Raw genomic sequence first — 236,367 nt, 5'->3', positions numbered from 1 at the left:
ACATCTAATTGATAATAACCCTCATAATTTTACCACTTTGCCCGCAGCTGTCAGTTTAACATCTCTATAATATGAAGCATTAAAAGTTATATTATAATTTTGTCAAGTAAGGACTTTAAAAAGAAAAAAAACATTATTTGTTTTCAATCTGTGCAATCAATCATGCTGCAAGCATTTTGAAATCATTCAATCAAAAACGCAGAGGAGCACTTTCCACAGCAAAGCACTTTGGATGTTTCCGTCTCCGGCCACAAGTGTTACCTCTGTTCCCCCGAATATTTCATTAAAGTGATTGATATTGCACATGAATAATGTAAACCCTTATTGAGCTTGTAGTGAAATCCGTTTAATTCGAGTCCCTCCCGTGTCTGATGGCCTGATGCTGTCGGTAAAAATGAGCGAGGGTAAAATGTAGTTACAATAACATCTAGCTTTAGTTGTCAGCGAGAGACACAAGGCTTCAGATGTCTCTATACGTTCACAACTGTGTGTTTGCCAACCCTCAGTGCTCAATTACACATCCCATCAGAAATGCTGTCAAATGCAATTCTACGTTCCCCATCTCTGGAGTATATGCTGATGCTGTGGCGTCTTTAAATTTGTGGCGGTGCTGCATGGTGGTGGTGGTGGAGGGGGCTATCTCACAGGGTGTTATTGCTGGAGGAAAAAGAACCCATTTCTCAGTGCTGTCACTCCGGGAAAGAAAAAAAAAACATGTTTCCCTCAAATTCACAGCTTGCTGAATTAGGCTGCCACCAAAAACACCTCTAGAACTAATCAACGCCAACCAGAGCGAGGCAGATGTGCAGCTGTTTTGCTGCTCCTGTAAAGTTTTAGGGTGCAGGATGAGAACAAGAAAATAAAATGATACAAAAAAAATGGTCTCACTTCGGCAGCCCATGAGCCTGAGTCGTCCTTGTGGAGTCTGTACGTGTAGACGAATCCTTTGGACCTGCACACACACACATACAAAGACCTTTGACCCCTGGTTCATCTTTCAGTTTAATGTATTTGCCCCTACTGTGATTATTATCATCGTTATTGCTCCTGTGAGACTCACACTTAGGAAAAGGCCATCATGTTTTTTTTCAGTTAACAATTCAGTTTATGCCTTTTATTTTGTTAAATGTGTGGAGGTAGTGTATATAATAGTAGAAAATAGGATCATGTGTTGATGTGATAACTGAGAAAGAAGCAGATATTTCACAATCTGTGGTTGTACTTACAGCACACACAGGCAGTAGACGTCCGCCACAGAGTCACTGTTGCGGACGAGGTAGCACCCATCTCGCCCGTCCTGGGCCAGCCGCCGTTCACCCTCCTCCTTGCCGATGGGTCCGTGGTAGACGGGCAGGTTCTCCATCACAGCTCCTCTCAAGGTCTGCTTTTTGGTCTGCTCCCAAGTGCCAGCTCTCCTCTCTCCTCTCTCTCTCTCTCTCTCTCTCTCTCGCTCCCGCTCCCTTTCTCGTCTTCAACTTTTCACTGCAGGCAAGCCTTTTGGTCTTCACTGTGTATCCACTAGTCTGGGAACACAGGTAAAGCAGCTGTCCAGCCTCTCATTTGATATTTGGTTCTTGCTGTTTCAAATGTCCGTTTGGGAGCCCGAGCCTTGGCAAGCCAGCTTTCTGGTTTTCCACTTTCTCACCCCGTCTGTCTCTAACCTCTCTAACCTCTACGTCTTGTTGCTCAGCCTTCCTCTTTCAGTACACACACACATGTGCACAAACACACACACGTAAAATGTGGGTTTGTGTATCTCTCAGGAAATGATTGTATTTTTCGACAGGAAATAACTTCAAAGATTCTAACTGAATATTTCCACAACAATAGAAAGCACAAGAGAGGGATAAAAAAAAAAAGCAATATCGCTCTTTTCACACAGGAAAACGTATATTGTGCTTAAGCAGTGACTTGTGCTGTTTCCAGCCAATTTATCTAGAGGCCTCGCTTTGTTTTCTTATCAACTGACGTTTGCTTACTCTGTCTGTTTCCACCACAGTTTCCATGAATAGTGATGTACGCTTTACTGCGCAAGATTCAGCAGTGGAACAAGTATTCAGGTTATTTACATACAGTAAGTAAAAGCACTAATATATTCATGTAAAATACATTACAAGTAAAAGCCCTTCAAAATTCTACTTAAGAATTATCAGCAGAAGATACTTAAAGTATGAATTCATTCTGCAGTAAAATGTCTCCTGTGACTGATTTATGATTCTGTATATTGAGTGATACATAGTTTTTTAAAAAGATATATTTAAAAAAATATTCTTATCTTTTCTCAAACAGTTATTTAAATGAAACCTAAATTACCTAAATTCATATTACGTTTTTATTTACAATCTTAATCTGAAAAGTAACTAGTCACTGTACTACAGCTGTCACATAGATGTAGTGGAATAAACAGTACAATATTTCCCTCTGAGATGTAGCGGAGTATAAGTAGAAAGCACTTCAAAATTAAACAGCACTTAAGTAAATGTATTTAGTTACTTTCCACAACTGACAAAATGTGCTAAAAATATTTATATAGTATTTCTTTACTTAAAGGGGACCAATTATGCTTTTGTGCTTCCCTTTTCCTTTAGTGTGTTATATAGTTGTTGTGCATGTCGGAGCTCAAACAGAGCTTTTCAGACAGAGGGTGAAAAGAGGTCCTGCAGCATAGCCGGTATGAGAAAAATAAAGTGTTTTTTTAACATTAAAGCATGTGAACATGTTCTAGTAGAAACCCAGAATACAAGTATGAACCTGAAAATTAGCATAATAGGTCCCCTTTAAGGTTGTAATAAGGCACAAAAGAGGAAAAAGAGAGACTAATTTACACTGAGGCCTGCTCAGATTGTTAAATGTCGACATGTTAAATTAAAATAATATGTCAGCGGGAGATGTTTTATGATGGGCACCCCTGCTGTTTAAAAGAGTTCTTATACTTCTCAGCTTCCATTTTCTCATCACACGACCACACTTTCTAACACATGGTTCTCAGTCACATGTCACTGATCTGTCTTTTTTAAGACGCGTGTCAAGGACACTCACACCTGCTCTGTCGAACGGTGAAGCATCAGCTAACGAAGCTGTTGTGCACGAACATAATGTGGAGCCGCAACAAACTCATCCCGCAATCTGTCCTGTCAGAAGGAAAGTTCTGTTGTGTCAAATTAAAGATGGTGATTAAAACATTGAATGTTTGCAGCCGTTCTCATTTTTAACCGAGATGATATAGCTGCGGCGTCTGGCATCAGGAGCTCATCAGCCGCGTTGAGATGTATATTATTCTCGATGCTGTTCATTCTCTCCATGGTCACGACTACATGGCGTCCTTCGAGTCCACCAGATACTTCAGCAAATGACCCTTCAGAAAGACAAACTGTCTGATACCATTCAGTGCATTATTGGAGCTGGCAGCTCTCTTTAAATGCAACATTTGTTGAAGATTTGTGTTTTTATACATTCAGAACTGTATCCTACATGAGTCATCAGTCTGTGTCAGAGCCATCTTTCCCTCGGCTCAGAAAGATCATGAGCGGTGGGACTTTGGGGCTCTGTCTGGGTAAGCAGCCAGTGGCATCTTATTCACTGCTTCGACAGCACTTTAGCGCCATCCAGTGGCAAACTTTGCCAATGATTAATGAGGAGTGATCTCTGCAAGTCGGCTCAAGTAAGGACCGGGTGCCTTTTTCCTTCCTTTTGGGTGCTATATTAATCTGTAAAATAGTCAGGCTATCTTGGTTTTAAGTGTAAAACAGAAAAAAGGCAAAAACACTTCATCATTCAGGCATGAATAAAAACATCTCTAGCATTATCCACATAACCTTCTTGTGTATAATAATCCCACGGTCTTCACCAGTGCAAAACAAAATTAAACCATACTCCCTGGGCTCTCAGCTCACAGAGGCAGGCCAGGGTCAATGCAGAATGCAGTGGATCTATACTGGACACAAATAGCAGACAGAGATACATCATTGATTGGCTGGCGGCTCCGTCGACCAACTCTACAGGCTGGACTGGAATGTATCATAAGGACATTAGTATGAGATTATGATCTCTGTCCTTGATATGTAGGGAATCCATGTGAGGCATTCAGGGAGAGGAGAAAGAGGAGGGAAAGAGACTGAATGTCCATCTGCTAGGCCGACAGTAATCCCAGCACTCTCATTACCAGGTGGGGGAAGCTCTGGAGTCACAGCTGTTGGAGGGTGAGACTGGGAAAAGGAAAGTCACAATCGTAAATGTAATCAGTTACACAAAATTGGCGTATGTGTGACTGAAATCAACCCAATAATCTCCTATTTTAGTAAAAGAACAGTGGAATATATTTTGAAAAAAATCAAGTCAAATCCATCAAAGAATGTGACATTTTTATTCAGTCAAAGAAATGCGGTAATTTTTCATTTTCCTAAACTGTCTTTACAAAATAATGCCATAAAAAAAAATATGGTACAAGGCACATGATTACACGTATAATATCTTGGTCCCAAAAGGAACAGTAAAAGTAGCATTGTTATGACTGGTTAATAGTTATCTTTATACATCTGTATCTCATTAATGCTTTGGCCTATAGCCTGCCCTCCAAAGTCAAAATGCAGTAATCTGTCAAAATGGAGTTAGCATATAAAATGTTTTACAATATAAAATATTATCATGCCATAGTATAATTTCAGAGAAAACATCAGAGTTTGCAAAAACCACAAAACCCGGCTTGAATTGAATCTAACTGTTAGCCACAGCTAGCCTTAGGTAAAGCTAAATGTACTCTTTCATATCTGTTTTCATGTGAAATCATCATTTATCATCATGAAATAGGGCAGAAGCTAAATCCAACCATGATGAAGAAATAAAGAGGAACAGCAGCTAAACAAGTCCTGCTAAAATAGAGTAGCTGTAACTGCTGTAACCGACCCCACAGGTGTTTTTCCTGCAACCTCAAACTTACAATAACTGATTATTTTTAGCCACATGAGGGAATTGTGAACCCAGAACTGACACATCACCTTTAAGTTGATAGCTAGTTACTAGCTGTTAGCAAACAGTAGCAAAATGACACCCCCAGCAGTTATAGAGAAACATTATCATTCATTTGGAGTCGTGTTTTTTGGCCACCTGATGAATGTGACTCTGATATTCACTCTCTTTCACTTCTGTTTTCGTTCCCCGCCAACTCCCGAGGGAACTCTCTGGCTCTTTAGCTGCTAAATGCTCCACTATGTTCACCAGCTAGTCGCTAACTAGTCTGTCTGCTGTTTGCTGCTGAGCAGGTTGTGTAGGCTACAGTGGATTTTTAAAGCTTCTTAGTTGAAAACAGCTGCCTGCTGCAGCATTAAGGCATGACATTTATCATTTATCTGTTCGTTACAGTTTGGCTAAGCAGCCTCAAAACTTTAAACCCCTTTATTCTCATCTTTCGTAATACTTTTTCTTTGTAGGGCAGCGTTGAGTTCTCCTGGAATTTGACTCAGTCAGTTGTAGTAACAGCTCCGTCTCACACATCCGTGCTTATTAGAGTTCAGCAGTCATATCGGCATCAGTCTTTGGGGTGTGTGTGAAGCCAGTGGAGGGAGAAGGAAAAGCCTCCCCCTCTGTGGGCCAGTTAGGCAGAGGGCTCCACGATCGCCAGGTCTTTCAGGTCACTGAGTTTCCGTGAAAAGGAGCTTAGCCTGGTGCTGAAGGAGCCCCTCTTCTGGCTGTGATCTTCCCCGCGGGCCTCCAGACGAGCACACAGGCCCTTGCAGAGCCCCGTGAGACGGCCTCGGAAATGGTTTCCGATGAAGCAGTAGAGCACGGGGTTGATGGCGGAGCTGGAGAAGCCCAAGCCGAGGGTCAGAGCGATGAAGGTGTTGATGGTCCAGTGCAGCCCGCAGCTGTCCAACCAGCCCTCGTCCCTCAGCACGGTCAAGAAGGTCACGCAGTGGAAGGGGAACCAGCAGAGGAAGAAGGCCAGGACCACGGAGGCTACCGTCCACAACACCCGCTCCAGCCCCCTGCCCTCCAGGGGTCGCCCCCCACCGGAGCCGGGGCACACGCAGGGGGTCGAAGGTCTCTCTGGTTTACAGCTCTCCTTGGGCTCCGGTGATTTAAAAGAGGGCATGTTTGGTGCATGCGACGGATTCCGCATTCTTACCAGGCCTGTGTCAGCCAACAAATGTCTACCAATAGCCCAGTAACAACAAGAGATGACAAACAGCGGCAGCAGGAAGCCCAGAGTCATCTTCATCAAGACCACGGTCAGACGCCAGGTACGATTAGGATAGTGAATCCCACAGACCTCCACGCCGTACTCCTCCGAGTAGTGCGTGTCCCTCAGATGCAAGGCGGGGGCCGAGCAAGCGCAAGCCAGCACCCACACCAGGGTGCACGCCAGCCGGGCACGCTTGGGGTACCGTGAGCTCTGGGAGCGGAGCGGACGCACGATGGCCAGGTAACGGTCCATGCTCATGCATGTGATGAAGAAGATAGACGCGTAGAGGTTGAGGTTGAGGAGAACTCCGCAGACTTTGCAGGCGACCCGGCCAAAGGGCCAGTTGTAGCCCTTGTAGTAGTAGACGGCCCACAGCGGGAGAGACAGCAGGAACAGCAGGTCGGACACACACAGGTTCAGCATGAAGGTGTTAGCGACAGTTCTCCTGGAGGCGCTGGCGTGGGCCAACACCCACACCGCCAGAGCGTTGCCTACGATTCCCAGCACGCAGATGACGCTGTAGATGGCAGGGATGGCTACGGTCATGGGTACGTGAGGCCAGTCTGTGCAGGGGGGAGCAGAGGGGGCTAGGGAGGTGTTCAGATAAATCTCTGTCGTTGAATAGGAGGAGGAGGTGGAGTTGAAAAGGGAGTAATCATTTGGGATTGCCATTATGGAACTGAACGTACCCGTGCGTCATGCAACTTCACTTCCCCCCTTTCAGTTATCCAAGGTCAGCTGGAACTAAAACAAAACAGAGGGCATTGAAATTCAGCATGCCTTTTAAGGACACAGTAATACACAGCAATCTTTAGTTGGCTGCAGTGCTTATTAGCTGTCCTACTTGATAACTAATCACAGTGAAAATACATTACACCATTGTTGAATTTGGGCAATAATGAAACACACATGAAGGGGTTGTAATAATCGGGCTGTTAATGGGTTCCTTAGATACATCTATTTTGTATTAATGACTTTTTGGAACATTCATGAAAAAGTGTCAAACTTAATTTTAGATTTAATAGGTTTACAGGAAGCTTAAAAGTCACTGAAACTGATTCTGTTGCGGTCCGGTGCACCAGGCGGAGGCATTATTAATAACAGAAATAATAACAAATAGAATTTAAAGCAGACAATTTGTAAGATAAGGGAAATGACATCTTCAAATATTTTTTTTCCCAATAAAAAACAACTGGTTATTATGTTAAGACAGTTGAATTAGTGAAAGAAAATTGAAGATGTATTATTAAATTCAAATTGAGATATTATCAAACCAGACTCAATAGATGATTTCTATCCATTTAAAGAATTCATGTTACCTGTGAGTGATTGAGCGTCCAGTCCGAGCAGTCAAGCGGTTTTCACTGCCTCTTTTGGCTAAAGTCCATGTCTTGACGATTGCTCCTCGACCCCTCTAAGAGAAATCTGCACGGCTGAGTACCCCGGAGCATATCATGCCTCTGTTTGTCTGTGTGAGTCTGTATGTGTGTGTCAGACTGAAGGCTCTGAGAAACCAGACGAGGTTTGGGATCTTATAGCCCCCGAGAGCCTCATGATGATTGCACAAGAGGGAAGTTGCCTACACGTCACACCTTCATCATTACCACTGGAGGCTGGACTGTACCTGGACACAAGCCAGCCTGCAGAGAAAGAGAGAATAAAAGAAACATGCTCTCTCTTTCTCTCTCTGTCTGTTTTTCATTCTGTCCCTCCTTTTTTCCCTCCCTCCCTCCCTCCCAGAGTCTCTATACCAGAAAAGGCCAAAACTAAGAAAATCAAGTCAAGATGTGTGTTTGAGTAATAGCTGCGTCTCCAGTGACTGCAGACACACCACCATGTGTCATACCTGACCATAACTAATAAGACACCAGTGTGTAAGAGGTGTCAAATGTAAAGCCGTAACTGTCCCCGCCGGGGCCTCTGACCCGAGGAACGGGGTCTGTGTGTTAATTAGCTCTAGCAGAGCCGCGCACTTTGTGTCATATTCGTCCTGCCAGCGGTCAGATAAGCCATGGGAAATATTTACTCTGTCTCAGCGGAAGTCAAGCCAGCCACTGGGGCAGAGGGAGAAGAGGGGAGGCACAGTGTGGAAGATGAATGAGGAGGAGGACTAGCAGATACTGCAGGGAGTGAACAAGGAGATGAGAAGGAAAGAGGGGGTGGGGGGAGAAAGAGGAGGGAAAGAAGGAGAGAAAGCGGAGATTCCCTCCAGTGGTTTTTCATTAAAGCCTCTGGTGAAAGTTAATGAGGGATGCTCGCAAAGCTCTGAGACTGATTACATCACAGCGCCTTTGATCAACGGTGGGAGCGTGCATCTCTGCCTGTGTGTGCACGTGCGTTCACACGTGCACGTGTGCATCTATGCTTCAATACTTGTGCAACTGGATGTACTCGATCTCAGCCTTGCACACACGCATCGACGCAATGTGCTCGCCTCTGTTTACATGCGTGTTGAGACGCGTGTGTGTGTGTGCACTCTGCTCCATTGAGTATCTATCAGGATGTGACATGTTCTAATAGCCGTGGGAAAGCTGACAGTGAGGGTGACGGATGAAGTCGAGGCAGAAAGCTGCAGATTTCGAAGGCCGCAAATGAAGAGCTCCGTTGTTGCTTTCTTGCAGGAATTCACTATGTGGCACAGAATTTTTCAAAAGTGATGCTCAGGCTTTCCAAAACGGAAACTTCATACAGCAGTGTTCTCCCACTGGTATGCTGGGTATGCACAGTTGTTCTTCTCACACATACGCACACAGAGAAGTTAAAGGCCCTTAGTCATGATATGCAACCCTAAATACAGAAATGTACAGTATGGTGTCATGCTGGCCAACAGAAAGAAGATAGATTACAGGAAAAAAAAAACAGAACTATGTCCATGCACACAGTTCCTCTGTATTGTGGTGGAAAGTAACTAAGTACATTTACTCAAGTACTGTAGCCTACTATAATTTTTAGACACTTTTTCAGACCATTTTCTGCTACATTATAGTTCCACTCCACTAAATTTCAGAGGGTAATATTGCACTTTTTACTCCACTTATCGGACAGTTAGTTATCTTCAACATACTAAACATATGATCAGTTTATAAAACATGATGCACCCCCATAGATGAAACTACCCAACAGTAGCCACCTCCACCAGCTACAGCACTAAAATCCTGCTTACATGCAAGAAAGTCACTGTCCGCCAAATACTGATGAATCGGTTACAAGAAACGTTAACTTTCACAAAGACATACCTTTGCTATTGTCACGGTCATACAGTTATGTGTATTTGCACATTATGACAGTTAAATCCAGATCAGGAGTTTTCAAAGTCTGAGACTGTGGACCTCATCTCAGACAAAGCTTGGAAAAAGGTGCCCCTTCACTCCCCCCTAGTTTAGTTGCTTAGTTTTGCTCAATTCCTGGATGCCTACGGGATCATGATTATGTTATTTGATCCCATAGATTCAACTATTGAGCCAAGATAGCCTTGCTGTTTGACATAACTTCAGACTACACCAAATACACTTATACACAATTATTACAAGGCTTTGTTGGATACTCTATTCTGATTAGTTAATCACGGCGTTCTACGGTCTGTTATTTCTTTATAGCAGACCGTTGCTATGGGCGCAGTGCTGATGTCGGACTCTGTCGGACCATTTTTGTGTCCACTTATTGATTTCTTAAGAAAGTAGCCGTGTAATAAATGTAAAGCTAGCCGGTCGTTGTTCTGAGGGAAACCCCTTCAGGGTGATGCCGCACCCCAACGCAGAGCGGAGGGGTGAAAAAAAAAAAAAAAGTTATCGTATATTATGTCGGAAAAAGCCAGAGTACAGTCTCATCGCATCATCTCATCTTCAACCCTTTATCTGTGGTCGGGTCGCGGTGGCAACAGTTCCAGCAGGGGACCCCAAACTTCCCTTTCCTGGGCCACATTAACCAGCTCTGACTGTGGGATCCCGAGGCGTTCCCAGGCCAGTGTGGAGAAAAAATCTCTCCACCTAGTCCTGGGTCTTCCCCGTGGTCTCCTCCCAGCTGGTCGTGCCTGGAACACCTCCCTATGGAGACGCCCAGGGGGCATCCTTACCAGATGTCGAAAAAATTAAAAAGTCATAGTACAGTATGTAGAAAAAATTTAAAAAAGTCATAGTATAAGTATGTTGAAAAAATTAAAAAGTCACAGTATAGTAAGTCGAAAAAATTAAAAAGTCATAGTATAGTAAGTCGAAAAAATAAAAAAGTCACAGTATAGTAAGTCGAAAAAATAAAAAAGTTATAGTATAGTATGTCGAAAAAAAAAAAAAAAGTCATTGTATACTGTAGTATGTCGGAAAAACTCATAGTTTAATATGTCGAAGAAAGTCATAAAAAAGTCATGATACAGTACGTTGAAAAAAGTCCAAAAAGAATCATTATATATTATTTAGAAAAAAATCATAAAAAGTCATAGGAAAGTATGTCAAAAAAGTCATTGAAAGGTCATATAATAGTACGTCAAAAACAGTCATAAAAAGTCATAGTATTGTATGTAGAAAAAAAATCATAAAAAAGTTATAGTATAGTTTGTCAATAAATCATTTAATAGTATGTCCAAACCAGTCATAAGAAGTCATAGTACAGTATGTTGAAAAATGTCATAGTAAAGTTTGTCAACAAAAGTCATAAAAAGATCATACTACTGTATGTCGAAAAAAAAGTAATGAAACAGTCATGGTATAGTATGTCTTAAAAGGTCATAAAAGTCATAGTATAGTGTGTCCAAAAAGTATAGTACATCGAAAAAACATTAAAAAGTAATAGTATAGTATGAAGAAAAATATATCATATGTATAGCATAGTATGTATTATATTATGTCAAAAAAGTCATAATATAGTTTAGGAAAAAAAATAGAATAGTATTTCAAAAAGTCATAAAATGCTATCTAGATCCTTGCTTGTGTTGTAAGAATTCTCAGATGTATTGGCATTGGACAAAAGTGTCTGCTAAATGAAATTGCAGAATATCAAAACATTTCTTGTACTGAACTTCAAAAAAAGTCAATAGTATAGTGTTTCTAAAAAAAAGTCATTGTATGTTATGTAAAAAAAAAAAAAGTAATAAAATGATAAACTATACTATACTTTTTGATATACTATACTATGACATATTTTTTTATCACTCTTTTATGGAATACTATAGTATAACTTTTAAAGACATTTTTATGATTCTTTAGGGCACACTATACCATATTATTATGACATAAATGACATCATGACATTTTTATGGCGTACTCTACTATGATATTTTAATGACATTTCATGGCACATTATACTATGACTTTTTATGACAATATATTATCACATTTTTTATTTTATTTTGATGCCTTTTTTATAGCATACTATACTATGGCATTGTTATGGTATGACCTTTTTTAGCATACTTTATTATAAAAATATGAAATATAAAATGTTGGCATACTATACCTGGACATTTGTATGGCTATGACTGTTTATGATTTTTTTCATGACATATTCTATTCCTTTTTTGGGGGTATACTATAATTTGACAATTTTATGGCTATGACTTTTTGTAACTTTTTTTTGGTGTACTATACTATTACTTGTTTTTTATGACACAACTGTATATTATCACATTTATAAGTCATTTTTGTAGCATACTCTACCAGGACTATTTTAATGATTTCTTCATTGCATACTATACTATGACATTTTTATTTCATTTTTTATGACATTTTTTGGCATAATATATTTTTAATTTTTTTGATATACTATACTTTGATATTTTTACTACATTTTTGTGACATGCTAAACTATGACTTTTTTAATAACTTTTTTTATGGCATACTCTTTTATATTGTTTGGCTTTATTTATTTTTTAAATTTTTTGGCATACCATATGATATTATTATGACCCCCCTTGAGATTCTCCAGCTGCTCCTCCACCGTTTTGTGGAGGACAGAGATAGAAAAAAACACATTGCACACAATCATTCAAATATAAACATCATGTAATTTGACTATTACAGTTTCCAGCTGTGTGCAGACTGTAGTGTTTTCAGGTCCACCCCTCCTCACCTCGATGTCCTCGTCTGAATCCAGTCTGCTGCTCCTCCCCCAACACCTTGTGTCTTTTCTCTGAGAACCAACAAAGAAGACAAATGAGCTCCTTAAATGGGCTGTAATGTCAGCTTTAGTTATTCTGAAGTTCTGGACATCAGAGATAATGAAATTCTCGGGAAGTGTAACTTACACTGAAGGAGTTTTGAATGTCCATGTATATTACAGACCATATCCTATAATTTCATGAATTTACAAAAAGTTCATAACAAAGCTAAACAATGCCACTGAAATTAAAATATTTTGTATGCTTTCAATATTAATAATATTAAACACAACGCTACTGGTAATGTGAAAAAATATCCTACCTCATAGCTTCTCTCAGTTGGTCTGTATAATGTTCCTCTTGTTTCCAGATGTCATCCATTGAGGCCACATATCTAAAAGTGTGTTACAAACCAACACATCTGTCATGAAATAAATGATGTTGTCCCACCAGTTGTAGAACATTTTATTGGCAATGAGTGGATGTGACTTTGTTTTGATAGTTTTTGTTTGTTTATTTTTTAGACTTTTGCATTGACACACAATCAGAGCTCTCCCATATGCGTAATTTGCGCATAGATGGCTTAGCCTGGGTACCTTCACTTATTATTTATGTCTACCAACTAGGGGTGGGCGATATATCGAATTTACTCGATGTATTGCTGCTTGATCTACATGGGATGTAAATGATTATATTGCGAACATCGAGTACAAATACGAATTATCACGTCATTTTATTTAAACCGCCGGCACAAGACTCCCTTTTGCGATTCGGTTCTTCCGTGGCTCTCTCCGTCTCACAGACACACTCACACTGAGCGAATATGTGTGGCGTGGATGTGCATATGGGGCGTGTGTTTTTGTATCTGGAGGTTTGGTGAAGAAGTGGAGAGGAAGCAGGGAAAGAGACTGGCGACAGCAAAAGAAATGAAGCGCCAAAGTAAGCAAGCAAAGTTTATACATATTATATATTGTTGCTCTCCTGCCACCATCTTTTTCTTTTCTCCTGTACGCTTGTGGTTGAGGTTGGTTTCCCATGACAATAACAGTAGGAAAACTATCACAAAATCAATATAAAACACCATGTTCCTTCCCACAATAATCTGTTTTTCGCCTTGCATCATTCAGGTGAATTTGATCGCTGGATTCACCCCAAAGACGCAATGCACCAACTGTACAGAGGTCAGCTAGCTGCAACGGAAGCAGCGACCATTACATGTCTCTGTGGTAATAGCAAAGATATGTCTTTGTGAAACTTTAACGTTTCTTATACATGATATAGGAAATACCATTTTTTTCCGATAATGTTTTTGTATGTATAATATCCTTGTTTATATTTGAAATCTAACTAGTGATATATTTTGAGTGACGGAAATTATGCTTTTGCCCACCAGTGCTAGGTTACTCCTATTTTACGTGTGTTATAACTACTCATTTACTAATGTTACTAACTACTTACATAAAAGGAGTTGACTAACTCTCCTTGGTAAAGTGAAGACATTACAGACATTCAAATGGCTCCATCTATCAACGTTACACATTCAGTCAACGTTACTTTCACTTGTTTTTTATCTCTGCGGCTCCTGTTTGACACAATTGGACAGGCAATCGCACTTTATCCTATCTTCAGACAATCAATTCAGTTGGCTTGTAGTGCGTATGCTGATACATGTTTCACTTTTTAAGGCATGCATGGCATGTAAAACATGTTCACGTTAAGTCTGCCACCAAATTCAAAATCTGCTCTCTTGTTTGGGTGTTAGATACACGAATAGAGGCTGAGTGATGAACAGTTTGAGCATGTGTGGGAGTGTGTGTGTCTGTATGTGGGTGTTTGTCTTATGATCCAAAAGGCAGTGTCCGTACAGGCAGCAGATAAGGAGAGCAATGGAGCAGAGAGCATCAAACCTCATCTTACATCACAACCCTTACTGGACATCAATCTCCCAGCCAATTATTTTTTCAGTTTTTATTTTTTTTCTGGATTAAAAGCATGACATTTATTTTCATTTTCCTTTTTTGCTACTGCAGTTTGTCAAAAGTTTATTCCTCTTTCTTCTGCTCTCATTAAAGCTGCAGTGGGTAGAAATGGAGCAAATATGATTAAAAAGTTATTTTATACAAAATATATATATATCACTATATCCTGACAGTAGTAGATGAGACAGGTAATCTGAAAAGAAATCATGTGCCTCTGTGTCCTCCGGTGTTCCTAATGGCATTTGCAAGATTTCACAGACCGGAGGAAAACAACCAATCAGAGCCGATCTGGAGCCTTGCCGTCTCTGAGCAGCTGTCAATCACTCGCAAACTCCAATCAAACGGTCAAACTAGGCAGCGCTGATCAAATATGAATCAACATCTTGTAGTGTACTGTTTAGCTGTAAAATGAGAAAGTTTGTGACCCGGTAGCCATGTTGAGATCAGTTGAGGAAATACCAAGCACCGCCCACCAGCCAGAGCTCAGCCAATAGGAACGCTCAATAGGAACGCTCTCTCTCTGAAATGACCTGTGATTGGCCAAAGTCTCCAGTCACGATAGATCTTTTAAAGCCTAAAAACAGAGCCATTAGGAGCTGCAGAAGTCTTGAATTACAATATGCTGAAAGGTTATTACGGTTCTTTTGCCCGAAGATGCCAAACATATTCAGCCTACTGCAGCTTTAACAATATATGTTGCCTATAAATATCTATCTAAGGATGTTGCTGCAACCAAAAGTTATACAGCTATCAGTAATCTGCAAAACAACAAATGGTTCATTGATAACACATTCCACTGAACATAATAAACTGCTAATATCTGATTTTATCGACATGCATGAGAAAAAGAGGAAACTGTGTGCACAAGATCATGCTCAAATATACCGTGTACTCACAGCCTGACTGACCCATACAAATACAGGAGAGGAAAACATGCACAAGTAAACATATACTGTTTTCACAAACACCCTTAACTTGCTTACATAATTAATGTGTTTATATTTTTTGCTGATAAATGTGCTATGTGTTTATTTGACAGAGAGGGTCTCCCTCGCTGGCCGGATCCTGGGAAGATAACCACCACAGACCATGACCGTCGCAAAATCCTCTGTGGAAAATCCGGTTCATGGCGGTGAAAGGTGAGAGGTCAGGGTTGTGAGCTCTGCTTCCTCTCTGCTGGACAAGAAAAATCTGAGAGAGCTCTGGACCAACATGACAGGGTTCAGTCTAACATTTGTTCTCAGAACATAATCATAGCTTGTGTGGGATGCTGTAAGGAAGGGGGCCCCATATGTGTAGGGGACCCTTGAGAGAGGTGAGATGAGGCTATACTTAGCATCACATCTTGCCTCCAACACTGGCCCCTATGCTTATAGCAACAAGATGTCCATGAGAGAAGAAGGGATTGCACAAATTTCCAGCATTCCCACTCTCTCTCCGCTCTGTTCTATTTTGATCTGAGACAAAACGTTCCATGTGGTTTTATTAATGCAGACGGTTGATAATGAATACAGGACTCAAGGTTTTTTTTTTAACAGAACATTGGCAGTTCTCGTCTTAAAACAACAGTTACACCAGCCCACAAGTCCCTTAACCTCTCGACTCAAAGCAGCAGAACAAACTGTAGCTCCGATGCCACAGGAAACCTGGTTCCCATATGTGTTTTGTTCCCATGTATAATAGGAAGAAGGATGAGAAAGTATTGACGTCTCATTGATCGGACATCTCCCTCTCTCAGTTTTTTCTCTTATACACATATGTGAGCTTGTACACACACACACACACACAGAGTCCCAGGGGTCATGACTCTGGTCAACCTCCAGCAGAGTTTATGAGGTCCAGGGAGCTCCGTTTCCTCTGAGGAGCCGTAAAGAAGCTATAAAGATGTTAACAGATAGCCTTCTCCCTCGGTACAAACTGCCTGCTCACACAAATAAGCTAAAACATGTGGCACTAAAAAATGCGTTAAAGCAGACACCACATTCCCGGTGCCGATACACACGTTTGTTGCTCAAACCTTTCTAGATCCTCAACATGATCATTTCCATGATTCATAGATGTCCATTTTTACTACATGGATGCTATTTGTTCTCAGCATTTTAATGATTTCATCATCCCTGCTTTTGTCCGGGAAACAATGACTGTGTCACTTGGGATTGGATTTAGCTGCAGTTTCACAATGTGTACTTCTTGTTCTGTACTTTACTGACCAAGGACGCAGTTCTAATTACATTTTCTACAGTATGAGTCAATGCATGATGTGGTACAACTTGGTTCAACTGAATGAGTAAATAGTAGCATAAGACTGAGAGGCTATGCAGAGGCACAGTGGTGTGTTGAGCTAAATGCTAACATATGCAAACCTGCTCACAATGCTCACAGTGCCAACATGCTGTCGTTTACAGTGTTCACAATCTTAGTTCAGTGTGTTAGCATGCTAACGTTTGTTAATTAGCACTAAACACAAAGTAGCGCCACCTGATTCGACTGTTATCAGGCCATTAATTAGGGGTTATCTGTCGCTATAAGCACCATAGATGTGGGTCATTAGGGGCCTACTACGCCTACTATATCGGATAAGTGAAACTTTAAAGCAACGTTCTAACATGTAAATCTGAACGAAATGTCACGTTTTGAACACAAACAGGGCTTCTTTAGGTTTAGTCAACAAAACTACAACTTCTTTAGGTTTAGGCAAGAAAAAAAAACTTGGTTAAGTTTAGGGAAAAACATTGCGTCCACCCCTTATGGATTTTCAGTGTCTATACTACAGCGCCTGACTTACGCTTCTGCTCATGTCATAAGTACCTCGGTCGCTAGAGGTCGCTGTTGTGTTCTTTTGGTGATCTACCATGTGAATAGATGATAAAACATACTAGTGGGTGTAGTAGGCCCCCTATTAACCCACATCTATCTTACAGTGACTGATAACGCCTATTTAATAGCCTGACAACAGTAGCTGATCAGCTTCAGCAGTACAAGCTGATAGAAATGTCATTAGTTTTGCAAGTATTTGATTATAAACCATATTATAAAAAATAAAAAATAAATTAAAATGAATTAATTAAAATTAACATACACATATTATATCATGAAATCAAATATTTCTGTGTGCACAGTTAAGTTCTGGTTACCATTAGCAACAGAAACAAGTGGGTTTAATGGTTTCCCTGAAGCCAAAAGGCTTTGTTTATGTGATCTAGGTGTGATGGAAGATTAAGTCAATTTCCTGTTGAGCTGCTAATTGTGTGATTTAATAGCTACACTTTTTAGTAAAAGGTTGTTTTTTCTGAAGGGGGTTGGATCATTATAAAAACCTGTGTGTTTTAGAAAGGCACCTTTTCTGTGTCCGATTTTAATTGTGGAGCTTTGGGACCAAAGACAAATTTCTGTTTGCAATGTAATGTCACATATAAGAAGTCATCTGATTATCTGACAACTGTTTCAACACTGAATCTGTATGTTTGGTATCTTATATCCGAATGTGCTGAGCACTTATTATGTATGACAATAAATAACACAACTAACTAATTCTGACAAGTACGTATTTAGTAGTTGACAAAGCACAACATGAAATCATGAAAAATATAGATTTATTTTTGGTTCTAAACAACTGAAGACATTTTGGATGTAATCAAATGGAACAGCACTAGACCATCCTGCAACCATTACCAACACATGTGCAGTATTTTCAGCATACCAACGCAGTGGGCTAAATTACAATAAATAAAATCACCGTGCACTCATGATTGTGAAAGCTGTTGCAAAAAAGCCTCTAATTGTTAAATGACACATACACAGAGAAAAATACTCAATCTGCCATCTGTGGATTAAAAGACTTGCAAACAGTAGTGGGTGTAGTTTTTTTTCCCCATGATTCTGTCTTTCTACGCAAGCCGACACAGTTCCGTGTACGGGAATTGCTGCTTTGCTGCTACAAAGCAAATGTACTTGGACCTTTTCTGTGGAAGTATCAATAGTGTAGGCGGAAGAAATGAGAATGGAAATTTTTGATGAAAGACTTCCTAACTCTGCTTGCTTGCAAAATGGCCTATTTACACTGCATAATGATACAGAGTGTCCGTTGATGTGAATGAAATACGAGATGGCAGTGTGAATGAGGTTTCTCCTGCGGCCGGTTGTGGTCTCTCAGCTCCGTGTGCTGTACAGGTCTTCATCCTCCGGGTTGGACTGGCCAAAGTCCATCAGAGCGGGGTCTGCCTTGAAACTGGAGCCCTCTGGAGGGCAGCAAGAGAAATGCAACAAGATCTCAGCCACAAGCACTGAAATATTACATGTTAAGCTTTAAGGGATTAAGCTGACTGACAATAAATGCATCAGTAGACTCAACAAACAAACATAAAGAGTACCAGGGCCAAAGCCACAGTGTCCTGTCAATCTTTGTGCGGTCATACAATACTAGTGAGCTCGTGTTCAGTACAATTAGCGTTGATTCTTGCAAGCACAAAGACACACTAGGTCTGTCGCGGTGCAGGAATTTCCCCTGCGATATGCGGTATTATTGCAACTTCTTTTTTTTTTTGCAAATTATTTCATTTATCCTAATTTATTTTAGTGCTATATAAATAAGCTTTGTTGTTAGGCTATTATTAAGTATATTGTTGCCTTTTCAATGACAAAGATGACAGTTTTAAAAGAAATTAAATACTTGTTTATTGTTGAATGCAGAACAAACAAGGGAAAATGAGGCGCAGCGTTGTTTTCAACTGAGGAGCTTTGGTCTGGTTGCTATGATACGAAATATCTGCAGAAGTAAAAATGTCGGCACAAGTTAGAGTGCTTGCTCTGGATGAAGGGAATGCTGAGGTATGTAGGGAGAGAGGACCGACCCGCCGGTCTATGTGTATTCATTTCTCCTCCATTGTTGTTTTTGTCCAGCACTTGTAGCCTACATGGAGGATGTGACAGCTGGTCTTTGTGGAGTTTTATCCAAAGTTGAACATTTTTCAGCTCTTGGCGACCCGAAAAAAAAAACACCAATCGTGCAGCGCTCAATGCAGAATAGACGTTCAGCGTCTTGTCACGCTTCTGGCGTTTGTAGTGTAAATATGTGGCACTCCTATTGCAAAGAATTCAAAAAGAAAAAACGTGAACATAGCGGTTGCGGCAGTTGCTTGCCATCCCCTGTGGTTTGCTTGTAAATATTGTGGTATTGCAATATTGCGGTTATTGCGCCAGCCCTAAGACACACTTCATCTTCCACTAGAATTACCAGAATTCTCAGAGATCTGGATGTGCTGGGTCTTGTGCGTGAGTTGTCCTGGGAGACGGATGCTATTTGGAGTAAACAGACAGATTTTGCAATAATTTTTCCAATGTAGAGTAGAGTGTAACGCAACATGAGATCACTACGTAGTAAACTTGTCTTTCTGGTCCGGTTAATATCAGACTGTGTACACGGGTCCAGAGCATGACTAAAGGTTGGTGGCACTACATCAGATCCCTCTCACGGTTTATTAGGTGGATTGTAGTCTTTGCTATCTAACAGAAGACTCCCACAGGTTATGGTTCAGTAAATAGCTTGCAGAACTCATTCACTCCTCAATCTGTTAAACTTGATTTGTTTTTTCATGAATTTCAGAGCTGGCTTGTGACGCAACACAAATTTGAGTGGAAACTGACCATAGCGTGATCAAATGACAGCCGTCTGTCTGGAAAATTAACACCACACGTGCTAACAAGTGCGAGACCCAACACATTTAGGTGTCTCAGAGAGCAGTGTGTGTATGTGTGCTCGAGTAAGTCGTTGCTCATAGGGATATCATGAGAACCGATACTTTGGTACCAACTCGGTACCAAAATTCTAAAGATGTGACGGTACTCGCTTTCTACTGTACCGAAAGATGCCTGTAATGGTCATTTGGTATCGGAGCGGAGGTACTGGAGATGCGATTCTTTCGGATCTAATAGGGGCAGTATACGCTTACAAGTGTTCTCATCTGCTGTGAAATGAAAGAAGAAGAAGAACGCCGTAACAGCACGGAAAAAAAACAACAACAGGAGACGTGAAAGATGGCAGCAGCTGCTGCAGCGCTACCTCCGCCTCAACTCGTTGAGGAAACAAATAGCAAGAGTCGGGTATGGAAGTACTTTGCGTCGAGGCGGATTTACAAGGAGTAATAATAGATTCGCAAAAAACAGTATGCGGTGCCGTCACGGTGCCGTCGTGCTTTTCTTTCCAAAGGAGGAAATACTTCCAATTTAGCAAAGCACCTCAAAGACGGACATCCAGACACTATTGTTTGTTTTAAATACTTGAAGGCGAAATGTCACTGTTCTCTTTTGCAATGTTAATAGACGTTTCTTTTTATTTATTACTTAAAGGTTACATGCCTCTGTGTTTTGTAATGTTGAAATGTTTTAATAAAGGAGTGCGTGTTGAATTACATGGGATTTATTGTTCTTGTTTTTTTTTTTACCGTGGTATCGATTGGTATCGAGAATCGTGTAAATTCACTGGTATTGGTATCGACCACTAGATTTCTGGTACCGTGTCATCCGTAGTTGTCCTACTCTTGAACCGGAGGTGTTCACTGTACCTTTGCTGTTTTCTGCTGCATGCTGTTGAGGAGGAGGTGTTGGTGGTGTGAGTGTCTCCTCCACAGCAGCATCTTGTGGTGGGTCAGCTAACTCAGGTTGAGCAGCAGGTTCGGGCTCAGCTGATTCAACAACTGGTACTGTGGAGAAGTCAAAACACAACACAGGGTCAGCAGCACGGACATGTACTGATGTGTTTCCACCTTTATGAAAGCTCTTGTGACTTCATACTAATATTATTAATATTAAAAACATCGAAAACATTCTCAGCAAACTCTTAGCAGTTTACAACAAATCAGTGTACTGTACTGGTCGGTCCTAATGAGAAGTAACGCAAGAGATGTACAAATAGCTTTCACAGACTTTTTTCAAAACATTTATAATAATTTATAAATAATAATTTCTAGTTTTAGGAGCTGTCATGGAACGGTCTTCCATTTATATAAGCTTTCCAGCTCCTTCATTTCCAGTGGATCCACTTCTGTGGGTGGTTTCCAAGGAAGCAGATATATTTTGGCGTAATTTTCATATTGCATTACTAGTGCACTTTCTGCTCTTTGACACTGTTGATCATACCTGCTGGCTCGTCTGAGGCCTGTGGAGCAGGCGGATCTTCAGAGGAAGGAACGGACTCGACATCAGTAGCCTCGACTGGAGCAGCATCAACTGGGGCGGACTCGACTTCAGCAGCCTCCACTGGGGCAGCATCAACTGGGGCGGACTCGACTTCAGCAGCCTCCACTGGGGCAACCTCCACTGGGGCAACCTCCACTGGGGCAGCCTCCACTGGGGCAGCCTCCACTGGGGCAGCCTCCACTGGGGCAGCCTCCACTGGAGCAGCCTCCACTGGAGCAGCCTCCACTGGGGCAACCTCCACTGGGGCAACCTCCACTGGGGCAACCTCCACTGGGGCAGCCTCCACTGGGGCAGCCTCCACTGGGGCAACCTCCACTGGGGCAACCTCCACTGGGGCAACCTCCACTGGAGCAGCCTCCACTGGAGCAACCTCCACTGGGGCAGCCTCCACTGGGGCAGCCTCCACCAGGGACTCCACTGGAGCAGCCTCTGCCGTCTCCGGTTCTAAGCTTGGTGTGGGCTCGGCATTGCTGGCATCAGCGGCGACATCGTCTGTTGCTTGTTTTGTGTCTGAGGGCTCTTCACTTTCAACAGGTGCAGGTATTTCCTCAGAGGTTGTGGTGGCCTCCGCCTCTGCTGGCACTGAATGTGCCACTGGATCTGAACAGGAGAGGAAATACAGCACACCATCAGGAGAAGCCCTTTGTGGAATTGTGAAACAAAAGGGATGTCGACAAAGAAACAAGCAGACAGAGATCAATATCTATGCTACCTGTGTTGGTCTCTGTGAGGGTCTGGTCGGGGGAAATCTCTGCGAGTGTTACTGATGACGCCTCCTCTGTTATGACAGCGTCAACAGGCTCATCGGTGGCAGGAACAGACTCGGCTGATTCCACCTCGGTCTCTGGGATTGTAGAGCTTTGGGCTGAGCTGTCTGTGGTGGCACTGGGCTCTGAGGCCTCCTCAACTACTGCAGACTCTGGATTTGGCACTGTAGCTGTCTAACATGGATAAAGAACACAGATTTAAATCTGTTTAACCAAGACTTACACACATTATTGGATATAAAAGTATTAATATGAATTTCACCATTTGATGAATCACACTTAAACTGTAATTGTCAGTAACAGAATAACCACATTAATTCTATAAACAGAATAAGGCACTAGCTTTACAGTTTTCTTGAACATTTCATTTCTAATAGATTAGATTTATTACACAGACTGGAGAGGGGAAAAAAAACCTTATCGCTTACATTAGCATTTTACATTTCAGGCATTTATTTAGCTGACACTACGGAGTGACTTGCAGCGAGTCTAAGTTTCATTTCTAGATCACAAAAATCTCCAAACCACTACGTATGAAGCGAAAAGTAACAAGAACAATAACACAATCATAAAAGGGCAAAGGAAATGGAATACAACCTATTGACAGATATGAGGGATTTTTTGAGAAAGTAAAAAGTGTAGAACGGAAACCATTCAGTGGAAAGGGAGTTACCATTATTACCATGTGGGTCTGTTTTGGTTTTAGTCACACACACAGCAAAAACAGCTTTACAGTACTTCCTATTTAAAATGAGCTGGTTACATCAAAATATAATAATCAGAATAAATCTGTTCAGTAGCTCAATATGACTGCTGACCTGTGGTTGTGAAGCAACGATCTCTTTGGCGACAGGCTCCTTAGAGGCGACCAGTGAAGACACTGTAGCTTTGCTCCACTGCCCTACAGCATACACCTTCTTACCTGACACCTTGAAAGCACACAAGACAATAATAGTGTTAAACTCTGAAGGTAATGAGGTTTGTTACTGGCATTAACACATGGGGTCAGCATTCGAAAAAAAAAAGTAGTGTTACCTTAAGCACAGCCACTGTTTGAGCCGGGTAGCACACCGAAGCTCCTGCACTCATCAGGCCCAGTGGAACGGCTAACCTCTTGAAATGAGAGCCTGAAATAAAGTTTACGATGAAGAATAGCAATCAATCTGACTTTGGAACAGATTAAATCCTGGAGCCAAACTTAATCTGGGCCTGCTGTATTGAGAAATGTCATTTAGCTGACTCCCCCGAGAGAGTAAGACTAAAACAAAGAGTGCTGAGAAAACTGAAACTTCACTTGTTTCTTATGTGTTGCACTGCTTTGTCCCTCTGTGGTTTAGCAGTGAGGCTTTTAGGACACGAGTGGCAAACTGTGGTCTGTGAATGCTCATAATCGAGGACAGCGGTCTCTTATGGCTGAGTCAAACTTGGGTTAAATGTGCTTCAAGTGAAACTGTATCATACCTGCACCTGCTGTATGAAAGTTATGGTATGTTTTACGAAATGATTGAGATTAAGTCCTAGACTTGTATGCTAAATAAACAAGGTATGAATTATTTATACAGTTTTATATTCACACATCCACAGTCAGAGTGGCTCGGTGGATGAAATTGATGATTTTGTTATGTACACCTGTTACATTACCACACAGCTGCATGGCAAATGTCATTCTCAGCCATAGAGAACCTGAGCTAGCTTGCTAGTACTATCATATTGCAAGGGACTCATGGAAGATCCTTTTTTATTAATGCAAAATAGCCTGTTTCAAATACAACACTGATACATCGAGATACTACATGTTGACAGTCTACATTTCCTGTGGAGAAAATTCTCTGCAGAAATATTACATGGTTGCGTAGGACAGGAACCGTTTATGTTGATTCACTTCAAAATGTCGAATTGTGGTTTGTTTATTATACTGCAATATTGTTGTATGTACTAATAAATAGACAGATTCAAGTTCTGATTGTTTGCAGTGGGGTTGTGTGAGGTACTTATCCATAGTCAGTGTATTACCTACAGTAGATGGCAGTCGGCATGCACCCAGCATGGAGAAACAGACAGGAGTACGGGAGCAAAGCAATGTACTGCTGTGGACGGATCCAAAACGTATTTTAGCCACCTAAAAAAATCAATATCAGTATCATATGTACGCTATATTTATAATATTTTCACCGCTTTAACTTGCTGTCAGACAGCCCTTTCGGATGAGTAACTGAAGCCGTTATCTATGCTCTCTTCAAAGCCACCAGACTCCATTTACCATGCAGAACACAGGGGTAGCTGGTCCACCACTGCCTCGATTGGTTAGTTTGTTAGTGCTATTGTGTCACTTTGGTGTCTTAAAGGATTAGTTCTGATTCACCAAAGTCACAAACAAACTAATTGATCGAGGCAGCGGGAGACCAGCAACTTCCGTGTTCTGCGAGGTAAAATTACTGTTTTTGTCAAAGGAGTCTGGTGGCTTTGAAGAGAGCATATATGGATATAACGGCTTCAGTTCCCCGTTAGAAAGGGCTGTCTGACGGCATGGTAAAGCGGTGAAAATAAATATAGTATACACTGAAACTTATATTGATCTTTTTAGGTGGGTCTTTTTTTAGGTGGTTAAAGTACGTTCCGCTGCTGCCCCGTCCACAGCAGTACATTGCTTTGGTTCCGTGCGGTAACTCCTGTCTGTTTCTCCAAACTGGGGGAGTGCCGACCGTCATCTACTGTACGTAATACACTGACTATGGATAAGGACCTCATACAACCCCACTTCAAAATATCCGAACTATCCCTTTAATAGATGACAAAGCAATTGTCTCCAGCAGGCCTAAAGTGTGATATAGTGACTGAAGATCAGGTTACCTTTCCGGGTCAAGAACATGCCGAGCAGGCCAGCCATGGTGATGGTGCCAAATCTGGGTAGAAAACCCGGGGGAGGGTCCCTCAAGTAATAGAATACATCTGGGGAAACACAAGACAGTATACAAGATGACAAACATTCCTTCAGTTTTCTCAATCGTGAACTCAAGTCTGACCCTCTGCTCATATTGTCATAATACACTACACAAGCAGGAGTAACAGAGAGAGTGGTAATATACAGTAATATTATGTGCAGCGGTATCGCTACTGGATAATAGTAGTTTGCTTTCCTTACATATTTACTGATGTTGGGGACATAACAGTACAAATGCCACAGAAAAACATGCACAATCACAGCACAGTGAACTGTGTACGATTATATAATGTAACCTTACATACTGTAACATCAATACATAGAGAAGACATTTAAGGCTATAAATAGACAGCTTAGGTACACTATGTGCGATCTGTTTTTAACACACGAGTATAGGGCATCAAGAGTTAAGTTTTGAGTTTCAGGGAGGGAGAATATTATTATTTTATTACACCTTAAGGTACCTACTGTTGACTTACCCTCTCCTGCATAGTATAGATTAACACTTCTTGTTTTCACAGAGACACAGGCCCCCTGCAGGGAACAAAGGGCATAGATGAAATGAACCACTACAACAACAGGCCATCAAGAACACAACTACATCTGAGTCAGTGTGAAGTGTTTTTTTTCCCTCATCTTCCACAGTATCAAACTGCCAAATCTCCTCGCAGCAAACCTTGCAGCTGCTGAGTGAACTGCATGAACACTACTTCCTGTCTGTCTCCTGAACTTTGCTGTTTGCAGCTGTAGCTACCTGCACAGAGCACACGCAGCACGTGGGATTGTGCTCTGTAACCGCAAACTAGAGGAACAAAAATCAGGGTGGGAAAAGTAACACTGCAGGTGCAAGATAAAAACCCTCTTTGACGTGTTTTAGCTGAGCTGTTGTTCCATTTATATAACACTTGTTTCCATTCGTCAAGGGGTTGTTCTTTTGGGGGTTTTAAGTGTTGTGAAAGACGGTATGCGTTCTGTAACAGGTGGTGTCTATGAACTGCTGTATATTCTCATGTAAATACACACAGCAAAATCTAAATACCTGAACAGCCTGGACATATGGTGCTACGGTCTCTCTCGCTGTCGTTAACCCACTCTGAATGACACCCGGCCTCTCTGGAACAAACAGGGCATGAGCAAACTGTGGCAGCGGGGTGTAGATGTTCAGCTGGGGACAGAGACAGAGGCAGTCAGCATGTAATTGTGACGTGCAACAGTTCAGTTCTCTCACATCAGACCTGCTGAGACAACCATACCTTTTCTCTAGTAACCAGTCCATCAGTGGGCAGTTCGCTCACAGTATACACACGGATGGAGGCTATGCCCAACACCGTCGGGACGGCCACCATCACCACCTAGGATACAATAGAAGTGGTTATGCTAACTTTAGTATCTGTCAGCTCATAGCCACAACACACAAACAACAGACAGACAATAATCACTGATTTGCCAGACTCCACAGTGATATGTAGGTGCTAGACAGATGACTCATGTGGACCAGAGGTAGGAATAGTAGATCATTAACATATGTAAAAATAGCAAAACCACAATGTTAAAACTCTCCATTAAAAGTAAAGGTCATGCAGTCATAATTTAACTTAAGTAAAAGTGCATAAATATGACAATATGACGCATCAGAAGACACTCTCACTCATTATCCTGGAATACACTGCAAGCTGATTGAAACTGGGAAATCTGAATGAAAGACCTAGAAGCAGAGTCAATCGGGGGCTGTCTGTGTTTCTGAATATTTTCACTTTAACGTTGATTTCAAACATTTGATTTTAATGTGATTTGTATGATATTATGCTATGTATTTATTTTGCATTTGTTTTATGTTGTGGCGTCTGAAACTTAAATGTATGTTTAAAGGCTGCTGTCTTGGTCAGGTCTCTCTTGCAAAAGAGATTATTAATCTCAATGAGTACTACCTGGTTAAATAAAAAAAAAAAAAAATTATGCAGAATTGCTGCATCCCCAGTGTTACTGTTAGGCTCTGTGATTACATATATTTATGCACTACTATTATTGAAGCATTGTAAGCTGCACTTTAATGTTGCAACAGGTTCAGCTGGAGCTCATTTTAATGACTTTGTGTACAGTTTCTCACCTGTAACGTTACATTTAGTCATTAAAATGAGCTCCAGCTGAACCTGTTGCAACATTAAAGTGCAGCTTATGTGTCAATGCTTCAATAATAGTAGTGCATAAATATATGTAATCACATAGCCTAACAATAACACTGGGGATGCAGCATTCTGCATAATGAATGAGTGTCTTTTGATGCATTATATTATCATATTATATGCACTTTTACTGAATGCAATTATAACAGGCGTCATATTTCCACATTGCACTTAAATACAGCACATTAAGTTAATGTTTTTAGCTTCTTTTCACCACTGAGACAGACATATTCTGCAGAAGTAGTCTAACATACAGTATATCTAACATTACAGTCTATAAGTTAACTCACAAGACATGCAAAGTTATACAATCAGGGTGTTGTGGATAACTCACAACCTCCTCCAACTAAGCTCATGTTTAATGTTAAAACAGCCTAACAGACGAAGACGTGTCTGACAGATACACAGCTGATACAGATGTTTAGCAGATGTGTGAGTAGGTTACTGCTAACAGTGGTTAGTTAGTTGCACGCTGTGTAGTTAGCATTGAGTCATTGAGTGAGGCTAGCACAGCAGACACAGTCAGATACAGATCAGGTTCTCTCATGCAGCTCAGCGTTAAAGCTTTAAAGACATAGTCAGCTCAGGTTTGCATTAACGTTAACGTTGAGTTGACGTTAACTCTACACCCGCTCATTCATTAAAACATATACTTATAAGAAGAGGAAATGTCAAGCATTCATTCACCTTGGCCGCCATGCTAGCGCTCCTCCTCCTTCTTCTCTCGGCTCTCCTTCAGCTTGGTGTGTTAGAGTCTAAACCTGAACCACGGTGAGCTACCGACACCTACTGGAGAGCAGAGACACCTGCAGCAGCCTGCTGTTGTAGTGATCTCATTCAGCTGCAGGTCACACAATGTTCTCAAACTCACAATGTTGGTAATGACTGTTGCAAGCATGTAATTACAATGCTTAATATCACATTTATTTATTAACATTTTAATTTAAAATGATTAAACTGTTACTGCAGTTTCAAATGTAAAGCAATTGTGCATGTTATGCAGTGGTTTATTAGGGGCAAGGCAAGGTTGACAACTGCCCAGGGCCCCCAGACCACAAGGGGCTCCAAAAGCTCCCGGTTCACAGTAAGTCTGATGATTTTGGTAATTAAATTAATTGTAAATTGTGTGAATCTGGTATTATTACCTAATTTTGTGGCCATGTCTTTTAGAAGGACTCTGTGTCAAAATCTAGTTTTACGAGAGTTAAAGGGACTGTTTTTAAGAATCAGAAATGATGTTAACAGCGACACCTGTGGCCGTTAAGTCAACGAAAGTCAGCATCCGGCTCGCGCTTGTGCTCGCTCTAAATAGACATGAACGAGCATCGCTCAAAACAGTGAGGCGACACACGTCAGCTAAAACCACAATATCACTCTATATTTCAGCTGCTTGGCAGTAATGTTAGCTGACCAGACGAAGGTCTTTCCATGAATCACTGCTGATCCTAGTGTTGGCTTTTCCTGCTTCAGCCTCCCGACCGCGGCCGGAGGGAACAGGGAAGACGCCGGCACCCGGTCAGAGACGATAACGTAACTCGTTGCGGAGCCCCATCACTTCACAAGACACGGGAAACCTCTGTTGGTCTGGAGGAGCTGCAGCATTTATTTCTGCACAATCGTCCACTGTACATTCACTAGATATTCTCAGAGCTACGAAGTCTTCTGCAGTGTGGAGTGTGTGCGCATGCACGTGAGGTGGAGCGAGCTGGGAGTGAAGGCAAGCAGGCAGGCAGAGGAGCAGAGTAGCAGAGACTCCGGCCCTGGAGACCAAAGCTACGATCTCCCCCGCGTCCTCCGACCGCGGCCAACACTGGATATAACTCTGCCGTTTTGGTGCTTCCGTGTAGTTTGTGTTGGAGTCTGAGTCTGAGTCTGAACAGCGTAGCCACATGCGAGCACGCATGGGACACCGACAAGGATTGATTTATACGTGTAAGAAGTTACAAACAGTCCCTTTAACTGAGGTGAATCTGACATTATTACCTCATTTTGTGGCCATGTCTTCTAGAAGGACTCTGTGTCAAAATCTAGTTTTATGAGAGTTCATATTTTAGTTTATGTTGTGCTCACATGTTGCATGTTCCTAAATTAAGTTTATTCAAATTACCACAAACTAACATACATTAAGTATTGTTCCAGCATAGTGGAGTGCACTTGTTGCAATGGATTTATTCAGAACTTCGAGGCAATAGGGCACATACACATTGCACAGAGGCCAGTGGCTAGGGGGTCAGAAATAAGGACCCAACAGTCAAGTGGTGCGCTAACAGGGTAATATAGAATAAAAAGGATGCCATGGGTGGATGCATGGTAGTGAATGCATACTTGTTACTCTCAGTAGTTATTTTTAAGGTGGATGCTTATGAAACGTGAGCAGGTAAGGGTTTAGTTTACTGAAAGGCATTTATATTAGCTGTTGCAGGAATAGAACATAATGTATGGCCTCCTGGTTTACGGGATGACCCCTGCCCTGAATTTGAAATCTGGTCATCTTCATCCTGGTGACATAAGCACAGAAGACACTGTAAGACTGTTTCAATAAATCCAAGAAAAGGTACACATAAACTGATCATAGCTCATAGTGCAGAGGATTCAGTTTATTGAAGTCAAAGTTTAACAACTTAAGTTTACAATCTGTATTTTTTGTAATATATATTCATATATATGAAACCAAAAAAGGCTACTTTAGGAAGAATAAATGTCATTTTCTTTCTTTTTTAATATCATCTTTAGTCAGTTTAATGTACAGAATAACAGTAAGCTAATATTTTCCTTGAAAAAGAGCAATATGTTCCTTTTTTTAATGTCGCAGTGCAACTTACATCTTACACACCTGTGCAATGTACCATGAGGTGTACACCCCTGAAAGAACACACAGTGGAATCTCCCTTTTCGGCCTGTTTCTGCAGGTCTACACACACACACACACACACACACAAAGATCTGGGAGGGATAACACAGTCTGTGCCTGCAAATCATAACTCACATTTCTTAATCTGCAGCGTGTGTTGCCTGGTGGAAAAAGGAGACCACCACAGACGAGAAACGGAGAGAGGTCTGCAGACTAAAACTGTATTGCCACTCGTCGGCAGCTGTGTGTGTGTGTGTGTGTAGGATCGCCAGTATAGTCAGTCCATCGTTGCCAAAGAGAGGGTTGGGAGGCACAGGGAAAGTGCTTGCATCATTTAGTTTCTTTGTGGTACTCTCAAATTAACCGTTCAAAAAACATGAGCTGTATCTCTGGGGGTGTGTTTGATATTTCACAACGTGTTGTGTGACATGATGAAAAAACCTGAACCTACACGCAAAGAACTACAGTAAAATATGAAGAATAAGTACAGATAGTGCTGGATGCAGCAGGTGCTACGCATGTCTCTCTGAGTCTTTGACACTGGGGGGCACCGTTGAGTCCTTGGCCTGATATTGCAGATGAAATGATTCATCCGGGTCTCACAGACATTACAGATCGTTTAGTGTGGAGGTCTTTGACCGCCCAGTATCAACCATATGCTTGGAGGGAATGTCAAAAATAGCTTTTAGAAGTAACTGTACTGTCGTCTCTCAGGTAAGATTCCTGAAGCCTTTGGATACGTGTCAGTCTATGTAAACCCAAAACATCAAATTGAAACCTCCTGCTGGGATGCTAAAGGAGGATCTGCATTAGATCGAGTAACCGAGGAGCAAAACAATTGCCAGCCTCAGTTATTGTACAGTGTGTGTCTTCAAACACTATCTAATGAAAAGAAGAATTCAAATCTATGAACATACAAATAAAAGGTCATTCTTCAACAGTACTTTTTGCATGTATCATGCGCTACAAGTCTAATTATCTTGCAATCATGAGAGGAAGATAAAAAAAGGGGGGAAAAAAAGAATACAAATGATCCACAATATTTTACCCTGTCCAATCAAATCAGTCCTGGGACTTTTCTCATGCAACACATCACCAGGAGAAGGGTCAGCCGTGATGTAAAAACTGTCAATCAACTGTCAATGGTGGTTGTCGTCGTTTGCCTCCTATCAACTGCTAAACACCCTGCATCTACAGAGTGAAGAGGGGGACACTGCAAAACCTTGGCATAGAATACATCATACTTTACATTATATCTATGACACAAAACGTAAATAGATTTATATATTCTTCTATGTTTAAATATATTTGTAGACTGTACACAAATCTTTAGAAAATGAGACGGCAAATGCTTTTACCTGATATTTTGAACAGCAATGGTAAAGAGGCCGATGAGACATAGACCCTGTGATGCAGCCAATGAGATATAGAGATATAGAAAGTGCATTCTTTGTAGTGAGTGGATCCTTTGAAAAGAACTCTCTAGCTCTTGCATTCGCTGTTTAAGAAAAAAGAAAAAGAAAAATCGTTTTGCACCCACGCAAATACATACTCTCTGTCTTCCCTCCGCTACCTCTAGAAGCATATCACAGTGGTAGTGGAACGCAAACATTTACATCAGTATACACAGCAGTATACACATATACACAAGTCTTTGACGACTAGAGAGAGAGAGGAAATTAAAAAAAAATTAAGAAAAGAGAAGGAGGAGATGGACAGAAACAGAGAGGAAAGAAAGGAAGAGAGGGAGAGAGAATGCAAACTGAATCGTAGAATTGCACTCAATCAGAGGAGCCTCCTTCTGCAGATAACATTTTTTTTTTAACAGTTCACAGTTTGAAATAGTGTGCAACTAGCCAGTTCCTCAATGCTCCTGGTGCTAGTTTTCACCAGATAAACCAGCATTGATGGCTACCTTTCACAGTCTTATACCAAAACCCTTGCTTTTCCCACACTGTCCCGTCAGATCAGCCTGGAATAACATGTGAGGTCCCTGTAAATCAGCGAGATATGAAGTGAGAGAAAAAAAAATAGAGAGAAAGGGGGAGAACTGGTGGCTCTGGGTGCAAAGTTCATCAGTACAAAAGTACAGTGCTGTGGTGAAAAGGATTCTCCTCTGTATTGCTGCTACATAGCTCCCCCTGCCCCCTTAAAATCAACAGGAAACAAATAAAAAATAGCAAAACCAAGAGAATACAAAGGAACGAACGTGTTAAAAAGTCTCCTTTTTTTCCCATTTTGCTCGACAAGCGTGTGGAGTTTATGCTGAGTTCCATAGACAAAGGAAGATTAATGCTTTCTGTTCAGGCATGCAATAGGCACCCTGTGGGGTCCTCAGGATTATCAAAAGTTCATACACGCAGGTCTCAGACTGTTCCCTCTATGATATTTACACATCTTACAATGTGTGTGTGTGTGTGTGTGTGTGTGTTTGTGTGAGTGCGTGCTCAGAGTCGTGATCAGGAGAGAAGAGAGGACTCAGCTAATGTAAAGCTCTGTGTGTTTGTGTGAGTGAGTGTGTGTGTGTGTGTGTGTGTGTGTGTGTGTGTGTGTGTGTGTGTGTGTGTGTGTGTGTGTGTGTGTGTGTGTGTGTGTGTGTGTGTGTATCAGTTCAGTCTTTCTCACACGTGTGTCTCAATGAAAGAGTGTGTGTGGGTCATGAGAGGCGCAGCCAGCGGGGAGAGGTCGTCCTGGCCGTTGGTGCCGGGGCTGAGCTGGCAGATGTCTGTGTAGAGCTCACTGTGCCACTGCTTCCACTCTCTGAAGGTCTGGGAGCACAGGCCAGGGTCCTCCAGGAGGGCACAGATTACCGCCAGCTCCGACTCTTTGGCCTGGAGGGGGAGCAAAGAGATGGGGGAGTTACCACATTGAATCCGCACAAATTCTTCTGTAAAATCCCCTAATCCTCCTTTGTGCTAACCTTCAAGGTGCTGCGGAGGGCTCGGACCCGGTGCAGCCGGTCGTTGAGCAGAGGGTCCCTGGCTCTCTGCGTGAAACAACGTCGGAACTCCTGCCTGCTACAGGGTCTCGGGTCTCCCATGGCCGTCACGCTGGCCTGCTCCAGGGCCCGGTACAGCTGCTCTAGTCCGTCCAATGGCTCCGGCTCACGGCCCTCTGACACCCGCCGCTCCCTTCCCTCCGACACCCTCCTCTCTCTGCTCTCTACTCTCAACTCCCGCAGGTCTGAGACACCCAGGAGAGGGCCGGTAAGAGTCAGATTCACTGCTAGAATGACACAATGAGCTTCAATTGGATATACAGTGCTGTGTTTAATATAGAGCTGAAACAATAAGTCGATTAATCTATTAGTTGATTGACAGGAAATCAATCGGAAACCATCTCTTTTTTCTTTAATCATGCTTTTTATTGTTTGCTTAAGAAAAATGACTACAACAACCTAAACCATAATAATAAAGTATTCAAAAACAAGGGAGGAGAACATTTTAATAATAATAATAATATTGATAATAATAATTAAGAAATATAAAAACATAGCATAAAGAGCAGAAATTCACAGCTTACAGCCTCTACTGTGTGGATATTTGCTGTTTTCGTAGCCTTCTACGATGGTAAATTGACTATTTTGGACAGTTGGTAGAACAAAACGAGCAGTATGAAGATGTCACCTTGACATTTTATGTTCTTGCATGAGGCTCAATGGTTTCCAAACTTTTTGGTTTGTTCACCTTCAAATACTGTTGTAAAAGGGGTTACTGAAGGTTGATTTGACCTAAAATAATTTTTGGAGGCCTAAAGAGGTTAAGCTACAGTTTCCTTTAATCTTTTATTATTTCTTATAAATGACAATCATCTTGTTGAGAACCAGGGCCCTAAATGCAGTGGTGGAATGTAACTAAGTACATTTACTCAAGTACTGTACTTAAGTATAATTTTGAGGTACTTGTACTTTACTTAAGTATTTCCATTTAAGCCACTTTATGACTCAATTCAGAGGGAATTCGTATACTTCTGATTCCATTATATTTATTTGACAGCTATAGTTACTATTTACATTACAGATTAACCTTTGTACATTGTTGACATTAGCTTTTCTTTCTCATTATAAATATAATAATTACTCAATTAATATTGTTTTTCCCTTTACATTTTTGCTTTTCCTCTGACCTTATTAAAACCCAATATGTAAAGAAGTAGTGGAGTCGTAACCCTTCCCTTTGCAAACTGGGCTTGAACATTTGGTGAAGGTATCAAACTACAGAAATGATCATAAAGCAGCGTTATTACATCAAATTAAGAAATGTTACATGTTTTTAATGTTATATGGGCTGTGTTTAAACAAATATATATTCTTCTTTTTTTGCCAAAGACGTCATTCATAGACAAAAGTCTCCCTGTTCTTATGACGAAACTGTTATAAAACTCTAATAACAGAGATCCGTAATACGTAAAGCTTATGAACATCCATTGTATTGAACCCTGAGACTCAAACCAGTGGCAGACTTCTGAAACATATTCATCAGTTCAAAATCATGTTTTTGAGCAATTTTCAGTCAATTTTCAACTCATGAAGTATTATGCTGATAAAACAATGTTCAGTATGTTTTATGACCTTTAAAGATTTGCATTTCACAGTGTGCAACTTACATTTTAATGCATCAGTGGTAATAATACAATAATAAAGTATTTCATAGGAAACATTATATTATTTTTCTAATAATACTTTTACTTCAGTAACATTTTCAATGCAGGACTTTACTTGTGATGGAGTATATTTACAGTGTGGTATTGTTACTTTTACTTAAGTAAAGGATCTGAATACTGCCTCCGCCACTGCCAAAATGATACCATTTTAGCCATAATACCTTTATAACATATTTATGCCGTCTGTCCTCTCCACCCCTCCATATCTGGTGTAACATTACCTACCCATGTCCACTTTTTACCCCATACCCTATTTACATGTGAATATTACAACAAAGTTAATATGCAATACTGCAAGTTCTGAGATAATACAGTCTTTAATTTAAAAAAATCATAATGTTTAGGGAGATATTTTTTACTCATTAGCTACTTAAAGGGACTGTTTGTAACTTTTTAAGCGTATTAATGTACCGGGTCGGAACACATGCGCGCTCGCCCTGAGAATATCTAGTGGACGTTTGTGCAGAAATAACTGCTGCAGCTCCTCCAGACCAACAGAGGTTTTCCGTGTCTTGTGAAGTGACGGGCTCCGCAGCAAGAAACGTTATCAGCGGCACCCAGTCGGAGACGGTAACGTTTCTCTTCCTGCTCAGCCCCGGCACCTACCCGCTTTTCCTGCTCAGCCTCCGGAGGGAGACACCGGAGGCTGAGGCAGGAAAAGCCAGCATTGATTCATGGAGAGACCTTCGTCTGGTCAGCTAACATTACTGCCAAGCAGATGAAATATAGAGTGATATTGTGGTTTTAGCTGACGTGTGTCGCCTCACTGTTTTGAGCGATGCTCGTTCATGTCTATTTAGAGCGAGCAAGCGCGAGCCCGACGCTGACTTTTGTTGACTTCACGGCCACAGGTGTCGCTGTTAACAAGCAATTCTGAAAGTTATAAATAGTCCCTTTCAAAGTCTATTCCTCTGAGGACCAAACAGACTTTTTCATGTGTTTTCAAATGTTTGTGCATACTAATCCTACTCTCTCCTGGTATAAAACAGACTATGTGTAATGTCCTTACCCTCCTCACCCTCGAGTATATCTGCAGCCTGCCCCTCCGCCTCCTCGTCCTCGCTCCTCTCCTCCATATGAGCCGAGGTGTGTAACAGCTTTCCTGGCATGGGGTCCCTGTTCCTGGGCAGACTCTGGCTGCGCTGCTTGTGAGAGCGTCGGTGTGTGTGGCTGTGTGTGTGTGGCCCTCGCTCCAGAGGGAAGGGCCCGTCCCGCTCCCTGTCCCTCTCAGCGGCATGGTGTCTCCGTACGGGCAACGTGGCCTGCCTGCGTCTCTCCGGGGACATGCCCTGTCTGCCCAGCCCTCCGTACATCCCCATCTCCCCGGCCATGCTCCCCATCATGCCCCCGTATTCGTTCTCCCCCGGCGCTGTCTGGAGGAAGTGCAGCCCCGCGCTGGTCAGAGGCGTCTCAATGAGGTCTTGCCAGGAGCGCCTCTCGCGATGGGACGAGCGGCAGCCGGATGAGTGGGTGCTGGTGCTTCCTGTGCCCGTGCCCATGCCCATGCCGTCTCCGCGCTGGTCCTCGGCCGAGGAGTGGGAGTGCGTGGACTCGCTGGAGAAGTGTCGGCCGTGCTTGGGCTCCGGGAAGGGGCTTGAGGAGTTGACCTGGAGAGGGAGAGGGGAGGTGGAAGAGACCATCTGTGGAGGGATGGGGGAGGTGGAGGCACTCATTGATGGAGGGAGTGGGGATGGAGTGGAGCGCATAAGGCTCATGGAGCTGACGGAGCGGGGCAACTGGTCGTAACTGTGAAGGAAGTTCCCCTGGAGGCCAGAGGGGTTCGTGAGGTGGACAGGTTGGTCGGTATATGGAGAGGAGTGAGGGATAGAAGTCGACGGAGAGGTGAAATGTGAGCACAGATACAAGGAAAATGTGACCCGCAAAACAAGGAGAGGGACGAGGTGTGCACAGAGAGAAGAAAGAAGGACAGGAAATATAAAAGGGCAGAAAGAGAACAAAAGATGAGAGCAAAAAAAGCAATGAGATGGCAGAATGACTGGCATGTATGGCTCAGCTGGGAAAACATGGACCTTTTATGTGCATGTCTGAACATCTTCTGAGTAAAACTCTATATCAATGTTACATTATCTTTCAGACATGTGATGAGCGATGAACAATTGTCGCCACCTAGAGGTCAGATAGTGTAGAAGTTCTGGCAGCAGAAGACAGACACAAGTGATGGTCTTGGCTGCTTACCGAACCAGATACTCTCACACTCTGATGTTTTATTAATGCTGAGAGCTCTGGTCTATGCATCTTGGAAAACTGTGGGGCTTTTTATGAATAAAATATTCTATCAGATTGAAACACTGCAAAGAATATGTTGAGTATATGTGTGCGCGTGTACTTACTGATGGCGTGCGGTGATAAGTATCACAGAGGGATGAGGGTCCCTCCTGTTTGAGCGTCATCGAGCCATCCACCTCGTCTTGATCGCTCTCACTCCAGTAGTCTGATGTTGAGATAAAAAACAGAGAGACATAAATGTTAGCAATACATGGAGGAAAAGGGTAAAGTCGGTTATATCTAACCAGGTGAATCCGTCTCACCTTCATCAGGGCGTGGCACCTTGTCATCTGGTGTGTAGCCAATAGCAGCCAGCCCCAGCCGGTTCATCCACCTATAGGAAACAAGGAAAGGAAAAAAGAAGGAAGGCATCAGAGGATAGATGAGAAGAGGAGCAGAGTGGAGGAGAGAAAAGGATGGGTTATACTGGGTAAACGGTAGGTGATGAATAAAAAAACTTTCACTTTAAATAATTTAAAGTGGTGTCTCTTAACGGTTGATATCTGTCTAACTGACTCATCCCCCCGATGACGAGAGAGAAAAGCATCGAGATAATTATGCAGGATAGATGCAGAAAGAGAGAAGTGACAATCCTCTGTCCTCTTCGTCTCAGATGGCATTCTTTCTCTACATCCAAGTTTCCTGTCCTCTTCTCACTAGGGCTGGGCAATATGATGATATATGTCGTCAAAACGACAAAATATATGTTGTTTATATTGGTTCCACCACTTGACATGAAAAAGATAGATGAGATATGACTGTCTTAGCTTTAAAACTGAGTTATAAAATCAAGTTACAATTGCTTTTCAGGCCTTTTTATTCATAATATTGCAAATATTTGAATAATTCATTAATCCAAATGACTCAAAATACACCTTAAAGTCTAACAGGGAGTTTTGTGTTTGTATGAGGTCAAAATACTCTGAATGCGTTGAACGGATCAACTTGAATTAGAGCTGCAATGATTAGTCGATTAATCAATTTGTCGATCGACAGAAAAGTATTCTGCAACTATTATGATAATTGATTCAAGTCAACTCTCGAGCAAAGATGCTCAACATTTGAGGATTCCAGCTTCACAAATATGAGAGTTAGCTGCTTTCTTTGTCTTACATTATAGTAAATGGAATATCTTTGAAAACAATATAAAAATATCTATAGTATATATTTCTATATTGTTTCTATCGCGATATAGGCTAGGCCTATATTTATTTATTTTTCCTGTATAATTTCATTTAAATCTGTCATGTTCATTTTTCACTTAAGTTCTTAAAATGAGAAAATACTCAGAACAGTAGTAGAGGCCCAGTCTGTGCATGAGGAACAGGAAACGCATCATACTAGGAAGTGGATCCTACAGGAAGCAACTTCCAGAGATTAAGACTTAAAAAAATGATCTTATTGTTAACAAATCCCATAAAAAAGACTAAAACTATGAATTGATCCTGTTAACAAGTGTTGCCTCTGTAGACAAAGCCTGATATAGCTTATTCTTCTGTGCCATAGAATTCCGCTGTTGTCCAAAAAACTATTAAAAACATGTCAGTGAGTCACACTGTTGCACTGGGTGGCATGTTCCTTCATGAAGATGACCATGGGCACTAGAGGTGTGGATATTTCTTGATTCTAAGATGCATCGGGATGCATCGGGATGCATCGGTGAATGATTCTGCATCGGTGCAGTGTCTCTGTTTCAACAATATTGAGCTGAAAATACATGAATGTAGTCTGAAATTCAACCGTGGGGTTCTGTCGGGAGATGCAGTGACTTAATGTTAAACCAAGTAAGAGCAGAAGAGCTATGAGTAAGGAAAAGTCAGTAACGACTAACTTAAGTCGGCTAGCCGCTAGGCTAATTCATGCAGTGTAAAATGCCATAGGCATTCAGGAGGTGTCCTGTCTTAGAGCTGCTATGTGAAAACCTTACTTTTGTAGATTACAGCACACTTGTAATACGCTGCAGAAGGATTTATGTTTTGTTTTTGTAATGAATATGTACTGAAGTGGGTCACACAGATACTGGTATTGAAAAGATGCAGCTTTTTATATTATAGACTGTTGTAGTCCGAATTTCTAAATATAAACGGAGCTCAGATTTATCTGACTGCTTGTATTAATTGATGAAAAAATAGCCATGTGCAGTAATATAGAAAATTGAGGATGTGATACATTGAGATACAGAAGTGCATCGCGAATCGTGCATTCGAATCGTTAACAGGTGAATTGTAATTGAATCGAGAGGACAGTGAAGATGCACAAGCCTAATGGGCATTGTAGTTTATTTTGAGGTGATCCCACATACACAGTTCTGCTGCCAGAGATACTTACTAGCTTACAAGATGTGTATTAATCCGCGGCTGAAAATAGTCCCAAACAAATGCACTATTTCCTCCTGTTTTAGAAATGATTGCTAAAAACTACAGTGCCCAGCTGTTGTAGGAAAGCACTTGCAGCAGTGAACGTCACTGATTGGTCAAGTATGCTCACGTTTTCCACAGCATTTTCCAACTGCAACTGCAAACACTGTATTAGTCTAATACTCGTATGTGATCGCCTCCAGAGGCTAAGAATATCCAGATGTTAAGAGGGCAGATTTTCAAGTCATTTAAATGCCATTTTTCTGACGCCTATACCAACATCCACCTCTTCACACATATATTAAAATGTGTGCAACGGCACTTTCACACATGAACCTCCAAGCGCAGTATGGAAGTCAAATATAGCTGGTTAATTACTCTCCCTCAATTATCTCCCTATGTCATTGAGAAGAGGTGTGGATAATTAGAGCTCATCAGATAGCACTCCTGCAAATATCGCTAGGATCTCACTCTCACATGAGCACACACGTGACACACACACACACATTTACACACACACATACACAGTTCTACATTTAACAACAGAGGGCCAGGTTCATGCCTTATTCATGCACAGTGTTGTGTGGGCTGTTGCCTTGTGTAAACTTGGTTTACTTGGCTAAAATATTCATGAAAGGACACGTGACGTCCCCAGCATCCGACTACTGTCCATATTAAGACACCAACACACCCACTCGGAGACTCACAGAGACACCCACTCACTCTCTCACCTGTTCATTTCCTCAAGACAATCTGTGGCGAAGAAGAAGCTCTTGATTTTGGGATGACAGGCTTTGAAGGCACTGCAGAGAAGAAAACTGATTAGTGTTTTTTATGTATGCGCCGTAGGTGTGTGTGCCTTCATGTTGTGTGTGTGTGTGTGGGTGCGAGCAAATGTGCTTGATTAGTAATTTCGGCGACATGTGAGGGACACTCACAATTTCCGTCTGCACTCTATGGCTCGGTCTATTCTGAACTCGGGGAGGCTGATGAAGCCCTCAGCCTTCTCATCCTGCAGGCAGAGACAGATGGAGAGTGGTGGTACATCATCAACACAGAGAACAAAATGTCATACATACTGATATACCAATTTTATTTTGGATAGTAGCACTCTACTCAAGCATATGAAAACAGCATATGTTGTTTATATTGGTTCCTTTCACCACTTGACATGAAAAAGATAGATGAGATATGACTGACTTAGCTGCAAAACTGAGTTATAGAAACAAAACAAGTCTTACAGTGAGTTTTGTGTTTGTATGAGATCAAAATGCACTGAACGCATTGAACAGATCATCTTGAATTCAAGCTACAACAATTAGTCTTTTAATCAATTAGTCGATCGACAGAAAATGAATCTGTAACTTTTTTGATAATCGATTTATGGTTTTAAGTCGAGCAAAGATGCTCCACATTTCATGGTTCCAGCTTCATAAATGTGAGAATTAGCTGCTTTCCTATCTTTTGGATTGTTGGTTTGACAAAGCAAAACATTTGATGATATCACCTTGGGCTCTTAGAAGTTGAAATGGACATGTTTTACTCTTTTCTGATGCTTTATAGACCAATTAATCAATTTATCAGGAAAATAATGAACGGGCAGATTAATCAACAATGAAAATAATCGGTACTTGCAGTCATAGTACAAAAGCTGAAAGCACAAATGCAGGAATGGCGATATTAAATAAAAAGTGATGAAAAGCAACACTGAATGGATTTCACATATATAACTCAAACTGTTTTAAATCTTCCCCAAACATTAACATTTTTGTTCGAATGATCTCATTATAAGATTCCTTGAAAACAGTAAACAGCAAAAAAGTTTCTGGACATGGAAAATGAACTGCAAAATAGGGCTGCCCCTTCTTAGTCAAAATCGGTTGTTTTGGTCTTAGTCGACCAAGATTTCTTTAGTCCATAAGCCACTTTTATGTTTTTTTTTCATGCTGAATAATTTATTTTCAAGAAACTTATGAGCACATCTCTTGTAAACACGATTTAAATTGGTGCTTTTGTGTGATTCTTTGTGAAGAAATTCAGTTTTACAGATCTGTCAATTAAATCAACTAATTAATAAGTTGACAAAATCGTATGAGTCTCGTCGACTAAGAATTCCTTTGGTCAAGGAAAACCCTAATGCAAAAATGAAACATTAATTATTTTTAATTTCTTTTAATAATGTCTTATGTGTTGTTTTTGTTTTTTTCATAAAACTCCTCAGCTGGAATCTAACTGGGGACATTGAAATTACATAATTGTTATGTTATGATTTTTAGAATATAGATTTAGATTTTAATATCCGTCAAATTAATCTCTATTTAATATTTTGTTTAGTATTAAGCTTTTTTGAAAGATAAGGGGCAAAAAAGAATGGTCAAAATTGAAGCAGCAGCGGCTGTAATATTCAGATTTTTATTCCCTAGTATGGGTCAAGCTCCACAAACACTGGATCCTACAAGCCTTCATCTTTTATTAGAGATGTTAAATGCCCTGATCTTTCAAAGTCGATGTGCCCAGTTTGTAACATAGATTTACTGTCAAATATTTAAAGTCTCAAACCTATGATAACTCTGATGACATCATCCGGGTTATTTTCTCACCTTAGAAAGCAGTATAGAGCTGTTTTTTGGTGATACTCAATATAAGTAGACTGATTATTATGTGTAAAATTGGTGATGTCCCTTTAATTCCCCTATTTTTTATTTAAGCTGTGTCTTTTGACCAGTTAGTTTTATCAATAAAGTTGTTTAAAAAACTGAATTCAGATGCGGGGAGAAAAAGTGTCACAGATATTCAGGACATAACGACAGTTGAATGTGATTCCTTACGTTTTGGTTGGTGTACCAGTAGAGACAGGACTCTTTGAGGATAAACCAGTACTTCCTCCATTTCTGGGTGAAGTAGCCTTTAGCGTCCTTCTTCTTCCACAGCCAGCCCTCACAGTCACCGTGGCCCAGGTCCTTACAGGAAATTCTCCTTCGACTGGCACTAGTGAGGGAACCTGCAGAAAGAGGAAACCACGATGTTAATACTGATTTTCATAGCATTTGGCATTGAATTAGGAAAAACACTGGTAATAAAAGGAGAAGTGTAGCCATTTATTTCGGGGTTCCAGTGAGTCTGGCACTAACAGGCGTAATGGCTGGACTCTTTTCAAGTCTGCAGTAGCTTACAGTAGGACTGTCTTTATGTAAAATCAGAGTGAGCTTTTGAATAATTTCTTTTACACATCTGCACTGCTAAAGAATAAAATAAGAAACAAAAAATAAAAGTACTACATCACTGTGAGTGATACATCCAAAAAAAGGTAAACAATCAATCAGGTGTGGCAGGTGAACAGGAAACAAGAAAACATCTGTAAATGTAAATTTAAAATTTTGCAAGTGCAGTGTTATTGCACCTGTGTGTATATTACTTTTAATCAAGTACTGTTCATCTGGACTTTTCACATACATTAGCAATGTGTTGTAACAGCACCTAAAGTCTGTCAGGCTTAGTTTGGAGTTCAGACATTTAGATTGAGCCACATTTTATGGGTCAAATGTTTGCTCTTTCTGGAGCTATTCATGCTAACATACATACATATACAGTGGTAGAACAGTAAAGATAATACATAACAAAGAGAAAATGCACCAGAGTGTCTACCTTTACTTCTCTTTTTGGTTTTCGTTCTTAGAGAGGTGTAATGGAAAGACTAGAGGAGGAGAGAGAGAGAAAACATGTTAGCTCAAACAAAAATATATCTGGGTTGGTGTTGATGCACGTAGAGAGGTTGCAGCGAGTTCACTCTTCATGTTTAGCTTATTTTTATTTTATCCGGCACACAGCAGAGAGGATTACAGGCACAGGGGATCACAATACTAAAACTGCTACAGCCAGGAAGTGACCTACAACCTGTGATGGAGAAATGAAAGCTGTATGCACAGAGACTAAAACCCACAGTGATGTCAGGATGTCGTGGACTGCATCACCTCAGCTACTAGCTACGTTTAGTCATTTGAAAACAGTGAAATGCATCAAAAAGGTTCAAGATTTTCAGCACTTAGTTTAGAGATTTCTACAGCTACTGTGGCTATAAGTGAAAATGATGCACTAATGTTCAATGCTAAAATAAAAACAAAAGAGTCAGTAACTCAGTATTGTCTGTTATACAACAATAACTACCTAAAGTTACCTAGAGTGACTTCATTCTCTGCTCCAGTAGACATTACTCCTCTATATCTTTACATAGACAATAGTTGTTTGCTGCTATATTAACGCTCTGGATATCGAATTTAGCACCTTTAAAATCTGATTTTGTGTTCAGCAAACACCTGAATTGCACACTATCTAATGCATCTCAAAGAAGCTAATGTGAGTAGGCTAAGTGGCTATAGGTATCAACCATAGACTGTATATAAAGATGGACGACGCGTCTCCACTTCCTCCCACTGCGCAGAAGTGAAGCCAAAATATCCCGGATACGGGAGCTGCGATCTTGAGATTTTGACGTCATTTGGAGCCAGAGTCTGCATTGTAGTGATCGGGCGTTGGAGCCGCAGTACTGAGGTCACCTGCCCGAACCAATCGCGAGCCGAGCACGGCCGCATCAAAAAATGAATTAAAACCAAACTTATCAGAAAAATGAACATTTAAGCATACATTGGCGTGATAAGAACTACCTTAAATGACAGAAACCATCTTTGGGAAAAATGTATTTGACGTGTACTTTGACTTTTTAGTTTGGCCCATGTCCCATCCACTAACATGGAGGGGGCGAGGTTTATGACCTATACTGCAGCCAGCCACCAGGGGGCGACCGAGATGTTTTGGCTTCACTTTTGGGGAGCTGTCATGTCGTCCATCTTTATATACAGTCTATGGTATCAACATTAACATAGCTGAACACACCTTCTGACTATTTACCTTGGTAACAAAGTATACAAATAACAAATAAATATGTTTATATTCTGACTCATTGCATGCTACAACTCATAGTGCTTCGGAAGAGAGGCGAGGGCTAATGACTAAGACAGCTTCCTGTGTCACAGTAACCTAAATATGGAAACCAATTTACCTCATCCGACCGTTATCTTTTATTTAATTATTACAGTCCCGAAAGGATTTCATCTGAGGTATCTCTCCTATTCTTGTCTGGCTGTATGTTTAGCTATTATTTGGACACACTCGAGCTCCATGTAACAGCGGATGTGGGCGGATGGGACTGAAGCCTCATGCAGTTCTGAGTCCAAATCAAAATGTACTGGAAAGACAGCATTATTTAAAAATCATGTAAATAAACCATCAGAATTATAGATTTATAAAAGAACTACAGTCAGCCCCATAGCAATACCTGCTGTCCTACCTTCCTCATGGAGGCAGCTCCTGAGCTTCCTGAGCCGGAGTACCTGCAGGAGGACAGACAGGATTGAATGTAACCACAAATGACTCCTACAACTCCTTCCATCAATCACGAGCATGTGGTCGAACCACAAACAACCACAAACACAGACTCACCTGTCTGTTGTGTCTGCTCGCAGTGTGTCCACAGCTCGCTGAGAGACAGAAGAAAAACAAAAAGACTTCACTAAAGAGCTTCTAAAAACCCTCCATACCTAAACAGCAGCACACGCATACACACTTCTTCTGTGGGCCTTTGTTGGTAATTATCATATCATCTTCTGTGGTTTTGCCTGTGCTGTGTACAGTATATGTTATGTGGTTTCTTTTGTATTTCTATTACCCATATAGTACGTATTGAAAACCTTTTATGAAATTCAAAAGACTACTTTAACAAAAAAAAAATCATAATAATAATAACAGTGAATTTAAATTAAATTTTTATAGCACACTTTAAAATGCAGCAAAATCTCAAGGTGCTTAACATTAAAAGGAAAGAAAATCAATATTAAAACTGAAAAATTGACACAAAAAACAGGCTTTATACGAGTTATAGACAATATATTTCGAGGCCCAAGTTTAAAAGGAAAACATATGAACCAGAACCCTAGGGGAAGGCTGAGAGGAAAAGGTGAGTCTTGAGATTAGATTTAAAAAACAGCGAGTGAGTCTACTTTGACATATTTTGGTCATTTGGAAAATTTCACTCCTTTGTAATTGTTGGTCCAGTGAGTAAAGTGCTGGTTATCCGCTTTAAAGTAATATACTGTACAAATTAATCTATTAACTGAAGCTGTTACGCAGATTTAAAATGTTTTTAAATGCTCAAAGTTGCTTTATGTGACAAATTACATGGATAAAAAAACTAGAAAACACAATTCAATGCAATACTAGCAGGTAAAATCAGTGCAGTTTATTAGTATGACTGTACAACATGAGGATCACAGAAAAATAACGCTAGCGTTTTCAACTGAGGGGCTATTAGCAGTGCCGTACTAACTGCGTATTGTATTTAGTGTTTTTTGTATTCGATCAGTTCCATCACCAATAGATCATTTGTCGGCTGATTACACGCTTGATTCCTGGTATTGTTCAAATGTGTGGAGCTAACATTAACCACTATATATAATCCTATAATCCTCCCAAGGAAATGTATTTAACTGAATTTGGGGTATTATTAAAATACTTATTTTTTGTAATCCCTGCCCCAAGTGTGGACACACTTTTAATCGAATGGACCTACCGGGCACAAGCTCGGGGACCCAGACCCCCAGGAGAGGGTCAGGGGGCCCCTAAGCCATAGGCATTAGGCATGGTTTTGGCACAGGGGCCTATCAATTCATAATCCATTATTTTACCATTATGCAACACAATTGATTGAATGTACTTGTGCTGCAGAGGATGATTTCAGGGTAATATTATTGTGTGTGATGTAGGGATGTTATGAGAACTGATACTTAGGTACCAAATCAATGCCAACATTCTGAAAACGTGGTACTCGTTTTTCTACAGCACTGTGCTCAGGGCTTGAGACTAACGGCATCCCAATCGACCCGGGGACGATAGAAAATGTTTTTGGGACCATAGACTATATATAAGACGTGGACATAGCCACTGTGACGTCACCCATTGGTTTGTGGACTGCCGTTTTGAAGCTTCAAGTTTGGCATTTTGACGTCACCATCTTGGCTTTTGGCTGTTGCCATCTTGTTTTTTTAGCAACCAGAAGTGACATGAGAGGAGTACAACCAAAGACATTTTTAGGCAACCAAAAAGGTTACGGTTAACTTTCATGACCTGAAAACACACTGTGAAAGGGTTAAATTGTAAGACAAAAACACGGACAACTCCCAGACCGGACAACACCATGGTGGCGACCTGTCAATCACAAGGTAGCCACGCCCTAAAGCATCCCCTGCTTTATGGTCTATTTGACTCTAAATGGGACCATTATTTACTAAATGAACATCATGCTGTATTGAAGAAGACTTGAAACTAGCGATTTTGACCATAAACTCATGTTTACAATGTTTACTGAGAAGTAGGGTCATTCTCTCATAGACGTTCCCTGATAAAGCTACATTGCGAACAACAAATACGTGTTGAAATCAGCAGGACAAGAGCTAGTAACGTTACCTGTTAGCTCCGTGCAGGACTGTGCTGCTAATCGGCTGCTAACAGCTCACGTTACCAGCTCTCATCCTGTAATAGAGAGGGAATTATGACCTGCTTAACTTCCTAACAAAACCAAGTATGCAAACGATAACAAAGGAGTGGATGTTGTACATGGGATTTATTGTGTTGCTTTTGTTTTTTATTGTGGTATCGAATTGGGTATTGAGAACGATGGAATTTCAGTTGTATTGGTATCGACTACTAAATTTCTGGTATCGTGACGTCCCTAGTGCAACGTGTCGGAAAATACGTGACTGTTAGACAAAAACATTTCTCTACAAATTGTCCATCGTTAAATTCAAATAACATGTTTTCTGCTAAAATGTTAGTGTATCATGTTAATAGAAAAGACTCATACAGAGAGAGGAAACACGCAGGTCATTAAGGTTAGCGTATGCTTGTTAGTGAAGGATAGTATACTTCATGTGCCACAGAATAGATATGAGTCACCGCCATGAGAAGCTGAGAGGGTTAGAGAGGCCTGGTGTTAGCTAAGCTGTTAGCGCGCGCTGTGTATATGTGTGTGTGTGTGTGTGTGTGTGTTTGCGTGCGTCGTGTTTTAAGCACAGTCTGTCAGTTGTGCTTGTAATTGGTCTGGCTGATGCTGAGTCATGCACCTACTCACAGGGATACGTGTTTGCGTGCGTGTGCGCGTGCAAGCGTGTGTGTGTGTTTGTCCAGAATAAACTCCTATTTAGACTCAGGCGTGTCTGAGGAGATGGGGATATTAGGATGAGTTAGGATGAGTCGTGAGATGGCTACCCTGCATACAAATGCACTACTGTGTGCTAGTCTGTGTTTGTTTGTGTATGCCTGTGTGTCTGTGTGAGCGCGTGCATGCTTGTATGTGTGTGTGCGTGTAGTGGCGTGTGCATTAGAGAAAAGTTACAAAGGGGCGTGTCCGAGAGTGTCACTGTCATTCTCATAATCCGTGAAGCTGGCAGCCATGCAATGACACTGATCATCCTCACTCTCCTTTGTCTCCTCTACCTGACACACACTATAACGACGATGTGTGTGAATCTGTGAACACCGTGACCTATCCCGCATCCACAAGCAGTCTCCCTCTGAGAGGACACACAGTGTACATCGATGGAAGTTGTGAGAGTGAATCAGGATAAAAGCCTTGAAGGTGATTATAGTGGCCTACAAGGTCTTTTTTCACAGCAGACATTTTAACATGTCACAGTAGGGAAAGCACAGGTGTTAATAATAAAAATGAATGATGGCTGATTTCCATTTAGTTGCTTCAGTTTTAGGGGCCTGGTATTGTGCATGCTGGCTCGCAGTCAGACTGAGTTATTAGGACACTTAAATAGACCAGAGCCATCATTAATGTTATTAGTAACACTTGTAATTTTCCTACTACCAGTCAGAAGTCTGCCGTAAAAAGGACTATTAAAAAGCAAGGAATGACATATGAACTATGAAATATGAAAACGACCTAAACTCTGCTTCCAACATTGAGAATAAGAAAGATAAAAATTCACCAGGAATTCCTTCTGCTTCTACTCCACTACATTTCAGAGGGAAATAATGCGCTATTTACTCCACTTCATGTATTTTACAACTATACTTACTAGTTACAGATCAAGATTTTACATACAAAAAAATATGTGATAAGTTTATAAAGTACACTAAATTGTTAAAGATTAAACCTGTGTTTCCTAACCTTTTTAGCTTGTGACCCCTTACGAAAAAGAAAAGCAGTGTCTAGTTGGAGCTCCTTGTCACGTTTGAGATGTCTATGAGTTGAAAGCAGTAGAGAGACATTTCACGTCTCAAACGGTTTCATTTAAATAACTGTTTGTGCTAAATCTTGTGTTATGTGTCACATATATATACTGTATATAGGTCTTTCATTTTTAAAAAAGGGCTCAGTAATTACCTAAAACATCTGGGATCTGTAGTTTATAGCAAACGTTACTCAAACAGGTGTAAATGGTGCAATTCAAACCAAGTGGCAAAACTCCGGTGCTGAAAAATGAAGCCTATGCGGAAGTGCCAAAAACTGCAGTTCCCCAAGTGGCCACTTGTGGCTGGCTCCAAAAGCGAGTCAATCTCCATAGACCCCCATGTTAAAATGCCCAACTTTACAGCAGAAATAAACATGTTTACAGCCTGGTAAAAAAACATTTTGGTCTCTTTAGATAATTTCCCCATTCATGACGACTGTACGGGGGATCAATTTCTATACAACTCACCCGTTTAAGGCTGACAACCGACCTCTTTGCCCATTTTTGGATTAGCAGGCATCCGAAGCCACTCACACTGAGCTTCACAATGGCTCTTCAGAAACGTATGGGTGACTTCACGAAGACTACGTCCATGTTTTATACAGTCTATGATTTAAACCTGGGTTCTACTTTCTGTTGTGGATTAATACACATTTGGTGCACTACTGACTATTTACAGCAGCAGGATGGCATTTGTAGGATTAACTCAAACTAAACTATAGTGCATCCATGTTGATGGTAATAAACATAAACATGTCACCCAGTGCAACAGTGTGGCTCATTCATGCTGTTTCTTATAGTACAGGTTTCAGCTACATCAATAATACTTGTTGGTACTATCAATACATTGTTGGTTTTGGTCTTTTCGTGTGATTTGTTGACATTAAGAAAAAACAGAATATAGCCAGTCGTATCCTTTAACATGTCATGTAACGGGATTTCTCTATCCATATTTATACAAACTAGACATACAGCACACCACCACAACTGACACGTCCAACAGACAAAAAAAATGGCAGTTAAAAGACTGTGTACATACAGGCAAAGGCTCGGGCGGCTGGTCTAGGCGCAGGGTGGAGGACAGCATGGAAGGGCTGATGGGAAAGCTAGGGCTGCTGGGATTGCGGCTCTTGCGCCGGGAGCGTCTGGTGGAATCCCGCCGGCTCTCTCTGCCCGGAACCTCGGGCTCCTCCTCGATCACCAGGATCTTGTCGTCGCTAAGGTAACGCAGCAGGGAGTTGTCTGAATCTGTGGGGATGATGGGTGGGGGGGATAGAGGCATGGAACAGTTAGAGGATGGACGGGCTCAACTGATGACAGAGGGAGGAAAACCACAGAAGCTGGGGGAGAGATAGCGTCGTAGAGTCGAGGGGGAGCCCCAGAGTAGAAACAGACGAGGGTGAATAGACCCTTGCAGATAAAAACCCAACAGAAAGGGATAAAAGTGCCTCAGAGCTGTAGCGTATGATATGGATCCACAGCCGGGGACATACAGCTAATCTGTTTGCAATGATTATGCTGATTTGGAGGGCACTACTGCTAAATCCTGTCAGTCACAGAAAGTTTTATTCCGCTTTAGCTCCAGATAGAAAAAGCTTCTCACCTAATTTGTTTATTATCCATATACTTAAATGTGAAAAAACTAAAAAGTGACTAAGAGAAAGAGAAGGAGAAAGGCAGGCCCCAGACAGTACTATTGTGCTTTAATGTTATTCATGGACTTTCTGATGGTAGAGTGGAGGATCCTCAGTCGAATACAGATTGAGTCTCGCCGCAAAACGGTGAAGCTGGTTAGAATTGGTCACATAGAATAGAAATACCCTCATTTCCAGAGCGGCTGTATAAATGCAATTTCCTTGCATTTATGTTTACTCGTCGCTCTGTCAGATACATACCTGGCAGATATGTATCCTCAAACAACCACACCACCATGGAGAACCAGAGGATGAGCTGAAATGTGTTGAGCTGAGAGTATGGAGCAAAGCACGGGCACCGGTCCGACCCGTTTGGGTTGAGTGTGTGAGGGGCTGTGTTTTTGCGTGTGTTTGTGTGTGTGTGTACCTCGGCTCCCTCTCTTGCCCATGCTGGGTTCCTTGGCCTCGGCCATCCAGTTATATTCGGGAGGCATGGAAACAGGCCTGAGGTCACCTGGAACGACCAATCAGCAGTCAGAGAGTCGTCTGCGGGGGGGAGGGAGTGGGGGGGTGCCGCGGGAAGGCGGTGACTGAGAACAGCGTGGGAGACAGCTGGAGGGGTGGACGGGTGAGACAAAGTGTGTGCAGGTGAGGGGGAGGGAACGGGAGGCTCTCGAGGGACTGCTGTGACATGCCAGGCAAAGGTCACACGGTCTTACTTTCACTTTACAGTGTCAAGTTAGTTCTCTATTCAAGTCAATTCCACCACAACAGGGGTTTACTGGTGGCTGATAACCACAGATGAGCTATTATCTTATGACGTCTACATAGGAGGTGTTTCAACCAGGCAGCAACCTCCAGTTCTGAAAAGTGAAGTCAATGCGGAAGTGCCTTAAACTTGCATTCTTTCTAATAGCCAGCAGGGGGCGACTCCTCTGGTTGCAAAAAGAAATCTGATTGTATAGAAGTCTATGAGAAAATGACACTTGATTTATTACCTCAGTAAACATTGTAAACATGAGTTTATGGTCTCTATCGTTAGTTTCAAGCCTTCTTCAATACAGCATGATGTTCATTTCGTAAATTATGGTCCCATTTAGAGTCAAATAGACCATAAAGCACGGTATGCTTTTGGACGTGGCTACCTTCGCCCTTTACATTTACCCTGTATTTAACAGGTGGCAGGTACAAATATCATTCCCTCCCCATCATTAATAGAAAAACTGATTGGTTAACTTTCAAGTCCAGTTGCATTGGGCGCTACTCCATTGATTACCTTCTTACAGTACAAGTGGCCTATAAAATAGTTCTCCAATGCTTCTGTCTGTTACATGACCCTCGCCTTGCACATCATAGGCTCCTTGAGAGTCTCCCAAGAAAGTACAGGATGTCTAGGAAGCTGTCTTGGACAAGGGTGGACACAGGTGGTGGGGCAGACAGGGAGCTGGACACAGTGTTTTTGGACAGACCCGTTGGCATGTGATCAGTGTTTTTGGGACGTGCGTACGCGAGGTAAAGACAAAGAAGCAGAGCCATGAAGTGAGTGATGTACACATACATGTAAGGAGGACTGCTGAAAAAAAGGTGGAAGGAAACTGGTGGGAGAGAGCATGCTGTTTTTACAAGACAAACACATGGCCGGAGCCATTACTGCCCCATTCACGCTGTCGAATGGAGCTCTCCGTCTTACCGTGGGTCGGGGTCTTGTCCCGCCGGCGAACCCCCGTATTGCGGCCCCTGTCGTAGTCGGGCCCTGGGGGTCCGTCTCCCTCCAGCAAGGAGAAGTACTGACCGCTGTCCTGGTCCAGGTAGTAGCTGACTGCCTCTGAGCCTTTGGAGCCGGACTGGGAGCTCACGCTGTAGCGGCTGATGTCGTCGCATGACATCAGACCCAGCTCCTCCCTGGAGAGAGCAGAGGTGTCATCATCATCATTATTACATCATCGGTGTCATCAGCAGGATCATGGTAATCGCTACCATCAAACATCTGTGTGTGTGCAAGCGGCTGACCTGGTGCTGTAGAGTCCAGAGACGGGGGAGAGGATGTAGACGTCCTGCATGCTGGGTGCGTCCATTTTGGACATACCCAAAGTTCCGCCGGGTGTAGGTGAGGTGCTGGTGGGGCTGGTGGGGATCGGCTGAAGCGAGGAAGAGGAGAGGAAGAAGGAGAGAATGATTCGCACCTTTTCATTGAGTTCTAATTGGAGGACGGTGAGGGGATCTGGGAGCACAACCTGCAGAAAGTGAGCATTAGATCTTTTTCCTGCCTCACAGGAAGACAAACAAAGTGCACCGTGTTACGAGAGAAGGGAACCTTTTATTTGTGTTATCTTCCTCGCACTCCTTTTAACAATGAATCACAAACAGAGTTATTTCCACACAGCTGCCATGTTGTGTATGTTGTCTTTTTTTATATCTGTCTGACTGTGCAGCCTCTCCCACGTTCAATCGCTTCACTATTCTGTCATTTTGTCTCAAGCCTCTTCACTCAAACAGGGCTCTCCACGTCTGTTCCCATGACAACCCCTCCTCTCCTCTCCTCTCCTCTCCTCGCTCTTCCTCTCTCCTTACCCCTCTCCCATGCTTTAAGAGAAGGAGAGGAAAGCTAGCGTGGCCTCCTACCCTCAGCTTGACTCAAGGACACGTAGTTTCATTTGTCATCAGGTGCTCCGTGAGGACAGGGCGCCTCGCTTCTGATGTCACGGAAACTCAGTCCAAATTTCAATTATATTTGTTCTCAGCCGGAACAGCTGGGGTGACAAATACGCAGCTCGTGCAGACAATTACTCCCCGAGGAGGAGGATTCCAGATTTAGAAAAACGGGCTGTTTTACTGTATGTCTAAGGACAACGCTCCATTTTAGAGAGGAAGGAGACGCGGAGTGTGGACAGAATGGATAAACAGACAGAGAGCCCGAGCGACGGCGAGGCGGGCAGCGTTCTCATTAAGGAGGCCCAGTGTTTCATCATTTCATCAGCAGTGCATTAGGCAAAATTCATTTCATATTCCAAACTTTCCATCCTCTTCCTCCTCCTCCTCCCCCACCCTCCCTACCTCCATCCCCAGGCCCTGTCCCTATCTTCATCTCTTTCTCTCTCACAGTCTCCCTCTTATGAAGGCAGCTTACAGTAAGACGGCTTCACAATAAATAATGAAGACGGGGTGGAAAGAGAGAGAGGAGAGAGCAAAGGAAATAGGACAAAGAGAGATAGACAGAGAGAAAGAGTGCAGGAGAGAGAGCGAGGCGGGGGAGCTGTGCAGTGTGGTGACTGGAGCTGAGAGTGAAAACAGTAATTTAGTGATTACAGCCCACTGCTGCCTGCATGGAAAACGGTGGGTGGGGGTAGAAGTAGAGAGAGATTGGACCTCCACAGCAGGCGAAATTCCAGTCTGTTAAAACAGCACTTAAACCATCTGACCCCTGCTGCGTCCACTCCAAACTACCTAAAATTCTGCTGCTCAAATACTCTCCAGAGCAATGTTCCCCATCCCACCACCTTCACATGCACACATGCAAACTCACCAACACACACACGCACACACACAAACACACACGCACACACACAAATATGCTTAACATAATATTTTGACTACGTAAGGGACTTTAAGGTTCAAGAACAGTATGAATAAAAACTAAATTAAACTGAATTTAATGAAGCCTGACAACGATATCAGTGTGTTAAATAAATCATATATTAATATGATTATTTATTTATATACAATATCTGCCCTTTCGTTTGTTCCAAACATAAACAAACATTTTGGATACAGACACCTTAGATGTGGTTAATAAATATTGTCCCGCTATGTCGGACATTTTAAAGTTAAAAAAAATAACTTGCAATTTCTGCAATAAACTGCAATTTCTTCTTACTTATCAAGCAACATGTAGTCTGATATCGATAAGCTTAAGACAAGCTGATTTATTACACAGCTTTGTTGAGTACTCAATCCTGATTGGTCAATTAAGACATTCTACGGTCTGTTATTTCTTTATAGCAGACCGTTGCTATGGATAACAGACCGTTGCTATGGACACAGTTCTGATCCTGAACTCTGGAGGACCATTTTTGTGTCAAATTAACGATTTGTTAAGTAAGTAGCCGTGTAATAAGTGAGATAATGTACAGCGAGCGGGTCATTGCTGTAAAATAAACCCCGACAAGGTGATGCAGGGCAGGTCTTTAATCGCTTCGCGGCGGGGTCCTGCATCGCCCTGTCGGGGTTTATTTCACAACAATGACCCGCTCGCTGTACATTATCCCTTTCATAATGAATATACCATTATAAGATTGTAATATTGGCCCAGTCAATTTAGGGTCTCATCTGAATCCCATATAATTAATCTGTCCAGATGTTCAGAATATTTTACTGGTCAGGCTGTAATGATCCAGACGTAATAATAACAATGTAAAAAGTAAGCCTGCATGGGAAAAGAAATGTCATGTACTGACGTATTAAAGGAATAGCCTGACATGAGAAATGCAGTTATTTACTTTCTCCAATCAACGCGTTACATCTAGTTTGTTTAATCTGTCAGAAAACTGAAGTGTAAAAACGTGTCGTGGTTTTATGGGGGTTTTGTGTTTATGTGGTCACTGTGAAGTTGCCAGGCAACCAGACTCCAGGCCAACTGGTTCCCACGTTTCCAGTCCTTAGGCAAGAAGCTTCATATTTACTGAGAGACATGAGAGTAGTATCTATTTTCTCACTGCTAGAAAGTAAATACGCATATTTCTCAAACCGTCATCCACCTTGGAAACAGCCGTTTACAAAACAATGTCACCTTAAGGTTTATTTAGTAGCTGTTCTCCAGATTTTGGTCATATCACCTGATCTTCATCAGCAGATGGCGTTTGGTCGGTTTTCATGGAACTGTAGATGTTCGAATTTCTATTTGTTTCTGACGCTTTAAAGCTAGGGTTCGTAATGTTCAGAAACTAGCAAGAGTACGTTAGATTTGAAAAATGATCCAACCGAATAACCCAACCCAGTGTTGCCAACTCTTGTCCAATGAAAGTAGCTAGCAGCACTCGCTCCAAAAGTCCTTAAATCTAGTGAGAAAGTCGGCAACATTCACCTCCCTCCAAAGCCACTCCAATCATTTCATTTTGGGCTGAATGAAATGATTGGACGGGCTTATTACAGTCCTGTGACAGTTGCAGATACTAGGGGTGTAACAATACGTGTAACTGTATTGAACTGTTCGGTACAAGACGTTTGGTTCGGTCCACGTTATCCTTTCGGTACGCGCTGTGACCCAAACAGCTGTTTATGTCTACTACTCGCACATGCAGAACAGAAATTCTGGAGCGTGAGTTTTACCAGGAACGATTTAGCAGTGCACCAGTTGTTCTCTATCAACTGTATCAGTGCTGTAGCATGCTAGGTGGTTCAGCCCGGTTAGCCAGGTTAATCAAGTTCAGTGGACAACGTTTTGTGTCAAACTGTATGCCGACACTGTTAAACTGAAGTTTAATTCAGGCATCACCTGAACGTGTCGATTAGCGGAGCAAAACAAAAACAGACTGGACGGTGAGTCCTTCTCCCCACAGCGTTCAGGCAGCCTCCCACTGCAGACTCACATCGTGCCGAAGCAACTAATGATAGTGTTTATTGCTGCGTATGCGACCACACTCGATTGCAAACCATACCGAATTAAGGCATATGGTGTGTTTTGAGTGTTTTGAGCCCCGCTACAATGTGCCTTCACGTGTGTATTTCAGGCAGTCCATTGTTCCTGCCATGTATAAATGAGCACAAGCAGGAAACAAGAACAAGAATCAGAAATACTTCATTGATCCCTGGGGGGAAACTGGGTTACATTTACATTACATTACATTTACATTACAGACATTTATGTAATTTATTTCTGTCATTTATTTATATTTTATTGACAATATGTCAGTATTTGAGTGCCAATGAGCAACTATAGAATTTTATAATTTTCAAAATACATGAAAAGAAAGTTATTTTCTGTATTTTTCTTTGTTTTCCCTATTGTACCGAAAATGAAAACCAAACCGTGACCCCAAAACCGTGTATTTTGTGTACCCTTACACCACTAGCAGATACAAAAATTTTTTTCTTTTTTGTCAGAGCATTTGATTTATTGATTGCTGTTGGGATGTAATGAGAATTTCAACAAATATAACAAATGTTTTTGAAGAACACTACCAACCCTAGCTTTAAGGATTTCTCATCCATGTGGGCTTAAAAGTCGAGCCTCAAACTCCATCTGCTGATGAAGATCATGGGATCTGATCTGCTGGAGAACTGCTACTAAATGGACCTTCAGGTGACATTGTTTATTTTAACAGTTATTATCACAGTTACGGTTATGGAGTAATTTATCATAATAAAGATTTGAGATCAAACATGTATATCTTTAAAAGGATGGCAGAGATTTTAAGCTGCATTAGCCGTCACAAAAGTAGGCCAAAAGAATGTACTATAGCCCCTTGCCCATTCAGCTGGCCCATCAATAATACATGACAATACATGGTGCCTAAAATAGCAGGCATTTTCAAGGAGTAATTATTTATGTATCTAAACATATAACAGATTTATGAAAGCTGGGTCGTGGACAATGTGTGGAACACGTGCGACCGGTGAAGTGACCTGTGATGTGTGCGCTGATGTGGCCTTCAGTCATGCATGAAATGCACATTTTGCAGCAGCGCAGCACACACACACAGTAATCCTCAACTTCTTTGTTAAAATCATTGCCAGCATCATTACAGCAGATCATTAAATTGCTTTTACTCCATCCTACCGTAGTCGCAAACACACACAGAAAGAGAGAGAGATATGTGCCATTATTTAGCAGAATAAAGGAGGCTGCCATGGAGGGATTTGGGGCTGGAATCACATGATAATTTGCAGAGATAAATTGTTTCCTTTGTGGATTCAGTTATAATCCGGCTGAACGTTTGCCACATTTGGGCTAAACTTCACAGCCGTACAATTCATCCTCTAAAACCGGGCTTAGAGGTATAAATGCGCATGTGTTTGTATGTGTGTTTGTTTTGGAGAGTGTGTAGGTAGAGTAGTATGTATCCAAAACTGAGCTTACAGAGTGCAGTGACCCAGTTCCTCCGCCTCTGCATGCGTGCACAGAAACACACCTTGCTCTGACACATACAGATGGACAAGCGGTGCATACGGCCGTGCTTAGAAATGTGTGCACACCCACCAGTACACACACACACACAGGCTGTTTAGCAGGATATTTTGGATTCAGTGCATTATCTCCAGTATTTGCTGAGTAGCGGCTCTTGTTTCAGAGCCAGTGGAGCTGCCTGTAGTTGCTTATGAATAATTAAGAGCTCCGGTCTTTCTGAGAGAGAACAAATCTAAAACACTCCTTTCTTCTCTTCTCCCACAGATATCTCTGCGCTCTGATCTGGGGCGCTCGCGGCTCATTTGTGTCTTCGCGGCCCATCAGGGTTGAATTCCCCCCCAATCCTCTGCTGTTGCACGCAGCAAACAATAAGCTTCTGGTAACAACTCAGAGCGATGATCTAACAAGGCAGCAACCTTGTTAAAGACAAGAGACGGTGATGAAGTTGCAGTAGGCTTTATGGTTATTACGAGATTTTAATTGTTTCTAGGCCAGTACTGAAACCACAAAACACTAACAGAACATGTATGTCTCTCATGTGAACATACATGCTTATAGTGCTGCTTTTATATGCTCGCAGACATGTAGAAACAAGATGCTCAGGCAGCCCTCGCCTCACGCTTCTGCCCGTCTCGGCACAACTCGCTCTCTCTGTGAACCGAAATTTGAGTGACTTTTCTGGGCTCTGACTGAGTGACGGATTGACAAAGTCTTTGCCGCTCTGACCTGTAAGCCTTCAAATGAGCATTACACCTTTTATATCTACTGTACATTAAAAATGTACACTCTTTTTTGAAAAAGAGATGTCCTTTGGGGCGAAGGTTGAATGAATCAGGGCCGAAGTCTCAGTAAATATGAATATGAATGTGTAGTAGGACCTTTTGGTGACCTTGCGCCAGCCCCTGAGCAGTCAGGCCATATTATACCATTTAAATCATTCACACAACTACTAAGTGCAAATATAAGATTTAATTAGCTATTTCCTCCCCCCCTTCACTATCTCAATTTATCTGTCTAAAAAAAAAAAAATGCTTTTGGTATGCATAATTCTTCAGATGGAGGTTCAGCTACCGACACATTTGTGAATGGCTTTGAACTGTGCAAGCGGTACGGCAGGCTGTAAGAAAATAAGAGATTTGTTGAAACGCTCAACAGGAGGATTGATGCAAGGTCACACAGCGAGTGAGTTTCCTTTGAAAATATTTGTTTAAAAATGCCGGTAGGAGAATGCAGAGTGTGGGCAGTAAAAACAAGAGCGGAGAGTGAGTCAAAGATAAAGCCAGAGGTACAACGCAGCTTACTGTACATAGTGCTGCTAAATCAGCCTGCCTCAAATCCTTCACTGGAAGTACAAGAAGTGTACAGATAGACATGTACGAGACTGATCACATTTCAGTTTCTTGCTTCTTTGTTAAAAAATTTAATAGTGTTTGGGGAGGTCAGGATGTGGCTTGTTTATAATATATACTGCAGTTAAGGCATCCATGTGTTGCTTGTGTTTTACCTGCAGGCCCAGTGGTTTCCAGCGTACGTTCCTGAGCAGAGCCGGCGTGGAGCTCAGGGTATTCTGGGGCCTTTTCTTCAGCGTGAGGATGACTCCGCATGGGTCCTCCCTCAGAGCGTTGACCAGGTTCTTCAGCTGCCAGCCCACCTGAGGAGAACACACACACACACACGTTATGTACACGATGCACCGAGAGCAACCAAATCTGCTGAGGAAAACCACTACGCACAGATATTAAGCTTTAAAATCTGTTGCTGCATACCACCCCACATGGGTCCTGATACTAGCTGTCTAAACCACCACTTCCATCACAGTAGAGAGACGATAGGAAATGAGGGAGAGAGAGATCCAACAAAGGTCCCCAGCTTGAACCGGGGACGCTGCAGTCTATGGTCAAGCTGCTGCCGTGCTCGGATTATGATTGGCTCGGGTGGGCGTCCGGGCGGGACCTCGACACCGCGGCTTCGGCTCTGACTCTGGCTCCAAATAACGTCAAAATTCAGGTATCCAGGATATTTTGGCTTCACTTTTGTACAGTGGGAGGAAGTGGAGACGCGTCGTCCATCTATATAGTCTGTGGTCTTGACCCCTAAACCTCAGAGGAGACCCCACATGCTACTATTTACAACGACCGAGTACAATGACCATATAAACCGTTTATACTTTATATCATGTGTTTTCAGGCCTGTGACTTTTGGTACAAAATCAGACCAAAGGTCTAGGTAAAATGAATTATTGCTTAATGATGATAGCTCCACCATGTGACCACTTATAAACCACTTTACATTTTCACATAGCTCCTGAACAGTGGGGAATAGTCAAATTATATTTTTCCTGAAAAAGGTGCCTAAGGTCATTATAGGCCACCGTCACCAAATGTGGTGCATAAAATATTAGAGTGAGCCCATAACATGTTTTTATGCTATTTTATTCTCTACAATTGGCCGCAAAATTCTTCTAAACGTGGCTTATCTGACATACAGTTAGTTGCCAGTTTATTAGGCACCCCTAGCTCAAATGAATGCAGAGTAATACAACAGCTCTGTAATAGATTTTACCTTCATGAAGTTTATGATGTTCAGTTTTTTGCTGAAACTGTTTCAGAGAGGTGTTGATTCAACATTATGCTTCATTTTAGAAGCTTCAGTTTGTGGTGCTGTTGAACCGTTACTGCGTTATTCTGACAGGTGTTTCTATTATTAGTCTAGCCTCATTGATATGAATGGGGTCAACAAAATATTAGACAAACCTCTCAGTATAACACAATACAATTCAAGCTAAATTTGATTACACAGCAACACAGTACATTTAAACAGCTATAACTTAGTTACTGTATCATGAGTCTGACTCACTTGAAATTGTCCACAAATTGACTCTTTTAAAGCTCTAATACTCCCAGAGGTGATTTAGGTAGTGTCCAAGAAGTATGGCTGCCATCAGAAAATTTGCATAATTGTCCATCACTATGTGTATTTTCTTTTTAGCACTTATTCATTTTTTTCAATTCAACAAAACAGTGTTAAAGTCTCAGTGAAGCGGAAGTTAGAGCGTCTTTAGCTTCTGTACTGTGAGTGTTCCCCAGTGAAATGGAATATTTGAGCGATGTACGCTGTTACGAGAGGGATTTAAATCTGAAAAGCGGGCGGGCTTAGATTATAGTGCGATACAGAGCTACAGAGACACACCTCCCTCGTCTCTAAAATATGCAGATTAGTTGATGGATGGATGTCATGATACTATCGGTTGAAATTGGGTGGTACTATCTTACGTAAGCACACGTCATATTTTGTTTTACAGGAAGAAAAGATGATTGGATTTTGATATAAAAATACAAATAAATTGTTGCATGTATTGTTAATAGGTGCACAATATGACCAGGGAGATGATCTAAAAGGGCTAAAAATGTAACACTACAAACAACGACAGAGAAAATAAAATACACGGGATCCAAGGATCAAGGCAAAAATAAATATTATGTGTATTTCGATGTAGATTTGGATCCACATGGAGATTTTAAAAATGTAAATATTACTAACCTAACAGGTAAGGTAAGGTATACGTTTTCAGCTATTTCAGCACCATGCCTCAGACAGGCTGCTTTTATACCCTCTGTAATTAACATGTTTTACTAAATCTTCACCAAACACAGCCGATACCAATACAGCCAGACACTACCATATGCACCACACTGTCCCAGTACTGCTGATCTGAAAACATATCAAAATAAAGGATGTGTAGTCGGTATGGTTTAGTTCTAAGGAAGGGAGAAGAGATGGTAAAAGAGTAAGAAAGGAGTGCTGACTGCAGAGTTTCCTGGTGGTTCCGGCCAGCCGGTCTCCAGAGCTCACAGCACTCTTCAGGCCATTGATTGGCTACACTGGTCTCAGCTACTGGAAGTGTCCGCAGAGGCCACAGCGCTCACACACACACTTTCACCCAACCACCCACAGACAGAACTGCTCTGACCTTATTCCTGACATAATGATGGCCAGCCTGTGTCAGCCTTTAGCGGCATCTTGTCCTGTTCTCTTTGGCCCAGTTCAGATCTCTGGGTTCAGCCAGCGTTCACCAGCAACAAGAGATATGATGGCAGTAATTTACTACTGGATGTTTTGTCCTGTTCTGCCCAACAAAACAAACCGGGGGTACACGAGGACACACTAGGACTCACTGTTATTCATTTCCTAGAGACAGAAATAGAGCTATCAAACTGATCATACTGGAAGAAATGTGTCTGTGTATCAAAAACCTTCAGGAACCAAAATCTGGCTTTGAATCTCTGGTCAGTAATCTTGTTTACTATTCTTTGATTAGCACCTGATTTAATTGAAAATTAATTATTTTATTAAAGGAATAGTTCAGCATTTTGGGCCATCACTTATTTGCTTTCTTATTGAGTTTGATGAAGATCGACTCTCATATCTGTCAATTTAATATGAAGCTACAGCCAGGTGATGGTTAGCTTAGCTTAGCATAAAGACTGGAAGCAGGGGGAAACCGCTAGCCTAGGTCTGTCCATTGGTACAATAAATCAGCCTACCAGCACCTCTAAAGCTCAGTTATTACTATGTTATATCTTGTTTAGCTAGCTGTGTCCCCCTCCTTCCAGTCTCTATGCCACTGGTTCCCAACCTGAGGGTCCCGACCCTCACTAGGGGTCACCAAAGCTTCACGGGGGGGGGGGTCTCGAGGCCTTCTTGATTTTAAAGTTTTTATTATACGATTGGCCTGTATCTCTGCATTTCATTAATTTCTGTGAAAAAATCTAAACTAAATTGTTATTTTTGAAGTTTGGGAGTATTATTTAAGATACAAACAAGATAAGGGCACGGTGAAGACCTGAACACAAGCTATAATCACAGAGCCTTCCCTCTCTGCTAAACAGCCTCGTCCTGCATTGGAAAAGTATGCGTTTAAAACAACTAAAGAGCTAATAGAAAATGGCCAAGCGTCAGAGAGAAGAAAACACTGAATTTGCCAAAAAAGAAGCCTATTAAACATGTTTGATTGTAAAAATATGTTTGAAAAAATAATACATAATACAGAGAGAGTATTGTTTTAAAAGTTCCTAAAAAACTCTTCATCTCTGATGCAATATTCACAGGAAATAATCTGCTAAAAATTCAACTTCTTCTGTGTTTATTGCGTTCACTTTTTTGGGTTAATTGTACAGTTTATCAGTTGTGTTATGCATTGAATATAATATGAAATATCAATAAAATATCACTTAGTCAGGGGTCCTCAGTTTACTCAGTGACAGAAAAGGGGTCCCTTAAGGAAAAAGGTTGGGAACCACGGCTCTGTGCTCATATTGAACGAACAGATGAGAAAGTGGTATCAATCTACTCGTCTAGCGCTCGGCAAGAAAAGATAATATGCGTGTTTCCCAAAAATGTCGACCTATTTCTTTAACAAAAGAAGTCAAAGTTCTCAAATTGTTTCGCTTGCAAAATACAGGTATTGTATCCGAACTGGTATCGTACAATTTCAATTTCAGAATTCATTGACATTTTCATGCTAAAGGGAAATCCTGAATTCACTGAACTGAACTGGACCTTGATCATGCAACCCTTAGAGCTTCACCACAATGGTGGACAGACACAACAGTGCGTGTTAACAGCCTATCCTAACCAGGCCAGTTTAGAACTGTTCTGTTATGCAAATAGGCAGAGAACAGAGGGAAACAGGGAGAGACCTACCGAAATAATAATAGAGCATAAACTGCTGCCGGAGAGGTTTTTCAAATCCCCGGGGTCTTCATTATTTTCCCAGATGCTATTACCTCCACATAATTATGTTGCCTCTTCAAACAATCAGTTTGTTATTTGAGCAAATTCCACATTTTACCTCAAAAGAGAAGCTGAGCTAAAAGCTGCGAGTCCTGTTTTGAAGTGGCTCTCAAACAGAAGCTCATGCATAGACATGAAGGCAGCGCTGTTGCTAAATACGTGGGATAGGCCTACATAATGATTCTATAATGTAATGGAATTTGTTCACTCAATATTCACACTAATCTGATTTTTTTTAAATACGGAGCCTCGCTAGATAAACTTATCATGCGTGAGGTTGACGGAGAGTTTGCTTGGTAGTGTGTATCCATCTTTCCTCCTCAGCAGCTCGATTTAGGATTGCTATCTTGACGAGAGACTTCCCTCTTCTATTCCCCCCCTTTCCTTTTCATCCTTCTCCCTAAGTCCCTCTTTACTTCCACCTCCCTTTTTCACCCCACTCTCCCAGCTCTGCCTCCTCCCAGCATCCCCTGACTAGTTCACCCCCACTTTCCTACCATCACACACACACACCTCTGTCTCCCCCTGCTTATCTCCTCCCCCAGGGTGAGGGATCAGAGTGGCGAGGGTCTAGCTGAGGGAGTAATGAGGGGTTGGAGCTGAGAGCCTGGCAGGGTGCGATCTGCACTGTCACCCCGAGGAGAGAGAGGGAGAGAGATAACACGCGGCTCCCTCGCGCGTCAATCAAAATACGCCGCTCCCCAGCGCCCTGCATCGCACGCGTGCTTTCGCATGAGCAGCACCTATCGAGACATACGAGGAAATACTTACGGGAAAAAGCACACAAGAAGACGCCTCCGCACAGACACAAACCTACTTTTTTCTTTTTCCCTCCCTAAGAAATCTCAAATAAACGCTGGAACAAATGTGCCAGAGCTGACAGCGCAGGCAATAGACAGCGCGCTCAATCACATGCTCTCACAAGGCGGCACCGTTCCATTTAAAATGGCTGCCCATTTTCGTGCTTCCCTCTGATGTGATGAGTTGAAGGCAGGAACGCAACTTATTCAAGTCTGAAAGTGGAACATGAGTTCACATTTCAAACCAGACGCCTCCTTCAGGGATTTCTCACGACAATGGGAACAAATTCCGGTAAGAGAGAGCTGACAATCACACTGGACTGAACAAAGGTAACAATCGTCCTATAATCTGCTCCCACAGCAAGTCTAATTAGCCTACATAGCTGCACAGGCACAGGACAGGAAGCACCATGGTGGAGTTGGCGGTGGTATAGCAGACATCAGGTACCTTGACATCTCCTCAGCATAGCACAGAATGGAGAACAAAAGACAGCTGAAACACATGGGAGCTACATTTCCTGTGTGACTACAGTGTGTTTGGAAGCGTTTTAACTCACCACTGTCTGGTGGTTGACTTGGATCACCTCGTCCCCTGCATGGATCTTCTTACACAGGTCCGCTGGAGACTGCAGAGGCAGAAATGGGAACAAATTCAGGATATATTCATTGTCATTGTGGAATTTGAGACAATGAATTGTAGCTGGTGGGGTGTCAAGTTCCTGCTGAGTGAAACCAAAACTCACATTCTCTGTGGTTCCGGTGATAACGTGGAGTCCATCATAGGTCGATTTGATATACATCCCCTGAAACACGAGCACGGGGAGGGAGGAGTCAGTATAATACAGTGCACACAGGGAAATACATTATACATGATATGAATGTTTTACATCTGTGAATCTGTGTCTGCGTCTCACAAAACTGAGGACTTCTGACTTGACTTGACTAGAATTGACGGGTGTGAGGCCTGACTTGCAGATGGGTGACAAATTAAAGGGATAACTAACATAAAAGTGTCTTAGTAAGGTGTTGGTCGACCAAGAGCCGCCACACACGTTGTGGCTTGTCTTGACTCGGTTTGACTCGGTGAGTCAGCCCAGCATGGCGGGGATTTACTTCTCCATTACAACAGGGCTACCCGCTTGACGGTGTGTGTAACCACGGCTGTGACTAGTGGTCAAGGGAGCGGATGTAAAATGGTGGATAAACACATTTAATTTTCTATATTCTTCACAATAAAAGTCCCCCGTTATTTTTGCTGCTTGTACTCTTCCTCCCTGCACTGTTAGTAGACTTGTTTTTATTGAAGAATAGCCCGTAACAAAGCTGCTCACAAAGCATCGCTAAATCTGTGATAAACACATTTAATTTGATATAAATTCTTCACAATAAAAGTCCCCTGTTATTTGTTATTCAAAAGCTTTTATTATGAAGCGGCAAAATCAGGAAATGTTGGGTTTTCATCAGCATCAACTTAACACGACTTCAGCTGAAAGTGAAACGGTAAAATAAAGCAGATATCTGAAAGTACAAACGGACTCAGGAGAGAAACTAAACTTTGAACCACAGAGATTCAGATTCGCTAAAACTGGCAATGGAAACACAAATCAGCGTGGCATAGTTAGACTCGGCGTGGCCAAAAGCGCCAATGGAAAAGCCCCACTTGTCATAGATTCTCCAAGTCTTTGAATTCTACTGTAACTCTCCAAAAGATATTTTCAAATGTTTTTGTATTGATGATGGTGGGGTAGAACGCTGTCTAACATGTCAGTGCAAAATCTCTGATTGGGTTGACTTTCAAGGCTTTAGTGTATGATTCACATCAGTTCTACACTCTTCAAACCATTCAGTGACCCCCCTCGCCTGCTTTGGTTGTTTTTTTTCTCCCACTTTTTTTCACTTCATCGGTACATGAAACGTTACCCCTTTAAGACTCAACTCAAGACATAAAAGCAAAAACATTCAAGCCTCACATTCTGACCTGGTGAAATCCCTGAACAATAAATAATGAATAAGAGTGTAAAAGGAAGGCATTACATATTTACACACTTTGAATATTTCATTATTATTCCTATGCATCGTAGAGACGTGGATTCAGTCATGTAAAAACTAGGTCTGTCAAAGTTAACGCGATAATAACACGTTTACGCAAATTTGTTTTAACGGCACTGGTTTCTTTAACGCATTGACGCAACTTGCAATTTTTAAGGTTTTAGCGGGCTCAGTTTTAAAGCTAGAGTGAAGATACTGGCTTCTAGAAAAATCGAAGGAATCCATGGTCATTTTTAAAAGGGGTCCCTTGACCTCTGAGCTCAAGACATGTGAATGAAAATGGGTTCTATGGGTACCCACGAGTCTCCCCTTTACAGACATGCCCACTTTATGATAATCACATGCAGTTTGGGGCAAGTCATAGTTAAGTCAGCACACTGACACATTGACAGCTGTTGTTGCCTGTTGGGCTGCAGTTTGCCATGTTATGATTTGAGCATATTTCTTATGCTAAATGCAGTACCTGTGAGGGTTTCTGGACAATATTTGTCATTGTTTTGTGTCGGTAATTGATTTCCAACAATAAATATATACATACATTTGCATAAAGTAAGCATATTTCCCCACTCCCATTTTGATAAGAGTATTAAATACTTGACAAATCTCCCTTTAAGGTACATTTTGAACAGTTAAAAAATGTGCGATTAATTTGCAATTGTGATTAACTATGGACAATCATGCGATTGAATATTTTAATTGATTGACAGCCAGAGTAAAAACACTATTAACAGCTTTGAAAGGAGGATGTTCAAATGCTGTGTGAAAAACAATAATTAAAGTGACGCTAAAACGCTCTCTGGAGCTGAGGGGAACTGCAGAGTCAGGTGATGATTCTCTGCGGGTTTGTCACCACTAGGCAGCGACCCCTTTCACATTACACATAGTCAATCGGTCCATTGTTCACATGAAAATATTGATTAGTGCATCTCTGGTGGATACATGTGCGTGCATGCTCAGGTGTGTCCTTACCAGCCCTTCACTGGGCATGATGCTGGTAAGGTGGACCACTTCCAGATGGGCGGACTGAGAGACCAGAGAGTCTGACGACAGAGAGATGATGTGGTCACATATCCCCGCTAAGGTCTTACACTAGAGAAGGCATCGGAGGTAAAGAAAGCAGCGGGAGAGAAAAGACAGGAATAGAGAGAGAGGGTGACAAAAAGAGAAAGACAGAAAGTTATTGAGATTGGTTTTGGTCCGCGAGGGATGCCGTGACCTAGCTGGAGGAGGTGAAACAGAAATCATTTCATCAGATTGTTCCACATCGCCACTTCCATCACTCCGGCACACAAACTGTTTCCTGTCACAGTCTGTCCACAGGCGTGCCCGCAAGACACTGTCACTGACGGAACAACACATCACCGATACCAGCCAACCCCGAGGTGCCCACATGACATTTTTCTAACATCTAAATTACAGAGCACAGATTTCATTTGTTGTTATCTGTCATATTTTTGGGGGGTTAAGGATAAAGGCTATTTTTGCCTTCACGTCAACTAAACAAAATCCGACACATTGTAGAGTGGTTCGATTATCTGCGCTGTATTTTTTTTTACACTGCACTTACAACATTCCTAATACAGATTACCTAATGCATCTGAGCAAATACGGCAAATATAAAGCATGGCTTCACCTCGCCTTTTGTTCTAAATAAACCTTGACTGTTTTTCAGGCTATTTGTCTGCTTGGTCACGCACACAAGTTAATTTATCAGCAGCAGCATCTCTGCCTTCTAATCTTGGCTGACTGACTACGGTGGGCTTATAGAGACCGTTACCCTGGTTATCCTGCCTTATCGCGTTGCTGTTTAGTGCGCGCGCACACATGCACGCACACACGCACACGCACACACGTACACTGGAACGTAACAGACATACATGTAAGAGAATATATGTTGTCTACAAGCAGCATGACAGTGATGAACCCTGCATAAAATAATCTTCTGATCTCAATCCTAATGAGCAATTACCGGATTATAGTTATGAAATGAACAGAGGAGATCTTCGACACTACACACACACACGCACACGCACACCATAGCTCAGAGCCTATGATTCATTCAGTGTGAAAGAAAAGGTGGAGGATCTTCAGTGAGCTGGCTATGTGATGCTTATGCTCCCTCACTGTCTCTCGCTCTCACACACACACATAAATACACACATTTCCATGCTTTTCTGGGTCAGTTATTTGAACATTACTGCCTGTTTAGTGTTCTGTTTATACAGACTGTAATATTATGTTCTAGTCAATGTGCACTCATTACGTAATGGGACACCCAGGACTGTTCATGTCATCCACAGACACCAAATGAGCTTTAATTTGAAAAAAAGGAGGTAAATAGTAGGGGTGGAAAAAATCGATTCATCCATGTATTGTGATTTTTTTTTTTAAACGATTTTGGAATTGATTTTTTTAATGCCAGAATTAATATACAGTATTTCCTTCATTTGAGTCTGTGCGGAGGTAGAAGGAAGTTACCGCTTTTATTGTTGTAGTCTGAGTAATTTGACATCACATCCATTCCGTATCCATCAAAAGCAAAATGAACTGCAGCCGGTCGCAGCAAGCCGAGACGAAAAAGTAGAAAACAGCAGAGGTTCGGCGTGGATACGACCTGCCCCATCACATGTTAAATCCAACGTGGTAAACACTTCACATACAGTAAAGTATGTAAACACTTTGGGTTTCACACATTGCAGGAAAAGCAGAGCTAGACATCATGGCTAGAGCTGCATGCTAAGTCTGTCATGGACAGGAAACGTTATTGTATTGCGGTAACGTACGGTCAAGCCAGCCGTCACTCTCAATTCCGTGGTGATCAGCTGACGCTACAACTGTAGAGCACCCATATACTGACATTTATGTTAAATGCATTCAAACGGCCCCGGTGGAGCTGATCATGGATGTATAAAGAGAACGGAGCTGATGGGAGAGCTAGCGACGGACTTGGCGAAGTTAGCGGAAGTATACACGTGTGACTACATCCGGTTTTCAAAATAAGGTGTTAACAAAGGGAACTGCATATACAAAATACATATACGGAAATAAGATTGATTGGATTATATTGACCAGAAGTATAAAACATTACATGTCCCTTATAAATTAAAAGTAAATACCACTAATTTGTGAAGTCAAATTCTTTGATTTTAGTGTTGCTTGAAAAAATGTAATAAATAATTCCTGACAATGACTGATATATTTGACTTCAGGAGATCTTTGATACATACATGCTGAAAATCAAACATTTTTGCTGTATTAATTTAGATATTTCCCAAAGTAAAAGTCCCTAGAAGTGTATGATTCAACTTTTTCCCGTGGCCTAGTGTTAAAAAAAATTAACAAAAATCGCAATAAATCGTAATATCGAATCGATAGAAATTGCAATACCTAAAAAATTGCAATACATATCAAATCGGCACTCAAGTATTGGTATAGTATCGAATCGGGAGATAGGTGTATCGTCCCAGCCATACTAAATAGATAAATAAGTGAGAAATAAGTAGAGGAAAAGCAGAAGCAGAGTATATCTAACGTCGCCTATAGAGCCAGAAATAGCGTGTGAAGTCCCCAGCTGGAAGCCAATGACAACATTGTGGCTTTGCTTGTATCCCTCTTTGATCACTGGACTAATAGTCTTGACCCTGGATTAACACGGGCCGAGAGACAAGGGGCCAGTTACCAGCGTGGAGGGACTCTCGGCTCCTCCGGCGCTGACACACCCAGCCTTGATCTGACACGCCTCCGGAGAATCAGAGCGCAGATTATGGGGAAGTTAACTTATGTGGCTGGCTGGCGTGAGATTTAAGAGCAGTCAAACAGAAAGCCAGACATAGTGCGCTGCCAAATGGATTAAGCCCTGGCTGCACACTGCCCCCCCACCTCCCCACACCGCCTCTCCTCACCCACCACCTCATTCTCATTCTCTCTCTCTCTCGCGCTTCCTTCCTCGTCGACTCGCACCTTCTCTCTCACGCGTGCACACACAAGCGAGCGTGGTGCATCTACTCCACATACATGAGGGGCAAATATAAACCCGAGCCGAGACACAGGGAACGATGGAGAGAGGGAGGAGAGGAGAGGAGAGGAGAGGAACAGAGAGGTGGGGAGGGAGAGTCCGGGAGGAAACAAGGGAAGGGGAAAAAAAACACACAACTAGGACAGTCTTATGTAATTCCTCTCATCCTTATGCATGCATGCACATAAAAACACACACACTCATACACACTTCACGCTCCATCAGACTCACACATGCTCATATCTTATCTCTCTCTCTCTCACACATACCACACACACAAACACACACACACACACACACACTATCCCCGTCCATCTGATTGCTGCAGGCCGTAGTCTGGAGGAGAGCAGAGTAGCAGCAAGTTTTGCATTATTGAGCAGAAGCTGACAAACGTATAACTACCACTACAGTAGCTACAGCAGAGCTGACCAGAGCATTGAACCCCATGCTGGATGCACACTGGAGACTCCCTCGTACGGTACTGTATGTCTGTCTGGATCAACCTCCATACATCTATTAAAGGGATAGTTTGGGTGTTTTTTGAAGTGGGGTTATATGAGGTACTTATCCATAGTCAGTGTATTACCTACAGTAGGTGACGATCAGTGCGCCCCCAGTTTGGAGAAGCAGATGGGAGTTACCGCGCGGAAGCAAAGCAATGTACTGCTGTGGACGGGGCCGGCAGCAAAACGTATTTCGGCCTCCTAAAAGAAAGGCTCACCTAAAAAAAAGTGTGCGCTATATTTAGAATATTTTCACCATTTTACACTGCTGTCAGTAAGCCCTTTCCGACGGAGAACTGAAGCCGTTGTATCCATCTATGCTCTCGCTAAAGCAACCAGACTTCATTGAAAAAAACTGTAATTTTCCCTAGCAGAACACGGGGGTTGCTGGTCTACCGCTGCCTCGATCGGTAAGTTTGTTTGTGCTATTGTGTGACTTTGGTGAATCCGAACTAACCAAAGTCACACAATTACACAAACAAACTAACTGATCATAGCATAGAGAGAGCATAGATAAAGCCTACAGTTCCCTGCCCGAAACATAGACTGTATAGCTGTCTCATTGCAAGGTAAACCGGCAAAAATATTCTAAATATAGCGTACACTTAAATTGATATTGCTTATTTTAAATGGGGCTTTCCTATTAGGTGGCTAAATTACGTTTTGCTGCCGGCCCCGTCCCCAGCAGTACATTGCTTTACTTCTGTGAGGTAGCTCCTGTCTGTTTCTCCAAACTGGGAGCGCACCAACCGTCATTCACTGTAGGTAACACACTGACTATGGATAAGTATCTCATACAACCCCATTTCAAAACACCCAAACTATCCCTTTATGTCAAACCAATACCACCATGTGAAAAGACCTGACTTTAAAACTTTTATTTCTGTAATTCTGTAAAAATACACAACTATTAAGAGCAAGTTATACTTAGGTTTCAAAAGTAAAATACTCATTATGGAGTTGCTCCTTTTAGAGTATCTGCAGTTACTTATATTACTGGATGTTACTAATGCAGTGACATGTAAGCAGCATTTTGATGTTGATGAGGTGTGGCTGATATCAGCTACTTTAAATAATTGTCATAATTATAATATTATCATTTCATAAGATGATCATGCGTATATAATGAAAATTGAAATTTGAATCAGTGGAGTAACGTACATTATTCCATGTCAAATAATTTAGTAAATGTACTAGATAATGTTTCATCGTTGGTCTGTAACAGTTTTCAAATAGATAGTTATTAGTTAGTTATTATTCAGATAGCAGTAAGATAGCAATTAGGAAGTAGTTAGGTAGATAGTTAGCTAGTTATTTTTCATTTTTGTGTCATGTCCAAAACATGGTCCATCCCACATTGGCTTAAGAGACAGTGTTGTATTGTAAATATCCAAAATACAGCAACGCTTTCCATATGCAAACCAAAAGAAAGAAATGGGATAGATTAATTTAATGGAATATGCTGTATGTCTATATACAAAATTCAAAAAATTAATTTGTATCCTTTTTACTCGTTTGCTCGGCTTTCTCCAGGTAACTGGCTGATTTAGGATGCCTTCACAAGCCAAGATTTAGTTCGTTTTAGGTCAAATTCTGGTACGTTTCATTTGGGCAGTTGTGAACGCAGCAATCGTATTCTGCTGCAGACCAAAACAACCGGTCCGAGACCTCTTGCGGGAGGTGGTCTCTGACCCTTTCTAAGCGAACTCTAGTGCGGTTCGATTGCAGTAAGAACATAATCTGACCCAATGGCCCGAAGTGAACCAAACTGCAGGGGATTACAGGTTGCCTTCGTGGGCAGTTGAGATGGACACAGATAAACAACAGTTTAACATGAGTGGGAGAGGACTGACTTGGAGTTCTGCAGAAGTCCGACGTTTGCAAGAGAACACAGAATATGCTAAATAACGTCCACGAAAGTAGTGACGTTTATAAAGTCATTGGAGATAAACTGGAGAGGAAGGGATTGATGCTCACAGTATATCATCGCTGAGTAAAAGGGAAATTACTTCGGCTCTGCTCCTTCGTACACGCCCCTCAGCAAATATACGTTTTTATTTGGTCTGATTAATTTGTGCACTGTGAAACCGAACCAGACTAAAGAGAAAACCAAACCACAAGTATCAATTTCACTCTGATTCGGACTAGCCAAACGGACTATGGCTTCTGAAAGCGCCCTTAAATGTTTCTTACGTGACTAGCCAACTGGGTCTTTGTCCTTAATCAGTTATATAAACAAAAGAAAAATATATACAGTATATTTATGATTTTTTTTTATCTTTGTAAACAATATATTTCACGGTTCCCAATAAAAAAAGACTCAATCTTATATAATTTTATATCATTAAGAAGACACATTGGACAAGTCAACATTCCTTCTTCCAAAAGGAAATACTGTGCTGTTTCAAAATAGAGAGGTAAAATACCAGATCTCAACTGTGCATCATCATCTTCATCCTATGTGTGCCTGTCCATCGTGTATGATTTAGTGATCTCCACTTTATTAATTTCTGAAACAGTAGTAAACAAGAATCAGCAAGGAAGCAGCATCTAAAGACAAACACCCCCTCTCCCTTCATGTTGTCTCCCTATTTCACACATAAACCTCCCACACATAACAGACTTAGTCATGTGTAGCCTTTAGTCTGGCACCCAGGGTTTGTGTGTGTGCGCGCGCACGCATGTGCAGAGCCATTTAAATATTTGAATTTGCCTGATGTCTGTCCTGTGTCATTAACAGGCCTGCAACAACAGAGGTAGACGACAACCAAAAAGCTAAGGGGGGAGTCACTCTTACAGGGGGGAACATCGCACCACAGGAACAACAAACATCTCAAATACACACTTATGATTGGTTCTCTTTATAGAAATATGTAATACAATCACATATATATCGTATACTGAGAGAACATCTGATGTGGGATTTACTTTTGGCATTAAAGGCTCAGATATTTTTCTGTGAACTCCCCCTGCCAACATTATATTTGGTTTCCTCCACCTGACCTTGAATGGCAGCAGGAAGTGTCCCGATCCAACTGTCAGCCCGAATCAGACACTAGCTGCTCACTCGGTTTCACAGTCCTCCGTCATACATGCATGCACGTACACACTCACACACACAAACACAAGTATGCACACACACACACACACACATACAGAGAAGCTAAATTGAAGCTTTCAAAAGGCCTCAGGCGCGCTTGCACTTCAGCATGCACAGTTTTGTGCCACAAATTCCCACAAAAACACACAGTGCTCTGACATGCACATGCACACACACTCCCACGCAGAACACACAGGCAAACACACAGACATTTTTCAGCTTTTCAGTGTGTTTATGAACTGTTTGTGAATCATTACGACTGTGTTATCGGTACAAATTGCAAAAGAACGTATTTAAAAGACTTCATCAGAGGAACGGTTCCACATCTTAGTATTCTTTCTTACTGAGCTTAGCAAAAAGACTGTAAACAGGGGAAAACAGCCGGCATGGTTCTGTCCAAAGGTAATAAAATCCTCCTACCAGCACCTCAACAAATTAGTTATTTACATATAATCAACATGTTATGTCTCCTTTGTTTCATTTGTACAAAACCTGAAGTGTAAAACATTGTGGTTTTATGGGAGGTTTGGTGCCGGACTGTTTCTTGGCCCCCGAGCAGTAACTTCCTGGAGTTGCTGCTGGTTGCCTGGTAACTGCTCCTGTTTTTACACTTTGGTTTTGTACAGAGTTGTGTGGCAAAAATAATTTGATGTACGGTGTTAATTTCATGAGCTTTAGAGGTGCTGCTAGGTAGATTTTGTAATCTTGGGACAGAGCCAGGCTAGCTGTTTCCAGTCCTTATCTAAGCTAAGCTAACTGTAGCTTCCTATTTAATGTACAGACAGGAGAATGGTATTTCATTTCTCATCTTACCCTTGGCAAAAGAGCAAATAAGTGTATTTTCCAAAATGCTGAACTACTCCTTTAATGCAACAAGGACTTTTGCAAGGTTGATTGTGAAATCTAGGTAAGATACTTTGTACACTAAGTACCTTAGAGCACTTTCACAAGCCATAGTCCGTTTGGTTAAACCAAATCAGAGTGAAATTGATACTTTTGGTTCGTTTTCTTTTATTTATCATATTCTGTGTGTTCTCTTCAGCCCAGATGTCAAGCAAACATCGGACTTCTGCAGAAGTCCAGGTAAGTCCTTAGCCATGTCGTTAACCTGTGTCCATCTCAACAAATGCCCGCACAGGCAGCCTGCGTTTTAGTTCACTTGGAAACGCTCTGGGATCACCTCTCACAAGCGATCTTGGACCGGTTGTTTTGGGCCGCACCAGAGTATGATTACTGTGTTCATAACTGCCCAAACGAACCGCAACAGAGCTTGATTAAAACAGACTAAATGTTGGCTTGTGAAAGCATCCTCAGTATATACAGAATAATGCTTTTCAAGCTTATGTGTGAAGCAACCAGAGGGGGAAGGATGCTGAAATAAAATCAGACTATACTGTATACATTAGGATAGCAGTCTTATCTATCCATTTAATAGCTGTCATTATTGAGAATGCCACTATGCTTCTTCCCAGGCCAACAGCTTTAAATCATTATTGATATTTTCACAAGAATCTGACATTTTAAAAGCAGAAACTTACCACATGGAGAATCTTATTCTCTGTCTCATACACAGTGCAATCCTGTAAGACAAGAAGAAGACAGAAAGAAGAAAACATGAGATGCAGAAAGCATCTGTGCGCACATCCGCACGGAAGCTCAAATATCTCCCTCCTCCAAATATAACAAGCACGGAAGAGGGAAATAAGAGAAATGAGACGGCCAACAGGAGGAAAGATAGATGACTTGTTTTTCAATGGAGAACATCTGCAGTCAGCTCTTTTATTTCTATCCTTCCACATTATGCATATTACTTTATAATCTAGGCAGACTAAAACATTGGATTGACCAGTTCTGGATCTTCTCCGCTGCCTGGAGCTCCACGAGCCTCCGCACCGCAGGATTTAGAAACTACATTATTTGAACGTGACAGATTGTTATTTAACGATAGCTGATGGTTAATCTATTTCTGGGAAAGCGGCCCACCGAATCCACCAGATGTGCATGCTAGCAGTTAATTCGTCTGTTTGATGCATTAGTGCGGGCGGCGCTGCCACCTTTGTCTGTCTCGCTGCAGCCTGGCAACCACATGTTCATTTGGCCCATTGTGGACCCGCGGTGGCCCCGTTCTCCTCCCTCTCCTCTGGCCCTTGGAAGAGGGGATGGGTGTTATCTGCTCGGCTCCAGGATTCACTCCGGGCACACGTACAAACTCTCTCACACACTCTCTAAGCGGGCTCTTACAGGGAGGACGTGGATGGGGTCCAGGAGAGCAGACATACTTTCTGTCCAAACAATGAGATTTCTAAAGTATCAGAGTGTGTGTGTGTTAATGCACCCCCATTTTTAGTTTTTTAAAAGTGCATTTATGTGTGGAAGTGTGGTGAATCTACACGAGGGAGCCAGAGGGGGAGCAGAAGGAGGACAGGAAGTGAAGGGAGGAGAGACCCCTGGTTCATTCTCCATCAGGGCCAACCAGTTAAGCAGAGGATGTGGTCTCACAGTGAGTCAATGAGCACTTTGCCTGAGGCTGTTACTGAGAGCTACTCGTCCCGTCAGCCATGCTGCAAACAGCCTGTGGCACTGGGGCATATGTTCCACTCATAGTCAAATCTATAGAAATGAGCTAAAGACCACAACCAGCTGTATAAGTATTGATGCTCCCAGTCCAAACCCACTTTAGCTTTGCAGTCTCAATTCAAATTCATGACCTTTATTGTATCATTGTAATGAATATGGACATGATGCATGCATCCTTGTGCATTACGGGCCAGAGAAAAAAATCGATACAGCATAGTATCGCGATATTTGGCAATATTGTATCAATACACGGTCGTCAATTACCGATCTTTTATTATTAGGGCTGTCAAAGTTAACGCAAATTTGTTTTAACGCCACTAATTTCTTCAACGCATTAACGCAATCGATCTTTCGTAGGTTGTAGCGGGCTCAGTTTTAAAACTAGAGTGAGGATGCACCATGTGAAACTAAAAAACCTAATGAATTCATTGGTACCATGTCATACTAGCTTGTCGCGAAGGAGGCTAAATAACGCTCCAAAGTTATGCTAAATTTGGGCGAAGAAAAACTGGCATGGCCATTTTCAAAGGGGTACCTTGACCTCTGACCTCGAGATATGTGAATGAAGACTCTGAGATGAAAGAGTGAAACTGTATCTTATTAGATAAAACAGATGTTGACAAACTGCATAATATGCGGTTAAAAAAGGTAATAAATCGCCAATCGCGATATATCCAAATTTATTACACAGCTTTGTTGAATACTCAATTCTGACTGGTCAATCACGGCGTTCTACTGTCTGTAATTTCTTTATAGTACACCCTTGCTATGTATAACAGACCGTTGTTATGTATAACAGACCGTTGCTATGTATAACAGACCGTTGCTATGGGCGCAGCTCTGATGTCGGACTCTGGAGGACCATTTTAGTGTCAAATGATGGATTTCTTAAGTAAGTTGCTGTGTACTAAGCGGGATAATGTACGGCTAGCGGGTCATTGTTGTGACATAAACAGGGTCAGGGTTTATTTTACAACAATGACCGGCTCGCTGTACATTATCCCTTACATATCTTATCGCAATACTCAGCATGTTGCAAAATGTTTACAATCGCAATAAGATCATATCGTAACTTAAGTATTAATTGATATGGTATTGATAATATCGTATTGTGGGGCCTCTGGTGATTCCCACCCCTATTGTGTGTGTGTGTGTGTGTGTGTGTGTGTGTGTGTGTGTGTGTGTGTGTGGGTGGGTTTGTGTGGGTGGAAGCACCTGTTGTACGATGGTGGTTAATTCTAGGCAGAGCTGTACAATGTTGTTCTTCAGTAATGAATACTCTGTCACACTGGCGAATGGAGACCTGAAGGAGACAAAAAATAAAAAACAGAGTTCATAATTTGACAGATGCATCTGAGAACTTCAGTAGAACATTGAATTGGTGTACTGGTCATGATCTTATTCTAAATTGTGTTACTGTTTTTATCAAATCCTCCTGTTTGGAGTACAATGCTTATTGTCTCCAAGGTCTGAAAATCACACTTCTATGAATGTGAGCAAAGCATATTCGGCCATTCTATTACAAAAATGACAATTTACTGTTTTGAGGAAGTGATTTTAGCTATATTGGTGTTTTTATTTTGTTCCGTTCATTTATTTGCTAACAGTGTGATTTAAAAAAGCCGGGGTAGAGCAGTGAGAGAGAGCAATAAAAGCTATTCTCTGCTCCTCTCCGAGCACATGAGCAAGTGATAAAGACAAACAACAATATTTGGTTTTATATGACGGCCAGGAGGCTGTGCAACCATGGGATCTACTAAAGCTCAGCATCGCTTTATTTGTACGTGTTCTCAGTTTCATATGGTTCTTTCAGCTGATCTAACTTCAGGATAACAACATAAAAAAACATCCTTCTATGAATTATGTTACTTTATGAAGCGTAAAAATAACAGGAACATCTGATAATATACAACACAAACAACCTCTGTGAGGTTTATTATGTTCCATTTTTGTTTAAACTTTGTTTCAGAGGGGGATTGTAAGGTGTTCCTGTTATTTTGTCCACTGCCTGGTGTGCCCTGTGTAGTAGCTAAAACACATTATATATTTAGATTTTTCTACTCAACCTTACTTGATGAAATTGGGGATATTGTGCTAAAAGTGATCAAATTGCCAAATTGGTGTGGTTGCTACCTGTCGAGCCAGGCCAGCAGGTTCTTGGCTGCACCGATCAGATCCACCACCGAGGTGAGGAAGTCGTTGGGTAGTCTCCGGGAAGCTCGTCCGTCGTAGTGTCCGCCCCTCCGCCGGCCCAGGATGAAGTTCTGGAGGTTCTTCGCTGAAGCGTTCAGCTTGTGAGACAGAGTCCGGAGGTTCTCCGTCTCCAGGCCGTAGTTCTGCAGAACAAACAGAAGGACTCATTTTAGAATGAGAATCACATACAAGTATATGCTGTTCTGCTAATGTGCTGCTTTTGTTATGCAGACTGTGTGGACATTGTGCTAGAAATCCTTGGTTTGAGGTTACTTGTGGCAGTGATTTTTTTTTATTAAAAGTTAAATAGTTTACCATTTTGGAATCTTTCCAAGAGTTAGATGAGAAGAAACAAAACACCTCTTTTGTTAATACGTTCACTTATTAACACTTTGTATACACAAAAAGAAATGTAAAAATGACAATTAGTGGTAGGTAGCTCCATACTTAACTCAAAAACATGAGATAAGGGATACACCGATACCGGATAAGATATGGGGCCGATACTGACTCAAATAGCTGTATAGGGTATCGGTGACAATGGAGCTGATCTATTCAATTCAATTCTATGTTTATATACTATATATATTATAGACTGAAATTGTAATTCCTGTTTAGGTTTTGACCTATTTGTTGCTGCATTAAAACGATTGTTAAGGTTTTTACAGGTTCCTGTTAATGTTGAAGATTTTTTTACCAAGTTGCTGGTGTACAATTTATTCTAATAATAAATGAAAATTCAGTAAATGTATATCTATGTATTTATTTGTCACATTTGGTTTTACAAAGTTAGTAAAGCAATGTTTAAGTCAGCCCTGATGCTGCCTTACACATAAAAGAATGATCCCAGTCATTTCGACACAGTGGTATCGGATCGGTACTCGGCATCGGTTGATACCCAAAGCGAAGGTATCGCTATAGGTATCGGGACTGAAAAAGTCGGATCAGTGCATCCCTACATAAGATAGATATCGATCTTCTCATCTCACCTCTCATCTTTACCAAAATGAACTACAGGTTTATAAAAATCCTTTCTGTATCCACAAAGAAACATCAAAGAGTAATGTGAAACTGCAATAGATTTTGGAATAGATACAACATAACTCACACATGTGTACTTTTATCTGTCTAAATAAAGATTACCCTTCCACATGTTAACAGAAAAAGTACCTACTGTGATTAATCGTTAAGTGGTTATTCTGAGTGGAATTAACTGAAATTAGAATAACCATCTCTGAATATCCATTAGCGTTTTCATATAACAGCCACTCTCCACGCTAATACAAGAACACCAAGCTGGTCGAGTAGCCCATTACTGCACTGTGACCCTTTTAAACACACACACACACACACACACACACACACACACACACACACACAGAGAGACCCACTGAGCCACATTGCGCTCAGCGTCCCAAGGCACCTCAAGTCATGTCCTGCCTGACAGAGCCTGATTCCTGCTGACACAAAGGCTACACACACACACACACACACACACACACACACACACACACACACACACACACACACACACACACACACACACACACCCTTGTATAGTCAGATGCACAGGCTTAGCTAGACGTATCTATTCCTTCTCTGCCTCTAGATCTATTCTACACAGTCACGACCACAGTGACTACAAAGCAGAGAGGGTTTCACAGTGGCAGCAGAGAGAGAGAGAGAGAGAGAGAGAGAGAGAGAGAGAGAGAGAGAGAGAGGGACTAAAGAGGCAGAAGACAAGAGGTAGAGATAGAGAGAGAGAGCACCCAGCTATGCATCTCACTGAAACTGGGTCAGGCATACACTGCGTTCTATATAATCTTCCGTATTCTGTGGGAATGTAGAGGTATACATGAACTTGGAGGGCACATGTTTGCACATCTGTAATTAGCTTGTCGTATGATTCGATCTGAAGCGGTGTGTCGGTCTCTCTCTCCGGGGGACAGAGTGCTGAGATGAAGCGAGGGAATAATGCCCCGTGTCGACTGTCTCATCGTATGTGTGGAGAAAGAGAGAGAATTAATTTGAGCGGTGCGTGCATGTGTGTGTCAAATCAATACAGTAAGAGGGCGATGCCATTAAACAACCCCCCCCACCCCCTCCCTCCAACTTCATGTCGATGCGGTTGCCATAGCAGCCATGTGTGGAGTGGCCTCTCCTCTCTATGCTGATTATTTCTACCATTGTTCACAAGAATCACGCTCTAGTGCTGTTTATGAAATGTTTGGGCCTAACGGGGAGACTTCTCAGTATTTCATTATTTTATTTTCCAAAGTAAAGCATTAATCATTCATCTCGCTCTGCTGTACATTCACTCGCACCAACGTGTAGAGTATCTAACCTCTATTAATCAACAGAATATTGATTGTGTTGCTCTCAGCTTGGGAGATCTGGGTTCGCTGCTCAACTCAAGCAGATGAGTTTTGTATTGAATTTTTGATTTTTACTGCAGGTTTTTCTTCTTTTTTTTTACCCAAAGCAAGTTCAGCTGATATTTTCTATAACTGGATTCAAAATGAAACCAGTGCCATTCCCCCCTTGGTTTTAAGAAACATCTATTTACAGCAGAGCTGCCCAAAGTGGGGCACACGGGCCAAAGTTGGTTCAAAATAAAGTTAGATTTGGCCAGATGTTAGAAAAAAATTGTATTTAATTTTTTTATTAAAAGGCCAGTGGGATCGCTGCGATCCTGAACGACTTTACTACGACTTTCGGAGGCTGTATCAGGCTTGGTTTTAGAGTGAAGCTGGCATCATATGAAACTAGAAAACCTAAGGAATCCATTGGTTCCAACCATGTCATACTAGCTTGTTGAGAAGGAGGCTAAAGCCCTCAACATTGGGATAAACTTTGGTGAGGAAAAACTGGCATGGCCTTTTTCACAGGGGTCCCTTGACCTCTGTACTCAAGATATGTGAATGAAAATGGGTTCTATGGGTACCCACGAGTCTCCCCTTTACAGACACACTCACTTTATGATAATCAAATGCAGTTTGGGGCAAAAAAACATGCAGTTTTTTTTAATGCAATATATATATATGTGTTATTTTCGCCTATTCTAAAAATGGTGTCTTTGAATACTTCTGCACATTGGGGTCCATAAACAGTCTTGGAAATGCACAAATTCTGACTGGATATGAGCCCAATTGTATTCAGCGGGTGGTTTTTAAGGGGTTAACTATGTAAAAGCTAAAATAATATTCAATTTGGGGGAACTTGGGATCCTAAACACCTATTCAATTAAATTAAATTCAATTCAATTTATTTTTGTATAGCGTCAAATTACAACAGAAGTTATCTCAAGACGCTTTATATATAGAGCAGGTCTATGACCGTACACCATAGTTTAGAGACCCAACAGGATCCACCAAGCGCACTGTGGCCAGGAAAAACTCCCCGATTACTGGGAAGAAACCTGGAGCAGAACCGGGCGCAGGGCGGGCGGCCATCTGCCGAGACCGGATGGGGGGGATAGATAGATAGATAGATAGAGATAGATAGATAGAGATAGAGAGAGAGAGAGAGAGAGAGAGAGAGAGAGAGAAGCAGCCACAATAGTAGCCTATAGCAGCTGTAATAGCTAATACAAGTAGGACTGATAACACAAAACCAATAGTGGTGTATGGTAAGAGTGATAATACAACTATCAGAATTGATGTCATTGGGTCGTCCCCAGACGGGCTTTCAAGTGGAGCTTCCAACTGTCTCAGTCCTGCATACATCTGGCTAGCTCGCCAGCACTGTCCAGCATCTCTCCTCAGTACGTCCATGTGTGTTGGTGTGGGACGTCCCTGTGATCGATGCCCGTGCGTTGGTTCCCGCAGCATCAGCATGCTTGCTGGGAGTTCTTGATGTCTTTGGCAGTGACCGAGAAGTGTTATTCTCCAGGCTGCCACATTGTCACTAAGTGTTGGTAATCCCTCGTTAGTATTCTATTGTACTTGATGCAAAATGGTACCATTTTGCATCAAGTACAATAGGTGTTTACTTTTGGCCCGTGGCCCACCATTGAGTTCCAGTTTTGGCCCTCTAAGGGAAAGAATTTGGGCACCCCTGATTTACAGTCTTCAGTCATTACAGTCCGACTCTCTGGAATTCTCTACCCCATGAACTAACGTCTGCAGTGTCTTCTTTTAAAAGCAGACTAAAAACAAATCTGTTTTTTCAAGCTTTAGTTGGGTTTAAAGTCTGTGGTTAACGGGTAAAACTTTTATTTTAGAAGCACATTGAGTCTATGCCTGTCATATGAAATGTGCTATATAAATAGACTTGACTTGACTACAGTTCAAATAAAGGGGCTGAAATTATAAAACAAAAAAGGGCTGTCTTCAGCAGCTTAAAAACTGAATACAAATTATGAAGCTGACATGGTTTGATTTGTTTGTAATAACCTTTTTTATGGTACTGTTTGAAACAAAGTGTTTTAATTCAGGTAGTGTTACCCCTGAGCGATCAACAACTAGAAGAAAAACAATTACAAGACCATCAACCAAAGTGCTGCAACAAAAAAACATAAAAAAGGGCGAGAACAGTGAGACTAAAATCACTCAGAGACAAACATACATGCACATCAAACAAAGGGCAAAGGATACAAGTAGAGGTGAGTGGAGGGGTCGGACGATAAAGGGGGGATGCTACCTCACAGACTACAGCGGCTAATCCAAAGATAACATTCAACATTCATTTAATCTTTCCTTCAGCTGAGGAATCCTGTTCCTCCTAATTAGCTCAAATGAAGACGAAAAGGACAAGAATTATAAATTATGGCAGACCGTTTATTAACTTTCACGCAGGATGTTAAAATCCATTTTGGAGTCACACGGGGTAACACTGAAAAGGAAAGGAACCACCATAGAAAGCTGAGTCATCTGTGTGAAAGAGTTACAGGAGGAGATGACGGCATGAATCACTTGTCTCAGAACAAAAGCAGAACTGGGACAAAGCTCCAAACATAATAAAGCTACCTAATTAATATTTTGGATTATGCCAAGATATTTTTAAGTTTCAGAGTTGTTAGGTTTTGAAGACTGATATATTTGAAGTTGTTTGTAAGATGTTTTGGTATAGAGGCAGAACATCCTGTCTGTTTGCATTAGTTTTCTTCCATGCAGGTGCTCCGGTTTCCTCTCCAAATCCAAACATATGAAGGACAGAATGATTAAAAGCTCTAAATTCCTGACAGATATGAATGTGTGTCTGTGTGTCAGCCCTAACAGACTGCTGAGCTGTCACTCAGTAGAGAATCATGCCTGTCCTCTGGCTCTAAAATAAAACTTTGGGGGACACCACAAGGACAGCTTGAATGTAAAAAGCTAATCTCAACCTCATCAGCTGACCCAGGGGGTGCAAAATAACATCACAATTTGTGTGACAGCTTTCCTAGAGAGAGAGATTACCAGAGGCCTGAACTACGAAGCAGGATTTGGCGTTAGCGAGGTAACTTCAGGTGTAACTCTGGGTTTTCCGTACTACGAAGGTGGTTCACTTCTTACCGGGGTAGATCACCATGATAACTGATGCTGAACAGCTAACCTGCTCCGGAGCAGGTTATGTTCCAGATAAGAGATCAACTTGTATTGAAGCACCTCCTACTGACCAATCAGAGCTCAGTGCGTTGATTGTATGATAATATCACACACATATGAAGAAGTTTAAGTCATAATCCAGGCTAAAAACAACACAGTTTAAACTGAAAAATGCAGAAAGGACAGCTGGATTTATGCTCTGGGTGTTTACCACTTTGTATTATGATTTTATATTTATTTTCTTTATTTGCTCTTGAGTCCGTAGTACAGGCCTCAGGACTCTATTAGGCACCAGTAGACACAACCTACAAGATACAAAGTGATCCGTGAAAAGAATTATTCATTTGTCTTAACTACTCATACTTTCAATCCAATTGTAAGGTTCATTGTAAAGTTTAAACCTTCACATATTACTCTTCTGCATCAATTAAACACCAAATTCCAAGATAAGGCTGCAAACTAATATGCACACCCTCTCTCACAGTCTGCAACTCAACAAAATATTGTCCTTTGAAATAATTACAACGATGCAGACCTGAGTCGATCAGCTTGGTGGTCTTAAACTTAGTGACCGTTTCCCTTGCAAAGCAAGCAGGAAAAAAAATGGAGCATGCAGCAGTTTATTACTCACGACCTCCCTGAGCAGACGGTTGGACAAGCTGGGTGATGAACTGGTGAATGAAATGATGAGGGAATACCAGCATCTGGCGGCAACAACCAGACGCTATATGCTCCCAAAAAAAAGCTCAAATGTCTCCTGGTACTATCCTTTAGCGAGCATTAACAAGTTTCAATTCCTTGTAACACCGTTTTGATGGATTTGATTGGGCGACAGCTCATCAACATCCAATAAAAATACAGAAATGTCAAGACAGACAGTGTGTGACAACCAGACTACTTAAACTGCAGTTAACTTTATTTACAAGCGAAAAAGATTTCTCTATTAGCGGTTTACTATTTTAACCTGTTAAATTTACTATGAACTGTATTTAAACACTGTAAATGAACTAGAAACTCTAACAACCATTTATTGTTGTTTCCATTCACTTATTTATTCTTGCATATATATGTAATTTGTAGACTGGGCAACAGCAATATTCAATAATTCTGTGCAAAATTGTGACCTGGCTTCTATAGCTGACTTTTGTTATTTTTGTTGTTTTGAGTTAATAAATAGATGTTTTAATTTGCTCAGTTTTTACACGTTTTAATGTAACATCAATACAATGACACCTATGAGCCTTTCAATTCAGGGTTTTGGGATGAGCAGTGATTTCATTCTGAAATTATGCCCATTTCCCAGCACATCTTGCTGAAAATTCACTGCACCCACAGAAACCTGCTTAGCATACATGCTGGGGGCAAAAACTCGATTGCATAGGCATAAAAGAAGGGACTTTTCCACATTTACAGCGAGACTGAAAGCTCAGTCAGCGCTTGAAACTTGCATTGATCCGGGGCCACAGAAGCTCCCCTTTTTTTACTGTAGAAAGACCAGAAAGTCATAACGGTTGAGCCAGGGGAACGGGGTTCTGCTTTCCTTATGATGGATTATATTGCTGACGACAGTGAATCGTCCTTTATTATCCAAATATTCACAGCAGGTACTAGAGAGCAGCGTCCCTTTGTTACCTGGAGAGTACAGTTAATGAGCGGTATAAGGAGGTCAGTTGAGAGTTGCTTCCCTGCGGCTATCTTAAGGGATAATTTTGATTTATTATAACTTGGGTCTTATTTTTGCAGTTTTGGCCTTCATTTCTATTGATTATGAAAATATTTTACTCAACAAAGTAATTGCTGAGATCTTGGAAAACACTGCAACTTTGCAACAGAAACAGAACAAGACAAGAAATGAGCAGTGGCATGATCAGAGAAGTTGTAAACCAGCCAACAGTTTAGCCAGATTATCTAAACTACAAGTGAGCATTGCCAACATGCCTGTAATAATCCCTCTTTGTACATGAAAATACTCATTCAAAAGTCTGGAATCGCCCGCAACAAAAGCTTGATTTGGTGATACTCTATATTTTTGAATGGACTTTCATGCTTTTAGGTTGTAGAAAGACCTCTTTACAAATAGATGCTATTTTGTATGAAGGGTTTGCAGAAAAAGTCCTGTTTTGTACATGGAGAATAAAACGCTGCACAATGGTTCAACCAGATTGAACTGATAGGGCAAAAGGAGACAGAGATACCTCTGAGCAACAGTTGAATAAGAATAGAAGAAATCACCAGTCATTGGTAAAAGAAGCTTAGCATCAAAATGTGTGCAGATTTAAATAGGAACAGGTTTCAGTGTCAAGTGCACAATAATGTCTATAACAAGCTGGAATTAACAGGCGTGTTTCTTTAGCAAAGCTATTCTTAAAACTTCAAAACAGAAATAGATGGTTAGTCTATGGTTAGCACTATTGGAATATCAGCTGAACACTATATAGACTGACAAATCACAGTTAAAACCAAAACACTTGGAGCCCGATTGCACCGTTGTGTGCACCGATACCGATACCGGATCAGATAATGGGCCGACACAGACTCAAATAGCTGGATCGGGTATCGGTGAAAATGGGACAGATCCATTCAATTCAATTCCATGTTTATATACTATTTAGATTATGTGCTGGAATTTTAATTTTTAGAGCGAGTTTAAGTTTTGACCAATTTGTTGCTGCATTAAAAAGGTTTACACTTGAATTGTAATTCCTATTCCTTTTGAATTTTTTTTTTTACTAATTTGCTGATTACTCATTATTTTAATAATAAATAACAAATCAGTAAATTTATATCTATGTATTTATTTGTTACATTTTGTTTTACAAAGTTAGGAAATCGATGTTTAAGTCAAGTCTGATGTTGCTGTACACATAAAGATCCCAGTCACTTCCACACAGTGAGGCATACAGCTTATTGATTAAACACTGGTATCGGATTGGTACTATGTATTGGATACCAAAAGCCCAGGTATCGGTGTATCCCTACACCGTTGTGGTTCAATAATGATCGTGGGTCACTTACACTTTTCTGGACTAGAAAACAAATTCAAAATCTAAAGGTATTTGGGGGAAAAATCACTCCAACAGTATCCTCCCCTGTCATGCAACACTGAATGGACATTGACTAGCCGAAATGGAAGTTTGAATCATTTCAATATTCATCTTTTGGGGCCAAAACTATTTCAAATGTAAATAATGCATTTGGTATCTTAATTATACAGCTTTGTTTATCTCTGTTAAAATAGCCATTATTGAAGTTAAGGAGAAAAACGTCAAACAGGTGATCCCAAACTTTTGAACGGTAGTGTTTGTCAAAGTTTCTTCTCCAGATGTTGATGTGTTCCCACATCTCAGCAATTAACTTGATTAGCACAGTGTTATTATTATAGATATATATACATATATCTATATATAGATATATGTATATATATATATATACATAAGGATAGCTAGAGCTGCAATGATTAATCGATTATTCGATTAGTTGTCAGCTATTAAATTAATCGCCAACAATTTTGATAATCGATTAATCAGCTTGAGTAATTTTTTAAGGAAAAAAAAGTCTAAATTCTCTGATTCCAGCTTCTTAAATGTGAATGTTTCCTGTTTTCTTTACTCCTCTATGATGGCAAACTGAATATCTTTGAGTTGTGGAAAAAACAAGACATTTGAGGATGTCATCTTGGGCTTCGAGAAACACTAATCGACATTTTTCACAATTTTCATACATTTTATAGACCAAATAACTAATCGATTAATTGAGAAAATAATCAACAGATTAATTAAAAATTTAAATAATCGGTAGTTGCAGCCCTAGCTAGAACCTAAGTTGTAATAAGGTGGAATTATCCTTTAATACGACTTTAGTGATACATCTTGTCTACCTGGCATCCCTACAGTATATGTGTGTGGTGTGTGTCCAGTTCCTGGACATATGGTGATTGCTGCTCTGGGACACTCATTCCCATGCTGGAACGTTTGAATGAGAAGAGCTACACACACACACACACACACACACACACACACACACACACACACACACACACACACACACACACACACACACACACACACACACACACACACACACACACACACAGAAACATGTGTGCGCACCCACAGACACTCACACACGCTCACACACATTCAAACAGCCCCAACTAATCCAGCCATGTGTGCCTGGGAGATAAGGTGCATCCTGCATACTCTTTCTACATACTCTCTCTCTCTCTCTCTCTCTCTCTCTCTCCTCCTCTTCCTCTCTCTTTCCCTCTCACTCTCCCTTCGTCTCTGTCTCTTTCTCTCTCTGGGAGAGTAGCACCTAATTCCCCCTAATTCCCTAATCCTGAGCAGGGCCACTGCACATACAGTCAGCAGTGACCGAGGCAGTACACACACAAAGCAGGGCCCAAATGATGGAGGCTTTCTCTAGCCATTTCTTAAACCAATATCAATAACTGGTGGGGGCAAATAAACAACAACCAATATAGAAATCTTTCTACCTGTGAGAATTTCTTCAGCAGTTACATGAACTTACTCTAAATTGGTCATAAAGTAATTCTGGCAATCAGAACAACAATTATATATATATTAAAAAGTTTTTGAAAAAAAGAAATATACGTATATATAAATACTTTTTATAACCTATTTGATCAAATTAATTCTTAAAGGACACTAAAGGTAGATATAGAGTGGATACTATGGCTGGGTATGCTTTCAAATTCTTGGACACTAGTGTCAATACGATACCTGAATTTGGCCACTAAAACCCAAATAATATTTTCTTTGATATCTTAGATATTTTTCCACGAAAATCTTGTTTCAAAAGAAGAAAATATTCTCAAATGTTAAATATTGTCAAAACACAAGCAGCTGTACAAAAACTTTCCCTAAATCAAACTGTAAAATAGACATCATTTAAATCAGCTGGCAAGCTAACCGCTAACACTCGAACCAGCCAGGAACATGCTATCTAGCAACATGCAACATGCATTCATTGTGTTTTCTCTTTATACTTTGCTGTTTACTTCCCTCTGGTATTTTGTGTTTGGGATTGTACATAATGTCAGTCAATAAAAGAGTTATTGAAGAGGGAAATAAAGCTCTTTAAGATTCACACAGTTTATTACAAGTATGTTGGAGAATTCTTGGTAATAAGGATAAAATATTTTGATATTGTATAAATATATACAATTTATGTGTGACAGGAGAGTTTTTTATGGAGCCCCAAAACCAATGTGATTTTATCAGTTTAAGCAAAAAATGCAACTGATTAACTCAATAAATAATACTTTAGTTAACCCCCTGAGACCCGCGGGATTGTGGGATACCGACCGACTTTACTGTCTTTCAGAGGCTGTAGCAGGTTCAGCTTTAGAGGTAGAGTGAAGGTACACACATCATATGAAACTATAAAACTATAAAAACCGAAGGAATCCATTGGTATCAACCATGTCATGATTTGTCATGAAGGAGGCTAAATAATGCTCTAAAATTAGAAAATTTGCCGAGGAAATACTGGCATAGCCATTTTCAGAGGCGTCCCTTGACCTCTGACCTCAAGATATGTGAATGAAAATGGGTTCTTTGGATACCCACGAGTCTCCCCTTTACAGACATGCCCACTTTATGATATGCCTTTCATATTCATCCAGTTTTGGAGGTAACCTACTGTATATGGAGAAATGTGTTTCTAGGAGGTTTTTTGAAGGAATGACAGATTAATTCATATGTATCCAGTTTTGAGTGTTTCATGCAGAGAGACGTGTTTCTGTGAGGTTTTGGGAGGAAATGACAGTTTAAATAACTAAAATGGCGTGTAAAAAGAATCTGCGGATAAAAAAAAGGGAAATCATGTTATGTATATTATTTTTTGTCTTCACCTCCGCTCAGCTGATAAAATAAATTAAAACTGAATTGTTCTTACTCTTCTAGATATTATTGCCCTAGTGTCAAACATCAGCGGAGTAAGTTAATCATACGGACTGTGTGGCTAGCAAGTTTAACTGAAAACACTGTTAGCTAAACACAGTGAGCATCAGCCTTTATTGCTACCTGGCTGAAGCTAACCTTCATCATTAAAACACCAGCCAGTGCAAGAGACCTATTATGCTTTTGTGCTTTTTCCCTGTCCTTAATTGTGTTATATAGTTTTTTGTGCATGGGTCTGCAAAGTTACAAAGCCCAAAGTTCACACCAAAGGGAGCTACTCTGATCCACAGAAACACTGCTCCTGAAACACCTTGCTTGAACTCCCGCCTTTTCTTCTAGCGGTTAGTTTGGCACGGCCTCAAACAAAGCTAGTAGAGCTGAGCTCGAGCAGAGTCGCAACAGAGTGGGCCAACTGACCAATCAGAGCAGACTGGGCTTTTGGGGATGAAACAGAGCGTTTCAGACAGAGGGTGAAAAGAGGTGTTGCAGCACAGCCGGTATGAGAAAAGTAAAGCGTTTTTTGAACATTAAATTATGTAAACATGTTCTGTATGTGGAAACCCCAAATACAAGTATGCACCTGAAGATGAGCATAATAGGTCCTCTTTAATCATCCATATTCAGTGCTACATGCTGTTGCAGCATCCCTTCTTGTAACAGTGACTAAAGCATTTTAGCTGACAAAGTTAGCTACTTATTATTTATTCATGTATTCAGTTCTATTTCTGACTTGTGTGATAACCTTTTACTACATTTTGACAGTTCTGGGGCTCCATAGTTGGCTCATGGTAGTCTCATATCAATCCAGTATATCTGACCAATGGTAAGACACACTAAAACACACAAAAACACCAGCATATGTGCGTATACATCACACCCTTCAAATCGATTGAGAGTACGAGTGTCAGTGACAGTGACAGAGGTTGACTGACCAGGGCACAGAGCAGGTCGACAGCTTCCAGGATGAGCTCCTGATGTCCTATTCTGGTGACACCCAGCTCCTCCAGCTCCTGATGGGTGATGTGCAGCAGCTGCTCTCCTCCCATCTGCTCCCGCTCGAAACTCTTCACGTACTGCTGGAGACAGTCGTCCAGACCTGAGGAGAGCACAGACAGACACAGATTAGCCAGTGCGGATGTTTGGGTGCTATCACTGTGTATAAGGGGTCAGTTTAGTAATATATAAATATTACTAATGTGCCTAATTAGAGAGCTTAATGCCCCTCCAGAGACAAAAAAAATATAAAAATGAGTATAGGAAATAGGGATGTCACAAGAACCGGTATTTGAGTATGATAGAAAAAGATTCCCTGATAATGCTACATTGTGAACAACAAATCTGTGATGAAATCAGCAGGAGGAGAGCTTTTTAACAGCAGGTGTAAGCAGCCGGTGGGAAGCACACTCCCAGTAGGCTAAATGACAGAGGTTGCACTGAGTTACATTATGATTCAAGCTCTACTCAGTAAAAATGAGCATTGGGTGAAGGTAAATTATAACGTTAACATGAAGTGTTCAAATGTAATCTTGTAAAATTTAGTTTTTGGTGAGAAACTTGAGGCGGATCATCAGGGATTACTAGTAAATTCGCAAAAAAATAAATTATGCAAACAAATATAAAGGACAGATTTAAACTTCCTGGATCAATAACGCATAACTGAAACGTTGTTAAAACACAAACGAGGGCTCTTTCTAACCGTAGTAAGGTAGACAACGAGCTACAACCTCATTTTAATCAAAACGAGCCGTCCTCCGAGTTGGACACATAACATTGGTATCTATGCGCAGCAGGCTGTGAGACGAGTGGTCAGGGACCGTCGACAAAGTGCAACGCCGAAAAGAGTTGCTACAAAAATATTCAATAACTTCACTATTATACAGTGTAGTAATACAAAAAATTACTTCACACATCAATGGTCTCCTCATAGTTGTACTAAAACATTTAGTTTGGAAAAATATGCTTTTGCATAATTTTTGTGAATTTTGAATGGGAAAAATATTCAATAACTTCACTTTTATAAAGTGTTGTGCCACCAAAATGTCTTCACTCACTAATGGTCACATTCTGGTTGTACTACAACACTTATTTTGGAAAATGTGAGTTTGTATAATTTTGGTTTATTTTTATTGGGAAAAATATTCAATGACTTCACTGTTATAAAGTGTAGTGCCACCAAAATTATGTAAAAGCATATTTTTCCAAAATAAGTTTAGTAGTACAACTATGAGGAGACCGTTGATGTGTGAAGTCATTTTGGTGGTACTGCACGGTATAATACTGAAGTTATTGAATATTTTTATGGCATCTCTTTTCGGCGTTGCACTTTGTAGACGGTCCCTGACCACTCGTCTCACAGCCGGCTGCGCATACAGACCAATGTAATGTGTCCAGCTCGAGAAGGACAGCTCGTTTTGATTAAAATGAGGTTGTATCTCGTTGTCTACCTTACTATGGTTAGAAAGAGCCGTCGTTTGTGTTTTAACAACGTTTCGGTTATGAGTTATTGATCCAGGAAGTTTGAATCTGTCAATGTCTTTCCAACTTTACCGAAGTCAATGACTTGACTGTCAGGAATGATTGGAGGAAGTGCACTGAGAGGTAACTCGATTCAATATTTTAACCAACTGACAGCCCTAATTCAAATGTAATCCTGTAAAATTTTGTTTTTGGCGAGAAACTTGAGGCGGATCATCAGGGATTACTAGTAAATTTGCAAAAAAACAGTATGCAAACGGATATAAAGGCAAGTATATTAAAGTACATGGGGTTTATTGTTTTCTTTTCGTTTATTACTATGGAATCGAACTGGGTATTGAGAGTCGTGGAATTTCTCTGGTATTGGTATTGACTATAGGCCTACTAAAGTTCTGGTATCATTACATCCTTAGTAGGAAATATTGATTGCAGACTGATAAAAATACAGATTTGAGTTCCTCTCTGTCATGTTGTACTCTGAATCCTGGTCCACTTATACTGTAGCTGCAATACAGAATTCAGGCATGAGTGCAGACACCCACACACCAAAAACTCAATGCTAAAGTCTGCCAAATAGAAACACAGGCTAAACACCAGCCTAAAGCCGGAAATTTCATCAATGCTTTATCGACAACTTACTAACTGTCACCTAGAAAACACATATCTGTTGGGTTGGCTTCCCAATATCTGATGATTGCACACCGTGCTGCAATACGATTTCCTGTGATGCTTTTTACATGCAAAAGAATAAAAAGCAATGCATTTTTTCAGAGTTTGCAGAAAAAGCTGAATTTCATGCACATTCTGAGTGATTAAGGGTGTGTCCAAAATATACCCAGAGAGACGTGAGCAACATATTGACGTATGACTTTCCGCTGTTAAGCTGTGGCTGCCCGCCATGCAGAGAGCCAATCAGCTGCACATACTGTAGACGTGGTGGGTCCGGGATACTATTGATCAGTGTGAGCCTCAGGCTTTGAACCAAACAAAGTCAGCAGAAAGCACACCTCCCCACAGACCTAATGAACAAGCCTGCTCCAAAATAAGCACACACAGAGCAAAAAAAAGCATGAGAGGAAGCTAATCCATGCACACACACACACATGGAACCACACAAACAGTGCACTGTGCGAACACACTCACTTCGAACACAATCACACGTACAAATACAATTACAACTGCTGCTGTTATTCAGGGTCTTGACGCCTCTGCGGAGGCATGTTGTTAAAGCCGAGTGGAGCTGTGAGGAAAACACTGATGCCCAAGGGAAGCGATGCTGACAGAGAGCAGACAGTGTGGTAGCACCTCAACACAGTCACCACACACACACACACACACACACACACACACACACACACACACACACACACACACACACACACACACACACACACACACACACACACACACACACACACACACACACACACACACACATATTCGCCACAAAGGATGAGCAAGAGGAGGCATCTTGCTCTTGGTATGCCATGGGACATAACAGACGAAATATAAGCCCACTGTTGCTCTGAGTGACACGGACAAACAATCTTGTTACATACGGCACAGAAGAGCAATTGAAAATCTAACACGTCAGTAAGAGGATCTGCTCTGCAGCGCCACAAGTGGAAATTGTTTAATGGAATACATTCCCCATGGACAACCCCTCATAGCACACGTTAGTATGTGTTTCACATACAACATTATCTCAGGCGAGATGTTATGACATGAAGTATGTGAAAACTACACATGTAAAATCAAGTAGGTGCATGTGATAACTTGTTGGTGCGCATGTAATTTGTTACTGTTATTGAAACTACTTAGGAACAAATTGTTAAAACATTTAAAATGCTGTAAGAATAAAACTGTACAAATTTGAGGTACTTCACTTGAATATTTCAATTTCGTGTCAGTTTCTGCTTTCTACTAATCCACTGCAATTCAGAGGTTAGTGTTGTACTTCTTACTCCACTACATTGACAGTTATAATTACTAGTTTCTTTACATGTTTTACATACAGTACAAACAGGTCATTTTCCTGCGTTGAATACTTTTATATATTTTGCTAATAACTTAAGTAACATTTCCACTGCAGGACTTTTACTGGTAATAGAGTATACTTTCCTTGTGGCATTGCAACTTTTACCTAAAGGTGCTAAATGTGAGATTGGGAGCATTTCTATTGCCTCTGTACGGCGCTCAACATGGCGACGGCTAAGCCATTACCTCGCAGCTGACAGTGCTAACAGCGCTAAACGTGAAAACAACAGCAAAAGGGCTGACAGAGCTAACAGTGTTAACCTGGGGGGGGGGAACCAGAGGATGGGTGCTACGCTTCCGCAACAACGCCGTTGGTCGGGACGGCGTTATCGGCTGTAACCAACGTATGAGAGCAGTGCAGAGCGGCGGCCTTGAGCTGGCCAGTGGGGCACGCTCACATGCACGAAGATGGACTAAAATGCACATGCGGCCGGCCTGGCGATGTCAACAAAGCAAGGAGCAGCTCTGATTACAACACAGAGGGAGAGTGACTTCATTCTCTGCTCAGGTAGACATTACTCCTCTCTATCTTTACATGGCAAATAGTTGTTTGATGCTATATTAATGCTCTGAATATCATATAGAGAATATTTAGGTAAAGGATCTCGATCTTTTTTTGTTATTAGTTATTTGTATTGATTTTAGGTGGAGCTAGTTTCACAGGTATTGTTCCTAAAATAGGGGCAGGACCCCGTTCAAAGGGATGAGATGATGATAATGATTCATGGAAATTAGAAAAAACAAAGTTCAGGTACACAAATCTGAAATATTTTTTTTGTTTTAATTTGTCTCCGTAAAAGTAAAGTCTAAATCTAAAGTTTAGACGGGAAATCATTTGCTCCATCTCCCCCCGTTTCAGTGCTGCTGCCGCACTACTGTACACACACACGCACCTCTACACACAACAAACAGCGATATCCGTCTGTTAATAAATACTAATAATTAATGTTGAATATGAATAATGAATAATGTTGTGGGATTATTTCTTATTTCATGAGCTATGGGGCTTTATACATTATTATTACATACTAAACTAAAATGAAGCATTTACGAATACTGATTGGGAGGTTGATTACCATGGTAACGGTCGAAGCTTCGGAGCATTGGGGTCAGCCCTAGCTAAATCCAATAACTGTGTTGTATTTTATAAGGTTATCATGTTTTTTGTATGTAAAATATGAATCTGAAAGATAACTAACTATAGCTGTAAAATGAATGTATTGGAGCATAATATTTATCTTTGAAATGTAGAATAGAAGTATTGAGTAGCATTAAATGGAAATACTCAAGGTAAGTACCTCAAAATTGTAATTAAGTAGAATAATTGAGTAAATGCACCTAATTACTCTCCATCACTGACTTGCACATGTGAATCAATACTCTGTCACGTGGACAGTTAACATGTGATCACATGTTAATTTTTCTATGTTTTTTTCTGGAAATGGCTGTAAGAAGCTATTTAAATTGTTGTCTACTCTCATACCCAGTTCCTCATATTTATTCAGACAACCAAAAAAATATGTGATAATTCATTTCAATACAGCCCTGCATGTTTTTTTTTTGTTTTTACAAGAATGCTCTCGGTGACCAATGCTTCACTAAGAGTAAGTGCACTGCTACGTTCCAGCATTATATTTAAATTAGCTGTTTTCCTTTCCTTTCAGTGTAAAATGTTTATTACAGTGGGAAAATAGTCTAGCGTGGTCTAATAAATCATCACCAGTGTTGGCACAAGTGGACTGAGCGTTCAGATTTATTTAGCTAGCCAGCAGCTACTGATGCAGAGACAGCCATGCTGGGAACATGGACACAGAGCAGAGAGAAAAGCCCCGCAGCTAATGACTATCTGAATATGTGACTCCTGACCCTCGCTATCAGAGAGACACGAGAGGAAAGATGGCTATTTCTCAAAATGGTAATCTTTATGTCCGGAGGGAGGTGAGCCTCCGAAACCAAACCAATACATCCTTCTCATTTCCGCTGCCACTCGCATATTCGTCCTTCCCCATTTACACCGCTGCCTCTCCTTCTGGAAGCGCTTTTTAATGGTAGTCATGTCGTACCATGTGGCATATGTCATCATAATGCAAATGCAATATCTCACTGTATTTGCAAAGTGATGCCAGTATAATATCTTCACTGCACATTTAATATTCTCTGCAGGTGGAATGAACTTTTTCACACTTATTATTCTAGTCGTGACTTCATTCCTCTTCCTGGCGTCTAATCATTAATAGTTGCACCTCTCTTTTTTCCCCCTCTCTCCACCTACAGTTAGTATGAATTATATAAAGAGGTGATGAATAAAGAATCAAAGAGGTGCAGGCTGAGTACCTCGGTTTCCTCTGGGAAAGCCCCCTACTATAGCTACGTCCTACTTCTGCAACACACACACAGATGAATGGGATGCTGAGTTGACAGCAGTGCATCCAGTGTCTCTTTAAAGATACGATGTGATTTGTTGTTTCAAATAAATGTGAATTCTCGCTCGCATACTTACACAACAAGCACAGAACTGCACACATACATTCACACATATGCATACGCATTGTGACACACAGCTGCTAGCCAATCACATGAGTCAGGACGCCTCCCCTAGAGGACAAACAGCTGATCTGGGTTCATCTGCTGAGTTCATATGCCAGCTGGAAATAGCACATGGTGCTCGCAAACACACACATACACACAAACTAACCAACAAATAGGGGTCGGGTTCGTCAGCACTACACCGCACAAGACAGTTAATGATATTAAAATGATGTAGATGCGATTAGTCAAGATCTGAAGCGGTTGTGACTGCACCGAGCAACAACAAATACCCTTTTCCTGCCTCCCAAGTGCCTTCTAATGGAGGACGGAAACGGCAAAAATAAAAAATGAATGAATAAATAAATAAATATATGCTTAAAATGCCACTAATTTGGCATTAATGCAATCAATCTTTTGGAGGTTGTAGCAGGCTCAGTTTTAAAGCTAGAGTGAAGCTTTCAAGTTATCATAGGAAGAAATGAATTGGTACCAAACATGTCATACTAGCTTGTCGGGAAGGAGGTTAAATAACGCTCCAAACTTGTGCTAAATTTTGGCAAGGAAAAACTGTCATGGCCATTTTCAAAGGGGTCCCTTGACCTCTGACCTCAAGATATGTGAATGAAAATGGGTTCTATGGGTACCCACGAGTCTCCCCTTTACAGACATGCCCACTTTAAGATAATCACATGCAGTTTGGGGCAAGTCATAGTCAAGTCAGCACACTGACACACCGACAGCTGTTGTTGCCTGTTGGGCTGCAGTTGCCATGTTATGATTTGAGCATATTTGTATGGTAAATGCAGTACCTGTGAGGGTTTCTGGATAATATTTGTCATTGTTTTGTGTTGTTAATTTATTTCCAATAATAGACATATACATACATTTGCATAAAGCAGCATTTTTGCCCACTCCCATGTAGATAAGAGTATTAAATACTTGACAAATCTCCCTTTAAGGTACATTTTAAACAGATAAAAGTGTGCGATTAATTTGCGATTAATCGCAATTAACATGAACAATCATGCGATTAATCGCGATTAGATATTTTAATCGATTGACAGCCCTAAAATACATACATTTAGAAATAAATACAAAATAAATTTAAAAAAAGCAAAAATAAATAAATAATAAATGCAAAAATTAAAAATTAAAAGTGGATGTCACATTTTATCAATTAATTAATGACTTCTTTTATTTTTAATATTATTTTTACTACTTTTAATGGCATATTTATTTATCAAGTCATTTATTTATTCATCTGTTATTCTGGCAGGTTCTGTCCTCCATACCTTCTCACATACAGCTGTTTACTGCAGGAAATATAAAAAACTGACCTCACGCTTAAGTATGCCATGTAGTGTAATAAAAGTCAAACCTAGCCTGCGTGCAGCTGAGATAAACAAAAAGAAACTTTGCATGAGTAATGTCAGAGTTGTCTCTCTGTGTGATCAAGTCATGAGCTGCTGCTAGTTTCCCCTGGGAGCGATACTGACTTGTGAATAAGATATTTAGCTCAACCAGAGATAGTTGAAATCATGCCGCTTCCACAGTGTGTGGAGTCACTACAGCGGGCGCTGCTCACGTGGCGATGGCAGGCCTCACTAATGTGTTTCCTGTAAATATTGTCTTTCCTGCTGCGATTCAGGAACTTAATATTGAGCAGTATTTGCTGAGCCAGGGCATTGCCTGCTTATCTCCCATATCGCTCACTTTGAATAGCTCTTCATAAAACAAATTTGTCAATTGTCAACAGTCTGTTTTTTTTTCCCACAGTCTAATAGAGATAATAAGATTACTGCTGTGTCACTTGGGTTTGTGAATTGGAGTCATCTCAGTGCTTTTGTACGCTCCTCTTTTAAGTTGAATGAGAGCCTTATTCAGAATCTTTACTGGACAAAAGCACCACAGAATAGTGCTAACAAAAGCTCCAACTATCTCTATCTCTTCTCTCTTTTTTAATTAGCAAAAAGCAAAACATGCAGCTTGTCATGTAGCTAGGTAGAAAATATGTAATCTGTCCAGCAAAGCTTAAATTTTAGGTCTAGGAATGACAAACCGTTACCTTTGATTTAAAGGATAACTTGCATTTTTCAACCTGGACCCTATCTCCCATGTGTTTGTGTCTAAGTGACTAATGGGGACAACAATTTTTGAAATTGGTTTAGTATTGAGGCAGAACGCTGCAGCCGCTAAACCAGCTGTAATGTAATCATATGGGGCAACCTGGCACCGTCAATTTATGTCCACTAAAAGTGCTTGTTTTTGCAACTGACAGGCTCAGATTGTTATCATAAGTGTCTGACAACATTATGGAAAAAACCCTACAGAGAAATAAAACCTTTTTCTTACCTTTCGCTTCCGTTTGTCATTGTGTCATTTGACTTGTTGCAGGAAGACAACGGTGGAAACGTGAGTGGAGAGAGGAGTGCCACGGGACACCGGTATTCAGAGGTTTTATGTGTTGGAGTACAGACAGCGTAGCTTAGTGTTATCTAAAGTAATTTCAGTGTCATGGCTGAATATTTAGATGATTTCCACAATGTGGATGTGATGCCACATTTCACAGCGAGGCTTCTCCGAGCGAGACACACAACAACAAACAGACTGGATCAAGCGAAGGGTAAGAAAAATGTCCCATTTCTCTGTAGGGTCCTTTCTATAATGTTGTCAGACACTTATAATAACAATCTGAGCCTGTCAGTGGCAGAAACAAGCACTAAGCCAAATGATTACATTACAGCTTGTTCAGCGGCTGCAGTGTGCTCCCTCAATACTGGACCAATTTCAAAAGGTGTTGTCCTCATTAGTCACAGACACAAAAATATGTGAAAATAGGGTCCAGGTTGAAAAATACCAAAGTAATCCTTTAAGTTACAAATTGCTGAAAACTGGCCCATTTCGATTTGGGAAGGAATTCAAAATAAGCCATAAGGCTGCATTATTTTTCATCCTCAATGATTTTAACAACTGTGTTTTTAATTATCAAATAAAATCAAACGGATTCAGATTCTGTAACTTGATTCGGTGCTTTAGATTTAAAATGCTGTTGAACCACATCCTTACCACAAAGGCACTAGATTTTTATTGTGTCTCTTGTTTTGTGCCCGCAGCCTGATGTGGTATACAAATATTTCTTGTTAGCAAAACTGAACTATCTCTGCAAGAAACAGAGGAATCCCATGATCCCGACCATCAGTGAATCCCCGAGGCTCCGGCGAGCATCTCGTGTTGACAGCTTCATCCACATTTCATGCAATTCCCTCCAATCTTTCCCTCGTCTTTCCTCAGCAAAATAAACCCCTCCCCTTCGGAAAATACCGGGGTTGCCGGGCAACCAAAGCGAGAGAGGCCTCCGAGCAGAAGTGAGGGATCAGCAGTTGCTGCCTATATACTGTATATGCTCCACACACTGACTGAAAGCTTGTTGAAGGCCACAATAAAAAAAGACTGCATTTACACTCTCGCCCGAGCAGTTACTTTGCATTAACATCAACTGATATCAGACTGTCAAACATGTGTTTTCCTCTGAGACCACGTTTGGGTCAGGCTAAAGCCAGGGCTAAGCAAAGACTCCTGTCCCGTTGCCGTGCCCCCGCCTCCAGCTTTGAGCCTCCAGCTGGAGTAAGTGCTTCGGTGAGTGGGAAGAAAAGACACAACACTCGCCGAAAATATTCCTACTGTGAAATATTCATCACATCATGACAGAATATTCTTAAGAACATGGCATTTTAGCTCCCCGGTATGTGAGCTTTCAAGTGCACCACGGCCTCCTTGCTGAAATCCAGCTAGCAGGGAGGTGTCAAGAAGGAGCACGACGACGGGAAACAGGGTCAACCAGGAAGCTGCGAGGAGTTCAGAGGCAGAGCTCGACTCTGAGGACCTAACCGACCTCAGGGAATCTGAAGCGACTACAGTAGAAGTCTAATAATATATTAACATGGACGTTAGCTTTACCTCACAAGCCCTAACTATCAATATTCCACCCCATTTAAATGTATCTTCAGCTGTAGTTTGAGAAGAGCAGTAAAGAATAGACTGTGCAGCAAAGAAGCACACTTTTCCAAACAATCCCGTACTGGAGGAAATGTCACAATTAATATGTTCACATGTTGACATTAAAGGTGCAGTAGGTAACTTTGAGCAAATATGATAAAAAAGTTATTTATATAAAACTGTCACTATATCCAGACAGTAGTGCATGAGACAGATGATATATGAAAAAAATATGTTCCTCTGTGTCCTCCGGTGCTCCTAATGGCATTTGCAAGATTTCACAGCGCCGAAGGAAAACAACCAATCAGAGCCGAGCAGTCTCTAAAGCAGCTGTCAATCACTACTTGCAAAACTCGCAAACTCCGATCAAATGCTCAAACTAGGCAGTGTTGATCAAATATGAATCAAGATTCATTACTGTAATGCCTATTTGTCACATAAAATGTTTTCAGAAACATCTTGTAGTGTACTGTTTTGCTGTAAAATGAGAAAGTTTGCTCCGGCCGGTGGGCGGGGCTTGGTTTTGTCTCGAAGGTTTCAACATGGCAGCTGGGTCACAAACTTTGTCATTTTACAGCTAAACAGTACACTACAATATGTTTCTGAAACATTTGAGGCAAGATGTAGGCAGTTTGCGAGTTTCGCGAGCAGTGATTGACAGCTGCGATTGGTTGTTTTTGTCCGGGTTCGGTGGAAACTTGCAAATGCCATATAGGAGCACTAGGAGGAGGCAAAGCAACATGATTTCTTTCACAGATTATATGTCTCATACACTACTGTTAGGATATAGTGACAGTTTTATTAAAAATATAGCTTTAAGAGAGCAGCCTTCTTCTTGAAATGCTTCCACTCTTAAAGACCAAATATACTCTGGCAGATACACTGCATGTTATAGCGCTAACAGCTAATAATGAGTTCAGTATTCACCACAACGACCTAGCAATAATAATAAAACCAACCACAGAAGAATCATTGAGGAGCCAGTCCAGTGAGGGTATAAACTAGTGTTTCACTTGTAATGCACTGACCAATCACACTGCTCACGGCCAAAGGAACAAGTATTTCACGCTTAAAGCTGCATTATCTAATTTTTTGACCACTTCGGAGCAGCACAACAAGCTTTAAACAACATAGTTGACAGCTTTACAAAGATAGTATGGCACACATGTTAGCAAAGACCAGACACAGAGCAACAGTATTTATTTGGAGTCTTGTATTAACTCTTCTTTTAGCTCTGTTTTTCTCTCCACCATTATTATTATTATAGAAAAGATATTTCACACATCTTTAGCAGCTGAATGCTTCACTTTCTTCACCAGCTAGTTGATAACTTTGTCTGTCAGTTGTGTGGTACTGGGCAGGTAGCCTACGGTGGGTTCAAAGAGCTTTTTTAATGTGGAAACAGCTGCCTGATGTGCTTGGGAATGTCGCTGATGAGAGCTGGGAGAGTGAACCAGCTGAAAATGTTCGGTAGAACTAAAGGGAACTGCAGAGTCGGGTGCTAATTGACTGTGGGTTCAACACTATGAGCGACCCCTTTTACATTACACACAGTCATTTGATTGCTTGTTGATAAAAAAATATTTAGTAGAGCAGCTTTAAAGCTGCAGTCGGTAACTTTGAGCAAATATAATAAAAAGTTATTTTTATAAAACGGTCGCTATATCCTGACAGTAGTGCATGAGACAGATAATCTGTGAACAAAATCATGTTCCTCTGTGTCCTCGTAGTGCTCCTGATGACATTTGTAAGTTTCCACCACACCCGAACAAAAACAACCAATCGGAGCCGAGCAGTTTCTAACGCAGCTGTCAGTCACAGCTCATGAAACTTCTGAACTCCAATCAAACTGTCAAATTAGTCAGCGCTGATCAAATATGAATCAATATTCTGTTACTGTAATACCTATTTCTCTCCTCAAATGTTTTCAGAAACAGATTGTAGTGTACAGTTTAGCTGTAAAATTAGTTTGTGACCCGGCTGCCATGTTGAAAACAGTCGAGCCGACACCAAGCATCGCCTACCGGCCGGAGCTAGTACCATTAAGAATCGGGCCATTAGGAGCACAAGGGGGGACCACAGAGGAACATGATTTTTTCACAAATTATCTGTCTCGTGCACTACTGTCAGGATATAGTGACATAAAAATAACTTTTTATCATATTTGTTCAAAGTCAGCTCGCTCCACCTCACGTGCATGTGCGCACACTACGCACTGCAGAAGAGTAAGTAGCTCTAAGAATATCTAGTGAATGTACAGTGGACGTTTGTGCAGAAATAACTGCTGCAGCTCCACCAGACCAACAGAGGTGTCAAGTGTCTTGTGAAGTGACGGGGCTCTGCAACGAGTAACGTTATCGTCTCCGACCGGGTGCCGGTGTCTTCGCTGTTCCCTCCGATTGCGGTCAGGAAGCTGAAGCAGGAAAAGCCAACACTAGGATCAGCATTGATTCATGGAGAGACCTCCGTCTTGTCAGCTATAACATTACTGCCAAGCAGGTGAAATATAGAGTGATATTGTGGTTTTAGCTGACGTGTGTCGCCTCACTGTGTTGAGCGATGCTCGTTCATGTCTCTGTAGAGCGAGCACAAGCGCGAACCCGACGCTGACTTTCGTTGACTTAACGGCCACAGGTGTCGCTGTTAACAAGCATTTCTGATTCTTACAAACAGTCCCTTGAAAGACCAAAACAACCCGACAGCCATGAAGCTGATTCAATGAAGTGTTTTTTTATGATTCTGAAACATTGTGTAAGACCCAGCTGTTGGTCTGAGCTTAAACAGACAAACTAGCTTAGCAGTAATGTTGACAGCTAAGCTGAAATAAACTGTTAACTTCCTGGCAACTATAAAAGGATAAAAGCTTAAAATCTGGTTTAATCTTTTAAGTCAGGGTTTCTCATTTGCTGCCTTGTAAACCCAGCAATTAAGTTGTCATGTAAACATTTCCACACAATTTTTTGCCATATCTAGATATCTCAAGTGACCCCTATCTGTACACAATCTCATGTGGGGCCCTGACCCCTAAGGTTGCTTGAAGTTGATATATGTGGTCGTAAAACTGCAGCCGCCCGGAACAACAGGTGCAAAATCAACCCAGTAAAACACATACGAACACACACACACACACAGGCCCCTCTGTCCGAGCGCCCGGATAGAGCGGGTGCTTTGATATGATGCCCACTGCATCCTCCCATTCTCCGCACCGCTCTGCCATCGCTTCTGTGCTCTCTCTCCCCCTCTCTCTCTCCGTCATGCCCACCCTTCCCTCGTTTCCTCCCCCATCTTAGGCTCCTCAGCCTTTCTTTCATTTTGCTTCGCGCCTCCCCATTTCTGAATGCGTGTCCCTGCTCTCTCTCTCTCTCTCTCTCTCTCTCTCTCTCTGCTTCGGGGCCATAAAATAGAAGGGGAAGCTTGTGTGTGTGTGTGTGTGTGTGTGTGTGTGTGTGTGTGTGTGTGCGCGAGTGCGGCACATGTACATGCGCCTCGCTACGTGTCTAAACGTTCGAGGCACACGGGATGTAGATTGGGCATCTGTGTGCGTTGCTGCTGGTTCCCCATCTTATGACATGTGCTGTGACTCCGACACGATCGGATCTGGTTGCCATGGCTACCGATGCCCCACTTAAAGCTGCCGCTCCAGAGTTTGTGTGTCTGTGCATGCGTGTGCATTACATACAAACATAGCATATCATTTCAGTGAGCATGTGCATTCCTTTGAGTGCCATGTGCGTCCATATGCGGTGCGTGCATCTCTGCACTAGTGTATGAAAATAGAGGACTGGAGGTGTTTCCTCTATGGGTGTGTGTGTGTGTGCTCATAATAAGGCACGCTCTTTAATCTTTAATGCAGCTGAAACTACAACAAGGAGCACACAGTCAGAGGCAGGGGAAGCGTGTTTTCCAACACAGACTTCTTTAACATGTCAGCAGGAGACCAGATCAGGGGAAACAGTATGGAATGGTAGTAAACATGGCTCTTGCCTCCCCAGGACACTCAAACAACCAAATAACATCCAGGGGATTCTTTCAACAGAAGAACAAAGCATCTCCTGCTGTCCGTGTCGTGCCACGGCTACACATTAATGCGTTTAATTCCATCTAAATGTGTGCATCTCATGATCTCACAGTCACACATCACCTTTATTTTTAGATTTTCTTTGTTCCAACACGTCTGCACGCAAAGAGGAAAAGTGAACCGCCTTATTCATTTTCCCGTGGCTGTATGCATCAGCAGGCTGCTGCCGATACCGTGTGCCTGAAAGCACAGGGTGATCTTATGAGGTACACACACACAGCATCGCCGAGGAGCAGTCCATTTTTTTCTTCGTTTGCCTCGACACGTTAAAGCACAGATCCTTACGCGTCATACTTTACACATCAATTGCGTCTGCACACACCCCATCAGAGGCAGATACATACCCCCCTCACACGCACACACATAGAGGAAACTCCTCCAGTGTGGGTGTTCAAATCAAAACAAACGCTGATGAGTCATCTTTCTGTGAGGCTCACCAGTGTTCTGCTGCTGGAGCAGTGCTTCTACAGCAGTGGGGGATACAGTATACACGCTGCTGCTCGGCCTGGTAGCTAGCTGTGTCAGGTTTTTCTCCGTAGGATCTCAGATTCTTTCATATGACAGGAGTGGACTGATGAGGAAAAGGAGCTGCTGTCCACGAGACCTAGATGAAGGTCGTCATTTTTTCAATTATCTCGGGAATGATGGATTCCTAAAAAAGTGCCCAATGTGTCACACAACCTGATACTGTCTCTGATGATCCAACCGAAATGCAAATGTAGCTATTTCAAAGGTGGAAGAAAAAGGTATGAAGAAAAACATCACTGATCAAAACCACTAGTGGAAAGTCTCTAAGTACATTTACTCAAGCCATGTACTTAAGTAGAGTTTTGAGGTATTTGTACTTAACTTGAGTATTTCCATTTTCTTATACTTTATACTTCTACTTCTCTACATCTCAGTGGTAATATACTTTTTACTCCACTACATTTATTAGATAGCTTTAGTTAGTTACTTGCTGATTTTGATTATTAATACAAAATATAATCAACAAATAAATGATTATGTATATGTCATAGATTAAACTACCCAGCGTATATAGAGTAAATCATTTCTACACTGTGGTATTACTACTTTTACTAAAGTAAAAGATCTGAGTACTTCATCCACCAACGCATTTACTCAAGTCTTAAGTACTTAAGTAGCATTTTGAGGAACTTGTACTTTATTTAAGTATTATTTATGTATTGATATTACTTATTTCTTCCACTCTACCACATTTCAGAGGGAAATATTGAACTTTTTACTCCAGAACATTTGTCTGACAGCTATAGTTACTTTGCAGACTACTATTTTAAATACAAAACAAGTAATCACATACTTCTTATATGTTAAACTTCACAGCCAGCAGCAAGATATTTGCAGCAACACAAACCTTTCATTACGTATATGATTTTTATTTTATCTATTAAAAAGTGAATCCACAGCAGGTCGACTCAGATCTTATACGTTTGTTTTTAATTTGATCAAATTCAGAAAATGTCTTTTACCGGATGTTTTTTTTGTAATATATCTGTTAGATTCATTGTCAGGATACACATTTCTTAAAAAGAGCACATATCTGGGCATGTTTTTTTTGTTTGTTTGTCAGTGTTAGGAATATTAATTCAGATATTTTACCAAAATGAAAGTATCAATACCACACTGTAAAAATACTCAATTACAAATAAAAGTCCTGCATTTTCCAAAATAGACTTTATTATTAGTAAAATGTACTTATATACTATACTATACTACTATATACTATGTACTATGTATACTATGTACTATATATATATATACGTATATATATATACATATATATATATACGTATATAAATTGCTTTATATATATTGCAATATTACTGATGAAAGTATCAACTTTCAGCTAAAGCTACTGACCCATTAATGCATCAGTAATATTAAACCAAGATATATAAATACACTGAGGCAGGTAAGTACATTGTGTTGATAATAAAGTCCATTTTGGAAAATGCAAATCTCTCTTTTACTTGTAATTGAGTATTTTTACAGCGTGGTTTTGATACTTTTACTTCGGTAAAATATCTGAATTACTACTCCTAACACCGACCAAAAATAAAAACATGCCTAGATATGTACTCTTTTAAAGAAAAGCATATTATTCCGTCAATTAAACTGACAAATACATTACAAAAACGTGGTAAAAAAAAAATTCTGAATGTTGATCAAATTAAAACAAGAATCGTATAAGATCTGAGTTGGCCTGTGGATACACTTTTTATAGATCATTTACAGAATTACATTTTTAGTGTTGTTGCATATATCTTACAAACAAACAAAATTTGTCATTTTTGATCGGCAATATTTTAAATGTTAGGAAAGATTTCCATTAAATAACATGTGTTTCAGTAAAGCATTTCTTGCCTCAAGTTAGTCAAATTGTGTATATAATTTCTGTATGTAATATTGACTTATTTGGCTGCACAATTCCCCCAAAACACACAGTACACACAATTCAGCTACACACGTTGCTATGTGGCTCCAATTAGCCATTGTGCACAGGCAAAACGGCACAGTATTTCTAGAGAAACTAAGAGCTATGATGTCCGACTGATGCCCCCACCTTCCACAGAGAAATAACATAAATAGCTCTTTGTCTAAAAGATGTAGGTGAGGACAAATGTTTGCTATCAGCACCAATGTGTCTTACATCTGTGTACATTTATTCTTCTCTCTTCTGGTAAGCAAGAGAAACCAGCACTTCTTAAGGAAGACCTCAGTGTCACTGCATCCTTAAAATGACACAAGACTCCTCAGATCAGCCTGAGAGAGATGAAGAGCTTCCAGAAACAGAGGCCAACGTGAAGCTCCTGTAAGCGCACAGATTAATACTAGCCTTTCGCCCCTTACTTTATTCAGAAGAAAATAAGATCTGAGCATAAGCCTGCCACTGAGGGTCTATATGTTTGAAGCCCCACAGAAAAAAAGGAGGGGGCTTCACAGGAACAGGGACAACACTGAGAGACGTTGGCGAGCGAATCTCTGAGCTCGGGCTCTTCACGTGGAAGAGGCAAGGAGACTCATCTTCAAAGAACACATACGAGGAAACCACGAGTGGAGCCGCAACAAGATGAAACAATTCTCCCTCAAGACTTGTGGTGCAACTGTGTAAATTTTTCTTTGTTTTTACTTTACTGACGACAAACCTAAAAGGTTGTTTCAGAGCATCAGATTATCTGAAACCTGTAAATAACAGCATTCTTTCATTGTTCCTCCCCCCCAGATTCCGCTCGCGGGTTTAAATCATCTCCATGTGCTGTCATTCCACTTTCATTCCAAGCTTTAAATCATATAGAAACTTTCACTTCCTATTTTGGTGATTTCCTAGTGATCACAGTTTGAGATTGAGGAACATGACACTTGAAATAACTGATATAAAATGGTGTCTGTTCCTCAAAAAACAGCACGTCTTACAATGTTTATATCCAATTGTTGTGATTTTCTTCGAGAGCTACAACAATTAATCGATTAGTCGTCAACTATTAAATTATCCGCCAATTATTTTGATAATTAATTAATCGGTTTGAGTATTTCTTTAAAGAAAAAAAGTAAAAGTTCTCTGATTCCAACTTCTTAAATGTGAATATTTTCTGGTTTCTTTACTCCTCAATGACAGTAAACTGAATATCTTTGAGTTGTGGACAAAACAAAACATGTGGACGTTGTCTTGGGCTTTGGGAAACACTGATCGTCATTTTTCACAATTTTCCGACATTTTATAGACCAAACAATTAATCGATTAATCGAGCAAATAACCGAAAGATTAGTCGACAATGAAAATAATCGTTAGTTGCAGCCCTACAGTCTTCATATACAGCTTGTCTTATGCTCAGAGCTAGCATCCCTGCAGCCTGTAAGAGGAGGGGAATCATTGGTTTGCTGTGGGTGGAATGCAAATCACTGCCAAATGCAGGATTTTATATCAGCACATGTTTTTTTTGGGACTGACTGACTTATAACTTACTGGCCCTAAACTGGCAGCATGTTTAAAATCATGGCTAAGTGTAATTAACTCCGCATTTGGCAATAAGTAATCACTACTATCTCATTTTAGATATCCTGAACATAAATATATGTCCATAAGTCCACCCAATTCGACTGTTAGCAGGCCATTAAATAGGAGTTATCGGTTGCTATAAGCACCATAGATGTGGTTCAATAGGGGCCTACTATGTTGTAAAAGTGAAAGTGAAACTTAAAAGCAACAAGTTCTAACATGTTGTAAAACTGAATGAAACGTCACCTTTTGAACACAAAAAGGCTTCTTTAGGTTTAGGCAATAAAACTACAACTTATTTAGGTTTAGGCAATAAAACTACAACTTCTTTAGGTTTAGGCAAAAAAAAAAAAAGGTAGGTTTAGGCAACAAAACTACAACTTCTTTAGTTTTAAGCAAAAAAAAACCACTTTGTTTCGTTTAGGGAAAAACATTTTGTCTTGGGTTAAAATAACTACGAGCAAAAAGACAACTACACATTATTGGTTTCACACAGGATGCAAACTCCGGTCTCCTCGGTGAAAACCCTGTGTTTTGTATTTAAAATTCAGGGAAGATTTCCATTAAATAACTTTAATTTCAGTAAAGCATTTCTTGTCCTCAAGTTAGGTGAGTAAAACTGTGAAAACATTTACATTTCTGTATATAATATTGATGTTATTTTGAGGAATCTTGAGGCTTTTGTGGCTAGTACACACAATTTAGGGGCTCTGGACAAAACCCTGTGTTTTGTGTCCCATCCATCGTCTCCGACCTCCACCCCTTATGGAGTTTCACACTGTCTATACTACAGCGCCTCACTGCTCCTGTCATAATTACTACGGTCGCTATAGGTCACTGACGTGTTATTTTAAACCTTCTTTCGGTGATCTATCATGTGAATAGATGATAAAACCGACCAGTGGGTGTAGTAGGCCCCTATTGAGCCACATCTGTGGGGCTTATAGAAACTGATAACGCCTATTCAATAGCCTGACAACAGTCTAATCGTCTGATAAGTCAGTTACACAGCAAAAAAACTGAACCAAAACCAACATTTTTAGTGTTTTCCATGTTGCAAAACCCTTGCAACCGCACTTGGCCTGCTACTGATCTAATCTCCAATCAAATTTCAGCTTTCCAAGTGAACACTCCACGGATCAGAGGATGAAGCCGTATAACTCCAACTGGCTGTGGCTGAGGAGAGCAATTACAAAACCAGGAACATCATCGTAATCACCCAAACGTAACGCATCCCAAACACTCCCCCCCTCGCCGCCGTGTCCCCTGAGGGTCCGACAACCACCTTGACTTCTAATCTCAGACACCATCAGCACTTTACCATACTGAAAATCTTGAAACACATGTATAGAAATTCATGGATTATTAAAAAGTGGTCACTCTGTATGTGCGATGGATGCAGACTCACAATCACAACTGTCTATAGGAGTATTACACTGTAGGTTTGAGTCATCACACAGGAGTGATTAAGTCATTCTGAAGTAAGGGATTGCGGACACCCCCCCCCCCCCCCCACTCCACCCCTCCCCCCCTCCCTCCATCCCCATTTCCATTGTCTGTCAATAGGCCTACCACAGTTTGCCTCACAGCTCTGTGTCTGACCAGAGTGTGTGAGAACGGCTCCTACCACACACACACACACATGCACGCATGATTAGTGATTACTCATTCATACTGTTTTATCTCGTGCCAGCAAAGCCAGCAACAGAAATAAGTGATCGGTGCTGTTTTGCCTCATATGGCAGGAAGGCATTGCGTTGTCCACGGTGCTGAGGCTGACTGTACGGGCTGGCATAGGTGGTGGTGGTGGTGGAAGAGGAGGGGGGTGGAGGGGTGGGGGGGTGCATGCAGCTAAACTACATTAATCAAACGTGCACGCGCACAAGCACACACACATACAATGAGTGTGGCTTAGAGCATGTGACAGCCAGTGGAAGAGCAGGTGACATATCTTGCACATTCATTGATGGGAGCTGATGCTGATGCTGCTGATGCTGCTGCTGCTGATGGAGGCAGCAGCAGCAGCAGCATCCTACAGGCTTGGCTCTCTCAAGCAAGCGAGATGACAGAATGCTGAGCCTCCACTCCCTGCTTCTTGGGGGGACATCCATTTCACCGCACTGGCTCCAATGCATCCACTCCTATACTTTAATGACTTTAATCAGTCACCACACTCACAGATCACACAGTCAAGCCTGCAGGTTTATAGGATGAGGAGGACACACACATGCACACAGTGTGGCCCTCCTCTGCTCATCATCATCATCATCATCACCATCACCATCACCATCCTCAATGATGCAAATGAATCCAATCTTACCTTTCATCCAGTCCAGCACTTGCTTTGGTGTCCATTTACTTATAGGCTCCATAACCAAAGCCATGGTGTCACAGTCAGTCTCTCCGAGGTGAACGGCTCAGAACTCAATGCGGGCGACATAAACCGACCCGTCGGTCACATCTGGAAGGATGATGACACGGCGGCTGCAGCGGCGGCTGGATAAGCTGAGAGGAAAGAAAGGTTTGTCAGTTTTATTCTCTCCATCAGAGCATGGCCGCCTGCAGAAAACGGTGAAGAAGAAGAAGAAGCGGGGATGCGGTGGTGGTGCAATCCACGCGCACACACACGGAGACACACGCGCACACACTCCTTTCCCCCCTCCCTCCCTCACTCTCTCGACTCTCTCTCTTCTCTCTCGCGCTCTCTCTCTTCTCTCGTGCCTTCCCGCCAGCAGCCCCGCGCGCTGTGAGAAGTGGATTCGGTGGGTGCGAGAGGATGGAGCGAGCCCTCCCCATCTCCTCTCCTCTCCTCTCCTCTTCCTCCTCCCGCCCGCCTCGCTGCAGCATCACAAGGGCCACCACTCATAACACAGACCAGGGAATGGTGCAACGCACACCATATATAGGGAGGATCTCTCTCTCTGCCCCCCACACACACACACATGCACATATACATACATGCAGAAATAACTTAAACAATCCCTTTGATGAAATGCAACCTCTGTGTGGCAAAATCATATATAAAGCGCAGTAAGGTATTTTGAGTACCACAGACATATTATACAAATACCTGAAATATTATAGATATTATAAGCTTTTATTATTAGGAATAATAATTCGTGTCATCATTAGTCTTCTTTACCTATATAGAAAAATGGTGATTGTCTGCATGTTCTTTGCGCGTGCTACATCACAAGGTATAAGGTAATGCTTATATGTCAGCTGTTTTTTTTTTAACTTCACCATCTGTGGATGGATGAGGAGATCAGCATCAGTTGTCCGTGGCGCTGCTGCTGCTGCTGCTGCTCGGTGCATGATGGGCTCAGCTGGGAAGAACAGCGCCCCCTGCTGCGCACCTGGGACACAGGTGACGTCATGGATTAAGGCAGCCAGCATCCCCTCCACACACACCACCACCACCACACACCACCACCACCCAAATAAGGCTCACTTTATACATAGGGAGATGGAAAAGGTAGCAGAAAGATAGGTAGATAGATAGATAGATAGATGGATGGATAGATAGATAGATAGATAGATAGATAGATAGATAGATAGTAGATAGATAGATAGATAGATAGATAGTAGATAGATAGATAGATAGATAGATAGATAGATAGATAGATAGATAGATAGTAGATAGATAGATAGATAGATAGATAGTAGATAGATAGATAGATAGATAGATAGATAGATAGATAGATAGATAGATAGATAGATAGATGTTATGTGAGAGGAGCTCTAACAAAACAAAGACGGTTATTTTGTCAGATATGGACACAAAGGTGAAACATTTAGTGAAAGTTGCTCCCCGGGCGCTTTACTGCAGCTCACTGCTCCTTTGGATGGGTTAAATGTAGAGGTTAAAGTTCACGTATGTACCTGTATGTGATGAATCTAATAAAGATGAAAAAATTCAAATTGATTTTTGGAAGTTATGATCGATTCAGAATTGTAGAAGATAAAAATCGAGATAGATAGATAGATAGATAGATAGATAGATAAACAGACAGAAGGAACAGATCACAAAACACAGTGAATATAAATCAATTTACTTTATTTCTGTCACACAGAATTGACATACAAAACAGATTAGTTTCAAAGTGCAGAATGCCATTTAGCTCTAGTGTGAACCTCCAAACAGATAGGGATGCTCAGTAAAAAGTAACAATCATGTTGTGTGAAGTCCTTCAAATGAAAAAGTATGGCAGTTAGTGGCTGCGTTTACGTTATTGGCAAGGTACCTCAATGTCTGTTTCGACCTGGTTCACAGGAGAGAACATTTATTGTCCAATTTGCCTAATGGTTTGGATTGCTGTCCCCAAATTATTCATACTTGCTCTGTGTCTTTCTGTCTCTCTCTGATATACTGTATATACAGCATATTGTTAGCAGAAACGTCAATAAACTATACATAAGACTATAGACCATTTCAATGGAATTGCATTGCTAGGCAGCAGCTTGGGTCCATGTTTACTTCCTGTCAGCTCATGTCATTCACATACACTGCAACAGGAAGTAAACTGAGACACATTTAGAATGTTTTTGTTTTTAAAACTGTGAAATGGTCTAATATAAGACAGCACCCAAGTCAGTTTTACTGTATTGCTCACCGTGCAGTACAGTATAACCTATTTTGGGATTAAGAGATGTTTAGGAATAGTGTTTTTTCAGTTATCTAAAACATCTGTAATACTGTCTCTTATAGTCATTTGAGTTCTAAGATAAAAAGCAATAAAATTCATATATACAGTATGTACAGTATATATGTATGTATGTATACATACATATATACTATATATACTGTATATATATATTGTTGTAACAAGCTCAGTCAGTTTTAAAGCTAGATTGAAGACACTTGCATCATATGAAACTAGAAAACCTAATGAATCCATTGGTAACCATCTCATACTAGCTTGTTGCGAAGGAGGCTAAGTAGCACTATGAAGTTATGCTAAATATTGTTGAGGAAAAGCTGTCATGGTCATTTTCAAAGTGGTCCCTTGACCTCTGACCTCAAGATATGTGAATGAAAATGGGTTCTATGGGTACCCACGAGTCTCCCCTTTACAGACATGCCCACTTTATGATAATCACATGCAGTTTGGGGCAAGTCATAGTCAAGTCAGCACACTGACACACTGACAGCTGTTGTTGCCTGTTGGGCTTGAGTTGGCATGTTATGATTTGAGCATTTGTTTATGCTAAATGCAGTATATGTGAGGGTTTCTGGACAAAATATAAAATAATAAATATATTCATACATTTGCATAAAGCAGCATATTTGCCAACTCCCATGTTGATAAGAGTATTAAATACTTAACAAATCTCCCTTTAGGATCCATTTTGAACAGATAAAAAAATGTGTGATTAATTTGCGATTAATCATGATTAATCGTGGCCAATCACGCGATTAATCGTGATTTAATATTTTTAATCGATTGACATTTACCAAACATTTTGCAATAGAAAATAAGCATCAATCGCACGCAACATTTTTCCTGTCAATATGAAATCTCATAATTGATGAAAAGTTAAAGATGGAAATCTAAACACAACATTTGCTGTCTGACTAACAGGGACATATGATATGTTGTATCCTGCAGTGAAACAGTAAACACTTCCTGTTGGCAACCTACTATACATACTGGTCAAGCACAGTTTCAGTGGCAAACTAAACTACAAACACTTCTCAAAGGATACTCTCTGACATGTCCAGGTTGATGAGGACACAAACCAAAGTTTTGGTTCTGCTTCCACATGTCTGTGACCTCCTCCTCCTCCTCCAGCGGCCCACTGAACAAAGTCAATGGTGGGCGGGACTACGGCGCTTTTCCGAATGTCACAGCGATGATCTTGAGCTCCCATTGGCTCCTGTCTGCGAACACGTCACAATCATGATTAGAATTGATGATCGGACGTTCTGATTTCATTGTCTAGCAAAAAGGGGGGACTGGTGAAGAAATCTGCTTGAATTTTCACTGTCCGTCTGATTTTGACATCAAAAATGGTAAGTAGGGTAGTGATTTCACTTTTTCTGCTACAGGAAAACCCCCTGCTCGTGCTTGCTGGTATCCTTTAGAAGCCAGGGTCAGCGGGTATATCCACACCAGGGTCTGGAAATCACAGATTTGAAGGAAAAGTTTAGCTGCAGCTATCCATGGGGAAGCTATGCTAATGCTCGGGGCCTGTATGCTAGCTGTGTGTGTGTGGTGCTGCAGCTCTTACCCGGTTTGTTTACTGGCTGGCTGGCTGGCTGGCTTCAACTCATGGCATGTGCTTCCTTGTGTGGGATATTGTGCTTCTCAATCCTCCAGGCTGTTGCTGTACTAATCTAACGAGCCCCACTACAATGTGTTGGCTAATTGTGTCCGTAATGTTTCCATATTGACTGTAGCCATGCGCAGTCAGCCTGCCACAATACAGCTGCTGTCTGTCTGTTCTGGATGCTTATTGGTCGCACTACTCTCCCGTATGTGCTGTTTTCTGCTGTCTTTACCCAAAACAACTCTGATTCAAACTTGTAGTCACCAGAGTTGTTCAGCTCTCTGACAGACAGTCCAACTGCTGCTACTTTAACCCAGCTGCTTGCTGTCTCTCTTTTCTCCCTCATTCTCTCTCAGTGTGCCAACATTATACACATGTGCTTCGCATTCATAACACTGGAGCCCATTCAATACTATTACTATCTCTGTTTGTGTGGAGGATTGGAAGCTAAAAGCTAGTGAGCTGTGTCCAAGATAACTTCTGTATTGTTTATACTGTACACACATTTATTACTCTGAAGGCTTGCAATACAATTCATATATACAGTATATATATGAATATATATATATGAATATATATATATATATATATATATATATATATATATAAAATGACTTATTCTCTAAGAGTGAAAGAAGATGAGTTTAACAGAAAATGGGAAAAATGGATTAGGTATAGAAATAAAGACATAATCACTGTATAACTGTATTGACAATACTGTAAGTTATTGGAACATGTTTTAATAAGAAAATAACCCTGTGTACTGCATTATCAATTGTAAACTGAACCCCTCGCTGCACTGTTGCAAGTTTCGTTGTTATATTTGTGTTTTATTTGTGTATGCATAAAAGCAATAAAGACTAAAGTGACAAAAAAAAAGAAAAAGATTGAGAAATGCACTAGTCAGTTTCATCACATTGTAGACAACCAGTCAACACTTTGTCATATAATACATTACTACATTTTGGTAAAAGTTACATCAAGCTTTGTGAAGCTGTAAAACATACAACACACTGTCAGTCATAATATAATAGGCTGCGACAAGCCCACAGTGTAGCATCAATAATAACACTATCAATCAAGCTAATATGTTAGAATAACATTGTTCTATTCATCAACTTAAATGTGTGCTCTTGAATTAATCATGGAGGTATAATAATACACGTATTAATGACATGTTATACCTGACTTTTGGACAAAAAAAAACCATTATGTTCTATTCATCAACTTTAATGTGTGTATGTGGTATGTATGTGTGTATATATATATATATATATATATATATTGTTGTATCAGGCTTAGTCAGTTTTAAAGCTAGATTGGAGACACTTGCATCATATGAAACTAGAAAACCTAAGGAATCCATTGGTAACCATCTCATACTAGCTTGTTGCGAAGGAGGCTAAGTAACGCTATGAAGTTATGCTAAATTTTGGTGAGGAAAAACTGGCATGGCCATTTTCAAAGGGCTCCCTTGACCTCTGACCTCAAGATATGTGAACCCACGAGTCTCCCCTTTACAGACATGCCCAGTTTATGATAATCACATGCAGTTTGGGGCAAGTCATAGTCAAGTCAACACACTGACACACTGACAGCTGTTATTACCATACTAAATTATGTTCGTTTGGAGCTGGAATTTTTTACTTCACCTTGCTTATAATACATTATAATGTTTTTTTTGTTGTCCAAAAGTCGGGTATTATTATAACTCCATGATTAATTCAAGAGCACACATTTAAGTTGATGAATAGAACAATGTTATTCTAACATATTAGCTTGATTGATAGTGTTATTATTGATGCTACACTGTGGGCTTGTCGCAGCCTATTATATTATGACTGACAGTGTGTTGTATGTTTTACAGCTTCACAAAGCTTGATGCAACTTTCTCCAAAATGTTGTAATGTATTATATGACAAAGTGTTGACTGGTTGTCTACAATGTGATGAAACTGACTAGTGCATTTCTCAATCTTTGTTTTTTTGTTGTCACTTTAGTCTTTATTGCTTTTATGCATACACAAATAAAACACACATATAACAACGAAACTTGCAACAGTGCAGCGAGGGGTTCAGTTTACAATTGATGATGCAGTACACAGGGTTATTTTCTTATTAAAACATGTTCCAATAACTTACAGTATTGTCAATACAGTTAAACAGTGATTATGTCTTTATTTCTATACCTAATCCATTTTCCCCATTTTCTGTTAAACTCATCTTCTTTCACTCTTAGAGAATAAGTCATTTTCTCCATCACAAATATTTCCTGTACTATGTCTAACCATTGACTAAGTCTGGGGGTGTCCGCTACAAGCCATTTTATGGTAATGACCTTTCTGCCAGTACTGATCTTCCTTCAGCACCACTGTAGTTATATTACCCCGGTATAAAATGGAACATTTCTTGATTAAATATCCTAATACCTCCTTTAATACTGAATTCACTCTGTCCCAAAATGGTTCTATTTTTGGGCAACTCCAGAAGATCTGTGCATGATTTGCGTCTGAATGGTCACATTGTCTCCAGCATGTTTGTAGCCTTAGAATTTGCTTGTTTTTTATGTTAGGCGTAATGAAGAAACAAATCAGATTTTTCCAATTAAATTCTCTCCACAATTGTGAATAAGTGGATGTCTGTAGCATTTCTCAATCTTGATGCAGAAAAAGACTGCTATTCTTCTGTTATTATTAGTGTAGAAGTGTGCTCATAATGACATGGAGTTGTAATTATGCTCTTTTTATTTAGCGTTTGTCTGCTTTGCTTTCTCCTCAGCCCCATTACCCAGCAGTGTGCCAGGTACACTGAGACACACGATGAGTGCAATCAAACTCGTGCTAATCTAGAAACATGGAGGTTTCGCTGTGATCTGCATGGCTGCCCCGTTCCCCTCCAGTAGCAGAATGGATGCGTGGTCACAGAGACGTGGCCTGCAGACTGTGAGTACATCAAGAGTTGTATTCCAATTGGAGCTACAAAATATTAAAAAAAATGACATCTGACATATTGAAAACAAAGTACAGGGACTGCTGCTGCAGTTGTAATGTTGCGAATGTGACATTTTTGACACAATTGCACATGTGTCATGAAGTTATAAGTTCACATTAATGTTTTATCTCTTTAAATCGAATCAACAAATCACAATCTGCCAGTGAGCTCTAGTGAATTATTGTGTGATACAAAGTGTTTTGTGGGCTCTTTATCTTTGTGATTGTCTCTCAGATGAACCTGCGGTCAGTGTTTACGGTTGACCAGCAGAGGATCCTGGAACGTTACTATGATAACGGGATGACCAATCAGAGCAAGGCCTGCTTTCAGCTAATACTGCAGTGTGCTCAGGAGGCCAAACTGGACTTCAGCGTGGTCCGGGTAGGCCCATAAAATGTGTTTGTGTGAATGAGCAAAAAGGGAAGCGGGAGTCCTTTCTATGATTTGTGTTGCACCATCGTTGGGGGCAAGTAATTGAGACAGCGAGTCTTCATCTAATGCAGAGTCCTGAGTTATTATCCTCACTTTGCTGAATTAGTCCCTGTAGTGTATTGCAGAATGTTTTTTTAAGTGATGCTACTGAGCTGATTGCTCTTCTCCCCGCAGACATGGGTCGGCAACAAAAGACGCAAGATCGCCTCCAGGATAGAGAACGGAGGCATGTCTCATTCCTTGTCCGGTCATGGACTCGGTGGGGGATTGCTCTCCAATCACACATTACCCGGGGGTTCACTGTCCAATCACAGCATGGCGACAGGGGCGCTGCTTCCTGCCGAACTGGCCGCAGCGCGGAACATCCAGAACCGCGTGCACCTCCTCCCTCCATCCTCGTCCTTCCCTTCTTTCTCGTCGACATCTTCCTCCCCTTCCTCCTCCTCTCCCCACAGCAGCGGAAGCAACAACAACAACAATGACGTCATACTAACCGGGATTTACTCTCTAAACTCCGTCCCTCGACCCTCCCGACCCAGACCCGACGCCCCCCCATCCCAGTCGGACTCTGAGCTCTCCGCGCACACATCCTCGTCTCTGATCAACCGGGCCCTGCAGAGCAGGAACAGCTCCACCTCCTCGCCCCTCCACTCCAAGCTGGTCTCGCTCTCTCAGAACCTCCCACCCCTCACTTCCGCCTCAGGGCCTTTAGTCTACACTGCAGTCAGGAAGGGAGCTTTATCCCTCGGGGTGTCGGGGATAAGCGCAGGAGCAGGGGTGGTACCTCACAACTGGACCAGGCAGTATGGCACAGCGCAAACTCGCCCTTGGTCCTCGTCCTCGCAGTCCCAAAGTCAGCAGCCTCAGCACAGACCTCACTCCAACCCCCAACCTCAACCGCCCGCCCCTCAGAAGCCTCGGGTCTCCCTCGCAGTACAAAACTCCGGTCCCTCCTCTGAGCAGACACTTCGTATCCAGCAGGTCTTCACCTTGTCAGAAAGAGGCGAGGGCGACAGGCTCGGGCCGAGTCACGCGTTTACCCGTAAAAGCCAGGAAAGTCATAGGCCGGTGGACCACTCTCTGGACGCCAGTCATAACTTCTCCATCGCCATGGAAACCGGAGACGAAGAAAATGAGTGGCAAAGGGAAGAGGAGCTGGCAAACATGGCCGCTCAGACACACATCCACCAGGAGCGGACGTCAACCAGTCCAAGCGAGGCTGAGGTGTGCGTGGTGAGTGGAGGCCACACGCCCCCTACGATCAGCTCTAGACCCACACCGCTCCACAGCAACACTACTCTTCAGGGCAGCTACTCCGTCACAGCACAGACCTCACTCTCAGCGGAATCCGACTCACAGGTAAGGAGAGGTTCTAGCGTCGATGCCGCTTTCCTTCAAAGTGAATTGAAAGACTTAACCTGACTGTGTCTGTGTGCAGACTGCAGTCGGTGTGTCTGCTGCCCCCTGGGTTATCAGCAACTCCAGAAAGAGAACAGTCAGTACTTTTTTTTTGTCACTTTAAACACAAAACTTTGAATATATAATATAGGAAAAAAACATTTAAAGGTCAGCGTGAATGTTCTAAACAGAGGTTTGTGGTTCAGCTGCAGGATCGGACCCAGTTCAGTGATGGGGATCTCATCCAACTGAAGCGCTACTGGGACCGAGGCATGACCAGCCTGGGCTCAGTCTGCAGGGAAAAGATCACTGCTGCAGCGAACCAACTCAATGTAGACACTGAAATAGTCAAGGTAACCAACTCCACAGGGTTAAAGAATTAGTTTTGTATATTAACACAAATACAGAGAGATGTAGAAAATAGGGCTGTCAAACTTAACGCGATAATAACACATGAAACTAGAAAAACCTAATGAATCCATTGGTACCAACCATGTCATACTAGATTGTCGCAAAGGACGCTTAATAACGCTCCAAACGTAGGCTAAATTTTGGTGAGGAAAAACTGGCATGGCCATTTTCAAAGGGGTCGCTTGACCTCTGACCTCAAGATATGTGAATGAAAATGGGTTCTAAGGGTACCCACGAGTCTCCCCTTTACAGATATGACCACTTTATGATAATCACATGCAGTTTTGGGCAAGTCAGCACACTGCCTGTTGGGCTTGAGTTTGCCATGATATGATTTTAGCATATTTTGTATGCTAAATGCAGTACCTGTGAGGGTTTCTGGACAATATTTGTAATTTTTTTGTGTTGTTAATTGATTTCCAATAATAAATATATACAACATTTGCATAAAGCAACATATTTGCCCACTCCCATATTGATAAGAGTATTAAATACTTGAAAAATCTCCCTTTAAATGTCAATTTTGAACAGATAAATGTACATTTTGAACAGATAAATGTGCGATTAATTTGCGATTAATCACGATTAATTAATTGAATCGATTGACAGTCCTACTAGAAAAGTATAATTTCTGCAGTATCCTTGACACTAGAGAGTTATTTTGTAGACTTCCAGAGCTGTGAGCCTTCTTCACAGCCTGGCCACTTGTCTATGACATTTAGTGAAAACAAGAATATTTGACTCGTCTGAACTTTCGAGAGCTAAAAAGAAAACAGGAAAAGAGCGACTTTTTCTAGGTCATAGAAGTTTTCTAACTGACTTAACTCAAAAGTTGTGTAAAAGTCACGCAGTTATGTATCAGGGCTGCAGTAGGAATGCTGATGGACTAAATATAGTCTCCTAGTCCTGACACACACATGACCCACTGCCATCTCACTTACTGGGATATTTATTGCAAGGAAGAAAAAGCTTTGCCTCTTCAGAGAAACAGTACACCACTATCAGGATCATCTTCAAATCATTGCACATTGCAATAATTAAACAACTACTTAAAACTAATTTTCGGCTAAATGCAATACATGTAGAGCTGCAACAATTAATCAGTTAATCGATTAGTTGTGAACTATTAAATTAATCTATTTATTTTTATAATCAATTAATCAGTTTGAGTAATTTTAAGGGGAAAAAAGTCTAAATTCTCTGATTCCAGCTTCTTAAATGTGAATATTTCCTGGTTTCTTTACTCCTTTATGACAGTAAACTGAATATCTTTGAGTGTGTGGACAAAACAAGACATTTGAGGGTGTCATCTTGGGCTTTGGGAAACACCGATCGACAATTTTTTTTACCACGTTCTGACATTTTATAGATCAGATAACTAATCAATTATTAGAGAACATAATCAACAGATTAATCTATAATGAAAATAATCATTATTTGCAGCCCTAGATACATGTATACATTCTTTTCCCTGACTTAACTGTTACATTCATCACATTTGACACTTTATTTTGAAAGGCTGATCGATATCCTTGAACTTTAGTTGAGCATTTTTCTTCCAAGTCTGTGACACTTACCATGTTGTCTTTTGTGTTTTCAGACATGGATCAGTAACAGGCGGAGGAAGTACCGTCTGATGGGTATTGAAATCCCTCCGCCTACAGGTGGGCCTGCTGTATTCTCGTCCCCAGGGAACGAATCCCCGGTGGCCCTCAGCCCCGACGATGAGCGGCTCAGATCGCCCGAACTCAGAGATGACATGAATGATGAGGGATCTCTCTGCCTGTCTGAAGGTTAGGCTGCTGATGCAATGCAAACACAAACACCTGAAGTCTGTAGAAACTGTGTATCTCAGCATTCATGCAATCTTTCTGGCTTCTAGATGGCACCATCGACTCACAACATAGAGACGAAGATGACGGAGTAGATGTGCTCACTGCTGCTCCGCTGGCCAATAATGTGGTACTTCATTATTTCTTTGATATTACAGTAGCAGCCTCATTAAAATGAGCCACTAAGGAATGGGCGCTGGTAGGGATAGGGTTCATACTCAAATGTGATGAAATGGATTAGATCTCCTTCATTCTACTTGAAGGGATAGTTTGGGTGAATTGAAGTGGGGTTGTATGAGGTACTTATCCATAGTCAATGTATTACCTACAGTGAATGACGATCGGCACGCTTTCAGCTTGGAGAATCAGACAGGAGTTACTGCACGGAAGCAAAGCAATGTACTGCTGTGGACGGGGCCGGCAGGAAAACATATTTTAGCCGCCTGTTGTTTGTCGCAACTAAAATACACCAGCTGTACAGCTGTATACTAACCATGGCAAATTTTCCCATCATGCCGGGTCATTTTAGAAGTTTTAGTGTTTTATCACACCATGTGTTTCATGGTTAGTATGAGCTAACATAACCTTTACAGCACTATTATAAACAAAACACAGTTGCCGATGCATTCTACAAACAAGAAGAAGTTGAAGCTTTGTTATTCTTTTACCGGAGAGTATGGTTTGTTTGTTTGAGAAAACAAATCAAAGCTTATCTACATACGGTATGTAGCGCCTTCCATCCAAAACGGCAACACAAAGTGTTTTACATACATAACACAGTACATTACAGAAATAGAATATAAGGAATGAAATCCAGAGCAGATAATAATTGCCGAAAGACTTAAATGTGTCATGATAATTTGATCTAATCTCTGTTTTTTTTTTTTTTTTTAACAGAAGATCGAAGTAATTGATGAGGATGAGGAAGACGAATACGATGACGATGGTGAATTAGTGGCTTCAGACCTAGAGCAAATGCAGGGCCTCCTGGAATTCAAGGTGAAGACACACACAAGACTATGGCCCCTTTCACACGGAGATTCTGCAATACTGTCATAGAGAAGATCCGCTGTTACACCGGCTTTGCTTTTTCACACTGAACCAAACAACGGCGGCATAATGCAGTGATTTTAGATAGCATGCCGGCATCACGGAAGAAAAAGAGGCGTGACGTTTAACACAACAGCGTCGGCATTTAGTGTGTGTAGTCCCGCCGTGCCGGCTGTCCCTTTCACACAGACGTCAGCTCGGCTCTGTGACTACCTCCACTGCCGACTCAGTGACGGAACACCACCTCCGTAACGTTCACACAAAACAGAGTGGCGAAATAACGGCACAACAGTCCTGCCTTGAACAGGCTGATGACACATTGACCAAACATAAACTGGTGGCTGTAATAACCATTTCTGAAAAAACGAAACTAAAATGAAATCGAAAAGAAATAAAAAACAAATTGAAAATTCTAAACAATTACAAACTTGGCTCTGAATTAACGTCTTGCCTTTTGCTTTGAATCCATCTGTTTCAGCACGAGGAAGTGCAGTTCTTAGAAAACGAGCTAGAGAACCAAAAACAAAAATACGACGAGCTCGCAAGCTTCACGAAGAGCCTGCTCAGCGCCGTGAGGAACAATGACCTGGAGAGACAGCAGGTAACATTCACAGTCACCTTTACACACTGACGAGATCCATTAGAATACAGCTTGGAAGTGAAACACCACAGTTTATAGACATTTCTCACCTGAAGTCTGCCATCTGTGTTTATGTGTTCAGGAACTTATGGCCAGTCTACCTCAGCCTTCAGACCAGGACTGGGACATGACTGTGGAGAGAGGAACGCAGCCAGACGCATCCTCCAACCACAACGGCTCCCCGATGGGCCCGGCGTGCAGCGCGGAGCCTCCAGCGAACGAAGAAGTCCCACTGGTCTCCCTAGACAAAGACGATACAACGACTGAAGTTACTGAGCCCTCTGCATCAGAGGAGCAGCTGCAGGAGGCGGTTGCAGAACAAAATTGACTATGTCATGTACATCAGCTCACATAGACTCATACGGATGTTTCCACACTCCACATATAGAAGCTGGTTTCAGATTATATGGCCTCACATTTACACAAACACTCAACGCTCCACGCCCAGTGCCTGTGGATTGATGCTTCACTACGACTGTTGGGCTGACAAATGCCTTTTTTACTGCATATCATCCGCCTTGCTCTGGACCTGTCCAGAGAGAACAATAAACGACCTCTAACTTATCTGTGTGGCTCACTGTGTGTTTCACTGAGACAAGTGACACTTTTCTTATATATCAACGTATATTAGATGTAGAAAAAAACACTATGAATATTTTTAAAACCTTAACTGTTAAAAGAATAATGTTCACACACAGTTTTTTTTGTAGATTACAGTTACAGACAAGAATATTGCGATTCAACATCTGTTTAAAAAACTATGGGACTTCCATCCAATTTGTCCAGATTCCCATCATAAAATTCAAACATGATTAATATACAATATCCCCGATGGCACTAACTGGCTTGTTCTCTTTTAGGAGGTGAAAGATTTGAACTTCAATCTGTTATACACGTCAGTTCAACTTTAAAGGTGCCATTGATAACATTCAGCCTTTAGATGTCGCATTCTCCCTCTCCCTTTGCATTCATTCACTTCACAACAAATGGTTGCCAGTTCTCTGCGCTTACCATCAAACACACTCATTTGTTTGTTTTTTCCACACTAACTGTCAACTTGATCGCTGACGACCCAGAGATACCATTGGCATGAACTACAAAGCAGGCTTTGGGGTTAGTGAGGTAACTTCAGAGTTAACCCTTCAGGGTTTTCCGTCACACTGCTTCACTTACTGGGGTAGATCACCATGGTAACTTATGCTGCACACCTAACCTGCTCCGTAGCAGGTTATGTTCAAGATAAGAGATCAACTCGTATAAAAGCACCGCCTACTGACCAATCAAAACTTGGTGCACAGATCGTATGATATTACACAAATATAAAGAAGTTACAGTCATAATCCAGGCTGAAAACAACAGTTTAAACTGACAAATGCTGGAAGGACAGCTGGCTGTATGCTGTGGGTGCTTACCGCTTTGAATTATCTTTTTATATTTATATTTTTACTTGCTCCTGAGTCCGCTTCACACCGCCAGAGACGGGGATGCAGCTGAAAGAAGGCTGAAATAGTCATACACGCCACAACTTTACCAAAGGGCATAATGAAGCGTAATCTATTCATCCATTCTATTCTGAAAGCTATTTATATATCACTGCCCCATCTAGACGACTTTATCTGACTTTTAAGTATTCCATTAAATTAATAGTCTGTTAATTTACGTATTCACACATCAGCAATTTTTTCTTTTGCCAGCTGTGCTTCCTGCATTTGGCAGCTGCAACGGTGTTACGTTTAGTCTGGATTATGTGTTTAACTTCTTCGTATTTGCCTAATATTATAGTTTGCTCTTTGTAAAATCTGCCGCTCTGCTGACAGTAGACTTGTCCATGTTTGTGACTGGTCATATGCCGCAAACACCACCTCTTCCATGTGAACGTGCTGGTAGTCAAATAGAGAAACCCTGGATTGATTTAGGACCGCTTAGCGGGATTGTGGTTGATAGGATTAGTTAAGCCAGATAACGAGAAGATACCCTCGGTATGTTGAACTGGCTTCGTAATACAGGCCTCACTTGATACCAACGTTGTAATACTACTGGCTTACAAACCTTGTTAGAAGTGGGAACCAAACGTCAGATATCTTTCACAAAGATAAACAAAACATTCATTTTGGACCCTTAAATTTTTTTTTTAAATGATTAATTCACAATCATAATAATCTACTTTAAGAAAAGCCATTCTTTTATTCGGCGTCTTTCTAAAAGCTTATTTATTCATCTACATAAAAATGTTATCAATAAGACCTTTAGGATTATTATGTCTATCCTATTTTGAAGAAACCAGCACAGATTGTCTTGAGAATCGGTAGTAATTAATTGCCAAATTAGATTCACAATTAAATTTTAAGTTGTGACTATAAACAAATGTAGACTTGTAGTCTATATTACATTACCTCACCACCACACAAAGACTTTGTGCCAGTGGGAGGGAGAGAGAGTCAGAGCTGGAGGGAAAGTGGATGAGCTTTAAGCCTCTTATTTCCACTTGGACTAGGGATGGACAGGCTTATGAAACAGTGGATTCAAAACATTCAACTTACACCCTTTAAGGGTCAAAAAAAGGGGGGGAGTCCAAGGCACTCTTCTGGCAAAAAAATATATAAAAAGCCTTTGTTCAATTGTCTATTTCATGATGAAATGCTAAAAACAATGCTGGTACATGTAAGATTGGGTAGCAACCCACAAACAGCCTTCTTCAGGGTGTAACCCTCAGCACACAGCTTTCCCTTTTGTGAGTACACAGACAAGTGATGATGCAAACACCTGAGCAAGAGGCCAATAAACTCTCAGGTGGTGACAAGTGCAAAATGTGGTCACTAGATGGCTCTACAGGATGTCAAGAAAGCAGAGAAAATAATGAAAATAAAATAAGAAAACATAAATATACAGATAACAAGACAGAAAAAAGTAAATAAGTAATAATATATATCCATTTATGGCAACAGTACCAGACCACATGCATAAGCATGTACACCCTTTAACTAAGGCTGACCCCCATATGAGAACTATTAGGACTTTAAGAACTTTAAACATGCACTATCTACCTTTTAACATGCACTATCTGCAACCATCTTGGACTCTAACCACAGGCGCACTTTACACTATACATCCTATATACCACTTTATAGACTGCACATATACACATATTACATTTATTTATTTATTGACGGACTGCACACACTATGTTCACCCATTCACTCTTTATCTTTTATATCTCTATTTATTGTTTTTATCATTTTTGTATACCTTTACTTCTCCTGTGTTTCACTCTGTTTTCTGATGTTTCTGCTCTGACACCGGAATTTCCCTCCGGGGATTAATAAAGGTTCATCTTATCTTATCTTATCTTAAAGGTCCCATATTATAAAAAAGTGAGATTATCATGTTTTTTTTAATTATAAAGCAGGCTTAAGTCTTATATAAATACTGTGAAAGTATCGAAACACTTAATCCACAGGGAAATACACACCCCGTATTCAGCAACTCTGCATTTGAAAAAAAGCTGTTAGGATTTCTGCCCATTCGTGATGTCACAAATATACAATATTTAGACCCTTGACACAATTTTAAACGGAAACATTCTAAATGTGTCCCAGTTTATTTCCTGTTGCAGTGTATGTGAATGTCATCCGCTGACAGGAAGTACACATGGACCCAAGCTGTTACCTAGCAATGCAATTCTGTTGCAATAACGTCAAAATGCGCTAAAACGGAGCGTTTCAGACAGAGGGTAAATACAGGCATATTCAGGCTGACAGTATGAGGAAAATAAAGTGTTTTTTTTAACATTACAGCATGTAACATGTTCTAGTAGAAACACAAAATACAAGTATGAACCTGAAAATGAGCACAATATGGGACCTTTAAGATCAGATTTATGGCTCACCACAAGAGGTGTCTGTTTCTCTCCCTTAATTGCATCCTAAATTAAAGTCCCGTTACAACAGCAGCAGTGACTAGTTCAGTCCATCACATCACCCGGATGCATGTAGGCTATGTCACACACACAGCATCATCATCATGTCACCAACACAGCATCAAATCCCCCCACGCCACCACGTCCTCTCCTCCTCTCCATCTCCAGATCCGCCGCTCCGCTCTGCTTTGGACGGGGGGGAAATCCTTAACTGAATTGCGTCATAAATACGTCAATAAACTCTCATTCACTGACGACCAGGTACCACGATAGCCGCCATATTCGCATCAATGAAGGCAGGGTAGCAGCAGCAGCAGCAGCAGCAGCAGCAGCAGCAGCGGTGGTGGTGGTGCTCTCTCTCTCGGTCATAGGCATCATCTAACTCTTCCCCCCCGGCACCGACACCCCAGGATCCCGTCCTCGATAGTAGACTTGGACACAGCTTGGATCTGATCGTCAAAGCAGCAGAACTAGCCACAGAGACACAGAGAGAGAGAGAGAGAGGTGGAAGACATGCAACGTGGAGGAGCGGAGGTCTAGGTGGACTACGATGCCTTAGACTTGAGATAGAGAGAGGAATCCTGGCACAAGATGGAGATAAACAGTGAGGTTTGTGGCGAGGTGAGTTGATCAACGCTTTGCATATGAATTCACCTAACACATAAGTTATATCTGTGCTCTGTGAGGATGGTGAAGAAGCTTAAACTGGCGTCACGATCTGCAGCAGGCTGCACCGTGATGCATGCTAATGCTACTGCTAACAGCTGGTGTTACATGTTTATTGTTGTTGCTTTGTTGTCTCAGGGTTTATTACTAGGTTTAATTATAGTATTAGTTTTCTATCGCAACCAGCTCGTTATCCCGGGCTCTTAATAATCCAAACGACACACGGAGCTCCTCTTAGTTGTTGTTTATTTACACTTCTTCAAGAGCAGTTTAGCCTCTTAGCTTAGCATTAGCATGTAGCATGGAGTTAGCATGCTAGCTGACAGCTCACAAGGCTTTGAAAACTTGGAGACAAGTTTTTAATTCAACCTCCACCGTGTTGTTAACAGAGAGCTGGTAAAGTTGTTTTTATGATTTTATGTATGTAGTAAGGCTGTGGGATATTTCTGCAACGTTTCATTTAGTTAAAGTTTGACACTAGCTGGTTAAATGAAGTCAGCAGCACAAGTGAATGAGATGTTAGCTTTAACTCTACTCTTATTGTGTTAAACTGTTCATCTACACAGACACATTATTAGTATATTAAGTGTATTAGCAAAGTAAAGTTGTGATAAAACATTACATATTCTGTCTACCAGGCTCACAACAACAGGGGATGTAAACCCTTGTTGTTAATTATGGGCTGATTTCTCATCTTCAGCCCTTTAGTGAAACCAATAATACATTTATTAATGCTGTGTTGTGATAACTGTGGAAAGGGGTTTGCTTTAGTATGGGGCCCCACTATGGGATGTTTTTTCATGTGCAGCTAAGCCAACCTGACATCCTAAACCTCTCCATCTCTGGGATTCTTTGCAGTCTTTGACACCTACAGTCCAAACCGTCTGTCTGTGTGTCTGTCTGACTATTACCAGAAAAATGAAAGTCGTAATTATGTTCTTTAAACCATATGAATGATCTTTAAAGTTCTGACTCACTAGTGGGAGAGATCAATCTAGGAGGATGACTAGTAGAACATGACAAACACCCACATGTTTTTCATCACAACTGACAACTCACAGAAATCAATGTGAAACATATATTTACTTTTCCTTATTATGAGGGTTAAAGCTCGTCAGCAGCACAAGTGAATGAGTGATATTAGCTTTAACTCTCCTTTTGTAAACTACGCAATAACTCTTATTTTGATAAAACTATTCATCTACACAGCCATAGTATTAGTACATTAACTGCATTAGCAAAGTAAAGTTGTGATAAAGCATTGCATATTGTGTCTACCAGGCTCACAACAACAGGGGATGTAAACGCTTGTTATTAATAATGGGCTGATTTGTCATCTTCAGCTCTTTAGTGAAACCAATAATACATTTAAAAGACGTTTATTAATGCTGTGTTGTGATAACTGTGGAAAGGGTCCGTTTGCTTTAGTATGGGGCCCCACTATGGGATGTTTTTTCATGTGCAGCTAAGCCAACCTGACATCCTAAACCTCTCCATCTCTGGAATTCTTTGCAGTCTTTGACACCTACAGTCCAAACCGTCTGTCTGTCTGGTTGTCTGTCTGACTGCTGTGACTGTTTTAAAGCAAGCAGAAAGAAGCTATTGCAACATACACTTCTGACCTTTTGTTGAGCTAAACCCCCCCATCCTGTGATAGTTTGGAAGAATTCAACCACAACATTTCTGGCAATCTGTTGAAAGGAGCTCGGTTTATGTAGGTGGCATGGAAACATTGAATAATCCATTATGCCCCAAATATATTACTATGTTTCAAAATCTCTCGCTACAAATGGGCACTTTAATCTGCTGTCCACAGATTTGCAGCACACTTGAAAGCCACCGAGATAACAGAAGCACACAGTAAACATTAAGCTTATCCACTTAAACTGGGCTAGTGGTTTAACACTTGTATCAAATGTGGACTTTGAAGGAGATATTTCAACGCCGACATCAGTGATTGCGAGATGATATTATGTACGGCTGTCAGACCGTCTTTTCAAATGGCTGAAAAAGGCTCGCCTGGTTGTGCTGCAAGTGTAGGCTGCGCTCTGTTACAAGCCGTGATGAGCCACAGCAAAAGGTGGGAGTGAAAATGTATGTGTGAATTATGACACAAGCACTGCCCTGGCTTTGGCTAGCCTGCATGTTATACTTCAGAGATGGCTTAAATTTTGGAAAAAACATTCTCTTGCTTTGAAGCGTAACATCGTGACTGATTTTGAATCTTTATGTTGATAATGTCATTCTATATATGTGAGATATTGGGCAAGTGGTGTGTTGGCCTCTGTTCTGTGGGATGTACGTGAGTGTATGTTTGTGGCTCCACCCACTGAGTGGGCTTGCGTAGTGCTATGACTCATCCCCCCTCTTCAGAGGCTTGATGGAATTCAACACACAAACACACCGGACTGAATACATCATGCAGGCTGGAGCACAGAATTGAAATATACAGACCTGGTTAATGTCACGGCGGCCAGTTTATTGTCAGATTTTACGTGTGGATGCTGAAATATCTGACATTCCTGTGCTGACAGTAGGGCTATTCAAACAAAGGAAATAGAGCCATGAAACAGGCTCCTAAATGTAGAACAAAGCACGTCTGTCTGTGGTCTTTAAAAAACAAGCATGTTGCCACCACCATCACCCCCGAAGCCCTGAAAGAGCTGGACCCTAGTTTGTCCTCAAGAGGTTGAATGCTGACTGCAGCCCTAGCAAACATCAGCCTCTCAGAGCCAGTCAGACATGTTGTTTTTGTCCTGGCTGGGGATTAAGCTAGAATGCTAATAATGAGGGGCTTTATAGGGACAGGATGAGAGCTGGACAGCTGGACGGGCTTTAGAGTATGGACTCCATACTGTTTGACAACAAATAAGAGCTGGAAAAGTTAAAAGCGCTCTGTTGTTATTGCATGTGACTCATTGATTTCATCTGTTGAATCCTCCGTCATACATGTGGGCGTGCGGCAGCTGCGCTCATCGTCCTGCTCAGCTGAAAACAAGGATGAACAAGCTTTTCTGAAAGTGTTTACCGACTCTGATGATATTTTTTGGTTTCGCTGCAGGTCAATGGACATGAAATAATGGACGAGCCCATGGAGGAGGGAGAGTCTTTCTCACACTGTGTAAGTAATGGTGGGCTTGAGGTTTTAGAAGCATGTGCATGTGGGATGACAGACCTGCGGTCTTGCGTGGCTGTCTCATGCTGATACTGTTTGTGTAGGATGAAGGGACATATGAGGAGATTCCTATCACCCACCTTGTGAAGGAGGGCTGTGAGAAAGCGGATCCATCTCAGTTTGAGCTGCTCAAAGTCCTCGGCCAGGGCTCTTTCGGCAAGGTGAGGAAACGCAGCAGACAAATCAAATGTTTCCATCAGTGCAACCCCTAGGTGTCTTTCTAAATGTCTCCTGTTCTCTCAGGTATTTCTTGTCAGGAAGCTCTTGGGTCCAGATGCTGGTCAGTTATATGCAATGAAAGTTCTAAAAAAGGCATCTTTGAAAGGTAAACGCAGCAACTTTGTTTTCAATCTACATCCACCCGAAGCAGCACAGTGCAAATGTCCTGTCCTTGGTGTTGAATTTCTCCCTCTCACTGTCTGTCCCTTCCTGTTTTGTCTCTCCAGTCAGGGACAGAGTTCGCACTAAGATGGAAAGAGACATTTTAGTGGAAGTCAATCATCCCTTCATAGTGAAATTGCACTACGGTAAGAGAAACTCTTGTTTACATAGTGTGCAGGCGATTATATAGAATACAGATTAAATCCCAGTTCAGGTAGGGATAAGCTGCTTATGTGCATCTTTATGTTCAAATCAGAAGCGTAAATTGTTAAAGGTGCTATTGATAACATTCAGCCACTAGATGTCGTTGGCAACTGGCAATTTGATCGCTGACGACCCAGAGATACCACGTGATACAAAGGTTGTTATGCTATTGGCTCACAAGCATTGTTAGAAGTGAGAACCAAACATCCGATATCTTCCACAAAGATAAACAAAACATTCACTTTGGACTCGTCAAAATATTTTAAATAATCGATAACGTTACTCGCTCCTGTCACCGCCGCTCTCTCTCTTGCTTCACAACTCACTTCCCTCGTACACACACACACTGGCTCTGCTCCAAATGACCTACACAACTCTTACAACAAATGGCTCTACAGAGGGCCGTTTGCGTTTTTGCATCGACCACCGTAGCTCTCCTACACACTTGGCACACGGGAGAGGTTTCAGTTGGTTGCAATCTGCAACCTCACTGCTAGATACTGCCAGATCCTATACACTGTCCCTTTAACAGACAAGATTGCAACAATCCACGTGAAAAAACAATGGTTAAAAACAAAAGGATCAAGCGAATGTTATTCTGATATGATTTCATCATTGTTAGTGTTAGCAAGCTGTTGCTATTCTAAGTGAGTTGTGGTGTTTACACGTGTCACCCTGAGAGTCTCTGTTGAAATGCGAACATAATTAGTTGGTAGGTAATTGACTTGTTTCCTCATCTCCCAGCCTTTCAGACAGAAGGGAAACTGTATTTAATACTGGACTTTCTCAGGGGAGGGGATGTATTCACTCGCTTATCCAAAGAGGTAAGCTGACGTCCTGTTGCTTCACATGTCATTATACTTTAAGTTATTTTATTTTATTTTTTTGTCTGAAAAGAAAAATACAGCATGTCCTTATCATTCAAGTATTTAATGGTCTTTTTTTTTTTAACCCCTAATGTTTTAAACATGTTTGTGAAGATCAGAACCACATATGCCTCAATGTTATTCCAAGAACCCTAAGGAATTGTTAAAGCTGACAGCTACAAATGGAACAGGTGCAAATTTAGTATGCAAGAATGTTTAATTTATTTTATAAGAGCATAAGTACTGCCAAGTCATTTGTCTCTCCTGCTTTCTGTTTGCTTTTTATTCAAATTATGCCTTGAATTCCTCTCGGAAACACACACGAGTGCTTTTCTTGGAATCTTTATCCGCTTTTAGATCATCGGTTTCTTGTCAGTTAGAGGCTCAAATCAGCTTTTTCAAACGCTTTCAGGGAACTCAGACAATGTGTGATTGTTCTCCTTGTGTTGAAAGGCATGTCTCGGAAACCAAAGCGATAGCTGCTGGCAGTGTCAAATCAACAGCTTGCTGAGTCGTGTAACCTATTTGAAATGTTGATATTGTGACAATAACAATGCTCTGTTTTCTCTGTTTGTGGTTACTGAAGCTTAATATTGAAGTTGTGTGTCTTTTTTTTTCCTTTGCTGCTGAATTTCTCTCCTCTTCTTAGTTCAGAGAGTAAATTTGTCCAGTTCTTATCAGGTTATGTTTACAGAGGAAGATGTGAAATTCTACCTTGCAGAGCTGGCCCTGGCCCTTGACCACCTGCACAGCCTGGGCATAGTTTACAGAGATCTCAAGCCAGAGAAGTAAGAACACTAAGACCTTTGACCCCTCACACTCAAACCCCACAGTCATCTTTCAACGTACTTATAGATATTTGTTCTCACAAAACTACTGATGATTTTTGGCTTGCACATATAAACTGTACGGCCCTGGCCGTCATCACCTGCCATAGGCACTTACTCATTATTTCCGAAAGTTGATACATTACTGTGATTAACATTTAAAATTGAATATGTTTCAATTATCATTTTTCTACTTGGACATTAATGAGATACTTAACTTTATCACGAGAAAACAAAAGGTTGTTTGTCAGGGGAAGTTAATAGAAAGATACACATGTGACTAAGGGTACATACTGTACAAATACATATTCTCGAGAAACCGCATTAATAAAAATGTTTGAATCATGTCCGTTAAGGGCTTCCGTATCAAAGACCTAAAAGCAAAATTACTGCCTTATGTCATAAAGAGGAGATTATGCTACAAGATGATTTACATATTGCCCATATGCTGTATGCATAAAACATAGACCTAAAACGTTGAAAGGATTTTATACCAGATGTTTTAAAGAGACATTTAGTCTTATATGACAGATGGCTGAAAAGAAATCAAAGAACATTTGTTTTTCAACATCTAAAAGAAACTGAGTGTGTGAATTTCTCCACTGATTCTGTTAAATTCCATTATATTAAAGTCCAAATTATAGCATCATGCAATTCTCTTTAGGATGAATGTGTTTTTCTGAACTTGACACGCGATCTTCACCATATACGGCCAATCCCTCCATCTATGTTTCTAAGTCATTTCAGCCCATAACTTCACTGAACACATGTTTTCACACGGACACATACCAACTAACAGATTTGTGACTTTAGCACTTTAGTTAACCTGAATAGTTTCAGAATCTGTGAGTGGATGTGTCCAATGTAGCTTCGAATGGAGTACTCTGATCGGTTATTCCTCATAATTAGCAGTCAATTTGACACCCCCAGAACTTAAGAATAGATGTGCAAAGATATCCTAACACCTTTAGTGATTTTAAGGCATGAGATTGCTTTAATACTGTCGTTGTATTGTTGTTGTAGCTCACCTCCATTGAAAACCTGCTCTTTTCTTCCAGCATCTTACTTGATGAAGCTGGACACATAAAGTTAACAGGTATGTTTTTGACTTAATGCTAAATAAATTCAATATTTGACTTATTTTTTTAATTGTAAAAAGCTATTTTTTTTATTCAAAAGAGTAATTGAATAGTCTAATCTAGTTAATAGCCTGTAATTAAACTGTTTCATATTAAATGTGTCTTTACTGAGAATAGATTCACGACCCAGTTTTTGTCCTTTAGGCTGACTTTCCTCGGCAGCTATTTTCCTAAAAGAATTAAAGCTCTGCATAGTATAAGTACTGGATGTGACTGTTCAGTCTGCTGTGTATCTCACCTTTTTGCTTTGCTTTGCGTTGCTGTTGCGCAGACTTTGGCTTGAGTAAAGAGTCAGTAGATGTTGATAAGAAGGCATATTCCTTCTGTGGTACGGTGGAGTATATGGCCCCTGAGGTGGTCAACAGGAGAGGACACACGCAGAGTGCGGACTGGTGGTCTCTGGGAGTACTTATGGTACGGAAATCTTTTTTTTCTTTGACATTTATATGAACTGAAAAGAAGAAAAAAATCATATTAATGATATTCCCTTTCTTTAATTGTGTGTTTGCAGTTTGAGATGCTAACGGGGACATTACCGTTCCAAGGGAAAGACCGCAATGAGACCATGAACATGATTCTCAAGTGAGTCGTTATGTACTGTATGATTAAGACACTCACAGCGGGACAGAAGTGACACGCGTTTTGTAATTAGAAGGGCTGTCAATCGATTAAAATATTTAATCACGATTAATCTCATGATTGTCCATAGTAAATCGCAATTAACTATTAAGATTTGTCAAGTATTTAATACTCTTATCAACATGGGAGTGGGCAAATATGCTGCTATATGCAAACGTATGTATACATTTATTATTTTAAATAAATTAACAACACAAAACAATGACAAATATTGTCCAGAAACCCTCACAGGTACTGTATTTGGCATAAAAAATATGCTCAAATCATAACATGGCAAACTGCAGCCCAACAGTCAACAACAGCTGTCAGTGTGTCAGTGTGCTGACTTGACTATGACTTGCCCAAAACTGCATGTGATTATCATAAAGTGGGCATGTCTGTAAAGGGGAGACTTGTAGGTTCCCATAGAACCCATTTTCATTCGCATATCTTGAGGTCAGAGGTCAAGGGACCCCTTTTGAAAATGGCCCACTACAACCTAAAAATCGCAAGTTCGGTTAAAGAAATTGGTGGCGTTAAAACAAATTTGCGTTATTATAACCTCAACTTTGACAGCCCTAGTAATTAGTGATCCGTAGCTTTTCTTTTTGTCCATATCCACCTGTCGCTCTCTGCTCTTTTCCCTTCTCCAGAGCTAAGTTGGGAATGCCCCAGTTCCTCAGTTTGGAAGCCCAGAGTTTGCTGAGAATGCTGTTTAAACGTAACCCTGCCAACAGACTAGGTAAGGCGCATTAAAGCCCATTGTGTGTGCGAGTGTGTAGATCTGTTAGAATAACAGAAAACGAGGTGTGTTGTGCCACTCGCTTAGCTTTGAGCTTGTTAACATTTTGGCATCCACTTAAATCACATGGCGAAAACCCCGCTGAGAGAAAAAATGTGTGAATGTGTTGATCCTAACAATAACAATAAAAACCGAACGTGCCAGGTTAAGTGAACCAGAGCGATCTGTGTCTTCAGGGGCCGGGCCCGACGGAGTGGAGGAGATCAAACGCCACGCTTTCTTTTCCACCATCGACTGGAATGTGAGCACACACACATACACACACACATACACACACACACACACACACACACACACAAAAAACCCTCTCATTTCTCATATACACACACACAGACATGTAACTCTCCAGCTTCTGTTGAGGCTTCACACCTAACAAACGGTTGGCTTGGTGAGTTCTGGCCATCAGTCTTGGCCACGCCAACTATGTTTGTGTGTGTGTGTGTGTTGTCTGGGCAGAGGGCCAGTTCTCGCTGTGTGTGCACTAATAGCCCTGCGTGAGTGTTTAGGAGCCCGCAGGATGCTATTGGCTGGACCGGGCTGTGGAGAGATGGGAGCGGGTTAATCTGGGAGGGGTCTTCTTGGCTTCTCTCTCTCACATATGTTCTCACACACACACACACACACACACTGCAAACAGCCTGTGGTGGGGTCTGATTCCTAACATGTATGTGTGTTTTCTGCATCGATATCTTCTGCAGAAACTGTACAGGAGAGAGCTCCAGCCCCCATTCAAGCCCGCAGCAGGTAAACCAGATGACACGTTCTGCTTCGACCCAGAGTTCACCGCTAAAACGCCTAAAGGTAAATCTACACCTACACACACACACACACACACGCTCAGCTTTCAGCTTAAAAACAACAGCCACTCCTGCAGCCATGGAAACTGCAACTGAGCACTGACTACAAGAAATAACCAAATATAATGGGTGTCTGTATGTTGATATGACTATATTATGAATTATCTTTTTGTATATCTAGACTCCCCAGGTATCCCTCCCAGTGCTAACGCCCACCAGCTCTTCAAAGGCTTCAGCTTTGTCGCTCCGACCCCGATGGATGAGAACAAGAGCTCCCCACTGCTCAGCATACTCCCGATAGTTCAGGTGAACAAACATTATCTCTACTTTGGAAATGTCCTCTTTCACAATTTACACAGGTTGATTGTTAGCATATTAACTCAAATACACGAATGTCACGCACAGATATTCTTTTGCTCTTTAGCTTTTGTATGATGATTACTTGCTGCACAAAAGTAATAGAACAATTCAATTTTTCTCCAATAGCGGACCATTTTGCAACATGATACTGACTAGATGTGTCTACTATTTTACTTTGGAGCTTAACACAGCGCCCTTGCGAAAGCTGGTCAAAACACTGACTTCATTTACATGCACACTATTATTCAGAATTTAATACAGGTCATGTAAACCGCAAATTCCGTTTTGTATTTTCTGAATTAAGCCTTATTTCATGTGAGCGTTTTCCGATAAAGAAATGTGAGATATGCCAATATTATTTTGGTTTTAGGAGCATTCTTTTGACATGTATACAGCAAAGTCAGAATATGCGTCCCAATTGGGGTTTTTACAGCAGTTTACGACACACAGCCTCTTGCCCGTTTGCGGCCAGCTCTGTGTGTCGGACACAAACCAACCAGCCGACAGTTTGCAGAGATGCATGCCCCAAAAGAAAAGCCCACATTTGTGATCGGAAGGAGAAACACACCTACTTTTAAACATTATGAAAGACTTGGATATTAACAGGTTTTTGGATATGCGCAAATAAAGTTAAAGGTGGTTGAAGGAATGTAAGAGGGAGGCTGTGTTTGCACGGTGGAACAAGTCCGCCACCGGTTACGTTAATCGGCGTATGCACGGCTGCATGTAAATGGGAATACTAATGGAATATTAATTTTCGTTAGCCGTGTAAACAGTTTAGTAGGTCTCTTTTTACAGTAAGGGAAAAAAATTAATATTTTGTGCGTGTTAACACTTCAGTTAACACATCTGTAACTGTTTTTTCGCAGCAATTTAGTAGATAAGAACTCTGCTGAATACTTTTCTAGAGGTGCTTACACACTTCCTTTCACGGCTCTACTGGCTGCTTTTGTTCAATCTGACAATATTCACAGCGTTCGCTGCAAACTTAAATGTTGATTTCTGTACAATGAAGTGAAATTATGATCTAAATTGATTGACATGATGGCAGAAATCAAAACTAGTTGCCAAACAACCAAAATTATATTTAGTGGTTGTTGTGTTCCACTGCAGACCTACACACACACACACACACACACACACTCAGCATGGCTCAATTTATGCCCATAACTGTTAATTTGACAGCATTTTGACATTACATGATGTGTGAAAAGGGAGCAGATACTACAATGGTGGTAAATCTGCAATGACAGTTTGACTGCTGAATATGTAATAACATTACTACTACAAGCTCCACTCTGGCATATTTGTGAACAGAAGTGTTAAACGAATGGTGTGGAGGAGCACACAACACCACATCAGATGTGTAGGCAAGCCTTGTGAAGGACAGAAGCTGCTGGTTTTACTGGAACACTTTTTAGATTATTTATTTATTTAGTTAATGTTAAAGAATGTAATGTAACAGTTGAAATGTTGTTCTGTTCAGATGCACGGGGGCTCGACCAAGTTCTCTGATCTGTACGAGCTGCAGGAAGACATCGGGGTCGGCTCCTACTCCATTTGTAAACGCTGTGTACACCGAGTCTCTACCATGGACTATGCTGTGAAGGTAGGAAGGCCACCGATGCATTATGTGTCATGTTCACTATCAATAGTTGCATTGATGCTGTGAGTGTGTGACAGCCTTTTTATGAAGTTTTCTCTCATGGTCTGAGTATCTGTGTATGTTTTTTATAGAAATAAAAAAAATAACCTTACTCCACTATTACTGCATTTTTGATCAGCGTTAGAAAGCGCTGTGGTATAAAATTCCTGGGGAACTAAATGACTAAAATATATTAGATGACTGTAGTATTTTCATATATCGGTGTTTCTAGAATGTGGGTTCATAAAAGCTTCTGAACCTCAATGAAATTGCGGATAATTTAGTAAGCATGTCTATTGTGGTTAGCAAGGACATGCACAAGGCCGGACTAAAGTTGCCCGAGCAATTCGCATTGCTTCACCGTAGTAGGGTTATGTGAACGGACATGAATGGCATCCAACGGACATTCAAATCGACAGCATCACTCAGAAATGCTTTTCAGTTTTATAACCTATTGTGACCTGTTGCCTTTTGGGGAAGTGTTCAGTGTTCCCTACAGTCTAATACACAAGTGGTGAAAATGTTCCATGGTTTTTATAATGAAAATAGTTTACCACAGTTACCAAGCGACAAAATGTCACCTCAGCCCCCAGCAGGAGGATTGTGTCCGTCTCTGACACTTGAACTACTGGCATATTAATAAAGATGGTCAGTGAGCAGTCACAATATGAAAGTGAAAAGAATTTTTACTTTTTTTTTTTTTTTTTTTACTGACTGAAATTCTGGTTACCTTTTTAAAGTTCATTAAGATAACTATGGATATTTGTGTTATTTTTTAGTTATTTTTTTATGTTTGTTTTATTTTAATCTTTTCATGCAGAAATTGGTGCCTTTGCCAGGGATAAAAATCATTGTCAGAATTTGAATTAAAAAAATAATTTCCAGAGTGGTATGCCCCCACAACCCTTAGGGGACTTCTCACCTTCGCTGCTTTGTCGCCGTTTATTAGGTCGGAGCAATAGCGCCCTCAAAATGTCTGTGCACGTCCCTGGTGGTTAGTGTTGCCAACAGACCAGTAGAGGGCAGCACAGCTTCAGCAACTGAAGCCTTTAAGGCAGTGCTTTACTGTTTTAAAATATCTCAGCTGTTTGTTGTAGTACACTCTCTAATTTGACTAACTGCTCATGTGTTTCCATGTGTCTCAGATTATAGACAAAAGTAAGAGGGACCCCTCTGAAGAGATCGAAATCCTGATGCGATACGGACAGCATCCCAACATCATCACTCTGAAAGACGTCAGTAACATCTGTGTGTGAGCATTTCACGACCGTAAAGTTTTTAGTTTGTCACCGTGCTGACAGGTTTTCTCTCTACATGTGTGTCAGGTGTATGACGAGGGCAGGTATGTATACCTGGTAACAGAGCTGATGAAGGGAGGGGAGCTGCTGGACAAGATCCTCAGGCAGAAGTTTTTCTCTGAGAGAGAGGCCAGCGCTGTGCTCTACACCATCACCAAGACTGTTGACTACCTCCACTGCCAAGGGGTGAGGAGACACTTCTGCACTTTGTACGAGCACAAAGTGAAAATGTGATGTCTTTTTCTCTAATGATTTCTTTTCCTCCTCCTCCTCCCCAGGTGGTACACCGAGACCTGAAGCCCAGTAACATCCTATATATGGATGACTCGGGAAATCCTGACTCCATCAGGATCTGTGACTTTGGATTCGCCAAGCAGCTTCGGGGCGGCAACGGCCTGCTCCTCACGCCCTGTTACACCGCCAACTTCGTGGCACCAGAGGTGAGAAATGATGGGAGAAAAAAGAGAACAAATACTAGAAGGAATATAAGACTTGATACCTGAAAGATACAATTTAGAGATACAGAGAAAGGGGTATGATATAGGAGAGAGCATGTTAAATGGATATAAGAGTAACATGTAAAGAAGAGAATTCCCATTGGTATGAGTCCCTAATGGTTTGCCTTTCTTTGTTTGTGTGGGTCCAGGTACTAATGCGGCAAGGTTATGATGCAGCCTGTGATATATGGAGTCTTGGAGTTCTACTGTATACCATGCAGGCAGGGTAAGACAAAAATGTTGGATCATTTGGCTTGAATGTAGGAGGGAATGATTAATTGTGAAGTGTCCAAATTTCTCAACTTGTCTAATGCCGTGTAAAGATGGAGCCCAAAATAGTACATCAGTGCTCTTGCTATTTACTTTGCTTGTACTGTTGCTGTCATTATGGACAGTTTGGAGCACTTTCTATGCTTTTTTTAGTTGCAAATTTCCCCAGAATTTCCGATAGTTGTATTCATGATGTGTTTAATTGCCACAAAGTGGCAGTCAAGTTTGCCTTATGAGACTAGTAGGGGTGTGAGTCTTTCAGTATCTCACGATTCGATTTCGATTCTTGGGCACATGATTCAATTTAAAATTGATTGTCGATTCAAAACAATTCCTGATTCAGTACATAGGGGTGCTAATTTCAGGATCTCCTCCAGTTCGCTGTGCCCTAATTAAGGCGGTGTGGCAAATTATGGCATGAAAGCAGAGTAAAGATGATGGACTTTTTAGATTTGAAAAAGTTAGATCAGCTGATTGCAACAACTTCAACACACAAGGGCAAAAGTTTACATTTAAACACTTATTACTAAAAAGTATTTCAATTCTCAGTGAATGCAAGAATAACAAGTTCAAGTTATACAAAAAAAAAATTCTACCTGTTATATAAAATAAAATTGTGAGGCTTAGGCTAGCTGCCTTTTTGACTTGCCAATTTAAAAAATAAATTGTATATAAAATATCACTCTAAAACTGTTATTATTATTTTTTCAACAAATTACACAATAATGCTTGACACAACTTTTGACTTAGTTGATTATTGGCCATCAGTAGCAATATGCAGATTCTTTTGTAGAAAAAAAAAGTTTAAAGAAAATCAGTTTTTGGAAGTTGTGAATCAAATCAGAATCTTAGAAAATAGGAATCTGGATTCTTACATGAATCTATTCTTCCCCCGCAGAGATTAGTATACAGTAGAATCTATTAAATGATAAATACTTCATGTGTGTTCTTAACGTCTGCTCTTAACCCCCCGTCAGGTACACGCCGTTTGCTAATGGGCCAAACGACACACCAGAGGAGATTCTTCTCCGGATAGGATCTGGAAAGTTCTCTTTGACAGGCGGCAACTGGGATACCGTATCAGACACCTCAAAGGTACACACACTCAAACACACACACACACACACACAGACAGACACCGACACGTCGTCGCTTCACACAGGTGGTGTGTCTTTGAAGCTAATATTCATTGGTACTGTGACTTTAAAGCACATTTCTCAAAGTCTAATATTACTGTTTTTGTTCTCTTCTCATGTCTGTAAGCACACTTGTTTTTGAAAGGTGCTATATAAACGTAATTTAGCTGTAATATTTAGATTGGATCCCATTTGGATTGATCAGTTTCGTTCTGTGTTGTAAAACTGACGATTGAACAACAAGGCTTATGCGTGTTTAAATGACTAAGATGCAATGAAAAATCACACTTCAGTTGAAATTCATTTTTTTCTCTCCCTCATAATACTTTTCTGACTGGATGTTATTTTGTGTTCCAGGACCTGCTGTCCCATATGCTCCATGTGGACCCTCACCAGCGATACACAGCAGAGCAGGTTCTAAAGCATTCCTGGATCACCTGCAGAGATACGTTACCACACTTCCAGCTCACACGCCATGATGCACCGCACCTCGTCAAGGTGGGTGTATAAATATATCCTCCTCATTAACAAACAAAGATGGGGTAGAATTTAAAGGCTAGTGGTACCTCATCGTTACATGGTCTCACATGTGTTGGTCGTATTGGTAATGAAAGTTCACTCAGTGTTTCTAAACATGGAACCACGTCATCTCTCCGAACCAGAAGGCGGTCTGATGTCATACTCTTGCAGTGCCTCTTGACATATAAAAGTGAGGCTGATGCTTGGTGATTCATACACTTCTAACCTCATCTATTACTAATACCAGATCCAGCAGAGCAGATGTGTCCAGCCTTCTATCTTATCTCGCCACTTATCAAGGTCGGCTGCTTCTTTCAAATGGAACACGTCAGGGTGTATTTTTGACACAACACGTTTGCCGCTGAAGTGGCTTAAGTCGCGAGAGCACTGTTGCTAGGCGACTGACAACAAAAAAAGGATGCTGCCTTGTTCAGTTTTCAAAAATGGTGAATCATTTTTTTTTGCACTCCAACATCAATATCAGAACGATATGACAGGATAACGAGAGTAGATAACAAAACTGACATTAAAGAGGACCTATTATGCAATTGTGCGTTTTCCCCTTTCCTTTAGTGCGTTATATAGTTTATTTGTGCGTGTAAAATGTCTGCAAAGTTACAAAGCCCAAAGTCCATGGCAAAGGGAGATACTCTCCCCCGCAGAAAGGGGGACTGGGCTCAAACAGATGAAAAGAGGTGCTGCAGCACAGCTATTATGAGAAAAATAAAGCGTTTTATGAACATTAAAGCATGTAAACATGTTCTAGTAGAAACCCAAAATACAAGTATGCACCTGAAAATGAGCATAATAGGTCCTCTTTAAAAAACGAAAGGAACTTCTATGGGTACCAACATCAGCGTACAGCGATCGGAAACTTTCCACTTATAAAGTCATGAGAACCCTCAACGTGACCCTACTGAAAGTCACAGAACAAACAGCATAACAGAGCAGTCATCCTTCTCTCCATTAACTCCCCTCATCTCCCCCTGCGATCACTCTATCACCCCCTACGGAGAGAGGTTGTCTGGGCAGCATCCTTTCCAAGCGCTTGAGCGGCTCTATATAGAGGCACTCTGAATTTAAAATGCTGAACTCTTCACCCAAACATGCAGAGAGAGGCCAGTCTTCCTGCACAGAAATCTGCTTTCTATATGTGATCCCGTTCACTCAGATTCAACCCAAAGCCTGTGATCATAGATGAGGGTCTGAACAAAGATCAACAGTGAATTGAGAGCTTCGCTCTTGTGTCTCACTTCTCTCTTCACCACAATGCAACAGACAAGCAGACAGGACAGACTCCTGTCTTACTTCTGGCTTAAAGTTACCACTCACAGAAATACAGTATTTTATAAGTTATACCTGTCATGCTAGAACTCCAGAAAAAAACTCAAATTTTCAAGGCAAAGATTCAACAAGATCTTGCAAAGGATCTTAACCCTGACGCTACAAGTTCCTGTAGAGTTTTCATGCAGTGAACAGCCTGTTCCACCTCACATTTCTGAGGTCTGCATGTGTTGAGACATTGCACATTATCCAAGGATCACCATTAGGGGATGCATCTGATCAGCAACAGTATTCAGTTCTGACATCCAAGCAAAGCTCTACTGATAGATTTCAGCGTCATTAACACCTCGCCACCGGGCGGTACAGTTATCGTCAGGTAGGATGGACGGTTCAATAGATTAATGCCGGTCACATTAAATTGTACGTTTTCTGTCAAAGACCATCTTTCCACTCGTCAGTCTGAATTTAGGTGTTGCTGACTGTGAACTCGTCATCCTGCTCTTAGTCATGAATCCCACTGCTGTCACTGATCTATTTTTGCTCTCCTCCTCTCTTGCACATGGGATTCAAGGTCTGACAAATAGTTTGTATTGAAAGGCCTCGCTGCACACCGCAGCCATCAGGAGGTGTTATTTGCGTGCCTGCAGCCACTTTGTTAGCCTGTTAGTCTCTTCCTTAAACTCTGTTAGGCACGTTTTCTGTCAGACTGAATGTTCCACCAGTTGGACTCTTTTCTGTCAACTGAGGACATTATGATGACGCAAGCATGAATCATTGTACCTGAACCTCTTGACCTTGACTGCCTGCACCACGGCCCTTAGTATTTGCGTATCATTTTGAAGATGTAATATTGTTTCGATACTTTTTAAGATGCATCTGCACTTGTGTTACTTTTAAGTGCTGCTCCCCATTCTGCACATTTTCAGATGACGTCTTTCTGATTCATCTCTGGATAAGTGGGTGGCACTTGATAAACAAACAAATGTAGTGCTATACAATGTTGAATAAGCTGGATGTTGGCAAACTCTCCCAGAATCTAAGAAACCTGTCAAGATGAATGGACCTGCTTCTTTTGTTGACTGGATATACATAATAATGATAATATTTTGTTTCCAAATAAGCAGATTTATCATGTTGAAACCATAGACCATATATAAGAAGCGGACATAGTCACCGTGACGTCACCCATTAGTTTGTGGACTGCCGTTTTGAAGCCTCAAGTTAGGCATTTTGGCCGTCACCATCTTGGTTATTTGCAACTAGAAGTGACACAAGTGTAGGGCTGCGTATTGGCAAAAATCTGCCGATACGATACGTATCACGATACAGGGGTAACGATTCAATATATTGCGATACTGTAAGCAAGGCGGTATATTGCAATTTTTTAAATGTATTTATTTAATTTTAGGAAAACTGTCATAGTATAAAGAACACACCAGAAATAAACCAATTTAGAATAGGCAAAAATATCACATTTGTTCCTCATGGTTTTTACCCAAAACTGCATGTGATTATCATGAAGTGGGCACGTCTGTAAAGGAGAGACTCGTAGGTACCCATAGAGCACATTTTCATTCACATATCTTGAGGTCAAAGGTCAAGGGACCCCTTTGAAAATGGCCATGACAGTTTATCCTCGCCAAAATTTAGCGTAACTTCAGAGTGTTATTTAGCCTCATTCTTGACTGTAGCTTTAAAACTTTCCGCGCTACATCCTCCGAAAAATAAAATAGTCAGATTTTTAAGAGGTTAATTAGAAAATCAATAGAGTTTTAGAGAATCAATACAGTATCGCACAACATAATATCGCAATACTCGTGTATGGATATTTTCTTACACCCCTACATGAGAGGGCGGAGCTAAGTACAGCCGAACGCTGAATAAGACATTTTTAGGCGACCAAAATGTTACAATTAACTTCCATGAACTGAAAGCACACTGTGAAAGGGTTAAAGTTCAAAGACGAAAACACGGACAATAGCCAGACCGGACAACGCCGTGGTAGTGACCTGTCAATGACAAGGTAGCCACGCCCTAATCATCCCCTGCTTTATGGTCTTTTTGACTCTAAATGGGACCATAGTTTACTAAATGAACATCATGCTGTATTGAAGAAGATTTGAAACTAGAGATTGAGACCATAAAACTCATGTTTACAATGTTTACTGAGGTGATAAATCAAGTGAGAAGTAGGTTTGTTTTCTCAAAGACTTCTATAAAAACAGACTTCTTTCAGCAACCAGAGGAATCGCCCCCTGCTGGCGGTTAGAATGAATGCAGGTTTAAGGCACTTCACCATTGGCTTCACTTTTCAGACCCGGAGGTAGCTTACTGGTTGAAATGAGCAGCACAAATTCATGACCAAAAACAAAACTTTGCCTTGTTTAGTACAACAAAACTGACTGATCTCCTGACCTGTACACCCTCTAGGGGAAAGAATGCAAAAAAGCTGGAGTCTTGTATCTATTTAAAAGTTAATGTGTTCATTTTGTTGTTTTCCAGGGAGCCATGGCTGCAACCTATTCAGCACTGAGCCAGAAAACAAGTCAGCCGGTGTTGGAGCCCGTGGCAGCGTCCAGTCTAGCCCAGAGACGCAGCATGAAGAAACTCACCTCAACAGACATGTAGACACACACACACACACACACACGAACCGCTCGCCCTCCAGTGTTGACCTCACTCTCAGTCAGACTCTCACACACACACACACACACACACACAGACCGAAGTCCTGGCCAGTCAGACCTACTGTCTCCCTTTTTAATCTATTTATTTGACACACCCGACATACTCACACACACATGCACACTCACACTGGACGAGGTCGCATCGTGACGAAGTAAGCCGAAGAGGAAGAGGGGGAAACTCACATATCTGTTACCGCTGGGGAGACAGACTTGTATTTATTTCCACAGCTTTCATATGCACTTGCCCTCCTCGCCTTTTTCATTCTCTCTTCCTCGCGTGGGGAAGAAACGCACCAGCTGATGTTCTCCTTCACTGTGATTGGCTGATTCAAAAGCTGCTTCGGTAAACTGTGCCCCCCCACCCCACACTGCTCTTCATCTGCGCTCTGTCATCCTCCTCCTCAGTTCTCTCTCCTTCCCGTGTTGGCTTTTGCTGTCTTTTCTTCTAAGTGCAGTAATGGTTTATGTGTGAGAGTGTTGGCAGGACGATATTGACCGAGGGACATCGTAAGACTGTTTCCTCTCTTCAAAATAAAAAGATATGATTCCACTCGTGGCGGATTAGAAAGTCCCTCAGGATCCAAATCATCTGCCAGCATTTTTGTTACATAAATGCATGTGTGGACAGAACCTGTACTTTTTTTTCCCCTTAAAATTCACCGTCTGACTCATGTTACTTTGTGATGCTAACAATGTATCAAAAGAGGAAAGATAAGCTGCAGATGGACAAATGATAATGTCTTTGAAGGTGGTTCAATGTGGTAACGACGACAGGAAATCTAGTTTGCAAAAAAAATCTATAAATATATGTAATGAAGATGAAGAGCATGTGGGGGGAGCTGTAGGGATTTCTCTGGGGGGGACGGGACGCACCCCGTCGAACCAGAGAGGCTGAATTACAAAAAAAAAAAAAAAAAAATTCCATGGATATCTCTTCAAAAAGACATTTGTGGAAATTGTATGATATTGTATTTATTTCATTTGATTTTTAAGATTCTATTTTTCTTTCAAGTTCTGTATATATTGACATTAAAGATCATTATTGACATGCATCCAGTGTGGTCCGAGCTGGTTTGTTCCATCACAAACATCTAACTCTACGAATGATTTAAAGCCAATCATCAGTAAAAAAAAACAGCATGAGACTATACAGTATAACTTTTGCTGAACAGCTGCCCTTGTGTTCAGAAGTGGAAATTACAGGGAAACACATTGAATTTCCATTCATTTTATGGAGAGTATTATTTATTTTTTATTTACTTTATGATAAAGCCAACAAAATGTTTATGCTAAAACTTTAACACAAGTAGACTAGGGTTAAAAAGTGAGAAAACAAACTCAGTAATGTGAGTTAGTCACCGTGAGATATATAAGTTTGCAAACATTAGCCACCATAAGCTACTGTACCAGAACAACTAAGGCTGTAGCAGCAAAACCCTTGAGGGCACTGAATGAAATGAGGTTGTTTTATTGCTCATGAATTCAAACTTGCACTGTTTTGTTTTGTTGTTTTCTTAAAGGAACAGTTTGTAGGATTTGGCAGCATCTAGTGGTTAGGTTTCAGATTGCAACCAACTGAATTTTCGCTTCTCCTGTGTGCCAAGCGTGTAGGAGAACTATGGTGGCCGATGCAAAATCGTGAAAACGCAAATGTTCCTCTCTAGAGCCAGCGTTTGGTTTGTCCCTCCTGGGCTGCTGTAGAAACATGGCGGCTGGCTCCGTGTAGAGGACCCGCTCCCTATGTAGATACAAACGGCTCATTCTAAGGTACCAAAATCACAGCAATTCTTATTTTCAGGTGATTTACACTTAAGAAAATAGTTATGAATATTATATTCCATTTTTGCCAATGGATCCCCTAAATGTTACACACTGTTCCTTTAAATCAACAGGGGCATCTCTTTCCAGAGACAGTCCTCTTACTCAGGATAATCCACAGACTTCATTGAACAAATTTCATTTGAACTTTGAACCTAAAATATGTTTGTAGCGCTGATGTAATGTTTCAGTGTTCACTTTTTTCACACTCGTGTTGGGGTGGCAGCAGAAGTCTCAGAGACAGATATTTGTATCCACTTAGATGTAAACACATCATTGACATATTATTATCCCTTTCTAAAGGCCATATGGTGATGTGTTAGCAAACAGTTGCATATTTACACATCCAGCAGATAGAGCAACATTAGCATTCATTTGGAGTGGTGTTTCTGGCCCTCTGGCAAATGTAAGTTGAATATTCACTCAGCTTTTAGCTCTACTTTCTACTACTCCACCAACTCCCAAGGGAAATATCTGACTGTTTAGCTGCTAAATGCTCCACTACGTTCACCAGCTAGATGCTAACCTTGTCATTCATTTGGTTATGGGCAAGTAGCATACAGCTAATTTATCAGAGCTGTTTTCACTGGAAACAGCTGCCTGTTGTGGCTTGAAACCAGTGGGCAACCTCTGGTTCTGAGAAGTGAAGCCAATGTGGAAGTGCCTTAAACTTGCATTCTTTGTAACAGCCAGCAGGGGGCGACTCATCTGGTTGCAAAAAGAAGTCTGATTGTATAGAAGTCTATGAGAAAAGGACCCTACTTCTCACTTGATTTATTACCTCGGTAAACATTGTAAACATGAGTTTATGGTCTCAATCACTAGTTTCAAGTCTTCTTCAATACAGCATGATATTCATTTAGTTTTATTTATTTTTATGGTCCCATTTAGAGTCAAATAGACCATAAAGCAGGGGGTGATTTAGCGCGTGGCTACCTTGTGATTGACTGGTCGCTACCACGGCGTTGTGTGGTCTGTGAGTTGTCTGTATTTTTGTCTTACAACTTTAACCCTTTCACAGTGTGCTTTCAGTTCATCAAAGTTAATTGTAACATTTTGGTCGCCTAAAAACGTCTTAGTCAGCGTTCAGTTGTACTTAGCTCTGCCCTCTTATGTCACTTCTGGTTGCAAAAAATAAAGATGGTGACAGATATAATGCTGAATTCGAGGCTTCAAAACGTCAGTCCACGAACCAATGAGTATCGTCATGGTGACAACGTCCACTTCTTATATACAGTCTATGCTTGAAACAATGCTGATGAGAGCCTTGAGCGACAAAACAAAACTCAACAGTTAAAAATCAAAAACAACGAGCTAAAAGATGATGACATGCTTCGTATAGCTCAGGGGAACCCTAGAGTTTGTGACAATTCTCTAAGGGTAAGCACTTTCACAATACTTGTAGTCATTTGATCCATTGTTATTACAAAACTATTGATTAGTACAGCTTTAAACTAGTGATGTTAAAGTTAATGCAATAATAATGCGTTTCTTTAACACCTTAACGCAATGATTTTTTGGTTTTGGCAGGATTTTAAAGCTAGAGTAAAGATACTGGTATCATATGAAACTAGAAATCCCAAGGAATCCAGTGGTACCAATCATGTCATACTAGCTTGTCGGGTAGGAGGTTAAATGACGCTTCAGACTTACGCAAAATTTTGGAGAGGAAAAACTGACATGGCCATTTTCAAAGGCGTCCCTTGACCTCTGACCTCAAGATATGTGAATGAAAATGGGTTCTACGGGTACCCACAAGTCTCCCCTTTACAGACATGCTCACTTTATGATAATCACATGCAGTTTGGGGGCAAGTCATAGTCAAGTCAGCACACTGACAGCTGTTGTTGCCTGTTGGGCTGCAGTTTGCCACGTATTTCTTATGCTAAATGCAGTACCTGTGAGGGTTTCTGGACAATATTTGTCATTGTTTTGTGTTTTTAATTGATTTACAATAATAAATATATACATATATATTTGTATAAAGCAGCATATTTGCCCACTCCCATTTTGATAAGAGTATTAAATACTTGACAAATCTCCCTTTAAGGTACATTTTGAACAGATGAAAAAATTAATTTGCGATTTAATCGTGATTAACTATGGACAATCATGTGATTAATCGCGGTTAAATATTTTAATCGATTGACAGCCCTAGAAGAAAACAATGCCCACCTCCCATTCAGCTTCATTCCCCCTTTGTGTCCTCCCCTAATAAAAACAATAAATGAGATGCAAAGCGTATTAGCCGCCACTAGGTGGTAACACTGCCCAGCACATGAAAAGCTCCACGGCTGTTGAACAACACAGCAGCGTCCCTCAGTGGGTCTGTGTCCTACCCTTATGTAAATGATCAGTCTCGCCTGCTTCCATTTTGTCCGTCCAACCCCCTGCTCCCCCGAGGACAGCAGCTCCTCTAACCACTGGTGTGTAAAGACAAGTGTGTGTGTGTGTGTGAGAGCTGTCATGACCAGACAGCAGAGGATGGAGATCTAGGCAGGAGAGCAGATGGATTGAGGCAACCAGGACTGCTCCCATCAATGCACACACACAAACACACACAAACACACACACACACACACATGGCCTATGGAGCAGCTGTTGTCCTTTTTCTGCAACTGTCTGACTCCATGTCCTCTCGTCTCTCTCTATATCTCTCTCTCTCTCCTGGATTAGATGCATTTAGCAGTCAGCCTGGGAGCTGAGAGGTAAACAGTGGGGCTAATTGTTTTGACATACTGCTCTTTGTTTTGGCCTCCTGGTGCTAATCAACCACTCGGCTAATAAGTCTGCCTGGCAAGGAAAAAAACACCACTGTGCTCAGGCTGGGAGGAAGGAGGAAATAAAGGGAGGACAAGGGTCTGTCACGTTGACTTATGCTCCATAACAGCAGTCATATATGGAGTCCACATTGGCTCGCCAGCCAGCGTCCAGAGTTCCCACAGTGCACTGCTGTGGCTGGGTAGCGCCCCGCTCAGGTGTGAATCTATTTATCCTCATTAACGAGCGTCTCCCCAAAGCCGGCCAATTAACACGCCGCTCCTAATGAAGCCATTAGCTGTCAGATGAGGTAGAGGCAGCGCTTGTCACCGGTCCACTGTGTGTTTATGTGTGTGTGTGCGTGTGGATCCACTCTCGCCGCTAATAAAAGCAAGAGAATTAATGGAGTGAGCGTGTGTGATAATGAGTTAATGTGGAACAAGCAGGACGAGCAGTGATCAGCCCCTCTGTCTCAAATGAAGATATCAGACACAGTGATTTACTCTCTCGGTGTCATAAACAGGCCTCTCACATATACCACTCCTTCATGTGTGTGTGTGTGTGTGTGTGTGTGTTTAATGGGTATGCCAGCAGGGTAAGTGGGATGGCGAAAGCTCCTTTCTAAACACAGAGCATGATGTAGTTTTTTAAATGAAGGCCTAGGGATGCACCGATCCGACTTTTCCAGCTCCGATACCGATAGTGATACCTGGGCTTTGGGTATAGGCCGATACCGAGTACCGATCTGATACCAGTGTTTAATTAATAAGCTGTATGCCTCACTGTGTGGAAGTGACTGGGATCATTCTTTTATGTGTAAGGAAACATCAGGCCTGACTTAAACATTGCTTTTAGGGCTGTCAACCGATTAAAGTATTTAATCGCGATTAATCGCAAATTAATCACACATTGTTTATCCATTCAAAATGTACCTTAATGACAGATTTGTCAAGTATTTAATACTCTTACCAACATGGGAGTGGGCAAATCTGATTGCTTTATGCAAATGTATATGTTTATTATTGGAAATCAATTAACTACGCAAAACAATGACAGATATTGTCCAGAAACCCTCACAGGTACTGCATTTAGCATAAAACAATATGCTCACATCATAAGATGGCAAACTGCAGCCCAACAGGCAACAACAGCTGTCAGTGTGTCAGTGTGCTGACTTGACTATGACTTGCCCCAAACTGCATGTGATTATCATAAAGTGGGCATGTCTGTAAAGGGGAGACTCGTGGGTATCCATAGAACCTATTTTCATTCACATATCTTGAGGTCAAAGGTCATGGGACCCCTTTGAAAATGGCCATGACAGTTTTTCCTCGCCAAAATTTAGCACAAGTTATTTAGCCTCCTTCACGACGAACTAGTATGACATGGTTGGATTCCTTAGGTTTTGTTTTGTTTCATTTGATACCAGTATCTTCACTTTAGCTTTAAAACTGAGACCGTTACAACCTTCGGAAGATCGATTGCGTTAATGCGTTAAAGAAATTAGTGGCGTCAAATCGAATTTTCGTAAACGTGTTATCGCATTAACTTTGACAGCCCCAGTTGCTTTCCTAACTTTGTAAAACAAAATGTAACAATTAAATACGTCAATATTAATTTACTGAATTTTTATTTAACATATTATTCAAATAATAAATGGTACACCAGCAGCTCAGTAAAAAGTCTTCAAATTTAACAGGAATTTCAATTCAAGTTTAAACTTTTTAATGCAGCAATAAATTGGTCAAAACTTAAACAGGAATTCAAATTCCAGTATATAATGTATATAGTATATAAGCTGGGGCTGACCTGAATGCTTCGAAGCTTCAACCGTTGCCATGGTATTCGACCTCCAAATCACTGTTCAAATGCTTGGTTTTTAATTTTTTATACATATATATATATATATACACACACACACATATATATATATATATATATATATATATATATATATAAAAGTACGTAATAAGTAAGGGATATCCCTCTTATTACACGGCTAATTACTTAAGAAATCAATAATTTGACACAGAAACGGTCCGCCAGAGTTCGACATTCAACAAAGCCATGTAATAATAATGTATAAATTGCAAAATAGCCCATGAAATAAGGAATAATCCCACAACATTGTTCATTAATCATATTCAACAATAATTATCATTAGTTATTCTCAAAGGGATATCACTGCTTGTTGTGTGTAGAGGTGCCTGTGTGTGTACAGTAGTGCAGCAGCGGCACTGAAACAGTGAAATGGAAACAAGTCAGCCTTTGGCGCCACAAAGCTTTGAATAACTTTGAATATTTCTCACCAAAGCCCCAAAAATGGTCTTCACATCAGCCCTAATATAAGCCTAGAATTGAATTGAATAGATCGGTCCCATTGTCACGGATATTTGAGTCAGTATCGGCCCGATATCCGATCCGGTATTGGTATCGGTGCATCCCTACTTGTGACCACTTCGAACATCAAAGTTTGCTGGAGTGTGTCGGCCTCGAAATAACAAAAGCGTGGATGTCACTCAGAGTTGGTCTGTTCCTTAATGGAGCCATCATCCAGCACAACCTTAATATGGTTTTAATTGTCAAAGTAATTGCAGAGACATGAATGGAGCAGCCTCAACAGAGAGGAACAATGAGATCACAGAGGCAGCTTGTTCTACTGACACCGTTTTCTCACTAGTAATTGCCACTGACTGAACATAAAAGAGAGAATTTTAGATTTGACCAGAAACAACACTTCATTTTTTCTTTTCATGAGGATTTTTATAGACTTCCATATTGGGATCCCCTTGGCTGGATATATGTCACCCCACCCCCACCCTACAAACTGTAGCTGGGGATGCCAGAACTGAGGATGTGAAATTGATTTTAGGTTATGCGATTAGTCATATTGCATATTCTTCCTTCTTCTTCTTCGACACCCCCTCCTCCTCCTCATCCACTCTGCTTTCTTCTCTCCTCCGCTCTCAGTTACTCTGCAATTGATTCTGTCCTCTAATACACTGGCGTTATACCTGCACAGTGTCCTCTGCCCTCCAGTGATCAGCTATCAACTTTGGTCACTTTGAAGTCGTATCAGTGCCCTGCAGTATGGAGAGTGGATGGCTGCTTGTATTTTCAAGTGCAAGCAACTGTGAGCACAAATACAGTGAAAATGTGATGAATCAGTGTTAGATGCCCCCCTGCAACAAGTGTGAGGAGCATCGCCAAAATATGTGTTGTTTATGCAGTTCAAAACATGACATTTGTGGTGTGAAAAATGCCCCAAATATGTGTGTTTCCAAAGCAAATTAAAGCCTCACTTATTCTCTCAGCCTGAGGAACGTTACTGGAAACATCACTTTTGTAACCATTGAGTGTCACTATTGGAAGGTGTAGCTCTGGTAGTGCTCTGACATACTTTACTAGAGCTGGTATTCTTTAACAGGACGTCCTATATGCGTCTGCCGTATACGTTGGCAACAGCAGAGTGTGCCTGATCCATCATTAATTTGTATCTCCATAGAAACACTGTTGTACTCTTGTACATTGACTCCTGGAAGTAAATTAAAAAAAATTCAAATTGTTTGGTTGCCACAAGGACATATTTTATCATTTAGGGAATTTACACAGAATATCTTATTAGAAATGAAATCACCCAAGTGATGAAATATGACTGTAACTACTGTAAAATATGTCGCCCATCTCAAGTGATAGATAACATTACTTTTCATTCAGCATTATGAGCTTTATTCCAAAACTGAATATATCTATTTTAATAGAAAATATTTTCCTCACTTTTATTCGTTCACATATTACATGACATATACATGTTTCTGCTATAATTTTGAGTTATTTTATTATTTGTTATTTTTTCTTGTTTAATGTTTTATTGTGTATTATTTTGTTTGTCAATTTAAAAAGTCACTTACAACAAGTGTAATAGAGAATTTTGAGAAGGTGGTTTCCAACCTGGGGTTCGGGGACCCCCACAAGGTCATAAAGTTATTAACACCATATGAACGAAAAAACACACTGCACAATTTTTTTGGGCCCGATAATTTACATTATTATGTATTATTCCGATGATGAAATTCTAGCCGATAAATTCTTGGCAGATAATACGTCGGTGTGGATGTTTTTCACAGTTTCAGAGGAAGACAACACGATTGCAATTTGCAGTTTTTTAGGAACTTTACTAGAAAAAATAAATTTGAAGAGTCAGAACTGCTCTATTGTTTTTGTTGCGTTGACAATATTGATGTCAGTTAGATTTGGTTCCATCTTCCATCCGTCTTTGCTCAGTGTATCATAGCTTTTCTTTCCCTCCAGTGTGAATAATAAACTACACTTCATGAACTTCTTTTAAAAATACAAAAATGTATCGGTTATTTTATCGGTATCAGCCATGAGAAGCAGGTAATTATTGGTTATCGATATTGGCTGAAAAAAAAAAATTATTGTGTATCCCTAAAAAACAACAACAACAAAACTAAATTCCTCTAATCTTTGTTTTTTGGTGTGTTTTCAGGCCTAAAAATGATTCAAACAAAACAAGGAAAAAAATAAAAATTCTTTGGTTGAAGTCTTCACAACTTGTAGACATACAGTATGAAGCTGATTATTAGGGTCACTTTGTTTGAAGGGGTCACAAACCATAAAGGTTGGAAACCACTGCTTTAAGACACACTGTAGATACTGTAGTTATAACACAACATAGCAACCAGTATGAAGACAAGGATCAGACCTACAGCATAGCTGCCCAACACAAGAGGTGTGAGAATACATTTATGACCTTACAATTATCTTCTGGTGGAAGTGAGACTTGGTAGAAAATAAAGGAGCGTTGATGTAGAGTTGATGATGTTAGTCCCAAAGTCGTACAACCATGTGGCCGCCCAGCAGCCGATATTCATTACTCCCATGTACGACTCCTCTCATGTGGGTTGCTGTCTGTGTTCTCGGTGCCACATCCAGACTGCAGCTCTCTACTTTCCCCCTTTTCCAATTAAAGATAAATGTGCTGTCGAATGTCCTCTCTTTGACCTCCAGCATGCCACTTTTACTGCAAACACTACATCAAACTTTTTGTTTCTGCTTTCTCAGTAAATCTGCTTTAAAAGTTACTCCTCCTTAATCCTAACGTGTTTTATTCACGTTATTGACCTTCACACATTTTTCTTTTTAAAAGCTGGGGAAAAATAACACTATTAATAAAAGCTTTGGGGAACAATTTATTTGGAAGAATTTGTTTTTTTTACACTTTTGACTTCTTAACTTCCAACCAAAGTCTTTGAAAACAGGATACAGAAGGAATTCAAAGAGAACAGAAGGTTCAGAAGATGAGATGCAATTATGAAAAAAAGGTGTGAGTCAGCCGGTCCCCATTATTATCCCCTGTCGGTAAACAAGCCGCTCATCCTCCAAACTGCTGCTGCTATAAAGTCGCTATACTCCTGCTCCTCTATTGTTGCTGTCCTGTCTGATGATCAGTCCTCTCCTATACCTAGGATCTGATTCAGAGGCTCAATTATCTGCCAGCCCAAAGCCCAGTCATCCAACCTCAAGCATTCTGGGGAAATAATTACCTGAAGTTCTTCATTTAATACCTCTGAAATATGCTTTCATCTTGCACCTGTTATATATCTATCTCGCTGTCCTTTACACATTTTCCCAAAGTCAATCATTTTTCACTGGTGACTTATTCATGTGGAGGTATGGTTACTCTTTAAAGTAGGTTTCTAAGCATCCTGACTCCACGCTGAAGAGGTGGAAGAGGCTCAAGGATACTGCAGTGCCTCTCTGGACCTTGGCTTCTCTTTGCTTGTTTGCTCGGCTGCTTCCTTCTAGGGGCAATTCCCCCCACCTCCCTCTCAGAAATCAGGGATTATTTTGAACTAAAATAGATGGATGGAATCAATCAGCCATGGTTTTACTTTTCTCTTCTTCTACATAACCGCCCCCTTTCACCTCCACCCTCACACCCTTTTTCCCCTCTCTCTCTCTCTCTCCGTCTCCCCCACCCCCCTCTCTCAGGGCTGCAGACTGAGGAGATGCATAAATTCAGATGCATTAGTATTCCAGTCAGGCTCTCCATTTCAAGGCAAGGCCTAGCACCCTTCCGCCTCTCCTCCTCCTCCTCCTCCTCCTCCTCTTCTCCCCTCCTTCACTCTCCCTCTCCAGCTCTATTTTTGAATCATTTAAGCAGCATCTACTTATTTCAAAAACCATCCCTAAATTATTTTTAGGGCATTATGATTTTTTTTCTTTTTTAGGGAATATATTGCTCTATTTTGCCCTTGCATATAGGGCCAATTATACGCAGCTGTAGTCTTTGAAATGAGATTCATCTGCTTCTGATTGTGTGTGTGTCTGAGTGTGTGTGTGTGTCATTGTGTTTTGCTGTCAGGCCCAGTGGCCCAGGCGATAAATCACGCATGTCTGATTGAGGAGGGCAGAGGGCCCGGACAATAACATTTCAGAGGAGCTGCTGGAGAAAGAGACTCAGTTTCTCTGCGATCCGTAGAGCCGGCAGAACCTGCAGCCAAGGTCCTGTCCAACCGCTGGAGGTTTTACAGCTGTTAGTGACACCATAAACTTTGGAAAAAAGTGGCCCTTTAACATGACATTGGACCTGAGTGAAGGTTATGCTGTTTACACATATGTATAAATACATAAATGGAGCATAATGTTATCTTCAGTGTAATTATAATTAGCCACAATTTTAAATTGAACCCATTTTCAAAAATGTGTAAAAATGTAAAGGGAATTTTGAATGGAGAAAATGCATTATACATTTTAATTATTGCCTTCACTATTTGATCAATAATAATAATAATAATAATAACAAAAACAATTATAATAATGATAATAATAATAATAATAACAACAATAATATTAATAATAATAATTTATATAATTGTTTTAATTAATAATACTTTCATAATAATTAAAATAAAATGTAATTCTTATTTATAATAATAATCTTAATAATAATAATAACAACATAATAATAATAATACTTTATGATTTTAATCCTACTTCTAAATATTCAATATTCCCTCAGCAGAAGTTGAATTTCTGTTTTGGACAGTGAACAGTTGTAGCAAGAAAATTGTTTATTACAACATACATAGTTTATTTCAAAACATAATACAAGCTTTATACTGAAAATAAATAATTACTTGAGCTGTCATCGAAATTTGGAATAAAACCGCCGAAACAGTTCAATCTTACTGAAAATATTGTGTGTTTTTTTTTACATTGCTAATTAAGTGCATGAATAACTAAGAGCATTTTGTTTAAATTAATGACTTCAAAAAGGGTAATATATAAAACTGTACAATATTCGAAAAAATACTTAAGAAATAAACCAATAAACAGGAGTATTTAAGATTATAAAATTTTGATACTGAACGTACAATAAAATTATAGGCAGGTATATAGCGTCGTCGAACCCCTTTTCTTTTTCTCTATTCTCGGCTCTGGTTTTTCAGAGTCCACACAGTTTATATGGTCGAAGATGATTGAAATCAAATAGATGCATTTATAAATAGCTGTGTGGCTTCATAAGCTACAGGCCATGAGGGAGGGTATTTAATAAAAAGAAAAAACCCTCCAAGTGCTATTATGTTGGTATAGCTCTCTACAACAGGAATGAGGCCTATAATAATAATAATAATAATTTGCATATGCAAAAATAATTACAGATCTGCTACAGAGTATGTTACAAAATAATGAGTGTAGTAGAAGCCCGAGGGAAGCATGGAGGTGGACTGTAAAAACGGCCTCTGGTGCTGCAAGAAAATCAATTAAGAAATTATTTGTTTCAGTCCGCTGATCAAAACAAACAGAAACATCAGTCCCATCCTGTCATTATTACCGAGCTGCTGCTGCAAGATGATGATGAGGAGAAAAAACGGTGACATAAAAACCAAAAGGCGCTGGCAGGTTATTATAGGCACATTTTTGTATTTATATCCATAAATGATGTAGAAAATAATTTGGCGGTGCTCCGAAGAAGTTGAATCTGAAATGTGATTTGATTTTTTGATATAGAATAAAATGCCCTCGTGACAAGTTATAAAAAGGCTGAGCGGGTATCTGTGTTGTTGTGTCTCAGTGCTGGAGAGGAGTCTGTACCGGGACGCGCTTCTTCTTCTTCTTGGAGGTGCGCACCTGGACGCGCTCTGGAGGAGTCTGTGCACCGGGGGGGTGTGATTCCTCCCGGTGCTTCGGTCAGAGATCATGGCACGAGGAGTTGTCCCCCCCCTGAGAATAGGGTCCCTCGTGCATCCCCGGTGTCGGCAGATCCCCCGGCGGCGTCATCCTCTTCTCCTTCTGCCTCCGGTTGCAGAACCAGACCCGCACCACCTCCTTCTCCAGCTGCAGCGAGTCCGCCAGCGACGTGATCTCCGGCGCGGCCGGTTTGGGACACTTGAGAAAGTGCGTCTCCAGCACCCCCTTGACGCTCACCTCGATGCTCGTCCTCTTCTTCCTCTTCCTCCCTTGAGCCGCTATCTTGTCTATGCTGCTGGCGCTGCCCGTCGTGGAGTCCGCCTCCTCCAGCCACTTGTTCAGCAGCGGCTTCAGCTTGCACATGTTCTTAAAGCTCAGCTGCAGAGCCTCGAACCTGCAGATGGTGGTCTGTGAGAACACGTTTCCATAGAGGGTGCCCAAAGCTAAACCCACGTCCGCCTGGGTGAAGCCCAGCTTGATGCGTCGCTGCTTGAACTGCTTGGCGAAGAGCTCCAGCTCGTCCGACGTCGGCGTCTCCTCGTCGGAGTGGTCGTGGCAGTGGTGTCCGCCCAGCTCGCTGCTGTGCTCCTCCGGGCTGAGAGTCTCCCTGAGGCCGCCCGGGTGCATGCCTCCTCCTTGGGCCTGCGGAGGAGGAGGCGTGAGGCCGCCGTTGTGGTGCTCCAGCATGCCGGTGACAGTGAAGCCCGTCTGGGAGTAGATGTTGCTGATGGACGAGTTGTGGGTCCCCCAGGCAACCGGGTGGTTGTTGCCATGGTTGTTGTTGTGATGGGGTGAGTGGTGCGCTACGTTGCGGTGGTGGTGGTGGTGGATGATGCCCAGCTGCAGGTCCTCTCGGCCGGGCTTCACGTCCTGCTGCTCCATGGAGGTGGAGGCCGACCAGGGGCTGCTGCCCTCCGACAGGGTGCTCGCCCACTGGTGCCCCAAGGGGTGCCCATTGACGCTCTGCAGGTAGTCGCTCTGGAGCAGCTTCTGGTGGCCTCTGTAGGGGCTCGCATGGCCTGGCTGCATGGCCTGGCTGCTGTCCGGGTGGAGCATGGGGCTGGAGCTGAGCAGGGTGTAGGGGCTGGAGGCAGCTGTGGCCATGCTGGCTGGCTGGCTGGCTGCTGAACCCCACTAGAGCTACTGAAGTGATGGGAGCAGCTCAGCCTCTGACATCTCCCTCTCTCTCTCTCTCTGGAGGCTCTGACTGACTGACAGCCTGCACAGCCACTCACAGAGCAATACACACGCAGTGACGACGCGTCTCAGCCAATGATGGAGCAGATCACACCCCAAAACCTCCGCCCTCTTATGGAAGCTTTTATTGGACTTTATTTTAGTTGTAACCCACAGAAGACAATTCACAAATGTGTACCATGATCTGCAAATATTTCACTATCCACAAACAGGTATTTTTTTGTATTTGTGCTGTGTAAAGTGACTTCCACAAAAATACAGGGTGATTTGCAAATACAAGTAAAATACAAATGTAAGGTTTACATGAAAAGTGATATCTAGACATTTGTGCATCTATTTCACATTTGCAGATCGCTTCCTGTGCATTTGTGGAATGTCTTCTGTGGGTTACAACTAACAAAGTCCAATAAAAACTTCCAACTTTATTAGTTGTAACCCACAGAAGACATTCCACAAATGTTGTACCATGATTTGCAAATATTTCACTATCCACAAATGGGCCTATGATATGAAGCAGCAGCTGCACGGATCAGTGCTAATATATAAAGACACAATTTATAGATTTGGGATGTGGAGCTCTTGACTAAAATCACTTTTATACAGCTTTTAAAACAATTTCGCCACAGTTTTCGTCCCCTCAATCACTATGGAAGTTTTTATTGGACTTTATTAGTTGTAACCCACAGAAGACATTCCACAAATGTGTACCATGATCTGCAAATATTTCACTATCCACAAACATGTATTTTTTTTGTATTTGTGTTGTGTAAAGTCACATCCACATTAAAATACAGGGCGATTTGCAAATACACATAACTTACTCTGTAAATACGTATTTTAAGGTTTACATGTAAAGTGATATATATATATATATATGCATTTATGCATCTATTTCGCATTTGCAGATCGCTTCCTGTGCATTTATGGGCCACGTGACATTTGTAACTTTCCTCCTGTTTGTTTACAGAATTTTGTCCGATTGCTACCGCAGCAGATCTGTAGATAATAGTTGTAAAACCACAGAAGACAATTCACAAATATGTACCATGATCTGCAAATATTTCACAACCAACAAACGTATTTTTTGTATTTGTGTTGTGTAAAGTCACATTCACAAAAATACAGGGCGATTTGCAAAATACACATAACTTACTCTGTAAATACGTATTTTAAGGTTTACATGTAAAGTGATATATACGCATTTGTGCATCTATTTCGCATTTGCAGATCGCTTCCTGTGCATTTGTGGAATGTCTTCTGTGGGTTACAACTAATAATGTCCAATAAAAACTTCTATATTATTGGACTTTATTAGTTGTAACCCACAGAAGACATTCCACAAATGCACAGGAAGCGATCTGCAAATGCACAAATAGCATTCCACGTGTAGAAGTAGATGCACAAATGTTGTTGTGTTTATCACTTTACATGTAAACCTTAAAATACTGTATTTACAGAGTAAGTTATGTGTATTTGCAAATCGCCCTGTATTTTTGTGGATGTGACTTTACACAACACAAATACAAAAAATACGTTTGTGGGTAGTGAAATATTCGCAGATCAGGGTACATATTTGTGAATTGTCTTCTGTGGATTACAACTATTATCTACAAATCTGCTGCGGTACCAATCGGACAAAATTCTGTAAACAAACAGGAGGAAAGTTACAAATGTCATGTGGCCCATAAATCAGGAAGCGATCTGCAAATGCGAAATAGATGCACAAATGTGCAGATATCACTTTACATGTAAACCTTAAAATACATATTTACAAAGTAAGTTATGCGTATTTGCAAATCACCCTGTATTTTTGTGGATGTCACTTTACACAACACAAATACAAAAACTACATGTTTGTGAAATATGTGCAGATCATAGTACACATTTGTGAATTGTGTTCTGTGGGTTACAACTAATAAAGTCCAATAAAAACTCCCATACCCTCTGGAAAGCAGAGTAGGAAAGGTAGGAAAGGGTTACACAGGCAGTCGAACCGGAAGTGAGTCGGAACTGCTGGTCCAGTGGGTCTGACCTGTGGAGCTCAGTTCCTGTTTATTAATTAAAGTTTCCAAACTGATTTACGCACGAGTTTATTGCTGCTCCCTGTCACCCTTGAGCGCGTGCGAAGGAGGAGATTAAAGCAGCAATGGCATTTTGTTAGACGTGCACAGCACTTAATTTAGAAGGATATACAATCAAACCAAGAGCAGTTCTCACTGCTAATGATTCACTTTTAGAGAATACTTCCTCAGGTGTTTAGAGAAGGAGCTGCTCAAGATAAAAGTGTTTTTATGCACAAGTGTTTTACGCACATCCATCCATGTTTTAGGCACAGGACAAAAATAATGCATGTGGGCCTTTAATTGCAATTTATTATTTAAAATACCATATTTAAAAAGTAACATTTCTTTGACAGTCCAAACTCACATATTTTTTGCTCCTACGCATGGAATCATGCACTTACAACCTATAACTTCAAAATGTTCCCAAAGAAATAAATGTGTCCTCCTCACACACTAACTAAACACTCACACTTCCAGTCTTTAAGATTCTCATCAGGTCCTCTCAGAGTTGAAAAAAAAATATCTATCTTGCATATCTGTGAACTAACTTAGCCGCGTAATTATATTTGCCATTATAGAGGAACAGCGTCCCAGTCAGTCCCCTTATTGGTTTGAAAATTCCATTAAATATATTGCTCGAGCTCCCAGGTTAAGCTTGATTTAAATTTGCATACATTTTCATACATTTAGGAGAAATAAAAGAAGGCTGCAGCCACCAGAAAGTCATTAAAGAGCGCTGAGCCGAGGAGCTGCTGCTGCTTGTGTGGAGACATGGAGACATGGAGACGTGGAGAGGAGGAGGAGGAGGCCGGAGCAGGTGAGCTGACCGCGGGGCTGGATATGTGGACTATGGGGCCTCGGGAACCGGAGGAATGACAGTTAGGTATAGGAAGGAAGGGTGATGACAGGACAGTCTATAGCCTCGTGTTGTTGTTTACAGCTTATAGGCCTGGAGATGGATGGGAAATAATTCAACACATGTAATTTGTTTGTTGTTGTGTTCTTTCCTCTGATTCCAGTGTGTGAATTCTTCATGTTTACTCTTTGAAAACTTCATTAAAAAGTGGCTGAATATTTGATGTGAGTGGCAGGGCTATATGTCCTAGTGGCCTAGATTCTTTCGTTTGAGTCGTTATGGGATGAAATTATGCAGAATTATATGCAAAAAAAATAAATAGCACAATGGTAGTATTTCAGTATTTTTTTTTATATTTTCATACGTGTCGTATTAAATGACACGCCAAAGCGAAGTGATGTTGGAGGAATTCTCCATTTAGTGAAAAATGGATCTTGAGTGAGTAAATCTGAGACAATTTGAGGTTTTAAAATTTGGTCCCACGCGCAAAATCGCTAAAAACAATAATAAATCTTAAATATTTTTTTGTCTTGTTATAAAAAAAATAAAGTGCGTTTTTTGGGAGCATAAAGCAGCCCGACTTGGAGAGGGGGTTGTATTGCTCTCGATAGTCTAAGTTTCTAAGTGTAACAGATGCTTCTCTGGAAACGCTCCTTGTGCCGATTCCTTTTATTCGCATCAACATTTTTCTGCCGTCGAGCGCGTTTCCATAGCGAGGCGAATAAAAGGCAAATCCCCGCTCAGAGCCTCCAATAAAGAGCCCATTCACAGATAACCCGAGCCAGCCAGCTACACTTACACCATGCAGCCTCTCTCTCTCTCTCTCTCTCTCTCTCTCTCTCTCTCTCTCTCTCTCTCTCTCTCTCTCTCTCTCTCCTTATAACACAAACTAATGAGTCATAATTTCTTGAATTTTTGTCTTTATAAAATGGCAGTTTATGGTTGTTTGTTTGTGTTTATTCGGAGGCTTTGAGTCAATCTTTTGCTGATTATCTTCTGACTCAGATTACTTGCTGTAGTCGGTGGAGTAAATAAAAAAAAAGATCTGTTAACTAAAAACCTCCAGTATCTTCACGAAGTAAAAATAACATTATTTTCTGAGAAAACAATATGTTTTGATGCCTTTCCTTCTAAAATATCATGCTGTATCTCTTTCAATGGGCCCATCATTTAAATAAAATGAATTTTACATTTTAAAGATTTAGTAAAAAAAAAAGAAAGAAAAGGAACTGATGCTAGATTAATTGTTATTCCGATTTAAAAGAAATAAATAGTAAAAAAAAGATGAATTTAATCTAATGACTTCTTGGCTGCAGGTCTGTAACACATCAGCTACTGTCATGGGTGTTTTAAAAACAGCAGTATTTGTGCTCATTACATTTGCGGAGCATTGATTTTAGATGGGTTAACTCGTGTCTCCATAGGTTAAATAACAGAATGAGGACATAAAAAAAGAGACTTTTTTCTATGGAGGTTTGGTGTGTCTGTCTTTCTCAATGCTCCTCATTTTAATAGGCCTTTATAATATGTTCTATCTCGCTGTAATAATAATAAGTGATATGGTAAATAAACAAATAAGTAAGTGATAATAAATAATAAATAGTGATACTGTTGTTTTGTAGGCCTTGTTATCGCTTTCTAAAAAATGGTAAAAATGGTAATGGAGTTCCTTTTTGGGTCAAAATCTATGCGAAGCTCAGAGTAAAGGGGTGTTTTTTTGAGAAAATGTTTCTTATTATTATCATTTTTCTATTTCATTAGACTGTGATTCCTCTCCTCTTCAGTTTAGTGTCGCAGGCTGCAGCCTGTAGAGATAAATCAGCTTTAGTCTGCTATAGAGACAGCCTCGGGCCTCAGGGCGGGACCTGTCACTCTGGTGTCATGACCTTTTGGAAACTTTCCCCATGAAGCCAAAACCTCTGCTGCTGCTGCTGCGTAACAGCAACGGAAACATATATATCAATCTGTCTTTGCTATCATTATTTATGTGGGAAATAAAAAGTGCACTCATTACAGACCTGTCCATAGAACTAGATAAAGAAAAGAGGCCTTTATTTTGTCTTATTTTTATTTTGTATATTGTTTTGCTATAAGGAGTTAAAAATGTTTGGTTTTCATCCAAATCCTTTGGTGTCACCTTGCAGTTTAAACTCAGTTGTCTTCTCATCCCTCCATCCCTCCCAGACAGACAGACAGATCGATACTCCCATTAACCCGTGACGTGGCTAATAAAAGGACAGTGACACCGTGTTTAAAGCCTTCAAAAAAACCAACCCTAAACTAATCTCACATCACATCACATCGTGTCGCTGACAAGCCGTTTGTTTTCATCATCAACTAGAAACAATAAATCGTCTCTCTTGAGCTGCGTTTGTGATAGAAAAGTGCGGGCTGTCCTCCATGCCCACCTGTCAGTCATGTCAACCTCACCTCTCTGTGTGTGTGTGTGTGTGTGTGTCCAGCAGGAGGAGGAAATACATTGGACACACCAATGAGTGAATGTATAGAAGCTAAAGCTCATCCCAGGAGAGCACACAAGTGTAAATGTACATTCATAATGCATGATGAGGCCTGGTGCGTCTGTTTGGTCTGAGACACTCTGCTTCTCTCTCTCTCTGTGCGTGTGTGTGTGTGGTTCTATTTCTAAGGGTTTATTATACCTTTCAACAAGTCCATATAGTGAGGTCCTCGGATTTTTTTAGAAAACTGAAATCTACATGGAAACAAATAATATCTGAATGTGTACTCAAAGTGTCTAGTTATCCGTTTTTAAAAGTAGCGATTTTACTTGAAATTGCAAGTTTCCGTGAAATATCGCGAGAAAAACTTCACTGGTGACATTTATAACGTGAGCATTTATAGTCAATAAATATCTCTAATCACAGCATGCAAAATGTGAGATTAATTCGGAATATTTTTAGGCCATTCAAACCGTGTTGTTGTGATATAATTCTACTTTTCAATCGACATGCAACCTTTATTTTTCTCACTTATTATCACCGCGGTAGAAAAGCAATTAATACCAGAGAACATGATTAACACAGATTTCTCTGATTATCATCAGATAGGTGTCATTTTTTAGTTTTTTTATTTAGAATTTCCTTTTTTAAAAAAAGGATGAACATACACCCGAACTTGTTTGAAAAAGAAGGTATTGTTTTGAATTAGGAATACATAAACATTTTTTTTTATCATTTAGGCTCACTTTATGGCAACAGAAGTGCTCTTGAAATGGTTACTTTCACATCACGTCGTTCTAAATACGACACCGCACTCTGATGATGAGTCAGTATTTGTTTAAAGATTGTAATATTTTCATTTTATGTTAAATTATTATAATAAAAAAAAGTATTATTATTTAAAAAATATAATAGAAAATATTACTATAATATCAATGCACAAATGTTATAATTGATTTTTTGCATTTATATATTAAATATATGCATATATTTTTTTTTATAAAAATAAAAATTTTTATTATTTTTTCTGCTTATATATATATATATATATATATATATAATAATAGTTATAATTATACAAATTTAAAATAATAATAATGTATTATAATAATATAAAATAAAATAAAAAAAATACAGTGAACCTACCAAACATCATGTGAAACATCATGAATATAAATATGATCTATGGAAATATGAATGAGCTACAGCCACTTTATTGACATGATACATTTTAAACGCCCTGGATTATAATTTTTTCTTTAAAAGAAATCAGATTAAGTTGTTTTGAATTTCGAAGTTCCCCCAAAAATTCCAATAATTGAATTTCCTGGGACAACTGAAAGACATGAAGTGCAATGTGAAGCTTCAATTAAACGTCTCATAGGTGTGTGGATATTAGTATTCCAACAATGATGCAAATTCCAGCGTAAAAAAAGTGATTTTGGCTTTCTAGTTAATTAGAAAATGAATTCAGTCACAACAACACACAGGCCTGAGGTCAGAGAGGCTTCCAGCCCCCCCCCCTCCCCTGCTCACACCACCACCTTTTTTACACTTGGAGAACAAACACAAAAGCAGTCCAATATTATTTTTTTTATTATCTGTAAGAATTTGAAACACCTGAACCAAATTGAAACTGTTTGTCCCTCTTTGCCTTCGCTCAAACAAAGGGAGTGTTTGTCAGAGAGATTATTCACCGCTTGTGTGTGTGTGTGTGTGTGTGTGTGTGTGTTTTTGTGTGTGTGTGTGTGTGTTACAGGTGCTGTTTGCAGAAGAGGCTAGTATATTGTCTCTGGGTCAGCGAGGGGAGCCAAGGTTGGTCGAAATCTACATAACATTACCATCTGTTAAACTTCAAACCGCTCAAACACACATGAACACACAGTATCTATATCCAGAGAGCAGTGAAGAAGAGTCTATAGAAATCTAATGTATGCTCTTCAGCCCCCTCTCCAACGTCCTCCTTCTTCTCCTCTTCTGTGCTGAGAGCAGAGAAGAGCTCGGGGGTCGTGGCCTCTGCTGGTGCCACCAATGAAGAAGAGAAAGGACTCGGGTCGGAACTTGTGAAAACTTTAAAAATCTCTCTTTTTCTCTCAAACGTCGACGTTTAACGGATGAATTTCATGCGGAATATCTGCAAGTTCTCTGCCACGGTTAAATAACCAACCAACATACTTTCCCCCTGTGGCCCACAAACCCCCCCCCCACACACACACACACACGCACGCACACACACACCACACCACACACACACACACACACACACACACACACACACACACACACACACACACACACACACACACACACACACACAGGTCCCTCTGAAGGAGCAGGCGGAGCCGGCAGTTGCACATCTGCATTTCAAACACAGACTCTCTGGGATTCATTATTAATTAGCCTGCTGAGCCCTGGAGGACTGGTGATGCTGCCGTCTCACACACATACACGCACACACACACTACAACACACTAAAACACTAACACACACACACACAGACACACACATACCTCGTGACCCCTTTGCCCCCTCATGCTCTACAGTTAGAGAGTCCTCACCAGAATACTGAGCCTTACCGGAGCTTCCCTTCCCTCCAATCACATCCCTTTCCCCTGATTTCCCGGCTTAATGTATAGCAAAGGATGATGAATTACAGGAGTAGATGGCTTTTATTAAGCCGCAGTTACATCTGTGTTTAAAATACACACTTTCAATTGAGTTGTTTAGCGCAAATGACACATGTGAGAGAGGCCCGAAGAGCTGCACTGGTTTCTTATATCGCTTCAATAAACATTACAAAACTCCTCTCTGCATTCGTTTGCTTTATTCTTCAGCTATTTGTGGGGGGGAATAAGATTGTTGTGTTTTGCTCGCCTCTAATTTATGTGCAGCTCTGTGCATTAACCTCCACCAGCGGTAGATAGGAGGCAGATCAGAAAGACACACAGTGATTATGCATGAGGAATGTCTCCAGGGTCCAGAGAGAGAGAAAGAGAGAGAGAGAGAGAGAGAGAGACATCAAACACAGTGCAGTGAGAACCCCTCTGTCCACAACACACGTCCCAAGTTGGGGCTGCGCAGTTTACCAAAATAAACACGATAGGAGGAAACGAACGCGCCGCCTGATACGGGGTTTCAGCCTATTGTGCGCCTCCGTTGTTGCCCACGGTCACATTAGTATGCGGGGAGCTAACGTTTGAAGCATTCAAGAGCATCAGATCGTGCGTGATTTCCTGACACATTCATGACGGTGATGATGTGCTGACTGCAAATATCTGAATGTAAATGAGAGTTCTCTCCTTGCTCCTGAAAATGGAGGAAGTTGTTAATTTTTAAAGAAAAAGAGATTATAATCCGTGCTCCTGCAACATGTGGCTCCATCAATCTGTCCGTCAGCCATTATGTAGGGCTTAACACTAAGCTTTTTCAGCCATTGCTATCGGGCAATGTTTCACTTGCCTGATAGCCAAACTTACTTGTCCAAAATGGAAGATGTAGGCCTATTAAAAAATAAATAAAATCAACAGGGATTTAAGCAATTATTATAATTTATTAACGTACAAAACTCTCCTCAAAGCCACCAGACTCCATTGAGAGAAACAGTAATGTTACCTTGCTAATTTCATCATTCAAACTCAACAGAAATAAAATAAAACTCATCAAAACTGTCTTGGTCAGGCTTTCCACTTTTTCAACAATCACCAACTCTGGTTGCTTTCTACAGAAGCTTGGCATTAGTAGTTTTAAGTATGTATCATTATTACCTTAATAGAGCTAGTGTTAGGAAGTTAAACAGGTCATAATCCCCTATCGATTTATTCTATATTGTTGTGAAAACATTTCCTTCAAACAACTGGATTTATTCAAGTTTCTCTCCAAAAACTACATTTTACAAGATAACATTAGAACACATTATATCGGCTGCAGCCCCCCCCCCCACGAACCCTGAATAGGATAAGCGGTTACAGATAATGGACGGATGATAACGTTATAATTTACCTTCGCCTAATGCTCATTTTTACTGAGAAGAGGTTGAACGCACCATAATGCAACCCAATGGAACATCCGTTGACTACAGCTGTTAGGTGTCTTATTTACATGGGAGAAGTTTGCTTTCAGGGATTTCTGACAGAAAGCCCTTTCTGACAGGATTAAAAGACAAACCTACTTGGTTAGGTTTAGGAAAAGATCGTGGTTTGGGTTAAAATAAATCCTCCTCCATTCTGGCAAAAAGTCCTGAAGGTAAACTTCTCCCGTATGCAGACCGCACCCCCCACCGGCTGCTAACGTTAACTCGGCGGATTTCCACACGGATTTGTTGTTCTATGCAGCTTCACGTTGTGGGTGCATTCATAAATAGTCACACTGAGCACGCAAACTGGATCGTTCACTGTTGGAATGTAACGTTACTGTTCAGTCATTCAGAGCACCTGACTCTCGGAGCGGCAGAGTGTACTCTGGGCAATCGAACGAAAGCATTAATGCCGATCTCCTGATCACATATTTTTACTGAATATCGGGGCATCCCTAATCTAAATCACATTTATTTTTCACTTGCATGACGTATTCCACTTGCCCGAACACAGAGATTACTTCCCCCGGGCAAGCGTAATGTCGAGCCCTGCATTATGGCTCAGATGATATTACCATGGCCACTGGGGCTATAGGTGGGCAGTATGTGATCTCTCAGCACACATCAACACCTCAACGATTGGCTCGCTCAAGGCTATAACCTCGGCTCCGATAGGGCGAGAGGCTCTGGCAGTAATTTGGACATAATTGCATAATTGAGCAGGACTCCACCGTCGTCACCTTCAGGCCTCGCCACGGTCAGCTGTCACCTTCTGTCTCTATTCAAACCGAGAGTAAAACACACTCAGGAGGATTAGTGCCCCTTGAACCAATTGGATCGGATTCAGAGCCAGCAGTGGACCTCCGCCGAGCACACACACTTCCTGGTTTCATAGAGAATTCTGGGTAGCGGCGTGGTGAGATTTGCAGGGGGGGAAGCGACCACTTCTCGACGACACAGCGCGGCCTTTGTTAGATGTGTAACGTAGAATCTGGGGCGATCGAAGGATCCGCACAAATGTTGTTACAAGTTCTCGCTCCGAAAGGGAATTCTCGTTCCCATTTCGGAGCGGCCCGCTCTTTCATTCAAAGGAATGCACATATGATTTTTGGTTTCGTACCAATTCCACCTGGAGTCTCGAAGGGAAGAATAACAAATATGGGAAACATTTAATCCAGAATAATATGTTTATCCAGAGACCTGTGGACTTGGGGAGGAATGGACCCCCCTCTGATGTGGTCTGCTGCCAGTGTGTGTGTTCATGCATGTGTGTGTGTGTTTGGGTTGGACGTGTGAGACGGGCGAAGAGACCCTCCACCCCCCGGGGCCAGGAACTCTGGGTGAGGAGGAAGAGAGGTCTAACACGCTCTCAGATTTCTAAAGTGCGTTTGTGTGTGTGTATGTGATACAGGATGTGACAAAGCTCGGCAGCAAGTCAGTAGTTGGACAGAATCGCAGTAATAACTAGAAACATCTCAGTTATGGTGGTGCTTCTCGCAGAGAAGGTTTTTTTTGGCAGGAAAGAAAATATAAATTTAATCTCCCTAAACTCCCTCTGTATTTTTCTGCTAGTGGGGTTAAGTGTAGAGAAAATACTCAAAACTCAGACGTATTTGCACGATTCGTGTTTAATGGAAAATTCCGATTTATTACAGCTGGGGTTTAATTTCGTATATTTGGCAATCATTTTTAACTGAACCTTGCAACATTGCTGAAATTAAGTCAGACGGGGCAAGAAACACGAGCGGTCAGACGATGAACATGCACACATGAACATTTTAGCCAGATTATCTATAACTACTTATTTTAAAAGGTAAAATTGCAAGTGAGTGAACCCAAAATGATAGTAATAATCCCACATTGCAAAAGAAAACAGAATCCACACAACTACAATAGGTATGGTGTCGGTCAAAGTAGGGCTGTGTAATGACAAGAATCAGGCGATACGATACATATCATGATACAGGTGTTACGATTCAATGTATTGAGTAAATCTGAGAATTTGAGTTAAAAAATGTACTTTATTTTATGCAATCAGAACAGTGGGATCTGCATTTATCACAGTCCCTATAACATCCAAAATCCTAGCACTACTTTGAGAGGGCTCATACACTGAGAGGGCACATATCTTTGCAAATGAAATAAAGTAAGACAGAGTTAATCTCAGCACGTAAACTATTAATAAAAAACAAAAACCGATACAATGTTTTGGAGAACTGATACAGTATAACAAAACAGAATATTGCAATACTCAATATTTTCTATATTTTCTTACACCCCTAAGTCAAAGTTGAAGTTGGTCTGTAAACTGTGATGGATGTTTAGAACTGACAGTAGGATCTGGTGGCATCTAGTTGTGAAACTTCTCCCGTGTGCAAAACGTGTAGGAGAACTATGGTGGGCGACGTGAAAGCGTGAAAACGTGAATGTCCCGCTCTAGAGCCAGTGTTTGGTTTCTCTGTTCTGGACTACTGTAGAAACATGGCAGCCAGCTCCGTGAAGAGGACCCGCTCACTATGTAGATATAAACGGCTCATTCTAAGATAACAAAAACATGATTCTTATTATCAGGTGATTATACACTAAGAAAACATACTTATTAATATTATATTATATTTCTGCCAATATACCCCCTAAATGTTACATACTGTTCCTTTAATAGAGTTATATTTAGTATACTTATTAGTGGGTTCTCTGTAAGTAGTGTGGGTATGTGTCCATGCTAATGAAGGTCAATAATTGAAGCTTTAAAATAAGTTTTAAAATCCCTAACAGATGCATTGTACAAGTTTTGTGGCTCTTCCCATAATGTCTAAATAAAGCATTAACGATCATTTATGTAATTACACCTATATCTAAACGACTTTAACACATAGACAATGTTAAATATTCCATAGACTCCCCAGAGTCTAATAAAAGCTCTAGAGGTGAGGTTAAAATCTGTCTGATGTCTCACTGCTTGTGGCTTTTGTCCCGTCACGATTCCTTTTAGTGACGTCACGACATCCCCAGCTCTCAGAAATCACTGATGATGGTTGAAACTACAGAAAAAAAAACCCAAGCTATAGTAAGGCTCCTTTAAAAACAGGACACTGCTGGTGCATGTAGTACAATGATATCATTATACCAGACAGGAACGAGACATGAACCCAGCTATTCCTTTCACAAAAAAATCCACACACACATACACACTGACACATGAAAGTGACACTACTATCTCTACTACTACTACTACTACTACTACTACCAGCTCAGTATGCCAAAAGTACTAAATCCTGCTCCCTTTCCCTTCTCTGACTCTCTCTCCTTCCCTCTGAAAGAAGGTCTCATTGTGGCGATGTCAGCTGTCTCAAGGGCATCCAGAACAAAGACGCTTTTCACCCCTCTGCATATCCTCCTCTCATCCCCACCCTCTCACCTCACGCGCTCATTTCTCTCATTCTATGCAATCCTCTCATTTGTTTGCACCTCCTCTCCTTTCCCTTTTCCTCACTTTTTGTTTTGGTATTCTCACGGTGAGCAGGAGCAGGTTGAGAAGTAAATGAGATGAGGATGCCGGTGGAATATTAAAAGATAAATCCAGTCGGGCGAGTTCCTTGATTTGGACGCGGCATATTTGAGATTGCTGTGCTGCTGATATGTGTGATATACGTCCCTGTATGTATCTGTAGCCTGGCAGAGTATGGAGGCAGGGGGAGAGGGATGTATGCAGGCAGCAGCAGCAGCTGGTGGAGATACACAATGTCAAGAGAGCTCAGAGAGACAGAGAGAAAGAGAGAGAGAGAGAGGGAGAGAGAGAGAGAGAGAGGGGGGACAACAGAGGATGCCTCCTTGGCCGACTGCGTGGAAGGGGGGACAGTGGAGCATAACAAACAGGATCCACCTTTCTGCTTGGCTAATTTTCCCCATTAAAACAGCCCAGCAGGAGCCTCAGCAGTCCACCAGCTGGAACAGAGGTTATTTTAGTGCCTGTCTTTCAGCAGGGTGCGCGTGTGTGCGTGTATGTGTGTGTGTGTCACTTGCATCTATTTTGGCGTGAGGTTTGGGGAGGCATAAAGATCTTCCATAGGAGCGGATTCAATTCACTGATATTAATTTCCTTCTCTCCAGTCATGCATAAACAAAGAAAATCTCGGCGGCCGTCGACGGCGCGTGTTTCGCCCTGCTGCGCGGCGCTATAATGTGCTCGGCGCTGATATTGATGTATGTGCCCATATTTGCCCAGTCATCTCTTTATGTGGCGAGCCCTCCTCTCCTCTGTCTCAGTCAGATCCTAAACTAATCCCCAACCCTGCTACTCTGACAAGAAAATCCCCTATTTTAATGCATGCACACACACACTCCGTCTTCCTCCCTCAGCCCCCGGCCACACACCCCAATCACACACAGACACACACACACTTTCTCTTCTTTATCCCCCTTTATACCTGTACACAGCATCTCTAGTCCCTTTGCCTTTTACTAAAGCATGCCTTGTACGCAAGTTTGTGATAATATCTTCACAGTGTGATGGAAATATATATACCGTAATGAAATGTCTTCTTCTTTTTATTCACACAGTTTGGCAGCGTGGCATCATTATCCTAGAGGCTGTCAGGAAATGTTAACCGAAATCTGCTACAGTCCATTTACTGTAAGAAAACATAATCAGATAACAGACATTTGTGATTTAAAAAAGGGGGGAAGACATGTTGTGTTACTAAAACAAAGCATCAATAACGCAAACTAGTTTTTTTTCCAAAGCGTCATAATAGATGATAGCTTATTTGTGTTGTAGTCTGAGAGTTGGAACACATTTTATAACTGTGGATGGATTTTAGAGGCAAAATAGTCCAATAAAGAGAACTGAATTCTAGCTAACGAGGATCTTCAAGCTAACGAGGTTAGCGGTTGATTGTGTTTGTATGTTACATTAAGTTATTTGCCATGCAAAAGCACAGAGCAGTAGCCTACAGCAGAAAAAAAGGTTGAAAGTTTAAAGGCAGCTGGCAAACTACATGACAGAGAGGTTGTATGCCTTCATTTTATTTCCCCTCAAAATAATTCCCATAGTAGCCTACATAATACCTAAAAAGGAAATACTGCATTCTGCCTTTGCAAGTTTGCAGTAGGGGTAGCTATACCAAAATTAGTTCTTTTAGCTTCAATTATCATCACTAGTTTGTAGCCTAACTTTACCTTAACTATTACAGAGTTCAAAGGAAATAAATGTTTCTTTGTTTTCCTTCTACTATCAATATGTATATTAATATCAATATAATACATTAATTTCAGCCGATTAGACTGAAATTAATTTATTATAACTGGGGCTTACTACACCCACTAGTAGGTTTTATCATCTATTCACATGGTAGATCACCGAAAGAAGGAATAAAAGAAGACGACAGCGACCTCTAGTGACCATAGTAATTATGACAGGAGCAGAGGCGGAAGTCAGACACTGTAGTATAGACAGCGTGAAACTCCATGTCGGGTGCGGGTTGGGTTTTCACCAAGGAGACTATGGTTTGCATCCCGTGTGAAACCAACAACGTGTAGTTGTCTTTGTGTTCACAAAAATTAAGTTTTGCTTTTATTTTTGAAACATAGTTATTTTAAGTAAAAACACGACGTTATTCCCTAAACTTAACTAAGTGGTTTTGTTGTCTAAACCTAAAAAAGTTGTTTTGTTTGTGTTCAAAACATAACTTTTAATGCAGTTCTACAATGTGTTAGAACGTGTTGCTTTTAAGCTTGGAGCGCTTAGACGTAGTAGGACCTACTGACCCACATCTGATGCTTATAGCGACAGATAACGCCTATGTAATGGCCTGATAACAGACGTGTAACCACAGTAACCCGTGCCAACCTCCTGTGACCTACACGGCTATTTGTGAGAATCAAAATCTGAATTAATTTAAAATATATATTACGCCTAGCAAAGTGAAATCTTGTACTTTAAGTTAAATTGATGTTACAGAGCTGTCTGTTATGAACGTTGTCATCACTACCGCATTGCATTGTGGGATATATATGTTTCCGCGTGTCCAGTCCAAAAGTCCGGTCCCTACGGTTTGGCTTGGTTTTTAAATTTTCCATAATGATTTGGTGGAAATTATACATTTCTATGGTGCAATTATTTTCTAAAAGTAACACAGATGCCAAAAAGTTCAGGTCTTAACTATTTTTTACATTTTCTACAGCTATGTAGTTTCCCAGTAGTGCACAGTCGGGCCATGAACTGAATCTAATGCATACTGTACATCCAACTGGGTGCGGCCTTGGAGCAGTTTATGTGGTGTGTCCTAGAAGAGTGTATTCTCAGTATTTCCCTGGAGAAATAACTACATACAGAGGCACAGAAGTTGGACTGAAGGCTTAATTGATGCCCTTGTTGGCCTGTCAGGAGGTTTGCCAACTCCAGCCCATTTGTATTACACACTGTTGTTTAAAGCCCATAAAACATTTTATTTCTAATTTCTGTATTTTATAGCATATTAACTCTGATGATAAAAACAATACAATTAAGCTGTAACCCTGAATACCACAACAGATTATTTATGTTTAGTTACAGTAAATCCAGCCTGTCCAGATGACCAATTAGTGTGTAGTACACACAAAATGTGACTATTATGGCTATGATACCAGATGAGACAGACATATATCACACAAACATAACTTTCCGTATGATGTGAGCTAAACAAATGACAAAAGATGGATTTCATCCGTGTTACATTCAGCATGTGAAAGGACCGTCTGCATTTACCAGCCAGTAGAGATGAGGTACGGTTGACCTTGGCATGTGTGCGAACACACACGCACACAAACGCAACACATGCACACACACCACGTAGGGGGGGAACTGACAAATGGCAGTGCAGTAGCTCAGTTAGATGGTAAATGTGTGTTTAAACAACGCAGAGTGACGCTTACACACGCAACACTTAGTGGCCGGCCGGAGATATAAGATTGATTTGGTTCACTCTCTCACTCTCACTCTTTGAAACACACACACACACACCCACACACACACACACACACGTAGTGGAATATGAGTGATGTGATTCAGGACACCTCTCGGCAGCCACTCTGCTTTCCATCCTAACGCCTGAGCAGAATACTAATCACTGGATCACATTACAGAGAGAGAGAGAGAGAGAGAGATGGTTGCAGCTATAGAAGGAGAAGAAGCAGCATGGAATAGCATGGATTATATCAGATAACAGAAATACAAAGGTGGGCTTCGCAAGCCATGGTGTTCTTTTTTTTCAGCTACACCTTCCTGTGAGCAGCATGCAAATGCTGTGGGTTAGTGATGAAAAAGTAATGTCACGGGCAGGTGAGAGCAAAGCTAAACAGCAGGAAACAGATGAGAAAGGAAAAGAAGTTCTGTCCACCTGTATGAAAGTCACCTACAAGAGTTATTCCCAAATAAAACTGCAGTTAAAATAAATAATCGATAACTACACTGATCATTTATTCATTTTATGTTACTTCTGAACAACCTTTTAGAGGCAAATATTGCACCCCTTACTCCACTACATTTAACAAACAGCTATAGATACTAGTTACTAAAACATATAAACAACCTATAAAATGCAATGTTATAGATTCAAATATCCAACAGTGTGTAAAATAGTTCAAATTGCCTCCTTCATCTACAATGCATCAGTAATAGTAATCAGCCCATTCGCAGGAAAGGGTATGTATGGTAAGTATGAATGACACGATAATGTGCAAGCGTGCAATAAGAACGCTTTTGTTGGTTTTGGCATGTCATGTGTACGCCACGTAGTCTGTATTACTGATTGCAATGTCAACGCATCCACGTAAATATGCTATGCTCAGAGCTAGTGACGTAGAATAACAAGCGAGAGAGACTGCTTATGGCGGGCGGGTGGGGAGGTGGAAGGTCCAAGAAACACACGACTTTCAGTGAGGAGACCGGTGATTTGTTTTGTAAGGTATTGTGTAAGGTGTATTTTTTTAGGGGTGTAAGAAAATTTAGATTACACTCGAGTATCGCATGATATGTTTTGTTATACTGTATTGATTCATGGCAGACAGTGGCTCAGATTACACAAAAAGTAGTGCTATGATGTTACAGACTGTGATAAATGCAAATGCACATCCCACTGTTCTGATTGCATAAAAAAAGTAACTTTACTTTTACTCAGATTGTATGCATATGGACAGTTTTCTTAAAATTAGATTTTAAAAATCGCAAAATATATCGCCTTGCTTACAGTATTCCAATATATCGCGATATATTGAATGGTAACCCCTGTATCATGATACATATCTTATCGATTCTTGCCAATACACAGCTCTAGTATTTTGTTGCCACTTTTACTCAAGAAAAGGCTCTAAATATGTTTCCCACCACAGTTTGAAACAGACGTTGGATGAAAAAGCGAAGAAGCTCTATCCACCTGTATAGGACTCATCCTCAAGAGGCAGCCGGTAATGGAGACATTAAGTCCCATTAAGTTATCGGAAATAATTGTTGGACTCATTCTTCATGAGCAATGGCTCAGATTATAGCTCATTTTAGACTAATCTGGATCGTCAAATGCCAGTTTAGGAAGCGCGGTGTGTCCTTTATTCTCTCAGTGCTGCGCTTGCCTATACAGCCAACATGCAAATACAAACACTCACTCTAAATCTCACACACTCTCCTTCTCCTCACCCTCCCTCCTCTTCCTCCTCCTCCTCCCCTCCCTCTCCCCAACCCCATGCTGAAGCAATTATGTCCAGTGTGTGAGTCTTCTACAGGCAGTGTGAGGGTGATTGATGATGCTGTCAGCACAGGGAACATGTTTTAACGTCAGAATAATCTCCCTGCTAATATATTACATCCACTGGATAGGGTTCAATCATTACTAATAGCGCTGCTAAGTTGGTGAGAGGGGAGCTGGCGTTGAGAAGCACGTGCCTCCGTGTGTGTGTGTGCGTTTGTGTGTGTGTGTATCTCATTAATCAGAGCAGAAGTAGAGGCAGGGAAATCTAGTAAGGCCAACCAATAAACAAGTGTGCCAGTGCAAGGTGGAATAAGCAGCCGGCGAGAAGTGTTTACTTCTTACATAATTACTCGCACATATCCTATAGTCACTGTTATTGTGAATGCGAGAGTCTTACCACCACTTGATATAATATCGTCTTATGAAATGAAAGAAAGTGGAGAGAATGGAGCACAAAGGCATCCGACGCTTCAAAAAGAGGCAGCCTTGTGGTGTCTAATCCGCGCCGTCTAATCTCTCAAATTGCTGTGACGTTTGATGAAGGGGATCGGGCTGGTGTGAGGAAAGAAACGGGCCCAGTCAGAGAGGGGGAGTGTGTGTGTGTGTGTGTGTGTGTGTGTGTGTGTTTTTTGCTGATGTGTACAGTACAGATCCAGCTGTGGCCTGAACAAATCCTCCTTTAAATACGAGCTGTGTTGTTTACAGCAGTTCCCTGCCTCTAGACACCATCCTCTCTCTCTCTGCCTACACTGCCTCTGTTCATTTGACAGTGCCTCCTCTCTTATCTGCTTTACGTATACTGCTCATCAGATGCACCATCCCCCCACTTCCTATAGCTGGGTAGAATATGCATGTTGCATGCACATATACATCTGGGCACATGGGAGAGAGAACGTCTGTGTGAGTCTGTGGGGATTGGCGTTATATTCTGCTGGTGTCAGCTGGCTCGTGGCCCGCAGATTAATGTGTGTGTATGTATGCGTGCACACGCATATGTGCAAACAAAGGCGCCCTCACAAACACCCGTAAACAGATTAGCTCGTCTGCGGAGAAACAAAGGGTTAAGAGAGAATGCAGATTTCACAGGGAAGGGGAGGGGAGGGAGCCGAGGCTGTGCGCGTCTAGTTTTTGGGGTGTGTGTATGAGGGGTGAGCGGGGGCCAGCGCGGCGGTGGAGCGTCGTGATCCCTCTCCCTAATACTGTGTGGAGAATCTCCTCGCCGGGCTCAGCTGCCAATTCTCTCCACTGTAACAGTCCCATTCTCCTCCTCAGCCGGTGAAACAATGCTGCCGTGCCTTTCTGTGCATCTCCACACAAAAGAGCCCAGCGCTGAGACAGACGCTCGGAGTGAACTGAGACACAGCGCCGGGGACAATAGACTGAGACCGGTTTTGTTCGGCATTGTGCTGTGTGTTTGTGGAGACAAACAATAAAGAAAGTTCCAAGGGACGGGCAACTTTTTTTCCCCTCATTGTTGAGACTTTAAGAGGATGCACAGTTTACAGAAGTGGGAGCTGGGGATTTGCTTCTTTGGAGAATCTGTCGGTGAAACTTGTCTCAGCTCAAAGAACATTTAGGTAACTCCACTTTGAGTCAGACTAGGGGAAAAAACTTGTTTTCCAGCATGAAAAATATAACCCAGGTCTGATTTGTTGACAGCAAGGCCTGTATCTGATCCTGTATACAGGCTTAAAAGCAACAGAAAAAAAGGTGCATACATGCACACACATCCCTCACTATCCTGGTCATGGCGTACTGGAAGTTCCCCCTCTACTGGTGGCGGCGGATGCTGAGACGTACTGCCCCAGAGGACCACCTCCCTGGGACCTCAAGCCAATCACGACAGCCGAAACAAGCCCTTTATCTACAGGGGCTTATTAAGCTAATTGAATTAGCATGTTGTCGTTTCTGAACCCAAATACGATTAGCCTGTTATTACTGTGTTATCAGGGTCCCTTGTTACAGTAACAGCAGGTTACTTTTGGCTGCTTCATTGGCTCTTTTTCTCTCTCTGTCTCTCTCCGCCTGGAGCTTCTCACATATTCACATATCAGCTACTTATCTGTTAGCTACCTGGCACTGTTACAGTGTCAGGAAAATCAAAGATATAGTGCATCTCATACCAGTTAAAGCTCCATCTGCGTTCATGTTCAAATTTGGTTTATTGACTCGGGCACACACTATCGGGGCTCAACAATAAGGATTGCCTGCTTGCCTGGGGCACATAATATGCCACGCTGGGCTAGTAAATCTAGCAACTCACTTGCCTGATCGGGCAAGTGGCAAGAAGGTATTAAGCACATTGTTTTTTTCCAGAGCTGATGATGGAAGTAGCTAAAGAGTGAGCTTCCTTCTCATCTCTGTCGAGAGTTACACATGGGCAATACTGATCGGGCACTGACGAGAAAATGGTGGAGGGTAAAGACAAAGTTTTTGAGCTGAAGTGCGAGCGAGCATTTCAATTATCCTGGAAACAGTTTAGTTGTGTAGCGAGGATGAGGGCAAAACTCCAGATCCATTTACTTAAATAGGAATTAAACTTGACAAATAACTTTGGTCTTCGTTGTTATTTGATAACCACTAATAAAACAATTTGCATAGGGGCAAGTAAAAATTTACTTTGATTTCTGACCCACTTGCTTGACCGACCAAGCAAGTGAAAAAAAACATTAACGTTGAACCCTGCTAGAGGGTTCAAGCAACAAACAACAGACAGACAGTTAGCTGGTGGACATAGTGGAGCATTTAGCAGCTAAAGAGCCAGATATCTTCTTTAGGAGTTGGTGGAGACCAAAAACAGAACTAAAAGGAGAGTGAATATTGGACTCACATTCATCAGGTGGACAGAAACACAACTCCAAATGAATGCTAATGTTGCTCTGAGTATAAAAAGGCAACAGTTTGATCATATGTTTTGTTTACAGCTTGTTGCCTCGAAGTGGCTAAAAGTAAATTTTTGCAGGTCTCAGTGAGAAGTGAACTGAAAAAAATATTTGTGAAATATCAGCTTAAACTAAAGGCATGTTGTAGGTAAATTTGAGGATTTGTTTTTTCAAAAATCTTAAGCTAATGGTGGACATCTATTTTTGGAACACTATTGCATTATTAACATTAATGTCACATGTGTTTATCATTGTATTTCATTACCATTTACTTGGAATTAAATGATAATATAACTTTATTTAAACCATAGACTGTATAAGAAATGGACGTAGTCATCGTGGCGTCACCCATTGGTTTGTGGGCTGCCGTTTTGAAGCCTCTATTTCGGCATTTTGGCCGTTGCCACCTTTGTTTTTTGCAACCAGAAGTGACACGAGAGGGTGGAGCTAGGTACAACGGAACGCTGAAAAGACATTTTTAGGGTGACCAAAATGTTAGAATTAACTTTAATGAACTGAAAACACTGTTAAAGGGGTTAAAGTTCTATGACGGAAACACGGACAAACACCCAGACCGGACAACGCTGTGGTAGTCAGTCACTAGCTAGCCACGCCCTAAAGCATTTATGGTCTATTTGACTCTAAATGGGACCATAATTTACTAAATGAACATCATGATGTATTGAAGAAGACTTGAAACTAGCAATTGAGACCATAAACTCATGTTTACAATGTTTACTGAGGTAATAAATCAAGTGAGAAGTAGGGTCATTTTCTCATAGACTTCTATACAATCAGACTTCTTTTTGCAACCAGAGGAGTCGCCCCCTGCTGGCTATTAGAAAGAATGCAGGTTTAAGGCACTTCTGCATTGGCTTCACTTTTCAGGCCCGGATGTTCCCGCTTGATCTAAACAGAAAATGGCCTTAATTTATTAATATAACCTCTTTTTACAGAAGTGTTCTGGTCAAGCAATAAATATAACATATAAGTAATTAAAAATTGAGAAAGTAAATACATAAAATGTATAAATAAAAGCCCTGTATATGTTTTAGTGTTTGGATCCAAAGCAAAGATTTTGAAAACAAGAAAAACACCAGTGTTTAGTCTCAATGAACCTGTGTGAACACAGCGTTCCTTGTGCACCGAAGCTCCCTTTACCAGCTGGGCAGGGATTCATAGAGGCCGGCTTCAGTGGGAGGGTAGGAGGTGGGCAGACTGGGTGGAAGGAGGTGCAGGGGTGAGGGAGGGGGGGAGCTGGGTGAGGGGGCTGGGAGACCAGGTTGAGGAGTCAGCTGGTGTCTCAGAGCCTGTGATTAATACACTGGGGCTGCACTGCACCACCTCCACACCACACTGTCCTCACCTCCAATTAGCATGCTAATGAACCTGCACATGTGTGACTGTGGGTGTATACGTGTATGTGTGTGTGTGTGTGTGTGTGTGTGTGTGTCACCTGAGGGCTCTTTCTCACTGTGCAGCATAAACAGAAACAGGCTGGCATTCAGAGGAATGGCTGCCGCTCTGCTAATTGAGACTGTGCGTGTATACGTGCGTGTGTGTGTGTGCGTGTGTGTGTGTGTGTGTGTGTATGTGTTATAGGCTGACCCCAGTCGTACTCGCTGCTGTTATGGTAACCGGTCCAATAGGAATGTTTTCTCTGTCTAGTTCTACCTGTCATGGTGACCTTTGTTCTCTGTGATTGCTGAGAGGTGGACATGAGCAGTCACAGCTCGTTCTCCGTGGCTAACATGATTTACAGGTCCACCATGAAACAGGAGGCAAATACTCAGAGGCTGTAAACACACAATACACAGTCAACACATAGACACATACAGATGAACACTATATCAAAAATATGTGTTGGGGAAAATCTTTGTCTACAGTTGAAAATTATTTAACTTAAAAGTGCTGTGTTTTGCATTATAACCCCTTAAATACTGTTTTCCCCTTTTATGTCCCGTTTAGTAGCTTAAAGGTTGGAAAATCATCTTATTCTAAAAGAGAGATCTGCAACGATTAATCAATTGATTGATTAGTTGTCAGCTATTAAATTAATCGCCAAATATTTTGATAGCCGATTAATCGGTTTGGTAATTTTTAAGAAAAGTACAAAATTCTCTGATTCCAGCTTCTTAAATGTGAATATTTTCTGTTTTTTTTACTCTTCTAAACTGAAAATATTTGAGTTGTGGACAAAACAAGACATCTGAGGACATCATCTTCAACATTTTTCACCATTTTATAGACCAAACTCTAATCGATTATTTGAGAAAATAATCAACAGATTAATTGACAATGAAAATAAACGTTAGTTGCTGCCCTAAAACTACGACAAACTGCGACTTTCTTGATTTGCAAAATTATCTTTTAAATTGAAAAACATCATATTTTTATTTCATGGCACAATTCAAACGGGATCAAAAAATTATTTTATATCTGTTTTTTTTTCCAAAATAAAGTCCCATGGACACCGGAAGGGGAGGGACTTCTCTCTATTGACCCATCAGCAAACTAAGCCAATGAAGTTCTGTGGATTTGAAAAAACAATGTATGGGTGCAAAGTCTGTGTTTGTAATGTCTGACCGACAGACGGTGAGGTTTAAGAATAAAACATCAATAAATCATTAGTACATTCATTTTGAGACATTCTTAATTAAGTAATTAAGTCACTATATGTGAGAAACTACAACTTGAAAAAATTAAACCATTGCTGAGAACACTGGTAGCCTCTTCTCTCAATTTTTTTCTTGATTCAAAATGCTTTAGCATGAATGTAACAAGGACAATATTGTCAAAGATTCATGTCATAATGAGATTATACAGAAAAAGAAATAGGCATAATACATAAAATCTCTCTCCTCTCTCTAACCCCTTTCCCACTGGACAAAAAACCCCACAAACACACACTAACATCTGGCTTTTGTCTTCAGTGGGAAAGGTTACAATCGGTATTCATTCCCGCGACAAATTACTCTGCATAGTCACAGGTATTTATCGGCTCCAGCTCCGATCGGCAGTGATGGAATTATGACACCCGGGTGGACGCGCTAATTTCTGCCCATTTTCCCATGCGAGGCTACGTGACGCGCGTTGAAGTGAATATATAACAAATAGGGCTGTCAATCGATTAACATATTTAATCACAATTAATCGCAAATGAATCGCACATTATTTATTTGTTCAAAATGTACCTACCGAGATTTGTCAAATATTTAATACTCATATCAACATGGGAGTGGACAAATACGCTGCTTTATGCAAATGTATATATATATATATATATATTATTGGAAATCAATTAACAACACAAAACAATTACTAATATTGTCCAAAAACCCTCACAGGTACTGCATTTACATAAGAAATATGCTCAAATCATAACATGGCAAACTCAAGCCCAACAGGCAACAACAGCTGTCAGTGTGCTGACTTGACTAGAACTTGCCCAAAACTAAAGGGGAGACTCGTGGGTACCATAGAACCCATTTTCATTAACATACCTTGAGGTCAGAGGTCAAGGGACCCCTTTGAAAATGGCCATGACAGTTTTTCCTCACCAAAATATGGCATAAGTTTTGAGCATTATTTAGCCTCCTTTGCGACAAGTACGACATGGTTGATACCAATGGATTCCTTAGGTTTTCTGGTTTCATATGATACCGTAAACGGTATCTTCACTCTAGCTCTAAAACTGAGCCCACTACAACCTCCAAAATATCGATTGTGTTAATGCATTAAAAAAAAAAGAGTAGCGTTAAAACGATTTTGCGCTAATGCTTTATTATCGCGTTAACTTTGACAGCCCTATTAACAAAGAAAATCAACAATTAATTTATTAATGTACAAAACATACAATTAAAATGCTCTCCTCAAAGCCACCAGACTCCAGTCAGAAAACAGTAATTTTACCTCGCTGAACTCATCACTCTCAAACTTGTCTTTGTTAGTCTTTCCACTGTTCCAACAATCACCAACTCTGGTTTGAGAGATTGGACGAGAGACTAAATAAGAAACAGTTACATCGATCTGGATTGATATATCGAGTCAATGATCAACGATCCAATATCATTGATGCAAAGTGAAAATATCGATACATATCATCTTCAAGATACGCCTTCATTTTGAAATTCCCACTTTATATTTATTCTTTTTGTTAAAAAAAGAATAGATTTTTTCATTTAAATGTCTAAAGGAGCTCAGTAATAAAATTGGCAAGTCATGTTGTAGTTGCTTTTTGTGAGTTAATATGTAGCTGATTGTGTTAAACAGGCATATGATTCGTCGCATATCGATTGCAGGCCCCTGAATTGAATCAAATCGAAATCATATCGTGGCAGACTTTGTGATGTCAGCAAATATTGTATTTTTGTCCAAAGAATAAATATATTGTATCGTGATTAAACTTGTGATTTACACCCCTACTGTTTACTAACTCTGCTTCCGGTGCCCTCCGGTGTCTGTGAAGTCGAACGTGACACACCAGGAATGGGAAAGGAGTCTATCGCCTATTTTTAGCGAGTTTTCCCGTATTTAAAAAAACACTTATGTGCTAATTTTGGTGGGACAAGGTTATCTCTCTCTCTCTCTCTCTCTTCTAGACAAATGTTTTTAGAAAAAGCTGGGGAGAAATAACTTTCAACATATCCTCATAACTAAAGTGAAAGAGTAAAAAGAGAGAAATGCAGAATGGGGGAGGCAGGACAAGTAGAAGCATAGCTTTTCTTTCTTATTTTTTACCGGCGGTAACAAAGGGGTTTATGGGAAACATTGTCTCTATATTTAGGCAAACACGAGCGCTTGTGTTGGACAAACCCTACCATGATGTGACTTCCTGTGCTTTTGTTAGTGGTGCTGAACCAAAACCATAATTTCACAGTCAAGCATCCAAAAAGCAAAAGGTAGCAACCGCACATTTCATCAGCTCGAAATACACACATCTCCATTTCACCAGTGTGTTTTTGGCACTGCTAACATAAAATAACCAGTCCTTCGGCCTTCCGGACACTACAATAAGGATCAGTTCACATGCTTTAGAGTCAGTGACCCTTCAGTGTGTCACCTTGCTTACATCAAATTTACAATCTTTAAATTCCTCATGGACAACAATATAATCCTATTTCCATTTCGGCCTTCTGGGTGCACATGCATGTACAGGAATGTGCATTTAAGTGCCCGAGTGTGTGTGTGCATGCATGCTGCTTGTGTGTGTGTGTGTACAGATGCAGGCAGGGAAACAGTGCAGCGCTACAGTAACCTTTGCAATAATCAGTTCTGTCTGATGGGCCTCTTTAATTAACCTTGTAGGAAATTAATCCCAGTGTTAAATGGACAAGAAAAAGATGTTTGATTACCACCGCGAGCCAACTGGGACTTCTCCCTCTGTCTAATTGCCCAGGAAGAGAGAACAAGAGAAAAAGTAGCAAGAATGAGAAAGGGAGAAACAGATAGGGAGAGAGAGGCGAGAGAGGCAAGAGAGGCGAGAGGGGAGAGCGAAGCGCCTCGTATCCTGTGGTGTCATTAGCGTCTGTGTGAATGTCAGTTAGTCCCTGAAGCACTGATAAGGCAAGAGAGAAAAAGAGAGGACAGGGAAGAGAAGGACATGGAGGAAACATTTTGTTGCACTGAGTGGGACAAAACACTTTACATGATGTACAGAAATTCCAGAGTAGTTACTGGGGAATAAGTAAAGAACTAACTGTTAATTAGGCGAAGCTAAGAGGCTAAAATAGTCCTGAATAAAGGCCTCAGCATGCTTCAAACTAACTTGGTTGTGCAACACGTTGTCTAAAGGCAATTGTGTTGATGTCTGCTCTAAATGTCCAGGCTCAGAGGTGGGCTGAAAAGCTTGCCGTCATAGCGTCCTCCTGGCTGGAAGAATTCGGTATCCTCTGCGTTTCTTTGTAACACGATGATCTTACAAATAACAATAACAGCGCACATTTTTGGACAGTCTCTCCTCCAAGCTATTCATTATGTTGAGATATCTAGTAACATAAGTACAGAAAACACTTCACAAACGTCAATTAAAAACAAAACATCGGTCTCCTGGTTGAAAGTCCTGTGTTTGTTGGACCCTTCCAGCTCCACTCCCACCCGCCATAAGCAGTCTTTCTCACTTTTTATACTACCTCACTAGCTCTGACTGAGCGTAGCATATACTGTATGTGCAGATGTGTTTTAGATTGCAGTCAGTATAGACTGCATGGCAAATGACACGCCCAAAAGCAAGAACAGCGTTATTACACACCTTTGCAATGTGCGAGTGTGGCTGCAATTTGCACACCTCTACACACCTGGCCAATCACTTTGTAAAGTGGGTGGGATTGTCAGATATTCTGTTTTCAAAAGTTAAAAAAATTGTCAGAAGCTGACGAGGACTTTGTAGCCCAGGCCTTAACTCTCAAACAAGGACCATGTAGTACATTAAAAGTCACTTGAGAACAGACTGCTAGATTATGTTAATGAACCGTTCAAAGATAAAGAGATCGATGTATCTGTGAATATCGTATTATTTTTGTGTCCCCTAAAGTAAAGTGGATTATCCCACAAAAACTGAAGAACATCATTTTTAACTGGGAATGTATCGTTAGTTCCTGAAGATTTCAATAACATAATATCTAACAGTCGATTCTCAAGGCATTACCATATACTCTGGTGTAAGCTTGTTCCTTTGTGGAGCTCAAGAGAGCTATGAGGATGTGAAAGTGTGACAAGGATCTACAGTATCAGAAATGCAAACAATAGCACACATTTTTCAGAGCCGCTGTTCAAGCAGTTACGGTGGTGCTTTGTTTCTCAGTTATTTACTCTTGACAACTCATTGGGATTTCATGAGCATTAGGCGGGCGAATGAAATGCAAGTGATTGCAAACGCCCCATTTACAGTTGTCTTTTCAAGTGTCTTGTATCCAGATAAAAGCCAGATGAGATTTAAGTCATTTTCTTGAACGCTTCTTAGATGAATTTATATGTAACTTTTTTGATCCACCCAAGATGCATGAAGAGAAAGTAAATGTAAATGGGCTCTGAGACACTGAGAGGTTTAACTGATGTTACGCTGATGTTTTACGACATCAAAGTTTTAAATCTACATCCATCCCTCTACTCTCCTCACCGCTACGTCATCTACCCTTCTTTCTCTTTCCCTAAGGCCAGTCGGAGCAGGTGCTTCCCTTCTCTTCTCACTAATGTCTCAGGATCTTTAAAGTGACCTCAGCTATCCATGACTCATCCCGCAGCGTGCCGGCTCCGTGTGTCAGTGCATGTGTGTGTTGGCTGTGTTCATCGGTGTGTGTCGACTTCCCGGATCCCTGCAGGTGTCTGTATCAATAATCCAGAGGGCAGAGTGAAGAGAACCAGCGGAGGCTACGTCCGCTCATTTCAGCTATACGGCTGTTTAGTCTGTCCACCCAGATATGTCTGACTGTTATGTCACAGAGTTTGGCAAAGTGGTCTGTCTGTCTGTCTTTTTATATAGAGACACTTTCTGATCAGTTAGAGAAAAAGAAAAACATTAACTATATGTTCCTTCTGCATTTATTAGTTAGAAACAACTTCTTGAAAAAATGTCAATTACAGATTTTCAGTTATTATTTGTTGAAAAATGAATTGCATTACTTTACTAATTACCAATAATTGCTTACATTACTTTCCTTCGTCAAAGATGCCTCCAAAGCCTCCACACACAGTTGCCTGCTAGGAGGACATGTAAAAAAGACAACTTTTGAGTTACCAGAAGTAGGGATGTCACGAGAACCGATACATCGGTACCAAGTAGATGCACATTTTCTTTTTAAAGTGACGGTACTCTTTTTCTACAGTACCGAAGGTACCGTACGATGCCTGTAACGGTCATTGGTAGGGATGTGACAGGGAGGAACATTTTCCCACTGGTTAATAAACTTGAGACAACACTGGTGTTACCGATTACATCGGACATTTTACAAGAAAAGATGACGGTCAATATGTGCAGAGCGCTGACTCTGATCTTTACCGTCGGGTGGCGGTGTGTCTGGCCTCTCCGGTAGCGCATTTGCTGCGGGGCTCCGCTGCGGGGGTCTACCTGGCGCCGCTGCTCCGTGCACACCGGCTGTGACGGCGATTACCTCATTAGCATTATGGTTACCTTATAGCATTGGGATTAAACGTGAAATATTGCCAAATAGGTGTGTTTGCTTTTCGCTTCAACAATAAATCCTCTGCCTCCTGCTCCTACTACTCTGAGCTGACAGACCAGATGCATTCATGGTCAGTATGTAGTGTCCGTCGTCTGACTATCGATTGATAACGTGCCGCTGATACGCCAAAATGAACAAAATGGGTCAATTCTTTTTATTTATTACTTAAAGCCTACATGCTTGCTTTTAATAAAAGAGTGCGTGTTGAATTACATGGGATTTATTGTTGTTGTTGTTGTTGTTTTTACCGTGGTATCGAATTGGTATCGAGAATCGTGGAAATTCACTGGTATTGATATCGACTACTAGATTTCTGGTATCGTGACTTCCCTAACCAGGAGGCCTATTTCTCCTCTTTTGGCGGAGGCTAGCCACCACCCAGCACCTCTAGGCCCTGCCGCAACCTAACATGTTTATCTGAAGATATCTGATGTTTGCTTTCCACTTCTAACAAGGCTTGTGAGCCAATAGTAAAACGACGTTGGTATCAGGTGTCTCTATGTCGTCAGGGATCAAGACGTCAGTTAATGTGGAAAAAAAACTGTCTGAGTTTGACGTTATCAATAGCACCTGTAATATTTTTAAAAAGTTTTTTTAAAACGAAACAAAAAATCCTGAGTATCATGAGATGAAGTGACTTGATAGACATGTTTTTTCAGATGTGTGTTTATAAGTGAGTCTATTTGAATATTGTTCTTGTCAGTGGAGCGTCCACTAACTTCATTGTCTCCAGCTCACCTTGCCTTCTCTTTCTCTTTAGGAGCTCGTTAGTGTTAATTCATCAGCAGGGTCAACACACTGAAAACACACATTACAACACAGCCAAAAGATCACATTACACTATTTGAATAAATACACGGCAATTTGTCACTGTCATGTCAGAGTTGCCCCTTCCTCTGTCTACCCTGGCTGGCTCTCCCATCCCACCCCCCCTCACCTCCTCCTCCTCCTCCTCCACGCCCGGCCGGCCTCCTCTGCCCCGCCACAGCAGCAGGAAGCAGTAATGGTGATTGTATTAACCCCTCGTAGAGTGCACTGACCTTCGCTGCTGTTCAGCTGGAGGTAATAGTCCAAGAGCACACACACACATACACACACATGTTTGAATGCGTACACACTCACACTGAAGGATTCAGGCAAAGTGGAAGATTTTGGCTTGTATAATTAAAAGATGAAAGAAGACGGAGAAGCATTTCATATGGTGGTTTTCTGCAGGAGCCAAGGGAGGCCAGGACTCCAACATAATACAAACTAACTATTACTGCCATTTTGCAGAGTTGGAAAGAGCACTAGAATACTACTCAAGTAAAAGTACTGTTACTTTAAAGAAATTGTACTCAAGTAAAAGTAGGGCTGGGCAATAATTCAATATGATAATTTATCATCTTTCAATGGAATCTTATCGCGATGAAATCATATACAGATATTATGATGCACATCGTGTGATACGTTGTCTAAATTGAAAATAAGCACACACTAACTCAAACTTCTCAGAAAATCTGATCAAACTCAGTTAAATCAAACACTTGTCTTCATGTGTTTACTTTGTATTTATGTGCATCATTGCATACATGTAGTCAGTGTATAGCTGGAGATATTTGTTCATTTTTTTCCTCTAAAATTTCACTTGAAACGGTCGTGTTCGTTTTGCACTAAAGTTCTTAATTAAATGAGAAAATACTTTTCATTTGTCAAGTATTTAATGAACACACAAGTAAACAAAAATAGTCTTTACCAGGTAGTTATTTCATATAAACTATTTATTTATTGAATTACCAGAAAACATGCTTCATAATGATATATATCGTTGTCGAGATATGAAATGACCTCTATTGGGGTAGAAGATTTTGGCCATATAGCCCAGCCCTAAAAGAGTAAAAGTACATGTGTAAAAATATAGGCTACTTAAGTAAAAGTAAAAAGTAGGTAGGATAAAAGGTACTCCGAGTAAATGTTACTGCGTTACATGCAAAGAAAAAACAGGGGGGGTTGGGGGTGATGATATATCATACTACTGTTAAATTAAAGAGTATTAGCTACAAAATAGACTGCATTAAAGTGGAAATGAAATGTTCAACCAAGTTAAGCTGGTTTACTAAATGGATTTCCTCTCCAATGAACTATTATATAACAAACATGACAAATGGCAGCATTTAACAGAAAAAAGAAGATCCGTTTCATCTTTCGTTGCAAGAGCGCCGCAATGTTGCAGTACTCGTGACGTCACGAGGTTGGTTGGACGGGAGTTGGGGATACAGTCAGCTGCAGCTGGACTCAGTGTCTCTCTTTGTGCCAGTAGCCAGCGCTGCAGTAAGTTACTGATCTACGTTTCAGCAGCAGTTTATGAGATGGACTGTTTTGTCCTTGGTTTTAATTGTAAAACTCATCATTACATCCAAGAACAATACAATAGTGTCCCCCCTTTTGTTTTCTTCTGTCCTGTGTCCCCTCAGTCTCCATCTTGTGTGTATGTGTGTTTCATGGTCTCTACCGTTGTATCTGTGTAACTCAGCCGAGCCAACCAACCTCGTGACGTCACAACATGGCAGTTGCCACTAAAGATGAAACGGATCTTCTTTTTCCTTTTAAATGCTGACATTTGTCATGTTTGTTATATAACAGTTCATTAGAGTGGAAATCCCTTTAGTAAACCAGCTTAACTTGGTTGAACGTTTCATTTTCACTTTGAATGTCAACTTATAGGGCTACACCAGGGGTCAGCAACCTGCGGCTCCAGAACCACATGCGGCTCTTTAGCCCCTCTCCAGTGGCTCCCTGCGGATTTTTAAAAAGGGAGATGAATAACTGTTTTTTGTTTACATTTTCATTTTTATTTATTATTATTGTAGGTCTATGGTACGACTTTATTCTCATAATATTACGCCTTTTTTCTCTCGAAAAGTTATGACTTTATTCTGGAAATCTCAGATGTTTTTTCCCTCAATGTGGCCCTAATACTCCGTAGTACATTTGCACTTGGGCCCTCACTGCATTAGACCTATATACTATATACTTAGACTATAAACGGTGTTACCTTCATCACAATGCTCAGATGTTTTGTGGCTCCAGACAGATTTGTTTTTTTGCCTACAATGGCTCTTTTGATAGTAAAGGTTGCTGACCCCAGGGCTACACAAATGGAGCAACACCAGCAACAAGATCCCTTCTTCCTCCAGCCAGACAGGCACTCTGCAGTCTGTACAACCGCCTTCCTCAGTGTAGCCTCACAAGAATCTACGAGACAAAACTCAGACAATAAAACTAAAATCATCAACAATAAATAAAAAGAGCTATGGACACCACTGTGAAACCTGAAACTTCTTTCAGAATCAACAGTAGAATAAACATCAGCAAGCAGACAACATGGACATGTAAACAATAGAAACTCCGCAGCAGCAGCAGCAGCAGCAGCAGCAGCAGCAGCAGCAGCAGCACACGTTACAGTAAAGAGAGAGGCTGCGTTGCTAGGCAACGTCGTTGTACTCACCTGTCTGAAGAACTTACCTGTCTGAAGGCCTCCACAGTCTACTTCTGGTTCAGCTTCTCTCTACTCGTTCAAACCAGTCCACTCGGCCTCTCTGGTCCCAGTAGTGTATAACAAGTCAGCTCTCTGCATGGTCCCGCTGCGCTCCTCAAACTCAAAATGTTTTGAGCTGAATGAGGCTCTATCATCATATCAGCGATTAACAGTCTCAAATCAGTCATTAATTAAGATAGATAGATGCAACACGTTTTGTTAAACTATGCGGCGGTACAATAATAATGCTATAATTATAACCACAGCCCCTATGTGATACTTAATTTGATTGTAAAATGGCCTCGGCCGTGAACGCAAACATTTATAACCTATCATTTCCGGTCCGGAGAGTCACCTGTATGAACGCAGAGCTCAGCACTCCTGCGGCCGCAGACACACCTGCAGCTTCTGCTCTGCTGCAGCAGCTGATTCATCTACTTTCTTCTGTTTCATGGGACTTTTGTTTTTCTCTCTGTAACGGATGCAACTTGAAATATAGTGAAATACTACACTTGTGATAAATAGTAGCGTACTAAGCCCTAAGTAAAAGAAAAATTACAGATTTAAAAAAAAAAAATACTCAAAAAAGTACTACCTGTACACAAAAAACTTTATTGTTACAGTAACGACAGTAAATGTAATTCGTTACTTCCACCCCTGCCATTTTGAAAAAAGATTTAAAGTGACTGTTTGTAACTCTTTACACATATAAATCATTGCAGGTCGGTGTCCCATGTGCGCTCGCGTGTGGCTACGCTGTTCAGAGAAGACTCCAACACAAACTACATGGAAGCACCAAAACCGCAAAGTTATATCTAGTGAAGCCCGTCTTGCAAAACAGTGTTGGCCGTGGTAGGAGGACGCGAGGGAGACCGTAGCTTTGGTCTCCAGGGCCAGAGTCTTGGCTGTACTCTGCTCCTCTGCCTGCTTGCCTTCACTCAGCTCGCTCCACCTCACATGCATGCGCGCTCACTCCTCACTGCAGAAGAGTTAGTTCAGCTCTGAGAATATCTAGTGACGTTTGTGCAGAAATAAATGCTGCAGCTCCTCCAGACCAACAGAGGTTTCCCGTGTCTTGTGAAGTGACGGGGCTCCGCAGCGAGAAACGTTATCGTCTCCGACCAGGTGCCGGTGTCTCCCCTGTTCCCTCCGGGCGCGGTCGGGAGGCTGAAGCAGGAAAAGCCAACACTAGGATCAGCAGTGATTCATGGAGAGACCTCCGTCTGGTCAGCTAACATTACTGCCAAGCAGCTGAAATATAGAGTGATATTGTGGTTTTAGCTGACGTGTGTCGCCTCACTGTTTTGAGCGATGCTCGTTCATGTCTATTTAGAGCGAGCACAATTCTGACTTTCATTGACTTAACGGCCACAGGTGTCGCTGTTAACAAGCATTTCTGATTCTTACAAAGAGTCCCTTTAACCATTTTTCTTTGTCACAAAGCCTAACAGTTATGATATATGTATCACGTTCATAATTGTCACGTCTCTCCATTTATCATTGAATTGCTTCAGATTATAGTAGCTCCTCATGATTAGGCTACAACCTATGCTACTCACTTCTCATGGTGAAAAACAGTATTTCACTGTTGGACAATCATGTAGGCTTACCCATCATGCCACTGTGAAACCGAATGGTCAGGACTCTGGGAAAAAAAGTGAAGCTAATTGCACTCTGGCCTGCAAATAATACAATTTTAAGAAGTTAGTAACTTTATTCTAATAAAACAACAGGGGAAGATGCTAATGTTGCAGTATTAACACGATAGGCTATATAGTCTTCCAAATTATTCAAATAATCTCTCTCTCTCTCTCTCTCTATGGAGGTCATATCGCTTACTGAGCCATATTTGTCTACATACTAAAATTGCTATACTTATATGCTGTTCTAACACACAACATATAGGCACTATGTCATGAACAACTTTGACTTTTCCCCACATCTATCTCCCTACAACCTAATCTGCCATGTGAGGTTTTCTAATGGAAGACCACGCAGAAGATCTTCTGGTTGCTTGTTAAAATTTGTTCATCCATGTTTTGCGTTTAAGCTCTTCTGCATGTCTAATAAGTAATTGGCTTTAGTAATTAGCTAGATAAGAAAGACCGTGGGCTTATGGAGGCTGTTTTTGTATGACACAGATAAGAGTGGTGTATAAGTCATGTAGTGATATAGGGTTGATACTGAACTCAACATTCAATTATTATCTGTGAATTAATATTGAGTGGTTCGTTGTACTCCACTACTGATCTCTACATTGTATCTGAATAGATGCTGTAGCCTATATATATATTTTAAAGTTATTTTCAGAAATATGTATTGATTGATTTGTTGCATTTCAACTATAGATGCAACAGTGAACTAGAAGTGTTCACTACATGTACAAAGTATTCTTTCACACAGAATCTTCGAATGTGACTGAATCGTAATCAAATCTAAAATAACACCAGTTCCATTTTATGACACCAACATGTCCCACAGAGGCTTCCCCGCAAATTTTCCCACGCCACACTATACCAGCGCCAAAGAGAGTGCTCTCATTGTAGTTTCAGGATTAATATAACTGGCCTTGTTTGTTTTTTTAAAAGACCAGAATCACCACCACTGACAGCTAACTAAAAAGACCTGCAAGTTTGCAATATTTTTAGTTTTCTCTCTATATCTCTATCACTTATATCCTGAGGAATGAATGTTTTGAGATTAAGTTACATCCTGTTGGCTTGTTTCACTTCCAGGTTGACAGAAGATTAGTGTATCTGACTCCCTGTACATGTGATATCTTGTCAAAATATCGCCCATGTTAACCCTAACACCTTCACACAGAGAGTCCTTTAAACCTGCAGCAAGCAGAATATTTTTGGCATCATTGGGCAAAAATTCCATATAACTTTTCAGCATATTGTAATTCAAGTGTTCTGAGAGAAAAATGGACTTCTGCACCTCCTCATGGCTCTGTTTTCAGGCTTTAGAAAATCTACTTTGGCCAATCACAGGTCATTTCAGAGAGAGAGCGTTCCTATTGGCTATTCATTCAATGGAGGCAGCTGTCAATCACTCGTGAACTCAGATCAAACGGTAAAACTAGGCAGCGCTGATCAAATATGAATCAATATTATGTTACGTTAATGCCTATTTCTTGCGTAAAATGTTTTCAGAAACATCTTGTAGTGTACTGTTTAGCTGTAAAATGAGAAAGTTTGCTCTGGCTGGTGGGTGGTGCTTGGTATTTCCTCAACTGATCTTAACATGGCTGCCGGGTCACAAACTTTCTAATTTTATAGCTAAACCATACACTACAAGATGATTCTCAAAACATTTGAGGTGAGAAATAGTCATTACAGTAACAGAATATTAATTCATATTTTATCAGCGCGGCCTAGTTTGACTGTTTGATTGGAGTTTGCGAGTGATTGACAGCTGCTCAGAGACGGCAAGGCTCCAGCTTGGCTCTGATTGGTTGTTTTCCTCCGGTCTGTGAAATCTTGCAGATGCCATTAGGAGCACCGGAGGATACCGGAGGACATATAATTTTTTTCAGATTACCTGTCTCATGCACTACTGTCAGAATATAGTGATATCGTTTTATAAAAATAACTTTTTTTAATCATATTTGTTCCAATTCTACCCACTGCAGCTTTAACAGCTGCAAGAAATAGCCTAACAGGCTTCATTGTCTGTCTTTATAGGTCCACTGTGGTTCCTGATTTATTTTCACGAGTAAAAACGTTTCAAAAACATCTCCCCCTCTGATTTTTTCACAAATTGCACCCTAGTTTCATATGATTATACACTAATAAAATCATAGTTATGAATATTATATTCCATTTCTGCATATAGATCCTCCGAAATATTACACACTGTTCCTTTAATAAAAGAATTTCTCAGAGATGTGTGTGGGACGGAAGTTCCTCCGAGTGTACGGGGGTTAGCACAATAACTCAGACCTCCTGCACTCTTTCATCTGCCTGTTTCAACATCCCTCCATCCCCTCCACCCGCTACACTCTCTTAAACAAATCCTCTTCTTTATGACAACCCTAATACACACACACAAACATACACACACACATGCACACGCACACGCACAGAGCCCCAGGGCAGAGCTGTGTGACCTATCCAGACTTTGACCCTGTGTGGGTGAAACAGTCAAACGTCCTCGTGGACCCAGATGTCCTCTCGGCTTTTCAAACCGCACAGTCTCTCCTTCTACTTTCTTTTCTCCCCTCCTCTTCCTCGCTCACTCTCCGTTCCCTGCAGCCCCTCTGGAGACTCAGTGATAACCAGGGTAGACGGGAGGAGGAAGGGAGCGGAGGAAAGAGGGATGGGGGGAGGAGGGTGGTGGTGGTGAGAGGGAGTTGTGATGTCCCGACTCAGGGATATTTAATCCTCTCTGTGAGGGGCGAGCGTCTCTCTCCCTCTGTTTGGCTTTGGGAGATCAAAGAGGCAGTTCAGATCCCGGCGAGATCGCTCGCTCTCTCCTCCTGAGTGGACCAGAGACTCTCTCACACATACACACACACGCGCTTAAGTACTTGGGGTGACTGGTCGGTGGTGGTGGTGGTAATGAGGCAGTGATTGATGGGACTTTATGCTTCTTTACCGCACTGTCTTAAACCACCAGTATATGAGGACGCTCCAAGTAAAATCAAATCTGTATGCAGAAGAAAAATGTCTGGATGAGACAGAGAAGAAGACCCATAGTTGGCTTCTATCAACAATATCATGAATTTTGAATTTTAGCTTCATCTCCATGGAGTTAAACTAGTTTAAAAGTTAACTTTGTACTCCAGCATGCTCCCACTGGGACTCACAAACCTCTTATTTTTTTGGCATGGACACGACCAAACAAATACACCTGGAGCTGCAAAAAGTACAGTGGTTATTTGCATTCATCTGCAGTTTAAGAACGCACTTCAGAGTATACTGTTGGCTTTAATGTTAATTTCTATGGATACTTTTTTTCCTGCCATGGCCCTCCACCCACACTAAGTTGATAATTCATCCAGCAGAAACAGATCAGTTTTGAAAGTGCTCTCCAAAATGAAAACATTAAAATAATTCTGGTGTCACATTGTGATGTCTAAGGGGAAAGTTGAGAACCCCGATGTGTGACTGTCACACAGTTTCAGGCATCTTATTGTCATCATGTGGTCCACTTTTGAGAAACCACATGACATTCTGGTGCACTCCACTCTTTAGTAATTAATAGTAATCACTAGTAATTTGCCGGTACGTGAACGTTCCCACAGAGTCTATGCATACACCCCTAAGATGACAAAATTTACATTTACATACCGACCTTAGCGTGCTCTCGGACGTGGAAAGTATAACTTTGGTTTAACCGAGGCTTTAGTCTCATTGAAACATGAAAGCATGGTGAAGGCAGAACTCCTTCAGTTGACATGGTTGTAAATGGTCCTCTATGTCTAATGGTACGTGTCCACAGGGGCGTTTTTTATTGCGAGGGATCACCTTGATGGGTTGCCACTAGACACTCGGCACTAGGCACCTGATTGGACGAAAGCATTCCCTCGTGAGCTGCTGCTCCCAGCTTTCAAACCGGAACCAACGTGGCGGCTCGTTTGGAAACTATCTTCTCTTTTGTCACGAAAATAGTTCATCGAAATGTGTTTCTGAAAACATTTAATGCGAGAAATACTGTAAGCCATGCAGTTTGCTGAATCTGTCTCTATTTTGGATCGACAAAGCTTAGTTTAAAAGTTGTGGACACGTACCATTAGGGTTCCCTGCGATGTACCATTTAGTTTTAATGAAATAGGATAGAAAATGTGTTTTTAATCAATTCTAATGTCAGAAAGAATAACACTCCCATGGTTACGGTTAGGCAACTAAAACACTTGGCTATGTTTAACAATCCAACATGGATGAAGGGATTCAAGGCTGATCAGTTTTATCCGTAAGGTATAGGTGGTCTATGGCATTATCCCTGGTAAACCCTACAGACTTGGCTCAGAATTAAACATGTTAAACAACCGTTGTGAATGTACTCATCAGAGGCGGAGCGCTTTATTGTTGGATGCAATAATGTTTTTCTCATCTAATGCCTAAAATGAGTTTCACACCCATCGCAGTCTTGCCAAGAGTTTATAACATTACTTAAAAGATATTCTCTGAGTCATGAAGTGAGTACATTTCAGCGCTTTCTGTTTCATCACCCTGGAGGAGTTTGTTAACAGCGGGAGCCATAAACCGTATAGCTGGCGATAACAAAAGTGATGATTCCAATGTTTCCTTTCTGTTTGTGTTTTAATTTTATACCAATCCCCCTGAAACACACACACACACACACACACTCACGCACTCACACACGAATGTAAACCCACGGCTCCCCTGCCACTCGGCTTCTGAGGTTTGCAGGTCTCTGATAGGAAGCCTCTGAAATGGAAAAGAGATAAGAGTAAATAAACAAACAAATACAATAAAACCGAATTTGTGCTGGTTCAGTGCACACAGAGGGAGCGGGGGAGAGGGAAACGGAGGGCTCTGCGAGGCCCGACGACAAACCCCACAAAGATGCATTCTCAATAAAGCAAAGCAAGGTAAATACCTAAGTGAATTCATGCAACTTCCATTTATTCAGCAGAATCTGTCGAGACTGTATACTGATAGAGAGCGACACCATTTGGCTCTCTAACAATGGAGCTATCAGTTACTGCCTCTGTGTTCCCTCGATATGATCTCCGTCCATTTTACACAACTGCATCGCTCCAAGAAAAGCATTTGATTTCCATCACAATAATGTTATATGGTGCTGTCAGCTAATTCTCAATGGCATAACAAGCTCCCTTTCTTTCCTTCCTTGTCGATACCTTCAGCGGAGGAGCCGCGCTTAACCAAATGTTCTGCACAGCCAGTCAGCCTTTAAAGCAGTGCCACGGGCTTTGATGTGCGCCCACACCAACACGCCACTCCAACAGCCTTTCTTCTCAGATGTTGCTTAATTACACTATCATAGTCTGTTAATTACCTTATCAGTGCTGCATAATCCCATGGTCAGTGTCTGAACGCCATGTATCAAAGCAAAGCCAGTCTCTTTCATCTGTTTTCTTTTTTGGTTCCTGATTAGTGAATTCAGTGGCTCCAAACTGGAATGTAAAGAACGACAAGTTGCGGCAGTTTAGGCGGGGTTTCATGTCGAAGCTATTTCTTGAACTGCTTCCTGCTGTATAGGCTACTTCAGTAAAGCATCTCTGGCTACAACGTGGGTTGTCCGATACTGTATGGTCGCTCAGGACAGTCTTTGGCTTTGGTCTCTGTACGACTGTACCAAACCTAGTGACTTCACAGTCACAACAAGACCCTGAAAAGCTGCGTGAAAAATAATGGGAAATAATTACTGCTCTAAACATCCCGTCACAACACAAATGGTCTTTTTTTACATATCTTTTTGCATATGGTTTAAACAAAGATACAACTTTGTTGAGCTTTAGTATTAGGGCCATTTTAGGTAAAAATAAAATAATTACTGAGCCGGGGGAGGGGAGTAATATTCAGAGAAAAAATCAACACATTTCCGAGATTAAAGTCAACCAGAAAAAACTTGATATTCTCTGAGATTAAAGTGGTAAATTTAAAAAAACTCACAAATTTACAAGAAAAAGATTAGTGGAGTGCAAAACTGTGCTAACGCCAGCCACCATCCGAATTTCTTTTTTTTGTATTAACAGAGTTTTACGCTCCACTATTTTTTTTTTGTCAATTTGCCACTTTAATATCAGAGGATTCTATGGGTTTTTTTCTTGGAGATTTATGACATTATAATCTTGCATATTTGTGAGATTTTTCTCGGAAATTTGCCACTTTAATCTCAGAGAATATCCAAGTTTTTTTCCCCGTTAATTTATGACTTTACGATCTTGCAAATTCTGGATTGTTTTTCATAATTTTGCCACTTTAATATGAGAGAATATCCAAGTTTGTTTCTTACAAATGTATGACTTTATAATCTCTCAAATTTGTGATTTTTTTCCCTGTAAATTTGCCACTTTAATCTCACAGAATATCCAAGTTCTTTTCTCATAAAGTTATGACTTTAATCTTGGAAATTCAGAGTTTTTTCTCTTGATATTCCCCCCTAATTATTATTATTTACTTACAATGGCCCCAATACACTGTCATACTTTAGAGTCGTTGGTAAATTTTATCATTTTAATATTGTTTTATTTAATTTAACTATCTGCTTCCAGTTTTTATGCTGAGCTGGTTAAACCTTCTTTGCTCCAGATCTCTGCCCGACACACAGATATGATATTTATCAATCTTTGCATCTTGGAAAGTAAATTTCCCAAAATTTATAACTCAAACTGTTTAAACAGTCACTGCCACGCTGCTAGTTTCCCAGTTGATTAGCAAAGTAGCTAACGCACTAAAGTGTGTCCATGAAATCTGGGAGCAAAAGTCAAAGAGCAGAGTAGTTCTCAGTAGGTGTTTATGTGAGAGAATCAACTCCAAGCACATATGATATATAAATGTATGATGTCTTCTCACAAAATCCTAATCTATGTTGGTTTGGAATCATGCGTTGACTGCAAACACGTCTGTATGTTCACCTTGAGTGCATCTGATGTGTTTCATATGTGTCGATGTGATCTCCTCACAGCTCTGTTTGGATGTGGAGACGATAATTAAGAAATAATTGGAGGGGCTAGAGAAATGTTTCTCAAGCGTGGAAGATGTTAATTCCACTCAGAATACGTTAACGTATGCACAGATGTTAATGTAGACTCCACGTTGGGCTCTTGTGTTGTGCACCTCAGTGCTTTCCCAGCGCGCATGTGCTCTTCCCCTCAGCTCCGCCGGCAGCCTACTGGATCTGTCAACTTGGGGAAAATTTCCATTTTGCAGCTAACTCTGCAGCCTTTTGATGGATACGTCTTGCCGACTTTTATCTCTCGGTGCGTCTGCAAACTAATTAATATTTTTTTCTCTCTCTCTCTCTTTCACTCTCTCACTCTCTCTCTCTCTCCCCTTCAGGCAAATATTTGTTTCCTCAGAAGTGAGCGTGGGCAAACCTTCCTCGCAGCTCCATATGCTGCCAGCTGCCAATCAAGTGGGCTGGAACCCTGAAACTAATCGCAACCCCCTCCTCTCTCCTCTGTCTCCTCTTCCTCTCCTTCAGCAGAAATGAAAGAAGTTGGGGGGGGGGGGGGGGGAATGGTGTGTGTGTGTGTGTGTGTGTGTGTGTGTGTGTGTGTGTGTGTGTGTGTGTGTGTGTGTGTGTGTAGGGGGATGTTCAAGGAAAATAAAGACATACAGTAGAGAAGAAGAGAAGCGACGGTTGAGACACGAGCCCAAAGCAGTGTCTCCTATGTTCTGTCTGTCCACACACAGAGCTCTCCCTGCCTGTCTCTGTGCTCCGCTCTTTGTTTTTATTTTACTTCAAATGGATTGTACTGTATCTGCACTGGATTTGGTTTGTTTGCCAGACAGCTCCAAGAGTGAACAGTGCGTGTAAACAGGGATTTGTGTGTGTGTGTGTGTGTGTGTCCTACCCAGGTAGCGGTGTGTGTGTGCCAGGGCCAAAACACAAACACACAGACTGGGCAAAAACAGCTTTACAACAAAAATGATTAATGTTGTGTGCTAAATCAATCACGCGGCTGTATTTACTGGAGACGGCTCTCAAAGCAGCTGACCTCTGACCCCCAACACAAACACACAGACATACATGCTCTGTGTTGGCTTGGGACATTTTTGGGGGACATTTACATGTATTTCCTGGATGCTGAACCTAACTTAGCTGGTGCATGTCTAGTTTTACATAATGTCTTCACTGTGCCACGTTCGGCTGGGCCATCGTCATTCTAAAACATTAAATGCACAGTGTGTAGGATATAACGAAATCTATTGGTGAGGTTGCAGATTGCAACCAACTAACTGAAAATTCTCCCGTGTGCCAAGCGTGTAGGAGAACTGTGGGGAGAAAACATGAGCACATAAATGGCCCTATCGAGAGTCAGTGTTTGGTTTGTCCGTTCTGGGCTACTGTAGAAACATAGCGGCCGGCTCCATGAAGAGGACCCACGCCGTATGTAGATATACATGGCTCATTCTGGGTAACAAAAACACAGCGATTCATATTTTCATTATACATCAAAGAATACATACTTATTAATATTATATTTTATTTCTGCTGTTAGATCCCCCTAAATGCTACACACTGTTCCTTTAAATAGTCAAGGGTGGTCCTAAACTGGACTCTGTTGCTTGGTATCAATGTAAATATAGCACTAGGTTTGGCAAAAGGCTCTTTTTTAGTGGACAAATATTTGCCTTTATTGGATAGTGTCAGTAGAGAGATATGGGGGTGACATCACGCAAGTACCAAAGTACCATCTGATCTGGAACCGTGGACTCAGGGACCACAAAGTAAGCGTCTTAAATCTCAAACTCCACCAGGACCACCCAGCAAAACACCTTTGAGGGACTTTTTAGACATGACTAAGTTTTCTATCAGCAGCATATATGTAGCTTGTAAGTTAAGTCGACTGTGTGTTCATTTTTGCTGGTCCACAAAAATGGCAACAGAGATAAGTGTGACATGGCATAGTCAACCATCGAGAGTACTAATGGCGCAAACTTTCGGACAGTCTCTCGTCAAACGCCAACCCGGTCTTACGGGAAAGCATATAAATTGCACAACATTACAAGGATATTACACGTGTCATGAAGACGCATTTCAGGCTTTTTGCGTGTCATTTGTACACCATGCAACAAACCACAGTTGTCTGCAGTTAGGTTTAGGCAACAAAACAACTTAGCAGGGGCGGCTGTAGTTCAGTGGGTTGAGCAGTTCGTCCTGCGACGTTGGTGGTTTGCTCCCCGGCTCCTACTGTCTGCATGTCGAAGTGTCCTTGAGTGAGACACTGAATCCCAAATTGCTCCCCGGGCAATTCAAAGCAGCCTACTGCTCCTACAGTGCATAGGATGGGATAAATGCAGAAGTCAAATTTAATGTATGTACCTGTATGTATATGACAAATGTAATAAAGTTTTTCCTTGTTTGGCCTTAAAATAAGTACATAAACTAAGTAAAATATGCATGGAAACGATGCAACAGAAGTACAAAAATCACGTCACAAACGTCACTAAAAAACACTGGTCTCCAAAGTCCTGTGTTTGTTGGACCCATCCACCTCCCCATCCACCATAAGCAGTCTTTCTCACTTTTTATTCTACGCCACTAGCTCTGAGTGGAGCATATTTACGCGGATGTGTTTACATTGCAGTCAGTACAGACCACATTACAGGCTACTCCAATAGCAGCATTTCCTCTCAGTGTGGTGAGTGGCAATAAACCCAAATACACAGTAGCACCTTGCCAGTGCTTTAGCATTCTTCTTTAGCATTGCTGTTATCTGAACCTCACCTCACCAGTCTATAGAATGTGCCAGCCAAATATAAAGACAAGCTGTTTTAATTTACTTTACCTCCAGTATTCATTTTCTTAAAGCTGCAGTCGGTAGAAATGGAGAAAATATAATTTAAAAAAGTTATTTTTATAAAATGTCACTATATCCTGACAGTAGTGCATGAAACAGGTAATCTGAAAAAAAAACATGTGCCTCTGTGTCCTCCGGTGCTCCTAATGGCATCTGCAAGATTTCACAGACCGGAGGAAAACAACCAATCAGAGCGGAGCTGGAGCCTTGCCGTCTCTGAGCAGCTGTCAATCACTCGCAAACTCTGATCAAACAGTCAAACTAGGCAGCGCTGATCAGATATGAATCAATATTCTGTTACTGTAATGCCTATTTCTATCCTCAAATGTTTTGAGAATCATCTTGTAGTGTACTGTTTAGCTGTAAAATTAGAAAATTTGTGACCCGGCAGCCATGTTAAGATCAGTTGAGGAAATACCAAGCACCGCCCACCAGCCAGAGCACAGCCAATAGGAACGCTCAGCGCTTCTCTCAGAATAAATGACATAATGTCCTCCACTAATAAGATGACTATAGTATCATGCCTATAGAGCCTGTCTGTTGTATACGTAGCAGCCATTGAGTGAGACACACACACACACACACACATATGCACACACACACATAGACCTCTTTACTGCTTCCCTCCTGCTATCATCAGGCGTGTGTGTAAGTGATCCCGTCTTTGTGAGGTTAATTGAAGGCAGGAGCTCTGACTGTCTGAGACATAATCTGTCTGCATGAACAGTTTGTGTGTGTGTGTGTGTGTGTGTGTGTGTGTGTGTGTGTGTGTGTGTGTGTGTGTGTGTGTGTGTGTGTGTGTGTGTGTGTGTGTTGGGGGGGTATTTGAGGGGAGGGATGTCCTTAACAAGACCACACTAGTTATTTATACAAAAACAGAAAAAGAAACACACAGAAACTCTTCGTCTTTATCCCTCCACCTGCTCCCTCTCTACCTCAACCACCCCCCAATACAGATTAGCAGTGTGTGTGTGTGAAGTGTATGTGTTAGGGGGGTGGTGTGGGGCTGTTCCTGGGGATTTAGGGTGTACAAAAGAAACAAAAAAAAAGCAAGAGTGATGCCATAAGGCTTGCTATTCTCTCATATCAGCTCTTATTATCAGTCATTTTTTCTGACAGGAGAAAAACCTTTATCTGTGTCCGTCTGGCCGTTTGTTGAGCGCACACACACACACACACACACACACACGCACGCACACCATGCTCGAGGCCTTGCAGACCGGGGCTCACACACACAGAGCAGGTAATCGGCTCACTAGTAGAGTTAGGGGGCTAGAGAAAGGAAGGAAAGAGCTCTCACCAAGTCTTTGACTGGATTAGAGCCCACCAGTATTCAGTCCAGGTGCTCCGGAGGACGGAGGGGTGAGGGGTCCACGGAGGGTTAATTTGCCATACCTAGTGTGAGACCACATCCTGCTGTTTGCTGTCTGACACATCACATACACGGGACCTTTAGCAAATACTGGAAATTAGCAGCGAATAACGCCGCCATGCCTGGAAATACAGATCTATGCATTATACATCCGCACACACTCATTACCCCCTAATCAACAAGACGTATGCTCTTTGGGTTCCTTGGGTCTGTCGGGGTTAATTTGCAAACCATTTATTACTTTATTATCATGTCATGTCTTTATGCTCACTATGCCATATGCATAATATTATAACGGCATAATTGCTGACACTTCAAGTGCAAGATTATTTCTTCCTTAAATGAAGTGATAGTGTGTTGCCATTGTTGTGGATGACAGGGGAGGAGACATAAGAGTTAATTAACTATGATTAGGAAGAGCTACAGTCAGTGAACAGGCCGGGGTTCTAACTCAATACTCGGCTCAGTAATTGCTTCCTTTCCTTCACTTTCCTTTCCTTTCCTTTCCACTCACTGCTGCTCCCTCATATTTCTCCCCTTCTGTCCATCCATGCATGGTAGATGCTCCTTTTGAAGAGGAGAGCTGGAGAGCCCTCTGCTGGATGCTTGTGGTAATTCGGCCACAGCCATTTCATTTACAGTTTTTCTCAGTCGCTTTGGCTCCTTTTTCGAAACAAAGTCTTAACATTCTCTAAACTGTAAGTGCAATTGTCAGAACTGTTTGATGGGACATCACAACTCTATTGCACGTCTGTAAAAGGCAGTAACTACTCAAAAACACTTCACTTTTTTCACCACGGCAGTCGACCCTGGAAATGTTTCTTATATCCTCCTGGGAACCGAGTAAAAAAAGAGTCTTCCAATTACTTTTTTTGTGTGATTTCCTTCCTAATTAGGGTTAAAAGAAAATCTTACAATTTAGGCTTTTTGAACTTTATTTTTTATTTTACAGCATGTACACTGTAGTGTAGACCACAGGACCATTTCAGTGTGAAAAGAAAAAAAAATGAACAGATTATGGCCGTAGAGTGATATTAAACCAAGAATACATTCAACTTGATAAAAAAAACTAATGCCATATCACTGGAAAGCCCATGATGTCCTCTTAACTATACACCAGGGGTTGATAGAGTAAGTCAAAGGAGTAAAAGGATATGCATGTGGACAAAATGTCCACTACAGAGGACGCATGTCAATGGGCTGGGTCTCAGGAGGATATAAAAATCTCTGTTTTGTTCTACTTTTTCTGTTGACTCTGACTGCTTACTGCACTATGCCATAATATCAGTCTTCTCTAGCTGAATGCTGTTTTGTATCTCACAGAGCTTTTTAGATTCCCATTTCAACAGTGGGTCAAAGTTTACTGGGAAATACTGTACAATACTGTACAATACTGTGGTACACAGAAACAGAATATGTACATGTGTGTTTATACAGTAAATGTATTTGTGTAGCAATGCGTTATATATTATAAATAGAAAATTTACCTTTGAGCTTTCATGTAAAGTCATATGCAATGAACAGAAAATTTGCCACAAACTGACATCCATGTCAAAAAAACAAATCCTGGAACAATGAAAGAACCAAGAAAAACAACAAAAACTGTAGCTCCTCACAGTACGTGACACCATGTCATAGATATTTATGGAATATACATCTGTGTCTGACAGATTTTAAGTAGTATTGAGACAATTTCACTCATCAGTTTTGATCAGCAAGACATGTGCAAGTGGTTATTGTGCAAGTTGTTGTAGACAATTGTACTTACTCTTTGCACACATTTGCCAAAACTAGTGCAATTTGCTTTAATGAATGAGAAATTCTATTCGGTTGTGGACAACAAACTAATTGTTCAGAGATTTTAACTTATTGTTTTGAAAAAAAAAATAATAATAATTCTCATTCGAGAGTTGAGCCAAAGCGAATGAGAAAAACTGTAAGAGAAGTGGACCAGTTACCAACTATTTATCAGCTGAATGTTTGACAAGTACAATTTGCATGGAGTAAAAGTCATTTCGAGTACTTTGTCGTCAATCCGTCTTCCAGATTTTACGTGGTTGTGGGTTTGACTCAGCAAAGTTACCCAGATAATGACGTACATGAAACCTGCCTTGGCGGAGGTCTGCGCTCTCTGAGTGCACTTCTAGTTCCTAAATATAATGTCTATTGCAAAAACCAAAGACTAGATATAGTAGAAAAGATCACTTTTCATTCTGACTGTTTGAAATTTTCTTCAGATTTGTGCTTTGGCAAGCTCAAAGAACACTTCCAAAGGAAATTAAAAATTTCAGCTGTGCACAAATAACTAGAATCAGATAATGGCAACATTCAAAACAATACAGTCAAAAACAGAAACGCTCACTTCATCTTTCTGCTGAAAATGAGAATCGAACCCAAGCAAAATAACTAAAAACTAAACTAAAAATCCTCTAATATTTTTAGATTTTTTAAAGACAATCTCACATTGTTAGACTTTGAATATGCACTGCAGACACCATCCACAGCAGACAGAGACAACCCTGGCGCCTCATTCACATCGTATTTTGAGTGTCTGCATGTTGTTTCATAACTTCTCACCCCACAAGAGGTGTGAGTTAGTTATGTCGATGTTCAAAGCTGTATATCTTTGGTCCAAAGAAAAATATATTGCCAGATTTTTGTTAAATTTGCTGTGAATAGTCAGGACACCAAATAAGAATTTAAGGATTAAGTTGACCCCTGACCTTTCCACTCACAAGCCAGTATTTCCACTAGTAAATTAAAAACAAAATCTAAACCTGTTAAGCACATTCATGCTCCTCAGAGGATTATCCCCTTTGACTTTAATGACCCCCTGACTTCATCCAGTGCCTCCCTCAGTACAAATTTAAAGGTGCTTTTTATAACATTGATAACATTCAGCCACTGGATGTTGCATTCTTCCTCCCCTGTTTTATTGCATTTACTTCACAACAAGTGATTACCAGGCCGTCAATCTCAGCCATTTATCTGTTTTTTCCACACTAACTGGCGACCCAGAGAGGCCACAAAATACCAACATCATTTTACTATTGGCTCACAAGCCTTGTTAGAAGTGGGAACCACACGTTTGATATCTTCCACAGAAATAAACAAAACATTCATTTTGGACCCGCCAAATTTTTTAAAATGATTAATTACTTTACTTTTAATCAGCACTTTTCTAAAGGCTTTGCGGATGTATTATTTTTTTAAGAAAATATTCGTCTACATAAAGATGTTATCAATAAGACCTTTAATATAGTAGTCCCATAAGGCTCTAAGAATAGCTCATTCATAACTGCAACTACGGTTCTCAGCATTTCCAAGAGCCAACATTGCTGCTTTGGCAGTTGTACGCCAATAAATTTCTCATCTCCAATTAAAAGCAATGCACAGCTGCCTCCTTAAACGTTGCAATGGGAAACATCCATGTGCCCTGCAGTGGATAAGATGGTCCCAAACTAGGTTTATGAGTTACAGGGAATGTCAGTGACAAGCACTCCACTGGTATCTCATTTACCACCGCTGGCCTCAGTGACTACACATCATAGGCTTTGACCTAGCTGCTGCCAGCCGCTGTCAGTAGTCTTATTTTGGCAGTTGTACGGCTTCATAAAGAAAGAAAAAAGCACTAAATAGTACCACCTGCAGCTCATTTTCTTTTTACACTTCCACTGCCGCCTCTAATCCTTTCAGTGCTAACATCTCAACTGAAATTTCCAACTTCTTTTTCAGTGTCTCAACAGCAACTGACACTTTAACTTTGATAACTACAGATAAAAGTATTAAGGTTTCCAACGGCAATTGTGCAACTGATGTGAGCTCATATACACTTCAATTGCCTTTTCTAATTGTTGTTGCTCCATCTCTTACTTTTTTTTGGTATAATGTATGATCCTATGAATCATTTTTTTACTGTTCAGCCAGAAGTTGCCAATAACATAAAAAATCACACAAAAAAAACAACTTGTTTTCTTTCTTACCCTTAGCAGTATCTAACCATCAAGATAGTTTCAACCTTAAGCGCAGAGGTCTTGAGATACCCACCTCTGCAGCCACCTCAAAACAATAAAGGTAAAAGGAAATTTGTTAGTGTCAAAACATTGAACAATATGAAACACAGTGATGTGATCTTTCCATGAACAATGATCTGGTAACTCACAATAATCCAGATCCTGCTGTCAACAAGACAGGACACGTCATTATGTACAAAGTAGTTTCAATGAAAGCTGTTAACAGTGAGGTCTGTGGATTAGTAACTGGGGCATTGTTACAGGGAAGACATGATGCTGTTGAGTTTTTAAATGAACCACAAACCACATTTCACTTACCAGCGTTGTTTCGGGATGGTAGCAGAAATCCCAGAGACTGATATCGAGAAAAATTATTTTTTTATCCTCATGTTCTTTTTCTGTATCTTTAAATTGTGCAGATTCATCTCTAAATCAGCTCTGCTACTATTTTAAATGAAACGCCTCAGATTGTTCAGATGGAGTTACTTCTTTTTATCTCTTTATTTTCTCTTTCCTTTTGGCATTTTTTCTTCTGTTCATTTCTTTTTAAGATCTATTTCACCGTCTTAAGGCTGCTTCAGCAGAAAATGTGTTTTCTTGTGGTTGAAATGCGATCAGATTAAATCTGAACTCGGATATGAAAATTCTTATAAGGCCACAGAGGAGCTGAGATGTTATTCTCTTAGAGGTTTATGGACCTTGATTTTCGTTTTGTTTTGTTTTATTGAAACACTTTTATTCAATCACGTACAAACGATTAAAGCAGGCTTTATCGTTAAAGCTTCATTGAGATTAAAACAGTCCATCGTGCTGTTGCAGACAAATGACACGAAATATTCTATATATCATATATCCGTTATGTTTATCACAAAAAGACGTAAATCAAATCTCATGTTAAATTACTAATAACAAATCAAGTAAAAGACCACAATGTACCAGAGTTAGAGGGTATCCTCTGACATCACAAGCAACACAGTTGACTCAGTTGACCGTTAGCATTTGGTGGCTACATTACAGCATTCCACCCTGAAGTACTCCGTCTTACATGAGGCAGATCTAGGGTTAGTAGTTGAAAATATTGTATATTTCAGTATAGTTCAATTAATATCGGTGTATTCGAGGCCAGTTTGATCACAGCATGTGTGTGTGTGTTTGATCAGCGAGGTCTTTGAAGCAAACATGCCCCCCCCCCAACCACTCCCGCTCCACAGCAGAGCAGATGAAAGCTGATATGTGTGATTGAGAGTCCACCCGCTGCCCATTCAGACCAATGAAAAAGCAGGATGATCTAATATTGTAGCAGTTATGATACAATCACAAGACTGTGCTTCCCGTTTAAGGGTCAATGTGCGTGCAATGGATGTGTGTCAATAGAATCAATATCATAAAGTTTGTGTGAACATGTATGGGTGGGAGGGTTTGAACGAGGGAGTGAAATGTGATTGGGGTGAAGGAGGCAGGTGGCCGGCCTGCTGTAACCAACCAAACCCACAAACAGCTGTTCATTTCTCAAAGCCCCCTTGTGCCCCCCTACAAGCATCAATTCACTCTCTACCCCCCCCTATAGTATATGCATCCTCTCCTGCTCCACCCCCACCCTCTATCCAAAGCCACCATCTCTGTCTCCAGTCCATCCAGCCAGTCCTCCCTCCACTCGAGCTGGCCTACTTTGATCGTGCCAAAATCATGACAGGGGACACAGCTGGGTCACCCATACATTTCTCACCTTCCGCTCTATGGACTCATCATTTGCGACATTAATAAAAAAAAACTATTATCAGTAGAATGACAGTAGGATGTAACAATATTTATACTCACATAATGTTGTTTAGATAAAAAACGTCATCATATATTGCTCCTTAAAGGTGCAGTGTGTAGGATTTGGCGGCATCTAGTGCTGAGGTTGCAGATTGTAACCAAATGAAACTTCTACCGTGTGCCAAGCGTGTAGGAGAATGGTAGCAAATGCAAAAACGTGAATGGTGCTCTCTAGAGTGTTTGGTTTATCCGTTCTGGGCTACTGTAGAAACATGTCCGTGAAGAGGACCCGCTCCCTATGTAGATATAAACGGTTCATTCTAAGGTAAAAAAAAAAACACAACGATTCTTATTTTCAGGTGGCACAATTCTTTTGGGGCCCTCAGAATTGCGTTGCTGGTCTTTGCAGATGATGTGGTTCTGTTGGCTTCATCAGACCGCGACCTGCAGCACGCACTGGAGCAGTTTGCAGCCAATTGTGAAGCGGTGTCTGAGGCCATGGTTCTCTGCTGGAAAATGGTGGGGGAGTGAGTCACAGCCCCAAGCCAAGGAGTTCAAGTATCTCTGGGTCTTGTTCACGTGTGAGGGTAAAATGGAGTGGGCTGGACAGGCGGTTTTTGGTGGTGCAGCGTCAGCAGTTATGCGGGTGGTTCAGGCATCTGATCAGGATGCCTCCTGGATGCCGCGCTTTGGACGTTTTCCGGGCACGTCCAACTGGTAAGAGGCCTCGGGGAACACCCAGAACATGTTAGAGATTATATATCTCTCGTCTGGCCTGGGAACGCCTCGGGGTCCCCCAGGAAGAGCTGGAAAACGTTGCTGGGGAGAGGGATGTCAGGAATTCCCTGCTAAGCGTGTTCCTCCCACGACCTGACCCCGGATAAGCGCCAGAAAATGGATGGATGGAAAGATGGACAATTCTTATTTTCAGGGGATTATATACTAAAGAAAACATACTTATTCCATTTCTGCCAATAGATCCCCCTAAATGCTACGCACTGTTCCTTTAATGCCAGTATAACATCCATATCACACCACATTAATCCCATCACCTGTAACACGAGTAATTAGTGAATTTATAGAAATAAATCAAAGCAAGTTATAGAAAACTGAAAATCAGTGTGTCTCTGACTGCATGCTACTTGACATCCAAAGGGTGGTGCTGTAATATTGATCATGTCTCTGCAGCTGGTATTTACAGTGTGCTGCTGCTGCGTCCCAGTGCGGAACATAAAAAGGTCAGTCCTTTCTTCCCACTACAGGCCGGACGGCGAGCTCACTTTCTGGCAAGCAACGCGCGGCCCACCAGCATGAAGACCATCCCAGAGATGAGCTCCAGAGGCACGCCGGCAGCCGCCACCATGAACGACAGGCCGTAGAGCACTGAGACCTCGGCACGGGGACACGAGTCTCCTCTCTCCTGCAGGACGTAGCGCTTCACGTCCATCACCTCCATCCACAGGACGTACAGCAGAATCATGACCAGGAACAAGCAGGCTGCATGGGGAGTGATCAGGGAGAAACACAGATAGAGGCCATCACTGCTGAGTAACACCAGAGGAATGAAGCTCCTACTCATCTCTACTGTTACCACAGTAGCAGTGTTTAAACCTGTTGTTGTTATAGCGACAGTATACTGCAGAGTGACATCTGTTGTGTTTGTCATGTGACAGGTATGAACAGCTGACAGCAGCGACGGCTGCAACACGTGTTTGTGTCTGTGCATTCACCTATTCCCCTGGCAGCATATTCCACACTGCAGACGGATACCATGGTTATATGAACTCCACACATGTGCACTATGCTATATTTTACCAGCAGCGATGAGGAAAGCACCGCCCAGCTTGTACAGTTTGTGGCTGACGAAGGGGACACCGCAGACCAAGAGGAAGCCTCCAGTTAGAGCTGCAACCAGGCCGAGGATTATCAGCACGGTCCAGAAACCCCGAAACACTGCAGGAAACACAACCAGGCCACCATCAGAGCAGTTACTGTAATACATGTGTATAGCATATGGTAAGTGAGGGCTTGCATTCGGGCCGTAGCTATCATTAAGGACACTGGGGTCATGTTTTCAGTATTTTTTTTTCTTTTTTGCAAATTTGGGCAACCTGAAGGGAGTGACCTTCTAGACAAAGAAAGAAATAGTTTGACATTTTATGAAATACGCTTCAAAGTACAGTGTGTAGGATTTAGTGACATCTAGTGGTGAGGTTGCAGATTGCAACCAACTGATTATCCCTCCGCTCAACCCTCCTTTTCCAAGCCTGTAGAGAACTACGGTGGCCTTTAGGTAAAAAAGTGGCAGATTCTCTCTAGAGAGTAAATGTTACACACTGGCGCTGTAAGAGTTGAGAAGATTGAGCCTACCTCTCATATCTGTCCATTAAATACTGTATGAAGTTACAGTTACAGTTAATGTGTTTAATGCATACAACAACTGAGCTGTAAAAGCAACAGTTTGTAGTTTCAAGTGGAGTTATATATGCCGCGCTATTTCTTAGCTGGCTGCAGTGACTTCTTCGAAATTAAACTAAATGTTAATTAATGAGCTTTAGAGGTGCTGATATGCGGATTTGGTCACCTTTGGACAGAGCCAGGCTGGCTTTATGCTAAACTAAGCTGACTGCCTCCTGGCTGTAGCTTCATATTCAACAGACAGACATGATGAACTGACTCTCAACAAGACAGTGAATAAGTGACTAAGACTTACACATGGTGCGTGTATTATGGGAAGATTTCAGTATTTTTAGACTAATTTGACTACTTTAAGGCCAATACATAAATAAAAGATTCAGTAGTTCTCCTGATTTTCATTTTTGGCAGTGTGGAAGCTTTCATTTGGAAGGCAAGCCATTTCTAAAATCTCTAGCTATGACCATGATTTGCATTTGTAATAAAGAAGAAATATGAACACCATCTTTGCACTCATTGTATTCCTTTCCCAGTAATTTATAAGCTCCTTCAGTTGAAGCCATGACACTTCAACTTCTCACTTTACACGTTACTGTGTAATGTTGGTGATTTTAAGCTTATTTTACTGTTATTATCACCGCAAATGGACAAATGTGAATTGAGAATTTCTGTTTATGTGTGTGAGGAACTGATTGTAAAAAAAATGAATACAGATTTTATTCGATTAAAATATGGAATCGCGATTAACGCATGATTGTCCATAGTTAATCACGATTAATTACACATTTTTTATCTGTTCAAAATGTAACTTAAAGGGAGATTTGTCAAGTATTTAATACTCTTATCAACATGGGAGTGGCCAAATATGCTTGCTTTATGCAAATGTATGTTTATATTCATTATTGGAAATCAATTAACAACACAAAACTATGACAAATATTGTCCAGAAACCCTCAGGTACTGCATTTAGCAAAAAAATATGCTCAAATCATAACATGGCAAACTCAAACCCAACAGGCAACAACAGCTGTCAGTGTGTCAGTGTGCTGACTTGATTATGACTTGACCCAAACTGTGATTATCATAAAGTGGGCAAGTCTGTAAAGGGGAGACTTGTGAGTACCCATAAAACCCATATTCACATATCTTGAGGTCAGAGGTCAAGGGACCCCTTCGAAAATGGCCATGTCAGTTTTTCCTTGCAAAGATTTAGCGCAAGTTTGGAGCGTTATTTAGTCTTCCAGTGATTCGTATGACATGGTACCAATGAATTCCTTTGGTTTTCTAGTTTCATATAATACCAGTATCTTCACTCTATCTTTAAAACTGAGCCTGCTACAACCTAAAAAGTGCAAGTTGTGTTAATGCGTTAAAGAAATTAGTGGCATTAAAACAAATTTGTTTTAACGCATTATCATGTTAAATTTGACAGCCCTAAAAATATACATGCTTGTGTGTCTGTTTATGGCTACAGAAAGGTGTTAAGTCACTTCAATGCTACTTTGCATATAGATTCTATAAGTCTGTGGAACTACTTGAGGGATGAAACACATTTTTCTAAAAGATATGACCTCATCTGGTGTTTAATGATAGTGGTAGAGAGTTCTGTGTAACAAGTTAGTCCAAAATCTATAATCATTTGGATTGAGATGTGGTGAATGTGGAGGTCATAGCATCACTTTCATACTTATCAGACCATTCAGTGAGCTCTCATGTGCCCTGTACGGAAGCATCTGCATTCATTATGTTATTTCACTTCCATTTATTTGTACTTTTCTTTTTCCTTTAGTTTCTCACCAGTCTGTAAGTGTGTGTATGAGTGAGTGCGTTACCTGCTGTAGCATCATAACTCGGATGAGGCACCTCTCCAAGTGCGACAGGCAGAGGGAAGAGGTAACCATGGATACACACTTTGGATTCTGGCTGGTTTGCTACATAGAATATAAAAGGTGAAAGAAAAGTCTTTTAAAGCTTAAAAAAACAAAACACCAATGTGGTTCTAAAAACCACATAAGAGCAAAATTTAGGGAAAATCCCAAAACAAACTGAAATAAAAAAGCCACCACATTATTCTTCTTCTCTTCCTGTATATTTTCTGTCAAATACCCAAATTATAGACATTTTTCTTTCCCTGCACTTGTTAGCATGTCAAGCAGACCACACTGCTAAGCACGAGACATGCAACCACATTGGACAAACCCCAACAAAAACTTGTTGCCGCCTTTAGAAGGCGTACATACTGAAGATGGTGGCCAGGACTGCATGTGCGGTGGGCTCCACCTGAAACACACATCGCCAGAAGAAGCCCTCGTGGTGCAGAGTGAGAGACGGAGGAGAACCAGTGACAGCTTCTACTAACTGGATCTAAATGAGACAAAGAGACAGACTAACATCAGCACACAAACAGAGGGACGGACGCTCAAATGTCTGAAGACGGATGAACCTTAATTTCTGTCAGCTTTGTCAACACGTCCCTGTTAGCCGCTCTGTGTGATTCTGTACTCCGGCGGTGCCACGGCAGCCAAACATGGTTCTGATTATGGCCTGCTCGTCTGTGAGGTTTTCAAGGGGAACTCATGAAACACGCATGAGTGATACTCTCCATTTGCTTGTCAGAAACATGATTGATGGCGCCGAATAACACACAGCAACTTTAATCATCCTCTTTTATTGAAAATGAAAGACTTTGTTGTGCTGTGGCGTTGGGGAGGAGTTCACCGGGGGATCACATTTTACAAATATATCCCTTACTTTGCATTTCGGGAACTTTCTCTCAAGTGTGGCACGGGAGAATGAACTGGGGAATTAAAGGAGCACTCCTCTGAGTTTACACATGAAGATCAGTTGACTTGTACTACGCTGCCTGTGAAGACAGCTGTATGATGGCTCTGGAGGAGCTTTGTCAAGTCGGAGGAAATACCCTTTTTCATTCCCAGGGCGTCAAATACCAATGTTGTTAAAAGAGCGAAAGGGACAGACATCGGGCGGGCGGGAGGGGAGGTGGATGGGTCCAACAAACACAGGGCTTTTATCCAGGAGACAGCTGTTCGTGTCCTGTGTTTACAACGTCAAGTCACATTTTTATTTTACAAACGCCTTATTTTAAGCCCAACCATGTTGTTTTTTTCTAAACCTAACTAAGTGGCTTTGTTGCTTAATTCAAGTGTTTTTGTTTAATTCACAACATCAAGCATGTGTTTACTGCGACGCAAAGTGACACCGAGGGGTCTGACAAAGCGTCAGTATGTGATGAGTTGGGATGAGAACATGTTGAAGTAACTAGTGATTTTACGTGCCAATTAAGGCATCAGAGTGCTGAAAGGTTATTATGGATTTTTTGCCCAATGATGCCAAACATATACTCTCTACTGCCACTTTAAGTCCCCCAACTTTACAAATGTGCAAGAGTAAATTATTTTGGTGGTTCTTTAAATATCCTGTAGTAGCATAGCGTGCACACCACGGTCCACACAGAACTGATCAGATTCCACGTTGGGCTTTTTGTGGTTCTCACATGTGATGTTGTGACTATTATTATATACAGTAGAGTTGTTTAGTTGGAGGTCACTGACCAGTTCTGACAGGAGACATATGTTTGTGTTAGTGAATATACAATATGTGCACATTAGTATCTATCCTACCTCAGTCCCATTGGCATCTTTGATCACTGTTGTTTGTGTCGGCCATGTATACGGTCCACAGTTGTCACTGGCCACAAGCCAGTAGTCTGTACCAAACGCCAGGAAGAAACACAGAGTCCCCACTAACCCAAATAGCCCCCCAGCCAAGGTCGCACATCCCACCCTCATAACTCCGGCCTAAAACCTCCTTTTCTCCTCAGCTTTCAGTCTTCTTCAGGTCTCCTCAGCTCCTCTCTGGCGTCCACTCTGCAACCCTCTACCCAGCCCCAGTCCTAAAGAAAACAGTCGGGCTCTCCCAGCCACTCCCTGGCATGCTGGGAGCTGTGGGTAAAAGAAGCTCCAGTAACTAAGGGGGTCAGGCGGGGGGACAGGAGCTATTTTAGGAAGCAGTGAGCCTGTCCTCGTCAAATTACCGGTGGGTGTGCTGTGCATTTATAAAGGAAATAAGCAGAGGCTGGATTGGTTTGTGTGTGTGCTTGTAATGTGGACAGCGAGTATCAGCGTTAATGACCGTGAAGTATTTCTAAGGGAGGTGTTACACTTGGAGCGCCACTTTGAAAATGAATTAGACTGGAGATGCTAATGAACCTCCAGCAAAGGTGTCCTTGAGGTGAAACACTTACTTGTTGTAGCTACTTACTGTAGCTGGTGAACACTCTAAATAATAAAACCAGAAGGTGAATCCATTTTACAAGTTTTAATTGGAAGATATCCATGAAAATTGCAGAAACCTTTTATCAAGCCAGTCTTGAAACCCACGACTCTATATGGCTAAATAAATATGAGGTACTTATCACTTTATGGAGCATTTTTGAAACGACTGAATTTCCTACTTTTCTTCTCCTCGCTTTCTGTCTTTCTCACAGTCTGCCTTCACGGCTGCTTCTCGCTCTCCAAAACAAAGCTGAGTTGTTTCTTGGGGGCTCTCCCCAAAGGTGCTTGATGATGTGGAGAGATGTGCTCCTCTATGGCAGCTGGAGGTGTTGGATCCACTGGCCCTCTGGTCTGAGCTGAAGCTGCTGGTACTGACAAGTCCTGGGGGAACGTCCTCGGGCTCATGGAGCACACTGCCAAGAGAAGAGAGGCTGCAGTGAGCTTGAGCCCCACAAAGTTAGAATAGTCACATCATAGTTGTCAGGGTCAACGGTCAGGAGGTGGAGAAAGACAAGAGGCAATCTTTTGATGTGTCTATAATCTCAGCCGGTGTTTGTAAGTACTGAAAGCTTGAGTGAAAGCAGAGTGGAGAGACAAAACTGCATGTTTTGCGTTTTTCGTATGTATTTCAATTTACCTGTGTGAGACCTGCTGAGTCCTGCTCTTCCTCTGCGTGCACTGTTGAACTCTCCATCCTCTGTCTGTCACAATGGAAATATACAGTAAAACATACTGCACCGTTTGCTTTATACTACAAAAGCCAAAAACGAATGTGTAATCCGTCTTAATATCCTGTTTTAGAGGTGCAGTGTGTAAGATCTGAGGGCATCTTCTTTCTTCAACGTGTAGGAGAACCACGGTGGCTGACACAAAAACGTGAAAATGGGAAAATGTGAGTGGCCCTCTCCAGAGCTAGTGTTTGGTTTGTCCGTTCTGGGCTACTGTAGAAACATGGCGGCCGGCTCCGTGAAGAGGAAGCACTGTACATGTAGATATAAATGGCTCATTTTAAGGAAAGAAAACACAACCATTCTTATTTTCAGGTGATTATACACTAAAGAAAACATACTTAATATCATATTCCATTTCTGCCAATTGATCCTCCTAAATGTTACACACTGGTCCTTTAAGACATTTTAACTAAATGGGTTTGATGAATAAATTAAATTCATAAGACATTTGCTTATAAAACGATTATTATGTAAGCGATAATGTATAGCGAGACGGTCATTGTTGTGAAAGAAACCCCAACAGGGTGACTCTGACGCTCTGACGGGGTTTCTTTCACAACAATGACCAGTTAGCTGTACCTTATACCGCTTATTACACGGCTACTTATTTAAGAAATCAATAATTTGAAACAAAAATGGTCCAACAGAGTCGGACATCAAAACTGCGCCCATAGCAAAGGTCTGTTATAGATAGCAACGGTCTACTATAAAGAAATAACAGACCGTAGAACGCCGTGATTGACCAATAAAACAATGAATTATAAATATTATACATTTTTATGAGACATTTTTGGGGATACAATCATGTATGTGTTTTAACTGCCTGATGAATTTCAGGTAGTATGTAGCATTTTGGAAGATTATTTCACTTAATTTGTCGAAATTTTCACTTGCTTTAAGAAAAATGAGAATCCGAGAAAATGAGACTGACTCCGCGTTCCAATACCTAAACTACCACACTATTTAGTATGCCAGAAAAAGATTTAGTATGTCCCAATACATAATATGTCAAATGCAGTATGCCAAAAATACCAGGATGTCCTACTATGTCCAATCTCATTTTGCAGTATGCAAGCTTGCATGCTTTTCTGGCTATTCTGACCCACAATCCTCTGCCCAGTGAATTTATGAGCATCTATGACGGTCAAAGTTCAATGCAAAATGTTCTGAGGAAGTAGTAGGCTATGTCCCAATTATATATATACTGCATGCAACAGCACGTACTTTGTAAGGGCAACTGCTGTATGTACTAAAAGTAAAAATAAGTATGCGAGTTGGAACTCCGTTGTGTTTACATGGATACATACAGGATATACCTACCTGTGTATTATACGAGTATCTTTCCCCCAGACTCTGGTGTCTGTGAAGAGGCTTCCTTGTCCTGTCCGTGGCGGTGTCCTGGTGCAAAGTGTGTCTGCTGTAGGCTGGTGTCTGCTGGAGGGACAACACACATGCATGAACGCCAACAGTAGATGAATAGTACAAACCTACATTATAGTGCACGTTCAGTGATTCCTTCATCAAAACAGAGGCGCACAAACCCAAGCTGTGAGTTTACCTTGCTGTTGAAGCTTTGAAGGTTTCTGGAGAGAATCCGTCTGATGCTGTCCATCTCTTCTGGTAAGAGGGGGCGGCTGTGGGAGCGAGGGTCCACTCTGAAAGTGAGGTGTGAATATTCACATCCATTTAGCCAAAAACTGTGTTGTGAAGACTGATATTTAATCAGTTTACAGTAGCATGATTGGGCTTTTAAATAGGAAGAAGCCTGGGAATTGATTTACAAACTTGTTGTGTTGAAACTTGATTATCTTTTACACAGATAACCATGATGGTTATGAAACTTTCCTTAGTTTTTAGGACCCTATATGGGCCTCTTTCTATTAAGTCCTGGAGCTCCCTGAGCCGTAGTACGAGAGAAGCTGACATAAAGTAAAATCATGTATTCTCACAGTGGTGGCGCCTCCTCGTCTCCCCTCTGCTCCCTCCTCTCCAGCTCCTGGTAAACTCTGAGGATGCTGGAGCGAGCCTGTTGGTCCTCACGGATCAGGAAACGACGGAGGTACTTCTTGTTGAACTGCTCAAACCTCACACACACACAAAATACATTTCAGTAACCAGTTGACAACATCAGGAGTCCTCACTGTATAAAAAGATCTTTTCATGTGATATTTGCTGCCACCTATTGGTCATTTCAGGTCTTGTTTTTATGGGCATGCAAAAACTTAAAGGAGAAACATGCACACACAAGGTAAAGTAAATGTGAAACTAACTTGTCTTTCCAGTAGTGCTGCCCCCAGTAACCGACCACATCCTCTATTCCTGCCAGCAGGTGATCAATGAGCTAAGAGGAGACATGATGTGAGCATATCATTCAGAGATATCTATAATTTCCCATGGATTATTCTTGAAGTGGGCGTCCATCTCTGCATGCTGCATATCTATTAAGAAAGTATCATCAGAGAACAGATTGCTCTTTCTATGCTGAACTATCACTATTATTTTCATATTCACAGATGAAAGGGAAAAAAGCAGAAGAGTGCTCACACACAGAGGCCATGACCCAGTGCAACAGGAAAGACTCATTTCTATTACAAAAAAACCTGAATCAACTGGAGAACTTAAGTTCATCGTTGCTGCATCTTTACTTACAAGAATACTTGGAATCTTTAGAACTACGGCATTCAAAGCAATGACACGTAATTATGGCCAAACAAAAGCCATGACACAGCCATGGAGGGATCTGATCGACTAAGTACATACTATGGATAACATCTATAATTAGAAACCAAAGACATATATCTGATAATAGATGGAGAAAATGGAACGAACAATGGAACCATATGATCTTGAGTATATATATATATATATAAAATGTGTTTTGTTGTTGTTTTTTCCCATGTATGGCCCATGTACTGATCATGTTTTGCTTTCTTTTCTGCTGTATTTTTCTCTCCATCTTCTCTATTATTTGGCCAGTGGGTAAGTATTTTATTATTAAGCTGAATAAGGAGAATGATGACATACTCTATAGACCCTCCTGTCTATTACTGTCTCGTAATCAGCTTTCATCTACCTATTCATTTGTAAGTACTTATTATATTATAGCATGCATTTCCTTTCTTTATGATCATTATTATTATTTCAAATTAATTTAAATTTATTTTCCACTCACATATTTACTTACATTATTATTATTATTATTATTATTGTTATTGTTATTATTATTATTATTATTATTATTATTATGATTATTATTATGATTATTAATAATAATCATAATAATAATCATAATAACAATAATAATAATAATGTATGTATTTTTTATATTATTTTGTCTGTTTGTTTGGCTCTTTCTCCTTGCTTTTATTTTATTTATATATTTTAAAATTTAAATTTTTTCATCTTTTTTGTTAAAATTGTTATGTTATGCGTTTTTGTAACACTGAAATAATGTCTTATAAATGAAAAATGTATTAATAAATATCACCAAGTAATCTTTATTACTATTAAAAAAACTGATTATGTGTAAGTATGTTGCCCCTGAATGAATGATTATTGAAGAGAAATTAATTATTTTGATGTCTCCTTGAATAGACTATGCTAATAATACATATACAGACCATAATGCAGTCCCAGCACCTCGCTGTACAGATACGTGCTGTCATTTCTCACCCTGCTGTGGATCTCCTCGCTGACGGTAGGCAGAGCTCTCTTCTTCCTCTTCACATCCAGCAGCTCTACTAGAGGCTTAATAGTCATCCCCTGGAAACCAGACAGAAACAAACTGATATAACCAAAAAAAAATGGAGCCAAAAAAAAAAAGGAACAATTTGTATCTGAAAATACAGGAACTGGTCTTTCATCAAAATTCACAAGTGACATAATTCTCCCACCTGTACAAAGACAGTGAAGAGGATGACCACGATGGTAGTTGTGATGAAGAGTCTTTTCTTTGGGAAGTCGTCGATCAGGAAGACGAGGGAGAAGCAGATTGCCCCTCTCAGGCCTCCGTAGGCAATAATGAACTGATCTCGAAAGGTCACAGTGTTCCTCCGGAGCTTGTTCACCACAGCGGTCAGCAGGAGAACTCCTTCAGAGGAAGCCAAATGTGTTGATTCCTCTATTTTGACAACTGTTTATCAAACTCCATTAGTACATCATGTAAAAAGTGAAAGACTTTTAAAGCTACCTGTGGCCCTCCAGATGAGGCAGAGCAGCAGTGTGGCGCAGACAAAGGGCCAGCTCCACATGTGGACATCCTGTATCGTGGACACGCCCAGGAAGATGAAGATGAGGGTTTCGCTCACGCTGCTCCACATCTTCAGGAAGTACTGGATGCTGGTGTTGCTGCGCTCGGACACATTAGCCTCCACGTACTGCTTCATGGTCACAGCACAGGTCACAATGCTGCAGAAAGAGGAAATACATAAGACATGGTCCGATTTTACCAAGAAAAGGAGGTCTTTGAGTTGATCAGCAGCACTCACGCCATGATGCCAGAGAGGTGAAGCATCTCTGAGGTCAGGTAGGACAAGTAGGAGTAGAGGAAGACAAAGAGAGGGGCGATGACCTGGGCTCTGGAGGTGAACCGTGAGGTGAGGGCTGCCACCAGGCCAAAGAAGAGGCCCACAAACAGGCCGCCGAGGCCCACCACCACCACCCTGCACCCACCCAGCAACACATCCAGCCCCGACACCGACGGCAGACGGAGGAAGGACTCAAACAGCTTGTAGAGCACCTGGGAGGAGGAAGAGAGGTGTAATTATTCACAGATATATATATAAGATATTCTATTTTATTTTGAGACCCGCTCTCCCCCTCACCACAGTCACAGCGTCGTTGAGCAGCGACTCTCCGAACACCAAGATGTGGAGCTGTTCGTTGACGTGCATCTCCTGGAAGACGGAGAGCACGGCCACGGGGTCGACGGCAGCGATCAGAGAGCCAAACAGCAGGCAGTGCAGCAGAGAGATGTCTCCCAGAGAGCTCTCGGCCAGCAGACACACTCCGTACAGAGACAGGCCGATTCCCAGCACGTTCCAAAGGGTCCCCAGCACCGCGTACCTGGAGATGTAGACACAATCTGCAGCTTTACAGGAAACAGGAATGATACCGCTTGGCAAGGTGCTCATGATAAATAACACTGATGATGAGAGGGGTGAGACTGAACCAAAACAGTAAAGTTGTTGGCCGTAAAAACCAAAACAATGATATGAAAGAGGTAAAAACTTCTGAGTAGGGTGATCATTCTCTGTAGGTTCTTGCCATACTAACATGCTCACAATGACAATGTTTAAGGGACAGTGTGTAGGATTTGGTGGCATCTAGTGGTGTGGTTGCAGATTGCAACCAACTGAATGTACCTCCTCTCACTCCTCCCTTTCCAAGACTGCGGTAACGTGAACCGCCGAGCGCAAAACCATGTTAACGGCATTCGCCTCGCTCAGAGGACATCCTTTCCATAATAACACTACTTCAGGAGCAACGGAATTCAGACAGTGGCTGGCGGAACCACGGTTTTACACTCTGTGGCTCACATTACCGCAGTTTCACAAGCGTGTCAGAGAACTACGGTGGCCTTCAGGTAACATAAAAACTTGAAAGGCTCTCTCTAGAGCAAGTGTTTGGTTTGTCCTTTCTGGGCTACTGTAGAAACATGGCAGTGCAACATGGTGGACTCCGTGAAGTATGTATGTGATGTAGATAAGGGCTCATTCTAAGCTAAGGAAAACACAACAATTCTTAGTTTCAGGTGATTATACACTAATGAAAACACAGTTATGAATATTATATTCCATTTCTGCTAATAGATCCCCAAAATGGTACACACTGTTCCTTTAACATCCTGACATTTAGCAAGCATGACGCTCACCATGTTCTGATTTTAGTGTTAGCATGCTAACATTTGCTAAATAGCGCTAAACAAAAAGTACAGTTGAGCTGATGGGAATGCTACTAGTTTTTCAAATATATCTGGTCAATACACCAAAGTATTAGACACAGTTTGCCCTGGTGGTGGCACTAGATGACAAATCTTTGGATCACCAAAGTCTTTAGGAATTATCCTCTATAGGACAGTGGTTTTCAAAGTGGGGTCCAGGGTCCCCCATGGATCCTTGAGGGGGTTCCAAAGGGTCCCCAGCAAAAAAAGGAATAATTTTATTTTCACTATAATTCCAGGATGTATGACTATTTTGGTTTCATACACTTAATGTAATAAAACATCTAAAAACAAAAATCCTATCAGATGGGTGACCTGGTACAAAATCTTAACAAATGGGGGTTCGTTATTACCGGTATTTGAATGCCTGCACAATTTCATGGCAATTCACCCAACAATTTTTGAGAAATCTCAGTCTGGACCAAAATGGTGGACTGACCAACAACAGTGCACAATCCTTGAGCCACGCTGCTAGCATGGCTAAAAATATTGATGTTAGCGGCTTTAAACATATTAATTATAATTGTATCTGCTTGTTTCAGGGATTCACTGATGCTATATAGATTGGATGGACAATGTGATGCACATGTGTTTGATGTTGCATTTTATGCAGATGTTATATACTGTATATTTCCCTGTAATTCAGACATATTTGGCACATTTGAAAAAAAACCTCTATTAATAGGTTAAAAAGGTATAAGGAAAAGTGTATTCAACAGCTTTTGCACACAGACCCACACAATCATACACACAAACATTGACTGTGTACCAACCAGAGGATGGTGCCGAGGTTTTCAAAGAACAGCCTCCCTGGCAGGAAGTAGCCCGCGTCCAAGACAATGGGCGGGAGCAGAAAGAGGAAGAAAGCATCGGCGCTGAGAGTCGGGGGAGCGGAGTGGCGTACGCCATAGATCACTCCTCCAACCAGGAGGCCCACCATGATAAGGAGACAGCTCTCTGGGACCACTGCTGGGACTCGACCTGACCAGTGGAAACCTGGAGGTTAGAGACAGAGAAGATAAAAGGACATCATGCTAATTGGATTCAACTGTGTTGTGACTTTTTGAGCTGCAAGAATTTTGTTTCCGTCACTCTGACTGAAAGCACAAAAGTGGCGCTACACCAACAGCTCATATAATATATGCACATACACCTGGGTAGTGATGGGATGCTTGTATTGGTTTTATATACTCTAAATATAAAGACAATTTCAATACATTTCCTTGTTATGTCTTGGGAAGACTTACACATTTTTGAATGGGGATATTTTTCAAAGTAAAGGTCAGAAATTTTATTTCATGTGTGCCTTTATATTGTAAATATATAAAATAAGAGATTTGATGATTTTGGTAAACCGCTTGGATTACATTACACATACAGTAGTTGATAAAGTAACTCGTGAATACCGTAACATGAAGCATTTTCAGTTAACTTCAGATTAGAACCCTCTAACAACATCTAACCACCTCCACTAGCATCTTATCAAATGTTGGTTTTTCATGTATGAGCAGAGGACCGGTTGAAGCTCACCCAGCTTGGCCAGTGAGGCCAGCATGATCCACAGCACAATCTCAAAGGGAGCCTGCACATGGTGGTAGTCCACACTGAAAACCCTCAGAGCCATGGGCAGATCCACAGACAGGCTGCCATCGCTGCTGTTGAAGCCCAGCGACGGGGGCAGGTTGTGGGGCTCAGCTGGGGGAGTCAGGGCCAAGCATGGGGCCAAGCATGTGGGCCAAAAGAGGCAGGCAGAGAGAGTCCACAGGGCAGCCATCCTGCAGCCATGCTGGGATATATGGGAGAGAATAGGACCGGGGTTATGGAGATAAAGGGAGGGCGAGCAGCGCACACACAGACGCACACATGTACACACACAAAACAACAACTCCACAACTCATGCAGCCGCTAATGTGCACAGGAATCCCTGAGCTAGCAATGATATCCAACCAGCAGAGCAGAGCTCAACACACACACACATACATACATACGTATACTTGCTGGGACCACACTTTCTGAGTGGTTTAAAGGGACGATACCACCGTCATTACAAATGACACCCACATAATGAAAATCACTTCATATTTAGGATACAGCCATCTTTTAGATGTGAAATTATACCTTCAGTGGGTACAAGTATTATTTAACTGATCTTTGGGGTCACATGGTACACTCAAGCCTAAGAAACCTGCTTTAGGGGACTTGAGGGACTTCATGTTTTTGATTTTTTATCCATTAGGTCTGCTAATAACAGTTATCCATTCATTTTCTGATTATTTCTTTTGCATTTTAACTGATTATGTCTTTAGCCCATGAAATTTAAATGCTGATCACAAGTTCCCAAAAGCCCAATATGATGTCTTCCAATGACCTAGCTTCATAAATGACTAAGATACGAAAAGATCAACTTTATTGATACCTCACAAGGACACAAAACACAAGACTGTCACTATATCCTGACAGTAGTGCATGAGACCGGTAATCTGTGAAAAATAATGTTCCTCTGCCTCCTCCTGGTGCTCCTAATGGTATTTGCAAGTTTTATTTATTGCAAAAACAACCAATCAGAGCCGAGCAGTCACTGGGCAGCTGTCAATCACTGCTTGCCTATTTCTTGCCTCAGATATTTTCAGAAACATATTGTGGTGTACTGTTTAGTTGTAAAATGAGAAAGTTAGAGACCCGGCTGCTATGTTGAGAACAGTTTACAAAAGATACAAAATGTGTGGTTGATTTGCGATTAAATTAAATATTTTAATCGATTGACAGCCCTAAAAAAAACACTTGCTTAGGTGTAGGCAACAAATCACTTTAGATAGGTTTCGGGGGGAAAAAAACATGGTTGGGCTTAAAACTATGTTAATACAGTGAAATGTGACTTGATGTTGTGAAAACGGGACACGAATGATCACCTGATTGTAACGTGAAAGTGAAACTTAACGCACAGGAAACAAACCGCGGTCTCCTGGATGAAAGCCCTGTGTTTGTTGGACCCATCCACCTCCCGTACCGCCCACCCTGTGTGTCTCTTTTGCTTTTTGAACTACATCACCACACTCCCGGCGCACTTTCTCTGAGCGTATACTTTTGCCGTGGATGGGTTTACATTGTAGTTAATGGAAAGCCCGGTGCGTCACATACCGGCACTAAAGGTATCACATGCCACCGGTTGTGAAAAAGTGCTGGTATTTGGCACCCTGGAATGAACTGAAGACAACACATGATGTAACAGTAGTTATATCAATTTATTACAATTAAGAGTTGCGTCACACAGGTGAGAGTGCTGACCACTGAGCCACCGTGCTGCCCTTACAAACCAGCGCAAATCTGGTTATCACTCTGCATCCACAGGGCCTGGCAGGCAGGGACAGTCTCGTTGAAGATGGTTTCACGGGAGAAGAACTCTTTCACTCTGAAAAACAGAAAAACAGAAGAGTTCTTTAATGTTGTTGAGAGAATTTAGGATTTTCAGTTGAATGATCCTACATGGATTCTTAAAATCCCGAGAATGAACCGAACATCAATATGATATAACATGCCGATGTTTAGCAGCCATGTTTCTAAACACGCTCATAAAGCTGATTGACTGGTGACTCACCTCAAGAATCTCTTCTCCCACTTGCTCATCCTTTCCTTGGGCTGCTCTGGTGAAGAGGCAGGAACGCTCGCGCCATGCTCAGCCGCCCATTTCTCATAGCGTTCCTCTTCCTTGAGTCTCAGCGCCTCCTTCAGGTATCTCTGTACTTCCCAGTAACCGTCCAGAAGTTTCTTCACACTCTGTCTCTGCTTGTCTTGATGGAGCAACTCCTGCCTTTTCTGCTGCTCTCTCTCAGCTCGGGTCATCAAGGGCCATCGAGTAACGAAGGAAGCTACACGGGTAAAGAAGAGACCGGAGGAGACGATTTGTATGATAGAACAGCAAAGTATGGGTGTGTGTGCCACGGAGCAACATCGTAGCTAAATGTTTACAGCAGGGGAATGAAATTGAAAAAAATAAAGTGACACAAAAAGTTTTCAGTGGGATATCTTACTTTTGTAAATGTTGTCGCCCTCCTCCAGCTCTCTCCTGTACGTTCTGGCGACCTTCCTCATGATGTGCCCATGGATATATTCATTGAGCCAATTCAGAAAGCGTCTCCGAACGCTCTTATCTCTTTTTTCTTCCATGACCTGTTCGGCAAGAACTGCAGTATTGTTAAGTTCATCCCGCTCTTCAGTCTGGAGGACGTTTTGGGTGATTTCTTCCTCCTGTGGCAGCGGTGTGCCCAAGTCTTCTTTCCTCTCAGCCTTCCTTAAATCCACTTTAGGGAGGTGAATCTCCAAGTTGGAGACCTCAGTGGGTCTGATATTCTTCTCACTTGGTTTCACTCCTTTAGTGGAGACAGCAGAAACTTTACCCGGGCTTCTGGCATCGGACACTAAATGTCTGCTGTGATGACGGACGACTCCCACGTGAACCTTCTGGCTTTGGAAGATCATGTCGCTGTGGAACAGGTCCATTTCTTTTGGTGGACTTGTTTGGAAGAATTTCCTGGATTGTCTTACTGGCTGAGCGGCGTTTCTCGTCCTCCTAGATGGTCAAGACAAAAGCAGCAAGAGGCGTATTCAGAAACTATGCGTTTGAAACAAGCTGTCAGGATTTCTGTACATTTGTGATGTCACAACTATACAATATGTATGGTGCCTTCAAATTAAACCTGTGAGCTTGTGTTGACAACATGGGAAGTCGTGTATACGATATGCTTTGAGTTCAAGTGGTTAAGTCGTGAGAACACCGCTGCTAAGCAACGGCAATATTAACGTTACTGTCGGCATCTAGAAGCCACAGAGGCTAACAATTTAGCAAGCTAGCAAGTGGGTAACATAATGCAGTAAATGCAAACACATAATGACAGAGAACAAAGATGAGGCTGTCGGGAGTATCAACAATATCTATCAATCAATATCATTTTCCTCAGACACATTATAAAATGACGACGAAAAACAATATACGACTAAAATTACAATATAATAACTTATAAAGTACCGAAAGATTAACTTCCGTGGCCTCCGACATTTCTGACTACATCAACAAACTCGTCACAACTCTTAAACTCTGAGCTTTCAGAAACTTTCCACTTACTATGTTGTGAATCCCACAAGAGGAGGGCGTTCATATGGACTCTCTGGTGAACACGGTAAACACGACTCCACTTGAATGCACCTTTAGTCCATCTCACAGTTTTAAAGGTAAACATTCTAAATGTGTCCCAGTGTATTTCCGGTTGCTGTGTATGTGAATGACATCAGCTGACAGGAAGTAGTCAGAGACCCAAGCTGTTGCCCAGCAACGCAATTCAGTTGAAATGCGCTAAAATGGAGCGTTTCAGAGGGTAAATACAGACATATACAGGCAGACAGAGGAGGAAAATAAAGGTGTTTTTTTTAACATTACAGCATGTAAACATGTTCTAGTAGAAACCAAAAATACAAGTCTGTGCCTGAAAATGAGCATGATATATGACCTTTAACTCACTTTGCTAAATTTGAGATCATGTCTGTAATGTATTCAACAAGAACCAATGATCTTTACCTTCTGGTGGAGGATGGTAACCGTCTCTTTTCCCTCTCGTTTCCAAACACAGAGTTTTAGTTCCTCTCAGTGTGAAGGGAGAAGGGCCCTCTGGAGGTTTGCGGCAGATATCCAGGTCTGAACAGCTGAGTCCAGTCCCTGGTTCTGCCTTCACCGGGTCTTTGGGTACACAAAAACTGGTCTGAAAATGTGTATATTTATAATATTTTACTGTTTAACACATGCCATTTCGGTAAAATATGACAATAGAATAGAAATAATTTTTTTTCCTTCTGTACGGCACTTTGTAGGCGGGCGTTTTACTTGTGTCCGGTAGTCCAAAATAGCAGAAGCGTAGCTATACGCCTTTGGTAAAACCTCTGGCGTGTGTCCGAGCAGAAGAAAAATAATACTGCAACTGCATTTCAAACTGCATTTAAAAGTTGCCCAAACCTCTCATTTGTCTAATTTAATCTTATCTACTTTAAAGTGTTTGCTCACACCTGTTTCATGGCACTAACATGACATACAGTATGTGCCTGAATTGTAGCTATAAAAGCAGATTTTCAGATGGACAGTTTTGTTGTAGATTCCCAACAAAACTGAAGCCTGCCAGAAATGTACTTAGTACTTAACTTTAGCATTTGTTGGAATTATGTCTTTTATTTATTTCTCATTTTAATAATTACATATTCATTTAGAAAATTATGAACAAAATGATGTCATGGCAGCCATTTTTATAAAGCTGTAAAAAAAAAAAGAATATCCTTTGAAGCCGATTTCCTGCCCTGATGGACATACATTCATGCATTAGGAGGCATATCTTCCCTGTAATGTTACCAATATGTTGCCAACATAAGGACCAGTATCAGAATAAGGCTGTACTGTATAATTAACCCCAACATGCAGGAGCTTCCTTGTATTGCTCATTTAAACAAACAAATTAGCAGTTAATACTTAACATATGTTGCATGTGCAAGCGTGTGTGACTCTTTCCCTTTTCCAAAATTTCAAACAGATGGCATGTGAAAATATTCGTTTTTCTTCAGTTTTAAAATCTGTTGCTGCTTTTGCAAAGTGGTTGCATGTTCTGCTCTGGTGCAAGAAGGCAGATTGAACCTGTGTTTTATAGCCTAATCATCATGAATCATAAATGAACCAATAACCTGCTGCGAATGAACCGGTTTGAACCGGAGCACCACAGTGATCTCAGATCACCTCGGGAAATATGAAACAACTTTTGGGATGCCAGATTGTTAAAAGTCCATTTATCCTCCTCTAGAATTACTTGCTTTGTGTTTTTAGCTAGCCGTCATTTCCAATGGAGAGGTAAATCACTTACCTTATCAAAAGGAGCTACAGAGCATCCGGACAAGTTTTTAAACCCTTTATCTATGTCTTGTAAAAAAGTGAAATCCTCTCGTGACAAAACAGACAGAAGGTGAGATTTTTCCGAGCTCTTGTCTTGTAGAGCTTTTTGACATGAGGCGTGACCTGCCCCACTGTGGGATAAGGCACTGCTAAACCACAATTGAACCCGGTTCCACCCAAGACTAACCTCTACATACAGGTCAATACGCAGATAAGTGTAAAAAATTAGACAGAGATGTGGCTTCGAGTGCAATTGTACAAAGTTTTATTAAAAAAGGTAAAAATGTTGAAATATAAATAGACAAACCACTTTATTGTTATAAAAAAATATTAAAATGCCAAAGTAGGTATAAGATTAAATAGATAAAATACAACAATATTGTGATCCTAAAATGTCATGCTGGTTCTGGGCAACAGGGAGAGAAAAAAATATTCCTTATTTTAACACAATCACAAAAAAGGCATACTTAGCAATCAGACTGACTGTTTATGGGCTAGCATTTATCCAATTCTGCTCCATCATGTGTTCCCCCTAAACCAAACACACATGCACTATCACTGCAAGCAAACACCCTTCAGTGTTGAGCAATACTTATCCACATGCAGGTGCACAGCAAACCAAATGGCCAACGTCCCCATCAATACAGCCCGGTTATCAGTACTAGAGCAAGAGAGCACAGAGACAGCATTATTATTAGCAAATATGATTAAAAAAAGTTATTTTTGTAAAACAGTCACTATATCCTGACAGTAGTGCATTGGACAGGTAATCTCAAAAATCATGTGCCTCTGTGTCCTCCGGTGCTCCTAAAGGCATCTTCAATATTTTACAGACCGGAGGAAAACAACCAATCAGAACCAAGCTGGAGCCTTGCCGTCTCTGAGCAGCTGTCAATCACTCGCAAACTCCGATCAAACAGTCAAACTAGGCCGCGCTGATCAAATGTTTTCAGAAACATCTTGTAGTGTACTGTTTAGCTGTAAAATGAGAAAGTTTGTGACCCTGTAGCCAGGTTGAGATCAGTTGAGGAAATACCAAGCACCACCCACCAGCCAGAGCAGAGCCAATAGGAACGCTCTCTCTCTGAAATGACTTGTGATTTGCCAAAGTCTCCCGTCACGGGCTAGATTTGTTAAAGCATGAAAACAGAGCCATGAGGAGCTGCAGAAGTCTAGTTTTCTCTGAGAACACTTGAATTACAATATGCTGAAAGATTATTATTATACAATTTTTGCCCAACGATGCCAAAAACATTCTGCCAACTGCAGGTTTAAAGGATGAGGGGGAGCACAAAGCATAAACAGAAAGGAATAATTCCACAACACAAGTTTGATATCTGCTAGACCATATGGACAAAATGTAAACAAGTGGGACTAAGCAAAAGAATGAAAAGACAAAAACACACTATAGGCAAAACAGTAGCAACCTATACTAAAAAAATATTTTAAAAAGTTCTTAACAAAATACAATATTCAGAGGACGGCCTTCAAATGGAATTAACTGAATTGTTTCATCCTACCTCTACTGTGATCACACCTGCTATAGGGTGCCTCAAATGCCACCTCACTGGACACATAGCCTATATCATAAAAGAGACTCGTCATTTCTGTTAAAGATCAATACAGAAACAGTGTGGGTAATAAAAACAACTATAGCACCTACCTGTACAGGTGGGATCTACCCGGTCTCTGGGGTTACCTGTCCTGTACCGCTGCATTCTACAGGTGGTTCAATTAATACAGGGACAAATAAACGGTGGTTGAACACAATAACATTGTTCACTACACATACCTGGAGGACATACTGGAGGAGGACAGTTTATAGGTGTGTGTTACGCGGGGTATTTAAAGTGTGCCCGGATATGATAATCAATTGTTGGCGTCTTCCTTATATGGAAGGTGACGTCATTAAGGTGGCAGTGACCAGCCAGGTAAAAATGAGCTGGGAAGTGCTAGGCAGGTATAAGTGGGAGAGATATGAGAATAGCTCTGCTACACAGGAAAATCACAAGTGTAATTAATAGCATGAATAACAACTGCAGGAAGGGCTTACTGGGACTCTTAAAGTGGCAGTAGGCAGGATATTTTTGGCATCATTGGGCAAAAATTGTATAATAATATTTCAGCATATTGTAATTCAAGTGTTCTGTGCTGGTATGCGGTGCTTGGGATTTCCTCAACTGATCTCGACATGGCTGCCGGGTCACAAAAATGTCTGCCGTGAAAAAGTGGCACATGGATATCTCCCTCACTTAGTCGCAAGGCACCTTTAGGGTGGGACTTCCAACTTTGCCAATCTTACTACTGTATAATACATGGACTTTGGTGACCCAAGTATCTAGATAGCTCTACACAACTTCAGCATGGTATTTTGTTATTATTGGTATGTATGTTATGTTAATTATATAGCAAAACAGTGTTTCTTTCTATGGTAAAAACTATGGTAAAATAATGTAAAATATGGAATCAAACTCCAACCGCAACCGTAAAATCAGCAGTACTAATATCCTTTTACCGTAATAGTACAAACAAAAACCTACCGTATTTATTACGGTTCAATTCTGGCATCCACAGCTGCCAGTTTTATTATTTTTGTAACTATTTTTTGTTTATTTATTTTTATTTTTATTTTTTTGCAGAAGAGGTCCAACCAGCCAACTGAAAGCTGAGCACACAGGACGAGCCTTTATTAATAATGACATCATGTGTAGCTAAACTAATAAGGCACCTGTTTTTAATGTTCAACAGCAGCTTTTCAGCATGAAAAGTACAATATTATAGTTTTCCCGTAGCTCCTAGGGGTTTCAACTTTGATTTATACATCTCCCAAGGATAAAATCTTATTTTCCTCCTTTCTGTGTGTATTTAATGTTTAGCTTTGCAGTTGCAAATTACCTGGAAATTAAAAGTCCTAATCTCTAGATAGAGGCTGTGTATATGTAACAAAGCCTGATTAGACACTGTCGACACACATCTGTTAATGAGAGAGAACCCGCTCTATTTTCTATCTTTGGCACAGATCAGTGAATCAGCCCAGTGTGTTAGTGCATGTTGATGGATCACCATTACCTTCACTGTCGGTACAGAGGAAGCCCAGCTGTGAGGATTTGTGCTTCACAGATTACAAATCAACCTTTAAGCAGGCAAATGCACCATAAATCTTCCGGCTATTTGCTTTGTCAGTTCATGCTGGACATGCTCACTGTGAGCTGCAGGTGCCTTCAGGACAACTGGAGAGTCAGCCAAAGAGTCGGCGTGGTGGATATGTGGAGTCTGCCAGGTTGTGATGCACAGCACGCGTCCTTGGATGTTTTAGCAGGAATTTAGAGGGTAAGAACTGTCCATTTGTATTCATTCATAATCTGTACCATTTACAGTATTTATATACCTGCAGTATTACAGTGATATGGATAAATCAAGTGATGTGAGGTATGAAGTTGGCAAAACTCCACACAAAAAGGCC

General features: G+C 41.1%; 10 protein-coding genes and 2 long non-coding RNA genes across 32 annotated transcripts in view; 3 read left to right on the top strand and 9 right to left on the bottom strand.

The window, feature by feature from the left end:
• The window catches only part of LOC141775082 (SH2 domain-containing protein 1A-like), a 3,359-nt gene extending 1,348 nt beyond the window's left edge, over nt 1-2,011 (bottom strand). The window contains exons 1-2 of the mRNA XM_074648022.1: nt 1,227-2,011; nt 889-952 (exon numbers count right to left, since the gene is read on the bottom strand). Coding sequence (XP_074504123.1) covers nt 889-952; nt 1,227-1,363 — 201 coding nt within the window. The 5' untranslated portion in view covers nt 1,364-2,011. The remainder of the gene's footprint in view (nt 1-888; nt 953-1,226) is intronic.
• Nucleotides 2,012-4,343: 2,332 nt separating this feature from the next.
• Nucleotides 4,344-7,732, bottom strand: LOC141775081 (type-2 angiotensin II receptor-like). The gene is made up of 2 exons (XM_074648021.1): nt 7,498-7,732; nt 4,344-6,922 (listed from the first exon to the last, which is right to left on the bottom strand). The coding sequence occupies exon 2, from the start codon at nt 6,848-6,850 to the stop codon at nt 5,591-5,593; it is 1,260 nt and encodes a 419-aa protein (XP_074504122.1). The 5' UTR covers nt 6,851-6,922; nt 7,498-7,732; the 3' UTR covers nt 4,344-5,590.
• Nucleotides 7,733-17,821: 10,089 nt separating this feature from the next.
• Nucleotides 17,822-28,155, bottom strand: apool (apolipoprotein O-like). Of its 14 annotated transcripts, none has more exons than XM_074648005.1 (13): nt 28,018-28,155; nt 26,401-26,499; nt 26,187-26,312; nt 25,627-25,681; nt 25,057-25,155; nt 23,242-23,333; nt 23,025-23,135; nt 22,152-22,380; nt 21,705-22,039; nt 21,555-21,644; nt 21,380-21,494; nt 20,806-20,943; nt 18,503-19,540 (listed from the first exon to the last, which is right to left on the bottom strand). In XM_074648005.1, exons 1-13 carry the CDS (start codon nt 28,027-28,029, stop codon nt 19,326-19,328), a joined length of 1,716 nt encoding a protein of 571 aa, XP_074504106.1. In that variant the 5' UTR covers nt 28,030-28,155; the 3' UTR covers nt 18,503-19,325. The 14 variants fall into 14 exon arrangements, 13 of the variants coding, with proteins under 13 accessions (XP_074504114.1, XP_074504106.1, XP_074504110.1 ...); XM_074648009.1 differs by having other exon boundaries at nt 18,504-19,540; nt 21,570-21,599; nt 21,690-22,039; XM_074648012.1 differs by having other exon boundaries at nt 18,504-19,540; nt 21,380-21,479; nt 21,570-21,599; nt 21,690-22,039.
• A 1,350-nt stretch (nt 28,156-29,505) lies between these two features.
• On the bottom strand, nt 29,506-111,971 carry LOC141775075 (connector enhancer of kinase suppressor of ras 2). Of its 4 annotated transcripts, XR_012595547.1 has the most exons (25): nt 111,469-111,971; nt 90,948-91,111; nt 78,504-78,706; nt 77,586-77,673; nt 75,332-75,373; nt 67,145-67,264; nt 64,870-64,929; nt 64,684-64,752; nt 59,038-59,184; nt 52,421-52,548; nt 52,101-52,312; nt 50,838-50,924; nt 49,816-50,024; nt 44,983-45,020; nt 44,819-44,873; nt 43,132-43,180; nt 42,315-42,487; nt 40,425-40,498; nt 40,218-40,289; nt 37,393-37,463; nt 37,195-37,295; nt 35,862-36,450; nt 33,102-33,406; nt 31,540-33,012; nt 29,506-31,372 (listed from the first exon to the last, which is right to left on the bottom strand). XR_012595547.1 is itself a non-coding variant. In XM_074648001.1 (24 exons), the coding sequence occupies exons 1-24, from the start codon at nt 111,530-111,532 to the stop codon at nt 32,803-32,805; spliced, it is 3,330 nt and encodes a 1,109-aa protein (XP_074504102.1). In that variant the 5' UTR covers nt 111,533-111,971; the 3' UTR covers nt 29,507-32,802. The 4 variants fall into 4 exon arrangements, 3 of the variants coding, with proteins under 3 accessions (XP_074504102.1, XP_074504103.1, XP_074504104.1); XM_074648001.1 differs by having other exon boundaries at nt 29,507-33,012; XM_074648002.1 differs by having other exon boundaries at nt 29,507-33,012; nt 33,102-33,403; nt 35,853-36,450; nt 44,831-44,873.
• LOC141775077 (uncharacterized) lies at nt 74,148-78,488 on the top strand. Its single transcript, XR_012595548.1, has 4 exons — nt 74,148-74,520; nt 74,619-74,700; nt 74,836-74,876; nt 75,367-78,488. It is a non-coding gene; the product is annotated as an uncharacterized LOC141775077 (long non-coding RNA).
• Nucleotides 111,972-114,887: 2,916 nt separating the features above from the next.
• On the bottom strand, nt 114,888-115,518 carry LOC141775074 (uncharacterized). Its single transcript, XR_012595546.1, has 3 exons — nt 115,380-115,518; nt 115,184-115,267; nt 114,888-115,029 (listed from the first exon to the last, which is right to left on the bottom strand). It is a non-coding gene; the product is annotated as an uncharacterized LOC141775074 (long non-coding RNA).
• hdx (highly divergent homeobox) lies at nt 115,023-124,735 on the top strand. The gene is made up of 11 exons (XM_074647998.1): nt 115,023-115,161; nt 118,196-118,359; nt 118,643-118,789; nt 119,015-120,199; nt 120,279-120,335; nt 120,445-120,591; nt 122,250-122,442; nt 122,532-122,611; nt 123,379-123,480; nt 124,010-124,132; nt 124,254-124,735. The coding sequence occupies exons 2-11, from the start codon at nt 118,294-118,296 to the stop codon at nt 124,497-124,499; spliced, it is 2,346 nt and encodes a 781-aa protein (XP_074504099.1). The 5' UTR covers nt 115,023-115,161; nt 118,196-118,293; the 3' UTR covers nt 124,500-124,735.
• Nucleotides 124,736-128,235: 3,500 nt separating this feature from the next.
• Nucleotides 128,236-148,310, top strand: LOC141775073 (ribosomal protein S6 kinase alpha-6). Of its 2 annotated transcripts, none has more exons than XM_074647999.1 (22): nt 128,236-128,708; nt 131,815-131,874; nt 131,973-132,089; nt 132,172-132,253; nt 132,375-132,455; nt 133,258-133,337; nt 134,061-134,167; nt 135,265-135,302; nt 135,617-135,759; nt 135,857-135,927; nt 136,617-136,705; nt 136,942-137,006; nt 137,464-137,566; nt 137,744-137,868; nt 139,409-139,531; nt 140,713-140,802; nt 140,893-141,051; nt 141,144-141,305; nt 141,512-141,588; nt 142,610-142,727; nt 143,126-143,266; nt 147,074-148,310. In XM_074647999.1, the coding sequence occupies exons 1-22, from the start codon at nt 128,679-128,681 to the stop codon at nt 147,197-147,199; spliced, it is 2,187 nt and encodes a 728-aa protein (XP_074504100.1). In that variant the 5' UTR covers nt 128,236-128,678; the 3' UTR covers nt 147,200-148,310. The 2 variants fall into 2 exon arrangements, with proteins under 2 accessions (XP_074504100.1, XP_074504101.1); XM_074648000.1 differs by having other exon boundaries at nt 128,377-128,708; nt 134,051-134,167.
• A 10,548-nt stretch (nt 148,311-158,858) lies between these two features.
• LOC141775071 (POU domain, class 3, transcription factor 4-like) lies at nt 158,859-161,371 on the bottom strand. 2 transcript variants are annotated; one of them, XM_074647997.1, is made up of 2 exons: nt 159,958-161,371; nt 158,859-159,611 (listed from the first exon to the last, which is right to left on the bottom strand). In XM_074647997.1, the coding sequence occupies exon 1, from the start codon at nt 161,155-161,157 to the stop codon at nt 160,054-160,056; it is 1,104 nt and encodes a 367-aa protein (XP_074504098.1). In that variant the 5' UTR covers nt 161,158-161,371; the 3' UTR covers nt 158,859-159,611; nt 159,958-160,053. The 2 variants fall into 2 exon arrangements, with proteins under 2 accessions (XP_074504098.1, XP_074504097.1); XM_074647996.1 differs by having other exon boundaries at nt 158,861-159,611; nt 159,698-161,369.
• Nucleotides 161,372-211,311: 49,940 nt separating this feature from the next.
• LOC141775070 (transmembrane protein 182-like) lies at nt 211,312-218,993 on the bottom strand. Its single transcript, XM_074647994.1, has 5 exons — nt 218,660-218,993; nt 217,259-217,382; nt 216,851-216,949; nt 214,419-214,556; nt 211,312-214,100 (listed from the first exon to the last, which is right to left on the bottom strand). Exons 1-5 carry the CDS (start codon nt 218,825-218,827, stop codon nt 213,880-213,882), a joined length of 750 nt encoding a protein of 249 aa, XP_074504095.1. The 5' UTR covers nt 218,828-218,993; the 3' UTR covers nt 211,312-213,879.
• A 348-nt stretch (nt 218,994-219,341) lies between these two features.
• On the bottom strand, nt 219,342-227,774 carry LOC141775069 (sodium/hydrogen exchanger 2-like). Of its 3 annotated transcripts, none has more exons than XM_074647991.1 (13): nt 227,516-227,774; nt 226,759-226,981; nt 224,868-225,108; nt 224,532-224,782; nt 224,234-224,451; nt 223,938-224,134; nt 223,717-223,806; nt 222,315-222,385; nt 221,994-222,128; nt 221,603-221,699; nt 221,365-221,478; nt 219,951-220,014; nt 219,342-219,754 (listed from the first exon to the last, which is right to left on the bottom strand). In XM_074647991.1, exons 1-13 carry the CDS (start codon nt 227,757-227,759, stop codon nt 219,489-219,491), a joined length of 2,211 nt encoding a protein of 736 aa, XP_074504092.1. In that variant the 5' UTR covers nt 227,760-227,774; the 3' UTR covers nt 219,342-219,488. The 3 variants fall into 3 exon arrangements, with proteins under 3 accessions (XP_074504092.1, XP_074504094.1, XP_074504093.1); XM_074647993.1 differs by having other exon boundaries at nt 219,342-219,726; XM_074647992.1 differs by having other exon boundaries at nt 221,365-221,475.
• A 1,434-nt stretch (nt 227,775-229,208) lies between these two features.
• LOC141774804 (uncharacterized) lies at nt 229,209-231,260 on the bottom strand. Its single transcript, XM_074647621.1, has 4 exons — nt 231,105-231,260; nt 230,014-230,552; nt 229,581-229,851; nt 229,209-229,394 (listed from the first exon to the last, which is right to left on the bottom strand). The coding sequence occupies exons 2-4, from the start codon at nt 230,480-230,482 to the stop codon at nt 229,292-229,294; spliced, it is 843 nt and encodes a 280-aa protein (XP_074503722.1). The 5' UTR covers nt 230,483-230,552; nt 231,105-231,260; the 3' UTR covers nt 229,209-229,291.
• Between the last annotated feature and the right edge of the window lie 5,107 nt (nt 231,261-236,367).

Source organism: Sebastes fasciatus, chromosome 10, assembly GCF_043250625.1.
Source record: "Sebastes fasciatus isolate fSebFas1 chromosome 10, fSebFas1.pri, whole genome shotgun sequence".
Lineage (NCBI taxonomy): Eukaryota > Metazoa > Chordata > Actinopteri > Perciformes > Sebastidae > Sebastes > Sebastes fasciatus.
This window is presented reverse-complemented; position numbering and strand designations above follow the sequence as displayed.

Bases quoted from the DNA above. Each gene is read 5' to 3' on its own strand.
- LOC141774804 (XM_074647621.1), bottom strand. From the start codon at position 230,482: ATGGACCTGTTCCACAGCGACATGATCTTCCAAAGCCAGAAGGTTCAC. The intron at 229,852-230,013 runs GTAAGATATCCC...TTACCCGTGTAG, and splicing joins GGGCGACAACATTTACAAAA to CTTCCTTCGTTACTCGATGG. The intron at 229,395-229,580 runs GTGAGTCACCAG...TCTGTTTTTCAG, and splicing joins TGGGAGAAGAGATTCTTGAG to AGTGAAAGAGTTCTTCTCCC.
- LOC141775071 (XM_074647997.1), bottom strand. From the start codon at position 161,157: ATGGCCACAGCTGCCTCCAGCCCCTACACCCTGCTCAGCTCCAGCCCC.
- hdx (XM_074647998.1), top strand. From the start codon at position 118,294: ATGGCTGCCCCGTTCCCCTCCAGTAGCAGAATGGATGCGTGGTCACAG. The intron at 118,790-119,014 runs GTAGGCCCATAA...TTCTCCCCGCAG, and splicing joins TGGACTTCAGCGTGGTCCGG to ACATGGGTCGGCAACAAAAG. The intron at 122,443-122,531 runs GTTAGGCTGCTG...TCTGGCTTCTAG, and splicing joins ATCTCTCTGCCTGTCTGAAG to ATGGCACCATCGACTCACAA.
- apool (XM_074648004.1), bottom strand. The intron at 25,682-26,186 runs GTATTTAGATTT...TGTTCCCTGCAG, and splicing joins CATATGTCCAGGCTGTTCAG to GGGGCCTGTGTCTCTGTGAA. The intron at 22,040-22,151 runs GTAGCATAGATA...TCTCCTGTTCAG, and splicing joins CCTCACAGAGACCAACACAG to ATCCAGTGGCACATTCAGTG.
- LOC141775069 (XM_074647991.1), bottom strand. From the start codon at position 227,759: ATGGCTGCCCTGTGGACTCTCTCTGCCTGCCTCTTTTGGCCCACATGC. The intron at 224,783-224,867 runs GTGAGGGGGAGA...TCCTCCTCCCAG, and splicing joins TCAACGACGCTGTGACTGTG to GTGCTCTACAAGCTGTTTGA. The intron at 221,700-221,993 runs GTGAGAATACAT...CCTCACTTTCAG, and splicing joins GACGAGGAGGCGCCACCACT to AGTGGACCCTCGCTCCCACA.
- LOC141775070 (XM_074647994.1), bottom strand. From the start codon at position 218,827: ATGAGGGTGGGATGTGCGACCTTGGCTGGGGGGCTATTTGGGTTAGTG. The intron at 214,557-216,850 runs GTAACGCACTCA...TGTTTCCTGCAG, and splicing joins GAGTTATGATGCTACAGCAG to TGTTTCGGGGTTTCTGGACC. The intron at 214,101-214,418 runs GTAAAATATAGC...CTCCCCATGCAG, and splicing joins TGCTTTCCTCATCGCTGCTG to CCTGCTTGTTCCTGGTCATG.
- LOC141775073 (XM_074647999.1), top strand. From the start codon at position 128,679: ATGGAGATAAACAGTGAGGTTTGTGGCGAG. The intron at 133,338-134,060 runs GTAAGCTGACGT...AGTTCTTATCAG, and splicing joins TCACTCGCTTATCCAAAGAG to GTTATGTTTACAGAGGAAGA. The intron at 141,589-142,609 runs GTAAGACAAAAA...ACCCCCCGTCAG, and splicing joins CTGTATACCATGCAGGCAGG to GTACACGCCGTTTGCTAATG.
- LOC141775075 (XM_074648001.1), bottom strand. From the start codon at position 111,532: ATGGCTTTGGTTATGGAGCCTATAAGTAAATGGACACCAAAGCAAGTG. The intron at 91,112-111,468 runs GTAAGATTGGAT...TGCTCTCCTCAG, and splicing joins AGTGCTGGACTGGATGAAAG to GTCTGGACGACTGTCTCCAG. The intron at 40,290-40,424 runs GTGAGTGTCCCT...TCTTCTCTGCAG, and splicing joins ATAGAGTGCAGACGGAAATT to TGCCTTCAAAGCCTGTCATC.
- LOC141775081 (XM_074648021.1), bottom strand. From the start codon at position 6,850: ATGGCAATCCCAAATGATTACTCCCTTTTCAACTCCACCTCCTCCTCC.